Raw genomic sequence first — 287,160 nt, forward strand, 5'->3', positions numbered from 1 at the left:
CGCAAACACTCTGTGACACGAATTATTTTAAAAATGTACCCTAGTCTGTTCGAATTGTCGTTTTCATACGTAAATTTCATCGAAATCGCTAGAGCCGATTTTGAAAAATTACCAAAAAAAAAAATGCAAATTCAGAAATCTGAAAAAATATGATAGATTCTTTGCCGCTACTCCATACAAACTCCATACAAAATCACTAAGGGCCTAAGAAAAAATTAAGAAATTGAATTTTACTATAAAATGTTGCATAAGTTCAGTTTTTGAAATTATACCTACGAACTTTCACTATAACCTACTGAAAACCTGTACAAATGGAACGGATCACAAGTTTATTTGAGTTCTAGATATTTTCGATAAGGGGTAGTCAACATATAGTTCATAGTTTAAAATAAATTCGATTTACACATTTTCACTTTTTTTACATATTTTTTACGTTGGTGGAAAACAGACATACCTAAGTCCCGCTCGATGGCATCAAACAGGTTTCAATGTATTACAAAGTCTTCGTATCGTTTACTAAACTTGTGTTAGTAAGCGTAGGTATCGTAGGATAGGAACAGCGAAGTCATTAAGACGTCATTAACGACTCTCCACGTCGTCAACAGGCGTGCGCTGATTATAATCTACTCGACAAACGAATTTCTGGTCCATTATTCAAAGATAATAAAGACATGCTTGTTGCTGATTAGAGTAAACTCATTTGCGCGCCATATGTCTCGAACGAGATTTAATTAATATTTTCAATGAGGCCGGAACTGCGCTCAAGAGTATTTAAGTTAAAAAAAATAGGATATTTATTTGTGATTCGTTTTGCGCTCGCTCGCACTCATGTATTTTAAGTGACAGAAATATTTCAAATCAGAATCGTATGTACCTCCGGTGGGGTGAAGTCATGCGATATGGAGTTTTGTTAACGCATGATTGATATGGTGTGGCTTTCCTCGGCGACAGATGTACAAACTCAAAAAATAACATTGAGTTCTGTTATGAATTTTGTTTCCTACTATTTATATTGTTTAAGAGTACGCCAATCCATCTTTTCCAAAACCCTGCACCGCAAACTTTTCTGTAGGCATAGTAAACACCCCTATAATGGAAATGTCACCAGTGATGGGATGGTATGGACAAATCCTGTAACAGAATTATAGGTATTTACCATCAGTTTTTAATCGCTGGCAATATTTTACCATAAACAAGTCCCAAAGAGCTGCTTAAGTTTAATTTTTCATTGATGTTTGTTTTTTCATTGATGTTGGCGCGTAAAAGTAATGGCGCCATACATCTCATGCAAAAAAACAGAGTTTTAATTGGTTAATAATATTGAAACCAATTGCAGTAGCTTTCATTCAATACATAGAAAACATAAAGGACGAATTGGACATACAACTTTTAAAGCATAAAGCGGTAGAAATTTTACAGATGTCGGTGAAATATCAAAATACTCTAAATTTTCTCTTAAATGTCCCATGATTGGTGCCGTTAACATAGATGTGTTGAATATTAAAATACTACCTACCTCTTAACTACGAGTGCCTATGTGAGCTATACCCTCGCTATAGGGTTAAAAATGTAAAAACAAACTACATAAAACTAGTCTTGAGTGCCATAATAATATAAAATCATTTATTTCAGATAACAAGACCCATTATTACTAATTACATAATATAATTAATTGAAAGCATTGTCAAATCATAACATCACTAATAAGATCAAAATGATATAAAATTAAAAATGTCAGGTTTTAAAATAATAATAATTTAAAATATTAATTTAATATTGCCACGTAATAATAATAATGCCCAATTTAGAATTAAGAATGTCGTGATTTAAAATGCAATAATTTAATTTAATTAATCCATATAATACAATAAATTAAATTAACCTAAATCCATGTCTTATAAATAAAATAGCCCAACAACACCTCTATTGCTCATGTGCATTGCGTTCCATTTAGCAACTATTGGACAATCTTAAACTGTCAATAACAGTGTTCAGAAGGCTGTTGGGGCAAACCCTAACACGGCGCATCAGGGAGACCTCCCGACGCACTGCAAAATCAAGGCAACCCCAACAACACTCTGAAACCGTTATTATACTGGATGCGTAAGGCATTGTGAGCTCTCTGCGTACACTTGACCCACAGGCTGCACGTATAAAAAGACTGACAAAATGCCCTAGAAAGCGATATTTTGACACTTTTTGTGCAACGTCCAAACCTGCGAGCCAACATGTTGCTTCTCACCGCCAATGCCCAACGCTCTCGCTTCACGTCAAGGTCGTCAGAGAGGTCCTCGGTGGCCCAGTGCCCCAGATACTTAAACAGAGTGACATTATTTTTAACTCAGTTCCTCCATGTTTTAGTGGTGGTATGAACTTCGGTTTTTTTGAACCTGTCTTAAACACGAGTAGCTCGCTTTTCTTGGAGTTGTATCTAAGACCGTGGGTCTCCGCGTACCTCTCACAGATTCCTATCCATATCTCTAGGGCTCCGATCGATGGGCTCAGCAGAGCCATGTCATCAGCGTAGCTTATATATAAAACCTACTGCCGCTAATTTTCGCCATTTTGAACATTTTCGAAAAAACTAAAGTAATGTTGTATCTTACTACTGAACCTGCTCACAAAATTTCGTAAGAATCGGTTAAGAAATGCGACCTGCAGAGGAGCACATACGGACAAACGAAAGCATTTTTGCCCAAGCTGAACCGGAAACCTTCGCAAACGCTCGGTCAATTAGGTACCTACTAAACATTGAACTCCGTGCAAAGTATATGGTAGTGAAAAGATAATAACATCATACGACTTGCCAAAATAAACAATCTTTAGTGGGTGCAAATTTTGATTACAATCTATGCTTAGGGCCAAGCAAGGTCTTCACTGCTGCATTCGGCTGGCAGTAGACGATCAAGGCCTTGCACTGTTAATACATGGAGGCGATCAGTTGAGAAGGAGGCTTGCTCAACTGGACTCGGCTGGCAAGAGCTGGAAGTAGCTGCTCAAGATCGCGATAAATGGAGAATTCTTCTGCGACCCCCATGTTCCTAATAAGAGATGTCAGGTATGCATCATGATCATTAATTATTATTATATACGACAAAGTGGGACGTTTTGCCGGTTTCGGTCACATACCTAAGACACTTTAATAATTTGTAAACAAGCAGGCCAGGTAGGCGGCACCGTCGTGACTTTAACCAATAGTTGAATGAATGAATAAGAACATAATCAAATAAAAGGGCAATAACGCGTAAGACATTCGGAGGCAGCCGCTGCACAGGAAATCGACTGGAAGCTGGGCGTTAATTCCAAGGAAGCAATAACGACCCGAGCCTGACGTACGGTTTTTAATCATTGCAACCACTCCATGCTTAATTAAAATAATTTTCCTAATGTGTATTGGGTTCTTATTCCGTAAACGTTGTAACTGATAATTGCACTACTACCACGCTTTAAGTGGATAGTGGACAGCCACTTTTCCCCCATTTTCCTGGATATCTAATTTTTTGGACTATATATATTTTTTTTGTTTTTTAGGTTTCTGTAACTCAAAAGGATTTTCAAGTTGAATCACTAACACTACTATTAATCACGACACGTTGTCATTTTGCCTCTACGAAGCATTTCCTCTACATACCGGGAAACCGTAGCTCAGCGGTCAATGTGTTAACTCGCCCAAAATTTATTGAAAAGACCATCAATAGATACATTTTACAATTTATTCAATTAAAATTGAAAACTAGCTTTGAGTCGTCATTTGTTGCCGTCGGGAATGTACCGGTTTCGCCTTTTATTACGTTTGATGCTTTTAATGTGGTCCCTTTGTGTGGTAGGTATCGTTCTATACTTACAATAGAGGTCTCCCTTCGGGTCGTGGGTAATAATTGAATTTTTTTTTCAGCGAATGTTTTCCTCGGTAAATAATACTGCCCATTTATTTTGTCCGTGATAAGGAAATTAATAATGGAACGATTACATATTTTATGATTCAACTTTTATACTCCTAAATGCATTTATCAATATCAAATGGGGTGAACTTCAGACTTTTTGTTTGAGTGATAAGTGCGAGGACCCTTCCTGGAAGTTTGTGACATGTATACAATACAATTGCATGCGGAAATTTCTTAATAAGATGAGTTAAAAAGACACTTCCGTTTGTCAAGTACCTAAATTAAGGTTGCTTTTAATATATTATTAGCTGGTAGGTAATTACTACAAGTTTGATCATGTTTAAAGTTTACTTTCGTTAGTTCGTAGGGCACGTTTTCCATTTGTCCGCTGAAGTTACCTTTGTGCACCGCAAATTCATTGTTTGGTATGCATCTTGTATCCCGCTGCTGCACGCTGGCATCAGGGCGGTTTGGGTGCATGCCTAGAATCGCTAATAATTGTTGCGCGGTAAACTGGAACCACATCCATACTGATAAATTAAATTTTATCGAATCTTAAAGTTATTATTTATGACATGCTTTTATATAATCTGCCGCGGTGAACAGAACCGTATAAATATCAATCGTTTCCTTGTCCACCAAATATAGCAAGAGTCTTTAAACTAAGTCTCGGACGGAAAGACAGGTGGACATTGCAAAACTAAAAGGGTTCTTATTGACTCTTTCTTTGGTAGTGTCCTCATGAATTCTCACTAGTGTAATTCGGCTCCATTCTTACAACGAAGTAATATTTTGAGGAAGAGAGTAGGATACTTGCCTCGACAGTTGCCTCTAATCTTCCAGGCTTTCATCCATTTGTGTTTTTTTTTGGTTTTGATCGGTAAATAGTTGCGAAAGTGTTTGATGCGTCTAGTTTAGGGTATTCTCATCATACGGCCTCCAGTACCGTATTTCTACTGCGTCAATGTTGACTACTTATGAATTTCTAAAACCGGAACTTTTATAAATAGAATGTATAAGCCAGCTTCGATGGCGTAGCATCATATCAGCTGCTGTCTCATCGTGAATGTTTGGCAAACGTCCCCCATCTACATGTTCCTGCTTGTATATTCGTAATTTAATACGTAATTTTATTTATGCAAAACTGTTGGCGTTAGCAGTGTACATAGGTACATGACATAATATCTTCATTGTTATGGTAATGACGTATCGCAACGATTTAATTACTAGCGGATTGCCGTGCCAACGAACTATTTATTTATTAGTAGGTAGGGAGGTAGTTTGTTCGATGTCATTAAACGCGCACGCAACCACATCATATTATGAAGCACATTTATAAATAATATATTATATCTAGGTAGGTATTCCATCACCTATGTGTGTACGTATTCTTTATTGGAAACAGACTAGAAAAAGAATATTCGGTTCATCTGTATCATTCTAATAAACCATTTAAAAACGCTACAAATGCGTTACGAATTCAAGAACTCGGGGATTCGCAAAAAATAATTCAGCACTCTCCAAATAATCAAAACATCCTATGGATTCATCATATCCCATGTGTTTTGGGCCAACGTAACCTGACGGAAGATAGTACTTCTGGTTCTGGTAAGTTCTGGGGGAGCTTACTTTTCACAGTGTCGATATAAGGCAAACATAATAAAAAAAAATGTTGAATATTGGCACTTTCACCTAATAATTCAGCAGAATACGAACATTGGAAAACTTGCGGAATAATTAACAATTATTCAGCCCATCTCTCGTTCAGTTCAGTTCAAATATGCTTTATTCATGTAGGCCTTGCAACAAGCACTTATGAATAGTAAGACAGTACATATCTTAAGCTAAAAGAGACCTTAGAGCAATAGCGCTTCGTAAAATTTTCAGTTAGGTATTGTCACATAGCGCCATCTAGTGGTTTTGGCGTAACTTCGTTGTTTCTTTTTATTTCTCTTAGTGTTATTTTTTAGAAATATTAAACATGATTTAATTTAATTACAAATAGAAATAGTTGTATTTCACCATTTTTTTCTGGATCTTGTGTCGTTAGATAATTAAACCTACATGTTTTAAAAGGTAGCACAATATAGTTCTGGCTGAAAAGAGCACTCAATTTGAAATGGAGGGAAAAAAGAATGAGAAGAAAAGACGGCATGGGTTAATGTCAGAACATTGATTGTTACAAAATTAAAATATATATTTATAAAACTCAGCGTGGAAATCCATTGATGCGATATATGTTTTCGGAGATTCATATTTCGGTTTCTGCATGGGTAATTCTCGAAAAGTTGTTTTCACTGCAAACCGGCTTAATCCAAACTTGGTAGACTTTAAATTATTTATTATTTCCAGGTTTTAATAGGTCGAGGCAAATGTTGCTTTCCTTTGCCAAGTTGCTGAGGAAAGAGGCTGCCCTGCAAAGAGAGTGCCCTTGAGCGTGGCAAGCTGATGTAAGAGACGGGTCTTCTCAAGATCGGAACGCCTTCACGGCCATTGTTACGAGTTCCAAACCTAATGCTATTCTTGACTGCAGCAGACTTTTCTGTCGTCTGTCTCGTTCGTCAGGCGGAATGCAGAGGAGCTAATTGGGAGGAATAAACATCGTCTGTGGCAGCAGGTATGTGTTGGCCCTTAGAAAACCCTTAGGTCGTCCTTAGGTAGTTCATAGTTTACTTGTAGAAAAATTTTTGTCATTGTCATAGATTGGTAACCTTTTGCTTTTGTCACATTTATAATGAATAATTTTATATAATATCATGATCAAAGTTTACTGAGGTCTGATGGAAAGTGTTGCTTGCCAAATTTAAAGCTTAGGTGTAACTTTTCATATAATAATTACCAGCATAAAATTTAATTAAACCACTAGTTTGTTGGTGGTTTATCCTATAGTGTAAGAATACAGATATGAATGAACCAACAGCTCTACCGTTAGCAGTCTGAGCTAGAGGTTGATTTTTTAGGATATGTAGGAGTTTTGAAAGAAGAAATAAAACAACTAACAAGTGAACCCTTGTGTTTTCTTTACTTTAGTACATCCCTAGGTATTATGTAATCAGCCGGGTACATTTCATAGGTTTCAGGTTACAGTATGTTACATATGGCACTTAATTTCAAAGAAAATTCTTTTACCACGTGTTAAGAAAAGTCAAAAAAGTAAATAAAGAATAATTGAAATTTATTTTCTTGACTAGAAAATGTCATTTCATTCTTTTCAATTTACTAAATATCGCAAAGAATACTCAATAGAGTACAAAACGTCAAATAAACTTATTTAGAAATGGAAGTAATGCAGAAATAAATATAAGTATTAATATAAATTCTTTTTTTTTAAGTAGGTAACCCATGCGCATTACATTGAATGTTATATAAGTCAAGTTTTTTACTGTTTTTTTTTTTATTCGTGGCAAAATAAAAAGACGAAAACCAGCAAACGAGATAACATAACATAGAAGCCAGAAAAAGCTACGAGTAGTATATTCCGCTACTGTAAGATTTAAAGATTAGTTTCTTTTCCTAGCGTTTTCTTATTTAAAATGAATACCTACAACGACTGCACTGCAACGACAGGTAAGTATGCCGAAAAATAGAAAACAGAGATACGTTATTTAGTAAATGTCGGCCTTACAACCGGCTTCCAGAGAACAATGTCGATGAGATGCAATTCTTTATGAGGCTGTTGTTTCTTGTTTGAATTCTCATAATGCCTATTTAGACTGCTAAAGGTTTTCTAAGATTTTCTTTTCATAAAAAATTTTTCACATCGTAAATGTTACATTTTTACGGGTTTCTGATATGTGATAAGAGAAAATTAAAAATTAAGGTGGAACTAATTAAAACAATATTCGTGTAATAATGCAAGAAAAACTGTTATCGGTTACTATTGGCTGGGTTCGTTTGTACGATGACGTGCTTGACATTAATATTGGCTGGTAAGTGAGTTTATATAGGGGTAGGTAGTCCAAGTAGTCCGGATGATTTCCCTAACAAATATCAGAAGTATAGTCCTATCATGAAACTTGGCAAGCTACATAGCTTACATACGTAAGAAAAAAAAAACAAAACTGAAAAAGTTACAAACAAAAAAGCCAATTATCAAAACACTCCATTAAACTATTTACATACAATAATTGTCTTTGGAATATATTGTTTAGGGTTTTTTTTTCAAAATAATAGAGAAAGTTATTAAGCTATCGATTGATTCTTGGTTTCGTATATTAAGTATCTACGAATACCTACCTACTCATGGCCGAATTAGAAGCTTTTGTATTATACGGTGTCACAGTGAAATTAATGTTTTTTTATTTTCTTTAATAGTATTCACAATAGCGGATATAACAATCTGCCAGGTTTTTGCCCAGAATTTTGTCGAAAGCGCATTGCAACAGCAGCTTTTGAAAGACGATGATGATAACGATGGCGTCGGCTTTCGTTCTTTAAATGCTCAAGATCTTGGAGCGTTGCTTGAAGGTGCACTTAAGGCTGGTGGCAAATATGGAAAGCAAAAACATGTCGGCCGGAAAAAAACAAATCGAAAGAAGTATCAACCAACATTATTTGATCAATTGACCGGGCTGGATGGTAATGATGTTCTAGTCTATGATCCAGATAACTACAAGAGAGTACATACTGAACAAGAAAAACATCGGTTATTGGACATATTAGGATCATCCACTTATGATAATGGCTTCTCCGACGAAGAAAATGATAACTCGCTCGTATTCGTTATAGTCAAGGGCGATGACTTCCAAAATAGAAAAACTGACAAAAGTTCAAATAACATGTAAGTTACTAAGTTACTGATAATTTGATAAACTGTCGATATTCAAAAAAACATGTAAATAAACTCGCATTCCATTTGATTTCACTGGTTGGTTGATTGATTGATTAAGATTTTTAGTTCTCGAATGCTGCCTCCTTCCCAGTTAAAACAAATGGTGTCAAAACAGTTTTCTTCACAATTTGATTTCAGTACTAGTTTATTAATACAACTATATTTTTTTGACTTCTCTGAGGTTTGTTTTTTTTCAATTAGATTGATTTGATGGGAATATTTTGTTTGCAAGGGCTTCATCACTATGGAAGTTACTTTCATCTAGTCAAAAGGATCGTAATAATATCGGGCAAGAACATCGTTACAAAGGATTTCGAGTGAGGGATTCCTACAGGAGAGCGAGAGACTCTAGTGAAAGTAAGTTGATATACGTTTCATTTTAATTTTAATTTTTCGACTACAGTGAAATAATTTAGGTTCTTAAAGGTACCCAGTAGGCCTAGGGTATCGTCCTTTTGTTTGAAAGAGAGGTATGGGCATTGTGAATGTCATCTCGCTTTGTGTGATAGGGCACAGCACAGTGGATATCATTCCAGATCTAGAGCGGAGCCCAACTGGGGAAGTACCTCCACCTTACAGAAAACAGCAGCCAAATAACACGAGACCCTACTCATAGTGTTGTGTTCCTGCCGGTGAGTAAGGTTGCCAGAGCTCAACGAGGGGGGAGGGGGGGGAATGCTAGGGTCGGCAACGCGCATGTAACTCCTCCGGAGTTGCAGGCGTACATAGGCTACGGAGACTGCTTACCATCAGGCGGGCCGTATGCTTGTTTGCCACCGACGTATACAAAAAAAAAAAGAATATGATCGCTATTTATCAAGGTATTTACATAAAGTCCCAAGTTAAAATTACAAGAATTGAGTATATTTATTTATATAAGTATATTATTTACTACCTACTACGAGTACTAAGATAATCACTAGATAGATACGTTTTAATAGGACTACAGTTTAATACGGACGCCTGAGCTCCTGACTATATATTATTTCATTTAAATTCCGTTTAAAATTTTCATATATATATACAGGAAAAACCGGCCATGTGCGTGTCGGGTCATGCATAGTGAAGGGTTTCGTGCTAAAGACCTATCGAATGATGTGCCACAACGTTTATTTTACTTGAAATTTATTATGTTCACTTTTAGTTATATGTATTGAGAGCCCCCTAAAATATTTATTATAAATTTTAACTTCTAAACTGAGTAGCGACTCACAAAATACACCTACGATCCAAATTTTATTAAAATATATATTATAGTTTCCAAGTAAAATTGCTGTGACATATGGACACACAGACGGACATAACGAAACAATAAGGGTTCCGTTTTTGCCATTTTTTTTTATTGACTCGAACAACATTACGAACTTCATATGACGAATGACTTTAAAATTTTGGCTAACAGTAACTGCCCCCTGTTACTGTTAATCTACCTACTCAAGATGATTAATAGATCTAATAATGTATAGAGTCTTTGCGGAAAGAGCAGTCGTGGAATGTATGGAGCCCAATATTCATATTTTGATAAAATTACAAATTTTACATGTCAAAAGGGTAATACATATAATTAGTCATACATTCGACGCCTCTTCTCTTTCCGCTCAGACTCTAATTTCGTTGAATGCCTTTAGCTTATTCTTCACGTGAGATCGAGGAAAAACGCCCGTTATCACGACCGAGGGCATACGGTGGTGGCCGGACCCCCATCCCCTACATTAAACATCGTGGAGACATCTACGAAAAAGATAATTAAAGAGAAACTCAGACGTTGAATTAGTTTTATTATTCTAAATACACCAGTTATTTACCTGTTTCAGCAAAGTCGTCCTTTCTCAAAACTAGATATATTTAAAAAAAATCCTATTCGATAGGTATGTAAAATAATAGAGCATTCTGAAACCGTGATATCTAAATACAAACAATTTAATTCAACCTAAGTATCTAATAATAACCGAATGTATTAACATTAGGGTCATTCTCAAAAAAAATATGTCTGCGGTGTATTTGCCGCGACCCATACAAAATGTATGAAGAGAGTCGTGGTAATTACGCAGCGGCTTACGTGGGCGATGACTCGCGAATGCAACGCGGCGCGGCGCAGCGCGGCGCGGCGGCCCAACGGCATTCGGAGATCGCCCACGTAGGACACTTCCATAGGTGTCAAAGGATTGAATTCACGTTCGCGTTCGCGAGTTATTCGCTTACGTAAGACACTGCCTTAGACGCAACCACAGATATATTTTCAGAGAATGACTGACAATAATTAATGTTCTACATGTTGTAACATTCGAAAATCATTAAACGGTTCTAGGTTATTAGATGATTGCAAGGTCTCTGCCCTATTATAAATTCAAATGCTCCTATTTATACATATCTGGCAATAAATGCAAAAAAATCAATAAAATTTCAGTAAGTAAATTTTTTTCTAATATTGAGACGTTTCATAACGCTATCGTGAATTTTCCAATATTTTCCTTTTATCAGATACTTTTTCTAAAAAACATATTTCGAAGCCAAAAAGCCTCCGGGCTGCCTGTTACTCAATATTTAATTTGCGTCAAGCGGGTGGACTAATCTAATTTTCATGTTACAAGGCATACCTACCCGCGTTTATTTGGCCTTATATTTAAATTAAATTGACGGATAATATTTTTTTTTAATACAGTTGCTCATAAAGTGCTACTTTACGTAGCTGTTTAGCGTGCGGAAAGTTGGATTTCGCGAACTAGTGTTTTTTACTTTTCCACTTGTTCCAATTCATTACTACTTATTGATTAGTGTTAATGTTAGTTTCCTTTAAAAGTCGTAATCAACATAAAAACCTACTGTTAATGTAAAAATAATAAATATAAGCATATTTCATATTTCTTTATCATTATAATACGTTTATTTTTTAATATTGAATATTGAAAAACCGATCTTAATAAGTTGTCTGAATGGAACGGAATAGCTGCCGAACAACCTTTCAAAGCAGAGGCGTTTTTTCTTCCTGCAAGAAGTTTTAAGTTTCCAAAGGCAACATTCGATATTGTTTTCATACAATTTAAATATACGATACACAAATAATCGTAAATAACGATACTCAGGTAATAATAGTATAATATTTTATATTTACAATTGTTTCTGTTGTATAGAACATATATAAAAAAGTAAGTACTTGTTATTTTTCTTATTTTTTCGCAACTGTATTATAAAACGTCGTTCGATACACGTGCGGAAATGTCATTATTCTCTCGTCCCGATATCTCGGTACTCGTGAAGTAATATACATACTTTCCGCACTAGCATCGAAATATACTATTTTGTGGCTTACTTAAATTTGAGGTCAGTAGCGCCTTAAAAATAAGTATTCTACTGAAATACACCTACCTACTCGTATAGTTTTTATTTCGCTCTAAATTACTATTTATAAAATAGGATATGTTATGATTAATCAAACATAAGCGTTAAGAGGAAATAATAATAAGAGGAAAGAATAGCTTTGAGATCCTAACGAAATAACGGTACTTTTTCTATGAAATTCCATTTCCTTACCCTTGGCTTGGCTTAGTAAGATTCCATGGTATTGAAATACAATAAAGCAGGTAAAATGGGATATAAATTATGGTCCCTGAATAAAAAAATCAAATGTTTTAAAAAACTTTACGCCATGTTTGTACAAGCTTTTATTTAACTTGCCCTGTTACTGTTATGTTGTTTTGTTAGTGTCAAATCTTGGAAGTTAAAGACCCACTTCCCGATTTCCGATTGAGCTGAAAATTTGAACAATGTAATATTTTATATTTATTTATAGTACCATCGAGCTGATCTGATTCAACCTCATTGTGTTCGGGGTTTTTAGAATTATCTCGATGAGTATTAGTTGCCCGTGGTACGAAAAGTACAGTTAGTGACAAAATCTTGTCCCAAAAATTAAATTTTTGCCAAAAACTTATGATTCCTTGGTGGAAACTGGTACTTACATGTCTACTAATATTTTACATGTTATAATTTCATCTGTTGGTTGCACCGTGGCTTATAAATTGATAAACCAATATTGAGGTAGAGTCTGACTAAGGTAACGAGAGCGGCTCTTAAAATTACGATAAGGACAACTCCAGTTTAGGCGAAAAATTCTGCGTAAAAATCTCAAAAATCGAGGTTTCATACTCGACTGTTTTCGATCATTCTCGTCGTGTTTCTGTTTTTGTTTTCTGTTTTGTGTGTTTTGTTTTATTGTGTTCTGTTTTAAAATGTTTTCCTCCAAAACTTGAATTCGTCCTTTGTGTTGGACTGTTTTGGTTTTTGGTTAATTGATTTCCATTTTTGAATATGATGCTTGTCTTTGAGGCCCAGTCAATTGTGCCGTTTTAGGCAATTGTTGAAGAGCTCTAGCGCTTAAATAAATGATATTTTATCAAAAAAAGCAAAACAGTCCGACACAGATATTGATAATATAAATAATCTGCGTTCAAAAAACCATTGATCTACGGTCAAAAACCACGGAGGAAACAGTCGTGTACGTTTGTATAGAGAAATTACCAGTCCACTTGCCTCTAAATTTGAATTTTCTATGAAAATATGACACTCCCTCACTTTGTTTTCTTCAAATCGATGCAAAGTTAGCTTAGTCGGACTCTTCCTACTTTATTTTTGAGACATATAACTAAGAAAGATTGATAGGCAATAGCAGGCCAATTCGAACGTGCACTGACATTAATCCGATATTAGAATTATGTTGGAAACATATCAGTTCTTAGCTGTCATTCGCGCGGGCGTCTCGCTCGCGCTAATACTTGTGCGGACAAGTAAGTGAAATGAACGAGCGAATGTCAGCTAACTGGGATCCGATATTTGAATTTCAAGCGCTCGATTTCGTGTGGCTCCCTTCAATACTATCTTCACTACTAAGCATTTAAATTCTACTAATAATTGAAAACGAGCGGTCAATACCACTAGATACCCAATTCCTATCATTCGTATTTAAAAATAGTATGTTATATAATAGAGCTTTTCAGTCGAGTAGCGTGTTTAGGTAAAAAAGATTGCTGTGTTGCCTAAGGGAGGTACTAGATTGAAAGGCTTGATTATATCACTAATTGTATACAATACTTTTTCTACGAGTCATTAAATTATTACTATAAAATTGTTTTACTATAAAACATAAATAATTAATGAAAATTGGTAAGTATCTCACAAAAATGTAGTACAAAATACATAAACGCGCGACTCCACGCGACCCCGCGCCCGCGCGAGTTTTGTCCCTTCTAAGAGAGTTGGGAGCCCATACATGAAAAGTACGCAATTATAGTTTGCTATACGAAATCTTACTTCAAGCATTACAGTCGACGAGTAGAAAAACATGCAATTTGCCGTTTTGCACCGATTTTGGAGTGAGAAATCTAGCGATCGAAATTAAAATTTGCTCCTCTGATATGATTCCAATATATTTATCATTCTAATATCGGCTCGATGTCAGTGCACGTTGGAATTGACCTGTAGGTACAATAAAAACGTTATCATGTTTGAATCATAATTTAATGCATGTTTTCTTTTATAATTTTATGTTATGAGTATATCACAGTCATCATTTTAGTAAATGCATACAGTAGAATGTGTCTTACAGAAAATGAGATTCGGTACTATACAACTAACACACAGATGAAATGATACGTACAGACGGGTTAGTTTCACGATGAAATTAGACTTAGAACATAGCTAATTAATACAGGAAATCACGGACATTGGCAGTCTGGCCTGGGCTTTAAATGCATGAACAATCCTTCTCTAATGAGATAAGTTTTGATGCACAACATTTAGAATACACATAATTTCTAGATAGGGATGTTAATGTCATATTAAATAAACATAAAAGTAGAGTATCCAGTAGTGTATGTATGTATATACTTTATTGTACATAGAAATAAGAACACGAGAAACACAGTTACAGAGTAAATCAAATACAACAAAGGCGAACTTATCCCTGTATGGGATCTATTTAAGTTAACCTTCGAGGAAATGAGTAGAACAGAAGTAACGAACGACGTGCAAAAAAAAGGTGCGAAGTGCAATGGACGTCGTCTCTTTATTTCTCATATTGGACTCACAAAACAAATATAATAACAAACATAACAAATATAATCATTATTTAATATTAAGCGATCCTTACTATTACGTGAGATTTGAGCGCGGCGCGCCAACAAACTGGTTACTCTAGTTTGGCGCATTTATTGTATTATGTAACTGTGTAATTATTTTATATGAATAAATGAATAAAAAATATATTTTATAAAAGTTTTCTTTGAAAAATAGGAAGAACCAAATAGTTGAAAAGTATTTTTTTGCATTTAAAGCCTGAGGTCTGGGTTCCCTGCCCGTGTGGCCAACATGCCAATCGTTAACGCTCCGTAGCGTAGCGTAGTCATCTCTCTCTATCATTTTTCTATATTCGAGCGACAGTGACAGTTGCGTTTCATTCGCTACGGGGCGTTAACGATTGGCATTTTGGGCACACAGGCTGTCTGGTCGATCGATAATTTTAAACGATACTCAGTTCTATTGACTTAGTAAAACATACTCTGCCAAAAACTAAGAGTGTTCTTTTACGATGGCATTAATTTTAATAGTTTTTGCAAATCTACTTGAAAGGTGGCATAAAGGCGATTTTACGTCACACGATCCACGTCAGTTCACACTGATACTGCGGCAAGTTGAACGCACGAAATGTCCCTGCCTTTGGGGGCATGGCATGCTGCGTACGAATCGCATGTCACTCCGAAGTTTGAGCGAGATAATGCTATGCGCGTAGGCGTATTATAGCGGCGTCACTCCAACATGCGAATCGGACACTGTGTCATGCCCTTATGGGAGTGAAGCAATGGGGATATCGATCGCACTCGAATTTTTTTATAGATTCTTGCCGTTATATCAGTGTAAAGTCCTGATATCGGATAATATGAAACTGCTCTAACGGATAAGCGTAAATAGTGCACAAAATGCTACTCTGATATCTACAGTTTATAATATACCTGGGTGTTTAGCCAACATGCCAATCGTTAACGCTCCGTATCATAGCGCAGTCATCTCTCTCTATCAGTCTTCCGTATTAGTGCGACAGTGACAGGTACATATCGTTCGCTACGGAGACTTAACGATTGGCACGTTGGCTACGCACCCTGTGACCTCTATTTACTTTAGATACGTCTCAAGTATACATGCGCAAACGATATTAAAGCTAATATTATGCTCACAATATCTTTGATATCAGTGTATCTCTTAGGTATTTACTTATGGTTATACTTAGTAAAATGTAGAGAAGTCTAAATAACAACAATTTAATAAATAAACAAATATAATCAAATTGCATATAAGTATTGCGTATTGTTGCAATACACACGAGTATGTGTATCTAATATAGGTATAATCTTAAATTTTCTTCCTAACAGAATTATTATCAATAAAATTCTAATACTTAGGTACATAATTACAGAAATACTTTTTATAATTAACTAAGATGCATACTCTTAGGTGGCATTATTATTAACAATATATAATATAATTGTATTATAATATGGTAAAAATATATATAATTGACTAGAATGCTTTAAGGTGTCATCTACAATTGTGACTAGGCCATTTTTATTTCTTTAGAAAACCCCAGACAGTAGGCCCGGAGGTAACACTTGATAAGTAAGTTTGCCTAATGCACAAAAATCAAGAAGAGCTCATTTTTTATAAACTTTCTGTGAAAGAAAAAGTAATTAATGTAATGAGACTTGTGAATGAGATTGCGAGAAAGTTTTATATTAATCTAACTTGATATTTTAAAAGTAAAACTAGCTTATTGGAAGACAAGATAATGAAGCAGTAATAATTTATGGCGGACATTATCTTAAACCAGCGACACAACATGCGGGGCATAACACGACAAGGTAAACGACATTGACGCCATCTCCTGTGGTATACATATTTCATATCAATTCTACTACTGTTACTGTAGTGACTGGCTTCAAAAAGTGATGAAACCGATGGAATTAAGTCTTAATATGAGTACCGTACTGGGGCGATAGTTTTCTATCTTAATTATCTATGATGATGAGACATTTAGCAGGTAAAAGATAGGTTTTGTGCAAAAAGCATTGAATATTTTAAATCTATTCTACTTAAACGCAACAGTTGATCCCATTCCAGGCAATTCACGATATTAATTAATTAAATCCGTCTATCTGTTATATATTATTTACTTAACTTAGACTACACGATACAGAAACGTTCATATTTATAATTGATCTACCGTGCGCGATGATATCTATCTATGAATTGTGATTTACATAATTTATGAGAAGTTTAATCCACCTCATGTTCCTCTATGCTATCTCGTCTATTAATTAGACAATAATAATGGACCCCTTCATTGTCTAATCTGTACACATCACACGCACTCGTAACGTTTCCCTGGGCATACGGAACTCCGTACACACTCACATTGCTTCTGAACACTTTGAGTTATTGTGACTGGTAGGCACCTTGCACTTGTTGTATGGGTTTGAGCTACATTGAAGTCGGTTAGTCGAGCCGCCTCGGGGGCAAGACGCGTTACCCTCAGAGATAGTTCGGTCGCGACACGCAACAGAGCACCCCCATGCTTTTGTACAGTGAGCCTCTTCGTTTGTTCCGCCACAGTCCGTTCATTTCTTCTCCTTTCAACGCGACGTTGGTCTCTGCAACAATCCACGGAATAATTTACTTTCAACGAATGGGCGCCTTAACAATAGCGACAAATGAGCATGCATTCTACTTGTGAAGTGTGATTACTGAGCCGCTCCGTATCTAAATGCCAACTTAATAGGTATAAAGTAATGGGTGGAAGAGTACAGTAATACTAACGTAGGAAGGTATCCACGCAAACTTCTTACTTTAATACATTGGTGAACAACTTAGAAGCGCTTTCAATACGAGTTATAAATACAACACAACGAAGACTGTTGTTCCTATGAATATACATGAGACTGTGTTTAGGTTGAAGAGAATAGGCATTTCACCGCACTCCTTTGTGGAGTGTTCTTAATGTCAATGGAAATAGGCGGGCGACTGGTGAGGCGTTGCACGCAAAAAGTTTTTTATGTTAATGGGACATGGTTTTGCACTTTTGTTTTAGAACGTTGTCAATTAGCCGTCACGCTGAATATTTTCGCAATGATAAAAATATTGTGAAATGGCTGAATGAGAGAAAAATATGATTATTGATGGAGTCAATCGTATAATAAAATGTAAATAGCTAGAGTTTGTGTGAAAGTGATATTATCCTACTAGCATTGTACCAAGTTACTCTAGTTATGAATAAAATTGTAAGGAATCAATTCAGTCAATTAATAAATCGACCAAGAGCATTGTGGGACCATATAAGGTTTACCTAACTATACTCCACACCATTAGGTTAAAGCGTTTTTTTTTCTTCACAAAAATACATTTTGTATGGGAGGAACATTTTTGTTTTACCGTTCTATCGCCATGCACATGATTTATAAATAAATAATAAATATTCATAAATATTATAGGATATTATTACACAAATTGACTAAGTCCCACGGTAAGCTCAATAAGGCTTGTGTTGTAGGTACTTAGACAACGATATATATAATATATACATATTTATAAATACTTAAATACATAGAAATATCCATGCCAAATTGCAGCTTTTTAGCACTAACGATCACGGAGCAAAGCCGCGGACGGACAGACAGACAGAGTTAATTACGGAACTCTAAAAATACTAAGTGTACCAATACTAACCTAAGTGGTTGAGATTTTCATGCTGAGGCAAATACTCCTGGATGTCGGTGACTATCCTGGTGATCTCTTGGGTGTCTTTGGCGATGCTGCAGAGTTCCTCCTGGTTGAAGTCTGGCGTGATCTGCTTGCACAGTAGTATCTGACTGATCACGTTCCCAAAATTGGACGGGCCGGCGCGGTTTTCTGTATATGGAAAACAGTTAATCGCTATTTAATATACCACGTGTAACACGAGCTACTCGAAACCGAAAATAGGCGGTGTAGAATGGAGAGCGGTATTATTTTACTACTCAAATACATGTTGCGTTAAAAAAATACTTTTTAGGCTTCCGTAGGTGTCCGTATTATGTAACTGACACAAGCATTATTTTTACTTTACTTTTATTTATTTAGAAATGTAACATGTAACAGCATACTACAGTAAATTTATAAACCAAAATAGAAAAACTGGCCAAGAGCATGTCGGGTCACGCTCAGTGTAGGGTTCCGTAGTTACTCTTCCGTCACAATAAGCTAAACTGGAGCTTAAAGTATAGTAAATTGTTAACCAAGGGATGAAACGGTACCTTTCACGCGAGTTAAACAAATAGGCAAATTTGCATAATCAGTACCTAATTAAAGTAAGTCTTTTTACTATGAAGGGGAAACTTTTTGCGATAACTCAAAAACAGCTAGTTGACTACGGAACTCTAAAAACGAAAAGGGGGACAGCAATACATGTTAATAGTGGCATTATTATTATCCTCCAAGTTAAAAAATGTCATGTGTCTCACATTACAACAAGTGACAAAGTGTACTTACTTAAAATCTAACTCAAAGTGATAGAAACATTCAAAGTTAACAGTAACTTGTTTACAGAGTTACTCAATATTGTTGATTACATTGCTTAAATACTGAATGTTGTTGACATATTCATGTGTATACTCGTACTAATTACTAATCTGACTTGTCGTCCTACAATTCCTGCATCTGATGCGTTGGTCAAATAGACTGTACCACTACGAATTATGTTATGTATTAGGTAGTGACCAGTACAACAGCAGTTTCAATGAATAGAACGATTTGATGGTAATTAGATAATAAAGGTGGCCCTTTGGTTGTCAACAGTAGCTGCATTACTGTTGCGGCGTCGTTGTTGCCGCCGCTGTACTCGTATGGGGCATGGCACACTGCGTCCGATTCACATGTTGCTCCGAAATTTGAGGGAGACAACTGACCTGCGAATCTTTTTTTTTTGAGCGACGTTCGCCGCCGTATTACTGCCGTGATTATGACGTTCATTCCGTCACCTTTTTTCAAGGAAATTGACGGATACAGACGATAACAACGACACTAACCATTTATGCGTATAATGAGACTAGATCAATGAAGAAAATGGATTTAAAACAGATAGGATACGTATGCAACGTTTCCCGTTAATATAATCTAGGATTAATTAAAACATGGAACAATTATACGTAAAGTAGTATACGAAGTATTTCAATTAAATGTTGCTCGCTAAATATTTAATTATGTTTTCAACGAAATCGGCAATTCTAATTAGGTATTATTAATATTTTATCAAAATATATTTGATAAAAGAAATATTAGTAATTTTATACCACATAACCGATTACGAAAGAAAGGTAGGTAAATGAATAAAAAACGATTTTCGTTCCAAAAACTCGTTATTTAACTTTACAACAAATAAAAAAAAAACAAAAAAGCAGTTACTGATTAATTAGTTTAAATTGACGTCACAGAGATTCCCCCTTGTCACAACATGTCACATTTTCTTGACCCCCTCCTAAGCGAGTGATGTAATTAATGAATGGATGACCCCGAAGGACTTTATTGACGAATGTCATCAAACTGTCTAAAATCAGTTTCTTGTAAACTTTTTTAGCTCGCCTTAATCACGTACTGAGCAATTGCATTAAGGTGAAAACAACTAAATGGTTTCTTTTGTAAAGTAGCTGTTTCCTTCGACTTGAGACTGAACGCTGACTCCACTGAAGCGTAGTAAACGAGGAAAGCGAAATAACTCTCCAGCTAATGCCCTGAATCGGGGTATATTGAAAATTAATATTTCATCTTCCCGCAGCTGTACATTTGTGTAAGTGGTCAGGCTTGCGGTTAGGATTGAATTTTTTAAATTTTAATTTCGAATGGTGACCTGCGTGTGTGCTATCGCAACAAAATGTATGTTTTCGGTTAATTAGTTTTGGACGGAGCTGTTCATAAAATTACAAATATTTAGAAATTGAAAATGCCATAGTGTTACCAACTCGTATTTAAAAATATTAGGATTTTTCACGGGCTGTATTACTCGTATATTTGCAGCACGCATTTAGGCGTTTATTGATTATACATGATGAAAGTCGCTTAGCACGAGGAATTTTATTCATTGACCCTCCTGTTCTTACCTCTATCGCACGCGCATAATCATGTTGCTATCCCGCTCGCACAGTGTCATTGACCGGCGGCATTATAGACGGGACAGGAAGTTCTTATCTCTTCCTAGTAGACACAGGCCGGTCAATGAACGAAACTCCTCGTGCTAAAAGTCCTTTCTTTAGGTACATCTGTTATTTAGGTAACTTCAACGTGCTGGATATACTAGGGACGAGCTTACCGTTGTGACAATATACTTTGCATCAACACATTAAATATACATACCGTAGTAGGATGTCATGTCCATGGGCACGAGCTGCACGAGCCGGTGACACTTGGCGAGTTCCCGAAGCAGCAGCTGCGCCATGAAGTACAGCAACACCAGCTGGGGCTGCTCTGCGCATCCCTCGCTCGTAGACCTGCGTTATGATTATATCGTAAGATTCTTTGCCCGCCAGTTATTGCTAACAAAGTTATTGCTTAGTGCCAGTTGCACCAACCGTGAATCTTTACCTGAATTGTGAGTTGAAGGAGTTCATACTTCTCGTACTGTAAACTAGGTATTACATTCATACAATAACGCGGTAATCCCAACGTCGGAAAACATAAGTTAACTCTGGCATTCTGAATACCATAGAGGTTGTCAATAATTAGGCAGGTACCTAATTGTGTTACAATAGTCCATTTTGTGACCCACCTGAACTGTGTATAAACCCGGTTCTAGTACGACAATTTCTCACAAATACTCATACTCGTATATTGACCTTTAAGTAAAAAGATTCCGAAGTTAATATTGTTCGTTTTTTTATTATTAAGTACTTGAATGTTATTTTTCCAGCAAATAACTTGGCAAGCACACTTCAAATGTAATTCTAATCTTTGCAAATATAATTTGGCGTTTTATAACATAAGAACTTCTATTCTTCAATTTATACGAGTATGATACGAATTAAGACATAATATGTATTATTATCATTTTACTTGTTTATTTTCCATTATTTTAAATCAGCCGTTTGAAACGATTGGTCATATTTATGATCAATATAAAAGACTAACATTAAAAAAGGAAAACTAGAAATTGATTCGGGAACACTCGAGTCGTTGCAAAATTTCGCTCTGCTGATTAATTAGATTCAGAATAATCCCACGACAAATAGATCCGGGTCTATTTGCACCCTAGCTCCGCTCCGGGGCGCAGGATTATCTTTCACCGTTTGCCTTTAGGCTGCTGAATAGGCGTGTATACGATAGTAATAAGCGCCCAGGATGTGTTATCGGGACTAGCAGCAAATGCTTATAAGACCTGACGACCTACATTACGAGACAAGATTGTGCTGAATGATAGATTAAGAAGCTGGGCACCTAATCTCATTATAAAACCTACCTACGTTTTTAAGATTTTTTGTGTATCTGTATTGTAAATGCGACGCTTTAATATAAAATAAAATAAAACTTCGTTTCGTAATATTAATTCGAATCACTTCGCTATCTAGGAAAAAAAAAATCTTAATGAGTTCTTACAATAGATGAACAGCATATTAGCAGTTTTATTATCAGTGCTTCGCACTGTTACTCATTTTGCTTGCTTTAAACAATTTGATTTCAATCTATTTCCACTATGCCATTTGTCCATGTTCATGAAAGAATAGAACCGCAACTAGTAGGTACTTAATATAATAAATAAATTGGAAGGAATCAGGAGACCGATTTCTCGAGTTCAATCTTAAGAACACGTGTTCAATCTGTCTCGTTTTTGTGTCACTGATCGCTATAGGACTCTTCAACATTTTTACATCAAGTGCAAATGAAAATCGTGTTCGGTTTGCTACTCATCCGATCGTCGTCCTCTTCACCCACCGGTTTTAGAGAAAAGTACTATCATAATTAGTTCTCCTTCGCTTTTGACTTCCCGGATAACGACTGGTTTGTCTTTTGAAATGCAAATAATTGGGTAGAGTTTGCATAAATCGAGCGACTCAAATTTACCCAATTTGTCTGTTTTGGCATTGGCGAGGGAGAAACATGGAATCGTTTGAAGTGGTACTTTTAAAGCGATGTTTTTATACTCAATTCAAGGTATCGCTGTGTTGCGGCAAGGCTTTACGATCGGGGTTGAAACCATGAACAGGTACATGAATTCACATAAGGTTCGATCCAAGCAACCACGTAACGTTGACTAAATAAATTATGCACGTTTCGTTTTTTACTAGTTAGGGTACCATTTATCTAGTTCTGAAAGAACATTAATTTATCCACAGACAGATCTGTTGCCCGGAGGGCCAATTTAGTTCGGAACTAGCACCCGTTTGTTGAATCCGATACAATGGGCCCATTGTTCCGATCACCCTTAAAATTTATGGCTTATGTTACCTTGTGAAACATATAGAATTTGCTCATTGAATCTTAAACGAGGAAAGTTAAACATTGTTTCTCCGAGAGTTCAACGAATGAGATTTTTATTAGGATTGGGTAACCAGCTACTTACCTACATGTCTTTGTAAAATGTACATTTGTCGTTTAGGGCGACTGTTCGGCTCGCTCTTGGTCGGTTTTTAAATCCAGATATGGCCAATTATTAGTTGCCTATATATTAAATCTAAATCTGATTCTCGTCCAGACATAACACGATTTGAAAGTATAAATTGTTGCTAGGATTGTACATTGTACATTAAAATATATGTTTCTACCTAAAGTTTGTTACTGGTGATTTGAATCGTACAGGAAGGAGTCCCTCCTGACTATGTTCACTGAGTTAAGGAGGACTGCTTTCTGTACTGTTAAAAAAAGTACGGTGTAAGGTTTGACTACTGCAAGGTAGCTTACTTCTTGCAGTTGGGCAGCACGAGCTGACTGGTCTGCTTGGTGGCCTCGACGCAGGCGCGGCGCAGGCGGCGAACGCGCTCGCGCAGCTCCGGGCAGTCCGGCGGCTGCCCGAAGTGGATTAGCAGGTCCCGGAACAGCGCCAGCTGCACGTTGATCTCCGTTATTAGCTGTTGAACGTCAAAATTATTAAAGTCATTGTTTTGTTATGTCAATATCTTGGTTCTTGTGAATTAATTTATTATTAAGCGCAGATATGTCTAGATGTATGCAAATGATTAAAGGTTAGGTAATTAAAGCTAAAAATTCACCGCATCGAGCCAGATTCGAAGTAGCAACAGTAGCAACTACTCCGAACACTGCTACGAGCTACCGAGGCTTGTCAGACCCGTTTTTTAAATATTTTTGACTTACATGCTTTAGGTACTTTTACGTTAGATGTAAAAGTACGCCTATTTATCTGCCTCCGAACCCAAACGGCACCGGAATTTCCAACTATACGAGAATTCACCGGTAACAATGTATGGCAGTATGGTAGGTGGAGGAAATATGATTATCATGTATCTGCTGTTCTAAGTTGTTGAGGTCCTACTGGGTTAAAACTATTAAAAGTCACATGTTATGATGAATATTCCAACCATTTATTTAAGTATATAACATTTAACTTTAACAACCTACTTTCGACGTTTGTCATAATAAGTAAGTCAAATATTAGATAAGCAGAAATAGAGTAACAAAAATTAATGGAAATGAGTACTAAAATTATCTAATTTTTTACATATATAAGTAAGTAAGTAGTGTATTACGACTTCGTTCGCGTGGATTATTAAATTGGTTTTTCTAATTTTACATGAACTTTGCGCAGCTAAAAAAAACAGTGGAAAACAGGTGACATTTGTGTCAAAATGTCTTCTTCCTAAGTTTCAACTCTCTCAGAAGATGAATTCCCAAAAACTCTGAAATTACTTCTCTTGTTTTCTAACAGTATGACTTTCTCCAAAGTTTAAAGTCCTTCAAATGTTTTTTTGTTCTCCATGCAAACTTTCACCCCACCACATTAGCTGGGGATGAATTTTCAAAAGCGCTGAAATTACTTTTCTTGCTTTCTAATATTATGTCTTCCTATGAATTTCAAGTGCTTTACCTACTGGAATCATTCCCGTTATTAACTTTTATAATTTTAGGGGAAAATATATGTATAAAAAAACTGAACTTGATTATCTTGTGTTATAATATTCTGTCATCCTATCTTATGAAGTTTCAAGTCCGTCACTCTCGAAAAAATTCGTTCCCGGTACTAACTTTCGATCCCTCTTTCACCACCTTTTCAAAAATGCTTAAATCGCTTTTCTTGTATTTTATTAAAATATATTTTTATATTTTTTATATAGGACATTATTACACAAATACTAAGTCCCACAGTAAGCTTAATATGACTTGTGTTGAGGGTACTTAGACAGCGATATATACAATATATAAATATTTATAAATACCTAAATACATAGAAAACACACATGGTTCAGGGACAAATATCCGTGCTCATCACACGAATAAATGCCCTTACCAGGATTTGAACCCGCGAAACATCGGCTTCATAGCAGGGTCACTATTCACTTGGCCAGCGCTAGGCCAGCTTGATGCCACGTTATTATTTTAGAAACAAACCTAAAAGTTCTTTAAGTATCAAGTTCTGTGTGTTTTTTTTTAAATATCATGGCTCATATGTGGTGCGTATCTAAACTAATTTGCGCGAATAAGTATAAGTAATGTACAATTTTTTTTTTGTTTTTGTAACTTTGTTGTTGTTTGTTCTGCATTAATTAATATTAATTCAAAATAGTTACTACTATAATACTTAAATAGGTAATATTGGAAAAAATATAAGTATGATACAATAATATAGCTATAGGTATCTAAACATAAAACTAATTAAAAAGTAAACGTTATCACTAAACCTAAATATATGTAAACCTACTGTAACTCGCCCGGGCTACCCCCGACTCAAAGGTGCCCATCACGCTCACTGCGTTATATTATGTACCTAGTAGTTTATATTTATTATATTATTAATTGCCTAATAAATGCTGCTCTTTCATATTTTCGATGCCAAAAATAATAAGCATTTAAATAAAACCTTCAGTTAAGAAAGATAAAATAGTTATTCTAATTCGTTGTCATTGATCTCGGCTCACGTTCGAAAACTAATTACAGCGACGAATTCAATTAAGCAGTTTAATAATTAGGGGATTTGTCCAAAATCTCCAGGCACTAAGTTCTCAAAATCATTTGAACATAATTCTCGTTTTCTCCTGTACCATATGAATACATACATGTGAGATGAACTTTTGAAGATAAAACCTACTTTTCATCATAAACTAATAAAGGCATTTCTTCCAATTCAATTCGTTTCAGAAGATGCCTGCACCTCATTCCGATAAGGGGCCTTTTCGAACAAAGAAAACTAAGACGAAAAGGAGATTTAATATTAATTCTAATATATTTGTGCCGAAATCCCGGATAATAACCTTGCAGGTCTACGCTTTAGATCTTTAATGGCATCTACCGTCATGCTACACCATCCATTCGGTTCTTTTATTACGGAGGCGGAGGAGTTTCTCATTTCGGGGTGAACCATGGCAACCATCCGCGATAGGGTGTCGCTTAGTGATTGCTTTAGTGCGGTAAGCGTATGCGATTAACATCGATGAGCCTTCAATATTGCTTACTAATAGCATAGGCCCTCAGGGGTTTTATAGGCATACCAAGGATAGGCGAGTATTCAGCCTAGTTGGACAAATTTAAATGTGACCTCTAAATAGGCACAGCTTTAAGGGATCGAGATTACCCTTGTAATGGTTAATGAAGAAGAATAATCGCTAAGCAAATGATAATACAGTTTACATGGTTTCCAATCGAATCCCGAGATTTATACGCAAGTTAGATAATTTGATAGGTTCGCTACGTTATGTATAGTTCGTTCGACTCTTGTACTGCATTATCAAACACAGTATAGTTTTAATGTTACTTATGTACATATTTATGTATTACTCAAATTATCCCCACAGTAACATACAAAAATAAAAATTACAGTTATAGTAGGTAGCTATAGCGGCTATTTATCTTCTTTGAAAGCCTACAAGCTAACAAGTGATTGAGTGGTGCTCTCTTTTTAGAACAACGTTGCAGAAACGCGGGTCGTGACGTGAGTTTGCCATAGTCCCCGGACAAAAGAAGTAAAATAATACATTTGTAGGGACAATTTTATTTCCGACCGTTAAAGTTTGAGAGGCGGTGTTAAGAAAATATAAAGCCTTTTTAATGGGTTTGATAAGAAAAAATTATTACATTTTAAAAATATGTTAAAAATAACTGTAACTTTGTTAATTTATACAGACCAAAAAAGGTGCTTTGAGGGTTTTGTCAAAAAACAAAAATTGTAATACTTAATACTGTTAGTTTAGTATCATTTAGTACTCGTAATTTGTGTTGTGTAGTGTTTTTTAATTGTCACTAGAAATGTTTAGAATTTTACACTTATTCTTAAAGCTAAGGTAATGGAATGACAACTAGGTAATTCTCTCTGGCTGTCTGGCAAGTTTTGGTTACATTCTTATGAAATGACACATACCTAATTAGCGACATATTTGACTGAATGATCGGGCAGCAGGTATACATTTAATACAGATATGATGGTCGTACTCTTATACAAGGTGCTAACGAATTAGTCACGGATATTTTAAGAGATAATACATTACATTAAAACAATTAACTTTTAACTGTAATTATGGAACCTTTGTATATCATTTTTTTGTTTTCATTTACCGAACAAAAAAAGATATTATAATTATTTTGTAAAATAATCACCCTATTATGTACCTGTCAAGATGTTTAACATTGTCTGTCATGTCACGTCAAAAGTTGTTTTCCTTCAATGTCATTATGATTCGGCGGGAAAACTGTAGGTTATTAAATACTAGCGTCTGCTCACGGCTCTGCCCGCGTGGAAAAAAAAACTGTCCCATGCGAACAAGTAGTGTGAAAAAAGTAGTATGCTATTCCATACTAATAACCTATCTCTGTGCCTAATTTCATCCTGATGTAACAAACATCCATCTACCCATAAAAACTTTCCCATTGAATAATAATTAGGTTAGATATTTAACGAATGCTAACCTACCTAATTAACTAGTCTAAGTAATTTAAAAAGCAAGCACGGACATAAGAAAACTTTTATTAACATAAACTGTTTATAAAAATTGTTGAAAATGGTGACCATGGTTTTCAATGCACAATAGTGCTCGCTTTCGGATATTTTCATTAACACGCATTAAGATCTCTCTTTCCCTTTTCATAACCTCAAAGGCGTCGGTAATCCGTGTTTGTAATTCTTCTGATGTTCTGATTGTGTGCCCGTCGTTTCCATAAACCAAGTCTTTGGCTCGTCCCCATACGTGGAAATCAAGCGGTGTTAAATCTGGTGAGCGGGCTGGCCAGTTCACTGCACCTGCTTGAACCCCACCCCGGCCAATCCATCGTAATTGGAATCGCTCCGTTAAATACCTTCTTACGTTACGATCGTAATGGGCTGGGGCACCATCATGTTGAAAGTACATTCTCCTACGGAGATCGACTGGTACTTCGTCTAGCAATTCTGGTAGGGTTTCTTGTAGGAATTGAAGATACGTCCTACCATTGAGGCGGTTGAGAAAAACAGGGCCCAACAAATAATCGCCAAGTAATCCTGCCCACACGTTAACGCTGAAGCGAGTCTGAAAGTGGTCAGGACGTGCTAAATGGGGATTCTGTTCCGACCAAAAGTGTGCATTGTGAATATTAAATAATCCTACCCTCGCAAATGTACATTCGTCGGTCCACAGTATGTTACGTCTTGCGTTTCTAATAAGCCACTGACTGAAAAATACACGTGGTTCATAATCCTGTAGTTGCAGTTCTTGAACACGTGTGAAATGGTAAGGATGCCTTCCCTCACGTTTTAGAATTTTCCATACGTAGACGTCACTGACATTAAATACATTCGCTGCGTCCCGGGTACTGCTCATGGGATGGCGGTCAAAAAAATCCAAAATTGCTACTTCTAGACGAACTGGGTACCTAGGCCTACCGGCTTCACCTATTGGCATGAGGTTTCCGGCATGAAATCTTTGATGTGCCCGGTAGATAGTCTGAGGATTCACAATCGTATTGTATCTTTGTGCATAAAGTCTTGAAGCTCCCGCCGCACTGTAGTTTGAGTCGCGATAACATGTTACCATGTTTAAGTACTCGTTAAGTGTGTAGCGGTAAGGCATAATGGTAAATTAATTAAATTTCTTTGCAACCGACACAATCAGACAGCAAATTGCATGACACTGACATCCAAGTATTTTATTTATCAACTTTAAGAGGCCACTTGAATGATAGTTTAAAGAGGTTCTAGAATGTCTAAAGAGGTCTCATTTAATTATCTTATTAACAGGGTGTTTTAACGTAGCAAATTTGTTTCCTAGTTTTCTCCAAAAAAACATAACATAACCAATGCTGTTTCATACTTAAATGTACTCCGAGAACCGAGTACTATCAGCTGTAAAAATATCCGTGACTAATTTGTTAGCACCTTATATGTCTACGTGACAGCCTGATAAAAACAAGTTCCGTCCCGTTAAATAGCGTCGTGTTAAAATGTGGTACTTATTTTATCACGTGGATAACGCCATCCGATATTCGCCTACTAGAGTCCATAATATAAATTTAATATTTAGTGATATATATATATATACAAACGTGTAAAATTTTACAAACTTTGAATGATAAAAAAATATTGCATTACTATTTTGTTTTGTCAAAATAAACGCCTAATTGTGTTGTCAATGAAAATTGTGTTAAGGTATTGACGGAGGTGTAATTTAGGCATAAATCAATTCCGATAGTTAGTGCCGGTAGGCTTGCGGCGCGCTAGGGTAATTAGCAGCCATAGACTACCTCCCAAAAGGCCCGCACTAGGAACATATTTAGAAAAACTCGCGAACCACACATTATATTACATGCGCTAGTATTTGAACAATAAGGCCGAAAACCACACCATTCTGTTGCATCCCAGCCATATTATACTAACCCGCAATATATAGTCGTAGAACTGCATTTTTGTTGATATTTTTAATTTATATGCAAACAAGTGCCAAAATGAATACAAGTGAAGCAACCGAAATAAGCGGCGGTATTCTCATGCTCGAGTAAAACGTCTATGTGCGCGAACAACGCGCTCCATCTAGGGCAGTGATCAGAGTCTGTGGCCTTACGCCACTCATTATCAAACGTGCGGTGACCTTTACCAACTTTACCGAGGATATTTATGGGCATTACCCAACTTGTAGTAACTGGGTCATACACATAATAATTAATTAATTAGGCACAGTCTCGTTTTTATTTCTGCTCTTGACTGAAGATTAAATTATCCTTGGAGACGCTAAACTCCAGTGGGCTCCGTTTTGATTGAATGTTTTCATATTTTGGGAATAAAAGAGATATGTAAAGTTTCACACCTGAAAAACACCTTTCACGCCTGAAGAAGATAAAGGTTTTAGGAAACTTACTTAATGTTAAAATGGTTACCCACTTAATTTTAACAATCATTCAGTTGGGGGTTTGTAATAAGTAGGTACTTTATTGAGCCAGAAACAGATTTCCATGGCCAATCGCTTCCCGGGCCTCGTATAGTCGTTAACAGCTATGTATGATAAACCCTTGTGGACGTCAGCTGCCGCTCCGTTGGTAAATTGAGGAATGGCAGTCTCCGATACACGTAAAAATAATTGTCATCGCCTCCCGTTTGATACTTTGTCAGATGATAGTTTAGTTGCTATTGTTAAGATGCGGTTGTATCGCGGTGGAAAGAACGTCAGCTGGTCGTATTAACATGTAAAAAATACGCGCCTTACCATTTATGTCCGCAAAGTATGCGTGATCCGTTTATTTGAAACGCCTGATGGAATGCTGTTATAAAAAAGTAAAGAGCTTATTTTTTACATGTTCATGTGACCAGCTGACGGTCTTTCCACCGCTGACTATTTTTTTTTTAATTCGTGATGGCATCTAAACTATTATCTGACAAAGTATCAGCCGGGAGGCGATGCTATACGTCCCTGGTCCGCGGTCTATATCCTGTACGACGAATAAAACTGAAGCAAGCGAAACTAAAAAATGTCATGTTCATAATACTTATAAAATTATATTTTGTTATTAAAAGTTCTACTTAATAGCAAAAACCTATTCGACTTTTATGTTCTAAAGGGGAAAATTGCTCAATACGAGTAGATATAACGCACCAAATGATATTTTAAAACTCGGAAGAGGTCCATCTGTATAAAAGTGTGTCCGGCGTCCCGTCGGGTAATGAATGGATCGTTTTATTCTAAATTCCCTCACAAGTTGTTACACGCAACGATACGCTGCGGCTGCCTCATTAGTCGAATTTCCTTTATATCGAGGGATCGTCTTCTCGAATATGCACCTGACGTGTAAAAATGATATCGTACGCGAAATTGGTTGAGTGCGTGTGTTATTCTGTGGAATGCAACGAAAATCACTTCAAATAGATAAATATATTTGGTAAAAACTAGGTCATTAAGAGTCAAATCAAGAAACGAAATTATGACGGTTGTTAACGACGAATGAAAATTACGAATAAAATGGGCAGACAGATATTAATTCCCCATACGTTACATAAAAGGGGTGTATTTAGAAAATTTTATCCAATGGATAGGTAATCATAATAACACACGTATCCGTAACAAACGCCCAACCACTTATCACCAAGTCCGCCGATTTATCATAGAACCTCTCGATCCAGACGGACAGTGCGAAATACGTATTTTTTGTAACAGAGGCAACATTCCAATTACTTACCAAGTTTGGGCGTTAAAGCGCAGACGAGTCAGTATATGGAGGCTCTCCCATTATGCATGGTTGCTGCGGATCTCGGGATCACTTTTAAGTGGTCCACCAAAAAACTCCATTCGCCCGTATTTAACCAGCCGATAGGAATAAGCGGTCAGAAGATCAGTCAATTTCAATCGACAAGTCCACTGGTTTTTATGTTTGCGAAAATACCGATTGTACAGGGCTGATGTATGAGAATCATTTATACGCGTCGGCACAAGGAAATAGGGTCTGTTATATTGTTACGGTTGCCAATTTAATCTGATGAGATGATGTTTCAGTTGTCTTCGAACAAGAGCTAATGAACAAGCCGTGACTGCAACATAACTGCGATATACAACTGTATAAATAATTGAATAGAAAAGCTACTACATTGTAATCTTTCCTATATAGTTACTGACAATGTTAAATGCTACTATTCGTAAATCGCAAATTTGAAAGACGTGTAAACATATCCTGTCACCTGTATTAAAGTCACGAGGAAGTTTATGAGACACTACGCTGCATAGTTTTATCACAGATTACTAGGTAACAAATACTTTCTTTTACAAAATTTTCCTACTATTCAATCAGTTTATTCTCAGAGAACTAATTTCACACGTCAAAAAGAATTGTAATCATAATCATATATTTATTACGATCATGTACTTACCTAATATGTTTACTCATCATGCGAAAGCAATGAGAACGAGTCAGAAAAATCGCTTTACGGTGGCATTTCGAGACCCATTAGTTTTAAGTAAAATAATGTATACCTACAATGGGCCTGTAGTCACACCACATTTACTAAATACCTAAATTATTCCAAGTTAATATTATCATAGTAGGTAGGTGTATAAAATGGGTGCTTTTCGGTTTATAATATAATTTAATACTATTTTTTTTTCATATACTATAGTTTGATATACCGTTAACATAACATACTTATAAGTTATAACTAGTGATATGATATTAATAGTAATATATCTAGTCCCCCAGAAAAAAGGTTAGATTAGGTTAAAACTGCGACCCTCACAGAATATAATATCTAACAAAAACAAGGTCAGGTTAGGTTAAAACTGAGACCTCGTAGAAACTGATATCTATCAAGTAGTAAGTCTGGTTAGGCTAGAACTGCGAACCCGCAGAACGGAATATCTAACAAAAAGTAGGTTAGGTTAAAACTGCGACCCCGCAGCATCGGATATCTAACAAAAAGTTGGTTGGGCTAGGTTAGAACTACGACCCCCGTATAATTATTTAAAATACAACACGACAAAACATGTTATGCAATTTGAATATACTTATTACAATTCTATAAAAAATTACGTTATATAAAAATGTAATAAATAAATTATACAATGTGTACTTATACTGGATGAACTTTATATTAAAATAGGAATTTTTTCCATTACGATTTCCATACGCCAAACAAACAGTGTATAAAAAAATATGTTATGTAATTTTTATACCAAGTGGCATTATCGGAAGTGTATGATAGTTATTTTATGATTACAATAAACATTACACAGCTGTATAATATATGTAGGTATAGTTTGGCCAGGGTATGTCTCATTTCAAATATAGAACATAGACAGAGATAATGATATTGTCTTTGTCTTACGCTAGTACTAGCACCCAAAAGAAAGGGATGAGTAATTGAGTATAGTTTTTTGTTCTTATTCGGATTTGAAACTAACTTCTCCCATAGTAGTAAATAGTCTCACGGGGCGGTACTTGCGTCGGACTTTTTAGAGTGATGTATCGACAACGTTTTATATACATATTTTGTCTGTGGTCTTCGGTGGTTGTTCGTCGCGCGGATATAAAACCCACCAATTGCAGTACATCTAACAGATGACTGCAAAATGATATAAATTTCTATGTGCACTTACGCCTATGGAATAAGGTAGTTTCCATATTACGCAGGCCTGGGGGCCTACTGCGAAAACAGAAATTCGTAAATTGCAGGGATCTTTCTCTTTTACTCCAATGAAGGCGTAATTAGAGTGAACTTATTTCGCGGTGTTAGCCCTATTTGCAGCCACATTATATTTGGTAATACATTACAATTAGGATACGAGTAGGTCTCAGTTCCATATATTTTATAGTGTTTTTGACCTTCGTTTACGAGTATATTAACAACGACATTCATACTCTATCACATCTAAAAGTGATTGTTATATCAAAGGAAATGAAAATTTTACAGTGCCTGTTAAGGCAATTTAAAAACATAAGTAGAGAAGTAAACTCAACGAAAATTGCGTGAGATTCGTTTTCTAAAGTACCTACTCATTATAATATTTGCGTGTGTTTCGTTAACCTACTTTGTGAGGTACTCCAATCAAAGAAACTTATATAATCGTTCCAGTTACAATATAAAAAAGATTCTTGCATACTTGTTATTTAAATAAGGTACTTCAGTTTTACTGTGGTAGTGGTAGATACTTCGTTGCCACATTTTAAAGGCTAGGAAGATATATCATAAAATAACTCGCCAAGTGGCGAATCAGATCAAACAAATATTTTTTGCAGATACTCAAATGTCAAGTCGGCCTTATAATTTTCGTTGAACGTATTGGATGTACAAAGATATTTAATTGCAAACAGTTTTAACTTTTACGCCGCGTAACTACCAGATGTTTACATCAAACTGTATGACAAATAGCAGTCAGGCGTTGTTGCAAACTCGTATAAAGGTGACAGTCCATTTCCAACTGCAGCTGCACTACCGTTGCGACATTACTGGTGCGACATTACTGCAGCGGCCGACTGCTGCTGTTTGCGGCGTGCAGTCGCGGCAGCGTTCGTCAGTTGATTGCCAAAGTCAATGAATAATGTCACTGTCAGACGTATAAATAAAATTACTAATTTACTTATTTGTATTTTTTACGAGAAGAAGTAAGTGACGATAATGCTACATGGTACACGAAAACGAAAAACAGTTTGCCTTTCTACAAAAGTCACATTCAGTCGAAGGCAGCTACGCAATATTATTAAAAAAGCGGCCAAGTGCGAGTCGGACTCGCCCATGAAGGGTTCCGTACCATTTATGACGTATTAAAAAAACTACTTACTAGATCTGGTTCAAACCAATTTTCGTTGGAAGTTTGCATGGTAATGTATATCATATATTTTTTTTAGATTTTTCATTCCGTTATTTTAGAAGTTACAGGGGGGGGACACACTTTTTTTCACTTTGGAAGTGTCTCTCGCGCAAACTATTCAGTTTAGAAAAAAATGATATTAGAAACCTAAATATCATTTTTGAAGACCTATCCTTAGATACCCCACACGTATGAGTTTGATGAAAAAAAAATTTTTTTTTAATTTTTGTGACGGATTAAAAAAAAACTACTTACTAGATCTCGTTCGAACCAATTTTCGGTGGAAGTTTACATGGCAATGTATATCATATATTTTTTTTAGATTTTTCATTCTGTTATTTTAGAAGTTACGGGGGGGGGGGGGGACACACTTTTTACCACTTTGGAAGTGTCTCTCGCGCAAACTATTCAGTTTAGAAAAAAATGATATTAGAAACCTCAATATCATTTTTAAAGACCTATCCATAGATACCCCACACGTATGGGTTTGATGAAAAAAGATTTTTTGAGTTTCAGTTCTAAGTATGGGGAACCCCCAAAATTTATTGTTTTTTTTCTATTTTTGTGTAAACATCATAATGCGGTTCATAGAATACATCTACTTACCAAGTTTGAACAGTATAGCTTTTATAGTTTCGGAAAAAAGTGGCTGTGACAGAATCGGACAGACAGACAGACGGACATGACGAATCTATAAGGGTTCCGTTTTTTGCCATTTGGCTACGGAACCCTAAAAACCAGATATTGTTGGTGATCGTTTGTTTGCCGATTAAATGAATAACAATTTAACTTCAAATTGAAGAAATACAACCAAATTACTCGAATTAAATGAATGCAGAGGAGAAATATTTCTTCAATTAAGGTAAGTTAACATTTTGAAATTATCTTCCCCATCCTCTTGACTAAATGCGTGACCACCGCACACAGCAACCCGACGAGAGCGGGACTCATGTTGCTCGTGATGGATACGGTATGCGCACTTGATCCACTTGCATCACGTGATGCAGCCAAATCCAGCCGGTGGTGTCTGCACGTTTTTGGTGGCCTAGTACCGCCTGGATGTAGAAGTCTGCGATAAACGTCCCCTCAAAAAGCTAGGTAGGCTCTTTTATCCCGGGTTTACTTTATTTTTGCAAAGGGATTCGTGGATTTCGGAGATGAGACTCCAATGCAGTCGTTCAGTGTTAGCAAAATATTACAGATTTATCTTTCTGAGTTTTCATATTAAACCAATCTTTCATTAGTTACCTAAAAGTAAAGAATAAACGAATAAATTGATTTGTAAGAGCTATACGTAATTACGCAATTTACACTTAATATTGTCCAGTTTCCTATTTCAAACTAAAGCACAAATTTAAATCTTATAATCGCTCTTGTGTTGCAGGTGTCCATGGGCGACGGCACTCGTGGTCGTGGCAGATACAGTTTATGACTAGACCATATAAAACTTGATGGCCGAGACAAGAAATCCTTTATGAAGAAAGCTATTTACGTTAGCCAAGGGGCTGATAGAAAGAATATTTAATAAATTAATTGGAATAATAAATATTTTCCTCGTGATGGTGTGATAAAATAAATTCGTGTTGCGCTCTGTAGCAAAGTTTGTTTAACCCTCATGCCTTGAAGTCCCCGCAACTGTCAATACAATTTTATTTTAAAACCGCTGTCGCTTCTCTTGTGGTTCAATTTTGTAATTTTTCTTACGTTTGAGTATCCATATGCTACCATGCGGTGTTAAACAACAACTTTGCCTTTTGTATTTCTAGGTAATACAACTGAATTATTGCTTCTTTTATCTCAGAAATGGCTTTGAAATGACAAAGTGAGAAAGTGTCACGATATTATACACCGTGGGCTGGTAAAACCTGATAGTTTTAAAGTTGTATTCTTAATCGCATTTAGAGGCTAAAATATCATACAAATTTTCTGTAATCGGTCTTCTTTCAGAGATAATGGCAATTCTTGCGAAAATTTGTTTCTGCTATAACTTTGTGAAAAACGCCTTTTTCGCTGCGGCGCTGCCTCTATGTGACTTGGTTTAGTCATACCTTCTGACAAACATTACTCAACTAAAAAGAACACTCGCAATTTTGATCTATAGATGAATTAAGAAAACTTTACTTCTTCGTTGTAATGTTTTTTTTTTCGCCAAGATGTAGAAAGAAATAACGTGCTGTGTGCAGAAAATGGCTTTTAAATCGGCTAAAAAAAAACAGAACATTTTTTTTCCGAATTTTACTAAACATTTTTTGATCCTCAGGAATGCGTGGTTAAGATCTGTCGGATTTTACCAACCCACGGTGTATATAATATGATATTACGACACTTTCACATTTTATCACGCCAAATTCACTGTGCCACGGTACTGTCAGCGAGAATTCAGTAATTAATCCTGTTAAATATAAGCGTCACTGAAACTCCTAAGCACGCCTCCAACTCCAGAAGTGATACATGCGCGTTGCCGAACCTTTAAAAACCTGTACACTTCTTTTTTCAAGAACCCCTACTGTAGACCTTCAGAAAAACCTCGGCAGGGAGCTCATACTAAAGCCGGAGCGCCCGCGGGAGGAAATTCCTCTTAAGCCGCACAGTGCGCGACCATTGTTGCCACTAAAAAATGTAATCTACTGTGGTTTCGTAGTATCCTAACACAAATATAGAGGATACAGAGTAAGCTATTTCATTCGAAACATTTTCTCAGTCAAAATTTGGAAAAAGAGAGAAAGAGGAAAGAGAGAGGAAATTGCATACGACCACTCCGTTCAGTATTAGAATCATCATAGAAATATTATGTTGTCACATTTTTATGCTATGTGTACATGATTGTACGATAATGGTTAGCATACCTACATCGATCTTATTCTAACACATAAGTGCGTCCTGTAATTTAGTAGTAGTAGTAGTAAAACTTTTTATTGTACAAAAATGAACACAAAACAGGAAAAAAACACTCATCATTAATACAAAGGCGGACTAGTTTTTCAGTTTTTTCACTATTATTAGTTTGTAAATAATTTATATATACATACATACATAGCTACTATCTACTTCTTGCCTACCATGAAAATCTTAATTTGAAAATCATATATTTGGCTCTCTATCGTTCTTGCCCTTTCGAGCTTATAGCTGTTCTCGGAAAACTACGAAAAAAGGAAAGAACTGTTTATTTAATGAATTTATCAGGAAACATTAAACAAAAACGATAAGAGCAACGCCAAGATACAGAGGAACTACCGCGAAACACAGAAACTATCGGGGTTGTTTATCCACGGGTGTAATAAACTCCTTATAATGTAGTGGTTATATCCTCTTTGCTTAGAGCTATTAATATCTGTGACCAAAGACATTTCTGTAAAGATTTGACGTGCGGTTTGCAGTTGCGGTCGTATGTACACCAAACACTAAAAATCACCATGCTACGTGCAGTCGGTCTTGTCATCATTTTACTATGGAATTTGACAATAACACTGACGTATTCAGGCCGCTGCAGTAATGTCGGAGTAGTAGTGCAGCTGCGGTCGGAAATACGTTAAAATTACCATATTACGTGCAGTCGGTACCGTCATTGATTTTACTATGGAAATTGACAATAACACCGACACGATCAGGCCGCTGCAGTAATGTCGGAGCAGTAGTGCAGCTGCGGTCAGAAATGGACTGTCACCTTAAGATGAAATAATAATAAAAATTATATCTTGCTTTTATTTTTGCGTGAAATAGGAAATTTCTCAAAATCATTACTATATTTATTTTCGTACAAGGAAAACGTAATATAGCTAGTTGTTCGGTAGGTAAGATCGGAACGTGATTAGAGCGAGAAATATAATGTGGTGTATTTTATGGCAGTTTCCTCTGGCGACCAAACTAAAGAAAAACAGTTAGCGCATTATTTTCAATGGATTAGAATGTCCCTTTTCCTGTTTATCCTACCTGACCTTACTCCATTTTTTGTTCTAAAATTTATGGACGGTCGAGTTAATGCTGGGTCAACTACCCCGTTGATTGAGGTAGAGCAACATTTAATTTATTTTCGGCCTGCCAAGAGCCGGCCAATATAAAAAAAAAACTTTGCGAGGCTTTCGGCCTGTGAAATGATTTAGCGATTTGTTTTTGTGGCCAGAGATGAATGTCTGGCTTCTGAGACCTAGTTACAAGTTTGCCAATTAAATAACAAGTAAGTAAATATTATTCAAGTAATATACTAATGTTACTTCAATAATATTAGATTAAGTCCTATGAAATGCGAAGCCGACTCCGGTTAACGGAAATAAAAATAAACACGGTGTACATATAATTTATAAATATAAAAATCTAATACTTTCATCTGGCAACACAAAAACCTGAGGTGAAAAGTAGAATGACCCATTAGACCCATTAGATATATATTTAAATTATATATCAATATAAAGTACACTTTTATGCCGCACATTTTTTTAAATATATATTTTATCAGTAACTAAGTTGTCATTATGAGTAAAAGAGCTGGGATGGTAACATAGTTGTATATTTGCATACTGGCTATATAAAAAAAAAAAACAAGGGTCAAATATCGAGCCTATTCTGTGCTTATAATTTTAAGCGGTTAGTGTAAGTTAAATAGTATTTATGAATATTAAATTTCAAGATTCTTTGAAGTCGTGAAAACCTGCAGTAAAAAGTAGAATGGCCCAAATTCGCTGTTCTGAAATATAAAGTAACACGGGATATCTTTTACTTCTGATTTTTGCATTCAGCAGATCGTCACATAAAAGTGTTTAATTTTCGGGAAGAGTAGCTAAAACTATTGATCTATAAGATCTTGGTAGGTATCTACAACATGTTGATAATGTAATGAAGGCTAACGCATTTAATTTCGCCGCTAGGGGCGCTAGTGTAGAGTATTTTTGGAGGTAACATGCTTTTTTCACTTCTTATTCATAATTGTTCTCAATCTTTTTTCTATTTTTGATTATTCATGTTAAACATTAGATATAGTTCGATTAATGTTAAAGGTTTTAAACGTGCTTTCTAAAATATATGCAAACATTAAACAGATTTAAAAAACAGCAATTTTTGGAGCTAAAATGCTTTTGCTTATATTAGAATGTATTTAAAAAAAATAAGCATAGCAGAATTTTGAGAGCTGTTTTTCTGGACCACCATCTACAGTGGCGCCAACTGGTGAAACTTAAATAAAAACCCCAACTGCCTTGTATTAGAAAATCACGGCGACACTTCTTTCTCAACTGCCTGAGAGTCCTGAGACAAGTGGTACATCTACATACTTGTATTAGCAAGGTGCGAAATCGGTGGAGGGGGAAATGGCGCTCGCTGATTACTAACACACGTAATTTTATGGAATGTCGCTAGCGGCAGCCGTTTGAACTAATTTTACTCCATAAAATTTAACGTAGAAAAGCCCACAAAAGGAGGGCAGCACCATTCGTGCACTTAGGGGATAAAAGGAGCTTTTGCCTATCTTTTTCAAGTTATTCGAGTGAACTGTTACCAAAATAATTTTGGATTATATCTCCAGCCATAATTTTATCAAAAGGTCAACCATAACTTCGCAGTACTACGTGAACAAATGAGCCCAACTTTCTAGAAAATAAAATAAATTATGCTTAGTTTGTGATAATAAAATCACAATATTATGTAAATTAAGGGTTAAAACTATAAGTAGGTCGTGGTAATTAGTCTAATAACCTAACTTTAGCCTGCGTAGACTTAATGCGTTGTTTTAAACCCAGTGGTGGTTATGTGATACGACCCTTAAGTTCATGAGTCCGGCACCGAAATTGTCTCATAATTTTCTCGAACTGTGCAGTAAACACTGTGTAATGTGACACTATACTAGGTGAAATTATATTATGTAGAACTAACAACGTCTACTCGAAGTTCTAAAAACAATTACATGTTTTAAGAGGATTCATTAGTAATATAACCAAAGTAGTCTAATTTCACTTGACGATATAGGTAAGTATTTTAAATAAAAAATAACTTAAAATTGATAACTCGAGTACTTATCTCACAAATACCACTCTTACTGGGATTCGAACCCATCTGCAGTGTCATCAGCTTCGCAGACAGTGCCACTAATACGACTGCCCCAAAACCGCCTTTTCATACTAATGTACTCCCCATTTTCCTCTCTGGATATTAACATTATGCAACACCAACTATGCTACTTCAGTTCATTACTATATAAGAGTTAGGAGCTTTAAAAAAATATTTGAATTTTTTTTTTCGCTTCTGACTTTATTTATATAATCAATTATTACCTAATAACTTTAATAATAAAAATATGGAAAAAAGTCAAACAAAGGGGCCGTGTAAACATATTTTCTATAATTTTAATATCCAGCGAGGAAAATGGGAACTACGTTTTACGTTTGGAAGTTACGTTAGAAGCAGCCGTCTCGTTTCCTCTTAAATTTGAATGTCAAATTATTAGATTAAAGTTTTATTAGACAGTGGTACTTCTGTTTATTAGTACTACCTACTATTGTGGTTAGAGAAACTACATGTCCTGCACAATAAATGTCAACAACTAACTGTTATAAATTTGCAGTGGAGTCAGTGCGGATATTATTTGAACAATACAGGATTTAAACTTTCTACGAACGTAAATTATTAAGTATACGTTATTTTGAAAAATGTTCATTATTATGTATGTTTGCATTTTCATGTAAATATTTATTCCATTAAAGAGCTTATAAATAGCTCTAACGCACGATATGGATATAAATAATGGGAACGTTCATGACATTTTTATCGCGGTAAATAGGGGCCTTCATAGAGCTCCGCTGGGGTGCGATTAACACTGAAAAACTATACAAGATTTATTAATGATTCGGTCTAGTCCAAGTCGGAATCGCACACCGAGGATTCCAGTAATGAGAGGTTTAAATAATATCATTTAAATAAGGCAGAAAAAAAACAATCTTACCCATATGCCATCGGCAATCAATCAAAACTTCGGCAAGAAAATCTCCATAGCTCTTGTTTCATGTAAAATTGGGCTCAACTTTATATTGGTAAGTCAATTTCAATTCTCGCGTACCTTAGATAAATGTATTATCGCAGAAGTTAATACGTTGAAGCTCGCGGTGTCTGGAGGTTATAAAGGAGAGAGACCGTAAATCGTTGACTATTTGAAAATTTAAGGCTTCCAAGTCAAGCGCAATGCCAAGTGGCAATGTTAACATAATGGAGGTTCCTATTGACTACCGCCAGGGTTGACAGTTGAAATGTTCCCTAATGTGATTATTAATAGGTGGGCACTTAGGGAAATTAATTTGATCTTTGCATATTAAATCGATGTTCGTCTCTTGGGTAGAAACCTGTGGCATTAATCATTAAATGTACTGCCAGGTCCTTTAATATTAATGTATGTTTTAAACGTAATATGCTTAAATCGTTTACACATGTAAGGGTAATATTATTTTATCCACTGTCATTCAAATTTTCTGAAAGTAAAGCAGAGTGAAATGACATCTTGCTCGCATATGGAGCAACATATTAACTACATACTTTGTACGCATACAGTCCTGATACCCTGTATATATATGAGTGTACTACCTGTTGCCCGCGACTTCGTACGCGTGGATTTGTATGTTGGTGGTGATATACATGAGCAAAAGGTAGCAGTAGGGACGGTATAATCACTTGTTAATAATTATACAACGCATGAGATTTGTCTGACACAACCTACGAAGTTTCAAGCCCCTAAGTGAAAAAAAAATGTTCTCGATATAATCCCTCTCAATACATTCAGAATATTTTAAGTCCACTATTCCAATCGAATGCAAACTTTAAACCGTTTTTTCACCAATTTAGGGGAGTAATACAAACTTTAATTGAACACCATTTTAACTCCCTTGGGGATTTAATTTCTAGAAGCGCTGAAATCACTTTTCTTGTTTCATATTATTGTGTCTTTTTACGACATTTTAAAATCACTATTTACAAAAATTTTCGTTCCCGATGCAAACTTACAACCCTTTTTTCACTAACTTAGGGAATGAATTTTCAAAAAAGGTGATATGTATCAGTTTTCGTCTATTTGAATATAAAGGTAAGATTAGATAAGGCCCGTTTACCAAGTTTCAAGTTCCTAGCTTAAAAGAAAATTCGTGCCACATATAAACTTCTATTGCCTTTTTAACCCCCTTAGGGGTTGAATTATCAAGAACGGTAAAAAAAACTTTTTTAAATCTTAAATTATGATTTTCTATGAAGTTTTAAAACATTTGTAATGGATTCAAACCTTCAACCCCTATTTAACCCTTTTGGGAGAAGAAACTTTAAAAACGCTGAAACAATTTTTGTTTTATTCTAATAATATGCCCATATACAAAGTTACAAGTCCCGCACTCAAAAAAATGTTTGACCTCCATACAAACTTTCAACCCCTTTTTCACTACCTTGGGGGATGAATTTTCAAAAACGCTTAAAATATGTTTTCTTCTGTTTTAATGAATTACCAATTTACGAAGTTTCTAGTTAGTTAGCTTAACTTAAATTTTTAACCTCATACAAATTATCAAGCCCTTTTTAACCCATTTCGGGGATGAAACTCCATAAAAACCTTCATCCCCTTTTTAATCCCCCTTAGGGGTTGAATTTTCAAAAACGTTGAAATAACTTTTTACCCCTGTAGGGGATGATTTTTAAAAAACACTGAAATGACGTTACTTGTATTTTAATAATATGCCTACGTACAAAGTTTCAAATCCCGCACTCAAAAAATATTTGATCTCCATACAATCTTTCCACCAAATTAGGGGATGAATTTTCGAAAACACTCAAATTAGTTTTCTTACATCATGTTAAAATACCTTTTCACAAAGTATCAAGTTCCTAGCTTAAAATAAAACTTGAACCCCATTCAAACTTTCAGCCCCTTTTTAACCCCCTTAGGGGTTGAATTTCTCAAAATCGCTTCTTAATTCTTGTACACTTTATAAATGCAACCTTTTGTGTAAATTTCAACTTTCTAGCATTTGTAGTTTTGGCTCTGCGTTGATGAGTCAGTCAGGACACGTGCATTTATACATCGTGCTTCTATGTATAGTTTCTTCATATGTATTTAGTGAGAGTTTGCCAGGGCTCTCGAGCATGCACTGAGTTGACGGTGAGAAACCTGCATTTGTTGTCATATTTCTAAATATAGTTTATTCAGTACAGTGTATCCATAAGCCAGTTTTCCACCATTAACATATAAAAGAAGAAAAGTCAGCATCTAAAATGTAAAAATTGCAGCGGTTAAACAAGCATTCCCCACAGATTCAACATGCGTGAACCTCTATCACAGGGCCCCTGCCCCAGGAGAAATCTTGGCATTTCACGGTAAATAATTAATTATTTATTACTACTTTTTCCGCATTTACTCGCAGATATATACAAGTTTACGAGTACATACATACGAGAAGTGCTAGAAAATATGTATGTAGTTCGAGTTGTCTTGGCTAACCTTAGTTGTTAGCGGTTATCAAGTATTTGCCATTCAATGAACATTATAAATAAGTGATTTGCACGTCTATATGCGTAGGAAATCATAGACGACTTATTTACATAAACAGTTTATATATTTATAGGAAACCCATCAAACACATAAGTACAGACTGCTTACGCAAACCAAGCAGAGATGTAATTAAAATTCACTAGCTACTTTGCACGGGCAAATGCATGCCAAAAGGGAATTGCATAGCGAGATATATGCGCTCCGCGTCGCGCCGCTCGTCGAGACGGACGCCAGAGTTTAATTTATAATTGCCTTTTCTTTAAGCCCCGCCAACGCCGGATAAAGCCAAGTTAACATTGCACTATGAAAAACATCAGAAATAAGTACAATTTATACTTTCTCTTGGGATTAAGAACCTTAAGCCGAATTATTTATAAAATACGCCTTTTTAACTGAATCTTTTGGATATTTGTTACATTTTATATAACATGTAGGTAAGCCCAATTTTGTTATTTGACTTGTTACTGGGTTTGTTTGCTATATATTTTTGTTTGGGTTTGTTTGTTGTTGGGTATTGTTGCTGGGTTGGGTGGGCTGGGGTTGTTGTAGTATTGTTACTAGGTACCTATACTTATAATGTTGTCAGTCAGAATGAGTCATACGTTATCAACAAACACATCTTCTATGTATTGAGTTTGTACGCATATCAAATGAAATAATTGATACTTATCTGAACAAAAGGAAAATGTATAAATCCAGCACCTTGTTTCAGAAATTAAATTGTAGACGGTCACTTTTTAGACCTAACTCATTTTGTAGTAGTCTAAGTAAGTCGAATAATGTATGTATGTATGTATGTCACTTTATTACACATAAATAGGTTAACATAAAACAGACAAAACACAACCAAAAAAATCTTATGTACAAAGGCGAACTTATCCTTAAAAGGGATCTTTTCCAGCTAACCTTTGAAAATGCGGAAATTAATTAAATCTGCATTAACGACAATTCAGTCCCTCTCGGACTTAAGTAATATAGCATTGTTCGCTCTTCGCTCCCTATTTGTTAAATGCGCAGATATAATTTATATAGTCTGTTTCCACAATGCAATTCCTAGCTTAGATTGCGGAAAATGGGACCTATTCCTGATGAGTACTTCTTACCTTTTAATACAAAAATCTTAAATTGGATCCAAACATGTGCTCGGTCCTATTTCGAGCTGTTGTATTGAGGGTGAAAAACCAAAACAAACTACTCAACGGATATCAACCTAAGAAGAAACACGGTGTCAGCTGTCGGGGACCGACACCTCACGGTTTATATCCGATAGTACATACTTGTTTTTGATGATACCGGTCATACGATTTTTGTCCTCCAACAAAGTTTTCAATATGGGATAGCTGTCTCATATATACATATATTTGTTTTGTCTGTCTGTTAGTAAAGTCTTGCCTTGCTGATGTCGGTTCTAAGATAGGCAGATTAGGTAGCCGACTATCGTTAGGGATAATGTGAAAGAGTTCTTACTAAAAAATATGCTTATTCTTTGATTAGACCGCGATCGCCTACTTGAAGAAGGAGTTAATTGTGTTTCGCAAACCCCAAGGAACGCACCAGGCAACCATTTGTTTATCGCAATGGATATGGAGGGCGTGAAGGGATTCTTAACTACTTAATTAATTTTCATACCAAGCTGATGTATGTTTTAAGATCAGATTTAAAAAAAAGGACTGTCATCATTTATAGTTTAATTTAGAAGTGAAAACTATACCTGAAGTTCAAAACACAGCAAAACAATTTTTTTCTACAAAATCACCAAAAAATGCAAATGTTCTTGAGCTCTGGAATACCTACAATGCAACATGTATTTGTAAGTCAAATCATCATATCTTAGTTCTGGGAAGAAAGAAACCATTCATATCATTTAAGCCTACACTTCGATTTTATTTTTTGACTAAACATTTTCCTTTTTTAGAAGTGGATAAAAAAAATACTATCACATTTTACAAACTCACCGAGGTCTCTGTAGATACCGTCTCGTGGTAGATGGAAATTGTCCCAATGCCACGTGTTAGGCATATGACTATAAGTAGACTGTTCAGTTCTTAATCAACTCACCGAGGGCACGGAAGGCTCCGACTCGTGGTAGGTGGAGAACGTCCGGATCGTCCCCGCCATGCCGCCGTCGCTTGGCTACATGCCGCACGCCATGCATATCACCATACACTGTTTAGTTCTATAAACTTCACATTTAACACTCCCAGTTCCATGTTTTTTCAATTCTTCTATATTTAAAAAATGCATAAAGTATTACGAGGTTTTATATGAATCACATAGTAAATTATAGTTTAGGTAGGTAGCTATTGAAAAATTATGCGCGTAATTTTATGGACACATGATTTAACTTAAATATCTACTTTCGGCATCTAAATACAATATGTCCCCTATGCACTATCTTTGTCAAAATTGTTTTTGTTCGTGGTCCATTATATCAGTTGATATATTTTCTATTAACTAATACAATGTTTGATTTACAAATCAAGTTTAATCAGACGGAAGTCAACAGACGGAAAATACATATTTACCTACTACTTATTTTCATATTAATCTAATGATGAAATTGTATTATATTAAAGTGTCCTGAAGGTTTACGCAAAATTTTGAATAAAAGTTTCCCTGACGATATTGCGGCTAATTGGGTGACATCGTGGGTACGAGCCGTACTGCCGAGCTCAAATATAAAAGGTCGTATTTGTGTATTATAATACTGCTAACATTGCTCCCTTCTACACTGGATGTGGTTTAGGCATCTCAACCAACAAAACCACTCGAACTTATCATGCTCGGTGTCTGAAATCACCTAAAGGTACGGACCCTTATTGAGGTCACGTGTGAGTATGTCAAAATAAATTGGCACAAATGTAGAATTCTGCAAATAAATAAATAAAATCTTATAAGTTTTAACAATACCTAATGAATATCTTATTTTTACTCTAACTATGTACATAGGTACTTCCGTCTGACCTTTCATTCAATCAATCTAATTCGAATTTTATAAACCGGCAATTGATTCCTTATTTATGTATATGCGCATCTGACATCAATGCATATTTCATCAATTTGAAAGTTTGAATCAGTTCAGCCTCTGCGACATCTGAGGTTAATAATTGGTTAAGTTTAGGTTCTATGTCAAGTTTGGAATAAATTCAATTAAATCAAAGATGTAGACATAGCTTTCATCTAAATCGGTTCAGCGGTTATTGACTTTCCATACAAGTTTCCACCTGCCTTTTCACTTGTAAAGGATAATTATTGTGATAGAAATGATCTTTCCCGGGACTCAAACTAATATATGTATATTTTTTTACTAAATTAGTGGCTTAAGCGTGAAGAGGATTTAAAAAAAGTTTTTTTCTTACCTATTTTATATGTTTTACTTCGGAATGGTGTCAATATGATACCATAAATTGGCATCCTCGATTTATACGAAAACGATACCAAACGTGGCCTAGTAGCTTACATGATACATATATTTATCAAGACAAAGTTGAGAGATAAATTCCAAATAACTTTTTGTACGAGCTAGGATTGATATCCCCAACCAACCAACCAACAATTATGCAAGTCAAACACCCAAATCATCATCAAGTTAATAATGTTACTGACACATAAAATGTGTAATTTTTGACAGATCACCCCGTCTACATGTACTTAATAACACAATTCACGAGCAAATTTGATAAAAACAGCCCAAGGTCAAAATTTAGGATTTACGTACCGCGTCGCCTACGTGTAATAACACCTTTTACGAGCAATTGTGATGAAATAGTTCTTTACGAGTAACGACAAGAAGAAGACGTTTTTATTTAGATTCGTTAATGTGTATAACGCCCGAAAAAGCCATTGGAACATCAGTTTGAATTAGGAATTTATTTCACGAGAATACGGCAAACAGATGAATGAGCTTTCCTATGTCACGGTTGTTATGCGTGGTGGAGCACTAGGTGTAATAAGAGTGCGCGTTCTGTGTTAGTACGTAGGTGGCGTGAGTACGTGTGGCCAGCTCCTATTAGAATCGCGCGGAAATGGGGACAACTCAATTAAGTATCTGACTTCAATGGCGCGTAACCTCTGCAAATTGTGACTTAACTGATAATTATTATTTTAATTAGAAGTTGCTGGGCTAGCACGAAAAATACATTGTTGGTGTACTTTATCCGTTGGTGTTAAGCAAGTATAAAAATTATAAGAGTTCAACAATAAAGACTGTTGTGCTCGCCCAGTAGGGCGGATAGTAGTAACTATCTAGTACCTAAGTAAATACATTACGTACTTTATAAGGACGTCAGATGAAGTAATATTATATTCTTGTACAGCTTGAGAAGCAATGATCTCTTGTTGGTAAATTTTGTGAAAAGTGGCAATATCACTAGCGACCCGCCGAAGTTTACTTGGGCATACATTATGGCAGGACCCATTATAAGAGGATGCCGTGGTATGTCACGATAAAAAAAAAAAGTATGAATTCGTTCTCCAGTCAGTTATACTTTTATCATATCATCAATTGAGATTAGGTAGGTATTTTAATCTTTCAAACCCGGATCCATTGATATGTTTCTAGTTACCTTTGATTTCTCGTACGAATAAGTTTGTCGTAAACAATATATTATGAATATACAACATGTGCATTGATGCTCAATAAGTTCTCGAAATATGGTGCACTGATTTGATATATTCTTCTAGTTAAAAAATAATCCATTTCGGTTGAGCATTTTTTGCATGTCCATATCTATCGACCTAATTCTATGTACAAGACTAAACACACACACACACACAGAGAGATGCAGCTCCAAAATGAGTGTCCATAAGATCAGCCTAACTTGTATCATAGAACTCAAACGTCGGCCCGTTGAATCAGGTGAAACCATGAGTTAGCAGTATTTTGTGTGCTGGCAAAGTTGCACCGGCACGGCATAAAGTTGAGTTGCTGTGTCATTGTCGGCTATTGTTCCGGACTACCTTACTTTCAAGAAAATTTAATTCACACCGTTGATAAACTTTATTTTGTTGTATGTATGCAGAATCTCAAACTTGGAGGTTGTTTAGGGGCGCACTACATTTTTTATAATTACTTTTCATATATTACAGTTTGATATATCGTCATTTCAGAGTCACCTCGTCGACGACATGCATAATGTTATTCTCGGTATAATGGTCATAGAGTATATTTACGCTTTGTCTAATAGACACTGCCATAATTATTACATACTCTAATATATATTTGTTCCAACTAGTGACATAATATAATTATATGTAGGTCTCAATAGAACTAAAAGGCTACCAGAAAAGTGGGCTAGGTTAGGTTGAAACTCTGATCCCACACAAACGAATATCTAGAAAAGGTGGGTTAGGTTAGGTTAGAACTGCGACCCCGTATAAAAAGTAATGTTCTTGATTGTATGAAGTATTGCGTTATATTAAAATATAATATAACAAAAGCCATTATACAATATGCCTTTATACCAGTTAAAATTTATACAAAAACAGGAATTATATCAATTACCTACGGCTTAGTTTAAATCATAATATAACAAAATCAACGTATAATAATAAATACATTAAAACAAGTAATAATATATGAAATGGCATTGTGGCAAGCGTCGGATTTTTTTTTTCATAATTATATTAAACATTACACACCTGTTGTCCAGAATTAAACGTTTTTCATATTATCTTTTAGGAAACGGGATAACTACGCTACGCTATGGAGCGTAAAAGATTGGCTTCTTGTCTACGCACCCAGATATCAGATTTCATAGATTAGTACGATTAATATGCAACTATAATGCAACCATTTTCGAAAATACGAATTTGGAGTTTGTAGAAAGTACACTCGAAAGAGTACTCTTGTGCGATACTTGTAAAGGGAGTACAGTGCAAATCTTGCATGTACGAGACTTGCATAATATAGTATAATTTTGTTTGAAAATACTCTTTCAACAAAACCGGTTTAGTGGCTTGGTACAGAATAACTTTCTAGGCAATTAAGATTCAAAATCGCATGTCTAATATATATGGAATTAAAAAAAATGTCCAAGTATCAATATTGTTTTAGCGCCTTATACACGGTGTTGCAATATGCTGTTATTTTATTTGCCGCCATTTTCTAGTGTCTACTTTCATTAGCCCAAATGTATTAGAAAACAATTTCAAGAGTATTATATTAAAGTTATCGATCAGAATACAAATATATTTAATAATAGATAAGTCAGCTACCCACATATATAAAATGTTTCATGACAAATATCAGAATTGGATTCATATTGCCAGTTATTAACTGACAATGCTTAAATAATGATTTTACTTCAAATAGCACAATATTCAAGCCCAAATCTACTTAACGAAAAAACCCAAAGAAGTTGCGGGGTAGTTGTAAAAGATTACTTAGGCTTTTACGAACAACCCGGACACGCGTACATGAGTTATATTTTTATAACGTCGGCATGTGAGTAAGATTTATAGTTTCGTGGGAAAAGTTTCTGACATTCTAAGCCCCTTTTAGATACTCAAGCTTAGGTTGCAATGCTTTGCTGATCGACGGATCCTTGGCCGATCAGGAATGCGAATCCTCATTTAGAAATTATTTTCTTTAGACAATTTTTCCTCCTTTATAATAAAACCATGTCTCCTGGAATTTTCTTTTGAAATACACGGTATATTTATTGCTCGCAGAAATTACTCTTGGATGACAACATCCCAAAGGGTTTCAAGCGTCTCCGCTTGATTATAATTATTCAGGAAAAGAGAATGGAAGAACCGGTTGGCAAAAATCGTTACCCAATAAATTAATGATTAAGTAAGTTCAAAGCGTCGAAATATCGGAATTAAACTGGAAAGTTGCTTTATTCTGAAGTGAAAATAAGATTAAGTAAAAATGAATTTGCAGAGCTCTTTATTGGCTCAAGGATCACGCTAGACCGGGCCGGGCTGGGCCGGAGGTTCCGGCGCTTCGTTTATTATGGAAAGCACCACGTGATCACCGATCAGCCGTCATAGAAAATGACGTGTCGGACGCCCGTCTGCGAAATTATAATTCTAAATACACTTGACCGCGTAGGGTGGAGTCTCAGCCAATCCACACCCCACAAGAGCCCTCGTATCAGAAGGCGTTTGTGCTAACTTGCAGCTATGATCAATTGATCAGTCGTAAGCAACCCCGCACTCGAATGACATACATATATTTTACATGTGTATGTAAACGCCTGTCATTTCTAAATAAAAAATGTCGTTTAGCGCAGTTCTGCCTACACTGATGCAAAAATGTTCGTAGACTTATCCGTAATATTGGTGTTGTTTTGTAAACATAATCAGATAACCACCATAGTTTTTTCTACATTATATGTATTAAAAATAAATTGAAAGCAGCATAACAAACAAATATCCTTTTATTTTATAGTTATTAATACGACATTAAATATTGGCACAGATAAATAAATTCGTTAATTGAATAACCTCAATTTACTTTAAATAACGTCTGATTCAAATTCGCAAAACAAAGTTAACATGTTATTAATTAGCCGTATTTTTATCGAGGTTATTTGTTTCTACTTATAGTACCCGTAGCTGAAATAAAATTATTTGTCTACTGAAACCCTTAGCAAGCAGGTCGAATAAAAACGTCGATGTTGGTGGCTCCGTCTGTAATCCTGTAATTCCACGTGATTGAGTAACAAACAACCTAATTAATGACGCCGTTCAGATTTAAACTTGGTTACAAAACGGGCTCGATTCGAAATTTATGTAGTGTGCATGTTCAGAATGTTCTATAGAGGTAATAGGTAGCGTTTAACCACCGGTGCCACCGCGAAGTTATTTCATTGAAGCACAATAAAGAAAAGTAAAACCGTAAAATTTTAGAGATATCCTACGATGAACTTTGAATGTGCATGTCATGAAAATAATTGTTATAAATATTGTATACGGTTTTTCACGGAGTTCAAAATGGCTTAATTCAATATCCAAGAAGTGCCACGTAACAATACACTTAAGTTTTTATTCCCACTTCCCAGTGTCTGCTTAAGGTGAAATTTGGCATATTTCCGTTTTTTCGATGATAATGCAATGATATACTGCTATGCTAACATGGACCTGATCTGATGATCTGACGGAAGGTCGCCAAAAGATCTCTTCGATGGAAAAATATGAACACATTTAGGTTCACTAGAAAGACCTTGAGAAGTAGTTGATCGATATGCAAAGGAGAGAAAGGACAGTCAGCGATAAAAGTGTATATTAAAAATATTTCTAACGGTAACTTTTATTTGGGAAGAGCGGAAATTTTAGCACTAATGTATGTATTACTCGACGGTATTTTTCCTTCAAGCATAACTTCAAGTACCTCTGTCTTATACAAGATAAAAAACAAACACAAGACGTTACACTAGATAAGTATCTACATTGTACAAGATAAAAGAAAATATTAGAACCAGAACGCAGCTATAAAATATATATTATATTATCCGTCACTTCTGGGGTATTTACCTCTACTTCCTTCAAATATTACATGACAAGACTTACCCACTTAGCGGAAATAAGAAGTCATATGAGGTAATATTAGGTAACGAAACGTAATAATAAGTACAGACATACCAAAACATTGTTATAAAAAATGTATTGCTATTTATAAAATATTTGTGTTGCATCTTTTTCCTTCATACTAATATTGCAAAAGAAATTGCTATATCACAGCGAAGTGCGTTATAGGTAGAACTTTTGGGCGGCGGATGGCAATAAAATGAAAATAGAAACTCTTTAAAAATGGTAGGTTGAAAATACATATATATGAACACACACACACACACACACACACACACATTATTTTTACATTTTGAACATTCCACGAAATTATCTAGCTTGTATTCCGCAAAGCATCTTGAGATTGTAGATATAGGAGTTTGTACAGAACAGTTCGTAAAATGTTTCATATTATAGTTTGCAAACCAAAGAAATATAGTGATATTGTATCATACTGTATAGCCACGACTCTGTCAAGTTTATATTTGGGTTTTTTCTCAAAAGTTTATAATAATCTGATTTTGGATGTTTTGACTTTAAAAAAGTACATTGTACTTACTTACTTGAACAAAATTAGGTTAAAGTAATTTAATTAAGCGTAGCTTTTCATAATAAAACCACATGACCGTATACCTACTTAATAACTGCTAAAATAAAATAGGTGGGTGGTGTTAAGTCTTGCAAATATTTTCCCCGAGCGTTTTCGTTTAAAATGTGTTTGTGTTGGCGTCTTGAGACTTGAGGAATAAAGCAGTACTTTTACACTTGCATGTAAGTACATATATATTTCACTAGGTTCAGCCCGTGACATCGTCTATGTGGAATGATGAAGATGATGATTGATAAAAATTATCCCATGTCCTTCCCTGTGCCTTTAACTACCTCTATACTAAATGTCAACTTCGGTTCAGCGGTTTAAACTCGGAGAGGTAACAGACAGACAGACAGAGTTACTTTCACATTTACCTCTTACTTAATAAATAAATATTATAGGGACATTCTTACACAAATTGACTAAGTCCCACGGTAAGCTCAAGAAGGCTTGTGTTGTGGGTACTCAGACAACGATACATATAATACATAGAAAACATTCATGACTTAGGAACAAACATCTGTGTTCATCACACAAATAAGTGCCCTTACCGGGATTTGAACCCAAGGCCATTAGCTTCATAGGCAGGGTCACTACCCACTAGGCCAGACCCGTCATCAAAATTTAAAAACTCATTTATTTATTTATTTATATCACAACAAATTACACAAAGAACTTAAAACTAAGATACAACACTGAAACTTGTTAAAAGAAGTTTATGCGTGGTGCAAATGCATCACTCCGCTCAACTGTATGATTAATGTGTAGTAAATAAGTAAGTACAATTAACGTACCTATAGCAGGTAACACTCGCCATCACACATTCCCGTCCGTTATGTAAGATTTATTCAAAACAAATACTCACAATTCAAAATTATTAGGGATTATTAGTCCGGTCCCATAACGAGCGTACTTTGGTTTCCCAGATATTCAAATACTGAAAATGAAACCAACATTTAATAATTAAGGATCATTAAGGCCTGACTCTTGTATTACACTGCTTAATGAACCATGATTACCGCAAACTGATACGTTTACCCATTTTCGATACAATAGAACCGACCATAATATTATCTCTCTGTTTGAAACACTTTTCTCGTTTTAAAAACAACGTAGTGAACCATGTAGGATTTTGTTTAACCAAAAAGAAACTATATCTGCCCCGGCTCTATAAATGCAATCCGAATATTTTTGTATACCACATATACCATTAAAACAATATAATAGTGTATTTTTTTAGGCCCCCACTTAGTTATTGTACTGTGAAATAATATAATATTAATGATTTAATTTACGTACATAAGTATGTTGTTATTCATGTATTTCATTCTAATTAAAATGTAAATAAATATAATACAATTTTAGCGTAAGTTAATCCGTATTTCGAGAAAAGGGATTGTTGGTAAATTATACTGATCTGATATGGCTCCTCCTGGCTCTACATAAAACCAGCGCCGTTGATGACGCTAGTCGTGCGGTTGTGCCAGCTGCATGGCTGAGTGGAGACCATTTCGGTTTCACATCTCTGTTGCTACTGTTTTGTTTATCTTTGACCTGTATTTGCAATATGTGTTACTTGTTGATGTGTTTTCTGAAATTTTGCCCGAATTCATCCGTGATTTTATGAGACCTTTGTTCTTTAACCAGGGTTTGATTGCTTATTATGTCATATTTATTAAACATATGATTGATCTGACAACTTTGATTAGTTATCAACATTACGTAGTTTACTAAAGTTGAAATAAGTCACACGTTATGAAATGGTTATGAGTTTCAATAGGTACCAAGAAAAAATTGTTTTCAAAACCAATATGATATGTTTTTATAACTACAACAGTTAAGAAAATAACATTTAAGAACCGATCTATATTGTTATTAATTGCAGTCCTGAAGGGTCGAATTGAAAAATATTAAATAAAAAAAACTGAGCGACCTAACTTCTATCTTACACTAGCTCAATAAGCCGGTATAAATAATATCCAGAGTGGAAAGATACTTCCGGACCGACCCTTGTACTTGTTGTAGTTAATAGAGCCCGCATAAGCTAAATTTGCACTGAATTCTAAATTGAATCAGTGATGTAATATTACATTTTGCTATCATTATACTACATTTAGTTTTTTATTATTATTAGTATTTAAGTATTTACACAAGCCTTTTTACCGTGGGACTTAGTCAATTTGGGCAAGAATGTCCCTATATTATTTATTTTTTTATTTATTGAACAGAACAAAGTGAGGAATTATCATTATAAACGTCACTATCTCATACAAATTTGACAATAATTATGACACTATCACACTTTGTCATTAAAAATGCCAGGCTGAGTTAGCTTGATCTGGCTCTATAATTATTTCTGAAATGCCATATAATTACGTAAAACGTTAGTACGTACATACGTACTACGTACAATCAGCATCAAAAGTAATGAATCAAACTATGTGTTTTAAGTATCCACTAGTCTCTAATAGCTCACCAAAATGAAATTATGTTGTACAACAATTTGACTGTAGAAGAAATATGAAACGCAAACTGTTGAGATACTTACATAACTATTTGGATAAGTGTTCGAAGGTTGCAGATATGTTTAGCGAGTTGCCTCATCCTCTACTTTTGATGTTAGCTGTACTACAGGTAAAATAACATAATGACCCGACATAGGCGTAAAGTCCTTTATTCACAGGGACAAATGAAGTAATAAGTAATTGAAAATTCTTCTCAGAAATATTATAAGCTGTTTATCGGCTTGCCTGTAATTGAATTGTTTTGTCTGCAGATTTTTACTACCCAATAAAAATTCCGGTATTGCGAAAACATCATAAACCGTTTCAATATTACGATACATTTTAAGCGAATCATAGATTTAAAAAAAGAACAGATAACTTAAGATTTTTTTTTACATATATGGTTCGCTTGCCATACAAAAACAATTGCGTTTTATGAAGTCATTCCACACTATTACTACATACGTATTTACCTATATCTACTTTCGAATATTCGTTTGCGATGAATTGATAGAAAAACTTGGTTTCATACATAAATCACGCAAAAAACGTTATTTTGGTGTTACATTGATAAAACATATAACTTATTTTTGCGTGATTTCAGTATAAAACAAAGTTTTTCTATCAATTTAGCGCAAACTAATATTCGATTGATAGACTTTTATGTAGTAATAGTGTGTAAGGACTTCATAAAACACAATTGTTTTTTGTATGGAAAGCGAACCACCTTAAATACTGCACCAATCCGTGTTCCGTTATATTTTATTTATGTCGAAGAAGCTATCCATGTGCCGTGATAGTTGTCTAGTCTCATTAGAACTAAACATACGTGAGTAAGAACGTTCTTAGGAGGAATTCATTTATTATTAACTGCATTTTGGACGTAACACCGCACTTATAGTCCCAGAAAAACACTGAGTGTCGCTGGAGGATTACTGAGCTGAACGTGGGATATTTTCGCCTAATATCAATGTATATACATGTCTTCGTCCTCCTCGCGTTTGTCCCAGCATTCTACCACGGCTCATGGGGTCCACTTGGCAACAAATCCAAAGAATTGGCGTAGGCACTAGTTTTTACGAAAGCAACTGCTATCTGATCCTTGGAGGGTAAACTAGGCCTTATTGGGATTAGTCCGGTTTCCTCACAATGTTCGGTTTCTTCACCGAAAAGCGACTGGTAAATATCAAATGATATTTCGTACATAAGTTCCGAAAAACTCATTGGTACGAGCCGGGGTTGGTAAGTCGCATGCACTTACCAGTAGGCCACTAGTGCTTTTTCATCAATGTATATACATGTATAAAAGCTAGTCCTGATTGAAGTATTATCAATCGTCAGCTAAAACTACTGAATCATGTAGCGCGAACAACCACTAACAGGGGATATTGTAAGATTGTAAGATTTTATGTATTTCTGACATAAGTACCTATTGTATATATGAATGTAAATTATGACAATGTATGATCAGTACAAATAAAGAATATGAATATGATTCTATCTCTAAGGGGGTTAAAAAAATAAAACACGCGAACGAAGTTACGGGCAATAGCTAAATTATTCATACATAAATCCTAAAAAGTTTAAAAAAATCCTGTATGTTTGTTTACAAATATGGCTTTTGCTTAACAAGCGCAGCTATGAACTTGTACAGTAATGAGTTTCGTATACTTAGTTGCCTAATTTTGGCCCGTTTCGCTAAGCCTAGGGGCATGAACATGTAACATTATTTGGGCCGCTCGGCTTATTAATTACGTGGACTAAAAAGCTTATATCTTATGAACTATATTACCGTTATTGATATATGGCCTCTCAAATTTGTAAATGATCGCTTTTAGTTAGAATTGTTCTTGACCCTCTTAATTGGAGGATCTCTACAAAACAGCTGACGCATGGTTTGGGACCCTGATGATAGTTTTCCCTTTAGCTATATATTTAATATTTCTGGAGCTAAACAATAAAGTAAATTAAATAACATAACGTCATATATCTAAATAATTGAAGGCGGATATTATTCTTGGAGAAGGCTCTTTGTACTTACAGCTGAATTTTTCGCATAAATGAATTGTTTATATTTTTCCATCACCTACAATACTATCGTTTGTGTTATAGCCTTTAGGCTCAAACAAATGCTAGCAATATTTCACAGATTATTGAACAGTTTGAAACATGTGATATTTTCGCGCGCGTCTTGTTCGTAGCGCGTCTACGGGCCGCGCGGCGGTGCGTAGCGAGCGTAGCCGACTGCCGCAGCGGGCGGCCGGCTGCCCGCCAGCTGCCCGCGGACGAATCCGCCCCCCCCTAATGATTGACAAAATACTTCACCTGTTTCTACAATAACACAAACGCATAAACATCTTGTTATAGAATGTTCCTTTAATAGTATTTTCCTTATTTACACACACATACATAGAGTCGCATTGCGGTTTTACTGTTTATCCCTGAGATCAAGGCCGGGCTAGAGCTTTTTAGGCTATATAAAGTAAAAAGATAAAAGTAAAAAAATAGAAAAAAACATGAATGTTAGGTGTCATACTCGTATATATTTTTGTATGTGGTTAATATAATCTCCTTACAACAATACATATTCATTAGTGTTCTGATTTATTAGCAGTAGGTAACAAGAGGAACGTGGTGCAGATGTGTTGTATGTATTATTTTTTCCTTGTAAGTTGCAAAAGTGATATTAATGAGTTTAATACAAAATATATTTGTAGGATATCAGGAAAACCACGAAGAAAAAATGTTTAAGAAATGTGAATAATTATATTTAAGGAAATGATGTGTTCTTATTATAAAAAGTATGACATTTGAAGAGGTTTGAAAGAGATGTAATTATGTAAAAATATAAGTTAAAATGAAAATTCTTTTCGAACCGATTTCTTTTTATAGTTGGGTGAAATAAAGATTTTTGGTTAAATGCAGCAAAATTTGCTTGATTAACAAAACATTTGTAACACTTATAAATCCATGTTTTTGTTGCAAATCAATAGGTTTAATTAAGCATTATAAGTGGTGTCTTCAATTTAGAACAAGTTTACTTAGCTTATGTTTTATATTTACGTACTAATTTTTCATTTTAGATTATTCTCGTTCTCTTAAACGTGCCCATATTGACTATTATTGCTCTCAAGGCTCCATTTTGTGATGAAGGAAGTCTATAATTGAAATGCCGCTACCGTAAATTCAATTAGGGAACTATAGCAACAACAATTTCCGAACACCATATATATTCACTGAACAGCCAAGGGTATGTCGCTGGCACTAGTCTTACCTAATCATTCGTTTGTATTAGTAAAGCCAACTCTTTGTTTAAACGCCGGGGGCTGTAAATCAGTCAAACCCGTTCCGATTACAGATCCTGACATGGTTTTAACACATCGCTTCACATTTTACTGTATCTTACTATAAACAACTTTATCGCGTAAAGAATAAAGTTGAAAGTAATATTAGTCAGATGTGAATTTGAAAATGCAGGGTTTCTTCTTGGAGGGTAATAAAAATATACGGGCCCGGATCGTAGCCCCATCCATCTCACGGGCATCTCTGCGATGACAGCTGAATCACCTGCGCAGCGCTTAGCAACTCATGCAAGGCCGAGCCTGGCCGTTATAATTATATAAAACAGAAATAATTATAATTATTACACACGTCCGCGACTTTGTCCACGCTAATGACACTCCGATATATCGTCAGATGACAACCGAAACTCACTAATTACTACCCCAAGTTCATAGCCATAGTAAACCATATTAGTACCAAATAAGGTAATTTTTTCAATTCAATTCAATTCATTTATTTCAGGTCAAAATAGGCCCATGTTGTTTGTTAGTAATTAATTCCTTATACTAGATCAAAAATAAAACAATATCGTCTTCAATGTCAAATTGGTAATGAAATCAAAACGAAAATCAAATATTAAATATATTATATATATTTCATTGTGTGGGTTCTGTACTTATATCTGTGCTGAGCTTCGACCATAGTAAGTAAATATGTATAAGTTATCAAAAATTTAGCATAATTTACATTTATATAGACTGTTAGCTGAGATTATAATAAAATATTTTTGTAATTCCGTTATAGAAGCTAATGAGGTTTCCACTATAGGTTATATATTATTACATGTCTAGGAATACTCTTTAAGATGTGTGGCAGATAACTCGACCAAACCCTTCGCCCAAAATAGTTGCTACTACTTGGTGTATTGAAATGTTTTATTTTTATTTTTCAGTACTCTAAAGTTAGTCGGTCTATCAGACCTACACAGATTTCCGGGATTATGTCTTTATTGAACGTTACTGCCAGTTTAACTTTATCATATACATTCATTCATTATTCTACAATATTGGAATAAGTTTTTTTTTGCTTTGTCTGAGTTAGGACAAAAGGTATATTCATATTAAACGAAATTCAGGGAATGATACCTATTATCCGTCCTAAATTTGCCAACAAGTTAGGAAACTTTCTTTGTTAGTAATTAGGGTAGGCGATTCTGACGAAATTATTGTTGCGACGGAGGCAGATGGTTTTATTGCTGCTTTGTCTTCTATCCACCTACACAACAGTTTGTTGTTGTTCAAATCATAATATAAACAGATTGTAGTCAACCAAGGCAGAGGAGGTTTACTTTATCTTGAAGCCTATTCGAAGTTTCAAAGTTTCAAAATCTTAATTTGTTATTGATATGAAAATGACTTAACACAACACAGTGCATCTTTCTCGAGCTTATTAGAACGCGCTTTGTCTCTGACTAGACTGTATATATGTACACTTTATTTCACATAAACATATTAACACGAAACAGACAAAATAAAAATAAAAAGTTACATACAAAGGCGAACTTATCCCTAAAAGGGATCTCTTCCAACGAATCATTGAAAAAATGTGTAAGGATCAAACACTAACAGGAGAAAGACAAATCAATATGAACAATAGCAATATGAGAATTTTGGATACACATCAAAGTAGGACGATGGCATTACACAGCTTGTACTTTTGATACGGACACGTAATCAAAGGACAGTTAGTTTAGGCTGTAATTAACACACTTTCATGGGTGTTATAAAAAATGGACGACTTTTATGTTTTCATACAAAATAATTCAGCAAGAAATGTATCACTACTTTGTTTTAACTCAAAACGTCTCATTAATGACGCGACGTCACAACTGTCACAAGTGACCATGATGTACGAAATACATTGCCGCTAGAAAAAAAAACAAATATTAATTATGCTCTGGTAGTGAAGACTAAACTAAAAAAATGTATAGCACTAAAACCTACGTCTAGTTTAAGTTTGAGGTTATATCAAATATACACACTGTATACTAATAAAATAAAATAAAAACCGGCCAAGAGCATGCTGGGCCACGCTCAGTGTAGGGTTCCGTAGTTACTCTTCCGTCACAATAAGCTAAACTGGAGCTTAAAGTATAGTAAATTGTTAACCAAGGGATGAAACGGTACCTTTCACGCGAGTTAAACAAATAGGCAGCATAATCAGTACCTAATTAAGTCTTTTTACTATGAAGGGGAAACTTTTTGCGATAACTCAAAAACAGCTAAACTGATCATGTCCGCTATAGTTTTCATTTAAAGTCCTTCTTAAGCTCTACTTCCACGATTTTTTCCATATTTTTTGGACCTATGGTTCAAAAGTTAGACGGGGGGGACACATTTTTTTTTTCTTTCGGAGCGATTATCTCCGAATATATTCACTTTATCAAAAAATGTTTGTTGAAGACCCCTATTAGTTTTGAAAGCCCTTTCCAACGATACCCCACACTGTAGGGTTGAAGTAGAAAAAAAATTCACCCCCACTTTACGTGTAGGGGAGGTACCCTCAAAAAAATTAAATTTTTAGATTTTATTGTACGAATTTCAGCTTTCTAGCACTAAAGACCACGGAGCAAAGCCTCGGACAGACAGACAGACAGACAGACAGACAGACGGACATGGCGAAACTATAAGGATTCCTAGTTGACTACGGAACCCTAAAAAGCCGAAAACCAGTAGTATGTATATGCAAACTATAACATACTGGTATATAAATATAAAACCACGTAGATTTTTTACTTGGAATAGGCCTCCTTACCGACCTTTGAACTAAAGTTTAAGTTAGTTGAAGTTTTCATAACTATCGTTTTCATTTGCACTGACATGAGAAAAGCAAGTCAAGACCGATAATGCCAACTAGAAATAATGTTACCACCAAACCAGTTTACATTGTTTATGCACTGTAATTGGTTAAAATATTACATTAGTTTGTTTATTTGTCAACACTTGTGCCGCGGCGTTGTGGGACTTGTGGGGCAGGATTTGAGCGTTAATTAACGTCCATACTTACTATTTAGATGCTGATTTTGTTACGCCTATAACTTGCAAAGATCATCATACAAACCGATGATGTACTTAAATGTTACGCGTCAGCGATACACATTTCGTGGTCATGCTTATTTTGGTTCGTTTTAAGGCGGGATTCCACCAGTGTGCGACACTGTGCGGCACAAGCATTTTTGGACTGAATAATATGCTTGTGTCGCACACTGGCGTAATTCCGCCTTTTGAAGATGCATACGGTAAGCTGGGGGGGGGCCTTCCGCAAAATTGTAGTTTTTATTTTAAAATTTTAACCGTTTTAATGAAGGGAAGGGAAGAAAAGCTCAAAGTTGGCTTGATAGAAAAAATCACGATAACATGTCTAATTTTCATTTATATTCAATTGTATACCGTTAAAATAGCTAGTGATAGAGCCGAGGGATTTGACCAGCGAAATCTTAACCAGAAACTAAGTATATTTTCACAGTTATTGACATAAAACGGTAGAACCCACGCGGACGTCAGATCTTTCATCGCTAGTTACGCGTGGTGCGCCATAATTTTTACATCACACTTGGTCGAAAAAGATCTTATTTCATGCACACCTGTGCTGAAGAACAAAGGCCTATTTTGTTGGCCTTTTTTAGGGTTCCGTAGTCAACTAGGAACCCTTATAGTTTCGCCATGTCCGTCTGTCTGTCTGTCTGTCTGTCTGTCTGTCTGTCTGTCCGAGGCTTTGCTCCGTGGTCGTTAGTGCTAGAAAGCTGAAATTTGGCATGGATATATAAATCAATAAAGCCGACAAACTCGTATAATAAAATCTAAAAATTTAATTTTTTTTAGGGTACCTCCCCTACACGTAAAGTGGGGGTGAATTTTTTTTTTGCTTCAACCCTACAGTGTGGGATATCGTTGGAAAGGTCTTTCAAAACTAATAGGGGTCTTCAACAAACATTTCTTGATACGGAGATAATTGCGCCGAAATAAAAAAAAATGTGTCCCCCCCCTTTAACTTTTGAACCATAGGTCCAAAAAATATAAAAAAAAATCTTGGAAGTAGAGCTTAAGAAAGACATTAAACGAAAACTATAGCGGATATGATCAGTTTAGCTGTTTTTGAGTTATCGCAAAAAGTTTTCCCTTCATAGTAAAAAGACCCACAGTTCATCCCTTGGTTAACAATCTACCATACTTTAAGCTCGAGTTTAGCTTATTAAGACGGAAGAGTAACTACGGAACCCTACTCTGAGCATGGCCTGACATGCTCTTGGCCGGTTTTATTCTTTAATTATGTCACTTAATCATACAAACCAAGTAGCATAAATGAGTTTTACTTTCAAAATACTGACGTTTATAATTTAATATTTTTGTTTATAATTATTTAATTTGATTAATTAACCAGCCGTGTCACCGTATTTAAGAATTATTTTGCTTAAAATTTAGTTTTGTGTTCGCAAGTGATGAAAAACACTGTGTGTAACTCCGGGGGTAAGAATATTGCAAACTCGGGTCTTTAATTCCCTCCAGCCTGCGGCTGTTGGGAATTACCACCCTCGTGTCCTAAATTTCACTTACCCCCCTTGTTGCACAACATAGTACATTGGTCCTTTCTAATTTCCTGGCTTTACGATTCCTTAAGAATAACAATAGGAGTCTACATCTCGACCCCTCAGAAACGATTTACTAACACACATCCACATTGTACCTGGACGCGGGGATGTTTACATAAATCTTCACTAGTTTAATGGTCTGATTTGTGTGTAATAAAACAAAAAACATACATCATATTAATATTTATGCTGGCCAGCATAGCTACGGAACCCTAAAAGGCGGCTTTTAGGGTTCCGTAGTTAAAATGGCAAAAGCAATTCATATAGTTTCGTCATGTTCGTCTGCCCGTCGGTCTGTGTGTATGTGATAGACATACCTCGAAAACTATTTACTATAGGTATTTTAATGAAATTTGGTACATGATGTGTATTGTGAGCCACTACTTAGTTTAGAAGTAAAAAAAAATAGCCATAAATAATCATCCATGTATGAAGTGTCTAAAAGGGAAATAAAATCACATAAAAATTTACTCGTGGTACATCAATTGAAAAGCCTTGAAAACAACTTTAAGGTTTTTAAAAAGTTATTTAATTAAGGAAATTGGGCGCTTCTAATTTCCAAAAAAATTTAAGCTTTGAACATGATCGGTTGAGCCATTAAAGAGTTTTTACCAAAAAACTTCTATTTTATTAAAAGGACGTAAGTGCCGCGAAGGTACACCCTTTTACCTGTATGATTTTTTTCCGGGTGTCATTTAATTGATCTGCAAAATATTATTCATGAATAAAAATATATATTTGGTCAGCCAAAATGTATACTTGGTCAGCAACTTATGGTTAGCAAGTATTTCTAAACCAGTTCGCAATTTATTTCATACTGAGCTGCTCTACATTGATTTTGTTGGTAAATTAATCATTTGATCGGCAGTAACCAATCCACCATTAATCAAATTTTGATAAGCAATCAGTGGGTAAGCGGATTATTTAATTTTGGATTACAATTTACTTGATCCGCAAAAATTGGTTACCTGAAAAATCTGTTGATCAGCAAATGTGTAACGAACCTAACCTATCCATTGCTAACCAGCTGATTTTTTAAGCAAAAATAAATTGGCTATCATTTAATTACTTCCCTTTTATTTTCTCTTTCAAAAAACTTACTACCCATTCACAAAATGCGCGCAACTAGCTCTTTGTTGTAGGATTATTCAAGGGTAAAAATTTACGATATGGACCGTATGATGGGGGGTGAGTCTAAATGATTTATTGGCAATTTTCTTTTGCAGATCATTTTTATAAACGGCTGATAATTTAATTACTTGCCATTTTTTTCATATTAAATGAAGGTACGACACCCTCCATAATGCGTGGCCCGACACGCAATTGGCCGGTATGCTAGAATGGTGTAATTACGTGATAAATAATGTTCATAGTGAAGTGAGTTATGAATACTATCGATCACGATTCAGATGCGCCTTACAAATAAAGATACATTAAACACATTTTTGGGAGGTAATCTTACAGGAAGGCTAGCTATCTCGCTAGCACGTATAACCACGCGAGAAGTACTGAGAGTAGTTTCATGTACATGTATCAAGCAGAAATTATTTGTGATAATGATAATCTTGATATTAAATATATTAAAACGGGTCACTCACGTATTTTTAGTTGGAACGCCTCCCCTGCCGTGACCGGCGCCCGCGTCAAGTCATCGGGCGCGGAGGGCTGCGGCCCGCAGTTTGCGCCGGTCCGTCAACGCAAGCTCCTGATGACCTCCTAGGTACGGAGTGAAACGTGTCGAGCGTTTTCGACTTAAATACGTGAGTGACTCGTTTTAAGGCGCCCTTATAGTCGGATTTTAGGTTTTTGAGGGGGTGAAGCAGACGAAGTGGTAGAACAGGCAGGCGGGCGCCCCGCGCGCCGTACCCGCAGCACGCCTACGTCCTTCTTCTGACGCTATCCGTATTCGGATTTGTTAGTTCCGGGATCTTTTTCGGAAATTTATATTGATTATGATTTATACTTCATGAAATTAAAAATGAGATAATTATATACAATACTGGAGTATACCGCGGCAAACTGAGAACCTAGTAAAATGATACCATATAATTTTGTGATTAAAAAATAGTACTTACTACTATAATTCAGACAAAGGTTACAACTGTCTGCTTTAAATCATATTTATATACCTATTCATAACTTAGTTAACCTTAAAAATGTAATAGAACTCTATTTCGGGTAAGTAGTTAAAAAACCGGCCAAGTGCGAGTCGGACTCGCGCACCGAGGGTTCCGTACAAAAATTTACGGTTTTCGCAATTTTTCCTTTATCTGTGCTATAAGACGGTGCTTCGTACCAAATTTCAAGATTCTGAGTTCACGGGAAATGCCCTGTAGGTTTTGATTCCCTTGCGAGTGTCAAAAATTTGCGGAAATTTTCGGCATAAACGGCTCTATCTTTTCACTGCGTTAGCTTAGAAGTTTGATTTTTTCATAGCTCTAAGGGACAGTAGACCTTTATACTCAGCCGTGTTTTTTTTAAATTCACATGTATTTTACTTTCCTCGTATTAAAAATGAAAATTAGAGTGTTTAACTCGAGAGCAAGGCCCCATTTCATCCTTTGGTTAATCGTGGCTGAATGCCGGACGGGTGCGGGTGTAAAACTTGTCAAAAAAGACAATATGACATATGATGGACGGATGTCTGAAATGTCACCGTATTTAAGAATCATGTAAATTACTATTAAGTTTTTTCTTCGTATGTGTCATGAAAACATTGTGTGTATAATATAATTGTGTATTTATAGTGTGATTATCCATTTAATGTAACGTCTGCTAAACTAGCACAGGTCCGACGCTGACAGTGGTCACGGGCGTACTGGCGTACTGACGGTATTGCCGCGCAGGGTAACGTTTAGTAGACAAAATGTTGAATTCAGAATTATGAATGAAAAATTTAACGCATCGATAAAAGGACAAGCAAAATAGTAGAGTTACTTAAAAGCTATCGAATGAAGTAAGTTTCATATTGATTTTCGTCATAGTACTTCTAAAATATCGAAAGAAACACAATTTTAAGCATAATTTCAAAGCAATAATCCATCGAGAAAAAGATGAGCCATCGTGTTGATGACAAGCAGCAGCCTAGTTCAAGGACTGAAGTTATACATTCTAGAAAATAATCGATGAAATCTTTGTACAAGCCTGTAAATATCGATTTGAAAATAGCGTATTTTACTATACACCCCGCCTTAACATATTTAATATGTCTGTGTCTGACGGAAAGTTTGTGATAATCTTGATATTTTTACTGTTACGATTTTCATGTTTTTTTAGGGTCGGACATTCCATTATACACTAGTTGAGTTTGATTTAATATCAAACATGAATAAATTAAACATCGATATTGAAATGTAGTGGTAAACCATCTATGCCAATGTACATATATACCAAACCACTCTCCCCTCCGTACATAGACTGTACTTAGGTATTCAATACTAAGAAACCGGCCAAGTGTGAGTTCGCATCCCAAGGGTTCAGTACCTTATACCTAATTAGTACAGTAGTTTCGTTATTCGGAGCAAATAGCCTGTGACAGACGGAAAGGCAGACAGACGCATGCACGAGTGATCCTATAAGGGTTCAGTTTTTACTTTTTGAGGTATGAAACCCTAAAAAGGTCAAATATATAGATTATATGAGATTGAATATACATTAGAAGTTGATCAACATAGATGACTTAACATTTCGAGTAAAACAAAAAAAAAACTCTTATATATCCCCATTTTCATTTCACAGGGCAAGAAATATTGTGATAGGTATTAAAAAATATATGGAGCCTTATACGTCGAAATATTGATATTTAATCACCGGATGAGCACAAAGGAGGGTATTTGTTACTGGGTTACGTTACGTAACGTACATTTTTGAATTTTTATTTGGTTGCCATTTCGAGGATATTTAAAAAGTTAACATTGCGCTTGAGATGTTAGTTTGGTTCTGAAAGTATTATGTTCACGATATTGCACACGAGTCATTTTATTTATTTATTTTAAACTTTATTGCACATCAAAAAAGGTCAAACATAGGGCCGTTTTTATTAGGGTTCCGTAGCCAAATGGCAAAAAACGGAACCCTTATAGATTCGTCATGTCCGTCTGTCTGTCCGATTCTGTCACAGCCACTTTTTTCCGAAACTATAAAAGCTATACTGTTCAAACTTGGTAAGTAGATGTATCCTATGAACCACATTATGATGTTTACACAAAAACAGAAAAAAAACAATAAATTTTGGGGGTTCCCCATACTTAGAATTGAAACTCAAAAAATCTTTTTTCATCAAACCCATACGTGTGGGGTATCTATGGATAGGTCTTTAAAAATGATATTGAGGTTTCTAATATCATTTTTTTCTAAACTGAATAGTTTGCGCGAGAGACACTTCCAAAGTGGAAAAAAGTGTGTCCCCCCCCCGTAACTTCTAAAATAACAGAATGAAAAATCTAAAAAAAATATATGATATACATTGTCATGCAAACTTCCACCGAAAATTGGTTCGAACGAGATCTAGTAAGTAGTTTTTTTTAAATACGTCATAAAAATTCAAAAAAATTTTTTTTTCATCAAACTCATACGTGTGGGGTATCTAGGGATGGGTCTTCAAAAATGATATTTAGGTTTCTAATATAATTTTTTTCTAAACTGAATAGTTTGCGCGAGAGACACTTCCAAAGTGAAAAAATGTGTGTCCCCCCCCCCCGTAACTTCTAAAATAACAGAATGAAAAAATCTAAAAAAAATATATCATATACATTACCATGCAAACTTCCACCGAAAATTGGTTTGAACGAGATCTAGTAAGTAGTTTTTTTAATAAGTCATAAAATAAAAAATATTTTTTTTTTTCATCAAACCCATACGTGTGGGGTATCTACGGATAGGTCTTCAAAAATGATATTGAGGTTTCTAATATTATTTTTTTCTTAACTGAATGGTTTGCGCGAGAGACACTTCCAAAGTGGTAAAATGTGTGTCCTAAGTGGTAAAATGTTGAACGAGATCTAGTAAGTAGATTTTTTTAATACGTCATAAATGGTACGGAACCCTTCTTGCGCGAGTCCGACTCGCACTTGGCCGCTTTTTTACTTATGAAGTGTAATAAAGTATGAAATATTTATTATTTGATTGTATTAATTGTGTATTTAATTCATCGCGGTCAACTTATATGTATTTAAATGCAAATCTAATTCATAAGTATAAAAATAATTGTATGAAATTTATATATTGTATTGTGGATTATATTTTAAATTGTGGATTGTGAATGCAAAAAGATTGTCAATACAAATGAGAAAGAAAGAATCACTGAATTAGTTTGGCAACTAATGGTGCAGGACTTTGTAAGAAGAGGTGTAGTTGAAAAAAATAGATCTATATTTTTTCCAACTACACCTCGTTTAAATTTAAACGGCATTTGGTAGTTTCGCAGAATTAGCGAAATGCTCTACGGTTCGTTTTGCTAAACTAATTCGTAACTTTCCGAAGTATTGACATTTATTAGTTCTGTTCTGTCCTATTTGAAAACACGCTGACATTTGGATTGCATTTCTGAGTGACCTCATTCGGTTGGACAATTTCAGTAAAAGTAAGTTTTATTTGCTCATTCGGTATGTTAAGCCCCCGGGCAATGAATGTATAATACTTTAGGAAACTTAGGGAATTATATTTTATGGAAAAGCAAAACCCGCATCAAAATAAGCGTCAAGCTCCAGGAAGTTGAATTGTATTTAAATCTGGAGCGAGCTTTCGTGATGATTGTGAAACATGAGAGATTGAAAGCACTCCAATCTAAGAAAGCTCAGCAGGTATCGTTCTTCGCGAGATACTAACGGATAACCTATATTGAAGATTACAGGGGTATGGATTGTATGGGCACTGTGTGTCCCTTTTATTCTTAAATTGGTTATTAATAAATCTAGAAAACTATTTTTCATCAGTAGAACAATTACATAGAAATTTAATGCAGTTAAATAATCAACTATTTATCATGAATAATTATAATTTCCACTTTAGTTTCTTCATTTCATAATTTAGCTGTCTTTACTGATCTAGAATAAATCCATTAAAATTGCTTCAACGCAAATTCACAAAGTATAACTTTTTTTTTTTGCATAAGAATCATTTTTACAAGCTTTTATCACTGACTGTATTTTTCTTTCAACAGGCGACTAATACTCATCAAGTCAATTCTAACAAATCCAAACACAATTAGGTAACGCTGTTTAATAACAGAGTTCCTATGGCCACGTCCTGTATCCATCATGAGATCATCTTAGTATTGCATTGTCACCCAACGTATGTACGTATGTATGTAGGTATGTACCTATGCATATGAAGTTTTAGTTCAATCGAATTATGGGACATGTGTCTAATTTAGTTTGCAAGGTTTGACCAGAACAAGCATAATACAAACATTGCAAGTTAAATAAAAGGTTGTAAAAAATAAAAGAACATTTCAGCACACAGTAAGAAAATGTACCTATAAACTAGTATGCTAGAGAATACACTAGTACAGGTTCGCTATTTCTAGAAGGGATAGATTTTTCCGCATGCGTTAAATGTCACCGGCTCGAATGCGGTGTCCTCGTAACATTTTCATCGCGCCGATCGCAGATAACGCGATGCCCCACGGCACAGATAAAATACAAGTTACTCCGTAACGGATCCTGCAGGAAAAGGGCTAAGGCAGCACTTTACCTGTCTTACAGAGAGTTATAGATATATGTCTATATTAGATTACGTTAGTTTGCAATCTTCCTACCGTCAGTTCATAATTTACCTAGCAAGATTGAAAACTGAGTGTTTAAAGTTTTACGGTGACATATACTTCGTGATATACACGGTGTTTTTTAAACTCCGTTAACTTCGGGGCATAGCTAAGTACATTTAAAGAAACTGAATGGCATAGTTTTATTTTGTTTCGTATATTATATTTAAATCCACTAAACAATTGAAAACTATGACATGTCTATGAAATTTCGAATATCGATCGCCCGAGATAGTACTTGCGTTAACCTTCTTATATATGTATAACACTAAAGCTTATTAAATTATACACAAAATAGTTCTAGATATCTTTGCGGAAAAAATACATCTTCTTATAGAAAACCCTTGCTGAACCCAGATTTAGCGCTTAAACGCTTTCAGGGGATATTCTCTTAATACAAAAATTTGTAGGAATACTAATTCCAGTTTTAAGAATACATTTGTACATGATCTACCTCAATATCAACATTTTCCTCGACTGTGACGTAACCAGAAAGTAGGGTTATGGGTTTAAATACTGATGATTCAGTACACCCTGCAGCTTAGGACACTGGACGGAATTTTTATTTATTTTTAAATGACGTATCAGTAGATTCCTCTTGCCCTTCACAACATGTTTACATTAGTTTTATTAAAGAAAAATCAATACAGTCGCCTTGAGAGGACGCCGATTATGAAACCATATTTTATCTTTTATTAACCATATTTCAATAAAATAGATCCGTAATTGGTACACCAGTGCAAAGTTACTAAAATTAATGAAGAGATAATATTTAGGGCTAAATAATGTAATTGCAAGAACAGATTTTAGGTCTTAAATGAGGTTTAAATAATAGAGACGGTAATAAAATTTGACACCTATAATATCTAGGATCCCTGTTTGCGTGTTTTAAAAATTGAGCTTCGGGGACCACGGGGATCAGACGGCATAAGAAAAAGTATGCGTATTTTTTGTTTTTCTTTTTTTTTCAGTGTAGATGTGGATTTAATATGAATATTATGTATAGCTAAGTGAAAAGTTTATCCAGAAAGGTTACAACACTATATCCCTAAAACGAAGCCATCTCATATAAATATGCCTCAGAAGTCAAAAAGTTCTACTACTGTAATCCATTATAGATCATGTCATTCACGACGACGCGTGCCTTGACTCGTGTTGTCATGTTTTTAAAGGTTAGATTTGACAAATCTGCGCGTCATCGTGTATGACACGAACTGTCTCCTTATTAACGGGCCCATACAAATGATTGAAAGCTAAAGCTAGGATATTGTACATCTTTCTGGTGTAAAAAGTGTCCAACTGGAATTGGATCAAATATTACCACAACATAAATATTGATGTTACTCAATGGAAAAAAAGTACCAGGAGTGCCAGTAATACACAAAAATCTTATACGAGATGAGATTCCTTTGTGTGATTATTTTATGAGATGAGATAAGAATAGAGAGTGCTGCGTTTTGTTCATACACTAGCACTGTTCATTCACTGGTACTGGTACTTTCCTGGTCCTCAGCTGGAGCATTCATTATTGCAATATCTTAAATAATAAGTATCTGGATGGAGTTAACGAAGTTTAACTGCTTCAGTTTGCTTTAAAACTGTGCCAAAGCTTAACGGAGCAGAAAATAAACCTTTAGTGTTGTACCAATAGATTTACCGAGACGAAATTTCTAAAGAATTTTACTTAATAGTTCTCAAATAAAATGTTTTAATAGTTGCTATAAATATTAATCCCACCAAAAACATTTTCATGTTAAATGATGCCAAGACGAAACCATAAGGCTCGCACTGTCAATAAATTATCAGATCTCTTACTCTAACTTCACAAACTCTACACACCTTAGTCAAAATATTTGGCTTGGCCATTTCGCTACCGTCACGTGGGCGTAAGGTGAAAAATTTATTCACTATTATTTTTTTTATCATACAATACTTTTGGTAGTAACGAAACGGCCAAGCCACATATTTTCACTAAGGTGTAGAGTTTGTGAAGTTAGGGCTTGTAGAGTTAGCAGCTTGGTTCTACAAGAGATCTGATAACTTTCTTACAGTGCGAGCCTTTTGGTTTCGTTTTGGCATCATTTTATTTCACTTGTTTTTGTAAGTCGCTTATGACAATCTTCCATCCCCTAATTTAAAGGGTTGGGGGTGATTTAGTATTCAAAATCCTGAAATACGTATCTGTGGGCATCTTTTATACAATCTGCATTTTTTACTGTTTCCCCATACAAACTTCAACCCCTTTTCCCCCCTAAAGCCCTTTTCCTCTTCCTTTTCACCCTTACGGGGTATGTTTGGGGTTAAAGACTATTATATATCTTTCCCCATAACAAAAACTATCTATATACCAAACTTCAATTAAATCGGTTCAGCGGTTATTGACTCCCCTCCCCATACAAAACTTTGACCCCTTTAAAGACAAAAATTTCAGACATCAGATCTAACTAGAACGAATTTTATGATGACACCCAGGAGCCCAGCCAAGATGATAATGGTTGATACAAAACGCTAAGCGAAAGTCACATTATCTACAATAGTTCCTTTAAAAATGTTATTTTATTTTATTTAAGTTTTTGTAACTACTCATTTATAGTAGATGTAGACCAGGGAATTGAATGTAATTTTTTCTGATATATTTTAGCGCACGAAGTGAAAGAATCTGGCCATCCATGGTGGTCCTAAAATCCAATTTAGTACCAAAGTCTAAGTAACCACAAGCTATGTTAGTACTGATCGGTCTACTGTGCGAAGAGCCCATTGACTGTGATACCAACGTAACCAGCGTAGTACAGAAACAAAGTAAAGACAGCGGGCTACCTGTTGAGGCAGCGGCGCGCTGTTTCCGGCCCCTCGCGTCGCGTAAACACAGCGCGGATACACGGCGAACTATTCCAACCGGGCCCGCATTTTACAATCATCCTATTTTTTCTGATCAGTGAATACTCATTGACTCCAGCAGTGGCAGCATGGTTCCATTTTTATCGCTTATCACTATGCCCGTCACTTTTGCACTTACATACTTGTTAGAACGTGACATCAGGCATGGTGACAAATGAAAAAAATCCGACCATATTAGGTGCCCTACAGGTGCCTAAAGTGCCAAATTCGGACTAACAAAAAGATTCGGGAATTTATCAGCAAAGTAGAATTTATTCGCATTAATAAAATCTAAAAGTCAAGGCCACTATGTCTGGTCTCGACCATGACGTCAAAACAACTTGGACCTAAGAATAGATAATGCTGTTCTCAAACAAATTACTCATTTATCAAGAAGTTATAATAAATTAAATTTATATTTGTTAACGCCTTCTATGATGTAAATAAATAAAATATTTGTCGAACAAAACATTTCGTATTTAGTTACTTTATATAGGTAATTGTAACTTGTTTGTTAGATTAGATTTATGGATTATCATTTTTTTGGCGACAATCTTAAGACAAAAGTGGGGGACCCGTAATCGCGTTTTCATACAAACGTAGTCCTAATTTCCTCTCTTGAATTTAACATTATTGAAAATATGTTGACACAATTGGTTATATGTCAACCACAGCTATGCCTCTACGTTAGATTATTTTCGCATGTTTAATTATTATAAGAGTTAGAAGTATTTAAAAATTTGTATGAAATCTGTTTTTTTTTGCAATAATCAAAAAAATCAAAAAAGTAATAAAAGAAATGTAAAAATTATTCAATATATAATAAGGTAAATGGAGACTACGCTTATACGTTAAGTTTATAAATAATTTAACATCACATAAGCACGATAAAAGGGTTAACCCATTTTCATTTCAATCGAATTTATACTTGAAAGTTAAACATGTTACAGTTCGACTCGTCAGTAGTCGGTATGCAATAGGAATAAACGAGGCATTCACGTGTTTGCTTAACCTTTTAGTGACCCCCTTCAAGTCTCCTGGGCCTCCCTATAATTCAACACAGCAAGGAATTTGTTTGACCAACGTGATGCCCTTGGTAGTTATACAAATAAGTGTGTAACAAGTTGCGCAAAGAATTTAAGTTTTATAAAGGATAGTAACGGCCCGATTCGAAGAATGATTAACACACGTTTAAGATCTTGGAAAGATCTTTAAAAGATCGATAACTAAACGACATGTCAAAATTGACGTCTATTTCAATTCCGCTGTGATCCCAATAAGATCTATCTACGATATTACTAAGGTCAAAGTGACATTGGTTGCCCGAATCGAGCTGCTTCTGTCAATTATACGACATAAAACGGTATCTAAATGAGAATTTATCTAAACCAGAACTTATCGTTATCATATTGAATTCTTCGAATCGGGCCGTAAGTAAGTTTCCTACATTAGCGTTTCTTTTTGTCAAGCAAGCATGCAAATCAATGGCATTTGCTATGGTGGGTAGTTTGCGATACATCGGTTCCTGAATAATAGTTAATTAGATGAATAATAAAAATCAGCGTGAAGACCATAGAGTCTATGGTCTTGGATTTTTTATTATTTTTAAACCGATTTCGTTCATTCAGCCAGGAACGAAAGGGATATCGTTTCCGTTGGCGGTTACGGGTTCAAGAACTATTGAAATACCAGATTATTCCAATTCGTTCGCCTTTCGTTTTTATGGAACGAAATTAACCGGTTAAATTGAAAATATCGAAGCAAGATAGAATGAATAACCTATTGCTGTCTCTTTTATGTATGGCAACGAGTTTAACCGAGAGTCTCCGAAAGCCGAGAGTAACTAGTATTCTTGCCGGTTAGGAGAGAGAACGTTATTTCTTAGTTTGCGTCCCATCAAAGAACCGGTTTAAAAAAAACGAATAATATAACGGTTTTGGAACAATATTAACAGGTATTTCAATACTGGTTCCAAGCCCTGCCATAGACTAGATAGTCAGATGATATTTGCCGAACGGCAAGTATGTAGGGGATTAGATTAGCATAGGACCGATCAGACTGGCGTAATAAAGAAAGGCCTGGCCTATACTCAACAGAAGATGGAGACATGCTGAATAGGTAATAGATATAATTATAAGGTCCGCCCGAAATACAAACAGTGTGTTTCCACCCTTTGATGGCCTGTTAAACAAACGTGGAACGCCCACCGATCGCAATCCCATCAGCAATACACAATTTGTTAATTCAACGCCTCACAATAAAACGTAAATCCATCATCTTGTTTATCTTTATATCGATCTCTGAATATTTCATCGATTTATTTTAAATTAACCTTGCTGGTGTGCTGTTTGCGCATAGACCTACTCGTATATATTACATCGTGAAGACCGGCCTTACGAGCACTACGAATGGGGTCGATAGTCGATACATGGGTGTCAAAATCGCATTTCGTTACGCCGCTGCGCTCAGTCGTGTAGCGAATTGCGCAGTGAAATGATGTCACGCAGCATAACACAAAAATGCTTAATTGCGTTGTAAAAAGCTGTTAAAAACCATTATAAAAAGTATAAGAAGAAAAATGGGATCTCATATCATCGGTAAATTATTTCCAATTAAGTACGTTTATTTATTGCTTAAAACAAATTTTGAATGATAATTTTATTTCATTCTCACGCGTAACCGATGTTCGCTCGCACGTCATGACGCTAATGCATTAACCTTGTAAGGACGTCATTTCTCTTTGGAAGTTATTATGCATTATGCGTTATTTACATTATATATGGATAAATATATGTACTTAATATGATTACTTACCGTATATAATTACCGAAATTAAAGTATTACCCGTCTTATAGAGTCATTTCCCGTTTCTTTTACATAATGATTAATAACATTCAAAATAACAAGAGCATGGGTTTGTTATTGTTTTATTCGTTGACTTAGGTTCGAGTATATATTTATTTTTATCATGTATAAAACATATAATTAAACGTAGGTAAAGGTATAAAAGTCCATAAATCCTTATTATGCATTTTAACCAGTGGGTCATCACTAGCCACGGACACGGGCTCATGCTGTTTCATATTTTTCTACATTATGTCACATTAATACTCGTACGTTTTAATACAATAAATACAATATTATCGCTCCGTCTGTGACGCGCTTAATCGTAACCCGCCTAGCGTTAGCCTTGTATGTACGCCCGTACAAAGTTATCGCTTCGAGCCCTTGGTAGGCGGGATATGGGCGGTGCTCACGTGGTTCTACTTCAAGGCCGCAATGGCAATTCGTATGCAAGGGCTTATTCCTAGTTTATATCTATGTGATTGCGTATTAAATGCAGGTATTGATTGAGCTTGCTACGAGAATATTTATCGTAGTATGCATCACCTAGGTACGTCCTGTAACATGAAACTCAAACTAACAGGCCAATTCCAACAATATAACGTAATACTGATCTAACATGGATGGGCCTGACATCATTCCAATATGAGATGGCTCCAATCTCCTTCAAAGGACCTGCTGAATTGCGCATTATGTCAGATCAGATCAGTATCAGATCGATGATATCAGTATCATATTGGAATGAGATTCAATAACAAAAACTCGAATTGGCCTGTAATTCCATGTATTTTCTTAGACAGCATAAATCTCCTAGTCTATTATACATTATTAGTCTAGATGGTTTATATTTATTACAAAAGCACCAGCTCCACTAATGAGATGCCATTTTGTAGGTACTTGTAGTTATTAAAATAACATATTTCAATTTTATTGTTTGCTTAAACTACAAGTTACCTTGTTTACAGAAACAAGTGTGTTTTTATATGACCCTAAACTGTTTACTAGTGAGAAAACTCATTAGGAATATTTACAATGGAAGAATAAACACGGAATTCAATGCTCTTAAATACTCGTATATTCGAGAAGATTGTTTCAATTACTACTTTAAAAATATAAGTACATAATTATTCTGAGCCGAGAGTTCAGACGAACCAGTTCTGATTGTCTGTGTGCCAGTGACGCCCAATTTAGCAAGACACGTACGATTTTCGACATACATATTGTATTATGTCAAATACCTAATCAAATGCAAATTTTTACTCTGTCTGAAGGTAAACACCATGGTGTCTACCTTTAGCTCTACAACCTCGTACTTTATGTTTAGACAATGTGCGCTCTTCGATTATGTTTCTTTGGTTCGTCCAAAACATGACTACATAGTTCGTGCTCGTGTAATGCACAGATCACAGGATATGGAGCGCGACAAAAAGTATCGATGACTCGTTGAAAACGGACAGTGTATTGCAATACAACATATTGCCAAGGCGAAAGTTTGGGTGATGGTGAAACAGTTTAAAAATATTTAGAAATATGTAATTTCATTTGAGCACAATCGAGATAAGCTTAAATTAACTAATCTAATGTAACTGCAGATTCTGTTTTATTAACACTAGCTGGCCGTAGCTCACAATGCTTAGTTATTTGTTTTATGTTGGCGTACAGTTCATAATCTAAGTTATTCAAGCAAGATATGGCACAACAGTAGGTACCAAAGTGTTATGTATGTTATGTATGTGTGTGTAAAACACTTCATTTTAGGATAGATACTACAAGAACCTATCGTCACTATACGTACCTATACGACAACGAGAAAATGCAACATAAGGAAAGTCCCAACATGGCGGCCTAAATATTTGATTAAAATCACAGGGGCACCACTAATCATAATACTTTGATCACCTAGCATACATGTATTATGATCTCTTGTTGGATATGTTCGTGAGGGTAGGTTTTTTGTCTTGATATGATTTTTGCTGGTTAGTAAATATAGTGAGATAACGACACGAACGAATAGTAATTTGATAATCTTTAAATTACTTCTATGAGTTATCATTTCATTGCGTTATTTGTCATTTGTTTTATTTATGATGCAAGTTTTTTTATATATATATTTAGATAAGTGTTACTTTTTATTATACCGAGGCATATTATCACTTAAATTAGCAGCATCCATAAATAAACACGCAATTAAATGGTAATTCGCGTTACTCTCGCGCAACTACTTAACTCCATGTCATAAAAGTAAAGTTTGCGAATATAATTGAAAGCGGCGAAAATCAGGATTTCAGGAAATCAGGAATATATGTGTAATGGATTTGTGGATTTCCTCTACTGTTAGAACCGGAAGTATTCCAAGAAGTTATTTTTACACCTGAGGATATGGAAATACAATACAATATTCCATTGGAAACTTTTCCAAGCGCCAAATTTACATTTACTGTGCCTGCATGGTAAGGAACTGGAGATACCTTTCTTTACGTAAGTACCTATTTTACGAAAACGAATAGATACAGGCTGTTTTTTAATTACCGGCAATATTTTGTGGTGTATTTTTTTAATCATTATCTGACCAGCCAAAATGTCGCGTTAAGGTGACATTTGGATGTCAACTTCAGCTGTTGTGAAATTACTGCTACGGCGTAGATGATGTATTTGTTAATTTCGTTGACAAAATGAGTTACATTCGACGCTTTATTACTGCCACGACTATGACGTTCGATCCATCACTCATGTTATCAAGGAAATTGGCAGATACAGCGACAACATCACCGCTGCAGCAGTAATGTCGCAACAGTAATGCAGCTGGAGTTGACATCCGAATGTCACCTTGAGTTACGCTTGAGCTGTCGCTGCGCCGCACCGGGTATTTACCTAATTATTGATTGAAATGCTAGATTGACTTATTGAGCTGTTTCCGCATTAAATTTGTATTATTCATGCTTAATTAGCTACTGAGTTAAAGGGCTTATTACACTTACCCTACCTACGGACGGCGAACGATCGGACGCGACGTCAGCCCCGATATCGGGTCAAAGGATCTTTTTTGGTTTCACGAAATATTAGCACAAAGTTTACAATATTTCTAGATGTCAAAAAATAGTTAAGCAGCAAAAATATCATACATCAAACATTTTTGGAAATTCGAGACAAAGTTCAGTATTTTTTACATGTCAGATATTGTTAACGATGTTTTTTATTTCGTAAAACGGATGACGATCTTTCGCGGGCGCGACGTCGGTACCGACGTCGGCCACAATCGTAAGGCCAGACGGCAGGATAAGTGTAATGAGTCCTTCACCTACGTACCTACCTGATTTTACCGAACTATAGTCCCATGCAGTTATTTAGAATATAAGGTATGGTGGGGTAAGAGTGAGACGAACATAGTTTATTTTGCTCGGGGCAAGACAAGCAGTATATAAGAAGATTCCATTCAAGTGTTTGTCTTGCCCCAGTGGTAGTCTTACCCCACCTTACCTTACAGAATTATGATTACCTTACGAATTTTCGTGTTTTTATTAAAACGATGATACGTCATACTAAATTATCGTGTGCTGGAGGCTTAAATAAAGACCGTCCAAACATAATTATAACATTTATACAGAGCCTGTGAGCTCTTGCACTACATTTTCGCGAAATGAAGGAGCACATACAGTGTTGCGCGAACTAACATTGGAATACAAATACAAATGAGCGAGCGAAGCAGCGAGGCGGCGATGTGGAACGTGGGTTTAGAGGCAAGTAAAAAAATGACTGGCAATGTTAAACTAAAGGGGCCCACTGTTTACCAATTCGCCCGACGATGTCGGCCTGATGATTGCCGATATCGTCCGGCGAACTGGTAATCAGAGGGCCTACCGCGAACCACGTCCGACGTGTTGCCTCCCTGTCAAACTTACGTACGAATTTACAAGTGCGAGGTTCGCGGTAGGCCTTCAGTGGGCCCCATAAGTTGCGATATATAATTGTTTTAAATGACTCTACTACGCGCGAGGCCAGAGTCCTCGGGCCCATATATTATTAGTAACGCGCCGTGATACATAAGAATTGGCTGAAAGTAAGCCATTGGGAATTGAGTTCTATCCTCGTGCCGATACCGCCCACCATACAAAATTATATTTAGGGAAGTTTGAATCTAGTTCTATGTTCAATTGGGTAGAATTTCATTTGTTCGAAATGCAACTTTGTAATTACTACCAGTCTTATCATCTTAAAATACGCCGCACACGTACGCCAGTGATATTTACTTAAGTCAAAGAGAATTGATTGTAATAGAGAGGTAAAGTCTAAGAAAATAAACGTGCTCCTTAGTTTGACATCCAAAACAGATGGTGCTATAGTGCGCGATATGTTTTACGGTCACTTAATTGTCAAACGTCTACTTTTTAAAATCAGAGCTGTATAGCGCCATCTAGTTTACCTGTCAAATTCGAAGCGGAAAATTGTCTTAAATTTTACGCATCTTAATGCAAATTGCAATGAATCTTTGCTTAAGCACAGTGCTGCCTGTAATAGGTAATCTTAAAGTTCAAATGCAATTGTTTACTTATTTAGTAAGGTTATAGCCGTTATCGCTGGGGACGAGTCTTAATGATTTACCTGTCTCTGGCGGCGCCAAGCAGGTCGAGTAAATCAAACAACAAGGGCCAATCATTGTGCATGCACCGCCGCGCACACTGCTGATCCGAAACAGCCGCTGATTGAAACCCACTTTCCTGTACCTACGTGCCAACGATTTGTTCGCCAATCTCATTTACCTCCGCTTGTATTGATTGGAAAAATATAAATTTAAATTTAATTAGTAGTTATTGGATATAGTTATTCTGAAAGAATTTTTCTTTACAATCACATTAGCGGACAAAAAACAAATCATATGCAACTTTTCATGGCGAAACACTCGCGAGAATAAAATTACTAGATCAAAAAATAATCTCAGATAATTCATACTATACTTACTCGTTTTAACAAGATCCCAGGCGGTTTTATGAGGACGGTGATGGTCGAATCTAAATACAATTAGAAAATATGACCGTTAAACGCCTATATCGATATACTAGTCTCTATCAGCAACAGGTAGGTTGAGTTCATCAAAGAACAAGGATCAATTATTGTGCATGCACCGCCGCACACACTGCTGATCTTAAACAGCCGCTGATTGAAGCCCACTTTCCTGTACCTATGTGCCAACGATTGGTTTGTCAATCTCGCTTGTTTGTCTCAAAATGAATTAAACTTGACTGTAGTTTCAATCTTAAGAAGCATATGAGCGGACAATTAATAAAATCTGCAAGTCGATTCGATTTTATGTCGATAAAGTCCCATTATTGTTGTAAATATGAGATAAAGATTTCTAAAAATGCAGGTTAGAGAAAAATCCCATATATACCTATACTTTTTTGTTGTGGGGTTTTAGAATTTCAAAGTAAAATAATAATATGATTCCGTAAGAAATAAAAAGCGCTATACTTAAGGCCGCTCTGACTCGGGGAAGAAAATATTACAATTTATTCGTTTTAGCGTTCGTTCCATTAAAAGTGTATTGTCTGCCGGTATACGTCACAATTCGTAAATGTTTCTAGATAGAATTACATCATTGTATTTTATTTTCACGATTAAGGATAAGTACATACCTACATTTACTGGATGTACGTATAGATTTGTACAATATATATTCTTCTCTAGAGACTAAAGTATAGGGTAAGTACATCAAGAGCACTTTGCGGGGGCAACAGTTCCTAATAAAACGACCAGGTTTTGAAAAAGAAAACACCTTTATTGAATACTAGGTTCAGCCCGCGACCTCATCTGCGTAGAATTAGTATTTCCATATATATCTTCCATGGTAAATTCCACTTGCTTTTTCCCAGGACTCAATCTATCTACATACCTCATCTAGCTCAACAAGGGCGCAGAATGTTAGGGTCGGCAACGCGCATGTTACTCCTCTGGAGTTCCAGGCGTACATAGGATACGGCCACTGCTTACCATCAGGCGGGCCGTATGCTTGTTAGCCACCGACGTAGTATAAAAAAAATAGTGGTACTCTAGGAGTGCTGACAGAAGTGAAAACTCGAACAATTACGTGTGTATTTTTTTAACCGTCAGGAAATATTTTAAGCTTTATTTTATTAGGTGTCGGTTACGATAACAGTGTCTGGTTTTTTCCATCCAACAATGGTTTTTTTCCCATCAAAAAATGCCCAACGCGCCTAAAGAAGTTTCACTTCAAATCACGTCTTACAATCTAACAATATTATTCCCATCATCGCTAAAACCATCATTGATGATCATTTTGATGATAATATTGATAATGTATTTTTTTCTTCATCAGTTTGTACGCTGGAACTTAAATGAGATTTTATGTAAAAAAAAGCGGTATATTTGATTTTTTTTATTGAGTACTAATGACCATATACCCTGGTACGCGAGAAAATTCTTAAAATATAGGCATTCTATTTTTTTCCATTTTAATACGCAGTATCTCATAATAAAACCGTTTACAAAATCATATACTCTAGAAGATCCCCGCCTTAACTCTCTTCTGTGCAGTCATTCGTCGGGTTCCATTTAATTTGATTTTATTAAATGGGGCTCATTCTTCTACGAGATATTAGGTAAAAGCATGATCAAAGAAATATCCTTAAGTAAAAGGAATTCAGTGAGTAAAGAACATGGCCAGTTTCCACGGTGCTTTCAATATTGCGAAACCTTACAGATCCAAATGTAAGCTACTGGTTCTGAACTTTAAGATAATTAAGTAGAAAAGGGGTTAGGTATGTAAGATAATCTGATGTAATGAGTAAGAAAGTAAATAATATCGGCCTTAATAAATATGTTAGTGATGATTATGTTTTACCTATTCGCTTTGTGCACGACTGTCACGCAACCTAGCGTCAGCAAGTCTAGGGGAAAACGTCAATGCACTACATCTTATAAAACTGCTCCAAAACTAAAAACTATTGAACAGATTTTCATACGACTTTCATCTAACAATAGAGTGAATTCTTGAGGAAGGTTTAGGTATTATTATTATGAGCCCATACTGTCCCACTGCTGGGCAAAGGCCTCCCTCTTATTCTTCCACGTGTCCCTATCCTCGGAAGTCTCCCACCAGTCTCTGTCGAAGGCATCAAGTTCGTCCCGCCATCTCCGACGAGGTCTACCGTGACGCCTTACAACCTGTGGGACCCACCTGTACCTGTAGGTTTAGGTATATAACTTGTTAAGGTTTTGTGTAAATTGGTTGAAATATAACGATATTGTCGAAAAAAATCGGCTTGACTCCTTGGCGCTGCGTAGAGATGTGGCCTCGCTCTGCATTTTCTATCGCATGTACAACGGGGAGTGCTCCGAGGAATTGTTCGGATTAATCCCTGCCGCTTCTTTTCGCCATCGCCCTACGCGACAACATTTCCATCCTCACCACGTAGATGGTTGGCAGTCCTCAACTGTGCGTTTTTCCAGGAACTTTCTGCCTCGCACAGCTAAACTGTGGAATGAACTGTCGCCTGCGGTATTTCCGGACCGATACGACCTTCAAACCTTCAAGAAAAGAGCGTACTCCCATCTCAACCCCTCTGGTGTTGCAGGTGTCCATGGGCGGCGGTAATCGCTTACCATCAGGTGATCCGTCTGCTCGTTTGCCTCCTCTACCATAAAAAAAAAAAAAAAAAAAAAAAAAAAAAAAACACGCTGGCTAGGAGCTTTAATCGAAAACACTGCCTAATCCGTTAACTCTCTTTCATGGGTCTACAAAAAAGTCCGCAATGATAAATGTCTATCTTTTAAGGATAACTTACTATACCCATTCTTAACTTCTAGAAAAAGATCACATAGTATGAGGCATTTGCAAAGCTATTTACACGAATACAGTATTAATAATTATCAAATTAAATACGTTAGTTGTATTAGGCATTTCATAAAGATTACAATGGTCCCTTACACCATACAAATTAAGTGAATATTTCAGGAGTAATCGTAAAATACTGTTTCATTTCGAGCCATATAACGTGTACGAAAGTTAAAGAGGCTATCCGCAATTAGTTCTAATTTTTACCACCTTATGCGCTGGGATCGCTTTACCTACCCCCACCATGCACTTCGCACGGTCCCAATATCGACTATCGATAATATGTAACTAGGTTTTAAAGAGTATAATATTTTTGAGGACACGAGTACCTAAAACAAATTTTTGGTACAAGCTGTTATCCCTGACTGTTCTATTCTTTCCACATGCAACTAATACTTATCGACACAAGTTTAAAAACCCTAAATACAATTAGGTGGAGTTTTTTTCTAACAGAGTTCTTATGGCCACCCTGGATGGTACCATACTATTGCATTGTCACCAAAATACATATGTATGCAAATTTAGAGTTTTTATTCGACCCGTAAAAATAAGTTACATAGATCCCAGAGCCGCCAGACCTTACTTATTTTCTCATGAATAAAATGTATGGGATAATACAGTGTTTTTAGTAGAAACTGGTACATTTTCTGTACTAAAATTACCCACTGTGTCCCTTTTCCCCATGTTTAAGTTAGAATTGTAAAAGTGTACAACACGTTTTCGCAGAGTTTCTTGTTTCGACACCATTCTAACAAAAACAAATGTTTGAAAAAATAAAATATTTGAAATTTAAGAATCTCAAAAGAACTAGCAAAAACTTTATTAACAGCCTTTTTTATATAAGCACTCTCCGTAGCCTATGTACGCCTGCAACTCCAGAGGAGTTACATGCGCGTTGCCGACCCTAAGTAGTTTAAGTAGATAGTTTTGTTTATAAGTCTACAGAAAATAATTCTCATTTTTTGTTATCACCCGTTACATTGTAAATTAATAAAAATAACTTGTAATAAGAAGCACTGCAGTTTTAAAGCAGATTTTAAAAGGTACTTAATCTCTCCTATAAGTCTCCCGCTCCTCCGTTACCTAAATACAAGTAGCACAATGGTATTAAAATAAATGACATGATTCATCCCTGCATGCGTAAGGAGTATAGGATCCAAATAAGTCCTTGTAAAGTTAAATGTTTGTGTGGTTGAAACTTTCGCAGACAAAATCAAACTTTCAGTATACTCGCTACGAGACTGACTCGTAATAAGAGCACCATTTCAACCCTGATTCTTGTTTGGATTGCTGAAGTTTACTTTCGTTTGAAATAATTAGTCGAGGCACCTTATATATACACGAGCGAGAAAATTTTAGCTGACCTATGTATATTAGAATATTTCTATAAGTATGTCGGATGACGAAAACTATAGGACGATGACGATCACTGACAAAAGTCATAATGTCAATGTACTGGTCGTTTTATATGTGTAATTTTTACTTTGAAACGAAATAAAATATATCGACCAAGCGTTTTAACTTGAGCAAAAATGCTTTTCGGCATAAGAAGTCACATCGATACGATACCGATCTGTCAGTGTCAAAAGTGACATCTCTTCAATCAAAAATGTCCCATTTGACACTGACAGATCGTTATCGTACGGCTGTGACTTCTTATAAGCATTGTTCGAATTAGGCCGTTTGTATGTCCAGCCTGTCCAGGTGTTCTCCTCTGCAGGTTGCATTTCTCAACCGAGTATCGTGAAATTTTGTGAGCAGGTTCATTAGTCAAACATAGTTTTTAAATTACATAATTAATTACATTTATAAAAGGTAAGGGATGACAACAGCAAATAAGAAAATAAAATAAAATAAAACTCGTTTATTTCAGACTTCATATGGATTTCATTTGGCTTGTGGATGTCTATTGCTATGTTCGAAAACTTTTTTTACGTAAACTATTGGGACTGAATCGGAATTGGATTTTCTGTGAAAGTATATCTCCTGAAAGTTTTCAAACCGGACTAATAAACTCCAACCAAATGAGGTCCGGACTCGTTTTAATCCCACTATGTCATGTCCACCATAAGTCTCTTAATGTGACGTCGGGTATCCATAGGATTACATTCACCCTGCGTCCGCCGGGTTAGTTATTTGTCGCGAGAAATTATTAAAAATACCTTTGTACAGGATTTTGGAAAATGCTATAGACGAAAAATGATGCAAAATGCTATAGACGACTTGACATAAGTGTGTTTCCTATGCTTGAATTAATTAATTGTCAAAGTATATTAGAATTAGAATTTTAGTAAAAATATAAGGTTAACTAAATCTGGATAAAAACAAACGAAAGTGTTAACAATCAAAGTTGGTATTAATAATACACATCGTTTCTTCTTAATGAACGTGTAGCAAAATTAAAAAAATATATGTAGGAAGTAACGGAGTCCCCCAAGGCATGAACTAAACGCATGTTCTGCGATATTCGTGTCAAACGCGGCATGTGCACTAAAAATTTGCGTGACTAGGTCACCCTGAGGCGAAAACGTTTAAACAAGCGAGATAGGCAAAAATACTTTTCTGGGTTAAATAATGTACCTACCTTTTTAAGGAGGGCTGGACGGCACCGCTTGGCATCATAACAAGTCTGACTACCATATGTCAACGTCGGTTGCTTTCTTACTTGGGCCACGTTACTTATGTGTAGAGGTGATGAAAGTTTAAAAAAGTGATCGTCCTTGGAAAAGTGGAAGGCGAGAGACCTCAGGGCCCGAGGGGGCACTAACTAGATGGTCTAACCAAGTAAAAAAGACCACCTCGGGCAAACTCCATCAAGCCATGGGAAATCGAGACCGATGGAGACAAATCACAGAAGCTAACAAAATCAATGGTCAAGTGGTCACGATCCGCAGTACCGATCGACGTGGTATAAAAAAAAATCCTCAGTAGTCAGGGACCGACAAAGAAGATTCAAATAAGTATGTAGCAAAACGTCTCAGAATAAAAATAAATTATAGTACCTACCTAGTGTGATTATTTAGTGTACCTATGTAAACAAAATATATTTATTTAAGTAGCTGTTTTTTTCAGTTTCAGCCTAATATTATCAGTTTCTCTATAGTCTAGGGTTAAAGATAAACTGATTTATTACATCTAGGTACTGACGTGAGCGGGGATCGGTACGTTACGGGCTACGGCAAACTATATACAGGTATACCTACAACAGTTACTGTACCTATTAAATATATTAAAACGGGTCGCTCACGTCACACAGACTGGAAACTGCTCCCGTGGAAGCTACTCATTATGGAGCGAAACGTGTTAATATATTTTATATGTCTGTGTCTCACGGTAGTTACTTTACTTATAGGTACGTAATAGATATCCATTCTACATTGCATTCTAAACGATAAGTAATCGATAACTGGGACTGCTCTAATCTATAACGTAATATAATTAATGAGTTTGGGCTCGCAAATTTACTTGTAAACTGTAATTGATGATATACGAAGCTTGCATAGTTTTCAGATCCAAACCTATTTGACTAACAAATGAGGGATGAGGTACCCGAGTTAATTTGTTGGTTTTAGGAGTTCAGAAATATGTAGATTCGTTCCGATAAAGGGTTAAGTATTAGGTTTGGTATTACTATTAGAGAACCGGGCACTTACTTGGAAGTGCTCGCTACGCACATCAGCACATGTGATACTTCTGAAGCGGTTTTCCGCTGCAAGGCGGTTGGTGCTCTTATTCAATGAACCCTAAGTAGTTATATACTGGGTAGATTAAGTCCATCAGATTATGTTTATATTATGATACAATATAGGTTAATCGAAAACAAAATTGAATTTATTCGTATAAATAAAAACTTACATAAATATAATTATTATCGGACAATCTTACACAAATCGACCTAGCCCCACAAAAAAATGGAAATTGAATTGAATTTGAAATTGAAATATTTATTTCGAACTTGACGTCCATAGGGTTAGGTAACAATGACTGGAAATGCAATCTTGCAGCATAATCATTGATTTCGGTATTTGCAAGATTCAAGGTCCAATCTCGCAAGATCTCGGTATTTTGTGAGATCTCGCAAATCTAAAATTTATTATTAAAATTCTATTGAAACTGAATAACGAATTGCTCCAGGGACGAAATAATACTATATATAAATAATATGGTTGATAAGTGGCACTAGACTTTTAATTCCGCCAGGATGAACGCATTAATGCTGCGCGCCGTTCATGAAATCCCTAACATCTTGCGCCAACACCACATCTCAGATGCATCAATTCTACCCCGAGTACTCGCTTTTATATTTAACATAATTCTATCGACCGGAGTTTACCCTAAGTGCTAGAAACAATCTCGAGTCACACCTATCCCAAAAACAGGGCCCAAGACCCAAGTTGAAAATTATAGGCCGGTAGCGATATTATGCTCTCTTGCTAAAGTATTTGAGATGACGCTGCATGCACTTATATTACCTCAATGCTTACCGCACATCACGAGCGCGCAGCACGCATTCCTTCCTAGGTGGTCAGTTGCAACCAATCTGGTTAATTTACTCAGTTTAATGTCTTACGAAATCGACAAAAAAAAACCAACTGTACGTCATATATTTGGACTTTCAAAAGGCATTCGACAGAGTGGATAATGATGTATTGCTAACCAAATTGGGTTCTATGGGTTTTGTACCTAGATTGCTTATCCGCTTCGTAGCTAAAGAAAGTTACCTTTTCTCAAGTTACCTCGGTGATAGAACGCAATTTGTGAAGTACGGACCATTTCTATCAGATGCATACGTGACGCTCTCGGGTATAAGTCAAGGGTCGAATTTGGGCCCGTTGCTTTTTAATATTCTAATAAATGATCTGCCAACAGCAGCGCGTCATAGTAAAGTTCTCATGTTTGCAGATGATGTTAAAATTGTAAAGGTCATAAATAATGGAGCAGACTGTAAGGAGTTACAAGACGACATCAATGCGATATATAGATGGAGTGTGCTTAATGCGTTGATATTTAATTTCAAAAAATGTGAAGTAATGTCATTCACTCGTTCTTCTCAGCCAATTATATGCCAATATACTTTAAGCGACAGCGCCATTACACGCGTAAGCTCGGTGAGAGACCTGGGGGTATTGTTTGACCAACAATTAACGTTCCGCGAACATGCGATAAATGTCGCTAAGAGGGCGACTCAAAAACTTGGATTCGTACTGCGTAATTCTCAGCCATTTTCGCCCATGGCTCTGCGCGCCAGTGGCGTAGCATGGGGGGGGCGGAGGGTGCGGTCCGCACCGGGCGGCACTATGCCGGGGGCGGCGCTGCGGAGGTGTCAGTAAAAAAAAAAAAAAACATTTAATTTAATTTTTTTTTTTTTAATATAAAAAAAAAGTTAATTTCTTCCAGTGTTTTTTTTTCGTCATTTTTTTTGTTACCAAATCCGGGTACCTATGCAGGTTCTATGCATGGGTGATGCAAGCACAAGGTTTCTCAATAACTATTATTTAGGAAACTTATTTCGTTTCAATGTTATTTTAAATAAATGTCTCAATATTGAAAGTGTGATCAAAAACTTTGCTGAAAGGAAGACTAGAAAAGTTAAATTTTAATCTTTCAGTTCAGTTGAGGTCGTTTAGGAGTTGAGCTTAGAATGATACTCGTGCGTAAAATAGCGTTCGTGAAGTAGGCGATTTCTCCATTATTCAGATTATTCTATTAAGTTTTCTCTGTAATGTTTCTAAGTGATATTCTACCTTCTATTCTATGTCAAAAAATGTTAATTTCACTTTTCAATTCAATAAATTATTCATTAAAACTAATAAAAGTACTCTTTTTACACCATGCCCAAATTTTTTATAATGGATGACAAAAATAAGAGGGCGGCAAATTTGGGATCCGCACCGGGTGCGAGTGACCTATGCTACGCCACTGCTGCGCGCTCTATATTCGGCTCTCGTTCAGAGTGTATTAGAGACGGGTGCAACAGTTTGGACACCTCACGAAAATTCTTATATACTTTTGCTCGAAAGGGTTCAGTAAAGGTACTTACGTCACTTATACAAAAAACAATTTACATATTACCCTTACCCGACGCGTTTTCTGCTAGGCATGCTAGGGTACGAATCACTAGAAACCAGACGATACCTAGCAGTAGTGAAGCTCGCCCTAGGCGTCATTCATAATAGGGTGGATTGTGTAGACCAGTGAGGTGGTAAGACTGTATGCATCTGATGCGCACGGGCGCCTGCGCGCAGCGGGCTGCTGCGCCAGGCGCCCCTGCACACCGCACTCACACTGCTCAACTCTGTGCTTAATGTGGCACCGCACATTGATGTGTTCGCATCCAAGTGGTCACAACTCATACAAAAATGTAAACGAATATTTGAATCGCAGTATTAATTAAGTAGTCTAAAAAAAGAATGTTGTGATTTTCCATATTAGGTTAAGTAATAATGGTTAATATTAAGATTGTAATGTTTTGGCGAACGCTGTAATTACAATGCTGTTTTTGAATAATAAACAATAATCTAATACATATATAAATCGGTTCATCGGTTACAGTGTCAAGATGTACGTTATTTTTGTTGTTGTAATATAATTATAATTAAGATGGATACGTGTAACGTGGCAAACCTGCATGGTGCAGCCACCGCACGCACGTCTTTTATTTTCTCTGGCAAATTTTCTTCCTGGAATTTGTTGCAAATAGCACAACTTGGATTTTATTTATTTAATGTGACTTGATGCTTATGTTTTGTGTTAAAAGTTGATATGGTAAAATTTGTATAATTGTTTAAACCTAATCCAAGTCTTATTTGTACGTCACTGGCTCTTCTACCTAAACGATGCTTGGATCAGGTTCCGAACGGAAAATAAAACACGCACGATTGTTGCAGCCCTTCTTCTCTTAGTCTTGAGAAACACGACTGCTGCTGCTTATTTACCTGATTTTGTTGCTGCTGATGTTCTTTCTCTGTGGGTGCCTTGGTGACAAGTACAACATCCCACAGACCACATTCGAGGCCACATTCGTCCGGTTCCGAGTTACCTCAAGATCTACGGACGTTGAGGCCAGTGACTATCTTTTACTTACATACGGCTCACGTACTGACGGATCTTAGTTTTATTTATTGTATATGTTTTTATTATTGCATTGTTTTTACCTTAAGAACCTTAGTTTCCATTTACTGGTCTAGTTAGCCGTAGTAACATACGTACATATCCATCTCTAAAGCAGTCTATTACTCATACACACATTCAGCAGCGGAGCCCAAATTGTAGACATCCCCATTGAAACGAAAGCTTAATCTATAACTGTTGGTGTTGGCTCGACGCCAGTCACAAACAATTACAAACCGTGTATTCTCATTGGCTGCACTAGCCTGAGCGAGACCAGTTCTTAAGCGAACCAATGAAGATTACAAGGTTTGTCTAAGAACTAATAGATTTCTCAAAATAAGATACCTATTTTAAGGTCTCATACAAAAAAAACACTTTATTTTTTACAAAAAAATACAAACATTATTTTGAAAAATATTAAATATTGTTTGTAACTTCGAATATCCTCTTTTTTGCGTTTGAGCCCATAGTGCAGTATAATAGATCTTTTGGAATAAGTACATTTAGACTTACAAGTTTCGCTAGCAATTTGAATGACATCCTTGGTCTATGCTGTAGGCCATAAATGGAGACTACAGTCAGAGATAATTCTTTCATTCAAACAACATCTCTCTCTCTCATCCTAGCCGATTTCAACCACAGCGACTGCAATATATCCCTTAGGTGCGGGAGCTAAGCTGATCCGCCCGCTTGTGCGCCCTCATGTGACTGCAGTAGCCAATCTTCGTCTGCAGTACTCGTCCATACCGAGGGCATGACAAGACTCCATCTACGTAGTTATAGCATAAGGCTGTAGGTGGTCGGATCTTCAGAGCATCTCGCCTATGCAAGGTCTACTTTTCTTCGCTCCTCAAAACCTTCAATTGCAACAGGAGAAGTAACTGCAGATGCTACATTGCGACATTTTTCAATTCCACATTACTTTACTTCGGCATGTCATATGTGACCACTTTTATATACCTAGTAAAATATTTACAGATGTTTCTAGAACAGTGTCAGTAAAACATTTTGTTCAAAATGATTGAAAGTAAATTAAAAGATTGATTACATTATTTTTAACAGAAACAAATAATTGCCAGCTTAGAAATGCCCAATGTGCCAATACTTTACCGGAGAAAGACGTGGGCAGAGACTAGTTACCAGCCCATATTTAAGTCATGACGATACGTACTGTAGGTATCGTTTAAATTAAATATGGCGTAAATACTTTTCGCATAAACTGTTGGACTTACTTTATTAAGAAACTAAGTACAACTTACTAGTTAGAAAGTAGGTTCACTTTGAAATAGGCCTTAACAATTATTTTGTAAGAACGGGTAAAAGCACGATTTCAGTATACATTTACGCAGCTGTGCGATAAAACAACCTTTTATTAACTACCTACATAATTAAAGCACTTTAACGATCGAAAAGGCTTTGTTTCATGGTATTCATAAACCAGTTTTTACACAAAGGGCGCCGCGGAAACTGTTAGCTCGCGTGCTACAAATAAATGGCACATTTAGGCCAAGACAAATTATTTTAGGTTAAATAAATACTAGTAATGACGTTATGTATTCTAAAATAGGCGTTAAATAGTGAATTAAGGTGTATTCGGGTAATTCCGAAAGGAAAAAATCCACAATAAAAGTGACCGATGATTCCGAAAAGGGATTCTTATTATAACGGAATATGAGTGTTTTTTTACATGATTTTCGTAATAATTAATTCGGAAATTACCTGAATACATCTTATATAGTACTTCGTATAGAATGACCTTATGGGCACCACAAAGCGGGCCAGTTCGTCGGTGTGAAAATCGCATTTTTCACACCAATGCGATCCAGTCGTGAATTGAACTGCGCAGTGAAAAGTTGTCATAAAGCACAGTATAAAAATGTCTAGTTGCGCTGTAAAAAGTTTTATAAAACCAAATCATTATAAAAAAAAAACAAAAGGCAGAAACACTCACTGTTTTATTTTACGCATCGAACTGAATAATGGAAAGTGGAATGCATTATTAACAATCGTAGGTAATCGTCGAAAACTAAGTTAATAAGTAGGTAAGTAAAGGTGTTGATTGTCTACTGTACCCCTAGTGTAAATAAATTCGATTTCCAAACGTGACGTACGCGTTTGCGTTTAGTCTCATTTTGTATTGGATTTCGAAAGAGCGCGCCAAGCGGGACGTTTTGGAAACTCAAAATCCTATACAAAATGAGACTTAACGCAAACGCGTTCGTCACGTTATGATGTCGATCAAAGTTACACTAGGGGTACTGATCGTGCATATAAAGCTTTTCACTAGTTTGTTTTTATGGTTACAAAAGTTAATCTAGCGTGAGTAAACTATATTTATTTTATAACCTTTGACCGAAGTAACTATATGAGTCAAATTTAATGTTGAGTGTAGCGTGTCGTTTCAGTACTTTCACTTATGAACCCAAACTTATGAAATGTTTGATATCCAAAGCAAGGGTTTTGTGCCGAGCGCAAACGAGGAAACCAGTACAAGGGTGCTCTCCGTTTATAAATAGTTGATAGGGTCCCATACACGTGAATACTCTAGAACTCTACTCGCCTGCACTTGCCAAGCAATTGTAATATCATTTCAATATACGAAAGGCCAGGGCTCGCGTGTATAGCATAGCTTTCGTTTTAATTTACTATGGCCGGAACATCATGGCAGCCACATGCAACAGTTTAAGCAGGTTAACCGTAAACAACTGATAAAGAATCATGAGATAAAAATACACAGACAAAAAATAAGAAGTATTCTTTCTGCATTTCTAGCACGTTTCATCTTCATACATCCGCTTGATATATGGAGATATACCTACGCTTGATAATGGAGTCGGGAGAGTCGCAGCAAGACTGGCTAGACATGTAGGCGCAGAATATTATGACGACGCAATCTAACACAGTTTGACACATACACCGTCATACAATGGTTGGAATCAATATTTGTCAGATTAAGGCCCCGTAAGAGTTTAATTACAAACCCAACATCAAACGCGTCAAGCAAGAGGCTTGCATCTAAGCTCGGCTCAACTTCAACGCATGAGAAACATGGGTTTCTTGGAAAGCTCTGAGCTTTCCAAAAATACAGAAATTGATTAGTCAAAGGCTCAGAGGAAAACTTTCTGAAAAGGGGAATACATACTCTACGATTAAGTTCACTGAAGAGAACCTATTAAAAGCTACTTCCCGAGAGATAGGTAAGGTGGCATACCAATGTGATGTTTTTGTATGCTGTATTGCTGTTTAACTAATTAGAGACCGAGGCGAAAAAATCGTTTTATAAAATTCTTTTTTTTATTTCAATTTCAATGCCAAAAAACGATTACTTATTTGATCTGTGTACCTATAAGAAAAATAATAAAGTAAAGGCTAATCCTGATCGCGATTTGCACCTCTCCGTCGTCTTCGCTCCGTTTTGCGGCTCATCTATTATTTCAGAGATAAATAGTTGTTGTAGCTCTCTGCCTTTTTATACTGAATATTTTGCAAATTAGCGACTTCATAGATATGGCTTCGTTCTACTTTAGCCTCGTATCACGAATACCTTTTGTTAACGCGAGGAATGCCGAAGGACCAGAGGAAAAGCGCAGTCCAAGAAATACAGAGGGACTATGGCTATGAGAAAACTAAAAATGAGAATAAAATTAAAAAGATGTTAATTATGAGGCCGACCGTACCTGGGTATAGATTCCGATTTGTTAACGGCGGCCGCCGTATTTAATTTTTGGTTCGTTCTTCTCTCTCCTTACTCCTTCACACTCACGTTTATCACTCTCGTTTATTATAATTATTTCATCGTATTATTTTATTCATATTATCAGGAAAAAAAGTATATTGATTTTTCACTTCATTGACGTTGTCCATCAATTGACATGTCTTTTTTTTTTTTTTTTTTGCGTTTAAGTAGGTCGGCAAAAAGGCGGGTGATATGAGAATAAAAATGAGGTTGAATAGAGTAGATAGTATGAAAGAAAAGCGAGCGAGATGGATGAATATGAATGATAATGAATGAAAAAGGGCGCGAACATTTCCCCCCGACCTTAAAGGGTTCCTTTAAAGGAAAGAAAAACTAAATATAATAAATAATAACCCTTATCATCAAATTAAACGAACATTCACAATAATATAGCGAAATAATGAACTAAAGAAAAAGTATTATTCTAACGAAGTATACTCCTATTAATTATTGGTTAGGCAGAGGGCATAATCGCACGACAGGACGGACGAAACTTCCTTTATTTGTCCTGACAGTGACAACGCGGGTTGAGCCGTCCTTCGAAGGATGTACTGCCTCTACGACGCCTAAAGGCCATGAAAATGGCGGCGCATTATCTACTTTTATGACAACCACTGTGCCAGTTACGATAGGAACTGATGGCGTGGTCCATTTAGCTCGAGACTGCAACTGATGCAGATATTCTGCACGCCAACGTTGCCAGAAGGACTGCACTATCTTATCCAGAAGTGCATGTCGGTCACGCAAATTACCTGACTCGACCAATGGAGCAGGTAAGGACAACAGCGGAGCAGTGTTGAGGAAATGAGCCGGGGTGAGAGCTGAAGGCTCAGCGGGATCACTACTCAGAGCTGTCAGTGGTCGCGAATTTACAAGGGCCTCTATCTGCGCAAGCGTAGTCAGAAGCTCCTCATATGACAGTATTTGCGTACCGATTACCTTGAAAAGGTGATTTTTTACTATTTTCACCATGCTTTCCCATGCGCCTCCGAAGTGTGGAGAAGCGGGAGGAATGAATTTCCAATCAATGCGGTTCTCCGCGAGCTCCATCTCCAAATGTGGACGATGACCGTCTAAAAACTTGTAGAGGTCACGCATGTAAGAGTTAGCACCAGTAAAATTAGTCCCATTGTCCGAATATATGCATTGTACGGGGCCACGCCGCGCCAAGAAGCGCTTTAAAGCAGCCAAAAAATTGGCGGTACTCAATTCCGTCGCTATCTCGATATGAAGGCAGCGCGTCGTGAGGCAAGTGAAAATGCATAACCAAGCCTTGCGACTCTTGACTCCTCTGCCTCGAGTAGGAGTGTACTGCAAGGGACCTGCATAATCACACCCCGTATGTGTAAACGGTTTATTCACTTGATTCACGCGACAGCTCGGTAGGTCTGCCATGAGCGGGAGAGACGATTGTGGATTCGCTCTGAAACACGTGTTGCATTTGGCAACGCGGTCGCGAATGACACGACGAGCCGACAGTATCCAATACTGAAGCCTAAGTATAGTCATTAATGACTCAGGACCAGCGTGCAAATGCTTTCTGTGGAAATAGTCGACGATCATATTGACTACATGATCACGTCGTGGAAGCACAATTGGGTGTTTCTGCGAATATTTCATGTCAGCATTTGACAGCCTGCCTCCAACACGAATCAGCCCGTCTTTATCTAAGAATGGTTCAAGCTTTTGCAAGGCAAGTGAGCAATACCTTTTGCTCTTTATTTTATCAATGTCGTCGCTAAAGTGTTCACTTTGCAACGATGAAATAATTTTACCCTCAGCGAACTCTAGGTCATTTCGGGAAAGTGCTGAGAAGCGCGGTTTCGGTTTAAGAATGCGGTACACGTATACTACGATGCGCAATAATCGAGACCACGACGATATTCGCTGAGCGAGTGAATAAAGTGGTGACTCTGACACATCCGTAGTTGCAGCGTGTGCAAGAGGCTTAAGCTCCGGCACTTCACCGATGGACTCTCGATCGAGCTCCCTTAAAAGCCATTCCGATGGATGCTTGGAAGCCCAAGCCGGTCCCGTGAACCACAAAGGATGGTCCACAAGCTTAGAAGGCGTCAGGCCACGGGACAAGCAATCCGCGGGATTTTCTAAGCCCGCCACATGATGGAAGCAGTTGGCCGGAATAGCTTCGATAATCTTAACTACCCGGTTGGCAACAAACGTTTGCCAGCGGTGGGGGGATGACTGAATCCAGCAGAGAGCAACTTTCGAGTCTGTAAACGCGTAGACCTCGTTAATGTTATAACGAGGTTCGAAGTTATCTTGCACCTTCCGCATGAGCTTTGCCAGGAGGACCGCAGCACACAGTTCCAATCTCGCGACGGAGACTGTTTTAAGGGGACAGACCTTCGACTTGGAACACACCAGCCGAACTGCCACTTTGTCTCCCTTTAGAACCTGAAGGTATACGACGCCTCCATATGCACGCTCGGATGCATCACCGAAGCCTAAAAGGTTTATAGTACAACCCTGTGCTACTCCAAGATGGCGCGGTATTTGGATTCCATTGAGCTTTGGCAACTCCGAACAGAATCGTTCCCATAAATCCACAATATGGGGTGGGGGAGTCTCATCCCAGTCGCATTTGATCAACCAAAGCTCCTGGATGAGGAGTTTTGCGTATAAGACAACTGGAGCTACTAAGCCCACGTTATCCCATAGACGTGCCACTGCGGACAAGATCGTCCTTTTAGTGCACGTTGAGTCTGGCTCTGTCACCTTGAAATGAAAGTAATCACCAGATTTATTCCAACATAAGCCAAGGACCTTTTGGGAGACCCCTGGGTCGATTTCAATGTCTACGGAAGCCCGATGCGAAGCAGGTATTTCGCGTAGCACGGCGTCTGAATTGCAGGTCCATTTCACAAGATCAAATTGACCGCATTTGAATAAATCAATCAGCTCCTTAGCCGCGGCGATAGCAACAGACTCATCCTGCTGCTGCGAGTCATCTGACATAATGCTAAAGCATACGTCATCCATGTATGTACAAGAGGACGCGATCGCCGCTGCCGTTGGGTACTTATGCCCGTCGTCTGCAATTAGCTGACGGACGACGCGGAGCGCGTGATAGGGACTCGACTTCATACCAAAACACACGCGATTAAATTCGTATGTGGTAATGGGATCTGCCGGGCGGAATCTATATAAGATTCGTTGAAACTTGCGTTCCGCTTCGCGAACACCAATTTGTAAAAACATTTGGCGACAATCGGCCGAAAGCGCTATTTTGAATAAGCGAAAGTTCAGAAGGATTGAAAACAAATCCCCTTGAAGATTGGGCCCTGAGTGCAAAACGTCATTCAGCGACAGACCTGTGCTTGTCTTGCTACTCGAATCCAGGACCATGCGCACTTTGGTCGTTGATTTGTCGTCGCGTATGACAGCATGGTGAGGAATTATGTATGCGACAGCTGGAGAGGCCTTCATGGAGATAGTTACCTCCGATATGTAACCCTTACTGACGTATTCACGAATGATATCGTCATAGGCGGCACGTAACACACTCGATGACTCTAGCTTTCTTTCAAGGCAAAGAAAGCGCCTCTTAGCAGCAGAATGCGACTCTCCGAGCTTGAACACGTCATCTCGGAAAGGCAATGCGACAGTATATCTACCACTAGCGTCGCGCGTAGTGGTGGCGCGAAAATAATCCTCGCATTCAAGGTCATCTTGACTTTGAGCGGGCGGAGCGGATATTTCCTCAAGTTCCCAAAACCTTTTGAGAAGGTTGTCTGTGGAGTCTTGAACAGAAGTACAACATGCCGAAGTATATTTACGCGGTGACTGTAAAGCAGGGACCGAACCCATTAAAATATACCCCAATACTGTCTGAATAGCCGGTGGCAGATAGTCCACATCGCTTTTAACAATGTGCGGCAGTAACAAATGTGGAAATATAGTTGCACCCACCAGTACATCAATTGCGACGGGCGTATCCAACGTGTCGTCAGCCAAAGGGAGGCCATGAACATGTGTGAGGGTTGACATGTCCACCGGCACTGATGGCAGATCGTCGGTGATGCGATCGACCACAAAACTCGAAACATCAAAGTTGACGTTTTCGTCGAATCGCGAAAATATTTTAATATCTGCGTTACCCTTAACAATTTTTTTAGTTTTTCCAATGCCAAATACAGCGCTTGGCTTTTTATCAAAATTCAAACCTAAGCGCTTACAACACTCCTCAGTAATGAAGTTACTTTGTGACGCGGTGTCAAGTAAACATTTGACGACTTGCGTGCCACCCTTATTATCGCGGACGATAACCTTTACGGTGGACAGCAAAACCGTATCACACGAAGATGTTGAGTTTTGTTTTGACATCTTATTGTTAGAGGCCGCTAGTGCTTGAGTCACGATAGACGTGTTACAAGATGTGCTTTCCGGCGGCGGTGAAGACGACTTAGCTACGGCGCTCGCAGATGCACTTGACACATCAGACGTCGTAGCTCTTTCATCCTTGTCTTTGTCAAAATGCAACAGAGTATGATGCTTTTGATGACAAACTCGACATTTCACCTCGGAATTGCACTCGCGGGTGCGGTGTTTGATACTTAGGCAGTTAACACATGCCTTAAGCTCTTTAGCGCGTTTGAAGCGTTCAGAAGGCGTTAAACTGTTGAGGGACGGACATTTAAATAAATGTTCATGAACAATATTGTCACAAATACATTTAGTAGTGCTCGCGCAAGCAACATAACTTTGTAGTTTTGGTGCGGCACTACGCGGTTGAGACGACTTAACGCCTTTTTCGCGCGATGGATTTGCTGCGGCGGAGACGACGACGGTGCTTGGTTGCACATTTTGATAAATCCTAAACTGACTCTTCATAAAATCTGTCAAATTGCGGAAGGTAGGCAATTTCGTATCTCGGTGTAACATTTCAAATGCTCGAAGAGTGTCCTGGTCTAGCTTCTTTAATGCCATATGAAGGAGCATGAAATCGCATAAATCATCGAGCTTAAGCGACTTAAGCGCATTCGCAGCTGTGACAAACTTATCGATGAATGTTTGAAAATTAGACGAGGAAGCGGGACCATTAATCTTTAAATTGAGCATTTGATCCATGTAGGTCGAGGCAAGAGTGCGCTTGTCTTGAAATCTGTCAATTAGACTATCGATGATAAGCTGATAGTTTTCAGCGCTCGGAGTTATACCCGCGATGACGGCTTGAGCTTTTGGTGACAATTTCCCAATAAGATAGAAGAGCTTCTCTTCATCAGTAAGCGACAGATTTTCGTGCACTCTGGATTTAAAACTAGCGTAGAAAAGCGGTCAGTTCCGTATATCTCCATCGAACGCTACCAGTTCCATCGTTGGCAAAGAAGGTCTGGCTCTCTCCACTATAGAAGGCAGCGAAGAGGCCGGCGGTGCGGCTGGTTGCAGCCGCTTAACCACTCTCCTGATGCGGCAGTACAAATCTTCGAAGGCTATAATCGGCTGATAATTAGGGACAGCAGCCGCCCTAGCTCTTAGCAACGTGCGATTATACTCATTAACCACCTCTTTGAACTCTGAGCGGAGTTCGTCGATAGTGTCAGCAGCATCAAGGAAACTCTCGCGACTGGCTAAATCGGTATCGACAACTAGCGATTTTTTATAAATACCCTGGACGAGTTCAAAGAAGATATTGCGTTTTGCTTCAAGCATCGACAGCTCGTCTTCATAATACGCGCTGTCGACGCTTTCGATATTTCTTGTATCTTTCGCCATAATGCAGGAGACGGGTTAAGTAGTTTAATTTTATTTATGCGGTAAAACAATTTATGTTCCTATGAATAAGGATTAACTCTTATAAACGTATACCTAAATTGCGGGTGCGATTAAGAAATTATATTTAGGTAATTAATTTATAAGGGCGGCGCGGCGAATAGTAATACTCATATAAATAAATACCTAAACTGCGGGAGCGATTAATATAGAATAATTTAGGTAATATTTATAAGGGCGGTGCGGTGCGGGAGGAGAACGATTAGCAATGAATGTATGAGGAGAGAAGGAAAAGAAAAGAGAATCCGGCTCGAAGGACCAGAAATGTTAACGCGAGGAATGCCGAAGGACCAGAGGAAAAGCGCAGTCCAAGAAATACAGAGGGACTATGGCTATGAGAAAACTAAAAATGAGAATAAAATTAAAAAGATGTTAATTATGAGGCCGACCGTACCTGGGTATAGATTCCGATTTGTTAACGGCGGCCGCCGTATTTAATTTTTGGTTCGTTCTTCTCTCTCCTTACTCCTTCACACTCACGTTTATCACTCTCGTTTATTATAATTATTTCATCGTATTATTTTATTCATATTATCAGGAAAAAAAGTATATTGATTTTTCACTTCATTGACGTTGTCCATCAATTGACATGTCTTTTTTTTTTTTTTTGCGTTTAAGTAGGTCGGCAAAAAGGCGGGTGATATGAGAATAAAAATGAGGTTGAATAGAGTAGATAGTATGAAAGAAAAGCGAGCGAGATGGATGAATATGAATGATAATGAATGAAAAAGGGCGCGAACACCTTTGTTACATTTTGGAGTCTCGTATAAAAAAGAAAAACATTAAAACTGTATATTTACAAAACATTTCATTCACAAATCCTATATTTTAACAACGATATATATATATATATATATATATTTATTTATGACCGAATTAGAACGAATCCATATTTTAAGGGCATCTCGTACAAAAGGACTGTTTACCATATGTGGTCCGCGGGGATTAATTCTAAAGCCTGAAGCTGTATGAGGAGGTACAGTAAATAAAATCATGTATATCACAACAATATCGTATCGTTCAGTATAAACAACATTATTGCCAACTGACTATTGTTTTATATAAGTATTTAAGTACAGACATGTCTTGTGCAGAGATTAATATTTTAATAGCGTTTTGTGAACAACTTTCATATTACACAAGGACTACAACAGTAGAAGCTGCTTTGTTTGTATTAACAATGTATGGTTACACAAATAAAATGATAAAAGATAAATAATTTTTTTCATCAGCATCATATCAGCCGAAAGAATTGCTGTATAGAGGTGTCCCCCAGGGATCTCCACAGCGACCGGTCTTGCGCCGCTCTCATCCATCGGCTCCCTGCTACCTTAACCAGGTCGTCAGACCACCTTGTTGTGTGTGTTTTTCTTGTTGCTTTTTCCAGTTTGCGGTCGCCACTCAAGAACGAAAGTCGCAGAAAGCCCCATCAGCCATCGGTCCTACGAGCAATGTGTCCCGCCCACTGCCATTTTAGTCTGGCCACTCTCTTACCTATGTCAACAACCTTGCTAAATTTTTCATAGGTGCCCATGTCTTATATAATAATTACACGTAACTTACGAGTAAATACACTAAGCTTTGTATTTCAATGACACACAATATATAAGATTTTAACAGATAAGTAGAAGTACGTTAATACAGAAATACACAGAAAAATAACAGGGTTCAAGGGTAAGTTACGTCAAACTTTTTGCTATCATCATTTATTAATTATTAGAACGATTAAGCGAGTAATAAGCCGAAGGTATTATTAAATGCAAACGGAAAATAGTGAAAGTTGCGTGCGCAATAGCAATAAAAGTAATATTAAACACTATTTTATAATGCCGTTCGAACCTTTATGGATATAACATAGATAACTTACTAATGTGGAACCCACATACCACGAATCAAATATCATATCATATAATATAATCAGCTATACACCTGTAGTCAGTAGATTAGTATGCGCATGTTAAGATTGTCGGTGGGCGTCACTCTAATAAATAAAGTAAGGAACGAATATATCAGAGGCAGCTTAAAAGTCGCTCCGATTAACGAGAAAGTTATTGAAAAATGCCTTAGATGATGGTACGGACATATACAAAGTCAAAGTCAATATATTCTTTATTCAAATAGGCCTACCAACAAGCACTTTTAAATTGTCCAATTTTACAAATATCATCGTAATCTAAATATCAGAGCAATTTATTGATGCAGTTATTATTGTTCTTAAGAACATTGAATTATTATAAATATGTCAAAATTAATAATAAGAATTTCATAAAAGGATCATCAAACACCAAAATTGTATAAAAATACTAGACTAAAAACTTTCTAGAATAAAATCTAAATGTCAAAAAATACGGATTATCTAATTTATACATTGAATTATCTTATCAATTTCATCATTGTAAAAAATACAAAGACGACAGACGACCCGAAGACTATATCGTCAAAACGGCCCTAAACTTGCCGACGAGGAAGCGTGGAAACGGAAGGCCTCCCGCCACTTTGTTGACGACGGTCCAAAAAGACCTTAAAGTACAAAATATCGACAAGAACCTAACCAGGAATCCTGCCACCTGGAGGCTTAGGACAAGGAAGGCCGATCCCAAATAGGGATAAAGGTCCAGGATGGTGATGAGCTAGCTATACAGCTGTAGTCGATATACAACAAATTGTGTCAAAATATTTTAAATTTTAATACATATAGAGGACAATGAGAACTACCTTTGTATGAAAAGGCGATTTCTCGCGTGTCCTCCAATTTCGTCTGAAGGATAAAAATTAAAACTTGCGTTTTGCCATGGATCCCTCCAAGTAGGTATGCGATCGGCCGGTTTGTACTTATAAATAGTCATAATGAATGAATGAATTTATTTATTTCCAAGAGACATGGTTATACAGATGTTGAATAATTTACAATAAGTAGAGGTGTGCTTATATCTAGCCAACAATACTGGTATGCAAACAATAACTATACACAATAAATTAAAATTTACTTCATGCAATTTATACAACAAAAAATCAATTACTAAACAAATATTTACATTTAAAAAATACCAATTGATAATCTAAATATTAAATGTCAAAATATTCTTGAATCGAATAAAAATAATTCTGCACTAGCCATTGTTGTAGTTTCTTTTAAAACATCCTTAAGGGTAATCCTTTAATATTACTAAGCAGTTTATTAAATATTTTTATACACATTAAAAAACAATTTCGATTACATAATGTGGTATTACATTTTATTGTTCTTACAAGCCTATTTGGATAGTATTAAATTTACAAGTGTTTTCCAATTTTGCAAATGATTGCTCATTGTTAACTGTTGCCGTCAACTTTTCATTCTAACTTTTTTATGATTTAGCTTATCGTATATCGTAGTTAAACACGAGACTATTCAAGCAAAATAATGAGCCTTTACAATAAAAAATGGTGTTTAATGGCTATTATTTTCAAATCAGTGACACGTCAATGATACGTATTTTAATAGGTAATTGGTTGTTGATACTTTACTTGGTCATGTTTATTTTATTAGGTAAGTATACAGATTTTTTGACGTAATTACCGTCTTATAAATTGATGAACAACGGTAGCATCTCCTTGTGAGTATTTTATTCGTTGGGTAGCATGCTGGACAGATCTCCATGGTAATGTTACGGCCACGTTGTGGACACATCTCCATAGTAACTCCTTCTTTGTATTATACAAAATAATGATAATTCAGTGATAATAATTCAATTCAATTCATAAATATCAGTATGCAATTTTTCATCAATGTTTTCTTATGATGTTATCACACAAAATTATCTTCCGTAAACCGACTTTACAGAGATCCATTTTTTTCGTTTGAAAAATCTAGACAAGATTGTTTTACTCTAGCGATCAAATTTACTTCAACTTTTTCCAACATGCCTAGGTCTGTTTCCAATATGACACTGACAGATCAGAATCATATTGGAAACATAACTAATAACTAAAACTCGAATTGGCCTGTATTAAGGGTTGTAAGAGTTGGTAACGGATACAATTTAAATATCAAACAATCGTAGGTACGTCTGACTTCTGAATCGTGTTTTTCAGTATCATATATAACATATAAACAATAGTGGGTTAATCAAGAAGGTACCTACTTACGCAAATATTATCAAACGACGATTAGAACGGGTTTGAGGACATACATCGTTTTAAAATAAATACATGAAATAACATTGTTAATTGTAGAGTATGTAGCTAAATATAATTACTCATTTCAGTAGATGAAGTGAGATTTCAAAACTAAGAAGAACATTAATACTTCAAATTAAATCAACCAAGTACCTAAGTAAAATAAAAATTCTATTATTAAATTTAGAAACATGACCTAATATCAATCACTATATCATAACGTAACGTATTTTATCCATATATCTTAATTATTATGCAATTTACCGAAACATCAAGAATTTATTATTTTTCAGTAACTCGACAACAACGCCATCTGACGTTCAGCCTTCAAAGCTTATACACACGTTTCATCTCCATTTGAAAGGGGTTTGCCGAACTCGACACGCTTCCACCACCTGAGTATATTCCAGGAAAGCGCCACTAGATGGCTCTTGCTGTCGTGTTTTCAACTTTTAATACTATAATGTGAACCGTCTTCAAAAATGCGCCTAATGAAACAGTAAACTTGGTAAGATTGGTAAGTTGTATTGTATTGGTAATTTTTTTACTTGATATATACATTAATGATTCATATAAAATAGAAAGTAAAAAAATATTTTTTTTTGCACAATTTATACATTATACAAAATGCGAAATCGCCGAAGGAAGTGTGTAGAAATATAGGACAAACCTTTAAAATACTTTCAAAGAATCTAGGCTGTCAAAAAAAAAATGCTTTATGCCGTGGCTCTTAGTCTAATCAAAAAGACAATTATTTCAATAATTTTGTGCCTGATTATGGTATAAATAAGTTAAAAGTAAAAATGAAAATGAATATTTGGAAACTCTTATGCCGCCTGTTTTATGGACAACTATAATATACATACAATATAATAATAATTCAGCCTATATACGTCCCACTGCTGGGCACAGGCCTCCTCTCATGCGCGAGAGGGCTCGGGCTATAGTCCCCACGCTAGCCCAATGCGGATTGGGGACTTCACATACACCTTTGAATTTCTTCGCAGATGTATGCAGGTTTCCTCACGATGTTTTCCTTCACCGAAAAGCTAGTGGTAAATATCAAATGATATTTCGTACATAAGTTCCGAAAAACTCATTGGTACGAGCCAGGATTTGAACCCACGACCTCCGGATTGAAAGTCGGACGTCATATCCACTCGGCCACCACCGCTTTACATACAAGATAAATAAACTTAAAAAATCATCTCACGACGTTGAAACATATTAAAAAGCATCATCAGAGTGTGACTGATGGAGACTTGAGCTCACTTTATATTTTACAAAACATATGACTTCCAATCTATCAACTGAATTACAAGCTATACGGAGTCAAGTAGACATTAGATCTATGCATACATAATTAATACGTCAACGCTACGCTCCAAACAAAAACAAACACATAGATGGATTTGATGGATTTTTTAAACAAAAATAGGAATTTAAAACGCTTCACAGAGACAAAGCGAAACAACGAAACGACAAATTCTGTACAGATTGTACCAATTAGCTTTGACACACGCTGACGCGTTTTTTCGTTTGCTTAAGTGACATGCAGCTTCGTAACGTACCGATTAACGGTCGATTCGAACTTTGGAAATACAGCTGTTCGTTCTCGACATTTTCTTGTTTCAACACTTAACCAATCGTAATGAAATGCTGGGAACGAAATCAGAAATTATCTATTTATAATAATTACATATCTATCTCTGTTCTGCTTTGTGTATTTATTGATGCCGATTTTGTATGCTACATGTTTGTTTACGGCGCATTTTTTGGCCGTTTTAGTGGTGTTTGAAGAGAACCAGTTCTTATAAACAAAAGATAATAAAAAAAAGCGGCCAACTGCAAGTCGGACTTAGAGGGTACCGTACCATTTATGACGTATTAAAAAAATTATGAGTTTGCATGGCATTTTCTTTTAGTTTTATCATTCTCTTATTTTAGAAGTTACGGGGGGAGGGAGGGGGGAACACACAAATTTGAAGTGTCTCTCTAGTATATAGTGTTAGTATGTGCTTTTAATGTCTGCATACTTGCTATATTGGCCCGACGGCCATTTGTCCGGTACAAGGTGCTAAAGGTTGGTAAAAATAATTTCAACTTTTCATGTATGTTTTAGAAAATATTGTTAAAAATTGATAATTGACATTGCCAGACCATTTCCGCCGGCGATAACTTTTACGCCTTAAAACTGTTAAATTTTTAAAAGTTTCACACAGACACATACAAACCTTATGTGGGTCTGGGGATGGTTGTGCCCCTCCAATTGGTCTGTTTACTTACAAAATGTAATAGTAATAGTTCCCTGAGTATCATATATAAAAATCAAGAGTCAGAATATAAGTAAAGTTACAATATCTTATCAATAATAGAAATAGACTAAACGTTTCAGTAATAAACATATAGTCGTACATAATGTATGAATTGATACAAAATTTATTAATGAACAATACCGGTTTTAATAAGGAAATTAATGCCATTTGACAACTCGTGCCGATATGGCGAAAGAAATGTAAAGAAAAATAAACACTAACACGATTTTGTAGCAGGGATCCCTGCTCTCTGTAAGGGCGATAGCGTACTTATAGGTACTTTTTACGAACCACGATAAGCTTCTAAGTTGTTTAAGTTTACAAGTTGTCATGCTCTAGTATTGTATTGATACTACGTATACATATATTATTTATTTTAAACTTTATTGCACAAATACAATTAAAAAGTACAATAGGCGGACTACATACATGTGGTACGTATACATATATATGGAACGGAAACAAGGAGAATCTGATTGATTGCGTGAGGCAGACAGCTGGTATCATACCACTTAACCAAGAGTCGGTAAGAAGTGTAAAATAATCAACACCAATGGACTATTTAATACAATCAAATAGTTAGGAAACACAGATATTTTTTAGGTACGTAATTCTATTGAATTTTTAACACGTTTCGAAATTCTACTCCCCTAAACGCCCTGGGACTCAGCAGCTAGAATAATAACCAAGAAATATGCCAGAATAAGTTTATAATAATTTCAGTCGTTATAATGATAATGATAGAAATTATTGCTGAAAGTTCTTAATCTACTTATGACGCGTAGAGTTTATTAATGGCCTTGTTTTCTTCATAAGTGAGCTTATAAGTACAATGTATCATATCGCTCTAATTTTCCTATCTTCTGCACAAACATCCTGAACATTCGGTGTATGTGCGCAAGTGTGCGCGTAACATTCTTGTTTCTTGCACGAGTATTATCTGTTACTTACATGTTAAATTAAAAAATAACGCCAGATTGACTCAGTTGAAGAAGGTTTGCTTTATACTTATAATATCAATCGTTAGATTAGTCAAAATCCACCAACCAAGCACCAATTCAATCCTATAAGCCCATGATTGACCGGTGGAGAATGCGTTCTGGCATTAAATCCGCCATTTGTACTCTAATATATTGTGCAACTTGTCATGTTTAAATTAATAAATAATAGAACCATTTGGACAGTAAATTCATCTATTTAACTCCGATAATACTAAGCCTGGTCAAATCTCTGCCTGGCCAGATATTTATTTTATTTAGGTATGTAAAAGATCTCAAACTAACTCATTTAAAATCTTATTTAGACAAGTAGTTGTTTTCATCCCGCCTTAAAGTTTGATCGCGTGAGCTGTGTTGTAAAGTTTAAACGTGCTCGTAAGGAATGGATATGATGGAATGAAATGACTAGCGCTCACTTCAGCTGACATATTTATGGGATATACTTTGCAACGAGGCGTGTATTTACCTTTATATACCTATTTACTGTTTAAATAAAATACAAGTTCTTTCGTAACATAGACTGCACTGGCTAAAAAAAATATTGCAGCAATATGTCTGTTTTTTACACTCCTAATTTAGCGGGCTTGTTGTGCATGATTATTAGCATCGGCGTATAGTACAAATTCCGTTTATGGTTAGTTGTAACCTCATCACGAGACCTCTTGCTTTCGGCATGACCAATCTTATGTTGAGGTTAAGCAGCTTGAATGTGCTACACTTAATAGTAAGTATAGTTACTATCGATATTTAGACTATTTACTTTATTCACACTACACCGACTATCAAATAACTTTTTATATATGGCATGGGTCTAAATTGATAATTGTGCTCTGAGGCACTAAAGTCTACATTCCGATGGCGACTTACAGGAAATAAACAACTAGGGAACAAAATCAAATTATTAAGTAAGTATTTGGATTTGAGTTTTCACAGGGAAAACTCTAATATTGTCCATCGAAAAAATAATTTCCTAATATTCTTTTTATATTGCGGGATTCGAAAGCAAAAGGATGGCTCGAAAAAAACGAATTTCATTAAAAGCATTTTGTATTCAGGGCGCATATTATAAAAAAAAGCTAATTTTACAGTTTAATAATGTGACCGATAAATTCCACCGGGCACGTGTCCGCTGTGCCGGGACCGTTCAGTCTCGATTTTAGGATTCCTTAATAAAATGTAACAATTTCTATCACAATTAAGCGAGGGGAAAGAATTGAGGGAAAGATCAAAGAAACGATTATTTTTTTATAAGTTTGCGAGGTACAATGGTACGCTTTTATATTTTTTAGAAAATTAGGCCCAGACGCCGAAGTATTTTATCTGTGACATTACTAAATTTGATCTTTTGCCGCCTACGCCTTGGTGGCTTATTGGTCTGCGTTTGGTAGGTGTACGTTAGTAATCTTTTCGTCAAAATCTCAGTACAAATCAAAAATCAAAAAAGATCTTTATGTATCATAAAAAAGCAATGAAACAAATATTATTTAAGTAATTAATTACATTTTAAATTTCGTTTGATGAGTGGTGGGTATGTATATTACAATGGTTCAATAAAAAACAAATATGAAACAAAAAGGTTAAGATATTTAACAGTATCGATATATAGAAAACTGTTTCCTTAAAAGAACTGTGAATTTCTCAAAATAGTTTGACCCTCTCTGCTTCTGGACACATACGTCGATTTGGTACACTGTCATGCAGATTCAGGTAAAAAAATAGGTAGACGTATGTTCATTTAAACTGCATGACTGAATTCGATTTATTCGGGTAACCACTTTTAAACTAACTAACTTTGAAAGTAATCGCAGAAAGTTTATAGAAGTTGACAAACCGACTTATATGCCAAATTCATGATTCGTATAATTTCATTTCGGCAAATTATCATTTAGGTTAATATGCATAGTAATCATTTGAAAAAAAAATACAACATGCGAAACATTGGAACCCATGCCATTTGATGGTTCGTCCAAATTATAGGAAAAATTGTGTGGTAAGTAATAATTTGGATGAAATTTTTGACGACACATTAGTAAACCGTCTTGACATTTTTATTATATTGTCAAGTTTATTCATGTCGACTTGTCAAGTCCAAAATTTAAATTCACCGACGGCGGGACTTCTTTAGACAGCTCCGTTTTGCGCTTGCCTCAGCATTTTTTCCGGAACGATCATTCTCAGAGCAAGAGCGCAGCAAGGAGATCGTATATCAGTCAATGTCCGAACACCACTGTAATTGCTACCTAATTTATAGCTTTTTGTACTTTTCCTCGAACATCAGGGTCGTAGGTTAGGTTACGGTAGGTATTTATTACTCGGTGGAGATTTTGTAGGATAAAAACCAAAGATGTGAAGATAAATGTGATGACTCAGATTACTTTAGCAGGACCTTATCTTTTCATGGTACAGGTCATAATTAGTATCTTATGAGAAAGTCTAACTTTAAATAAAAACCATGTATAAACTACCTACTTACGCATTTATTAGTGCGACAGTGAAAGTTGCATTTCATTCGCTATGGAGCGTTAACGATTGGCATGGTGGCTACGCGGGCTGGAAGTGTGCTTCCTATGCAGTGACCGACTCTAAAATTCTAAAACCTTAAAGCTATTCACTGTACTTTTTTCCGCAGCTATATATTTATTTCTGATAAAGTTTATCATTTTATTCATATTTTAAGGAATACTTAACTCTTACTTACTCCAAAAGAACACTTTTTATACGAGACATGGAAGTAAGTTATTTATTTGGAAGTTTCAATTCAATCTTTTTATGTAAAAAAACCTGTAAATATATCTTCTCCGCTGCACAACAAGTCAGGGATAAAAAATAAGAGTATAAATACCCGAACTACGGTGGAAAGTCACAGCTTCTAAAAATAACACGTTACGTGCAGTGTGCGACAAATTTGGAAAAACAATTACGGTGATAACAAAGCTATTTAATACCTACACAATCCTTGGAATGATTACAAGATATTACAAGGTATGTATGTACCTATTTAAAAACTGCAGAAGTGAATTGCACATCATGACGTGTCATATAGAGCATTAATTTTGTTCAAGCAGAAAACTTCTGCAAACGATTAATTTATTTCTAAGCATATATAGTACGAGATACATCATAAGGAATATCTACCGTCATCTGTTATAGTGATAAGAAAGATATGATAGTTAAAATTTAACATTGAATGACACATTGCGAATTGGTTGCCTAGTAAAATTGCGTTCAGACATTTTTTATACATTTTTGTTTTGTTATTTAAACGTATATTATATCAAATGGAAGCTATTATTTTTGTCTGTACCCAATTTTACTTATTTACAATGTGTCAATGTAAATATTATCTATCATTTATTTCTTATCATAACAGATGAGGGTAAATATTCCGTATATAAGATACGTTCTAAGACCATAAGAGCATGTTTATCTTTACAGTAAGTACTTAAATATCTGTTTGTTTAGTCATCTAGGTCGGACATGTGGCATGCAAACGCATTAAAAAATAACCTCCCTCATATGTACGAGGACATGCATAAATAAACACAAAATGTATGTTGTAAATATATTACAATAAAAACAAACCAGTAGTATATGAACCACAAGATCTGTATTCTTTATTTTTAAATTCTCAAGGGATTTGGCGGGAAGAGTAAAGTTTGCTTTTGCTGCAGTGGAACACTTTACTAAGTCTAAGTTCTGCATCGGTGTCAAGGGACATGTGATGGATTCTAGACTAGACGATATAGTGAAAATATCTATTAAGTAGTTTCTTATATTTATTTATTTCCCGCGCGTCAAGTTATTGAAACCAAAGGCTCAAGATATTTTGTTATGCAGAGCCATAGGTTCCCATATCGCTCGAAATCACGAATTTATGAGCCAGAAAGGAAGTGAACAATTATGATGGAAATGGAGGCGGGGAACAACCATAAACACGTTACGACTGGAATATTTGAGAGTCAATAAATATTTTCGATAGTATGAACATGTGAGAAAAAATTGAGTAAAATCTAAGCATAAAACATTGAGACATGGTCATGTGTTTATTTATATATATATATAGGTATAGGTACCGTCGTTATCAGATATATCGGAGCGGCCGAGGTGCTCAAAAATATCTGAACACGTACTCGAACGCCTTGGCAATAGAGGTGTGTTCGGATATCTGTGAGCACCTTCCGCTGTGAGCACTCCGATATATCTGATGACTGTACTCAAAGGTGAACAAAACTTTCGAAGGATGAATATAACGCACATAATAACATAATTATAAAAATACCGATCATTCTTAACAGTCAAAAATAAATTAGAATAAATAATTAATTAACCTACGCGTGTTGTTCTTCATAAAATACTTTTTATTCATATTCCAAAATTTCATACAATAGCTTGATTAGATATAGCTTTATAAGGATTTAATCTTTCTTTATCAGAAAACAAATCAAAATTTGTTACCTACAAGCTTCAGCTTAAATTAAATGGCCCTCCAAAGACTGACAAGTACGAAACAGTCCACATCTAACTGTAACTAGAAGCACTTCAGAAGGTTTCCATCTTAATGACTGCAAAACATCTAACGATCGCCGTTAAAGGGCTTCATAACTGCCGTTAGACAACGTTTACGCCAAGCCACTACCACCCTTCAGTAGGCACCTTCTGTTTGAACAATTTACGCGTTGTTTTGACATGGTTTTAATCTTATTTTGAAACGACTTTGAGTCAGCGTGCGCCGCTGCTACCGCTGATAAGTCCTCACGAAATACTATTAGAAGTCGTATCACAAGGCATCCCGCTCGCACGTATTAGTGTGCATGTGATGCCAAATGACACGACTCAAATCGTATGATCAGAATAAGTTCAAAACTTTATCAAATTGTTACATCAGAATCGCCTTCAAGACGTAATAGGGTGCCATTCATTAGCTATCGGATCGCAGTTGCGTTGAATTGCGGCTTGTCGGATTAAATGAGATAATACTTGATGACACCAACGCGCCCCCAGAATATGGAACACTTTTAAGTCTGTAAGTTTAGTTAATGAGTAAATAAGTGTTTGTCTAACTATTAAAGACGTAAATGCGAGCAGCAACATGAACATTCCAGAAACAATTACAATTATTTTTGGACCTTCGTGTAAATAATCAAAAAGCATTTTTGGTTGAAAAAAGATAAGCATATTACTAAAATGTATCCTTTTTTTTGCTAGCAATGTTAAGATTGAAAAAGAAGGTATTCAAGATTTCTACTGTTAATAAACAATTCAATGTGGTCAAGCTAGATTAAAATCTTGCTATCATTATAAGAATTTCACTTGAAGTGAGATAATTTTGAAATTACCAAACTAGAGGCACTTTTTACTGTAGCAAGTAAGCAAGATACCTTGGTAAGTATTGACGTAGCGTTATATCTGTTAACACTGTATGAAGTACTTCTGATTCAGCTCAATTTTTAAAAGTACCCCGCTTTAGAAGTTGCATTTTTCAAACTTAATTTTTTTACCATTAAAATGCAGCATGGTAAAATGTAGCATGGTTAAAACTTATAGTTTACTTCCGGAAAAAGTGCCTTGGAACCACAAGCTTACTTCTGCGAAGTTCTTTCGAAGGCTAAAAAAGAAACTAAGTATAGCAAGGTAAATTATATTCTAACATTTATTATGCGGTGGGATATAGCATTAACATTATTATTAAACTGTCATCTTTTATTGCGTAGAATTCTGATAGCTGTCATAATTTGACGTTTCAGGGATTGTAAACATTTTTTTACTGTACATATCATTGTCAATTATTTTTATATTGAGTTAATATTTCTTGCATGGACTTTTTTTATTATTTAACTGAAAATTTTCAAAATAGGCAGTTGCCGTGAACGAAATTACTCAACTAACTATACAATACACATATAACAATAAAATAACAAAAATACGAGTAACCCGGACAAAGGAGAGCAAACACATTCGCACGTTCAAACTCGCTAACATGAGTCATGGCGTAAACAATTTTGCAATTTGGTTGAAATAATCCGATAATTAATGAAACAGACAGTAATGTCAAACCTGCTTACTGTATTACCACTTATTGTATTTTTTTTCCTCTGAAGACTAGTACTTAAATAGAATTTAAGTATGGCTCATGATTTCATTTTCTTTATGCTGTTAGTATGTATGTTAACATTATGTACTTAATAATGAACCTCCAGGTCTATGATTCTTAAGTATGTTAAGTACTCTACATTGTACTTCAAATCCATTTGTACATGTGACTGTATATGTTCTAAAAAAAAAAAATACAAGGTAGATGTAAGGAGAACACTCCCACGGTTCGGCCACGACATCTTGCGTCGGCAGCAGCGGCCATAGGATAGAGTGGAATGGAAAACAGCAACCCGAGGTTTCGTGCCTGTTGTTTAAAATGAGACGAGATAATACAAATGATTAAAAATATAATTTTAGACCAAAAGTTTATGATATATGAACGTCATTACAATAATACCAGCAAGAATTATTTATCACCCCAGAAAAATTCCTGATATTTTGTCATGACCAAATCACATTCAATAAACATTATAAGTGACATAAAAGTGCACTTAAAAATAAAAACATACCTAATTATACTCCTATCTTTGTTTGACGAATAAAGTATAAGTAATGATGCTTGTAAGTAAAAATAATTATGTCAAAGTCAAAATGTACTCCCAATATTTTATTTTGGCTTGTAATTCTTTGCACCACGAATTTAAGATTTTTTTTGCTTGGTACCACTAGAAAATGTCAGAATTCCACGCAATAAAAAACTAAGGTTTAAGAGGAAAGAATAGCTTTGCGATCCTAACGAAATAACGGTACTTTTTCTATGAAATTCCATTTCGGGAGGTTTTCCATTAACTAAATCTTAAAAAATCACTTTGATTTTGATGTCTATCGCTTCAGCATAATATATTCTAGGTTTAAATGTTACGGTTAAAAAAAATCGTATTGAAAATGTTGAAAAAGGGAAAACCTATAAACCTAGTTTTTCACACTTTGTGTCAATAACATACTAAAAAGTCATAGAGAATGGAAAATATTTAGAAGTGGAAAAACGATTTCTCTTTTTGTATGGACGATCACGTGGTATACTTCCCTCTTAACCCACGAGTTTAAGCGCATTAAAACCATATTTGTATATCCATATATTATCCGCTTGCAATCCATAAAGTGCAAACTGTAATCTGTGTTTCCTGCATGCAAAATTTACTTGAAAACGTAGTAACAGTAATGCTAATGCATTAGTTAGTATTCTATGACTAGGTATTATGAAACTAAAGGCTTAATTAACTTACTAAATGTACTGAATAAAAATTAAGTAGGAACCTTCGGATCCAAAAAGGAAGTGAACGAAAGCTCAAATTAGTCAAGAGAATTGCTCCGAACGAGAGACGTTGAAGAATCGGATTTCATTTAAGAAAAAGAAATCTGATCGGATTCTTGAAGACAAAAGGTTTCTAACGTAAAGGCTTAAAAGGGCTATACGTTACTGCTGAACTGTATGTTACAGTCTATTGCCAGTAATTGACTTCGTGGTTTGTACATTGCCAAATGCTGTCATGTATACTGCTGGTATAAAACTATTTCAATGGAGCAAAGATACGGCCTTTACTATTTGATTGAATGATTATAACTCTCCTCAATACGTAAAGTGAGCTGCATAATTGCATGAAGTAATTATGAATTAATTCATTGCTAAATTTGCTGTACACTTTTACGGTTGATGGTACCTAGCCAGTTAAAATGAGTGCGAGTAACAATTGGTTTATTAACTACACTATACTAATATACTCGCAAACATATTCATTAGCTAGATTATGTCACGGTTCTGACTATAAGTTGCTGTTTAGTACTATCCCCGTACCTTGATTCCGTCGAACAATAATTCTGGTTGTCATACACAACTCCTGCCACGCCTTCACGAACGAGCCCTGCATGACTCAACTGCATTTTTAATTACGTCTATCAAATTAGTCGGGTTAGTCGTTTACTTCCAAGTTTTACTGCACATGTTTTCACGGACATAAACCTCAAGTTGAACTCAAGAGAAAACTAGTCACTGTAAATTAGTTTTAACAGAAACTTTTTACTTGTGTCAGTTATATTTTTGCTCGTTAGTTTTTACTACACGTACTTGTGTAAACCGTAATGTCTCCCATTTTGCGATCGAAAAGTAATTAGTAATTCTTCATAATTATACTTAAAGCGTAATAGTACATTGTGATACAAGTGTGCTAAGTTGGTCAATACGAGTACACACGAGGCCATATTGTGCGCGCGAGCTGCAAGCGAGCGCGCAATAAGAAAGCCGATGTGTGTAATGACCATAGCACACACGTTTCATACGATGTTCTTCAACACACTTGCGAGGAAAAAAGAAACTTTCATATGAATCAAATTTTAATTGTTAAATTGGTTAGTAAGTCTTGCATCTGTCATACTGCCTGCCGCCCGTCGCCTCGCCGCCGGCGGCCGGCCGGCTCCCCGCCGCTTCCTGCCAGGCCCGGTGGCGGGCGGGGCGCCGGCTCCCGCCAGTCCGCGTTGTATCTACTCGACCAATTTAAGAAGGTTCCGTTTCCATACATACTATTAGCAATCAGTTACCTTCTTAACTCAGTCGGATAATATAATAAAAAGCACGAGTGTTATAATATACTGAAAAAGCACGCGTGTTTAATATTTAGGATTATGAGCTTTGGCTCATAATCCTAAATTCCACCGATTTTTGAATCGGTGGAATAAAAACGCCGTTTTGAGCAAGTGTCTTGAAAACATTGACATATGTATGTAAGGATGGGCCTTACGAACAATAAGAATGGGTCCAGTACAGTGCAGCGGTGTCACGCACACGAATTCGAGCCAATCGTGCAGTCTAACGCCGCAACGTGATTGGTTGATGAGTTCGCACCACGTGCGCGATTGGTCGCAACTAGTTCCGTTAAACTGTATGATTGGCTCGAATTTGAGAGTGACACCATCCTTAGATATATGTAAATGGTTGAAAATGTATTAAGGATGACTCGTTAAACATATTAATTTACATAAAATGAATACTGAAATTCTTCCACTATAATAGTGCTCTAATTAACTTGTTTATATTTCTATTACTAGTTAATGAAAATTCAATGTCCTTACTGAAACTGCTAATACTGGTCATTTAATTGGAAATAATACAATAATCTCTATCATACACCTCACACAGTTTACAATACATGTACCTACAAAAACAATATCAGAGACAATTATTAGGTAGAGGTAACAACAGGCGGCAAAAAAAATGTAAATACAAATACCGTTGGTTAGAATGTTCAACCTCAAAGTTAACGGTTTGCGATATCGAAAAGTCCACAAAATTTACCATTTTGTCAAAGCAAAGCCGCGCTAGTACCTAGTGACGCACGAACAATTTACTACCCGAATACGGTGGGATTTGTAGGTCCGAGTACATTCACTTTAATAAAGACTGAAAAGGTTTTAGCGGACTTCACTGGCCCCGGGTGCTAGATAGGTAGATACAGGAAGGCCAACGCTGGATTTCTACGAACAAACTCTTCTTTGTTAGAGATTCTTTCAAGTTGACTGATACTTATAGCTCAAAAAATCGACGAAAATATATCTAGCTGAAGAAATATTTACATAGGTGTATTGTATGTTGGATATCAAAGATATTTAACTTCAAAGAAAATATATTAAATATATATTCAACGTCAACATCAACTATAGTACAAATAAATTCTGAGTTGTCAATTTTAAGCAATGTGCATGATAAGTATGTAAGTATGTATGTATACAACATTTTTAAACCTAATCAAAATCTATTTTATTTAATTAAGTGAAGAAACCCATGAACCTATTCATCATAATCTATTGGTTCAGTCCTCGATAAAACTGGAATAGCTGCTTAGAGTTAGAGTGCTATCTAATCTTGGAAAAATTCCAAACCTAAACTATTAGGTAGGTGCTTCAGTAACTTTAGGCACGGAATGTTATTTAACATAAAAAGAAATCTGACGACATAACGAGTAAATCACTCAAAATGTATCGATATTTGTTTTTCTCATAGGTTACTCAAGTTAAATTGCGTAAGTTTGTCCCCAAATCTGTATAAGAAGGACAGTGTGGGGACGGGCGGCGGCGGCGCGGTAACCGCACAAGTTTTGAATGCTTTCATTCAAACTTGCCGTTGTGTTCCGAACGGCTATGAATGGCGGATGGCACAGTTCGTTTCAGCAACTTCGTCGATTTAACTCTACTGACCGTGTCTGGTCTGAAGCTGACATTCTAGTTTGAAAGAATTTAGCCGCCCTCAATTCGCCTTAAGCTTAAGTAATTTCTTTGGAAAAAGTTTCTTTGAACAACCATAAAGTCTTCACATTCTGATGTTTAAAGTATCTTCTCTTCTAATATCGTCAAGATGGCGCCGAATGTCGATAAAACTGCTGCGATGCGTAACCAACATGCCAATCGTTAACGCACCGTAGCGAACGAAACGCAACTGTCACTTTTGCATTAATATGGATGGTAACTACGCTACGCTACAGAGCATTATCGATTGGCACTTTGGCTAAGCATCCCTGTAGGGCTAATATGGTTGGATCTTTATCATTTGTCACCATGACTGCCACGTTCTAACAAGTTCGTAAGCGTGAAAGTGACGGGCATAGTAACAAGTGATAAAAATGGAACAATGCTGCCACCGCTGGTATATGTCTGTCTTTACGCAATAAGCAAAATTTTTAACCGTGGCAACCCTCTACCCCTGTACTTCTAGGTATACTTACAGATTTGCTTACAAAGTGTCTTGTAGTTATTAGTGAGCGAGATGGTTTCATAACAACCCACATTTTTAATTGGTTGTTCAATGTGAGGATAAGGCAAAAGGGTTCTAGTCAAAGAGCTTAGTGCGGGTGAAAGGGTTTTCTTGTTCTACTTAGGTAAATAGCTACCAATCTTGTACGGGGGTGAAAATGAAGGATGGTCTTATTCGTCTTTCCTTCGTTAAAACTATAATAATGTGTTGGCAATGTTGATTTTTAGATACGTTAAACTTAAGTATATTTATTATTTAAACCTATTTGGAATTATCCTGTTCGAATTTTACAGAAATTTAATTGAATCCATTCGATTTTATGTAAAAAATATCGCAAGTCATAAAACTTTTTTACTCGGTGAATGAATTTTCACAATCATAAATGCAAATATCAAACTTGTATCATCCAATATTACATTACATTTTCCATTCGCGTGTAAAATTTTTCGAGTCCATTGAAAGTTCGTGAACGCCGAATGGGTATGAAAATATATTTCGCTGTAGGTGCGTATGGACCATAAAGAAGCAGAGTGATAGCAACGTCAAATATATTATGTACACAGTTTACGATTTATTACAAGAGCATGAGATACAAACGTGTACTCTAACATTATGTCGATATAAGTACGTTTTCTACCGAATAGGAGGAGTCGGAGCGCATTTCTCATTTGTATGGCCGCAAGCTGGTCGACTACTCGCGTCTGCCATACATAATGTATAAATGAAATAATATTTTTATTACAATTGTTACACGTATCTTAGGCACATTGAAAATGCGCTCCGGCGCGGTCCGACTCCAGCCGCTCGGTGGGCATCGTACATTAACAGCGTGTATCTACAGCAAAACGAAACATATAAAAGTGAATAGAAATAGACAATATAGACATGGTCGGAGAACCGAAAATAATAACCTATAACCTAATTAATGAATCGTACAGGATATAGAATTCTGTTATTTTGCGGCGGAGAATAATGTTTGATTATTGTACCAATTGCGTCACTCGGTCTTTTATGTGTTAATGCATATATTATTCATGGGCAGTGTAATTTACTAAGCACATTAATCACATTATACACCAACACCATAGAAACAATATATTTATTTCCTGCAAACACGATAATTTCTGTCGCTCGAAATGTCATTGTCTGAGTACCCTATGACACAAAGGAATCATATTTAAACGAGTTGTAGACAAACACTTAACATGAACACGCATGAGGGGTTCATGCGCTCCCTGCAGAGGTTTCCTTGAGTGACTATGAATGAGTTCTTCAAAAAAGGAGTGTACAGGTTTTAGTGTCGGTAACACGCATGAAACGCTCCTTGGTTGCATTTTGTTGTGGTTGGGTTCATAGGTTATGTGATCGTTTAGCATCATGCGCATTTTGCTCCGAAATCCTAAATTTAAAATAAGTAATTTTTTTAATTATGTTGTTGTGGTAGGTATCTTGATATCTTGTATGCCGAATTGAAGTAAACATCCTAATATCGTGTTATATAACGTAAATGAGGTGGTTGTGCATATTTTACACTACGTATTTAAAAAAAAACTAAACACATTTTTCAATCCTTATGTGGTTTTTTGAGGTTTTTGGCAAATGCCGGGAAGGGAAACGCGAGGAAGAAGAAGAAGATGTGGTTTTTTGAGGACATAAAATATACTCCTTAGTTATTACATAAACTACCGTATCTTGGTACACTATGTAAATGCGAAACCTTTTAGACAAGGTGACACTTTACCCACATTTTGCATTATTACCGCACGAATCCTAACGCCAAGAAACCCGTGTCGGAGTTAAATAGTTAAAAGCTAAGGCCAGAACATGTCAATAGTTAAAAGCGAAGGCCAAAAAATGTCAATTTTCCGATAAGCTATATGTAAGAAAAGGGTGTGCGAATTAGGTTTCTTTGTGTTTTTGTTCGTAACCTAGTAATGAGTTCGCATAAACTTACGTTTTACAATAATCTAACTAATTAGCACTACAAGTTCTTAATTTTATAATTATATACCTACTACTGTTTTGTCGTGTGATAACTATAAATCTTTTTTACTTTCCTCTTGGTAAGCTGCTATCAATTTCATCTAAATCTAGAACTCATTTAAAAATAGGTATATATGAATAAAATATTCCTCATGTAATAGCGCGTTGAATCATTTATTATTTTATGATATATTAATGATACACTTATTACCCATTAGGTAGGGGTAGGTAGGTAAGTATTAGGTAGGTTACGGTATTTGGTAGGGGTACTTATTGATTTATTTTGGTGTCGATATTTCATTAGTTAGTTAAAGTGCGCTGTGCTATAGATATAACAAAAAAGCGGCCAAGTGCGAGTCGGACTCGCCCATGAAGGGTTCCGTACCATTTATGACGTATTAAAAAAACTACTTACTAGATCTGGTTCAAACCAATTTTCGTTGGAAGTTTGCATGGTAATGTATATCATATATTTTTTTTTTGATTTTTCATTCCGTTATTTTAGAAGTTACAGGGGGGGGGGACACACTTTTTTTCACTTTGGAAGTGTCTCTCGCGCAAACTATTCAGTTTAGAAAAAAATGATATTAGAAACCTAAATATCATTTTTGAAGACCTATCCTTAGATACCCCACACTTATGGGTTTGATGAAAAAAAAAATTTTTTTTAATTTTTATGACGTATTAAAAAAAAACTACTTACTAGATCTCGTTCGAACCAATTTTCGGTGGAAGTTTGCATGGCAATGTATATCATATATTTTTTTTAGATTTTTCATTCTGTTATTTTAGAAGTTACGGGGGGGGGGACACACTTTTTACCACTTTGGAAGTGTCTCTCGCGCAAACTATTCACTTTAGAAAAAAATGATATTAGAAACCTCAATATCATTTTTAAAGACCTATCCATAGATACCCCACACGTATGCGTTTGATGAAAAAAGATTTTTTGAGTTTCAGTTCTAAGTATGGGGAACCCCCAAAATTTATTGTTTTTTTTTCTATTTTTGTGTAAACATCATAATGCGGTTCATAGAATACATCTACTTACCAAGTTTGAACAGTATAGCTTTTATAGTTTCGGAAAAAAGTGGCTGTGACAGAATCGGACAGACAGACGGACATGACGAATCTATAAGGGTTCCGTTTTTTGCCATTTGGCTACGGAACCCTAAAAAGAGAATGTAAATGATAATGGAACATGCCCTTTGCATACTAACAAATTTACAGCAGTACTCGTAATTAGAATACGAATACGACATATACTCTCGTTTTACTCGTTTCCAATGGTTTAAACTATATAAGAGCGAAATAAGGGGAAATTGAACCAGTCGAGTCGTTGATAACTACAGCACAGTATATAGATGTCACTAGCAGTACAATGTACTGTCTGCGGCGTATCGATAAGCGTTGGAACTAGCTCAGCCCTGATACCTAGTCACTCAACATGCCCGTAACAGCGCCATTTCGAGCGAGAATCGATTACTAACTACACGTAGCCAAATGTAAGCCTCTTTTGCAATTCTCCTGTAATATTACCTAATCCTAGAATATTTTTATCAATAAAATATTTTTAAGAATTTTATCTAGATTAAGTAAATTAGCTTTAAATTTTATACTCTATTAAATAAGTAGGTACTGAAATATGTAATAAAGAACGATTAGAAGGAACAGCCCTACTTTTACACGTTCTTTATTACAAAAATATTACCTAAGTCCACTAAAGTACGTACCTAACATTTAGACCAGAAGATCTGGCGGCAAATGAGAAATTTTATTTGTGTCTTCAAATTTAAAAAGTAGGTACGAGTATCAAGATAATATAATCCCACATAGTATAGACAGATTGTATCATGAAAAGGGTTTAGGTCCCTCAGTGAACATAATTTGGCAAAAAGGACATAACCGTGTTAATCGTGTGATTACTGCAATAGACAAATACTTTATATCTTGTCGAATTTATTATTAAATTTATGTTTCTAATATAGCAGTATATGAGGGAAAAGAAATAAAAAAAACCAGTCGTTACTATTCTAAAATATCTCCGCTCCGCTATTCTGTATTTGTTTCAATTCTAAGGCCCCTCGGTAGTGCAGAAGGGCTTCATAAGGTTCGCGCCACGCCTTTATATCTCGAGAAACATGTTTGGCCTCACACCAACTGCTCGGTACTGTCTTTCGACGATCTATCGCCATAATTAAGTACACGGGAAGGCCGTAGCCACTGCCCAGCGGTATTATTATGAAAGCAATAATTGCAACGACTCGCTTCCTTTCTATAAATGTGACCTATTCATCTCCACTTCTATGTTGCGATTACTCTACGCTCATTAATGATTATCCATACATACTTCATATGTCATGGCTTTATAAACTACTAAAAAGCTTTGTAAGCTACTAAAGAATATTGATTTTCCCAATGCCTTGACCGGATGTTGTGATGGTTTCTGTCAAAATTTGGAACATAGAGAGGTAATAAATAAATTATATTCAGAAATTATTAGTGCTCTTAGCACAGCTTCTGTGTCATCAAAGGACAAACAATGTAACAGGCATAGGGGTAGGCAAGTAATGGGATGGAATAAGCATGTTGCCGCTGCTCATAGGGAGTCCAGGAGTAAATTTCAGATATGGCAGCTTTTGAATGAACCACGTGCGGGTCCTGTGTATGAAGAAATGCGTAGTAGCCGACGTAGGTTTAAGGCCCAGTTAAAATGGTGTAAATCAAATCAGGAACAAATAAAGCTTGACAAAATTGCTTCTTTTCATTATAATAAGGACTTTCGTACATTTTGGAAACATACAAATAAGCTGAACAATAGACCTGGACTGCCTGTGAGTATTGACAACATCACTGAGCCGAAGGACATTGCTAACATGTTTAGGGAGCATTTTTCTGTAAAATCACCGCTGACCATGAGTGCGGGGGTGCTTGGTGCTGGGGCTGACATGGCGGGGACTTGTGTTACCAGATTCTCTGCTACAAAGGTGGCTCGGGTAATTAAGGATATGAAGAGAGGAAAGTCCCCGGGCCATGACGGCTTGAGCATTGAGCATCTCCAGCATGCAGGGCCTCATTTGCCAAGGTTACTTGCAATGCTTTTTTCATTTTGTTTAACTCACCCTTTGTCCCTAGTGAAATGATAAGAACGGTTGTTGTACCTATTATTAAGAATAAAACTGGAGACTGGAGACTGTGTCATCTTTGAATAATTATAGGCCAATTTCACTAGCTACTGTTCTGTCTAAAGTGTTTGACAGTTTGCTTAATGCTGAGCTGGATAACTACCTGCAATTGCACAGTGCTCAGTTTGGGTTTAGGCCTGGCCTGTCCACAGAGAGTGCAATAATTTGCATGAAGGAAACTGTTAGATACTATACTAGTAGAAAAACCCCTGTATTTGCTTGCTATCTTGACTTATCCAAAGCCTTTGATTTAGTAAATTATGAGATTCTATGGAAGAAGCTTTATGATGCAAATGTACCTAAAGATATAATACATGTTTTTAGATATTGGTACTCTAGTCAAATTAATGTTGTTAGGTGGGGTGATACAATGTCTGATGAATACAGCCTTGACTGTGGGGTAAGACAGGGTGGGTTAAGTTCCCCTAAATTGTTTAACATATATATAAATGCACTTATCGAGAGGCTCAGCAGCATGCATGTTGGCTGTCGCATACAAGACACTAGTTTCAATAACATTAGTTATGCAGACGATATGGTGCTGTTGAGCCCCTCGGTAGGAGGGCTTAGGAAATTGCTAAATGTATGTGAGCAATATGCTATTAGTCATGGCCTTAAATATAACTGTACTAAAAGTGAATATATGATTTTTAAGCATAGTAATAAATGTAAGGATGATTTTCCCCCAGTATTGCTCAATGGCGTCCCTTTAAAACAGGTATCTGTATTTAAGTACCTAGGACATGTAGTGTGTGATAATATGAAGGATGACGAGGATATAAAAAGGGAGCGTAGGGCGCTGGCGACTAGAGCAAATATGCTGGCACATAGATTTAGGCGTTGCACCGCGCCAGTAAAAATAACATTGTTTCGAGCTTTTTGCACTACCTTCTATACATGTGCACTATGGACCAGCTATACGCAAAGGTCGCTAAGCGACCTACGTATCCAATACAACAATGCCTTCAGGGCACTGTTGCGGTTGCCTCGCTGGTGCAGCGCGTCCGGGATGTTCGCGGATGCGCGCGTGGACGGGTTCCAGGCCATCATGCGCGCGCGCTGCGCGGCCGCGCTGCGGCGCCTGCGGGGCAGCCGCAACAGTCTCCTGGCAATTATAGCTGACAGGCTTGACAGTCAGCTTCTTGTGCACTGGACCAGGTTACACTCAGTGGTAGCTAGTGTAGCTACATACACACAACTCGCATGAGTGTATGTAGTTATTACTGGTGTATGTGCCTGGCTCCAGTTTTAAACCCTGAAATATTGTAAGTTTAAGCCCTTAAATATCGTAAGTTTAATTTATTTCAATAATAATTTAATATAATTTTTTAGAGTAAGTCGTACTAACACTGTATGGACCAAGGTCTGAAATAAATGATTTTTATTTTTATTTTATTTTATTTTTATTTTTTATTTATAAATGTCCTGAACATAATATGAGGAGCATCAGGAATTCACGAAGACCTCGTCACTCTCCTCGTCATTCCGCAACCAAAAATAATAATTAAATAGGATATTATTACACAAATCGACTCCCACAAGTCCCACAGTAAGCTCAATAAGGTTTGAGTGAAATACTTATTTTTATGTAGTGTAAATGTGTATTCGTAAGTTTTAAGTTTTACGGTGGGCAGAGCCTCTAAACCTTCGGAGAGACGTTGGCTCTCTTTGCATGTTCTATCCACTGTACAATGGGGAATGCTCCGAAGAACTTTTTGAATTGGCGCCATCGTCACGTTTTTATCATCGCATCTCCCGCCAAAGGAGCAAAGCTCATCCTCACTTCTTAGATACATAGCACACCAAGAATAAGCGGGCATCTCGCTCGTTTCTTCCTAGAACGTGCAGAATGTGGAATGAGTTGCCTCCTGAGGTATTTCCTTTGCGTTACGACATGGGATTCTTTAAGAAGCGGGTATTTAGGGTTCTCAAGGGCCGGCAACGCTTAAGTGGCTCCTGTGATGTTGCTCATGTCCATGGGCGACGATGTTCGCTTCCCATCAGGCGGCTCGGCAATCGGCATCAGCTAATTACCGTCTACTACATTTTGCAATAAATAAAAATCTTAGCTTCTCAACTCAGAAATACCATTTCGTCTCAAAACCTCTTCATGATTACTCAAAATCCATTTTCTCGGTGGGCTGTCAACAAACAAATAATATGAAATGGATGCTAAAAGTGGATCAATGCAAACATTTGTATATTAAGAAACTATATTTTAGGCAGCTATTTATATAAAAAGATATCACAGCGAAACTTTCATTAATCCAACGTATAGGAAATTAAATTTAGTTTGCTAAATATTATACATGCTGATGTTCCTCAAGTGAGTGTAAAACTTACAAATATATTCTGTATTTTTTTACATCAATAGGTAAGAAAATCTTAATATGTATATTTACAGATATGATAGCAAATAACAGCGTTCTTGGGAAAAAACATAAATGAAACAGTTTAAATGAGAACCTTATTCCTATTTTGTCTGTCGTTTAAAAACGTGCGTGGCGCGAGGTTTCAGGGCTTATTCAACCGTCTGCATATTATAAGCGTTTATTTATATTCCCATGTACTGGCGGTGTTGGTTCTGTGTAATCATACTTACAAGTTGAAATCAACTCCCTTGTTGGTTTCTGATTGGAATCAAATTTAATATACAACGTAACATGGCCAAGTTTTGGTACCAAGATCATCTGATGTTCGGCAACAGACCGGTAGACAGACATGGCGAAACTTAAGGAGTTGAGACTTGAAATTTTGACTTTGGCAAGAAGCATATTCCTATTTTTATATATCTAGTACAAAAACATAACACACATACATTTAAAACTTTCGCGTTTTGAACACATATTAAATTATACTTAAAACCGCGCGAATTTATTTTGTTACTTTTATTTCTACACAGGTTTCACTGCCTGCGTAGCCAACGTGCCTTTAGTTCACGCTCCGTGGCGAACGATACGCAACTGTCACAGTCGCACTAATATGGAAGAGTGATAGAGAGAGATGACTACGCTACGCTACGGAGCTTTAACGATTGTAACGTTGGCTACGCGGCCTGGTCGTGGTCGCGGCTAAGTGATGTCGCAGCAATTGGTCAAACTAAACGGAGCGTGCAAGAGAGGGTGAAAAGCACATAGCGGCAGTTAATTATCGCCAAGTACACAAATCTGCGATCGCCGAACATCTTCTTACATTCGGCGTAAATCATTGGATTGAGCCTCATAAACCAAAAGTTGTAGCCACTGAACGCCATTATTAATATTATTATCCGCCAGTTGTGCGAGAAGCGGTTGAAATCAATAAACGTCTCAGAACTTTTTAATAGGGAAGATAGATTTAACTTATCGCCAACCTGGGGACCGGAGGACAGAAGTTAAAGCCAAGGAATCTATCTTCACATATCTGCGTGGATATTGTGAGTGTTGCGTGTCGGACCATTGCCAATAATTAACAAATGTGTGGTGGGTGGTTTGAAATTGTGATGTCTACCCTAAACTTTTTCATAGACTTTTTATCGGGTAGTTACACAAATCTCTATTTTGACATTTTACTGGGACATCAGTTAGCTGTGACCACGACCAGTGAAACCAGTAGGGCTAAGATGGTCGGCTCTTTATCATTTGTCACCATGGCTCTCACGTTCTAACAAGTATGTAAGTGCAAAAGTGACGGGCATAGTGTCAAGTGATAAAAATGGGACCATGCTGCCACCGCTGTATCGAAACGTCGGTAAATAAAGTAAGCTAAATCAATTCGCGATAGTCCCGTCCCGATCATGAATATGATTTAATATTTAGAAATTAATTAATTTCAATTGTACCGATAATTTGATTACTTTCTTATGATTATACCTTTGTAACACCAATTAGACATAAATTGATTGCTTAATAGTGATCAGATTAAACGGTACTTGAGCATATAACTAAACACCTCACCAAGAAAAAAAGTATAAGGCGTGCGGTAATTACAAATCTAGTGCAGTTGCACGCAGCGTAATATTTTCGTCAGTATCATAACTAATAATTTCCTTATATCACTAATGCCAATTCTCTGATTATTTCTGTGAAGTATAAAATGTTCTGAAAATTATACAAACATTTGAAACCCAACGTTACATGCCATTCTTAAATCATTCTGTATCAGGATCGAAGGTACTTACGCGTAATAAAGGAACAACGTATGCATAGGTACGTAGTTAGTGACAGCAAATATCCAGCAACGATGTTACGCGGATCCTGACAAATGGCTCTGTTTTACGCTAACAGTTAGTAATTAAACTACGTATGGAACAAGTAATTCTATTGCTTGTAGCTCAGCATAATCTTCGCGGGGTATATATACATAAATGTATGGTTTCTACTTTTCTTTTGGTAATTAAGAATTTCCTTTGGAGTACAAAATACTTGTAATGTGTTTGCGTTGATAAATTGATCTTACAATATTTTCAGTTTAAAAGCCTTTTAGATAAATGCCTTTTGGATTTTCTTGAACCTATTAAAATTTTGTTATTATAGAATATTTCCACATAATATTACACTACATTTTGGATTTCACGGGCCTATAAATCCCGGTCTTTTGATAGGCTAGCCTGGGGATATAGATCCACCACGTAGATTTCCTATGGAAAGCTTTAATGTCATGTAGAACGCCTGTTGGAACCCTTTCACAGGTGCAACAATAGACACCCATGAACCAGTCTCAGCAGGCATTAGCCTATCGTAGAAAAAGTGAGAGTATACCGGTTTATGGATTGACGTTTGGGTGGACCATGAGACTGGGTTATTACGAAGATGTCCGGATGCCTGCCATAACAATGAATCCGGATTTCAATCCGGAGTTCGCGGGTTCAAATCCTGGCTCGTACTAATGAGTTTTTTGGAACTTATGTACGAAATATCATTTGATATTTACCACTAGCTTTTCGGTGAAGGAAAACATCGTGAGGAAACCTGCATACATCTGAGAAGAAATTCAAAGGTGTATGTGAAGTCCCCAATCCGCATTGGGCTAGCGTGGGGACTATAGCCCAAGCCCTCTCGCGCATGAGAGGAGGCCTGTGCCCAGCAGTGGGACATAATATATAGAGGCTGAATTACTATTATCTTATACCTTTAAACGAGCAATTCTTGTATATATATATATATATATATATATTTCGGGGATCTCGGAAACGGCTGTAACGATTTCGATGAAATTTGCTATATGGGGGTTTTCGGGGGCGAAAAATCGATCTAGCTAGATCTTATCTTTGGGAAAACGCGCATTTTTGAGTTTCAATATGTTTTCCGAGCAAAGCTCGGTCTCCCAGATATTATTATTATTAGTCTTGATGCCTTTGACAAAGAGTGACACATGGAAGAATAAGAGGGAGGCCTTTGCCCATAATATTAATAATTATTAGTCTTAACCAGTATTGATTTTGTCTAAAAATTATTTTGTACAAATAATCTCAGGAAATGATCTGACTATTTTGCATTGGGGCTAGTATTGGCACCAAGTCATTGATCTCCGCAAAAAAACGCCCGATGTCATTCATTTAAATAAAAGATATACCTTATACAGATGGTAATACCTCTAGTAGGTAACTGTACTAATACTAAGCCATATTAATAACTAGCTTAAATATAAAATTTAAAAATGTTAGAGGTGTGATTAGGAAAATATATAAATACATTCATTCAACTTCATCACTTATTTACGAACGTGAGTCAGAGAGTCTTTAATTATGCATAAATTACAATACAAGTGACTTGAGGACTTTCAGAAGTGTATGTATCTATAATGAAGCTATCTAAGCTTCGCTCCCTTATCCAGGAAGTGAGTCTGTTTAGAGATAAAGTTTTTGCATAATTTAATTAGATAAATTAGAAAAGCGGCACTTATGACTTTTAGCACTCGTGGATAATTTTTGGTTTATATTAGAAACTTCATAAGTGGAATGATTGTAAATTTTTATAGTATATTGTATACTAAGTATATATTAGGTAGTAAAGTCAGCCTGAATTGACCACGCTCGCAGATCCGGACTGTTAACCTAACTTTACCTAATCTCGAGAGACTATATAAATGGTAGTTGTTCACATTTGTGTAAATTGTAGTAAGATATCTGTCCACAGCTTTTGTAAATCGATGTAGGATTGTAAGCATTCCACGGGCTGAACCCGGGACCATCGGCTTCATAGGCAGGGTCACTACCCACTAGGCCAGATCGGTCGTCTTATATGTTTGGTGTTGAGGTTGTGTAACAGGTCCATATTGGGTTGCATACAAGTTTAATTCATATCTTTGATACGCATAATAACTTGTCTCATTATCATCATTGCGCTGACATATGAAAAGTCATATTAGATTGTGTCATACATTTTTAGCCATAATATTTGATAACATACATAGCAGTTGTCATATATTTTTTGTGCATACCTAACAAATCTAACCTAAGATTTTATGCGAATTAAATAGATGACTATAAAAATTATGACATAACTCATTTATTACAAAAACTCACAAGGAAAGGTACCCAACTGTCCGGTTCCCATTTGATTTATATTTATATATGTTATAGAGTTGTCTAAAATAACGGCCCCTTTTTTTTTTAGCTGCCCAAACTCAACCTATTGGGAGAAATTGTCCTCCAAAGTACTAAAAAGTTACTAAATCTTCTAACTCCTATAGAAAGTGATGCTTGAGCAACTTGCTAGTTAATGGCTTGTTTGAGTATATGTTTGAGAGCAGGAAAAAATAATGTACACGTGTTTTGTTATATCTGCTTAAACTCAAGTTTTCCTAAAAAAACACCCGTCTTTATGTGTAACTTTAGCGATAAGATATTATAAAACTTCGAATGACGTTTTTTTTTTAGGAAAAAATGAGTTTTAGCCGATATAACAAAACACGTGCTCATTATTTTTTGCTGCTTTCAAACATATACTCAAATCAGCCATTAACTAGCAAGTTGCTTGAGCATCACTTTCTATAGGAGTTAGAAGATTTAGTAACTTTTTAGAACTTTGGAGGATAATTTCTCCCAATAGGTTGAGTTTGGGCAGCTAAAAAAAAATACGTGTCCGTTATTTTAGACTACTCTATAACATATATAAATATAAATCAAATGGGAACCGGACAGTTGGGTACCTTTCCTTGTCAGTTATGCTCAGGAATAATTCAGAATAAAGATTTTTATGACTTACAATTTTATGCATAAAGTGTTATGACAATTAAAAATATGATATAAGTTGTTATGCGACCAGAGAGAATCCCCTATTTTACTGGATATATTGTTATAAAATCCACCATTTATAGTGCGATTTTATTGATTACGTTTTCCAACGAGATTACATTTCATGACATGACAAAATCCTACTTTCAAGTTAATACATATGAAATATGTACTTTGCTACTTAAATATATGTTGCATTAAATTAACCCTTAATGGGAGAGCTTTTTATTTGTTTTGGAGCATTTAGGCCGACCAAGACTCATAATTTAAAAAAAGGGTTTGCATATGTTTGTACTGTATAATTTATAATCTTTTTTTGTTGAAATTACGGATTATCCTGTAGTAATGGATGTTTTTATGATTTTTTGCATGTCAGTATTGTGTGCTATTACTTCCTTAAAATATTACGTACGGGTGGGTCATATGTACCTACAAATCAATTTGTATGCAGAATTTGTTATGCAGTTTTAAGTTTTGATGTAGGTATGTTTTCCTCTCCAATAAACTTTCTTTCAACAAGTACTTCACTATGCAAATTTACTGCAGGTAAGTTTAGTGGCCAAGTCCGTAAGTATTCTGGCTCCGTAACTAACGGTGAGAACAGGAGTTTACTTTATGCTTCATTTTTGTATGTATTCAGTCAACTTTAAAGTTTAGAACCACTTGGCTGCGTAGCCAACGTGCCAATCGATTATGCTCCGTAGTGAACGAAACGCAACTGTCACTGTCGCACTAATATGAATGAGTGATAGAGACACAAAGCGTTTTGCTGTCGTAGCGCAAGTGATTATCACCTAGGCTATGCACCCTAGTGGTATTAATACATCGATGCTGAAATGAGGTTTCGATGTAAGAAAATAAAACATACTTCTATCATAATAGAACCTTCCTACCTTTCTTCCTTTATTTACATTGTAAATTTGTTTTTTTTTCTTTGTGAATATTCTTTCAGATAAATAATTCTAAACCATAAAATCTAGAGGTACAGTTTCAAAGATGTTAAATGGCTGTTTTTATCTATTTGACGACCGGTCTGGCCTGCCTACGAAGCCGATGATCCCGGGTTAGAATCCCGGTAAGGGCATTTATATGTGTGATGAACACAGATATTTGTGCCTGAGTCATGGGAGTTTTATGTACATCGCCGCCTAGTACCCATAGTACACAGGGGCGGATTAAGAAGGCGCGGGGCCCTTAGCACAATAGCTCGCGGGGCCCCGTGGTTTGAAAAAAAAAAGATTAAGTCCTAGTCGGACTCGCACCCCGAGGATTCAGTACCATCACAATGTTTTTACGATGTCTTAATTTTTTTCGACTCGTTCTCGATTAGTTTTTAGCATGTTATGCAGTGTATGTTTTAGGGTTTCGTAGTCACCTAGAAACTCTTATATAGTCTGACCAGTAATATATGATCACGCGCCATATTGCATTAAAAAAAACCATACTAAACTGAACTGTCACCCTATACAAGAGAATAACAGCGCCCTTTTGACAATGATCATATATTTCTGGTCGGGCTTTAAGTAGTTTCGCCATGTCCGTCTGTCCGAGGGTTTGCTCCGTTATCTTTAGTGCTAGATAGTTGTAATTTGGCATGGATACATAAATCATGCATTGCGACAGAACGGGCAAAATAAAAACTATACATAAAAATTAGGGTACCTCCCATACAAAATGTTTTTAATTTGAATTTTTTTTGCTTTGATGATAGTGTCATAGTGTGGCATATGGTTGGATGAGGTCTTTCAAAACGAATAACGGTCTCCAAAAATCTTTTTTTATAAAGTTATTATTTTCGGAAATAATCGCTCCGAAAGAATAAAATATGTGACCCATGGGCCCAAAAAATATGAAAAAAATCGTGAAACAAAAGCTTAATAAATACTTTAAATGAAAACTGTAGCGAAAATGATCGGTTTAGTCGCTTTTGGGTTATTACAAAAAATCTTCTCTTCTTACTAAAAAGACGTACAAAGCGCTGCAAAGGTTACTCCCTTATGCTTATAATGTTATGTAAATGATACTTACAAATAGCCCCCGTTTGGCTCCTTTCTTCCTCCTTACCTTCGGCTTTCATCATCAGATCAGGTCGATTTTGCCAAATTTTGACAAATGGTCAAAAAAATAGTTTGTAAGGAAAGCAGAGCCTAGAATGAAACCAATGCCATAGTGTGAAGGAGGCCGTAGGCCGAGCTCCGTATAAGGGCGGAGACCCGAAGCGTTCTATCGCGGCGCGCCACCATGCAAAGGCTGAATAAAATTGTAGGAGAACAGAGTTTGGAATTGAACCAATGTGAACTCGGCGCGCCTGCTGCTCGGCCTTAGTTCTTGCTCGAAAGTGCGACTTGCTGGGAAGCTTTGGGTATAGACCATATGTATCACGGCTTTGCAGCAACTCGGCATATATTATTTTGGGCGCCCGGCCAGCCGTAGAGGAGCGCGTCATTTGGCCTCCTACGGGCTCAAAGCTGATCATCATTAGGCATTAATTGTAAGGTGCAATTTGTTATTTGAAATAGTAATATAAATAAATCATCCTTCCTTGCTTGTATGTTTTTAAACACAGTATCTTCTTTTGTTCGTTTCCGAGCTATGCTGTTTCCTGCAGCTGCCATGCACCAAAGTTTTGGGACACTCTGCATCTTCGGTTTTATGCTAAACTCTGTTCTTGGTCTTTGCGTAAGCCAAAAAATTCTTTAAATTTGGTATCGTCATAAAGAAAAATAGACAGGATAGTAACAAATAATAATAATTGTTACTGACTTACGAAAAAAAATACATTGTAAATAAAATGTGGTGGTACAGGATCTGCGGAGTGCGAGTTCTACTTTTTGAACTTAGCCGATTCCGCATGCCGAAATCGCATGGTCAGGGTCGGAGCGCGGGGCCCCCCCTAGGCGCGGGGCCCTTAGCATATGCTTTTTCTGCTGTTCGGTTAATCCGCCACTGATAGTACAAGCTTTGCTTAGTTTGGGGCTATGAGTGATCTGTGTAAGATCGTCCACTAATAGTTATTTGTTTATTTTATTTTATAGTTATTAATTTAATCTCAAAAGTTCTAGTTTTCATTACACGTCTAAGGTGCAATAGCCCTCAATATCTTAAGTTTAAGATTAAAGAAATAAAGCAAAACGCAATCAGACAATAAACACAGTAATCGGCAAAAATATTATAATAATAGAGACTCGTAGCTACTCTAGTACTACTTTTACAATTAGCTTCCTGCCGCTGCCGGCAATAGGTAATTCCCTAAATACTGCTGCAGCACGATCGAGCTCGAGTGTGTTTACACACTGCCCTTACCAGTCACTTCGAGTTTGGTCAATGGTAGACGTCTTTTTCTTCCAGCCGCTCAGCGAGTACTGAGCAGCGGAGCAAAAAGTAAGCACACACTGTCGCGCACGCTGCCAATCCTTCGACTTACGCACAAAAAACGTTCTCTTGGGAAGCGCGAGTGGCAATGGCAGTGGCATGAGATGTATTGTGTTTACACTCTGTCCTTCCCACTACCCTGACTACTTCCCGGCTCACTTCGACTGAATGTAAATGCGGTATAATTGTTGGTGTGTTCCATGTACGTGTAAGTTTATATTTTCTACGTCCACAACTGTCGCAGGGGATTTCTTGACTTCACTTATTCAAGTGCTTATTACGATGTTCGATTTGTTCCTTCTTTCGAGTGGCATGAATTACTCCATCGTTAAAGAACTTTGTGGTTGTCGATACATTAAAAGCGATTGTGAGTTGTCGGTAGTTTTCCGGCTTTCCCGGCCAAAGTATTTGTTTCGACGTAGGATAAATTAAGCAGGGTAAGCTGTATAATACATCTGTCTCATTCTACAATTGAGATGGATGTAAGCAGCCCTCTCGGCTTGAACCTACATGGAAAAATGCACAGATTAATGCGTCGGCCACGACGGAATGCACGCTCGCCCACCGCCATACTTTTGAGGTGCCGAGCGCGCACTCTCTTGATAGACTATCTCTAGAACTGTGTCCTATGCTTAGTTAGTAGACCGTAGTTTGACTTCTGATCCGCATAGTGGTATTCCTGGGCTTCAAGAAACTTGATGTTGCCAGGCTGAAAAGTGGTGCCGTTACCCCCACTAGCCCTTTGAATTTCCCCCTTACGATTCTCATACATTGGCCATCGAAATAATCTCATATTCACAAATTGGACTTAAGTGAGTCTTGCTTTTAGCGTAATTGAACAAAGATTTCACGATTAATTTTTAAACATTGTTTTAATTTACAATAAACACGAAATTTTGACAAAATTTTGTTAATTAACCAACTTTGTTGAAAAAATACATTTAAGATTTATTCCAACGGCAATAAAATCTGTAAAGTGTTCAATATATACAATATATTATTTAAAAAAATTAATTGACAATTAAATACCTTTATTAAAATATTCGATGCGACGTAGTTTTTGACGCCGCGCGCCCACATCCAAAATGACGCGCGGAGATATATTCACCGTTGAATAAAAAGTATATACAGGAGATACAGTTCTGCTAGTGTAGACTTTTTTGTTGGAAATTCCTCCTCTTTAATAATATTAAATTTCGATTGCTTACATATTAATGCTTTTTGAGATATTGGGTAAAAAAGATATATCTCTTTTTGAAGTGAAAACTTCTTTAGCGGCGCTGTGCACTTTTTGTGATGGGGAAAAAATGTTAAACTCGCATCAGGGGTCACGTAGCCGACAGATTGAAAATTCATAAGATGGACACGTGACATCATGGTGACGTGCAAATTGAACGTCATCGAAGCCTGGCTACTTTTGAAAAATCGTATCTCATTCAAGTGGGACATTTTATTTTCTTCATAATCAAAGTGCTGTCATAACGGGTAAAGACGTTTAATCTTTGTTAATTGTGTTGTATTGTATCTTTGTGTTGTTGGGTGTCCATGATTGTAGATACTCAAATTTTTCCTTACCAAACAGTTAAATAACAGAAAAGAAGCGTGATTGTTTTACTTAATATGAGGGTAAACGATTCATTAACATTTACTGATTGTGTATGCTGTAGTCCTGCTCACGTCTCATGGATTACTCTGTATATGTTATATATTAACACTAAAATTCGCATTTCAAAATATCTTCCACACTCAAATTTATTAACGTAGGTATAATAGAGAATTCACTCTTTTTATAAAAATGCTACTCAATTACTCCAAAATATCAAACATGCACAACGTTAATATTCAAGTTTTCACTTCTGCCGGCCCTCCCGGAGTGCAACCCGATTTTTTCTTCTCCTTTTTTTTGTTAATAACTTTTGTAGGTTTTTGTGTGTTAATAAATGCTTCGAATATAATTTTTTATACATCATTACAAATTCAATGAGGTATCACACATATTTTAAAGAGTAGTAAGTATCTCTACTTTTCACCACTATGAACTTGTCGACTAGACAAATTGGGGACGCAATAACCTTTACGTATGATAAGCAATAGCACTGTTAATAAAAGTTTTCCTCCGCGTCCGATTTTTTGGGCAGTGACACATATGCTTTTAAATACCTTATATAAAATATTTATACTTAAACCAAAAACAAAGAAGTAATAGTAAAGAAGTAACAGATACGGGCCGGATTAGCATATAGCTGGCAACATTAGGCAGGGAAGTTTCGATGTCAAACATTATGTCGTTTTAATTTATACTCGAGCTATCCTAATCCGGCGAGACCCTCTTCGCTGTCACAGCCACGTGTCTACTGTCCAGGTATTAGAGAGAAAATTGTAAAGAACCAATCTGCGCTCCATTTTCCCTTACTTATGATCACCGGGTGCGACCGGGCTTTGCTGTAAAAATAATGCCCTCTGTAATTGGAAATTAGCTATTATTTCGTTACATTGCTCTGTTTAATACAGGCCGCATCTACAATATTTAGTAGTTTGAGAAATGGGCATTTATCGACATATATGTGACATTTGTGGAGTTCTAATGAATGAAATACATTTTGATTTATCGGATTGGAACTTCCGGGCAATTATGTAAAATACATACGCTTTTTGTATTTTTTTTCTACCTGTGGAAACTTGTAATTGGCTTACTGTTTCTATATCGCAACCTATTTTGTTACTCTAAGTTTTCCTAAGAAATAAAATAAAATAAATATACGTAATATTGAGCGTAAATCAAACGGGAATTAAAAATGCATAATAAAAAAGACATTATATGGTTACTTATTTTCCTTTATTTATTTATTTATTTAATCTTTATTGCACAATACATGAAGGTACAAATGGCGGACTATTATGACAGGTTAAGATATATATTTTTATATATTTAAAAAAAACCAATGTCGTCACTGACTGACTCACTCACACACTCATTCCCTGAAGTTAGCATATCGCATAGGTAGTTCCTGAAGTCCTAGAAAGCTAAAATGTAGTATAATGTGTAGTAAGTCCGCCTGTTGTTACCTACACTGTTAGACTCCAATGAATTCTCTGTAACTTTTATTATGTAGTGTGCAATAAAGTATTTTATTATTATTATTATGTAAGCTAGTATTAGGACACAAACAACAAAAAAATCTAAAATTATGAACTCTTATCCCCCAACTCTTTAAACTGGGGGATGAAAGTTTGTATGAAACTTCCGCAAATGTTGACTCTTCCTCGTTATAAATAATAAAAAAACGTACCTATTTAAGGATTTTTAGTAAATAACCCCCACCTTTTAAATTAAGAAATGGAAGATTGTCATAAGCAACTTACAAAAAGAAGTGAAATCCCGCCAAAAATATTTTCATGTAAAATGTTTCCAAGACGGAATCATGAGGCTCGCATTGTCAAAAAGTTATCAGATCTCATGTAGAGACACTCAATATCGTTAGTGTTGTGTGTCGATAGAGTAACATCCCTAGTGCGCAAAATGTTCAAGTCCATAAATAAGACCAAGGGCGGGTAGTTCGAAAAACTCGCGCAGCTAGAAGATGTTGATGTCAACTTTAGCCAGTCTTCTCCGAGACCACGGGGACAACGCCGTCCTCAAAACGTCGGAGGTAAAAAAATAAATACGCGATTATGTCCCGTTTGTATTACTTAATAATATTTTTTTACTATTATTTTAATTCTTCTTCTTCTTATTATTAATGACCTACAACCATGATCTTCAACACCAATACTTTCTTTAAAAAAAACGGCCAAGTGCGAGTCGGACTCGCCCATGATGAGTTCCGTACCATTTATGACATATTAAATAAACTACTTACTAGATCTCGTTCAAACAAATTTTCGGTGGAAGTTTGCATGGTAATGTATATCATATATTTTTTTAGATTTTTCATTCTGTTATTTTGGAATTCACGGGGGGGGGGGGGGGGACACATTTTTCCACTTTGGAAGTGTCTCTCGCGCAAACTATTCAGTTTAGAAAAAAATGATATTAGAAACCTCAATATCATTTTTGAAGACCTATCCATAGATACCCCACACGTATGGGTTTGATGAAAAAAGATTTTTTGAGTTTCAGTTCTAAGTATGGGGAACCCCCCAAATTTATTGTTTTTTTTTTCTATTTTTGTGTAAAAAATCTTAATGCGGTTCATAGAATACATCTACTTACCAAGTTTGAACAGTATAGCTCTTATAGTTTCGGAAAAAAGTGGCTGTGACATAAACGGACAGACAGATATTCCGTTTTTTGACATTTGGCTACGGAACCCTAAAAACGCGCTTATTTTACGGAATAGTATACGCATGTGTTTCAAAAAAAGGTAAAATTATATAAACAAGAAACGACATAGATAATCTGTTATCTAGGGCCACCAATAAAACTAAGTAGAAAGAACCGAAACCTCATTTCTCATTCACAAAGTTCCACTATTAACACTGGAAAATGAATACCCATACAGCAGCGAAAAAGTTCACAGAAATAGGCCTCAAAGCTGCCAACTGAAACGCAGAACGCAATTTAGAATGCTACGAAAAGTTCCAACGTTCAAAACTTACTTTTACGCGTAAATAGCCTGTTAACTTGTGTGACAAATGAAATGATCATCTAAAAGCAAGAACTTGTTTTCTTTCGCCAAAGTTCAAGAATAAGGCAGAATTAATTTTGTTTACGGGTTACGGCGCACTTCGGAAAATATTATCACATAGCGTGATTTTGATTTACGGTTAAGCACATGAATAAGTCATTGTTTAAGTTGCTGTATGAATGATAATAGGCAAGCGTGGAGTGAAAAGTCTGGGCTGTATAACAGCCGGTAAACAAATTGTTACATGCCGTAACCTTGGTGAGCAATATATATGTAAAAGCAGTTTTTGACATCGGTGTGCCGCTATGTCGGAATGTCTGTTGTGTCGAGTACACTTTTCGAATCAGCAGTTAAACACTGATGTATATAAAAAAATTGGTAAACTATAAAAAAACCAACCAAGTACGTATCGGATCACGCATCATTAATATGAGAATAAATCCGTACAAGCTAAAGGATATAACTAATATCTTGACTAAGAACAGAAAATGGTCATTTCTCTCACGTCTTCTGGATCGCGAAAATAACATCGCTCAAGCACAGCAAAAATACTGACACTGAATTGAAGAAACAATCGCAAAGCAATACGCAAGTACCTACTAGCTCAACACGCCAACACTCTGAAAACAAATAAAAGTTCTTCCCTTTACAAGCGACGCACGTCCTCGTTCTGTTTTTTCTCGGGCAAATAAATCTTAATGAAATATACTGTTTAAAGATTCTTCCACTTGTAAACATCTTTTATGCAGACCACATCGAATATATATTGCAGGCACAGGTAATATCTATTTGTCTATACATACATATGTACTATGTACGTTGTTATATGTTTCTAGAATATCTTCTAAGAAGGATTTTTGTGCCTATGGCTATAAGTCCTAAAGCAAATACTTAAGGTAAAAACTTAAAGCTTAACATAAACGGTATTATTCCTTTTCCCTTTGATGTCTTTGATACATTACATTTTCTTATTTATTGTATCTGGTTTTTCATACAGATTTATTTCATTAACCGATATTAGTTCCCGTAACATTTTTAGTTTGATCATATCATCTAGTACAGATTTATAGGTAAACAGTTTTCGCTGATTATGAAAGGTCTTGATTGAAGTTTGTAATTTTTATAAACAAATCTTCGAACCATACGTAATACCGAAAAAGTGATGTCAGTGTACGTTTGAATTGGCCTGTAACATATGTTTTGTAAATGTAAGGCTTCATAGTTTATACGAATAGACTATAAGTACAAGTACCTTTACCTTTAGGGCGCAACCCTTATAATCGGGCTAATATATCTGAAAAGAAGCAGTTATATCATACAAAACTTTCAGTCTAATCAGCTGAAAGTTATGTTCCTTTGTTAAAATCAGTCAATATGCTGTATATATATACACTTTATCCTAAAAATAACACATGTATGGGCCTAAATACTTTTTAATGCCTTCAAACTTCTCCCTTTTCAAATTAAAATCAATTAATAACGCAAAAAAATCAGGTAACTTATGAGAAAATTACACTTATTTTAAAAAGTAGTACTATTTGTAATATTACTACAATGTAATACAGCCCACTTAATAAAATTATTATTTTTCCTTATAACAACTCTTTATACAGTAGTAGGTAACACTGTTATTGTTACCCCTGCGTTACCATTTGAATATAAAAAAGTAATGAACCGCCGGCCGTTCCGGCCCGATTCGAAGAATGAAATACGATAACGATATATTCTGGTTTAGATAAGTTCTCATTTAGATATCGTTTGTATGCCGTATAATTGACAGAATCAGCTCGATTCGGGCAACCAATGTCACTTTGACGTTAGAAATATCGTAGATAGATCTTATTGGGATCACAGCGGAATCGAAATAAACGCCAATTTTGACATGTCGTTCAGCTATCGAACTTTTAAAGATCTTTCCAAGATCTTAAACGTGTCTTAATTATTCTTCAAATAGGGCCGGAAATATTATCTTTTATTAACTTATTTGTCTCTCGAAACAAAATTTGTATACAGTATCTATTAGGCGTTAAAAAAGTATTATGGCCCGTTTACGCACGGTTATCGTAAAGTAGGGTGACTGCTATAGTTAGTGGTCAGTTGGCCACTCCTAACAAATCGGAAAGAAAAAAAGCCAATACAAGTCTTATTGATAAGAGTGGCCAAGTACTATGTAGTGGTCAATAACAATTTCAGTCACCATATGTACCGGCATGTGGTAGAACAAGAATAATAGCGACACCTAGAACACTCGTCTCACTAAATACACACGCATCGCAATCTAGATCGGTAAACGCCTCTAGCTAATTGACTCGTGTTCACTAATAGACCAATTTGGCGAACGTTATGTACCCGCCATTTATAATGCAAATTCCGCTCAGCTGTTACCGGCGTGTGGTCGCAGGGAAAACTGCCATTGATCGAATAAATAATATAACGCCTTCGGTTAGGTCGAGCCTGTTTGCGTTCTTGAATAATGTGGAAGCTGTTCGCCATAACGGCCCTGAAGTACACATTGTCGATCGTAATATCGTAAATTGACATTTAGGTAATGGTTATAGTATACTTCAATTTTGAGTGGTATAATTTTAATGGTATAAATTACTAATGTAATTGTAAGGTTTAGAGAACTAAAATACCATGGAACGTGAAAAAATATATGCTACATAATCTATTAAACGATTAATAAAAATCAATAAAAAAAATGTGAACAATCAATTCAAATTTAAATTCTAACTTCATAATAATACGATCTAGCACTTGCAACTAGGTTCTATTAAAAATATTAATCATCTTCCTCGCGTTATCCCGGCTTTTTGCCACGGCTCATGGGAGCCTGGGGTCCACTTGGCAACTAATCCCAAGGAGTGGATTGGGCACTAGTTTTAACGAAAGCGACTGCCATCTGACCTTCCAAGCCAGAGAGTAAACTAATCCTTATTGGGATTAGTCCGATTTCCTCACGATGTTTTCCTTCACCGAAAAGCGACTGGCAAATATCAAATGATATTTCGTACATAAGTTCCGAAAAACTCACTGGTACGAGTCGGGGTTTGAACCCAAGATCTCCGGACCGTAAGTCGCATGCTCATACCGCTAGGCCAACACCGCTTTCATAAAATTGATATTTTTTAAATTAAACGAATAATACCCATGATTCTTTAAAACAACAATAGGTAGATACCGGAACGCCTTTAACATGATATTTCAGTGTTACTAAAATAAACAAAATTTTACGATGATCAGCAACGAAGGTCACGAACGTGTATAATAAAAGTAGTAATATACATCCATATTTCATACGTTATGCTACGCAGATGTCTTATTTAGGTGAGAGTGAATGATAAAAGATTCAAAGAACACTTCTCAATAAACAGCAATACACTTAACTGGTAATTGGTGGATGTTATGTCAATGCAACAAGGCTTACGAGTTGTTAGGCTTAACAGTGTGTACGGCGGTGTGTAATGGCGGAAAAACTAGGCTCCGGAATTACACCTGGCTCCAAAATAAAAGGATCGGACCTTCCGAGGCAACACTGATGCAAACTCAACAGGCTTCGTACCGGCCACGGACGTTGCGCTCAATATAAACACCGCTGTGGATGGGTGGACTCTCCTGCTTGCGCTTGCGGTGCTGAAACCCAGACTATCCAGCATATAATTGAAGACTGCCCCATATTGCGCTATATTGCCGGTCCTCCAGAAGACCTGATATCCCATGGCTGACTGGTCTTAGTGTTGACATTTAAAAATTTTTGGTTATTATATGCTTCTGTATTATGTTATGCCATACGATTAAATAAAAAACAGTGTGTACGATGGTACAAATCCCTAAATAAACTGATTCGGTAGAAGAAGGGGATCTCATGACCACGACTACAAGGAGTACATAACTAAAAATAAAATATTTCATAGGTACCTTGGCAGGGTCTTGATGGTTGCCGGTGGCGTAGACGGACGCGCGGCGGCCGAGCAGTGTGCGGCTCACGATGGAGCTGCTCCGGCGCCCCGACATACGGTCTTGAGGCACGGGCAACATTTTGCCGCTAGGTATCTTCTTTCACAGGCAAGTCACGATTTCATTGTATTTTAATTACAGAGTTTTTCACCATTCACTAAAAACACTTTTAGGTGAACAAGCTTGTTATTTATTAGATCGCTAAGACACTCCAAAATGTGATCTTCGAAAACAGGAATAATGTTTTTGTTTCTAAATTTTGTTACTATGAAATCACATAATTTTGTCGTATATTTATTAAATAATAATTCTAAGAATCACTTTTCTATACTTACGTCTATCAGTTTTATTTGATAATCTTATTAAGAATGTCTATAGGCACATGTATGTATTAACTTTACTTTAGCAACAGCTGTTTCATTATGCTTGCTTTTAGCACGATTTTTGTTTTGTAAGTGTCGTGGATATCTGCAACAAGAAATGGTTACTATTAATTATTATTCCTTTATCCATTCTTCTTCTTCTTAAGTTAGGTTCTTTTATAATATTGATATAAAAATAAAATATAAAAACGTACAAAATAACACAAAGTACATATAAACCTATTATAAAAAATATAATCATGTAATTATTTATATAATTATATATAAAAAATGGACAGCTTTGAAATTATTTACGATCTGCGTAAAGATTTTGTTAATTTATTTAACTTTTTCGACGCCAATGACGAATATATTCGAACCGCAGGTCCAACGCCAATGACGGATTAATACGTAACATTCCAACATAGGCCTACGTGCATATGCATAAAGTTCAATTTCAGTTTTAAATATTTTGACACTTTAGTGACATGGCCTCCGAGTGACAGCTGTTGTGTTTGACACGGCGTCGTAAAGGTTAATATTTATTTATGTATATTTTTGATATCAGAGAGAAAACTGTTTAAAAAATTCATAGAAAATAACCGACATAAAATTTAAACTCGTTCAACCACTGTTCGCATACATAAAAGAAAAGAAAACTTCGCTACTTATTCTCCAGTAGCAGTATTTTTATTCACGAAGTGTCGCTAGCTGTGTACACTTCACCTTTGTACTAGGTAACCTTTTACACTACATATTTTATGAGAGGAAAAAAAGTTGGTGCATTTTATTAGCACGTTCCCCGGTCCTGAGACAAATTGACCTCGCGGTCGCTCGGGCGCTCCTGACGGGCAGAATGGTTCGTATATTACCTCCTGTCGGCACCTACAACTTTTGTATTAAGTGTACGTGCAAAAAATAAATTAGGTAGGCAAGCGTATCTCAATTTGAGTAACTTGTAATGGGTAGTCCAGGGAATCTGTGCTTGGTATCAAATGTACATAAACGAAAAGAGTGTGAACTGGATCGACACGTTCATTGTAAATAGGTATGTAAGTAATAATAATAAATAATAACTCCACGGCCAATACGGCCACGGCGACTGCTATCAACTCCGTTGTTGTCGCTGGTATGCTCGCAAGTGGCTGACGTAGCCGATCTTGTTTGTAAAAGTTTGTGAACATGGCGGGCAAGTGAGCACACCATTCATATAATTAATTATGTATATTGTATCGCCGCAGGTGACCTGGCTTTTATTTCATCACGCTTGGCATCCAGCTCCAAGCGCCGCTGGGATTCAAATTCTGTTATCTTAGCATTTATCGCTATATAAAGTATAAAATTTCATGTACCGCTTAAGCAAATATTTGTATCTGAGGAATTGGCCGCCCTGTTTCCGCTTGCCCTCTTCAAGTTTTGAATAAAAGATCTGCTTAGCCATACGCTGATTGTTCATCCGCGAAACGTGACTGCACCACCGAAGCTGATGTCGCATGAGATATATACTTCGATACCACTACCACCCACATTCGCTCTACACAGCACTTGGTGTTCCGAGCACGATCAGTCCATCAGATCCTCAGTATCTGGCGTAGGCACCTTAGCTGGAATCGATCCAGCATGCGAATATAGGTATGTAAATAAAGTACTTAACGCATAGTTGAGAGTTTGCTTAATAGGTATTTTTGGGCGAAGATATTTATACGAAATTTGACATTTCTCATGAGTTATAGTGAGCATTACCACATTACCGTACCGCATTGCGGTCTGCTGAATTATTGCGAGAAATATCAAAGTCCTTGATGAATTGAGTGGCGGCAATGGTAAGGTTCGATTAGGATTGACACTGTTACTCAATTTACCAAATAAAAAATAGTAATACTTTGACAAAGAAATTGATAATTTTAGCGATAATGCAGCCGGCTGCAATGTGTGACCGCGCTGGCTGGAATTTAACATTCGCACGGTGTCAACACTTTCAGGGTTGTTGTTCCTGCCAAAAATCGGCGATACTAATTAACCAGTAAAGATGCGCTTTCCCATGAAGCAGAGTCCTCAGGCGGACCTCAAGGTCAAGTTGGTTCGCCCGAAAATAGCACCAGCAGCGTTCGCTTCTCGTATAATATACTTTAATATTATGAATATTATTAATCGCCTAAACACTTATAATTCGGCACACAAGCGAGGTGTCAGATTAGGCAAGAGAAGAACCATTCGAGCGCCACGGTGTCACAGTGTTATACTACGAGTATCTATACTATCTATACTATAGCTGCCTCGAGTGCCTCAGTCAGTATCAAGGTATTGGTGTTGCCAAAATCACTTTAACCAAAGTCTAGCGTTGATCCACCAATTGTACGTTGATAACGTAGGTAGTCCGTTTTGAGCAAATTATAGCCAAAAAAATATGTACCGCGCCTTTTTCTGTAACTACTCCCACATGATTACAGTAATGTACGTTAAGTATATAATTGAACTTAAAAATAGGAAATTAATTAAAATTATGCGCATTTATTCACTAGATATAAGGTCGTACCTCTAGTAAGTGTATAGTTTTATGCCCAGAAGCAGTTAATTTACATAACGTACCTATTTAATTCAATCTCTGCATATCCGTGCCTACTTACTTACCTTGCAAATCCAATCATGATGCGGGATTGTAGGACCAACTATTGATATTGACTTTATGTAAATCATTAATTGAAGACGTGGAAACCACTTCACATACACACGACGTTCGAGTCCTATCGGAGACGCCACACGCTAGTTTCATGAAAACTTATGCATAAATTTCGCTGTTGCTGCATTAAATAGAACGTTGCCGTTAAAGAGCAAGTACCTTTCTGTCAGAACATTAGAACAAATGATATGCTATTACATAGCCAGATTTCGACATCGATTAAATAAGGACCGGAATTCATATTATAAAAATCAGCTTTTTGATATCATAAATTTACTAAATCTATCACACTTACGCAATCTACAAAATTGAGCACCCCTAATCTTATAAATTTAATAATTCTTATAATTTAAAATTTAGAGAGCAGCGGCGGTTTTACACTCTCACAGAGAAATAGATATAGAATGAATTTATTAAAACAGTCTTTTGTACCATGTCTATGAGTGTTTTCTGAAAAAGTAAGTAAATATTCTTTATTGCACCACAAAGAAAACAAATTTAAAAACAGATTTACAATGTAAAGAAAGGTAGCAACAGGTGGTCTTATCGCTGTAAGCGATCTCTTCCAGACAACCTTAGGGTAGCAGGATATAAAGAACAGCCAAAAGTGTACCATTTATTTACTTTTATTTCGAAAAACCATCAACTTTTGGGTTATTTGTACTAAAAATCACGACGACTATCGATTTAGAAAGGAAAAACATTTAAAAAAAAAAATAGTTTTGTGAAGCCTTTTTGCATAGGTACATATGTATTGTATGGACCGTCAAAAAACGGACACCTGAAAATTGTATAAAAAACTGGTGACATTATTTTTCTGTTAATCATTGTGTCATTATGTAATTTAACTTGAGATGACTACGTATAACCTACACGTAAACTGGTAAATTAAAGTACATAAAGTGGGCATAATTATCACATGGTTGCAAATTCACGAGCTTTCTTTAAGGTATTAGGCCCAGTGGTGCGGTGCGAGTCAGAATCGCTCATCGACTGTATAAGTACGTAGTCTTATTGTTCTAGTTCTTCATTACTGATTTTTTTATTTAGTTGTAAAAATTGTTTTATGACTACACCAAGTTATTGTAAATAAAACATGCCGGGAGAAACAGGAGGTCAAAATCAGGCAGATGGAATAACGATGGAATAGGGTTAAATTACAATGGCACGCCATCGGTCTTGTGTCTCTTAGAATGAATATCTAAATATTTACGAACTTAACTTACCTACATCTGTACAAACAGTGCCAAAGAAAGGTCATCTGTTATACTCATCTGTTTACTGCTTCTTTTGACCTTGACAAGTATTCATGGCCGTTAACTCAATTCGCAGTAAGTAATCTTTCTCTCCACTAATATACATTTTATTACCTCGCGCTTGTACGAAATTTCGAATTTACTGTCATAAGCATAAGCAACCACGTTTCGTTGAAGTGTCATAAATAAAGTAAAGCGTGCACTTAGCCCACAGAGCGAAGGATTGTCGCGGGTGAAGTAATATTTTTTCTCTAGGTTTTGCGAGCTCCGCAAATGGGCCTGAAAGCTTCCGCACAGCTCATTTGGTGCGGATTTCGCGCTGGCAGGGTTAAGTAGCGCTGCCTGCGATGCACGGGGCGCTCTTTTGCCAAATTTGCAATGTGTTGGTCGGTATTACGTCGAGATAATGTTTTAGTGTCCATGCTCAGAAAATAAGAACGCACATAAATGGACTATAAGTAAATAGAAATGGTATAAAGCGGTATGTTCGTTGTGCTAATCATGGGATGACCTGAAGATAAAGTAGGTAATTGTCCTTAACAGAGGACGTATCATGGATGCTATTTTCCACGTAACAAAGCATGTCTGTCCGTCTGTGGTATCGTAGCACTCAGTGGCGGATTAACCGAACAGCAGAAAAAGCATATGCTAAGGGCCCCGCGCCGAAGGGGGGCCCCGCGCTCCGACCCTGACCATGTGATTTCGGCATGCGGAACCGGCCAAGTTCAAGTAGAACTCGCACACCGCGGATCCTTTACTACCACATTTTATTTACAATGTATTTTTTTCGTAAGTCAGTAACAATATTGATCAATTATTATTATTTGTAATTATCCTGTCTATTTTTCTTTATGACGATACCAAATTTAAAAAAAATTTAGGCTTCCGCAAAGACCAAGAGCAGAGTTTAGCATAAAACCGAAGGTGCCGAGTGTCTCAAAACTTTTATGCATGGCTTAGCTGCAGGAAACAGCAGAGCTCGGAAACGAACAAAAGAATATACTGTGTTTAAAAACATATTAGTGAAAAGCAAGGAAGGATGATTTATTCATTAATTATTATTTCAAATAACAAATTGCACCTATACAGCTAATGCCTAATGATGATCAGCTTTGAACCCATAGGAGGCCAAAGGACGCGCTCCTCTACGGCTGGCCGGGCGCCCAAAATATGCAGAGTTGCTGCAAAGCCGTGATACATATGATCTAATTGTCAAAATGTTATAAAAAGAAAACAGCGGGGCCCCTGCGCAGGGCTTTGCATTCGCATAGGCCGGATGTAAAGCCCTACATAGGGCCCGATACCCAAAGCATCCCAGCAAGTCGCACTTTCGAGCAAGAACTAAGGCCGAGCAGCAGGCGAGCCGAGATCACATTAGTTCAATTCCAAACTCTGTTCTCCTACAATTCAGCCTTTGCATGGTGGCGCGCCGCGATAGAACGCTCCGGGCCTCCGCCCTTATACGGAGCTCGGCCTACGGCCTCGTTCACACTCTGGCATTGGTTTCTATCTAGGCTCCGCTTTCCTGCAGCTTGGCCTTCAGCTTCGCACGGGAATGCTACGAAATCGGGTGGTCCGGATATATAGCTCGTGGGGCTCAGCCTTCGGCCTTGTTTTTTGGCTCACTTAGCCATTAGTTCCCACTTCTGAGGTCAGACTCACTTTTCACCTATTTTTATAAGCTTTTATTAAACTTAATAATATTGATGTTGTTAAACAGTATCCCTACATGCTTTTATTTAACTTTCAATACTCGTAAGTTCTTTTCAAAATCTGCAAACCATCTGCAAACTATTATTTTGACCATTTGTCAAAATTTGGCAAAATGATGAAGACCGAAGGATACCTATATAAAAGAAAGGAACTGTGATAAAATAACACAACTTCATTAAGATTAGGCTCTTTTAAAATGGCTGATTAAAATAATGAAAAATAAATAAATCGGAATTCCTTCAAATTAATAAATAAGGAAAATACTCCGGATTTTAAATGACGTCATATACCTATAGTTCGTGTCATCCACGAAGACGCGCCCCGCTCTTCTTCCTAATCGCTTATAGTTCAAATCTGCAACTTTTTGGGAATGTAGTATTTTCGCTATAGGTTTCATTGAAAGTATTTATTAAGCTTTTGTTTCACGATTTTTTCAAGTTTTTTGGGCCCATGGTTCAAAAGAGGGCTAATATTTCAGTAAATAATAATTTTGTTAAGAAACAGGTTTTTGAAGACCTAGCTTTATTCGTTTTGAAAGACCTTATCCAACCATACGCTACTACAGGGTCAAAGCAAAAAAAAAACAAAGAAAACACATTTTGTAATACACTGCATAACATGTTAAAACTAATCGAGAACGAGTGGAAAAAAATTAAGACATTGTAAAAATGTTGTGATGGTAATGAATCCTCGGGCGGGGTGCGAATCCGACTCGCACTTAATCTTTTTTTTTTAAACCAGGGGGGCCCCGCGAGCTATTGTGCTAAGGGCCCCGCGCCTTCTTAATCCGCCCCTGGTAGCACTCCAACGGATGGACCGAATTCCTTCCGGTTTTTACGTGAAAGCGAGTTTCCTTGCGGTGGTTCTCAGCTAGAGTCAGACCAAGCTTAATTGGCAGCGATTTTGATAACAGGCTGCATGGGCTCCGGGATTCGTGGGAACGGCATTAACAACCGCCATAAAATAGGTGATGTATTGCATACGGCTGAACTTGCGTCAGAGGTTGAGAGTGCACGTACGTTGTTTATCTCATTAGGTGCGTCTGCATTCCTTTGATCGGCACCTAAGATAATCCTTAATGTGTTGCCATCGGTGCGTTATTGGAAGTCGGGGGTAAAGTCCCTAGTATACTTAAGTATAGGAATTTACCTCTGTAATACGATTTTTTCAGCTCTTTAATTCGAAGCTTCTTTAAGACGAACAAAAGCCTATACGAACCCCACGAAGTCTTTCCCCTCTATAAGACGAAAGCTCGTTATTACGAATATTTTGACGTTTTCCTTGAGTTTCGTGCTATCGATGTGCCACTTAGTAAGTTATCTAGAGTCAGACCAAGCTAAGTTGGCAACGATTTTGACAGCCCAGCCTGTGCAAGTATTAAGTAAACGTCACAATATCATCGAAGTTTGACGTTTAAAATAACACTCGCACTGCCAATTTATCTTGGTCTGACTCTATGGTTGATAGAAATCGATCCAGCAGTTTAGCGAGTATCAGCTCTTTTGACATAAAATGGATTATTTGTCTACAGTGCGTTTCAAAATTTTAATTTACAGTACATATGGGGCTACTTTATAGCACTAGTGCGAGAAGTAGCATATTACGTTACTGTGTCGAACATTTAAAGGGCCATATGTACTGTAAAACGTTGTACGATACATGTGCGAATAGGTAATTCGCAACTCGTGTCGATTTAAAACACTCCCTTCGGTCGTGTTTTAATTTATCGCCACTCGTTTCGAATTTCCTATTTTTCGCACTTGTATCGTAATGTACTATTAATAGTTATTTAACAACGCTTGTTGAATCATGTGACAGACACTGCCATTGTCATGCTATGTGCCTGCAGCCATGCAGGCACTGTAAACTCGGGTAAGCTACCATGTGGAGAATACATCACACAAGAATAATCCAAATTTACGAGTTGTATAACATATTCTACAGTAAATAATGGCCATATATACATATACATATATATAATAGTATGTGAATAGTAGTACATACTACTATTCGCAACTAGTGTGGATTTAAAACACTCCCTTCGGTCGTGTTTTCATTTATCGCCATTCATTTCTCAATATCCTATTTTTCGCACTTGTATCGTAATGTCCTATTCCTAAATACTTTTGGTGTGCAATTTAAAATAATATTAGTAAAGTTTAACCACAAAACGAAATATTTTTTGAATAATTCGGAAAGGGTTTGTAAGCATTGAAATTGTCCAATGCGCCCAAATTAAAAGTACCTTGTACCTTTTACCGTTAATACCTTTTTTTGTACGTAAAGTCTAGAAAGCCGCTTAGCACTAATATATCTCGTAATCGATAGTCAAATACTTAAAAACCTGAACAGTTTATTATGCGACCGCCGACTCTCACCCCTTACACTCATCGCCTTACAAATTACCATGAACTTCATCATAAAAATAATTAACAACCTATAAACCACTGTGCAAAAAAACTGCCCACATCATCCATCCAACACCAATTACTTCCAGCGCTAAACATCAAACACTGCAAGCGTCACAAGCAGCGCCCTAGTTAAACCCCCGTACTGCCGGACAGTCCAGCCTGACCCCGGTCTGCCCGGCCGGACTATCCGGCAGTTTGCCTGGAAGGCGTAAAAATAAACACGTGCAAATAAATGACTCCCTTTACAGTCTGACCTCTTCGTTGACTTCGGAATAAAGGGATATGGCTCTTCATGCGAGATTGCGTGCGATGTTTGTGTTTATTCTTTACATACCATAGGTAAATAAGTAAATGTTGGTTAGTAGTAATACTGAATCTTTTTGGATTTTAGTTAAAGGATGACTCTTAAGATCTATAAACCAGATTTAACATCATTTAGTCGCATGAGATGTTAAGATCAGCAGTTATGCTTCGCGACGAAACACTAGAAAAACAATAAAGTGGGAAGTTCGGGTCCGTTATAGAATCTACATAAGCGGATTCCACTCCATGCTTTCTCACTCATTAACGTATATTATGATGCATATATTAAGTAATATGGCTGTATGATGGAGCGATTGAAAAGGACATTAAATATGTGAATCTTACATACAGCTTTAATAACAATTCCTCAAAATAACACTGGGTACACTGACAATTAACATCATACATTCAAACGTGTTTCCAAGTTATAGCAATAAATTCCCTAAACCATACCGAATAGATATGTAATATAGGTTTATTTAAATGTATATCATATATTATTAAAGCGTGGTTAATTGCAGGGACAATTGATAGAATTAAAAGCCACAATTCGATTACGGTTATTAAAAGCTTTTATCAGCGAGCATGCAGCGGTAAAATGGACTGCTCGTTTGAAATAACGTTTTGCTGTCGCAACTCACGGAATTGGTGTTTTGAATTAAGTATGCATATTTTGAGGTATTATGTTACTAGTTTATTGTTTATAATGTACGGATTTATGTTGGGTATAAAAGCTGATTGCAGATTATTTTGGTATTATATATTTACTGGCACTTATACCACGCCTACATGTATCTGCAAATCTTCTGCAAAATTTGTTGTACCTATTAATCATTAGTAATTTGATAGTTTCATTAAAATGTGGTAATAGGGTCACACAAATGCTTGTTTGTTGTGCTTATTTGCTGTCTACTACAAATGTTTTTAAAAGGCAAACAATACCTCAAAAGGCCCTCTACTCACTAACAACTTGAAAATAAAAAGCGGCCAAGTGCGAGTCGGACTCGCCCATGAAGGGTTCCGTACCATTTATGACGTATTAAAAAAAAACTAGATCTCGTTCAAACCAATTTTCGGTGGAAGTTTGCATGGCAATGTATATCATATATTTTTTTTAGATTTTTCATTCTGTTATTTTAGAAGTTAAGGGGGGGCACATTTTACCACTTTGGAAGTGTCTCTCGCGCAAACTATTCAGTTTAGAAAAAAATAATATTAGAAACCTTAATATCATTTTTAAAGACCTATCCATAGATACCCCACACGTATGGGTTTGATGAAAAAAGATTTTTTGAGTTTCAGTTCTAAGTATGGGGAACCCCCGAAATTTATTGTTTTTTTTTTCTGTTTTTGTGTAAAAATCTTAATGCGGTTCATAGAATACATCTGCTTACCAAGTTTGAACAGTATAGCTCTTATAGTTTCGGAAAAAAGTGGCTGTGACATAATCGGACAGACAGACGGACATGACGAATCTATAAGGGTTCCGTTTTTTGCCATTTGGCTACGGAACCCTAAAAATAGGTAACCCTAACTCTTTGTTTTTGGAATACATAGAATGTTACATAGTACACGCATGTGTTTGTATCTCTAGTTAATTTCACGTTGTAAATAGCGAAGTAAACACGCGTAATCTAGAAGAGGTGTGAGCCGCCAAGTATAAGGCGCTGCCGCCGAGCAGCCCACTATTATTCCCCGAGCCTTCTCCTTAGCATATTTAACCCATTATGAGGTTAATGGGCAATGACGGTATGGAGCTCGCGGGCCGGTGTGCCCCTTAATTTTCCGCCAGTTCTTAGTTAAAGAGACGAGGCGCCGGCACCGGCGTTGCGCTCACACGCCTTTCATCGTAAAATTGATGGCTTGCGCAAATAAATGTTAGTAGGTAATGTTATTACAGTTACTGCGCTAATTAAACGAAATACATAGACGTAATAGTCCCCACTTATTATATGAATCCTAAAAATATTATCTTCCTACCTTGGGACCACAAAGCACTTTATCTACGTAGTAATATAAAATAATAACAATATTGGAGAAGCTACGTATGGGTAGTAGAAGTGGACTGTATAATTTAAAGATGTTGAATAAAAAAAACACGTTACTTACAATTGTGTAGATCGCTGTGTGCACAAATATCAGTAATGTAACAGATATTAAATACAGAACTAACGTTATTATTATTAATGTTGCTAACAAATATAGGTATATATAATTATAGTAGTAGTAAGAATTCAATATATAAGTAGTTAAGCTACATTTTATAATAATAAAAAATGCGTCATGGTCTTTATTAATAATATTACAAACTATGATTGAGGATTCTACTGACTACAACAATCATATTATTATCATATTATATGTACTCGTCCGTTATGCTTATTAGCAATCCCAGCGGTATGTTATCACAATTAAGTTTAATATTATATGTATCTACGTATACATATGAATCGATATCATCATTTCGTCCTTCAACAGAGATGTAGATAGAATAGATTTTGCTTTTGCGTTTTCACTAAAGCAAAGTCCAAAAAGAAGCATAAGTAGATATCCACTCGAAGTCCACTTTCTTTACGTGCGGTCAGTCTTCTGTGCCGAGCGCGGCTTAAAAACTTAGTCGGGTAAAAGCGGGTTGCTGAAATGTTCGCAAAGTGTTCTTTATACGTGCTTCACGAGTGCTATCAGTTCCTATTTACACAAGCTATCAATGTGCTACTTTAATACCGTAAAACCGTTCAATTTTTCCCAAATCGTTTGTATTTTGACCTCACAATCTTGAACCCATAAATGATGAGAATGGTCTATTCCTTTAAAGGGATATAATTCATTCATTTCATAAAAAGTTAATTTAGATGGGTTGATACTTAATCTCATAAAAGGTCGAGATAACATTGGTATTATTGGTATATATGGCTACGTTATAGCCTTTTCAATTGTCATAGTTGTTTATAAGCATATTCAGATATTTTCCATATTTTCCTTAAGCTGCCTACATTTACGTTCACTGAAAGAATAATTAGGAGCCAAATTATTTTTTCGTAATGGCGTACGTGACAATTGTATCGTTAATCAAGACTCGAGAATTCGTCTTAAAAAGGATTTGTTATTCCGAGCCCTCCCGCTGGCGTCGCGGCGCTCAACGACCAAGTTTCCCATCCTTACATTAGCGGATTACCACCGAACCTAAACTTTGGCTTCGATTAAAACCACGAGGCGGCGTGACGTGAGTTATGAGCGATGTAATTGTATCGATAGAATTTGAAGGTGCTTTTCCAACAATTTGCTACAATTTTTTTCTGTTATCTGTATCTTTTTGTATTCTATTTTGACATGAAAAGAGCAAACACTTCTTAAGATTAGAGATCTTTTCTCGTACCTTTTTTCTTATCATCGTCAAAGGCTTGCCTTAGCCGTACTTATCACGCGATGTGTTCGTACTTGGGCGCCGTAACGCCGAGGGTCATATTGAATGCACGAATAGCTAATAGGATGGGATTAGGGTCGCCGAAGATTTGGCTTAGGCTTAGCCGTCTATCGACCCATCTTCACTCCACCCGTTGTTTATTGTGAATGCTACCAAATGTTTAATCCAAAGACAGCTCTTGTATTTACTCGTTTGTTTGTGACAGTTTACCTTAGTATAATACTCCCACTCGATGGTTATCACATCTGTATATTGAGCATTCGTCGTTTACTAGCAAATATGACAAATTCGAGAGGAACGAACGTTTTAAATGGAATGAATATACGTGAATGCCATCATGCCACCGGTGCAGATTCCGTAATAGTACCTACATTACGATACAAGTGCGAAAAATAGGAAATTGGAAACGAGTGGCGATAAATTAAAACACGACCGAAGGGAGTGTTTTAAATCGACACGAGTTGCGAATTGCCTATTCGCACATGTATCGTACAACGTTTACAGTACATATGGCCCTTTAAATGTTCGACACAGTAACGTAATATGCTAATTTTCGCACTAGTGCTATAAAGTAGCACCATATGTACTGTAATTTAAGTTATCGCACTAGTGCGGTAAAGTAGTACCATGTGTACTGTAAAAAAAATTTCTTTGGTCATCCAGTTTAATGGTTGATAAATGGTTCTATATTGAAAGTATTTGTAATTAATTAAAAGGTATCATTCAAACTGCAGTATACACATAAACCAGTATACTTACGTATGTATGTATACTGTATAAGAATAACCTAGGAATTACCTTATTTCCACATCAGAACCAGTAGGGCTAAGATGGTCGGCTCTTTATCATTTGTCACCATGCCTGTCACGTTCTAACAAGTATGTAAGCGCGAAAATGACGGGCATAGTGACAAGTGATAAAAATGGAACCATGCTGCCACCGCAGTAGGGCTAAGATGGACGGCTCTTTATCATTTGTCACCATGCCTGTCACGTTCTAACAAGTACGTAAGCGCGAAAGTGACAGGCGTAGTGAAAAGTGATAAAAATAGAACCATGCTGCTACCGCATAAAAGTATTATATATAGTAGTCTATCTGTCAGGTTAATTTATGGCTGGCAAGAAACAATTGTTACCTCATACATAAGCGCCTGTATTCACTGAAATTTCTATAAAACAAGCGGTAATTTTATCCGAAAATGAAAAGAATATGACGGCACGAAACTCCTGAAAGACCGTAGATACGTTACTGTCATTCTGCCTATACTATGTTAGAGCGTATGCAGGAATGCTCTCGCGCGTGTCGGGTGACCGCAGTGCAGCAAAAGGCACGTACCTACCAAGTTCGTTTCGATTTTAGCGAAACAAATATTGCTATTGAAAAGGTGCAAATTAAACTGATGGCTGCATAAACTTAGCTATCAAATGGAATTATGTACAGTGTACACACAGAAACACTGTTATTGTTAATTCTGTTAACTGATCGTTCTTACCTTACTGTAGTCCTTATTGTAGATGTACTTTACGTCAATAGAAAGTTGTGTGTTGATACCGTTTTACCTTGTTCGTATCGCATTACCACCAGTTGGCATTTGACATAAACGTCAGTGTCTGCGTGAATTCGATCGCAGTCCATCTCGCTCGCACTGATGTATTATAGAGAGAGGGAATGCGACCGAGTTCATGCAGACTAGCGTTAATATCACGTGTGGTACGGCTAGTTATCTTATTCACACGTAGCGTTGTATGCGGTTATTTCATCTACCTGTTTGCAGGGAAAGATGGAGAAAGTTCCATTTACGTTTTAAAATGACTCAACTATTTGAATTTATATACCATTTTGGGACCAAGTGGTACGTGGCGGAACGCAGCTTATGTACAGTCAACCAATTTGAATCCTTGGCCACTATAGACGACAATGACAATATTTTCCATTTTCCTACAATTTCGCAGTAGGGATATGTGGGGATCACTTAATTTAGAATAGACTACAATTATTTTTATTCGTAAACACAAACAAGAAAAAATACATAATATAACAAAAACAAAGAAAGTATAAAGTACCACGAAATGGCTTCATCTCAATATGTTGCTGGTGGCTTCCAGCGCTGATCTTCCGATGAGACCATCAAGTGAGAAAAATCACGATAGGTAACAGACAGATGAAGAAGAAAGAAATAACATAATATAGAGTGAACAAATGGATAAATAGGAAAAAGATAACGACTAAATTAAATAAGGATTATTTATATAAATCAAGAATCGTACACATAACACTACTACTAGGTATACTTATGAAATTACTATTGTCATAACGTGCAATAGGTAGTTTCAATTTGTAATATCTACCCCCAACTTTTTAAAAACTGTCAATGTGTAGATAGTAAATCAAATTCTATCCGTATCTCTGTTTAGATATTTGTTAGGATAGGTCATCAGTCATCCGCGACTATAACCAGTGAAAGCTGTGTACAAACGTCGTAATCAAGGGTAAACAAATTCCCTACGGACCAGCTTTTTAAATGTAACTGAGTTTTTGGGGGCGTTTTTAGGAGGTACGTATAAGTATGTACCTATACAAGTATACACTTAACCAGATATATGTGACTAAATCAGTAAGCCCATGAACTAAGGAACTCTGAAGAATCACAATTTATGATGAAGTTGAATTGTACCTAGCGCGTACACCAAAGAGTGAAGTAATTAATTGATGGGTTGTATTCTCGCGCGATACAAATTCCATTACGTAATGGGGAATCACGCCTCTTTACGCAAACGTGGAAAAAGGATACTAATTGAGTTTATAACTTAATTACTAGCTTTTAAACGAAACCCGTGGTACTGGTATATTATTAAGTAGGATATCGGGTAGCGTAATTAAGCTGTATCCACCATACGACTTAGGTATATGAATTTGAAAAAAACTTTTGCGTAGGTATTTGTGTACTTTCACTTGGTTAAATCATTTTGAAAAATATTTGTACATATATTTCTCAGTTTTCAGTTGCTTACATATTATTGTGATACTTGCTCAGATTAATATGACAGGTGATATGTGTACCTACATATTTTTGATTGGTTAATCTGTTCAGATGCATAGGTACCTATGCTCATTTATTTTTGCTCCTTTTATGCTCATTTATTTTTGAAGCCTTGGATTTGCTCATATATTTATGAACTCTACTGTTCCTACAAGTACAGCATATCAAATCTGTAAACTAGGGAATAAACTCATAATAAAATCAAACGAAGCATAAAACTAGTCAGTTCACTGAATCCGGTCACCTACTGTCAGTAGGTTAAAGGTTATCTAGAAAATACTTATTCCAGTCCTATTGTAGCAGGAGCTAAGAACGAGAAATTATACAATTGTTCAGTCGGCAAAGACTGTTTAAAGTACTATGTTTTACAATAAATATATAATAATACTTGTAAGAATGATCCCTAGTTTATATTTATAATTTACTTACGATACACGATACCTAAAGATTCATTTGATATTATTTTATGTTAGTTGTGTGTTGTGATGTGACTATATACCTACGACTATTTTAGTTGTATGTGCTTTTAATATTAGATCTTTTCAATTGATTGGATATACCTACGTAGGTCCTTCTTAGATTGGTTTGGTTATTGTCGAACGTCGAACTTCTGATGAAGGTACGTTAATTGTGGATTTTTTTAAATTATTTTGGCAGTTGCACCGATTTTGACAGTTATCATCTTGTACAGTGATGAATAACATACTCAGAACTCCTTAAATGTTATCAGCACAAATGTAGCGTGAATAATGTTTCATATTACCAATTTTTATAGATACATAACCTTGGAGCAATTGGAAATTGGAGTGAGCATTCCATATTTTTCTAAAATTCAGTCGAGGTTACGAGGTACGCCTATATTTAAACAAACTAAGTAGGTACGCACGAATGCAAAACTTTATATTATTGAAGTAGTTCCTTTTCTTACATATGAGCAAAGAGAATTTCAAATAGAGGTGTACTGTCAAAGAAAACTTTGTAGCGACGTTAATTTACTGCCATCTTTCGACACATAATTAAGACTTTTAGAACGCCATTTAACTGTGATCCTTATTCTTTCACTGATATGTGTTCAATTTGTTACATATCAAAAAGTGGTGCCATCTTATCGGGCACTACCTAAAGATTATAGCGCCATCGCTCGAAACTATACAGCTATACCTTTGTCCTTTGATTTATTGATGGCGCCACTCTTCAAAATTTAACAAATTTAACACATATCTGTGAAAGACTAAGGATCAAAGTCAAATGGGGTTCTAAAAGTTTTAATTATGTGTCGAAAGATGGCAGTAAATTTACGTCCTTACAAAGTTTTCTTTGACAATACACCTCTATTTCAAATTCTCTTTGATATGAGGAACAGAGATTATATTAAATTTTGTAATATATTAAAGTGGACAATGCCAATTATGTAATAAATATGTTTAAAGTCGGTTATAAAGGCAGATAAATGATCTTAAACTGTCCTACCACAGATTTATTTTTGCAATTGTTGGGACCTGGTCAATGGACATATTATACTTCGTGAAGTTAGCATCGCGTAATTATCTCAAATAACTATAGTGTTACATGCATTTTTTCTATTCTGTCTCTTTTAGTTACTCGTAAAGTTATATCTTTTGTGTTATTATAAATTCTTTATCTTTCTGGAAATGTCTCATAACTGCAACTATTATAACCTACGTTTCTTAAAATTCTTGTAGAGATGTGTTGTGTTTCAAGTTAGCAACTACATAAGTAACCCACTCGACGGAGGCACGCGTGAGAATAAAAGAGTTGACAAAGAAGCCATTTAATATTTAATACTGCCTTTGAGACATTACTGTTCGTATTGTAGGTACATTTTACCTCACATATGTCGAAACAATTACCTACATCTACTTAACTAGCAAGTAACTTGAAATCGCATAATTGTCCTTACTGCATATATATTTTTCTACAAAATTATATTGTAAAAAAAATACTGGTCACCGATCAAGTCTGCATAGGTACCTACCTAGTGCACTCCTAACTCTAAAAATAAGACGAATTTAGTAAAAAACGAGCGACTTTATCTCAATTACAATATATACAAACTTTCGTAAAACATTACGCTCTGTCCTCAATAATCGGGTAAAAGTCAAGTCTTGCTGCAAATATGTACATAACTGTTCATAAAACGAGGAAATGGTGCACTGAGGCAGGTGATAAGAGAAATACATTTCTGGTGAAAAATAATATCTTTCATTCCTTTTTATTCGTTTTTAGGGTTCCGTAGCCAAATGGCATAAAACGGAACCCTTATAGTTTCGCCATGTCCGTCTGTCTGTCTGTCTGTCTGTCTGTCTGTCTGTCTGTCTGTCTGTCTGTCTGTCTGTCCGAGGCTTTGCTCCGTGGTCGTTAGTGCTAGAAAGCTGAAATTTGGCATGGATATATAAATCAATAAAGCCGACAAAGTCGTACAATAAAATCTAAAAATTTAATTTTTTTTAGGGTACCTCCCCTACACGTAAAGTGGGGATGAATTTTTTTTTTCGCTTCAACCCTAGAGTGTGGGGTATCGTTGGAAAGGTCTTTCAAAACTAATAGGGGTTTTCAAGAAACATTTTTTGATAAAGTGAATATATTCGGAGATAATCGCTCCGAAAGAAAAAAAAAATGTGTCCCCCCCCCTTTAACTTTTGAACCATAGGTCCAAAAAATATGAAAAAAATCGTGGAAGTAGAGCTTAAGAAAGACATTAAATGAAAACTATAGCGGACATGATCAGTTTAGCTGTTTTTGAGTTATCGCAAAATGTTTTCCCTTCATAATAAAAAGACTTACTTTAATTAGGTACTGATTATGCAAATTTGCCTATTTGTTTAACTCGGGTGAAAGGTACCATTTACTACACTTTAAGCTCCAGTTTAGCTTATTGTGACGGAAGAGTAACTACGGAACCCTACACTGAGCGTGGCCCGACATGCTCTTGGCCGGTTATTCATCCTATATTCGCCATTGTGGTGCCGAGTAAAGAATAGCGTGTGCTCCACTCGTTTTGCTGAGTGGCTTGCCCTTCTAGTCGATGGATGTGGCTAGGTTTGGAGATGAGTCTAGAATGAATAAATTACGTAACTAGGGTCGGTAAAGAAATGATATCATTGTTTATTATTTTATGTGGTTTTATACCAAGCGTACAAAACTAAGACTAAAAATTTTTTTTAATGCAAGGGTCAGCTGTTGCTCTTTCAATCTTCTTCTTCCTTGCGTTGTCTCAGCATTTTGCCACGGCTCATGGGAGCCTGGGGTCCGCTTGACAACTAATCCCAAGATTTGGCGTAGGCACTAGTTTTTACGAAAGCGACTGCCATCTGACCTTCCAACCCAGTGGGTAAACTAGGCCTTGTTGGGATTAGTCAGGTTTCCTCACGATGTTTTCCTTCACCGAAAAGTGACTGGTAAATATTAAATGATATTTCGTACATAATAATAATAATAATAATTTAGCCTATATACGTCCCACTGCTGGGCACAGGCCTCCTCTCATGCGCGAGAGGGCTCGGGCTATAGTCCCCACGCTAGCCCAATGCGGATTGGGGACTTCACATACACCTTTGAATTTCTTCGCAGATGCATGCAGGTTTCCTCACGACATACGTACATACGTTCCGAAAACCTTATTGGTACGAGCCGGGGTTTGAAGAAACTTTGAACCCGCGACCTCCGGATTGCGAGTCGCACGCTCTTACCGCTAGGCAATCAGGGCTTCTCCTTCTCTCTTTCTTTAATATCAGTTATAAATATAGACACTCGCGCACAAAAACTAATCGATTGAAATCTCACTCTCATCTCACGAAAAAAAAAGTCAAATTCCGGTAGGTATTAGGTATTTTGCTTATTTTTCTGGCATAGCGACTTTATAAATTGTGTTTGAAATCGGTTTTAGTACTTTGGATTGAATAAATTAAAGTTACTACTTTGGCGTAAATTAAAGTTTTGATATGGGAATGTACGAAATAAAGAAATGAAGATATCAAAACTGTACGTATTCAATAAAACTTGTTTTTGATAAATTTTGTATTCGTTATGAATGTGGATAACGTTAGTATAACAACAATTATATCCATTCCAGCGGACAGAAACAAGTTTCATAATATGAACACAGATATAAAAGGGCTTGTAAAGAAGAAAATGAATAATGATATTAAAAATCTCGAAGAGATGAGTCATGAAACATATGAGAACGTGCACATGAACGTACCTATTCGTATTTTTCGGTATTATTTTGGCCAGGATCCAGTATGGCAGAGATAAATTTGTCTTTAAAGCTTATAAAATCCAATTTCCGATGCGACGGGACCGGCTTAATCTCACGTGAAAAACCAAGCCGAGGGCGTATTCATAAACTTTAAATATAACACTAATTTTCAAATCAGTCTAAATTCATACTAACATGGTATTCATATTACGGTTTAACTCACGTATCTTAGGTGAATTGGTATGGTATCAGTGCCTCTAGTGTAAATTTTGTCGATAGCGAAACGTGACATACGCGTTTGCGTTAAGTCTCATTTTGTATGGGTTTTTGAACAGCGCGCCAAGCGACGTTTTGGAAAGTCAAAAATCTCATACAAAATGACACTTAACGCAAACGCGTACGTAACGTTTCGCTGTCGAAAATATTTACACTAGGGGTACAGACATTATAAGCACTTTGCATGTCACCCAGTTTACTAGAGTAAACCAAGGAATCGTTCCTTGTTCGGGCTAAACATTTTTAGTTCAAAGCTCTGTTGGAGTTGCCAACACCGCGCTGTTATTGGATTAACTTACAAAAATATTGCGATTTTTTTACCAATCTGTTTTATTTTTATGTAAATCTGTCTTTTTATGTAAAACGTCACTGAATTTCATAAGATTGATTATAAAACAGCGTATTTTTCTAAATACATCGATAAGAAATTCGAAAAGTGATATTAGTTTTATAATTAAAGGAACATTAATTCTGTATCCAATTTCAAGAGCTGACTGGAGTTAATACTTTGAAAATAGTAAAATAAAAGCAGGTAAATACGGATAGTAATAAAGTGAACAACCCAGGACTCGAAAATCGCCTTGAGGTTAATAAACATTTCCTGTTGAAAACTTTATAACGAACAAAACTCCATAAATTGTAGATCAAATTCTCCACTAGACTTAAATCGACCTGGATATGGACCGTGATTACCTTTTGTCTTGTTTTCGAGCTCCCGGTAAATTACATGCATCTTGTTCGCGGTTACATGCATCTTGTTCGCGGGTAACTGGAGATACCTGTCGATTTATGTCTAGTGAAACTAACCGTGAATCATTCAAAACTGTCAAATTCTCCATTACATTGCGTCAAACAAACCAGTATCATATTTTACGTCTCTAAATATTCCCCTCTCTGTTTGTTGAATAAGTGATTCTATATTTATGTGACTAGCCGCGGTTTTGCATCATTCAAATTCCTATTTTGAATGTAGTAATTTGAAATTCAAATTGAAATTAACGTCGTCTTCCTCCTTGGAATGCAACGCTGACTTTACCGAGTAAATTTGTGTATTTGGCAAACTTGCTTATAGGTGCGTAATGACATTTTTGTAAGATTTTTCAGTCGTTTATAGGTCGTAAATTTATGTTTTGGTTTTATTTCATCTTAAATATCTTCAACTTATAAATTCTTAGATTTTGTCCGCGACTTCATCACGTTTACATAGAGTTTTACGACCGATATGTACTTTTTAAGGTTTCGAGCATTTGTGTGTAGTATTGCACATTCTCGTTGATTTTTAATTTTTTGGTTTTTTTAATCGTTACATGATGAAGATTGATAAAAACTATCCCATTCCCTACCCCGGGCCTCAATCTAATTATATCCAGACCAAATTTCATCCAAAACAATTTAGCGAATTAAGCGTGAAAAAGTAACAGAGAGATAGACAGACAGACGGACAGAACTACTTTCACATTTATAATATTATTAGGGATTGGGTAGTAATTAGAATGGAAAGACTCAACATCAGTTCTGTTCCGAAAAACCAGCATCAAGTTTTATTACTTTATTGGGCTCATTACCTATTGGGACCCCAAAAGTGCTTGGTAATATTTTGATGTTTGTTGTTATAAATCACCGCAAAGACTCAAAACGCCATTTCGGATCCCGTTTCGTACACTAAAAAGTTGGGTTGAAGACAATTTTTTTAGAATGTGACAGTTATGTACCCTACCTCGTAACGTGGCGTCGACCATATAAGTATTTTTGACACTAATTCGGGAAATTGTCTCCTACTAGACTGTTTCTCAGTAGATTTGGGGTACTAGTACCATATTCATCAACATACTACAGTAATATACATACTAAATAACTAAAAGTTGGTGACAGTTTTCGGATGTAGGTACACTATCTCATATTACATTTATAGCTCTTAATAGAATTTATTTTAATTTTGGTTGGTTTGACTGACCGAATACAAATGAGGCCGATTTTAATTAATCAATTTGTCATGGATTTGATCTTAATGATCTTGTGTTAACACGATTCACAATGCATTTCACGCTCACCAATAAGCGCGAGCGAAATGTCTAATGACAAGACTTCCAATACATTCCGCTCAGCTTGAGCGATCGTCAAGGTCTTAACAAAATAAGATCAAACCCGTAACGATTTGTTAAATTAGAATCGGACTAATGGTGTAAGTTGTATGTAGGTCACCAGCAGAGCCACATGATCAGCCGACGGTAATGCCGGCAGGGCAGCGTTGATTAAGTCTTGGTACTTAATCTGTGCAAAGGGTTAGCAAATTTTCTGGTCGAGTAATTAAAGGGAATAAAGCTTGTATTTAACCGGTAATCTGGACTCCAAGAATATTGACAAACTACTAAAACTAGTTATTTGCCTTGAGCATTCTAAATTACGTACCCCTTATTCATAAACGTGTGCTAAAGTTGAAGTTTCATCATACTCGTACCAATACGTCGGAAAGTGACAAACGATTGTTAGCGGTTTGTCAACTTTGGCACACGTTTATGAATAAGGGGGTTATTGTTTAAAGCTTGACTTACAACGTTATTAAAATACTAAATCAATATTCGATCATCCATATATATAGTAAGTATACTATTACTACGAGCCTATTGTGTCCCACTATTGGGCAAAAACCTTCCCCCTCTTCTACTCGTCCCGGTTTTGAGTTACAACTGGCCAGTCTTTAAAAATCGAGTACTGCCATCGCCGACCAGGTCTGCCGGATCCCCGCTTTGACTCGCGGGGCACCCACTCCGTGCCCACTCTTGGCCCATAATTCATTCGGCATGCGGTAGACATGACAAGCCCAGTCCCACTTTAACGGCCGCTTTTTGAGCTACATTTATTATTTGCTTTTAGAACGCAGCCTGGTGTTCCAGCTGTGATCCCTTAATTTCACACCTAATATATGCTGCGCTCCATAGCTCTCTGGCAAACCCCGAGTTTGGACTTGTGAGTTTCCATCAAAGACCAAGTTTGAGCACCGTAAGTGAGGACTGGAACGTCCTGTTTCGAGGTCCAATCGCTCTTCCAGACGTTCTCGGTCCGTCTGTCAACCTCTTTCTTTGTCGCGTAAGATACTATTTGGCCCAAACAAACCTTTATTCATGGACATATGAAATGTGCCCTCCGTTTACCTCAATCTTACGTTTTGTGTCTGTAGTCGTGACTTTGGTCTTTGGCATATTCATCTTCAGTCAGACCTCGAGGCTTGCATTGCTAAGGTCTTAAAGCATATGAGGAAAATAGGACTATATCATCGGCGAAGCGAAGGTTGGTAAACCTTTTCTCGCCAACAACCAGCCTCTTGTCTTTCCAACGTCTCCTTCCCAAGTAGGTAAGTATATAGTAAGTATATTATTGGCACAGCTAAAAATCACCCGCGATGACAATTAATCATATCGACACCTTCACCTAGAAAACACTGCTCTTAGCATACGAGTATTAATATATTTCATCTCAGCATTCGTAACGGTTGTAATTAATGGTTATTTGATTCCCTGATGCCAAAGCAGTGGCGTGTGAGGCGTAAAACGACGAGTTGCGTTGCTATCTTGATATATTCCAGCTACGTTATTCCTAAACCATTTACCTCGGCATCAAGTTCATTCTTGGGTAACTAGACCTCCAGATCTATGTTAACGAGCGTATTAGGAGTTAATACTTAGGGTGGCTAGCCTTAAGCGAAATTCTCGGCGAGAGACAGAATAAAATTCATGTATCTGCTGACATAAAGCCACCCTGTTACTATGATCGTACCTCTTATCTTCCTAATAATGTGTCGTTGGCATAAGTAAGCTCAACATGCGTGTTATGGCTGCCTTTTCAACGTGGTAATGACAAGATAGTGTAAGTCTATTACTATCAAGCGGTGTCAGAACGTAATGAATGCTTTACCTCGCCCTTGTCGAGCGACAAGCGCATTTAAGATAGCAGCAACTATTGGATTCAACATACAACAATCCCACTTACTTATTAGATATCATGGCTTGCATTGAATATTGGTGTCATAGGGATAAAAAACAACGTTTATTATTATGGGCGTAATGCTTGCGAATCTTTCACTTTTGGCGCAAATTTGATAGGATTCTAATATAAAAATAAATCTTGTATCAAACAGACAGACAAACACCGTTTTCCGTTTTTCAGTAACCAAAGAAAGCCAAGAGACTTACGCCCCGATTCAAAGAATGATTAAGAGACGTTTAAGATCTTGGAAAGATTTTTAAAAGGTTAATAACTAAACGACATGTCAAAATTGACGTTTCTTTCGAATCCGCTGTGATCCCAATAAGATCTCCCTACGATATTTCTAACGTCAAAGTGACATTGGTTGCCCGAATCGAGCTGCTTCTGTCAATTATACGACATACAAACGATATCTAAATGAGAAATTACCTAAACCAGAACCTATCGTTATCGTATCTCATTCTTCGAATCGGGTCGTTAGCCACCCTGGCCGCGTAGCCAACGTTACAATCGTTAACGCTCCGTAGCGTATCGTAGTCATCTCTCTCTATCACTCTTCTTTATTAGTGCGACTGTGACAGTTACGTTTCGTTCGCCACGGAGCGTGAACGATAGGCACGTTGGCTACGTGGGCTGTCCATCTGTCTGCCACCGGGCCGTGTCTTAGTTATCAAGCAGTTGAACATCACAATCTTTTAATAATGATTAAAAACTAAAGGTCCTGTATAGAAATGTGATTACAAGATTATTATAAGATTAGATGTGAATGTAAGTTACATGCTAAGTGAATTGTTTTTAAAGTGGCAATAAATTTTGTTATATGTAAAAAAATATATGTATAAACATGTCATGTTCATACATATTATAATATATATTGAGTGTGTGGTCTGATGCGAATTTAGCCGCTCTTAATATTATTTGTACACAACACTATGGTGTCACAATAATTACTTATCATAAAAGTACCATTATAGGACCGTTCGTATTAAAGGCGAGTCGTGATACATATGAATATTTATCATTAGGATCATCCTTTTCTAACCAGTTCTTTGATAAGGTTTATTCGGGTAATTTCTAAAATTTCAAAATGTCAGCTAATAGCGAAACTCATCCATAATTCCATCATATTAGTGTCCATTTTTGGAATTACCCGACATTCTGAACTTTTTAGTTATTCCAAGCCACTGAACTCTCTGGCATCACTAGTATCAGAATGACTTGCGCCATGTTTACATATATGTTAATTATATACGTTTCTACATTTCAATCTGTCAAATCTGTATTGAGTAGGCACGTATGGGTAGAAACTGTGTATTGAGATGATAGCTGCCACAGTGCCCAAACTATGTAAAAATACTAAAGATAAACAAATTAAAACGAATGATCTTGATGAGACCTGTTTCTGGCAAGGCGTTAAAAGATTCACAAATATTTTTCACTCCGAATTTTTATGATCATAAGTATAAAGCGAGATCACTGAACCTTTTTCGTCCCATTACATTAGAATGAAGTGAAACGAGATTGCGGAGCCTTCTTCACAAAGCAAGACCAACAAAGATCTAAGCGAGAAATTATCCTTAAACGGTTCCTTTCACTAACCGGAAATTAAGAGTTTTTTTACAATTACCTTACGATGTTCGATGCCGTATTTGGAAACGAAAATTCAATGCCAGTTCAATATGAACATCATGAATTCATGACATCACATCATGATGAATAACGGCCTGATCCGAACTTTAAGATATGTCAAACAATTGCTAAAAATACGATATGGATTAGATAAGATGTCAATGTCAAAAGTGATGTTTCTTCAAACAAAGTGTTTAGGTAATTTTTAACGCATGTTAAAGTTCGAATCGGTCCGCAAGTCATACATTTCTTACGTCATTTCAACACGTCGAATGCACAAGTCATTTGTGAGAATAGGCCTATTCTAACACATAATAAATAATAATACTTGCTATATTCCTTACGCGTTCGCAATAATCAAAAGCTGATTTATCATGGACGGACCAAATAAATAGACAGGCAATTCAAAGGATGACCGACAATTTTCACGTAAAAATATATATAATAGAAAAAATGATACATATCGTTAAGCCTTGTATAAAGTAGGTAACGGCCAGATTCTAACTTTAAGATACGTCATAAATTTGCTAAAGATACGATATGGATCGGATAAGTCAGTGTCAAAAATGACGTTTCTTCGAATAAAAACGTCAAACGTATCGTTAGTAAATTTTTTGACGTATCTTAAACAGTTACAGTTATTTTTAAGTTAATTCGTGAGAGTTCATATGTCACTCATTATACATATATACAAACAGACACCAAAGTAAAAGTGCGAGGAATTTGTACTGGGATCAACAGCCTATCATATAATTTGTAAGTCATAAAATGTAAATTAACCAAAAGTATATTATATATCGCTATTACACTTATCTTTGGTAGGTAAAAGTAGGTATATAATAGACAAGAAGAATATAATTGACAACGTATTAATAGACAATATCTGTACCTAATTATTCGAACAGACATTTCCTGAATAACGTTCAAACTAAAACGACTATACAACAATTAGTATCACAATACATCTAGGATTAATTTGAATAACGATCCAGTCGAATAGCGATTGGACAATACAGACAAATCCTAACTTGCCATGTTGTATCAGCGGAGATTGAAATTGTCGTCTATATTCCGTAGTAATCCCCGCTTGCCATAGTAATGCCGGATGAGCTGCCCACGGGAAGCAATACATGACAATGCTACTTTGTTATGCATTTAGTTTACCTAAGGATTACTATTTAATTGCTAATTACCAAGATTACCATGAAACCGTTTATGCCCTGAAAATAACCGATTAATCCGATGGCTCTTGAGACACAGGGAAACCTATTTTAAGAGCCAGGTACCAATGTTATGAGTATATTACCTCAAAGTTGCAATAAGGATTATTATTATTATTTATTTATTTGTAATCCGAAATTTGGTTAATATTTACTTATGTCACAGAATAAGTAATGGTATTATCATACTTACGGTAAACAGAGTCTGATTAAGCTAAAAAGGTTTTTAATGCAAGCATTCAGCAAGCTACCAGGCAGTTCATCTTTTTAACAAATTACTGATAGAGTATAAACAGATCTCTGACTGTAAGTTGTTCAAGCGCAAGTTACTTTAACTTGTAACTTCATGTAGAAAAATGTTATTACACCAAAATGAATTTGTAAATGACATATTTAAATTTTATTGAATATTGTAATAGTAATGCATGAAATATTATTCGACGCAATATATATTGTTGAATAAAAAAAAAGGGGGAACATTACCCTCCAGGGCAAAGTTGGACAGGCTAACGGTAAACGTTCTAAGCAGTAAACAAATACGTACGTAAATACTTTAATATTAAAAAAAATTGTAAGTACTTAGTTTAAAAAAATATGATTTCCACTGAATAAGACAAATAATTTAATAAATCTTCTGAGAATAAAAAAAATAAAACTAGTGATGCTATTTTATAATGCAATAATACTCGTATTTTCGTCGGTTACTGCGATAGCTAATCATAAAATAAAACTATCGAAACGTATACGTATCGCGTTAGGTATTGAACGCGCTTAGTCACCCGTTAAACACTAACCTGGAAAACAACAATCAGCTGTTCCTTAGAAAACATTGACATGTTATTCACCAAAATGTATGAGACGGCAGATTTTTTTTCGTGTTTTCGGGGTTGGCCCATAGTAAAAGTTGTCTTGGGGGCCGATTTTTGAATTTCGAGTGAATTTAGCATTTAGATTTTGCTATCAGAATTGAAAACGAGTAGTCAATACCACTAGATTCCCAATTTCTAATGCTCGTATTTAAAAAATACCAATTAGCCATTTTCCACAGATATGAGTAAGACCTACATATCCACCCCTCGGCGTAGGGACAAACATTTCATTCACAATTTCACCCTGTATATCAATATACTCGTAACGCAGCAAACACCATGATTACGCCGCGCGCGTGCTCACTTACTTTTCAGTACTGCTACCAAAAGTCATAAGAAATATTAAGATTAATCCAGTAAGTTTGTCGCCTTTTGTAATTTGCATCAAATCCCGTAGTTCTGTTTTTTTTTTGCAGGTTTGTTTATGGTGTCGGCTCAATGAATAATCCAAGTTTGTGACCTCAAGCGCTGAACGCAACTTTGTCTTAAAACGAGATAAAGCTTTTCAAAGTTTATAATAATAAGTAGAAATAATAAGTAATAATCTTATACCTTTAAACGAGCAATTCTTGTATATATTATATTTCCGGGATCTCGGAAACGGCTCTTACGATTTTGCTGAAATTTGGTATATGGGGGTTTTTGGGGGTAAACAATCGATCTAGATTAGTCTTATGTTTGGGAAAACGCGTGTTTTCGAGTTTTCATGCGTTTTTATTTCGACGCAGAATATGGTCGCTAATTTCGTGTTGCCGGCCACTGTCCGTCTGGTCCAGCCGGTTAAGACGCAGACTGTTAAACGAGTGTTACGGGTTCGAATCTCACCCGGTGACTAACTTTTTTTTTTATATGTTCTAGTTTATATATAATTTTTTAATTTTTATTGTTTTAGACAAGTTTAATTTAGTATAAAAAATTAGTTAAGATTATCACCTATACACCACCATATTACAATAAATAGTTTAACCGAGCAAAGGTCGCCCAGGTACTAAGTAGTAATAGTAAGTAGTAGTTTATATAGTTTATAAGTTTAGTGTATTAGATACTTTCTGAGCTAATTGTACACTTGTAACGAGCCACGAAAATAGAATCCAAATCCGTCTGAAATGTTGTAGGAGATGACAAAATGTGTGCTAGTAAAGTGCCGAAACAGCGTAAAAAGTAGTGCCAAAAAAGTACTCGTTTTGATGGAGTGTAAAAGTAGTATAATTATTTATACGCTTTACGACTGTTATGCATTAATTTCACGTAATATTCTCCCCTCGTGAATCGTAAACAGGACATTAGAAGCACGAGGAATTTTATTAGCTTTCGCATTACAATTCAGCCAATCAAATTCTTTGGAAATCAATTTTTTGTCAGATTTCTCAATTCAGTGGAGTTTTAGACAGGCCATATTAAAATATATTCTGAACGATTTACCATTATTATACAGCAGCATTTCCAATAAAAGTGTTATTTGACTGGATTCTGTTTAGAGATTGACAAGCAAAAAAGCCTTACAAATCTAACGAAGCTACACGAAGAGGAGTGGCCAAAAAGTGGTTTCTGCTATTATTGATACAAAGACCGAACAATGAAAAAATAATCAACGAAGAAAGCTTTTAACGTTAGTTTTTTGGCAAAGGTCAATTTACTTTGTAATTTTTGGTGAATATATATTTCAATAATAACAATTGAAATTATTGACCGAAGCGTAGCGTAGGTCTACGTTTTGACTCGGGCAATCTGCTTTCGTATGTCCGGATGTTCTCCTCTACTGGTCGCAATTCTCAACCGATTCGCGTGAAATTTTGTGACCATATTCTATGATTAAATAGAATTTTTTGTCGATCCAGTTTTTGGAAATTCTTCAAAATGGCGGAGTCATGGTACGTCACGCCTAAACAAATAGCCGTATCCATACCATAAGAGTATCTTCCTTGTGAGACATGCTTACAGAGTGATTTCCGAAAAAATCAGATATTTTAGACCACTGGTTTAGGGGGTATTTAGATATTTAGGTTTTACTCGAGAATAAGTAGTCTAATTTCACCATGTTACATATGGCCATTCGTGGCTCATTTGGTATACGCTCGCTTTGCAATCACGAGGTTTCGGGTTCCATCCCCGAGTAATGAATTTTTTTTTTGTTTTTTTTTTTTGCACTTTAATATCCTATTTTTGATTGACAAGCTTTGTAACAGGAAGATGGAGGTCCCTGGATCTATCCCCTGAGTTGTAACTTTTTGTATATATATTTTTTGCATTTAAATGCCTTATGTTTGTTGATCAAGCGAGCGCGAAGCGCGAGCTAAGCGTCTACTTTTCAGTTTTTTTGTCTGAACTTTTTTTCAGCACGTAAATTTCAAGGAGACGGACAGTTGCGCAGGCGAAAATAGGTACAATGGTGGTGCATGTTCAGAATTTTTCGGAGCAGACTTTTCTATACAGACGTCCTTGTAGATCGGAATAATGATGTTATTTTAGGAACAGAAGTTTTAACGTAAATATATGTTATATTGCTTTAATTACTAAAATGAATATCATGGCTAAAAGAGGGAAACAGTTTTCTAAAATTTTTCCTAATCCCTGGCAGCAATATTTCGGGGTGGCTATCGCGGCAGAAAGTTACGGTACGGCTCGTGGCACTATTTTAGACAATTTTGGTGTAGATAGATTACTAACAGCCGGCGATGCCTGCTATAGATCTCGTCTACAAAAATGCAGGGCACGAATTCACAGGAACATAGTATTTCAACGATTTATTATAAATCTCCTGTTGCTATTTTAGGAAAGGTATTCGATGTAGAAAAAATTGATTAAGCTGATTATATTACCAAAACCTATAGAGGTAGAACACCACAGAGTGACGCTCAAATGGCCCGCCTTTTCCCGACAAAGATGGAGGTAGTTATACTTTTACCATTCAGGGGATGACCGAGTGACCGTGGGCGTTTGTAAACGGGAAGAGGATCCCATTCTGTAGCTGTTAGTTAGCAGCAGGTACATTACCAGTCAGGAGCCGCATATTTGTATAAACCCACATTAGTTGAACAGCTACCTACTTTGCTGTGCGGTATTTAGAGCACCAATATAGGTCCTGACTGGCTTAAAATGGTCAGAGTTTTTGTAAAGTGTCCTAAAGAGCTTACATTTTCTAGGAGTCAGTTTCCACTTCCGTTAGTATGGACGGTCATCATCCATCAGTCGCAGGGGTTAATTAAAGGTAACGTTCGTATTCCCGACCGCAGCTGCACTACTGCTGCAGTATTGTAATGACAATACTGCTGACTGCATTACTGACGCCAATGTCAAAATTGCGGGCAGCAGCACCAATTTTGACATTTGCGAGAGTAATTCAGTCGGCAATATTGTCGCGCTGCAATACTGTTGCGGCCGACTGCATAACTACATGACTGCAGGAAACGTCAATTTATCACAGATGCGGTCGGGAATCCGGGAACGTTCCCTTTATGTTGCTTATTAGAGTAGTGGTTGACCTTGGGTAACTTGCTATAGGTTGCTTATACGTTGCGGTTTCTCGGGTTCAATATTATGTCTTATTAACATTATCCTAGAGCCTTATAATTTGGATCGCCTCGCTAAAACTTAGACTATGAAACTCTTTCTATTGCGACTCGAGGACTTTGAGGAGGAAAAAATACTGAAAAGTCTGGCAAACCAAACAAACCACGTATGACGCATCTCGGTTGCAGCTTACAGGCCAATTTCGAACGCACACTGGCATCAGACTGCACAAATGATATATGAACCATTTCATTTAGTTATCAATATCATGCGTCTCACTTACGACCGAAATGCACAATAACTGAATGGCATCTTTTAGATGCTAATGACATCAGTGTACATTAGAATTGGCCTGTTAGGCAAACATTGATTTGTATAAGTAGTCCATCTGTTCTACTCTACAGGTCGCACTTCTAAACCAATGTTCGCGATTTGTCCTCTTCGATGTGTTTGTGAAGCAAATTAGATTTTTAAGACATATTTTTGTCAAGCTAGAGTTCTGACGATGGGGTCCATGAGGCATCGAGGGAACTCCTTAAATGTTAAAGGCATAAATATAGTGATCTTAGTGTTTTCATCATCAAATCAAGCATTTACATTTGTAAGTGACATTTGATGAAGCGGAATTGCTGATGATGAACAGAATGTAAATCTTCAACGCCGCATAGTTCACGTTTGGCAATTTTGTTCTCTTCGCAAGTTTGTGAAGCAGTTAGGTTTTCAAGGTACATTTTTGTCAAGATTTAGTTTTGATTATGGATTCCATGAGGAATTGATGGTACTTTTCAACTCTTTTAATCAACGTTATAGCCATTTTTAATATTATTTCATGCATGGTGTAAAATAATTTATTTTAAATATAGTCGAATACCCTATTGCGGGTATTTTACCAGTCTTTTTAATTTCATTGTATGAAATCCAAAATCAACAATAATCTTTCTTTCACCGGTCTCCCTCATTGAAGTCGGTTTTTTTTCTTAAAAATTATTGTCAATTTAGTTTTTATAAATTCTTCTAAACAGCGGTGCTATATATTTATTGAGTTTTAAGCTATGCTCGCGAGGTCTACAGCTCACAGAGCTACTAGTCTAATAAAATGTTTTTTTTTTTTTTAATACTACGTCGGTGGCAAACAAGCATACGGCCCGCCTGATGGTAAGCAGTCTCCGTAGTCTATGTAGGCCTGCAACTCCAGAGGAGTTACATGCGCTTTGCCGACCCTAACCCCATTAAAGTCTTAAGTAATAACAGGAATAAATTAATAAAGCCAATTTCAATTTTCATTTCACATAGTTAGCCAATCATAAAACTGTTTTGAAACTAAACTCGTTGCTAAATACTTGACCAGTTTTAAGCTCTTTATCCGATTTCAAGCGAAGCGCTCCTCGCTGGAAATAACAAAGCTGCAAAACTAAGGCTACAATTTTATGGAAAATTAAACAGTATTTATTTCTTTATGGTCATTTATTCAATTGACTGTTAATTTTATTATTTCTAGTTGAGAATATTTAGGCCCTTATCTTAAGTAGTGACACACATACACTTTCCCGTCCGTGTTTTGGTCCGATTAATGTGCAATTTTCATTACCCATTTAGATCTTTTAATATAATATGCACACGATGAATATACATATATTTACGTTTCTTACTTCAACTTCCAATTTTTAAATAAACGTTATGAATCGAATACTTATGTAAGTACTATTTTCATAATAACATGTCAAAAACTCGCGCAGCTAATATTTTAACAACAGATGGAAACCGGCTTGTATGAAAGCCGGCTTCCATCTGTTTGAATTATTTGATATATTTGATAACCTTATCGTGAAATGTACAAACACCAGTCAAAATTGTACAACAGTAAGATGCCATGTAAAAACAGAAGAAATGACAGCAAAAAACTCAACAATTACCTTTAATTGCTGAGTCGTTAAACATTGACATCGAAGTATATTAAAATGGAGGGCTTTCGAATTGTGACATCATGTATTACAATGTTATCTCCGCATGATTTAAATGTTGCGGAGACGATGACAGTAAAATGTTCCCGTAAGAATTCCGGCAGGTATTTTAACGACGCTCGGCGATAGATTACTAAATAACAGATATACCATACCTAAATAACAACGGAATTTTTCATAGCTATATAGGTTGTATAGCTGTTATTCTTTAATTTAAATTTCCATTGCTGTACAGCATCCTAGTCTAGTCGGTAGTGACCCTGCCTACGAATTCGTTCATTTCATCAGGTTCAGGTTCGAATTCCGTTCATTGTTTGTGTGACCATCACGAATATTTGTCCCTAAATTATGGTGGTTATAAAAAAACACACAAAAACAACCAAAATACTTAAAAATACATTATAAAAACCTTAACCTAGGGTATCTCGCCATCAGCGGGGCAAAGCTCAAGCTGCCGGTGGTCAGGGCCGCAGAGGGAGGAACCGTCGGACTATCCGCGCCGTGCCCAAAACTACTGCCTTCTGCGTCTTGATCCAACCACCTCGTGAGAGTCTCTCAAGATGTTGGTCGTCGAGACTCTCCGCTATTTGACCGTTCGCTGAAACGACTATCGAGACAATGGTAGTTAAATCAACATCCCACATGGCAATTTTATCTCATGAGTCAAGTCCAGGTACGTACTGGGCTTGTCCTTCTCGGCTTTCACGAGATTCTCATCCTGGGGGATGGTGATGTCGACAATGTCAGGCTTATTGACTACAATAGTCCTGTCAGTGATGATAGATCGATCCCCATAGAGCATGGCATGACCATTTTCGAGCACTGGCGTAGGTGAGTACTTGTAGTACGGTACTTCGATATTTATTTTATGGTAACACTTCAATTTAACCGTCGCAAGCAAAAAAATGCATAATGCTTGTTACCCAAAATGTTTATCACATGACGACCATAATTGTCAGTTATTTGAGATGTGTTCTCTTCTCAAGAGTAGCGTACCTTCTTCTATTCCTTTCCTTAATCTATGATTCGACTCAGTTATTAGTACACTGCCAAGTGGAGGCAGAGTCTTGTTGTTAACGACGTACGCGACAATATCGTGCGACCGTTATTTTTAGGGGCCTTAAAATAGTTTACGAATGTCTAAATCTGTAACAAATACTGTAAACGAGAAAAATGCAGTAAGCATAATGTTTACTGCTTGAACACTTGAGATACTACAGTCGTTTGACCGCCAAATGGGAATTTAATGCATTTACCGATATTTTGTGGTATTAAGTGATAAAAAAGTTCAGATATAATGATATTTGTTACTTATTCTTAGCAAGCATGTAATGTTTTTATGATATCAGTTTGTGCTTATAATACATTATAGTATGCTATATATAATTATAACTGTTCGGATGAGTTTATATTATCACAGACAGAATTATAACAGATCTGAATTTTTAGCAAACAGACCTTGTTAATATGTTTTGGAAAGTTTTAATAGCATCGTTCGCTTAAGTTGGGTGTGGACCGAGCACGACCGATCGTTGTGGTGATCTTTGGCATACGCTTTAACTAGGCTTGAGCGTCTTTCGGCTGGCATGATTTGCAATGAAAACATTTGATAGATTTATCTGTGGTGGTACAGGAAAAATTCCAGCTTTGATTCTAATAGTTTCAAATAGCCTCAAGTAATCAAACTAGACTCACACATCTACATATTAGCGGCAAATCTGAAAACATAAATGTATCTTTTTTTTATTAAAACAACTCAGATTCACATTTTTGGCATTCACAATAACAACTTGCACGTGACTTGTCGTCTGTATTTGATCGAAGGAAAACGTGGCCCCTTGAAATGGCACAAGCATTGAAACAAAAAAGCAATCAAATCACGATTCACGAGTGGCTTCCAGTATTCTGCACACAGGAAATTGTAGAATTTTTTTATCTTTCTCACTTAATAATTGGGTGTTCATTATAATTAACTAATAATTTCGAGTAACTCATTACGATTCGGTAAAAAAAGTCGTCCACAGCTTTTTTAATAAAACAAGATAAAAAATGACATGTCAAGTTCCCCTTTTATCTTACTTAGGAACTGTTTGCCTTTTTATATGACCGCAATGTATTTCATATTTTTTGCGAGTGCGAAGCAAAACACGCGGAATTCACATGTGGGGTGTTATTTTACCAGGACGTCACGGCCATGTACAGCCAGCATCAATAGTATCGGATTAAACAACGCGCCAAAAGTGTCTGCCACCCCGGAATTTTCCAAATAAGGATTTATCGATACTGCATTCAAAATAAGTATCTGTTAAGTACAATCTAGCTGTTCTAAATCCATATGTAGTTCTCTAATAGCTTAACAGAAAGAGATTTCCATAAACATATCTCTTTTTGTAAAGCTATTTTTTTATTACATACAAGGAAAACCGACAGGTTTAAACATTTCTATAAGATACAGTAGAAATACAGAGCATATTGCAGGTTCTCACTTATACAAAATTAAATATAACAAAGATCGCATATAATTACAGTTCAGTTACACACACACAAATACCTACCTATATCACAAGCCAAGGTGTACAGCAAGCTACAAAACTGCATAGACACATTAGAAATGGAATTCATTCATAAAGTGGCCATGCAATTCCACCACCGACTGTCCAACTTTTAACGAAAATCCAAAATACAATAAAATCCAAATTCCAAATCCTGTTAGAGAATGATAGATACTTTTGATGCATAGTCTGATCCGCTACTTTTGATGCTTGATGTGTCAGTTTGGGTCTAGTCTCCAGTCTGCGTGTAGGTGTAACTGATTTCGGGGACATTGTATACCTACTGGTACTAGTATCGCGAACTCCACTCGCCCGCGGTCGCGCAATCAATGACAACTCAGCAGCGGTTCTCTATCTTATAGGAACGAGTACGAGGCTTAAGGGGTCCACCGATTACCAGTGCTGGACGGTATCGGTCCGTCAGTTGTTCGGAACTGTCAACTTTTTGTTCTAACTGACAGGCCGTTACCGTCCGGCAGACTGTTAATCAGTGGGCCCCTTTAAGAGTTGAATAAACTAGAAGAATCATGCTCTCCATTTACGCATAGTTACTACTGTAGTCAAGATAATGTTACTGTGGTTCGCGTGGAAACTTTTATAGAGCTCGCGTAGGAAAGTAAGTAGGTACTAGGAGTATACGGCCTGGCCGAGGGTTTCGGACTCGTCTTTACCGCCCCTCGCGTAACAATGACACTTTTCACTCTGAAGACGACCCTCAGTGCTTACTATGTCACACGATTTCTTTTTGCTTTTTTCTGGCTTGAGTTAGAAATGAAACCACAATTTTATTGTATCATTCCTCGTAGTTGTAAGTTTTTAAAATATTTTTAAGTTATTAAATCCTCCAAGCTTTTAAAACGCCTTTCAGATGAATAGGTAACAATTTCATGAAACTTGCTTATATAATAAGTCAATATAATAAATATTTATTTATGCATGGCAATATTACTTTAATTATTAAACAATTGTTGCAAAATACTATAACAAGCATGTACAGTCGAGTTCATAGATGTGTATAATTTTTTTTACCTTAATCCTTTGCGATAAGGTGAAAAGTGTATACATATTTCTGAACTCGACTGTAAGTACTATAGCTATGTAATATAAATATAGCAGGGTGGATTTCCGGTATGAAAATAAAACCCTGTACGTGCTCAACATTTTTTTTGGTATGTAGTATAGTTTTCCCTAATGCCCATTAATTTCTTTTATTAATATATCCGTCCGGTAAATCATGTCACAAATATATCTTTTACTAAGGTGCGTTGGGGTAAGTTGAAGACAGGGATAAGAATTAAGTCCTCCGTATTTCCGAACCACGTGTAATATTTTGAGTGCTGACAACATTATTCCAACTGCCATTTAGTTGTGCCCCATCGCTCAGTGGTCAATTACTTGAAGTGCCAAGTCGTGAACTACTCGACGATTTTCAAGCTTACCCCATCTTCTACCAAAAAAAGATATAAGTATTTATAACCTATCACTAACATATTACTTTTAAATTTTATTTTGGTAATTGAGTCTATATAAGGCTACATTTAGTACCTTAGGATGTACTCGTACATCAGTTTTTCGTCTTTACCCAGCATTGTGGTTTTAAATTCAATAAGGAACTGCATACCCCTGTTGGGTAAAAGTAAAATATATATTTAGTTGACCCTTTATTTCTCTTTTTAATCTTAAGGAATATTCATATTATAATCAATGTTGAGTTTTTAATGTTCGACAGCCTATCTATTGCCAATACTCAAAAACGTACAGCATTCATATAATATATGATTTTAGAAACTATATCTGCCTCGCTAACTTCCCCCAGTCTCTTTTTGAAAAAAACATTTTTAGAACGTTTTTTTTACTCAATGTCTTTTTGAAGATGCCGATGCCGCCTTCCAGGTGAAAAAAAAACTGCAGGCGAGCATTCGGGGGTGGCTGTCATTAAGGGTAGTCGATATTTGTGATCTTGTTGATTGAAGAAAAAATATATAAAATCAGAAATCTAACCTCGACGTTTATATTCGGCACCATGGTTAGACGCATTTCCCTTTACAGTACCGTATTACCGGACTATTTTCGATTGAATAAGAAATTCTATTATTTGGTTTTACACCTTAAAACATTTTTTCAACAAAAACCTTTGTATTTTGTTTTCCGGTATTTCCAATGCAACACTGTTCAACTCACCAAAAAATAATTTCATCTTACCTCAACGTACCTTATCAAAATGTTGCTGTTTGTTTCCATATCTATGACAAGACCAATTATTAGCAAGCAATGTATGGTATAAAACACGTCACTGATATACGAGAATCTACATTTGATATCGCCCATTCAGATAAAATAATACTCTGTCCTTCAAACCTCTCAGCACTCACTATAGTATCTAGTATGGATTACACTGATTAATTTATGCTATATTTAAGTTATGTAACATTGTGGGTCATTTATAACAATTTTACATTTAATGTCGACATTTAGTTGTAATTTTATACAATTGAATTGATAAAATTAGAATAAATTTTTTATATCAAATCACATTTTAATGGAAATACTATATAAAACAGTCGTTTTTTCAAATGTATACTACATATAAATATATAAAGTGTATACAATAAACGATTTCCATAAATAATCGCGTTAGAAATACACAAACAAACAATTATAACACATCTAAACTAGCCGCGCAGAAGATGATGTTGCAAAAATAAACAAAGTTTATATTATACATCAGCACCAACAGCCTCGCGCCCAAGTTTAAATTACTACCATGCGTACCTAATTAAGTTTAACTTTTAAAACTAAGTCATACTCACATTCAACACCGGATCGTTAAAAGTTCATTCAACACGCGAAAACTTTATAATTATGCATAAGTTTATTTACAATTAGGTCTTTGTTTTCATTCACTTGCGAGTCATTCATTCGTGAATGAAGTTGCACGGAAGACGGGGGAGCGCGCGGAGCCGCGGCCGGCTGCTACGGACCGCGATCGCTGACTGTCTACGTGCTACGGGCTACGCGCTACGAAACCAACGGCAAGGCTACGTCTGAGATGGTGGGAAGCGGAAGACATTGCGGAAATGGATACCAAATCTTATAGCTATTCAAGATAAAAATATATTATTTTATATACACAGATATCATAAACCGTCTATGATGCCTTCAAAATCCGTAAATAATGGCCAAAATTACGATAAACTGTTTTGTTATAACCTTACAACAAATTTCTTATCTGTGATAATGTTGTAATTGCTTCATAACTACATCAAAATCAATTTGGTTATGACATTTAAATTTGGAACATCTCTGAATAAAAGCAATTCGATTTGACCTCTATTCGAATATCAGTCGAGATGCCTTTTTGTTCGAAATGAAATGTCAATTGCATACAATTTTGACATATCTCGAATGTTAGTTGGTATCGAATGATACGGAAACAGGCTCCCGACTCATGTTTGTCTCTGAATTAAAAAAAAACTACGAATGCGTGAAAAAGGTTTTCATTTACCGCTATGTGACGTACAGTTTATCATTTAATTAGTTTTAAGTATAAAATGAATATATTTTGTTGTTTTTAAAGTAAATATAGCAAAAGTTTCATGTAAAACGAGCGAAAAATATTTCAGTGACGCCATCACAAATCCACGAATCCCGCCAAGAGAGCAATGATGCCCCAATGTTGGCTGTAATTTGTGTTAGTGAATATATCGTAGAAAGTTTATAATATGTGTGTAGATAAAATAGTGTATGTAACTGTACATAATTCTACTTCGTTCGTTTCTTAAACCCACACTTGTGTAATTTAATGCCTTTTATTATGTAGCAGTCACAGAAACTACTATTATACTCGTAGATATTCGTAAAATTGAAAAGTCAAAAATGCTGCTAATAGTTGGGTAGTGTTTATCAAGCAACTCCCGACTTACGTGTATTCTTTATCATACTTCAAAGTTCTCTCCTCCTAGTCCTAGTTGGTTTATATTGACCGACAAACACGTGGCGACAATCAATTGTTGAACATGTTGACCGAGGCGTGGCTACTATTTACAACACATTCCATGAGCTTACCGCGAGCAAAAATAAACAATTTTGTAGCAAACTAGAAGTTCAATTCATGATTCTTTTGTTGCAGTAGTTTTGATTATTCTTATGCTAGACACACGACAGTCATTCAGTCCAGTCATTAATTTATAAAAATCACCACGCGATTAAAAAGTAGATTAAACACAAACACTCAACGTTGAATGCAAAATTATAAATTAATAACTGTGTAAAAACAGAACAACGTGACGTGACAACTTGACATGCCATCGAATGACTGAATGACGTTTCGAATAAAAACCAATATTTGAATGACGTTTCGAATAAAAACCAAGCGGCCAGTTTTTATTAATATATAATGCGATGCGATTAAAGCGATTGTGTGGAAAGAGAAGAATCGTAGAATGTATGCGAAGTATTTTCACTCGGATGATCGACCAAAGACTGCAGTCTGCGAGCATGTCATGAATAAATTCAATCATCCAATAAAGTTTGATAAGCCTCTGGTTCTTGCCAAGGAGAAGTGATACAGTCCCAGAATATTGCGCGAGGTCATTGAGATTAAGAAAAATCCAATCTTTAATAGGGAGGATGGCTTCTCTGCCACCAGCATGGAATCCAGTACGAATAATCCATATAATAAAGGAACAAGCAAGATATGGACTGTGAGACCATAGTGTAGGATGATGTTGGACATTCTTAGTAACACTATTGTGTTACTTAAAACTAGTTGTAATGTATAACTAGCCTTCTGAACCTATTTTGAATGTATAACTAGCATTATTAGTGTTTAGTATGAGTTTAAAGTTTAATACATTTGCTACTAAACATAAGTACTATCTCGGATGATTTGGTGTATTTAAATATTATGTCCGTGTTACAATTAATTTTTAATAAAAAAATACTTGGCTATTCAGTTTACTTAAATGTACATAGCTATGTTACCCCGAAGTTAACGGATTTTGAAATAAAGTATATTTTACAAGTGGGTAGTGGGTTCGAAAGCTTCGGGATGTATTTTAAATTCATTATACGTATTACCCGATTACATGTGTCTCTTTCCATAGTTTTATTTCATTAATCTTAGGCTAAGTTTTAGCCCATAATTCTTCGCAAAAGCGCTTTCAAATCCAACTATCATCTCAGCCCGTTCCCGTGCTGAAAAATGTGCGCGCTAAAACTCCGTCAAACCTAATACGCTTCCGTATAGTGTATTAATAAGATTATGTTATAGTAGCTAGATATTGAGAGTTCTGGGCCCATTTATACGCTTGTTCCGCTCGCTTCGCTCGCTCCACGTCGCTAAAATGGGCCCAGTTCCTCTCAATATCTAAGCTACAAATGTGGATAGAATTCAAATGCATATATGACGATTCCTAATACCTAGCCATGATCGCCTGCAGTCTTTGTGTGGTTTGTGGTCAGATATGGCTCGTACTACTCATAATGTTAGAATCATAGAACCTTAAAGTAAAGAACTAATTATTTTAATATATACTCCAAGGCTTATGAGAATATACTATTTGCATATTGCCTTTCAAGTTTGTTGCACGTGCCTATTGGTAACATGAAGTTTGTAAAACAACCTCAGAGATTGCAGTTAGATATCGTTTGTTATTCGTCCAGTAAACGTCATTTTCGGCATGGAACACTTTTACCTGACACTATTCGCTGTATAATATGCGGTCCATCGAACTGTGGAAAAACTAATTTAATTGTTGGTTTGCTGCTGCATGAACAAGGTCTACGCTTTCAAAATGTTTATGTATATTCTAAAACCTTATTCCAACCTATGTATCAATTTCTAGAACAAGTTTTAAAGCTGGTTCCATCAGTTTCATTTCAAAAATATAGTGAAAATGATGAAATCTTGAGTCCCCATGCAGCGAACAATAATTCAATCATGATATTTGACGATGTTGCGTGTGAAAATCAGAATAATATACGAGATTACTTTGCAATGGGAAGGCATAAAAATATAGATAGCTTCTATCTGAATCAAACGTATAGTAAAATACCTAAACAATTAATAAGAGATAATGCCAACTTAATTATTCTTTTTAAACAAGATGATATTAATTTGAAACATGTTTATGACGAACATGTAGGAAGTGATATGTCGTGGTCGCAGTTTCGTGAAATGTGTGGACAAGTATGGAACATGCCGTTTGATTACGTAGTTATAAATAAAGATTGTAATAGAAATTCTGGATGTTATAGAAAAGGTTTCGATACATTTATCATGCTAGATTAAGTGGATACATAAAGCATAGTATTTATATTAAAATCTTATTATTTAAAATGGAACCACATAGTTCGGACATGAAACATAAAATTAACGAAGAGAAATTATTTAAACAAAAAGTTGTCCAATCTGCTGAAGCAGTAAGAAAAAAAGTTAAGCTCATTCGTGATATTAAATCAAACGATAATATAATGCTGGAAGCAATGTTGAAACCAATCACAGACCCTCTTAGTGAAATGGTAAAACAGAATAATAATAGTAATAATGCTAGCAATTTGAACATTAGTGACACGGATTTTGGTAATGATAGGTTTAAATGGAACAAGTCGGTAAAAACATTAAATTATAGTCCTTCTGAAGATGGAATGAAAGAAAGTTTGGATAATAAAACATTACTGAGAAAATCAACTGAATCTAACTTAAATTATAGTGAAAATGAATTGAATGACAGTGATTCTACATCTCATGAAAGTGACAACCAAAGCGATTCTGACTCAACAAATAATGCTTCATTTAGAACGTCAGACTCGTACTTTTCTCCTCGCGAAGATCCTGCTTGGAAAAAACAATATTTTAACATTAACATTCCATTTGGTGTGCGTAATGAGCGTGGTAAGCTAATGCTAGGATCTTATCCAATTTCTGTGAATGATGACAAGCTCTTGATAGGTGGAGAAAGCTATTTTTTAACACAAGGCTTAAACGATTTATTGTTTAAGAAAGTACCTGACTTAAAATTAGTAACTGAAGATGATAAACGATCATATAAAACATTATTATTGAAAACGAATGCACATAGACGTGACTTCGATCCGAATAAGCCAATAAAAAGCAACAAGGGTATGAAATATTTATACGTTATAAAACCTCTTTTCAAATTATCCAAGCAACGTACAGTAAGTGAAGAATTATATGTATCCGGCGAAGGTTTGCCATCAATGAAAAAAGTTAAAAGAGACATCTCATATGTGTATTGGGATGACCCAAACGAATTAGTAGAACGATTAAAACTGCTTATTGCATCGCGTGACGCTGGCAATACAGGGCTAGATAACGAAATCATATCTATCATTGAAGAATTACGTGAAGCCGGCTTAACAAATATTATATAAATGAATACTCTTTTTTTCCCTGTCAGTTGAAGGTTGACATTCAAGTAAAAAAATGAATATAGACAAATTCGGCCACCATATTCATAAACGTTTGCGTACCGGTGAAATGCAAGAGCTCAAGTACAAGGCTTTGCTCCGAACAGAAGCAGGACATTTTGATTTAAAATCTTTAAGGTTAAAAGGTGTTGTTAAACCATTGTCTTCTGATGATGCAGTTAACAAGCAGTACGTCGACGAATACATTGAAAATATGTACGAAAAGAAATATATAGACTCTTTGTTTAACACAATAAATAATCAAATTCATCAACTCGTAACTCAGTTAAAACTGAACTTTTACACGAAGAAGGAGATAGATGATATTTTAAAGAAAATAAATAATGATAAAACAACAAATAGTGAACGAGATCCATCGATCAGCGCGAAGAAATTTTAAGCGACGATCGGTTGTACTAAAAGGAATAGATGATTTATGGCAAGCTGATTTGATCGATTTACAAAAGCTTCATACTTTAAACAGAGGATATAAATATATTTTAACTGTTATTGATACATTTTCAAAGTATGCATGGTGTACACCTATTAAGTCTAAAACTAAAATGGAAGTCAAAAATGCTTTTGAACTAATAATAAAAACATCTAAACGAAGACCTAAAAATTTACAAACTGACCTAGGAAAAGAATTCTACAATAATGTATTTGATTGCTATTTAAAATCATTAAAAGTAAATCATTACTCAACGTATTCAATTAAGAAGGCTTCAATTGTTGAAAGGTTTATAAAAACACTTAAATTCAAACTATACAAATATTTTAGTTTAGTTGGTAACTATAAATGGGTTGGTAAACCGTTAGATGATGTAGTAAAATCGTATAATCAAACTGTACATAGCACAACAAAATTTAGACCTGTTGATATAAATATTGATAATGAAATCCAAGTATCAAAAAATATAGAAAAATCCCAACCCAATTTACCTTATAAATTGAATAAATTCAATATAGGGGATTGTGTACGCATAAGCAAGTATAAAAGTGTCTTTAACAAAGGCTACACACCCAATTGGTCAACAGAACTTTTTACTATTAAACATGTAAATCGCACTCAACCTGTTACGTATCACATTCAAGATCAGCGTAGAAACACTATACTCGGTACATTTTATGAAGAAGAACTTCTGAAAACCAACCATCCAAACGTTTACCTTGTAGAAAAGGTTATTAAAAAAAAGGGTAGAAAGTTGTATGTTAAATGGTTAGGTCTTAATGATAGCGAAAACAGTTGGATTGATAAAAGTGCTGTTGTTTAATAATATTTATATGCTTTATTTTTAACGAATGTGTTATTATCTTACGGGATATGAAAGGGAAAGGACTCCTAAACAGCGCTATTAATAATTTACCCTTTGAATTACACTTACCTGGTTACAACTATTGTGGTCCGGGAACAAAATTGCGCAAAAGGTTACAAAGAGGTGATAAAGGAATTAACGCGTTAGATAATGCGTGTATGAAACACGACATAGCATATGATAGTTATTCTGATTTAGCTGATAGACATCGTGCAGATTTAGAACTATACGAAATGGCGAAACAAAGAAAAAAGTCGAAAGATGCAGGAAGGGGAGAAAAAATTGCTTCGTGGTTAGTAAGCAAAGTGATGAAATCTAAAATAAAGGCAGGTGCTGGTGTAAAACCATTTAAACGTTTTGTGACCAAGATACGCTCTGAATTAAAAAAGAAACCAAAAACAAAAGGTTGTAATATAATTGATCGAGCACTTATTGCTGCAAAAAAAGTTTTTAATACCAATGCCAAGGTACGGGTACCTCGTCTCATACCAATTCCAAAAACTGGTGGGTTCTTACCGTTGATACCTATTTTTGCTGGTCTGTCTGCGCTGGGATCATTAGCAGGAGGTGCTGCCGGAATTGCCAAAGCTGTAGGTGATTACAAAGCCGCAAGAAAGAATTTAGCGGAATCAGAACGACATAACAAGATGATGGAATCTATTGCATTAGGAAAAGGGTTACACATTAAGCCATATAAAAATGGTAAAGGATTATGTTTAAAAATTTCAAAAAACTAAATGAGAGGTTACCCAGGCGCGCTCTTTCAAATATTGACATTTTAAAATACTCAGCTGATATTCCATATTTTCGAGGAGTTTATATGAGAGACAGTTTACCAAAGAGTCCTAAAAAAGTAGAATGTGGAATTGTTAATTTGGACAGTTCTAAAAACAAGGGTACACACTGGGTAGCCTACGTAAAAGATAACAATTATTGTGAATATTTTAATAGTTACGGTGATCTTCCACCTCCGCTAGAATTAAAGAAGTATTTAAAAAATTATGATGTTTACTATAATTATGACACGTACCAAAAGTTTAATACTGTCAATTGTGGTCATTTATGTCTAAAGTACTTAAAACAATATTGGAATAATCGTTTAAATATCGTCACTCAATAAACAGTTTATCATTCTCACAATGTCTTTCACTTTGTCTATAACTGGGACATCTTCTACTCTGTTAACAAACTATTCACCAGCTCTTCAACTGGATGGTGAATATGAGTGTGGAGTATTGTATATGTCAACTTTTAATTCGATACCCAACATAGACAACAGAAATAATAATTTCTATTACGGTAAAAACAAAGTAATCAAAATACCAGAAGGATCTTATGAACTTCAAGATATTGACGATTACCTTAAAGAACATATTCAAGGATGCTCTTTTGCACTAACATGCAATAATAATACCCTAAAGACATCTATTTTATGCTCTGAAAATATTAATTTCGACAAAGAAAACTCTATCGGTAATTTACTTGGCTTCGGTTCAGAATCCATTCAAGCTAATATATTAACTGAATCCCCCTATCCTGTCTCCATTCTGTCAACAACTATAGTCCGGATTGAATGTGATATAGTGAGCGGTTCATTCGTTAACGGAAAACCTAGTCATATTATTCACGAGTTTGTACCAAACGTGCCACCTGGTTATCGGATTATAGAAACACCAAAAAACGTTATTTATTTTCCTGTGACCCAAAACAGCTTAAATACAATAACGATAAGAATTTTAGACGTTAACAATAATCTAGTTAATTTACGGGGTGAAGAAATTCAGATATATTTACATCTAAGAAAAAAATGATTGACTTTAATAAAACTTCAGTCTCCCTTAAAAACATTACCAGTACTCATCCTGCAATCACGAAAAGAAGACCTAAAGTGAAACTTACAAAACAAAACAAGCAATTCCTTCAAAGCCTACGTCTATTAAAATGAGTATATTAAACTTAACAGAACCTTTGGTCTTTGATAACTCTATCGAGAGCTTTGAATACCATTCATATAAACCGTACGTAACAAGTTTTAATTTCAACGATGAAGTACGTATACCTATAAACCAACAAGATCTTTACGTACTACCGTCAGCAAGTTCTTTATACATAGAAGGTACTATAACTGCATTCAATAGAGAAACAAAAGCTGAGGTAAAAAGTGTTCTTTTTACAAACAACCCCATACTTCATCTATTTCAAGATATTCGATATGAATTAAATGGAATTGAAATTGACAAAATTAAAAACGCAGGAGTCACAACAACTATAAAATCTCTTGTATCTATGAATGAACTGGAAGCATCCATGTCTAAGTTATGGGGATTTGATGTCAACGGTACAAAAAACACACAAGGTACATTTTCTGTGTCTGTACCTTTAAACAAGATTCTCGGGTTTGCTGAGGATTACAACAAAATCATAATTAATTGCAAGCATGAACTTATTCTTTTAAGATCGAATACTAATTTGAATAGCGTGAAACTAAATGCAAATGAATATATAGACAATATTACTATATCTAAAATAGTATGGCGCATGCCACATGTTAAGGTGTCTGATCGAGAAAGATTAAACTTGCTAAAATGTTTGGAAAGAGATCGTGCCATTCAGATAGCATTTAGGACTTGGGATTTGTATGAATATCCGCTCTTGCCTGAAACATCAAAACATTCTTGGTCTATCAAAACTTCATCTCAAATTGAAAAGCCGCGTTATGTTATAATTGGATTAAAAACGGATCGAAAAAATGTAGCTAATAAAGACATGTCACACTTTGATCACTGTAATTTGAGAGATGTTAAGGTTTTCTTGAATTCAGTCTACTTTCCGTACGAAAGTTTGGATGTCAGTTTTTCCGCTGAAAAGTTTGCTATATTATACGAACAGTACGCGAAATTTCAGCAGTCTTATTATAACCGTCTACAGGCGCCATTGCTAAGCCCTCAAGATTTTAAAGATATAGCTCCTTTATTTGTAATAAACTGTTCTCGCCAAAACGAAACCTTGAAAACCGGTTCGGTAGATGTGAGAGTTGAATTGAACTGTGAATCAGATATACCAAAGAATACTGCAGCCTACTGTCTGATTTTAAATGACAGTGTATTTGAATATAAGCCTTTAAGTAATATTACGAAAAAAATATCGTAATGCAGCATATATTTGTAGACCTCCAAGGGTTTAAAACAAAGGAAAACGAATTTATTGTCAAAGAATTTGCATACAGCACGCAAGAATACACTCAAGTTTTCTTAATTAAGCCCCCTTTTCGATTTTCTAAATTGACGGAAAGTGAAAAGAGGCAGACGAGATGGATAGAAAAACACTTAGGTATTTTGTGGCACGAGGGTTATGTTGATTATAGAGAATTTAGAAGACTAATTGATAATCATTTAAAAGATAAAACTATTTTTGTGAAGGGAATGGAAAAAATTAAATGGATAAATGAATTACATCCAAACTGTACTGTTATAGATTTAGGTGAAAAAGACGTACCTAATTTACAAGAGCTGTATAAAAAATATTGTTCTAATGACTGTATTTTTAATTGTGTGTATCATAAAAAGTCATGTGCATTAAAAAATGTTTTATGTATTAAAAAATGGTATTCAGAAAACCATTTATGATTCTATTGTTATTCATAATTTTATTTATATGAAATAAATGTTATTTTATAAATTTAAGTGAATTTTATTTTTCATCCTTGAAATAAATGGGATTAAATAATCGCTTACTATAAATTTGAGGAAATTAATGAAACACGAAATAACTTAAATAAAGTTTATTAGACCGACATAATACAAAATATAAAGTAGTACCATTTAACTTTAGATGAACAGTTCTATAAACTCGCACTGTAACCACATACTTTCTTCGAAATTTTATTTATTACCCCTTCAGTGCAGTCAATAATCTCATCATAGCTATCATTGGCCACGTACTGCGCGCTCAGGAGCACCTTCTCGTCTTGCTCGTTGGTATCTGGAATGCCATCTCGAATATCTATAATTTGGATTCTTACAAGCTTGTTGCCTTTTCCTGCTTCATTATTTATCACGAAACATGGTGGATGTCCAATGTATCGTTTAATGACTTTATTATTGACTTTTGTTGTCCGTTTCTTTACTTTTGGATTTTGAATAGAATTCTTGACTTTTTTATATATGTCGCTGTCATCGAATTCTTCTGGAAGCACAAACTCTTGTGCGTATTGTGAAAAAGGGATGTGGACGTCTTCGGTATCTCCCATTTTTTGAAAATCTATAACAAAACGGAGAATTTAATTTATTTATAGGTTTATTTTTGAAGTTTAGTTTTAATTACTACTTTCTATTTTTTAAGTAGATTTATTTTAAAATGGTATAATTAGTATATGTTTGAATAAATAAATCCATATACTTACATAAATTTATATAATATAAAAAATGTACACTTTGCAATAAAAAAGAGAAAAAATAGTTTGATAAATACAGTTAAAAATAATATGAATATTCATAAATTATATACACAAATAATTTGATGTTTATTAGATTTTTAAAATCAACTTACCAGGTCAGCTCGTGAGAAAGCGTGGTGATGCTATTCAAATGTTAGCAATTAAACATTACTATGCGCTTATAAAGGTTAGCTACTGTTTGTTCAGCAAAATATAAATGCGCAATAGTGTTATATGATATCCTAAGCATTACACGTGGATACTTGTATACCTAAAGCAAGTCACAACTTGTTTCTGTTTCATCACATCACGTGGTTTCATATAGAAACGTCTATAAATAAACTGGCTTTAAAAATGGTTAAGGTGAATTATAATGAAAACAACAAAAATAATAAGATAATACATTTATTTATAATAAGACATCATTAAATTTATCAGTAAAATATTAACAATATTACATATAATGGAGTCAAAAATACAGTGAGTTTAAATCTTAATATTTATGTATGCTTATGTCAATAAATTAACAATTAAACATTAAGTATCGAGATATGTCCCCAAGCTTTTGTGGATTTTTGGTTGTCAGAAATCATACGCTTGTCGTCATTAGCTGAAAGAGCAATTTTATTTACACTTTCGGTAAATATGTTGTGCTTAATGGACTTAAATAAAATGTTTCTTCTTTTTATTACATCTCCTTCAAATAATGATTTCTCGTAATTTGAAAACTTAAATTTGCTTACAACATGTTCTCTCACACCCTTAGCTTTTTTAATAACTTTATCAATGGTTTTAATACAATAAACTTTTGAACGCAGCCCTACAAACTCTTTAATCATTTTTCCTTTCATTTCATCCTTAAAAAGTCCAGGTACTTTTTTATTTTGAACTGGCAGGAAAAATTTATTATCAATGTCGTAACAACTGGTGTCAAAATGAGACAAAAAATGTGTTTTTAAATCTTTAAAATAGTCTTTAGTCTGTATATAGTACACAAAACTATCTGTATCCGTGTAGCACATTTGTATACGATTATCATAAAAACTTTTAAATACTGAGTAATGAAAATCAAACATATGGCTTTTAGATAATTCTAATACTGCGAAACCGATGTAAATCGGTTTATCTAAAATAATATGATCAGGTTTCAATTGCACTGCAACTAAATTTTCAGTAAAGATGGATGCACTGTGAAAATTTGGACTTGCAATCAATTTATCGGCTGTAATTTTCTTTTTTGTTTTGTTAGTTTTGTCGGTCCACTGATTAACTAACCGCACGTCAACTCTTTTCTCAGTGTTTTCTAAAGTTTTACCAAATATACTATTATTCATCAATTTAAAAAAGTCTTGTTCAAAAACAGATGTTGCCTCTTGTCGTAACTTTGTATTCATATCAATATATTGTTTTAAATAAGGTGACTGTTTAAATGTTATTACTCTATGTATCTTTTTTAATTTTAGACCATGTTTAAGACACGTTTTTAAATGTATATAATGAATCACATACGAGTATTTGTCATATAAATTAGGCACAAGCTTATATTGCGTTCCACCTGGCGGTATACATTTTTCAGGACAAAATGGTAAATCATTATGTTTATCATGTAAATCTTTAGGGTAAATAATATCCACTTCAAGAATAAAACCATAATCAGAGTCATCAGGGATTTGGGTGATGTTTAAAGTACTTATTTCATGATTTTCTAAAAATCGAAAGTCAGATAATGGCATATACTGGCACATGCTGTAACCATACAAATTATTACAGTCGATATAAATAAGGTATGAGTCCTTCTGAGTAGGATCATATCGAGGTAAATATGTATTATTAGCCTTTGCATACCGTAGAGATGTCATACAGACCCCACCTCGTATTCCGGACTGGATCATCCTTAGCATGTTAAAGTCATCTAAAAGCTCTAATTCTATACCAGTTTTCAGAAGCATCGCATCAAATGATAAACTAGGTGTAGTTAAATAAAAAGCGGGATCCAAATCATAGTGTTGTTTGCAAGTAGCTCGAAACTTCTCAAAAATATCGGTCAATAGAAGCACATCTGTTTGCAAATAAAGGTCCGTATATTCGCCTAAGTTACGAATTTTAAATTTGTTCCATACTGATTGCGCGTGCTCATAATCTTTGTTAGAGAGATTTTCATTAGTAAGTGAATTATAAAAGGATTCAATACATGGAAGATATGTTTCTTCAAAACATTCCCATTTATTCATGTATTCATAGGGGTACACTCCTTTTCTTGTAAGTAATTTAAACTCCTCGTCGTTACAAAAAAACTTGCGTAAATAAATAAAGTCAGATGTTTGCATAGTTTTTGTTAGTTTCTCTAAACTTGTATCTAAAAATTTGAAAGAATCTACGAAACGAAGCTGAAAGTACTCGTTATCGATCGGAATAAATTTGGTAAAAGAAATATAGTTTTCCTTGGTTTTTGGTATAATTTTTATGTCTCCAGGCGCCTCACCCAGTTTTTTAATAAATAAATGACAATCATAACCAGATAAATTATGAAAAAATATGGGTATAAAACATGGGCGTTTATATTGTAAGTTACATAAATGATGTGCTGCGCCGCGGTAGTTTCCCGTAATGTGACAGTGATCACGAACCCTATCAGAAAATAATAAATGGTTACAAATATGACATCGCACCGCATTCTGAAAGTTTAGCTCGTCATTTTTGTTGAATATTATGGGAGTATTTTTGGTAACAACCCTATGAATATGAGCAACATCTTTATAGATTGCTTCAATAAATCTGTCAACGCAATCAGTACCGCGATAAGAAACATAGCGATTTTGACTTGGATCTGCATTACAAACAATATAGTATGCAAAGGCAGCTGGAATATGATGTTGCAACCTAATAGTGTTAGGAGTAATAGGACTATCAAGAGTATCAGAATCATCAGTATCATTACTACTAGAAGTATCAGTATGACTACTAATTTCAGTTGGTTCTAACAATGATTCAAAATCTGCATATATCACAAATGGAACATTCTGCTTCCGATCAAAATTTTTGAATTTAATTACGGTTCCCTTGTCTGGCAAAACAGTCGCTACTCCAGTACACAAGTGATTTGCTAGTTCGTCCTGTTTAGGAAAAAATAACAGACAGGTTTCGCAAAAGTATATTCTACTATTATGTTTCGTTATTTGTTTACGCACAAGACGACTCAAATCTTTGATCAGAACATAATGCGGTGGATGGCTACCATCATCCATTAAAAGCAAGTTTATATTTTGTTTACTTTCCTGATGTTTAGGTATTTCAGACTTGTACAGCGGACCAATTATAGTCTTTTCTTTTTTTAAACCAAAAATTGTTATTGAAAGCATCGGGTTGTTCCTTTCAAATATTCTAATATCATCGAACGTAACTGGAAAAGAAATTTGAGAAATATTTAAAACGTCTCGAAAATTCGGATAAGATGATACTCTTTCAGGATGATTGGTGCAAGGATACAAAGCTGCTGTTACACACCATAAAAAACAACATTGATCTTTATTTTTTATGTTTATACATGCTTTCTTGCTTTTAATGAACTTTGGTAGGTCAACGTAGCTTGAACCTCGTAATGGTTGATACTTGTTTATATTAATCTCTAAATGAGAATTACTAACAAAGGCCCACCCACTATCGCGGCCTTGAAACTCTTCTGATTTTTTCTTTAGACAGGTAACGATCTCGCAAAAAAGTCTCTCAAAATCATAACTAAGATATAAAACTTTGTTTTTAGTTCCAAATGACTTAATGGATTGACTATTATCTTTAAACATCATGAAAACTCCAAATAGTTCAAAGTTAACTTTAATGCACGTATGTTTCATCAGAGAACCATCTAAAAGCCATTTTATTTTGTTTCGAATAGAGTTCATAAATGTATCGAGACACCCTAGACTTTGATCGTTTTTAGCTAATATACGATAAGTAACAATGCGGTTTCGAAACGCTGAATCTACTACTTCAACGTCATCATTAAGTACTTTGCTAGATTGTACATTATTTTTATGCGCATTGCTTCGAAGATGTCCGACCCAATTTATTTTTTCTACAGACGTACTACACGAAACACAATAAGGCATTTTGAAATAATAACAAGACTAATCAGAAATATATAACTAAACGTAATAGACTATTTTCATAAAGTAATTTGTCAAACACGAATCAATAAATTATTTGTAAACCATCGATATACCTACGTTTACTATTAGTATACGATGTATTAATTAAAACGTCTGACTCCACATAAAAATACAATTGATAATGAACACTATGCAAAGTATGGATAAGCCTATAAATATATATTAATAAAATAACGAAATATAATTGCTTTATTTGTAATTACTTTTTATTAAATATTTAGCAGAAAGTATCCTTTATCTATATAAAATTTGAATAGAATAGAATGATATATGTATATATGATTAAAATATTTATTTGTAAAAACTTTACTGCACATAAAATATACCCATTGCACAAATATATGCAAAACCTTTAATATGTATCCATTCTGGTAAAATATTCAGATAACAGCACGATATGTTATAATGCAAAAATCTAAATCAAGATTTATTAATAAGCTTATCCACCTTTTTCTAACACAACTTTATTTAATAAACAACGTAAATTATGCATATGTGTTGCTAAAATGTAACTAACAACGTTTGAGTAAGAAATAATTCTGTTATTATCATACGTCGCGGTCCAGCCGTCCAGGACCAAATGCGAACACGTCAGGTGGTACGGTTAACAAATGAATTTTCGAGTTGTCAGAATAAAGAATTTGTACATACGGCGTTAGAGACGTGTGGCCTCCAAGTTATGATATATTTTGTTTTAAAATTAAATACACATTTTAAAGGTAAATTCAGTTGTATTTTCAATAATGATCAATGTAAATTTAATATTTTTAATTAAATAATTTTTAATGTATATTATTGAAGTGTACTATTTTAAAATAAGTGGGGTTAACTTTCTTTGACGTAGTGTGTACATATACTCTTTAGTTGAAATGATCTTTGTCAACCTTACCAAATGACATGCGCGCAAATGCCTGCTGGTGTGCGGCGTATGGTTATTTTACAAAATTTGAATATATAATATAACTAATTTTTTTTATAATTATTGTAGTAAACAGGATCACAATCTTTGAAAATATTAAAGGCTTGCCCTAAAAACTTTTGCATCTGATCCCATTCAGTGGAATCCTCCTTACACTGTAACTTTACTGCTGCTAACGCTTTTTTATAACGCTCCTCGGGCTGAGTCTTTTGGAAATCGTCAATGTTATACACTTTTAAATCAATTAAAAAATTACCGTCCGTAATTGCAGTACGCCGTGTAGAACCCGATGATAACCGACTGGTAAAGGACGAAGTGGTCTTGACGGTTTTCAGATTTTGCTCGTCGGTGATCTTCTCTTCATCTCGTATAATCTTGAAGATGTCGGCTTCAGCCACCTTTTTGGAAGAACTAGAAAAAGAAATAAACTTTTTTTAAACATCTACCAAATTTTATGATATATCTAGTTGCATAAACACATAAACAAATATCTTTTAAAAAACAACAAGTAAATTAAGTACCTAGAGCCAGGATTCTTGTTTTTACTGGTTGATGCACGAACTTTGCTGGTTGATTTTTTCTTTTGCGCTGGTGATGGCGTGCGTGGTCGCTGATATGCTGTTTCAAATTCAGATCTATAAAATAAGAAAACAATCATAAGTAAGAAATAAAAATTTATGCCACACAAATATATGTCAATCCCGGTAAAAAATTCCGATACCTCTAGCTTACATAGTACCTAGACAACGTCACTACGTATTATGAAATTTATAAAGAATATTTTATTTTAATTTAAAACAAATTAAATACCTTGATGCTGAGGATGATTTTCTTTTCTTGATATTCTTTGTAGATTTCTTCGGCTCAGGTGACGGGGTGCGCTCGTAAGTTGAATATTCGGAGTCAGACCTTCAAAAATATTAACAAAAAATTAGGATAATAATACTTTTTACACGTTTAAATAAAATAAATAAATAAATAGGTCACTTACTAACATTTTAAATGAAGGCTGCGGGGTTGATTCACTTAAAAAATCGACGAATAGCTTGGAGCACTGAGCACTTAAATATTTAAAAAACAAATGCATAGAAACGTTATGTTTTATAGTAAAAAAATGATGAGTTGTTATTTAACCGAAATAAGAATATATGGCTAAACAACCAAATTCGAACATTCAACTTTAAACCTTAATGTCATCATTGTAGAAAAAATATAAATCGCTTTAATACCAGTACCTAAATCGTATTCAAAATATGTTTACTTCCTGTTATGCACAAAGCGCCGACAAAATAGATATCGAATATCAAATAATACCCTAGATTGTGAAAACCTTGCAACACGTGGAAATATGGCTGGTACCACGAGCCTATTTATTTAAAGAAACTATTATTTTTTATTTCAGTAAATATCACTATCGTTCTCATAAGTTTGCTTTTATTTTGAGCATTTTTGTGCATATCTGTATAAAAACGAATAAGGAACAAGCCTCCCATTAATATTTATCTAAAGCCTAAAACAAAATTAAACCTTATGTTTAAATTTAACGCAGGATTTAAATTGTGAAAGAAGAAAAAAACTTCTTGTTTTATTAGTCAATAAAAAGGTATGTAAGAAAAACACAACCCTCCTACTTAGAAATATATATATTAAATATTGTAAGGACATTATTACACAAATTGACTAAGTTGGTTAATTAATATTCAGAACCTTATATCATGGTACAAGGCTCTAAAGAAACAACCCGTCATCATTTTTAGAATCAAGCGCGGTCGTAATGAATGAAATGTGATCTTATGATCAACACATGACAGACGTACATGATAATAGACTCCGCAGACGATATTTTTATGATTGAATGAATATTAATTGAACTCCTACGATCTGTATTTTCGTAAATATGTATCGGTATGATCATTCGATTGCTATATTTATGAAGTTGTACTATTCAATTACTTTGGCAGAAAAAATGATTTATTTTATAAGGGTAACATTAAATATAAATAAGGACTAAACTACATAAATAATTAAAGGAAACTAACCTTATACCTATTATTTACAAAAAGAATACCTCGTCCAGTATTGACAGTAAATATATTTTATCACAAAAGGTAATACGAAATACTTTTCGTTTATTTTATAATAATCATAACCGAATAAAAATGCTGATATTGCTGATTTATATTTACGAAAAATTCATTCAATTACAAAAAGATAACTTGTTGAGTCTATTGACATATGTCTTTGACCTGATATTATATATCAACATACGCTGGAATACTCTCCTATTTCCTGCTTGTCACTTGTTCGCTTATACGAAATGCTCGAAGTATGACAAGAACAGAGCATAGGTTCGATTATTCACGCTTCAAAACCAGTTTGAGTGTACGTATTACGTACAGTTAACGTATTTGTACCATGTCACAATGAATAGATGAAGAGATCTCTAGTTGCATTTATAACGGTTGTCACTGTGACATGGTACTAAATGGGTTAGATATTAAATTCCTTGACTTGCATTCACATAAAAGCATCTATGAAACTTTAGATTCTAATAAAGTAGATCTTTATTTTCGATCAATAAGACTGATTTTATTGTAACCCAACAGAACGTTTTGACTGTTTTACTTTTATGTTATCAAGTTTACACGTGGGTTGAAATTGCATAGTTTCGTATAATGCATTTCAAACTTTAGTACGATCGAACTATGGTCGAATTTGGTTAGTAGCATACACAAATTACAAAAGAAGGCGTCACATCTGCGTCACACATATCATCCAATCACATAGCCTGGTCTACATCGCACTATTGAAGTTTTTGTAATCGGTTGCATAAATACAATTTACATTGATAGAAATGTCGGAGTGTCTGTGGCTATACCGACCGATAGTTTCAGTACTCTTACCTCTTCGATGTTGCGAGGCATGGCCAACCTTGTGACGTTGAATTGGTAACGCGGTGGCGTGTGCAAACATACTTGGTTCTAATTTACTTCGGACAGGGTATGTATGCATGACACACTACAACGTGGTGACGGTTAAACACATACGCGGTGGCGTGTTACTGTACTTTGCGTACAGTAATGACACGGGTGATCCATGTTGCTAGACGGTCGTAGTGACGTTGGAGATCCCACCCTCAAAATCAAAGTCAAAATTCAAAGTTAAAAATCAAAGTTAAAAATCAAATTCTAATCCCAATCTATCCATACTCTGTGACACACAGTCTCTGGCCAATTCTGTGTTGTCTGAGTGTGACAAACACCGTAATAAACCTAGCCCGACAAATCTCTACCAGTTGCAAATCTGGGCTATGATGGTGCGTTACGAGATCTGGTTTCTCAAGCAGAACTAGATCTGGTGGGTACAATGCTAGCTTGTACCCGTTGTGTTAAGCCTTTTGCAGTTTTTTATCATAACAGTAAAAGTAACATTCGTTGGCAACATACAGAAACCGTCTCATGTGAAAGCTTTGACTCGGATTCGACTGAAGTATTTGAATTTTTAGATCTTTATGAAAGAAAGTACAATAAGGACTTTAACCCAAATGCAACTCGGATTCTATCCCACTTCTGCAGACTGCGAATCGTGATCCTAACCCACTAGTGTCATTTGGATTCTACCCCACTGTTGTTTGTAGCTTAGATATTGAGAGGAACTGGGCCCATTTTAGCGACGTGGAGCGAGCGAAGCGAGCGGAACAAGCGTATAAATGGGCCCAGAACTCTCAATATCTAGCTACTTGTTATAATAGTATGGGCGGGAGCGTAAGCGGGTTCCAATTTTTGGAGATGAAAATACTGATTAAATCTTTCTTTTCTTTAATGATTTAGCAAACCGGGACTTAATCGCGTATACGAGTAATTAAGGTTTTAACGTTCAAGTGGACAATAACAAGTTCGAATACAGCTAGAAGATGTTGATTTCAACTTTAACCAGTCTTCTCCGAGACCACGGGGTCAAGGTCGTCCTCGAAACGTCGTAAGTAAATTTAAAAACTTAATTATACGGGATTACGTAAGTCCCGTCTTGCTAAATAATAATGATGAAACTATAAATGTTATAATAATTTGAAAGTGGAATTTAGCAGAGGCTAGAGTAACTATAGAAAACAAGTCTCCATACAACGACGAGTAGATATATGCTATATATCATATCTGCAATTGAACTTGGAGCGCATAAAAACTATTATGATTGTTTGATTGGACTTACATGACATTATCAAATACATAAATCAAAATGAGCACTGTAAAGACGTTATAAGCACGGAAATCTAAATAAATGGCGCTTTGGTAGTGCCAATATTATCTGATAAGATTAATGTACGCGCTGCGAGTCAAGTGGGACAGATTGAAGAGTTCTATTAGTAAATAAGTAAGTGACGACCTGTCTGGCCCAGCGGGCCGATGGTCCCGGGTTCGAATCCCGGCAATGACATTTATTTGTGTGATGAGCACGAATATTTGTTCCTGAGTCATGGGTGTTTTCTATGTATATAATGTATGTACTTATTTATCTATTTATATATGTTTATCGTCAGCTTTGCTATTAGGGCTAGGTCGATCTGTGTAAGATTGCCAAAAAAAAAAGTTTAATAGTGTGACGGAGCAACGGAGATCGTCTAGTAGTGAGCGGTAATTACGTTATGTTATCATGGCAGCGTAGCTGAGTTACGAGTAAAGAATCGATATAGCCATTGTTAGCTTGAAGGTTAATTAGAGTTAATAACGTTTATATGGACCTTAATTGACCATCTTCCTTGAAATTGTATGTACCTACCTACTCCATTAAGTCAATAACGCTGCCGTGAAAGTAAAACGACATTAGCGCTCACTTGAGGAACTGCTCATCATCATCGTCCTCGCGGTGTCCCGGCATTTTGCCACGGCTCATGGGAGCCTGGGGCCCGCTTGGCAACAAATCCCAAGAATTGGCGTAGATAGGTACTACTTTTTACGAAAGTGACTGCCGTCTGACTTCCAACCCAGAGGGTAACTTAGGCCTTATTGGGATTACTCCGGTTTCCTCATGATGTTTCCCTTCACCGAAAAGTGACCTTTCGTACATAAATTCTGAAATACTCATATTGGTATGAGCCGGAGTTTGAACACTTTGAACTCGGATTGCAAGTCACACGCTCTTACCGCGAAGCAACTAGCGCTTAGATCATAAAATTTTAATGTCAGTTGAAATACACATATTATGCCATAAAATCCATATTTGTTGTAAAGTAACTATTATCTAATAGGCCGAAAAAAACACCTACTAATACAATTTGCCACATTAGAAGAAAGTAAATCATCTATCCTTCTACAGTTATACTCGTTCGGAAAACAAAATCATCATTCTAGCGAAAGATCCACCTGTTGACAAACTACTTACTTTGTCGATAAAATAAAAAATCATAATTCACAACTTTTCCAATTTCCAAGTTGCATCGTCGACGAGTAGGCTGTTATACAATTTTTCTTAAACATTACCCGATGGATAATTTCTTTGGTGTCTTTTGTTACTTGTATCAAATATTTTGTATTTGTACTCCTTAGTTTTTTTTTTCATTATGGATTTATATTTATTTTTTACTATAACAATATACATAATGGATATATACAGATGATTACTACAACTAGCTTATATCTAAAATACTACTACTTAGTTATACCTACATTAATTTCACTTATAGATCACGTATATACTTATAGGTATATATTTTAACTTTTTTGGGTAAGTGTTCATTTATTTACTGACAAAAAAAAAGTTAAAAAAATAAGCTAGTCTATAGGTATGTAAGACACAACTCAGGCTTCGTCAGGTGACCACAAATGCAAATATAAATATAAATATAATATTCGTCCCAAACATACCAACGATGATATCCGAAACAGGCTTCGGCTTTATTTAATAATAATTTATGTTATATAAAATTTCAAGTTATAAAACACCTTGTACCACATTGTACCTAAGTATATAAATTTACTTTCAAATAAAAAAAAACTTACAACACGTTCAACAAATCGTTTTAGGAAAGGGACTATACGTACAAGTTTATATACTTATACCCTGTTGAGTAAATGAAATACATCTCGTATACGTTATGTCTTCTATCCATCATCCCGCGCTCCATCCCGTCATATATCCCGGGGCATGCCCGAGATATCTTGCCCTGTCGCGCGATGTCCCTACATTGCCTCGAGCAATGGCTTTATTAAAGGACTTGAGACACTTGGGTAGGTAATAACGTTTATAAATCTTGACACGGATTCCTTTCAATTGATATTGAGATTCCTTCGTGATTTACACTTGCTCACCAAATCGTGTCACATGTCCAAACTAGATTTATCCAGCTACTCATTACTTATATCTACTTAAGTAGTTTTGTATTTTGCCTTACTTTACCAATAAAATTTTTGAGTTCAAAAGTGAATAGGGTTATGTAAGTGAAGCCGGAAAATAAGGAACACGGAGATCACGTGGATCATGCCTGGATGTTTGCAAAGGATTGTGAATGCGGTCAAATTTAACAGATTGATTGATGAACACTTTGAATTTCACTTTTGTACTTACCTGCTCTTTAATGGTAAATGATGAGATGATCGGAAAAAAATGTATAAAGTACTTGATCATGTATAGCCCAGTGCCTAAAAAATTCCACGTTTTAAATATTAGATCACTTTTACAAAACGGTATAAAATTATAAAAAAATACCATCTCGCTTCGAACTTTAAGATACGTCAAACATTTGCTAAAGATACGATATCCTCGATTAGATAAGTCAGTCGCAAAAGTGACGTTCTTTCAAACAAACGTCACATTTGACACTGACATATCCAATTTTTTACATTTTTTAAAGTGCGAATAAGACCGTACGACTATGATTTAATAAGTCATTAATTTTATATTTTTTTGTTGTTTTCCTCTTAAAATTCGTAGTTTTATTTTTGTACATATCTAAAAGTAAATAATCTTTATCAAAGTGGCAATCTCTGATTAAGTAAGCGGCATTCAATCTTTATTAAACCTAATTTGGTTTTCACTCAGAGTGGACACAGCGGGCATTTACATATTGGCGCGAACGAGCTGCACTGAGAGGACTGATGTGCCAGCAGTAAGTTTCCAAAACTAAGCGAAATTTCCACATTGAAAACGTGTCACATTTTTGTATAGTGGGGATCGATATTTCCCATTGCCAAAATTTTAAGTTTCCTTCATTTCCTTTGGAAATTTCCGAGAATGATTCCAACTTTTTTGAAACTTTCCGCGACCTGTGCATTTGTAACCGAGAGTAATGTCAAATTAACATTAAAATAAGATTAATTAACTACAAAGGAATTATTAATGTAAGTAATCATAAATATATTTATTTGCAATTGGAATAACACATCCTCTTTCTTCACATATCAAACCTAAGAACTACAATAACAATTACACTCTAATGAAATAGCATGTTTAATAATTTTACTACATTGTTAAATAAAAACGTTAAAATTAATTATATATAAAATAATATTTAATCTATAAACTATAAAACTAAATCTAAAATAATCCCCCCCTGGATCGTACCTGGCTGGATCGTAGTACAAATGCTTATGTACTTTTAGGTTTAGTTTCGTAGGACCCCCTGAGCGGGCTTCCGGCACTCAATGTGTTAAGGAATGATATACCCTAAAAGCAAATATATATGTACACTGGGAGAAACTTAAGGAATGCAAGGCACTCATTTTAATCCCAATAGTCCGAAGCTGAAATGATGCCTTTCCCCGAGTTAAACACTATTTTTCATTTCGAATACTCGTACTAGGAAAGTAAAATACATGTATTAAAAAAGCATAACTAAGTATACATTTTTGGAGTATTTTTTGATGGTACTTTCAATTAACAATTTAGGTAAAAATATTGTTATTTATTGAATGAGTTTTTACCGGATTTAGTTTTAACTGGATTTATCAAATCCGGTTAAAACTAAATTTTAATTGCTTATCGTAAAATAAGTGAATAAAAAACGTGATTGGAAAGTAAATTGCTCTAGTGCAGTAAACGTATCACATTTACTTACTTACTTCACTGACTCAGTGACCCAAACAGGATCTTGGACTCTGACACAAGAGAGCGCCACTCTGCCCTATCCTGTGCCACTTCGCGCCAGTTGTGTATTTCGAGGGCGAACAGGTCTTTTAGGACTTCGTCACTCCAGCAGTATCTGGGACGCCCAGAGGGACGTTTTCCACCCGGGTGCCCCACACACGCTCTGCTCACAGCACGATCCTCTCCCAACCTCTCTAGGTGACCGAGCAATATCACACGCAATTCATAAAATAACAACGACCCACTTTGTGAGCATGAGAAATGAAAATTACCAATTTCCAGACACAAATAATACTAGGAACGAGCGCACATCGAACTAAAAACAATTCCATTTCCTACGTGGTAAAATGGATTGGGAATAATATTAGAGAGTACTTTTTTGTGTGCTTGTTGTTCATTAATTAAAAACTACTACAGTGGAAAGTTAGGTAACAAAGACCTATCTAAGACATTGCATGTCTTAACTAAAGTAAAATATGAGTAGTATCAAACGCGACCGTAAACAATTTTTTTTTTCTGCAAGTAGGCCTCAAGGGCTCTTTTACAAGTCAATACAATATTTATAGAACATCATATAGTAACATTAAAAATACATAGCTACATTTATCAATACAACAACCAATACATGGGTAAACATTACATTATAATAATATAAATATAAATAAATACAACCTGCAACAGAGACCAAATAAAAAGTCAAGGTTTCAAATGTTGTTTCACCAGCCAGCCTTTATATATCCGTGAATGAATAATGGCCAGGCCTTCTGTCATTGCTAAATTGTTAAGGCAAGTGTGGACTTCACACCAACACGCACAATTGAACTTCTTTTCAAATGTATGCAGGATACCTCACGATAATTAAAGGAATGGTGGCCGCTTTCAGACGAAAGGAGTGCCGTGCGTCCGTTGACTCGTTGGGTGGACGACATTCGGAAGATTGCGGGTCACTTCTGGATGAGATTGGCTCAGGACCGGGATAAGTGCGTACTGGCAGAGAGGCCTATGCTCAGCAGTGGGCGATAAAAGGCTGATATGATGATGATGAATTAGCTACACCGTAAAAGAACTAGTAAATATCGATTAATATTTCGTTAGTATGTACGTATGTCCCAAGAAACTCGTTTATAATTACTCAATCCTTACCACTTTGATATCAACGTTTCGTCGTGTTAGGTACGAATGATTAACATTTGTGGCCTGCGTGGTCACGCGACGCTTAGCGATGTCATGCCTCATGATTGTGATGGTTGTGACATGTAGGCAGATGACTTTTATACCTATCCCCCTGATGCACTGTAAAGTCTGTGCGGAAAGAGAAGAGTCGTGAAATGTATGGGATCTAATACTTTCTACGACTCTTCTCTTTCCGCACAAACTCTCGGCCTGATTTAAGACGCGTCAAAAAAAATCTTCAAACTAAAACGTCACTTTTGACACTGACATGTCTGATCCATATCTTCTTATTTTAAGGGCTCCTTTACACGATGGCCCAGCGTAGGCTAGTCTAAGGGACGCAGCTATGTGGTGGAATGAGATAGCAATATTACTTGCTCCCTCTAACGCATAAATGCGTCCCTTGGACTGGCCTACGCTGGGCCATCGTGTGGAGGAGCCAAAAAATATGGCTTCCATCAAATCCATGCTGATTTTGCCAATGTCAAGTTACGTTGTAAGTGTAAAGATGCCGCACTTTGATGGGTATATATTTAACTGAATGAAAACGATTTTCAATAGTTCACTGTTATATTTCCAATCTAGTATTATTTTCAATCGACCGTTAGGATTCCAAACCAAAACTCGACTGGACTCGCTTAAAGTCGGATGCCCTTTTTTATGGTTCCGTACCCAAAGGGTGAAACGGGACTCTATTGCTGAGACTTCGCTGTCCGTCCGTCTGTCCGTCCGTCCGTCTGTCACCAGGCTGTATCTCATAAACCGTGATAGCTCTAGACAGTTGAAATTTTCACAGATGATGTATTTCTGTTGCCGCTATAACAACAAATACTAAAAACAGAATAAAATAAATATTTTAGGGGGGGCTCCCATACAACAAACATAATTTATTGCCGTTTTTATAAATAATGGTACGGAACCCGTCGTGCGCGAGTCTGACTCGCACTTGCCCGGTTTTTTACCATCCACCCTCTATATCGAATTATCAACAGTCAACTTCTTAGGGCCGTCTACCTACAACTAAAATGTTAGCGGGTGGTTACCTTCATTGAAAATCTTCTTCTTCCTCGCGTTGTCCCGGCATTTTGCCACGGCTCATGGGAGCCTGGGGTCCGCTTGACAACTAATCCCAAGATTTGGCGTAGGCACTAGTTTTTACGAAAGCGACTGCCATCTGACCTTCCAACCCAGAGGGTAAACTAGGCCTTGTTAGGGTTAGTCCGGTTTCCTCACGATGTTTTCCTTCACCGAAAAGCGACTGGTAAATATCAAATGATATTTCGTACATAAGTTCCGAAAAACTCATTGGTACGAGCCGGGGTTTGAACCCGCGACCTCCGGATTGCAAGTCGCACGCTCTTACCGCTAGGCTACCAATGTTACATAAGTTTAAGTGAGCTCGTAGAGCATGACGTTGTTCGGTAGTTGCTTTTAGTAAAAAGATAGCTGGACTTTACTAAAAGCCACGATGGATTGCCGGGTGTTGGTTAAAACATGGTTAAACGCGTTTCAAGATTAGTATTTCATTAGCTGCACACTTCCACGATAGTTCACTGCATAATAAGCTATCAATATTACACTTTAAACAACATTAATGAGCAAAACAAAAAAAATATTCTCAAAACGTCTTCGCCATCTTGAATCTCAACGACAACCCCCATCTATATCGTATCTTTAGCAAATTTTTGACATATCTCAAAGTTCGAATCGGGCCTTCTATCAATGATTTACTTACTTACGTGTTTGAACAACATAAGCCGTACAATTTCTAACAAAGAGGAAGGTTTGGCTCGAGTGACTTACATTATAAGGGTAATCGTCACGTTAGTATAGTTTCAGTATGACTTGCGAAAATTACAATTTGACGACCCGAATTTACAATTTGCATTTGCAGTCTCCGCTACTCTCACAGCCGTTTAAATACTGCCACAATAGGTGTAAGACGCGCAGTATTCATAATATATCACACAAGAACGGGTTAAGCCACCCATTCGGATGCGGAATGATGTGAAATTCACGTCTCATGCATGAACAGAGGCCGTATGTGTGCTGCGTCATTCTTGTATGTGCGTTAGATGTATCAAAATTATAACGAAAAAACATTGGTACTCAACCAAAAATAGGTCATATACTTAAAAAGAAACTTGGACTAACAGGGGCCTATTGCATTAAAAAAAAATAAGCTAATATTAGCGCCACTTGCACCATCCCACTAACCCGGTAAACCCAGTGTCAAATTGTACTGGTAACCATGGTTACTCCAGGTTTAACCGGTTAACCTCGGGTTAGTGGGATGGTGCAAATGGCCTTTAGTGATTTGTATTTTATTTTATTATGCAATAGACCCCTGGTGACTGAACTGACACTAGAATGCTTTCGTTGGACTTTGACAAAAAACAAGTTAGTTTTTCGGGGTTGATTTTATAAGGTTAGATTCCGAATAATAAACAAAGAAGGCGATTATTGCTTGAAATGACGGAGTGGCTTCATGCGTCATGTTTTCTGAACCGTACTAAAATACAATACAGTGTTATCTCAAAAACTCACGCGTGTCAAGAATCAAGATGAGGGTTACCTAGTCATTCTTTTGAAATGTGAGTTCTCAAACTTTTTATGTCGGTATTTCTTATTAAAGTTCTTACAGCAGTATAAACTATCCGGAGAACATAACGTCTGAATAGCACTTTACTCTTGGCTTCTTTTGTTAATAGAGGAGACCAAGGCGAGTTGAAACAAAGGTCAAATCAGGGCCCATATTTTGGCATCTGTAGGCGCTAGATATAAGTCCACCTTCGAAGAATATTGTCACCTAGCATTACAGGCAGGCAACTCTGTGTCAACTTTCCTTTGTTTTAAAATGTTTTGAAGAACAAGAACATTGGAAAGATATTATTAATTAATGCAAAAAATATACTCTGAAAAAATTAAGCGTAGTGGCGTGCAACACATAACTACATATGTATATTTATAGCCGTAGACTTGCCATTTCAACCTCATTACATTAATAATTCACGTACGTGATTTATTTAATTACTTACTGACTTTGCCTGCGGTTTCGTCCACATGAGATTCGATATATCATTTCGACTTTTTCCCCCACGGCTATAATTAAGAATAAATTATATTCAACTCTATCATACTGTGTTTACATCTATAAACTTCTAGCGTAACAAATTAAAAAAAGAAAGGTAAGAGAATTGAGAATCCAAAAAAATATTTTTTAAAAGCGCCTTAAAAACAATACTTATTGCAAACACTTAAATGACAATGGCACACGTGTCGCTTAAGTGTTTAGAGTAAATAAAATAGCTATTTAAAGATATTATGTGTATGTAGACTCTTATCTTTATATAAACTTTAGATACAGTTTGCAGGGATCTGTTTTAGATATAAGTTCTGTACTGTGTGATAATAAAGAAACAATAAATATATTAAAGTGTAAAATGACACACCATTATTGCATTAGGGCATGTTATGCTATTTACGTGATTAATATTCTTGTCGTATATTCTCAATCAATATGCAAATAAAAGTGCCACCCTTGTAAGTTCCATGTTTACGCAACAATATCTATGCGATAAGACGATGGCGAGGCTTAGGAATGATTACAGTTCAAGGCTTCAATAAACAAAGTTATTGAAGCAATATCTATAATCATTTTGTTTAGCTTGATAAATACGAGTATGACTGTGGTGACATTTTCTTTATTTCAATATCTATAGTAAGAGACCAATGGCGATCGTGGGTGTTAACGTCCGTAGTAGGTTGTGACCCTGCCGATGAAGCTGGAGGTCCTGGGTTGGAGCCCGGGGATTTATTAGTGTAATGAGTGTATCCAAACTCCAGAGCTATAGATGTTTATGTACCTAGGTATTTGATCTATCTAATATACCAATACACCGCCACGTCATAACGGCCATTGGAAAACCATTAAATTAAATCAACTAAAAATAACTGAGTCTAACTATTCCACAAATATATATATACAGCTGGCTCGAGCTGTGCCAGCTGCATTGCTGAGTGGAGATCATTTCAGCTTCACATCTCTGTTTCTACTGTTTTGTTTATCTTTGCCCTGTATTTGCTCTATGTTTATTTGTATTGATGTGCTGGCTGAATAAATGATTTCGATTCTATTCTAAATACATACACAAAGCAAGATTTAATACAATAATCGCACATGAACCGGTGTGCACTGTCTGAATTTACGCGTAGATAAGAGTAGATTCATCGTATGAAAATCTGTCAGATTAGGTAGAAATACCTAATTGTTAGGTACTTAGGTAGGTACCTGAATTCAGAACCATAAGACATTCATAATATATATATTAACCCTTGGGACGCCTAGTGCCTGATCCGTACCAGTCCTGTCAATTGCCAGAGTGTCTTCAATTTTTGTACCCGTCTACTGCCTAGTCCCGGATCTGTACAAAGTGTCTCAACTGCCTTGTGCCTTATCAGTCACCAAATTTATTCTAGCATATTCTTACTTAATTTTAAGATCTAAACACTTACAAATAGAGTTTTATATTACTTGCATTTCAATGCAATATAAGTCGCGGCAGTCAACGGGTGCACGTACGCGAGCCTATCCGGCGTTTGAGGGGGATGGGACGAATCCGGCACTAGGCATTTGACGGGTACAAGTATGTTTGTCGGTTCGGCGTTCAGCGGTGATCCTTACGGCTTAGTACGTATTTCCTTTGGAATATAAAACAAAATAAAACGTAATATAAAACTAAAAATCTATTTCTAAAGTTGTTTCCTGTGGTAATGCCCAAGGTACTGGCAGCATTTCCTCGCTGCTTTGATAACCCGAGACAGGAGTGCTGGTAAAAAGTTTGAAAAGTCAGAATGTAATTTAGATTAATTGTCCGCGATATAATCTGTTTGAATTGTTTTATTTCCTGTATAACAATATTGTGTAAGCTTCGATTAAGGCGCTCTTATAGTCAGATTTTAGGTTTTTGAGGGGGTGAAGCAGACGAAGTGGCAGAGCAAGCAGGCGGGCGCCCCGCGCGCCGCGCCCGCAGAATGCCTACGTACTTATTCTGACGCCATCCGTATTCTGGTTTGTTAGTTCTGGGATCTTTTTCGGAAATTTATATTGATTATGATTTTTACTCAATGAAATTAAAAATTACATAATTATATACAATACTGAAGTATACCGCGGCAAACTGATAACCTAGTAAAATGATACCAAATAATTTTCAGATGAAAAAATATTACTTACTAATTCAGACAAAAGTTACAATCGTTTGTTTTAAATCATATATAGATACCTATTCAAAACTTAGTTGACCTTAAAAATGCAATAGAAGTCAATTTCGGGCAAGTATTGAAAAAAGGAAGAATACTAGCAAAGCTAAGTAATTTGTGGGAGTGACCGTGGAACGGTAGATTTTTTTTACAGGTAATTGAGATAACACAAAACAAAAGCATAAGGTATGCATAAGCATATATTATGTAGCTCCAAAAAGTAGATAAAACTTGCTATCTTCAAAAAAAGAACCATGACTCTAACTGTAACGACTATGTATTTCTTTATTATTTTTTGAATTGACGACGATTATAAACTTTCAATGCAAAAGTCGAGAAAATTGCTATTATTATATATTATTTAAAGTTTTAAAAAACACACTTCTACTTCGAAGTTATATAGTAATGGGTATAATTGACTGACTTTAATTAATGTCTAATACAGAAGCAGTCTATTGTCTGTCTACTCTGTCTCTAATCAAATATTATAAGTATATTTGACCCACTGAGGTTTCAGATGAAGTTGAAAATCTGCAAACATATGTAAGTAGGGTGACAATGAAATATTATGGTACCATCGAACTGATCTGATGATTGAGAGAGGAGGTGGCCATAGAAACTCTGTGTAAAAACATCGCAACCTAATTGCGTTTGAGGTTGTTAGAATTGTCTCGATGAGTATTATTTTCCTGTGGAACGAAGTACAATTAAGACCTGTTCCGTAATGTTTTTTACAAGAACACATTAATATACAAAACTTTCCGATGAACAAAATTATTTTATCTATAACTATGTTATTTATCCCTTCAAATGGCGGCCCACCACTCACGGGTCGATGCGAAAGCCAGTAAGCTGTCGGCCACCTGTCACTGTTGCTAGGTTTGATTAGTTAGGTGCGTGTGGCGAAATGCATAAACATTACAATAATTTAATTGTTCTATTCGAACACCGTATTTAATGCTTATTCTAACGATATATGCTTCAATATATACTGTTATACATAGATAAGCTTAAATAGTTGAATTTGTAATATTGTCTAAATCTGCGCTGAACACCCAACGGGGCCCCGCCACTTTTCTACTTTTCACGTTATTCGCTGCCGCCACTTGAAGGGATATTTTATAGGCCTTGACTAGTGATTCATTTCAAAATAAACCATTTTAATACATACATATTACACATATGCACCCTAATACAAAAATGAAGAAAATATCTTTTGTGAAATTTTCAATCGATTTTCCACTAATCAAAAAACAAAGACATAACAAGGTCCAAGGTTCCAAAGAAGATGGTAAAATCATTGCTGAGACCTGAAATTGGCGGCAGAATGATATCGAAATTTATACTAGAAAAAAGAAGTAAAATGTCACCATTATTCATACAATTAGAAATAGCATGCTATAAACTTTTATAAGTACTTACTTATTCATATAATTTTACCAAACTTTTACAAAGGGTTTTATGTTCAGCACTAACAAAAATGGAATTTAGTTACATTCTTGAATTTACAGAATAATTAACCAGTGAAATAAAAATATTGGCGAAAGGTACAAATATATCCGAACTGCGAAAATTTTGTATGGGACTTGAAGGGTAAATATCGCTCCTGCTCACCTTACAAAATCAAATAATTGATAAATGTTGTAAATAAAGTCTTATATGTATACCATGATACATTAAAATATGAAAGTTAATAAACCAGAAATCCAAATTTAGCAGTAGTTCTTGTATAAAGACTTAACGGAACAGGCTATATAACACAAAACTATTACGCATCCACAAAAACGCATGTAACTCGGAAACTAAAAGTCGTGAAATGGTATCTTTCACTAAGCACTCCCACATATTTGAATCCAGTATATCTCCTGCATCCTGTATGTGTTAAAATTGAAGCTGTTCCAATATAATGACTGATATAAATTAAACAAACGAATTAATTTATTTGTTTACGTTTAAAAATAGGTATTCAATTTGCTTATTACTGCATAGCCATTTAAAATATTTTATCATTTCTCATGCTCCGAAAGTGGGTCTTTGATGTTTTCAAAAGAGTGCAGAAAAGTTACTGCTCTAGAGAGAGTCTAGAGCACTGTACGTTCTTAGTACGTTTGTTTCTTTTTTTACGATAAGCATTTCAAATTTTGATTTTAAATGGATTTGATGTATCATTTCCATTCTGATAATTAGCTGCCCATTCCATAAATAATTATGTTTTACCTAAATTTATAATTAATAGTACTTAAGTACCCCTTACGAAATACTACTGAAGTTTATATTTAGCCGTGTTTTTTTTACTTTTACTTTCCTCGTATTAAAAATGAAAAGTAGAGTGTTTAAATCGGTTGCAAGGCAACATTTCACCCTTTGGTTAATCGTGGCTGAATGCCGGATGATGCGTGTGTAAAACTTGTCAAAAAACATAATATGACGGACGGATGTCTGAAATGTCACCGTATTTAGGAATCAAGTAGCTTAAACTTTAGTTTTTCTTCGTAAGTGTGATAAAAACATTGTGTGTATAACATATTTGTGTATTTATAGTGAGATTATCCATTTTATGTAACGTCCGCTAAACTAGCACAGGTCCGACGCTGACAGTGGTCACGGGCGTACTGGCGTACTGACGGTATTGCCGCGCAGGGTAACGTTTAGTTAGTAGACAAAACGTTGAATTCATAATTATGAATGAAAAATTTAACGCACCGATAAAATGACAAGCAAAATCATAGAGTTACTTAAAAGCTATCGAATGAAGTAAATTTCATATTGATATTCGTCATAGTACTTCTAAAATATCGGAAAAGACACAATTCTAAGCATATTTTCAAAGCGATAATCTATCGAGAAAAAGATGAGCCCTCGTGTTTCTGACAAGCATACGGCTAGTTCAAGGACTGAAGTTATACATACTAGAAAATAATCGATGAAATCTTTGTACAAGCTTGTAAATATCGATTTAAAAATAGCGCATTTTACTATACACCGCGCCTTAAAACTTACGTCAAACCTTCCATCTGAATTCAAAGAAATAAAAATCGAGACACATAAAAACCAAATTCGAATGCCATAGGAACGCAACAACAGCGTGCTTTGTGACTGATAACGTACGAATCAATTAAAAAGTTTGATTGCCTCTGCATGTTGTGGACAAAAGTCCCTACAGGGTATACTCCTAATACGCCGCGCCGCGCCGTGCAACGTCCGCGTGGGCATAGAATGCAAGCGTCATACTTCTAACCACTACGACAACTCTAAGCTCATGCGAAAGGTTCATCCTCACTTTCTCGACACGTGGCAAACAAAGAACAAACGGGCATCTCGCTCGTTTTTGCCCCGATCATGCAAGTTGTGGAATGAGCTACCTTCTAAGATATTTCCTTTGCGCTATGACATGGGGTTCTTCAAGAAGCAGGTATTTACGGTTCTCAAAGGTTGGCAACGCATAAGTGGCTCTTCCGATGTTGCTTATGTCCATGGGCGGCGATGGCTGCTTCCCATCAGGCGGCTCGCCTGCTCGTTTGCTGCCTATTACATAAAAAAGGTGTTAAAAGTTTAAAACCTAAACACGGTTCTCGACTAAAAAGCTCTCTATTATCTCACGATTGTATAAAGTACTATAATGGTTGCTTTTCATACAAACGAATATTTATAACGAAAACAAACCGTAACTTAGTCATCACTTAAAGTTTAATTCCCCACTGATAACTTGAATGGCCTTTTAAGCTTCGCCAGCATTAATTTAAGAAATGCCTTTCCTAAATGCGTCCTAATGACATCGGATAACCGTTTCTTATCTATGTTTACACGTGTTACGCGACAGTTCAAAATGGCCGTGGACGTGAGCTCTCATCAGTACTGATTAGGTTCAAAATGCCTTATCTTTGAAGCCAAGCAACTGAGGCGTTGGGTTAGTCGACAGAATGGACTTACTTCCATAGACTCTGCATTGTACTGTGATCATTATTGCCCGCAATTGTGTTCGCATGAAATTATCGTATTCCCGTACTAACTTCAAACCCCCATCATTTTCATCCTCACATGAATATAGTTTTTGGATAAAAAAAAAGGTGTATGCAGCCTAAAATCCGCGAGAAGTCCTTGGTTCAAATAATTGATACTACTACCTGTCATAAGATATACTGATCTTTTTAAATTAGGTACCCGTGCAGCGGCGTGCACATACAGTACATATGGAAGGAAGCAACTCAAACAAGAGATAACTCTGAAATATTATGTTGGAATGTGAATTTTATATACTCTATCTCTATACAATAGGAAAGTGATCTGTGTTCGACAGCGAACGTGACTGCCCGCAGAGGGCAATTTGAACCTAGCAGACACCGCACGTACTGACGTTTAACGATACTTTTAAAAACATCAAGGAACACGGCGGTCTAGATAAAGTAAGTAAGTAAGTAAATATTCTTTATTGCACCAACAATTATACATTTTACACACATGTAAAACTACAAATGAATTTTAAAGGAAAATAGAACCAGGTAACAACAGGCGGTCTTATCGCTAAAAAGCGATCTCTTCCAGACAACCTTTAGGTAGCAGGAAATTTCGAACTCATACAAAAGTCAACAGGTAGTGCAAGGAGCTAAATATGGAGACTATTAAATACAAACACACATACTACTTATATAAGTATTAAAACAATACCTAATATACTAATAAATATACAATATAATATAATACAATATATATATATATATATATATATTTATACTTACACATATACAATATATAAATGGCAACTTAAATGGTCTTATAACGTAGATATTTGAAGAATAACTTTTTATATATTCTTGGTTGAATACCATCTTCATATTTAATATTGGATTCATGTGTAGATAAGGATTGCTAAGTTATGGCTTAAAATTCAAATGTAATGATTATGGGACTCGGACCATAGACTCGATGCAATTTTAAATAATTAATGCCTATAATATGTATATCTAACAATAGTAGTAGTAATATACATACTCGCACAGATACAAGCATACTTATACTATTTAGTAGATTTTTTTTTTATAACGTAGCTGTAAAAAAGCCTTTATATGAAATACTACAGAAAGTAATCCCATATAATGTGCCTTAAGTAATAAGTCCGCACACTCGTTCTGAAATATCGAACTTGTAATTCCAGCGGCGTATCCCAATTTCATTACACATTTACTTTCCCATATCGTACGCTTCGTAACGGCGTCGCAATAAGGTGTAAATCGGCAGGATTGGCACCTAACCCTTTGGAAACAATTTAGCCAGGACCATTTGCTATTAAACCTTTTACAAGGAGTCCGGCGCAAAGAAACGTGCTTAGAAGACTGTGCACACCTACAAGGCCCAGTGGCAGCACGTGTAAAAAATATAGCCGTAGTGACCATACTAAAAGCGCATACATCGCATTGTTCATTTAATCTCAATTATTCATATTATGAACACGTATTTAATTCTAAATGAGGACAACTTTTAATGTACTACCTATTTTGTAGGTTTTTGACACTTCCCGACTCCGGGCGTCATAAGCCTATATTATCCTAAACTAGATCTCGTTCAAACCAATTTTCGGTGGAAGTTTGCATGGTAATGTATATCATATATTTTTTTTAGATTTTTCATTCTGTTATTTTAGAAGTTACAGGGGGGGAGGCACACATTTTTCCACTTTGGAGGTGTCTCTCGCGCAAACTATTCAGTTTAGGAAAAAATGATATTAGAAACCTAAATATCATTTTTGAAGACCTATCCCCCACACGTATGGGTTTAATGATTTTTTTTTTAATTTTATGACGTATTAAAAAAAACTACTTACTAGATCTCGTTTAAACCAATTTTCGGTGGAAGTTTGCTTAGTAATGTATATCATATTTTTTTTTTAGATTTTTCATTGTGTTAATTTAGAAGTTACAGGGGGGGGGGGGCACTGTTTACCACTTTGAAAGTGTCTCTCGCGCAAACTATTCAGTTTAGGAAAAAATGATATTAGAAACCTAAATATCATTTTTGAAAACCTATCCATAGATACCCCACACGTAGGGGTCTGATGAAAAAAAATTTTTTTTTAATTTTATGACGTATTAAAAAAAAAACCACTTACTACATCTCGTTCAAACCAATTTTCAGTGGAAGTTTGCATGGTAATGTACATCATATTTTTTTTTAGGTTTATCATTCTTCTATTTTAGAAGTTACAGGGGGGGGGACACACATTTTACCACTTTGGAAGTGTCTCTCGCGCAAACTATTCAGTTTAGAAAAAAATGATATTAGAAATCTCAATATCAGTTTTGAAGACCTATCCATATAATAGATATCCACACGTGTGGGTTTGATGAAAAAAGATTTTTTGGGTTTCAGTTCTAAGTATGGGCAACCCCCAAAATTTATTGTTTTTTTTTTTCTATTTTTTGTACAAATCTTAATGCGGTTCATAGAATACATCTACTTACCAAGTTTGAACAGTATAGCTCTTATAGTTTCTGAAAAAAGTGGCTGTGACATAATCGGACAGACAGACGGACATGACGAATCTATAAGGGTTCAGTTTTTTGCCATTTGGCTACGGAACCCTAAAAATGGCAGCAGCACAATTATTTATGAAAACACCAACACACAACGGAAGACAAATTTCCTTAAAATGTTAAACAAAAATGTATGAAATAAAGTATTCAGAGAAAGTTACTGGCACAAGCTGCAACCCAAATCCACTACGACCTAAAAATTACCTTTATTTGTGTGTTTATCACAGATTCCTGAGGTATATTATATTTAAGTATTTATATCATTCATTGCCACAGGTGGAAGTTTCAGAAGGCGTGTTACTTTTATCACTTCATATTACTAGTATATATTTTAGTTTTTTTAATTATTATATATATATATATATATATATATATATATATATATATATATAAATTTAAGTACTTTAGTTTTAATTTGTTTAGATAGTTTTAATGTAATCGTATTTAAACTGTCGTGAGGTATACTAACATTAAACTAATTCGTAGAATTAGTTTAGTTTAATTTTAAACTAATTATGCTAATTTTGATTTATTTATTTATTAAAACTTTACCCGGGACCACCGAATTTCAGGTTAGTACCTACTACACAAGCCTAGCTGAGCTTGCTGTGGAACTATGTCGATTAGTGTAAGTTTAGCCGATAATGTTTATATTTATTTGTATTTATATAAATATGTTCTTTTGCGTGAAATATGTCCTTACCTTCAATTTTCACCAGTTCCAGCGTCTCATATTGTACGTGTCGTAAGTTATCAACTCGGTAGAAAATATCATTTAATAACTACCTTAGGCAATTTGCTTAAAAAATTGTAGGGGTGATAAATGATTTAAAGAATTTGATACTAATTGTACACATTAATGTTTAATGTAAATAAATGGTTAATAGGGATTTAATTATACAATACATTTTTAACCGACTTCAAGATTTCAAAAGAAGGAGGTTCTCAATTCGGTTGTATGTCATTTCTTTTTCTTTTCTTTTTTTAAATATTTGTTACTTCATAACTCCGTAATTTCTGAACCGATTTTGCAAATTATTTCTTTAATTCAGTAGCAAAGCCCAAAAACCGGGCTTGACTTAGTTGCCTTACCGAAATTACGTAGTGATAAGATCAATATAGATTATTTTTAAACCACGCGCCAAATGTACTCGTATTATTGAATTCAAGCCACCGTGGCGCGAGCGTGTTGCAAATTTTTGCCGTGGCGCCTCGTCCGCGCGAAGGAAATCAGTCGTAGGATCTATCCTGATCTATCCTGCTCGCACTCATCGGCTTGCAACTGGGCTTGCTTTTTCGTCCCGGTCTAGGCGCTCTAGCCTACAAACTACCATATAATGAATGTAATTAATTGTTGGTTTGTATAGCAATATTATACGGCGAATTAAGCCGGGCTTTTAGTGTGAAGTTAGCTGCATACCTAATTGTGCACGAGCGGGCGTTTACTAAACAACTTCAAGTGTATTATTATTTGACTAGTCGAAATACTATTATTCTGTGTCGAAAGTTTAATTTAATTTGTTTTAAGCGAATCAGTGAGTGTGGACTTGTTTGTTTGTTATTTAAGTGTCTAATTCGTTAACAATATATGAAGTTGTTCCTTGTGTGATGAGATGCGTCAACGTATTACTCAACGAAGGCAAGGTAAAGTTGTTAAACTTCGTAGAAAAACGGGATATCATTTCCGCGCCCAAACCAACACCTGACTTGTGTATTTCTCAGACAAGTCAGTCGCATAGGAGAAAATTATGTAGGGCAACGGTCGGTTACAAAAAAAACCACATTGGATTGTTAGTTGATCCCATACAAATAAGATGTATCTATTGCTGTTGTTGCCCATTTTTACAAAAGTCATTAACGTTTGGAATGCTTCCGACTATGACGAACTTATATGTATAATGTATCAGGCGCGGTAAGGATAAGTTTATAATTGCTGATATGTTTGTAAAATTCTATTTAGTAGTATAGTAGATACCTCAGTCCGCTATGATTAGTTCGCCTCGACTGGCTGACAAATGCATTTGAGTGCGAAAAGTGAAGATTGGACAGGTTATTACGAAAACATATCTTTCGGCTTGCCCTACTCCAAAACTCTAGGCACGCCACTGCTTTAATTCAATTTGTATATATACAGATTGGTCCCGTTTTTGTCAAAACTTAGTTTCAATGATGGGATCCATGAGGAATCGAGGGAACTCTTCAAATATAAAAAGCATACATATAGTGACTTTGATATTTTCTTCAATAAATCAAGCATTTAAGTATATCTAAAAGTGATATCGGGTGAAGTGGAATGGAACTCCTCAACGACGCATAGTTCCCGCTTGGTGATTTGTCGTCTTTTTTATGTTTGATAGGCAAATTAGGTTTTAAGACACTTTTTGTCAAGCTCGAGATCTGATGGTAGAATCTATGACGAATCGAGGAAACTCCTCAAATGTTAAAGGCATACATATAGTGATTTTTGTATTTTCTTCCACAAATCAAGCAATAACACTTTTAAAAAGTGACATTTGATGAAGTGGAACTGCTGATGATGATGATCTCAATGGAATTCTTCAACGACGCATAGTTCACGTTTGGCGATGTATCCTCTTCGCTGTGTTTGTAAAGCAAATTAGATTTTCAAGACAAATTTTTGTCAAGTTCTGACGATGGTGTCCATGAGGAATCGAAGGAACTCCTCAAATGTTATAGTCATATATGTATATATAAATAGTGATCTTATTATTTTCATCAACAAATCAAGCATTTACATTTGATGAGTGATATTTGATGAAGTGGAACTGCTGATGATGAACAGAACGGAATTCTTCAACGACGCATACTTCACGTTTGGCAATTTGTTCCCTTCGCATTTTTGTGAAGCAGTTAGATTTTCAAGGTACATTTTTATCAAACTTGAGTTCTGATGATGGATTTCATGAGGAATTGAGTGTACTTCTCAACTCTTTTAAGCATACTTATGGCCATTTTATCATTATTATTATTTTATATTTCTATCCTATTTATTATATAGAACTTGTGTTTAGAAATAACTGCTATCTATGTTTTTCTAATAATTATCTGGTGCTTTATTTCATGCATGGTGTGAAATAATGTATATTAAATACAGTCGAATACCCTATTGCGGGTTTCTTACCAGTCAACCATAGGGCAAATCGGAAATGTGTCAAGGTGGGTGCAGTGACAAAAAAAAAACATTTTACCTCCTTTTCTACATAATTAGGCGAGGGACGCTGTTTTCTTAATTTTATTGTATGAAATCCAAAATCAACAATAATCTTTCTTTCACCGGTCTCCCTCATTGAAGTCGGTTTTTTTTTCTTAAACTTATATTTTTCTTACCATACGATCGTGTGGGTGTACTCAGTTCTTTACTCCACACGTCTCGGACCTCATATAGCTACGCATATGTTTTTTTATAACCACTTCTCTCTTGACCCTTTCGCAGAAGGCTCAATAGTGTTTACTGCTCGTTGATTTAAAAGAGAAATGCTCGGGTGCTAGTTAGCGGCGTAGCTATAAAGCGTACGACTGCACAAGTGAACACGGTGGAAATTATACGAGTATATAAGGGATTTGCTTATAAAGGAATTTGGAACGAAATGTGTCAGGTCAAATTGGGTAAGTAAAACGTTATTTGGACCTGACAATTTTGGGGGATAAAGCTGTTCGCGTCCGTGGGCTTTAGCTCTAGATACCCACACGTGTCCCCTGGGTAGCGCCAAATGAACAGCCCTTTCTGGTGGTAGGTTTTCACCGCGGCTTGTCACCACCCTCCTGTACTAAACCTCGCCGCTAAATGGCTATGCCGTGTTCCGGTGTGAAGTCAGGAGTAGCCATCAGGAGGAGGATGGGTCCGAATAGGACCGCTCTGCTTGCGTACCGGTTTCAGTGCCTTTGGTTGGCTGCACCTGGTGCCTGGTCGCGGAGGGTAGCGGGATCCGAAGCACGGTTTTCCGTTGGCCGACCGCAGGTAGTTGGGGGCCCAAGTAGAGGTTTCGCCAATCTTGAAAGGCTGCCCCGCCAACTCGCGAAAAATCCCGAAGATGCGCTGTAGTGCCGGTTGGCGACCGGAGAGAGGACCCGACAGACGTCTTTGGGGGGGTTCGGGCGTCCCCGCAGTCTCCAGACCAGGTACATTTTCTGTTTTGTGTAGTCGACTCTAGTGCACTGCTTGGTGAGTAGCATTGCACCTGTTCAACTGCCATCTTCCCCAGCCTATTCACATTCAAAATACCAAACATGAAAAAAGTCAGAAAAAGAGCAAGTAAATACAGCGGATTGCACCTCCTCTCACTAAAAGTGCACCTCTCAAACATTCGAGGTCTGCACTCCAATCTCGCTGCGGTCCATCACCATCTTGAGACTGATAAGCCCCACCTGCTCTGCCTAACCGAGACCCAAATCAGGTGCCCTACCGATGCGGCGTATCTACATTACCCAGGGTATACCCTGGAGCACACTTTTGTACCCCGCGCTGGGGTATGTATATACGCCCGCGACAACATCTGCTGTCGTCGCCTTCGCAACCTTGAGACGTCCAACTTCTCTACCTTGTGGCTGCTGGTGGATATGGGCGTGCAGCAAATTGTATACGCTTTAATTTATCGATCGCACAGTGGTGACTTGGAGACAACCAAGCTTTTTCAACACCTCACTGAGGCGGCGGAAGTTGCACAGCAACGATACCCGCGTGCACAGTTGGTTTTTCTGGGGGACTTCAATGCCCACCATGAGGAGTGGTTATGCCCATACCAGTTTACTGACCATGCTGGGAGAGAGGCCCGCAAGTTTGCACTATCGCTCGATCTCACCCAACTAGTCGACCAGCCAACTCGTATTCCGGACGTTGCTGGCCATACACCCAATTGCTTGGACCTTCTGCTGACAACAGATCCAGACGGGTATAATGTATCTGTGTCATCCCCCTTGGGAACCTCTGACCACTGTCTGGTGAAATCTGTGTCGTTCCTTTCCCCGCAGGATCGTAATTCAAGGGGCTCACGCCGAGTGTGGCGATACAAGTCAGCAGACTGGGATGAGATGCGGCACTTCTTTGCATCATATCCTTGGCAGCAAACCTGTTTCATCAGTGATGATCCGTCGATCTGTGCAAATGCTGTCACCGATGTGTTGCGTCTGGGCATGGAATACTATATTCCTTACTCAGACGTAGCAACCGGTGGCACAGCTCGTCCATGGTTCAACGCCGAGTGTGACCGGGCAGAAGCCCTAAAGCACGCGGCCTATTTATCGTGGGCTGATGCTCGTAGTCGTAAAGATCCGGATGTACATGCAAAGAAACAGTCGTTCAACAGAGCAGCTAAGTCTTGCAAGAAGGTTATACGGAAAGCTCGATTTCTTCACGTACGTCGTGTTGGCGCCAAGCTAGCCTCTTACCCGTCAGGGAGTAAGGCTTTTTGGTCGCTGGCAAAGTCGGTGGAGTCGAATTTCTGTCGCCCCTCTTTACCTCCATTGCTGAGGCCGGATGGATCACTGGCACATACAGCTAAAGAAAAGGCAAACTTGTTTGCCTCTCTATTTGCTGAAAATTCGCGTCTGGATGCTGGCGCCGCTAAGCCTCCCTCCATACCTTCCTTAGGTGCTTCAATGGCCGAAGTAAAAATACATCAAAAGGAGGTATTGAAAGCACTACGCTGTCTGGACGTGAACAAAGCTAGTGGGCCGGACGGAGTTCCAGCGATTGTGTTGAAGACTTGTGCGCCTGAGTTGTCTCCAGTACTAACACGCCTGTATCGTCTTTCCCTGAGATCGGGCCAAGTCCCCGAGTCTTGGAAGCTTGCAAACGTACAGCCTGTACCTAAGAATGGTAGTCGTGCTGACCCGTCTAATTATCGGCCTATCGCGATCACCTCCATACTCTGCAAGATTATGGAGCGTGTACTGAACACCAAGCTCCTGGCATATCTCGAAGGTAACGATCTCCTCAGTGATCGACAATACGGCTTTCGCCGGAACCGGTCAACTGGGGACCTTCTGATTTATGCCACCCACCTATGGGGCGAGGCCATCGAGAGACAGGGTGAGGCTATCGCCGTGTCCCTTGATATTTCCAAGGCCTTTGACAGAGTCTGGCACGACAGCCTAATAGGTAAGCTCTCCACGTATAGGATCTCGTCTGGCCTGCGCTCCTGGATCACTGACTTCCTGAGGGACCGATCTATTCGAGTTGTCCTAGACGGATGCTCGTCTGATCTTTTGGCTATTAATGCCGGGGTACCTCAGGGCTCAGTCCTCTCCGCAACCCTTTTTCTGCTGCACATCAACGATCTGCTCAAGCCCGGCATCTTTGGGTACGCAGATGACAGCACAGTTACGGAGAGATACCTCTCTGACGCGAGGGCCAGTGAAGGTGACACCAAGATCCTCAGGGAGACCATGGTGGAACGTTTGAATCTGTCCTTGAACGCCGTGGCCGAATGGGGCGAGGCCAACTTGGTCGGATTCAACGCCACCAAAACACAGGCGTGTCTTTTCACCGCAAAACGGAGCCAGTTCACCTTGGCTCCCACTTTCCGAAATGTGTCCCTTCCCGTGACTAACACTTTAGAGCTTCTTGGTCTAAGTTTAAAATCGAACTTAAACTTCGGGTTGACTATTGAGTCCAGGGCTAAAACTGCTGCCAAAAAACTTGGTGTCCTATTTAAGGTGAGGCGGTATTTCACGCCGAAACAGCTTCTCTCCCTATACCAAGCACAGGTCCGCTCGAGCATGGAATACTGCTGCCACCTATGGGACGGTTCCGCCAAATATCAGCTGGCGGCCCTGGACTCGATAGAGCGCCGGGCTCATAGACTTTTTGGCGATGACCCATCTATCAAGTCAAAATTACAGAGCCTTGAGCATCGCCGTCGAGTCGCTAGCCTATCGGTGTTCTATCGGATACATTTCGGGGAGTGTGCACAGGAACTGCACGATCTGATCCCACCTTCCCCTTTCCATCATCGGACGTCCAGGCGTGGGGAGCGAATGCACCCGTTCGTGGTACACATTCCATTTGTTCGCACTAAACGGTTTGCCTCCTCTTTTTTGTTACGGACGGCTAAAGAATGGAATGCGCTCCCGCCCTCTGTATTCCCTGATAAATATGACCTCGGTCTCTTTAAAGCAAGAGTGAATAGGCTACTACTGAATCGGTGAGCTCCATCTTAGGCCCTGTCTTCACTTTCCATTAGGTGTGACTAGAGCCAATCGCCGATCAGTTTTTAATAAAAAAAAAAAAAAAAAAACAACTTGACGTACCACTTGGCATGAAAACTTAGCGTGGTCCGACGCGGCAATTCTACAAAAGTTGGGAAGTTTCTGACAATATATCGATGTAATAGATGCGTTTCAAATGCTTACCTACTGTCGCCAAACCCAAATAAAACACGTTCTTCTGGTATACATGAAAAAAACTTAATATTTTTGTATATCGTAATGAAGCATAGGTACAAGAAAGTTAAAATCATAATAATAAAAAAACTATATTTCTGAAACGCAAAGTTTACCTTGTTACAATCACCCAAAAAAAGTTCATACCAATAAAACAGAAAATTGCTAGCGCCAAGCCACAAATGCGCCTGTATCAATTCGTAATTTCACTTGACGGCTGCGCATGGTATAATCCATATTGTCTGGCCAGTCCAATATCATCGCGACCTTTATTCTCACTCGCAGTTTTCCGTCCGAATGGTCTGACGGGTAGGCCCAGCCATATTTTCAATCGCCTACCGCAATCAAGTCAATGAAATTTTTAAACAAATCAGTATAGCAATGGGCTCAAGGTCATTGATATAAGAGTATACGTAATCACTTAGTACTTACACTGGTTAGCCTTAGCCTTTGATTTGTCTGTGCCTAGTTAACAACGGGAATAGCCGGCCTGCTGCTCCGTTCGGAGCGGAATGGAGCAATATCGGGATGGATATGACAATTTCATACGAGTTTGATGCACTATACGTTCCTTAGATTATTCGTCTGTTATTGTTTGTACGGAATTGGATTTGTACACGCTGGAGAGCGCAATCCAATGACTTTTTATTGCGGTTTGAATCCATCTGAAACAGAATAAGTACTATTAGAACAGTTTTATGTATTTCTAGAACTGCTCGATAGGGTGGACGAAATTAAGCTTTGGGCCATCATAGCCACGTGTCAGTGAAATTCGAGTAGAAGTAGTAGTCTTGAGACCCAGACCTAATTGTTTTATATTTGAATTTGGAACTCTTAGTTATTTAATAAAAACTCAAAATAGATTGTGGAATATGTACAAAAAATTGTACTCAGGAGATTAAGCGAGTGGCCAAGGATACACTTCGGTGAGGTGAGTGTCGACGTACCGCCGTCGACAATAATGCAATGTAGTGTAATTGACGCACATTCCATTCAGCCAGAACCGTAGTTTACAAATATACTTAAAATTTACACGACCTCAACATGCCTAAAGTTTCACTCTGTTGTGTAACTTTTCTCTAATATTTACCCAAAAAATAAACAATCTAAACAATGAAGAAGAATACCTACTGGTAGTAATAAATACTCCTAATTCTGTCGCGTTGATATTTCTCCATGGCAATGTAATTTTCTGTCACCGCGTTGTTTTCTAGCTTGACGTGTTCGATATATTGTATTAGTGACGGGTGGCGGCACTCGTTCTCACCTACTGCCGCGCTCTGATTATTTCAATCGCCTCTTGTATTTCCTCCGTCGTTTAAATAGACTCATTGTAAGTAATGTTACAGTTGAATACTTTAGACACGGTAGATCGGCACGGTATACATATAAGCAATGTACCTAATGAACGCTTTTGACTCGGTGTGTCGAATAGCCAAAATATAAATTGATGACCATGCAAATTTAGAAAGTTTGGCTAGAGTTTGATTAAAAGAAATTCCTCAGAAGTAATCCAGATGTTTGGAATCATGTACAAGTTTGAAGTAAGTAAGTAAATAGTTTCTATAAACTATACTCGTACATGCCAGAATACAGGATCAGCAATCATCACAACCGAAACTTAATTATTCATAATCAGGTTACTTCTTCTTCGAACATTCTATCGAGGCGAGCGGAGCGATGTGATGTTTGCAGTCGCCTTTAATGTTTCAACTCAATTATCGAGAGTCGTTTTCTTTTTCCAGAAGACCCTACCTTCATTCAAAAGGAATAAAAGGGGCTAATGAAATAATAAATGTCTGCAGTCGACCGAGAAGGCACCTCAATTATTTCAAAGCGGTATTGAAAACATACAACTCAGAATCTCAACCAATATTTGACTTTATTCCAATGGTAATATGGCTTATATTTCTTTGGCTATTCCCTGATCTAGCCTTTAACATATGAACAATATACAGTTCATGTTATTGCTATCATACGCTGCAGGCAAGTGAAATGAAAAATAAACCTCTCAGCTCTGTTCTTGCGTAAGGGCCCGCTCGTGTTTTTGCCACTGATTTTTAAACATTTTAATAGATCGCGTGTATGTGTGCGTAAATCTAAAAATATTTATATGTAAATTATATTTCTAACTATATTATTAATTTCTTAAATAAATATTACCCAAATAATGGATTTCCAATTAATAATAATAACGGATCATTCAATGTATCCACGATTTAACTATAAGTACCTACAATTTTACCAATATAGAACGCTGCAATATAGACCGTTAACGTGGAAGATCATTTATTTAGGCTGTTAGGCAAGATGAACTATTGCTGTGTTGTTATACGTATTAAGAAAATAAATTAATAACCATAACAGTATAGGTACGACGAATGCTTACAAATGAATCGTATTCGAGAGAACAATAGAGAAAATAAGTTTTTTATGAACTACGAGTATACTCTACGGGCATATTCTGTGAAAAATATCACCGGGCTCTAATTTTACAATCAAATCATGGTGCAAAAAACATCATCGAAGTATTTCCCAAGGGATGACAATTTTCATAAATTTTTATTAGGATAACGCGGGCCCGCGTCCATCCAATTTGATCCCTAGTGCTCCCTAGCCATCCGATTCACACCGGTTATAATTCCTGAAACACGGTGGACACTGCGCACACAGTCCGTGCATTTGGGCATTTTTTTAAGCTGATGAATCGTGAGTATGTGCTGTGCCGTGTACCGAGGCGGGGATGTGAAAAAGCGGGGTTCCCCTACAATTTCTCGGAGGTCGTGTGCAATATGCAGACAGATTGTCCAGTCGGCCATTCAAATACAGCTATATGCTGTTTGTGTGTTTATGAATAAAACAAATTCTATTCTATTCTATAGTTTTAAACCAATGGTGTCAGATTTGTATTTTTTTTTTTGGATTTATGAAACGTATTTTTTTGAATATTTATAGTAAGTAGTAAGTACCTTCCAGTAGCATGGCGTTCCTAGAGCTCGATTCCCGCCGGCTTGTTTATTTTTCAGGCAGTTGAGAACTTTTTGTACAGTACAAGAAGGATAACCAAATTAAATGTCTAGAAATATTTTTCATGCGCCGCCACTGCAGTCTCGTCTTTTATTTTTAAGAATTCGTTTGCTATGTTGTTATCATGTGGGATAGATAGGTCTAGAGATGGTATTATTTAAAGTAACTCTTTTTAATTAGAAAGTTGGCTCCTAAACATACATTTTGTTACTATAAATAGGAATAAATAATATAAGAAAAACAAATTATAATATAATTTGTTAATAATACGTTGGAATATCTATTTATATATTATATAATGATTAAACGCTTTTATTTTTACCAGACTCAGCGACGATTTGGTAAGGATTCGCAAATCTGGAAAGTTATGATTGCTTACAAATTACCGCATCAAACCAGTTACGTTTGAATTTTGGTTATCAGTTGGGTCGGAAGGCGCATTTAAGTTTCCTTAATATAATATTGGTTTGAATTTTTTCCAGCAGGCTTGAGTTTCCCGCAGCTGGGCAAAGGTCTCTCCCCTTGATATCCATGAATCCCGATTTCTTGCTTCCTTCGGCCAGTTAAAGAATTTGTCAAAGTCGCCCCGCCACCTCCGCTTGGGCTTACCCCGCCACTCACTTCATCCGGAATCCACTTGGTGGCTATGTGGTTTGATATTAAATAGTGTTATTTCATATTACTAGTAGTGGCTATATTTGACGTTCATAATCGCATTGTAATATGCCTACTTGGAAAATAGTAGTACATTGTACAACGAGGGGGTAAGTGAAATTTTGGATACGGGGGTTATTAAAACCCCGAGTTTGCAATATTCTTACCCCCGGAGTTACACACAATGTTTTTCATGACACTTGCGAAGAAAATACTAAATTTTAAGCGAAATAATCTTAAATACGGTGACGTATCAATCATTCGTCTGCCATTTTGTAATTTCTTGATAGGTTAGGCATCGAAGGCATAGACCTATTCGGCATTTAGCCACGATTGAAAATGATGTAAAATTATTTTAAACGCCTGTTAAATGAATCAAATTACATAATTTTAAACAAACAAAAATATTAAACTCATTTATCTCGGTGTGTATGAATAAGTGACATACCTAATAAAAAACCCGGGTATGTCCTTTGGACCCGGGTATGTCCTTAAACTACGTCCAAAAGAGAGGTATGGGCAATGTGAATGTCATCTCGCCTTGTGTGGTAGGGCACAGCACAGCAGATGTCATTCCAGATCTAGAGCAGAGCCCAACTGGGGAAGTACCTCCACCTTACAGAAAATCGCAGCCAAATAACACTTGACCCTACTCATAGTGTTGTGTTCCTGCCGGTGAGTAAGGTTGCCAGAGCTCAACGAGGGGGGTGGGGTTAGGGTCGGCAACGCGCATGTAACTCCTCTGGAGTTGCAGGTGTACCTAGGCTACGGAGACTGCTTACCATCAGGCAGGCCGTATGCTTGTTTGCCACCGACGTAGTATAAAAAAAAAAAAAAAAAAAACCTAGAATTCCCAAGGGAGTTATAGCTTTTTTATCACAATCCATAACTCCCGCGAGAACAAAATAGCCTTTGTCCTTCAGTACACCTGCATGAAATACGATCATTTTTGGGCAAGTGTGTGAAAACATATTTATCTTTACCCTCGCCCATAATTTAGGGGTAACCTTTATCATTTTTTTATCGTAGTACGACTCCGTGAGCACTTAAATTAAGCTCATCACACAACCACGTGTATCCGGAATATTGCGGCTCAACAGCTAAGTTCCGTTACACCGAGTTTCGTTCTAAACTGAATAAGTAATAATTTATGTGTGATATTCATTCGTCCTAAACATCATTATTGTGTGACTTTTAAACTGTTACTCTGTCCTGATTCCTATAGATTTTAATGTAAAACAGCCAATTATTGACTTAGATATTGGGCATGTTAATTATTTAATAATTATTTATGTTTTTATTGGAAGCATGCTTACCGAAAATATGTCTCCTGATTTAAAAGGATCGAAGTTATAGTGGCAAAAATGTAAGGAGACCTACATCTCTGAGATTGAAAAGGGCTAAGAAGAAGAAAAGAGGATAAGTTATAGTGGGCTGAGAATAGATTTGCAGGAAGCGGGTTGAGTTATTTATGATAGTCGAATAGCTAGAGTAGGGCTCAATGGCTCAACGAGGGTGCGGAGTGTTAGGGTCAGCAACGCGCATGTAATACCTCTGGATTTTCAGGCGTCCATAGGAAACGGAGACTGCTTACCATCAGGCGGGCGACGTAAGGTCTGTTTTTTTATTCCGTAGACTAAAATGACGTTTCATATGTAAAATATGACATTTCTTAGTACCACATGAAATGTCATTTTAGTCTACGGAATAAAAAAAACAGAATATAGTATTAAAATAATCGGACAGACAGACGGACATGACGAATCTATAAGGGTTCCGTTTTTTGCCATTTGGCTATGGAACCCTAAAAATAGTAAAGCTCAGGTACGCAGTACCCTTTGTCGAACAATTAGTATAGGATTTTTCAAACTTGATTTGTACGCTGACAGGTGTCATTTCAATACAAACTGTCGAGACAGTAGCTAGGATGGGTAGGGCCCATCGAGTTTGAAAAATACTAAGATAATAAATAGTCGATGCTTAATTATAACTTTACTGTATTATAACTTTTTCTTTTATGTAAACGCATTTCAAAGTAAAACCTCTGATAAAGGAACTCATTATTTTATTTTAGTACGTCATGATTTTTCATCTGTTTTCGTTACAATTTGCGGGTTGATAGGCCACTTTGCTCTTTACGTTCGTAAGAACTATTTTTCTTCATACCACAGTGCGGAACACTTCGCTAAAAGCGACTCGCTCGTTAATCACAAGTACTCAGCGGTAACTTTCCAACGTTTTTCTTTCAACACTTCAGATATCTTCTTTTTTCACATGCGAAGTATAAACCTATAATACAATTTTACAGCCCTGTTGCCGTGTTACAATAAATATCCTGGGGGTTCAATTTAATTATAGAGCAAACACACTGCTTAAAACAAATAGTCATCCATTTAAAGCAGAGCAGCGGCGCGGTTACATGAAAAAGCCTATTACACGAAAATAAAATATCCCAGGCTTAGGAGGCAGTAGAGCATTGGCTAAGCAGATTGTCGGAGTAACAAATGGACCAATCCCATGACCGGTCCTTAAAAACTTTAGGGATATTCGTACAAAACCCGTGCAATTCACCCTTCAAACGCGTCGTAATGATCACAAATTTGAAGTTATGTCACGTAAAATGGATCTGGAGTTCTCCTACATAATTTATGTTAAGTACCTACCTAATTAATCATGGGTCGGGACCCTAGTAGAAATAGCTACACACGTATGTAAATTGGCATACGTGACATGCAACCTGCATATACGTTACGTAGGTATGGGATCGTTTATAGCTATATAATCTTAAGCATATTATACTTACTAAGTCTATTATCGAAAAAGTATCAATAAAATGAGTACTTCTTATGACTTCCACGAGGCCAACCAACGCGTCAATTATAACTACAATGTTCGCAATAACCTCAAAACATTGTTTCAATTTTATGTCAGTTCAAGGCCTCACGGAGCGAGCGATTTAAACCGCTGGAGTGACAAAGTCTGTTGGAGGATTAAGCCCACTCCTCGCTTTAATTACCTCTACGAACATTTTATTGAGTCGCACGACGCGAGAAACAGTAGTTTGTTCAAGAGAACTCCACTGGAGATTTGTGGAAACTTTGCGGCCTACTCTGCAGAGGCTTTATTTCAATACATTGAATTGCAAAGCAGCCGCTGTGGGGACCTGTTCAGTCGAACATTATATTATGTATATTTTGGAAGATTCGTATGACATGTAAATACGTGAAAAGTAACAATACTAAGATGTATAAATAAAGTAAGTAGGTAATAGTAAATTGTTAACCAAGGGATGAAAGGCACTCATTTCTGTCGAGATAATTTGGTGCTCAATGCAGTAAAAGCGCTAATAGTCCGAGACTAAAATGGTGCCTTTCACCCGAGTTAAATACTGTATTTTTAATTTAGAATACGAGGAAAGTAAAATACATGTGTATTTAAAAAAAACATGACTAAATATAAACTTTTAAGGATTTGCCACACTGGATGCGTTCTGCGGGCTGCGGTCAGGTCATATTGAACACAGCCCGCATTATGTATGAAAAATATTGCCGGTCAGGGCAGTCGGTCCAGGCAGGGAAACCGGTCAGCGAACCGGGCGATGCGGGCAGGGCAAACAGTGTGACCTATATATTCATGTCACAAAATATAGCAGGTCATTAAAAAAACAATCGTGTGTGTATGCAGAATAGAGCAGTTGTCATAATCATAACTGTTTCGCCTCTGGCTACGCTTATTCTTTAGCTTAGTGACAGACGACAAACGCCGAAAATGGCGGACAAAATTTGCTCTCGTCAGCTTATCTTATTATATAAAAGGTGCCCGTGAGCATTGCGAGAGATTTAAACGGTGCATTACTGATGGCCACAGAAGCAAAAAATGTTATATGACTTTTTTTTTAATTCGAAAAATTTTTTTTTCATTAAACGTAAATTTTATTGATAAACACATAACCTAAAATTAACTAAAAAGTTTTGTTTTTATTTGGGGGTAGACTCTCGAATACATTTAATTTTTCGATGTCAATCAATAGGTATGTCCAGACTAGACCTCAAAGTGGCAATACCGCAGTCAAAAATGTGTTTTGAGCCGACTTATGGCGAAAGAATGATTTCGAAAAACATTTTATTATCTCTGAAACTAGGCCTAATCCAGAAAATTTTATATGACATTTTAGTTTCTAAATATTACCAGGAATGCTTAGTTAAAATGTCTCACAATGCTCACGGGCACCTTGTATAGGTATATCAATTTTATGAGCCCATGGCATTTTTAAATTTAGTGAAATTAATGAAGTAGGCATTATACAAAGGTAGAATGAGCCCTACTCATTATAACAAACAAGACTTATTTCATCGGGTACATTATTATTGCATTTATTAGTACTCATACTCACCATCTTTCATATTGAACTCCGTCGCAATTTATTAACTAACACAAACGGGACATAATCGAGTATTAAGTTTTAAAATTTACCTCCGACGTTTCGAGGACGGCGTTGTCCCCGTTAATAATGTGTAAAAATCGTGAAAGTTTAAATCAGTGTCCGTCGCAATTTCTCGCCACATCTTCATTTTCTTTTCATTATCTTTATAATAGGAATCTTCCAAGTCGTACAAGTATGGATGATGTCGTACTTGAATCATGTTATTTAGTTATAGTGCGTTTCGCCCGCGCCAATACATGTACGAACAAGCACGAGTGAAATGCACGATAAGCGAATGACATCAGTTAAATGTCAGGTTGACATCAATGTACATTCGAATAGGCCTGTGAGGTACACCTCACTGGTTAACTAATAGCCTATTCACTCTTGCTAACTGTTAGGCTGCTAACGGTGGCTATTATATATTAAATTAGTCGTCATCCGAATTTTTACTGTGCTTGTAGTTAGTCAGTGCCTGTTTTGAGTACGTCGGTAGTCAGTGTAGACCAATATTTAAATGACGTAGTGAGTGCTGTGTGCAACCCACCTGACAATAATGCCGAAAACGAGGGTAGTTTCTCGCCTCCCATGCCGCCGCCGTAGCCCACGCTGACCAATCGGTCGCGGAGAGCTGTAGCCCACGGTCCACGTAGGTCCGCCAATGCGTGCTGCCGGTGATTGAAGTTTCTTTTTATGGAGCAAAACATGTCGAGCAATCTACGACTACGCGAGTGATCCGTTTTAAGAGATTTAATACGTCTGTGCCTGACGATAGTTTTGTTATTAACCTAGGATCTGAAGACCTAGATTGTATCGATCAGGGAAAAGTAAAATACGTAATCGGTAGGTACCATACTACTATAAATCACGACAACGTAGCAATAAAATCCCACCAACTAAAAGGGTAGGGATAATCATTAAGGGTGCGGATGCTGGATACTACCTTTCGATTAATTACATGAGAAAGCATGTTTATCAAGATTGTATGTACCTACACATTCTTTGCGGCATACTTATGCCATATCGGTAGAGTCAAACCAAGTATTAAGAAAGCCTGTGCAAGTAAGAAAACGTCATAATTTCATACATGTTTGACGTTTAAAATATTACTTACACTATCTGGGCTATCAAAATCACTGCCAATTTATCTTGGTCTGACTCTACATATGCTCGTAGGTATGACGTTAATGGTAAAATTTAAAAATGAGATTTAGAATGTAACGCTGTTTTCAAGGTTATTGCCAAGTTGTATTTTATATTAATAGCCGTTTATCTTTACTAAACAGAATAATTCAAAACTAGTTGGAAATAGGGGAGAGGAGGCTCAAGCGGGTACCCCGCTTAAAGTGGATTGACACTGTTTATTTGCGAAAATAAGTGCGAATGTCAAAGTATGCTTATGTAATACCTAATATGTGAACACGTTTGAATTTTAGTAAGTTCCGATCAGGCACCAGAATTATGCTATATTTGTAACAAAATAAAGAAATTGGTGACTCTGTTAAGACTACCCTTTCATTAGACAATCCGAAAACTATTATATCGCTCATAATGTTGATAGCTATACAAATTTGATTTTCTTTACGTTTTTGTTTTATTACATTTAACTAAAAACGTGCTCTGGGGCAAAACGGACAGGACAAAGCGGCTACCTACCTGTTTTGCTTCAAAGCAGAACAATTTTAACAATATATACAATTCAATACCTTTTTTTATCTATTATCTTATCAAATAATCAATAAGTATATATATTAACATAAAAATGAATAAATATTCTTGATGTCAATCAATGTGTCACATTAATGGGGATTTTCACCCTTAATTTGCTAAAAACTGATAAAAATAAATAGGTCTAACATTATGGTTTGAATGTAAACATTAAGCCCTGTACCGAGAAAACATGTTTACACGGAAAACACGACTACGTTGTATGAGTTAAGTACAGAGAGCGATTTAATAGGTCACAAAAATATTCGATGTATATTTTAAACCTATATATTTAGGTTAAAAATTTTAAAATAAAATAAGCGTTTATTGCGATTCTACCGTAATAACAATATTAGGTTTTTCTTTTCCGATAATTGGATCTTGGTGCAGCAGCTTGTGTGACATAAAACATAATTATTCCAATAAATTACACTACAATGTAGAACTTCATATTAATAAATAAGTTTAACTTCTAGCAAAGCAAATGCAGCCAGTAAAGTACAGTATATTTTTCTTGTTTTCTCATTAAGGGAATTCCTTTATCAATTAAATCCTTCAGTTTATCAGTCCCACGCAGGTGTCACGGCTCCATTTCTTCGGACGCAAATTACCGGACCGTGTCCCGTCTGACCGCACGTCCGATCTCATTCTAAGCGGAACCTTGACCCTACTGATTTTAATCGAGAATTTAAATTCCCTGCTAGTAGAAACAAGCGAATTACGCATCTGGGGCTGCGAAATATCGTTTCTGAGGCCGTATTTTACGCAAAAAAGTAGCAGAAGATTATTTGGCTACAATATTTAAATATTGTTGTTAGTATACAATTAGTGGCAATTTGGCCTTATCGTAGCGGTTGTCGAATTTGATTGCAACGCGTTACTATTATACATAATTCTGACATTAACATAAATACAACAACAGTGTATTTTTTTGGCTTTTTATAATGGGTAGGTAACTACTGGGGTACTCAATATATGCCTCATAAATGTGAATTGGGCTTAAAAATCATGACGTTGACATTGTATACCTTATACTACTCACGCCAACAAACTGCTTCACAGTTTGGGAACATTAAATTAAGGTACTTACAATATTGTATTTTTTTGTTAAATTTAAACAAGTATAAGTAGGTAAGCGTTTTGAAAAAAATAATTTTATTTAATACATTTACCTACATAAATAGTTAAAGAAACAGTTTTTAACCAGGAACATGACAATCCCTTCCTTAATATTTATTTCAGTTTACCTAAGGTCCGGGTTAAGGTTAGGTAAATCTCATCTTGCTAAAATGATACAAAAAACGTCGCTCTGCGTCCTTTGTGCACATGACACAGAGCAAGAATAGATTAAATATTTAGAAGCATTCTTTGAGACGCACTCACACCTAGTGTTAGTTGAATAAAAAAAAAATATTTTTCCTGCAAACGGGTGTCGTCTTAGTGAATTTAATTATAAAGCTCACAAAGAAACAAAGTTTTTATTTATGGAGCGGAGCATTTTGCACTAAACTTGGCCTGTAACACCAAAAAATACTGTTACATCTTTCAGTTCCTGCTCACCTTTCATGACTAACACCTTTTCTGTCCAGGCAAGTCGTGCCTGGAATTTGCTCCCTCTCAACACAAGCCCCGAGTAAATCAGCTTTCAAGAGATTGCTACATAATAAATAAAATAAAAATAAAATAAAATAAAATAAAATTTGTTTATTTCAGACCATCAGATCCATATTTTGTTAGTAAATCAAAACAACTAATAATTCGCCTGAAACAAGAGTTTGAGTAGTGTCCATCGTCATATATTAATATATATGTGAGAAGGATGTAGTAGTTCATTAGATTGAAATCGACGGGTACTCGTTAACAAGATGCATGTAACTGCGCAGAAATATCGGTAGCTCAAAAACAATATAAAAGGTAATCACGGTTTATATCCCGGTCGATTTAAGTCTACTGAAACTAACCGTGAATCTTAAAAATGTTATGTATTGTATATAGATTTAAAATTAAACCCTCTTACTTTTCTTCTTGCTCCATTTTTACATTTCTGTTTAGCCCTATGGTTGACTGGTAGAGAATGCCTTTAGGCATTAAGTCCGCCATTTGTAATTTTTTTGTACTTTATGCAATAAAGCTTAAATAAATAAATAAATCTCAAGACTTATCTTCCGTGTTGTTATGTTCAACACATCTTGGGTAAACTGCGTCGTTACTGCAGCTAATCGTCCAACTAATTAGTGAACTCCTTAATTATAATGTACGAGAGACTATCGCATGACGTGGCATCAGGCATGTATAAATGCCTAATATAAGTGTAGGTCAGCAAAGCTATTAGCTTAGCATACAAAGATTCATGCAGGGGTGCTAATCTAATTGTTTTGCTGACTGTATTATATGCCTAATAAAACAACCATATTCAAATTATGAGACGCTAAGCCCAATTTATGAACTATGTCAAATCAAACGACAAAAAAGTAATGTATACAAGCGTGATTTCTTTAAGATAAAAGTGGACGTCCGCACAAAATCGCCTGTTCATACAAACGTAGTCCTCATTACCCTCTCTGGATATTAACATTATTGAAAATATTTTGACACAATTAGATGTATATCAACCACAGCTATGCTGAAGGGTTGATTATTTTCGAATATTTAAATATTACAAGAATTAACAGCCTTATAAATTGTATCGAAATTGTTCTTCTCTCCCATTTCTTATAAAAAATAAAAATAAAAACGAAAAAAAATCTAACGAAGCGGCATAAGCGTGGTAAAGATACATTGAAATATATAAAATAATGTGAATATTCAGAGAGGAAAATGGGGAGTACGTTTATGTGGAGAAGCGGCCGTCCTCTTTCTTCTGCCCTCATTCGACGCCAATTATGATAAATCTCTGGGCTCTACTGCGGAAACTGGCTGGTGGTGGACTGACTGACACTAGACCAGCTACTGTGCACCCGGACAACATCGCGGAACGCCTCAAAAACATCACAAAGAGTGCGCATGTAGACAAAGCCTTTGCTAAAAATATCAGACGCGAAAACAAGGCCCTGCTCGGCTCTCAAAATCGATGTACGGCTTTTGATTCACCTTTCCGCGCGGACGAGGTCTGCCAGTCTCTGAGGTATGTTAAATGCGGGAAAGCCGCTGGGCTGGATAACATGTACCCGGAATTCCTTACTCATCTGGGTAAGAGAGCGGTGCGATGGCTGACAGACTTCTTCAACAACATCTTTCAAACTGGTATATTACCCGCCGTTTTTATGAAGTCTAAGGTAATAGCCATACTAAAGCCCGGAAAAACTCCAGATGATCCGGCTAATTTCAGGCCCATATCACTGTTAAGTGTTACTTTTAAGCTACTGGAGCGCTTGCTATACAACAGAATTAAGGATGAAGTGGATAAACATATCCCTGCTGAGCAGGCAGGCTTTCGTGCCGGTAGAAGCTGCTGCGACCAGGTTTTAGCGCTTAGTAGCCATATCGAAGCCGGATTTCAGCGAGGATGGAAAACTTTGGCAGCTTTCGTGGATCTAAGTGCAGCGTATGACACTGTCTGGGTTAGCGGACTGATCCACAAGGTAGGCAGGATTATTCCGTCTCCGAAAATCCTTCGTCTCCTGGGGAACATGATGGGGCCACGAAAGATTACCGTGCTCTTAGGCGACACAGCCAGTAAATACAAGCTGCTGAAGAACGGACTTCCGCAGGGTTCAGTTCTGGCTCCCCTCCTGTTTAACATATACACCAGCGACATGCCTCCCACTCAGAGTCATAAATTTCTGTACGCCGATGACATTGCGCTCACAATTCAGACCAAAAGTTTTGAAGCCGGCGAAGCTGTCCTCGCGAGAGACTTGGATGCTTTACATCGGTACTACACCAAATGGAGACTCCACCCGAATCCTTCAAAAACAGAGGTTACCGCTTTCCACCTAACAAACAGCCTGGCAAACAGAGAGGTGGATGTTACTTTCTGCGATCAAAAAATCCGCCATAACCCTAATCCGAAATACCTAGGAATCACGTTGGATAGGTCACTTACATATAGAGCACACATTGAAAACCTAAGCCAAAAGGTAAAGACACGGGTGAACCTCATAAATAAGCTGGCCGGGACTTCGTGGGGTGCTCGAACTGATGTTCTGCGGTCATCTTCTATGGCCCTTGTATATTCTCCGGCGGAATACTGTGCGCCAGTGTGGTATAAAAGCGCTCATACCAGCAAAGTAGATGTTCAGCTGAACCGAGTCATGCGAACGATATCTGGCAGCTTGCTACCTACCCCGACCAGATGGCTCCCCGTGCTGTCGCACATTGCTCCTCCGGACATCAGAAGAACTCAGGCTGCTGCACGAGAATGGGATAAATCATCCACTCAGGCACTACCGATAAGAGAGACGCTGGACCACCTTCCTCGAGCGCGCCTTCCATCCCGCAAACCTATTTGGTCTGACTACCAGCTACAGGGCCAAGAGCCATTTAATGTTTCTGCGGAGTGGAGAAAGCAGTGGCAAGAACAAGATGGTGACTCCAACATAGACCCCACTAAACTGCCGACTGGCTTTAAAGAACAACGGAAGATTTGGGTCACTATAAACCGTATCCGAACGGGAGTGGGGCGCTGCAATCACAACCTCCACAGATGGGGAATTTCGCCGACACCAGCCTGTGACTGTGGGGAGCCTATCCAAACAATCGCTCACATCGTAGAGAAATGTCCTAAGAGGCGGTTTGCCGGAGGCATGCAAGACCTGATTGCCCTCACAGCAGATGCAAGGGATTGGCTGCTCAATTTAGATTTAAAACTATAATTATATGTATATTTCTTTTTTTTGTAAATCTTCATTCAGGAAAAGCCATACGATATAATAATAATAATGATAAATCTATGCTGTCTATTTTACAGGCTAATATAACCAAGCGTAGCAGAGAATGAGCTAATGAAATTAAAGGAATTAATTGGAATTGCTGTATACATCCACTGATGTATTAAAATACTCGTATCCTCGTGAACATGGTGAAGAAATCGGACTAGTCCCAATAAGGTACAAACTGTACTTAAAAAACCAGCGCCTTTATAACATTTTAGGATTAAGTTACCGAAGGATGCAGGGTATTGGCTTACATGAGATGGATTAACGATCTGGTCATAGATTCGAGTCATAGAGAAATCGGGGATTCGTTGGATTAACAGCAGAACACAGGCGGTCGATGTGGGTAATCCAAGACCTTTCGGCTGATAAAGGGCTTAATCACTTAATTTACAACAATCAACAAGGCGTAAACATAGGTGAGAAAAATGAGGCCCAAAACAGCATCGAAAGTATCTCATATTATTTTGTAAAGAAATAGTCATGGAGTTGTTTGGGACTATTGTTTCACAAGCTTGGAGTTAAAGTAAGAGTTTAATAACTTGAACAGATGTTCATATTGAAAGGTTCACCTAGTTCTCAATTTTATCCTATAAGTCCCATTGAAACACGCGAGTCATAGTACTTTTAGAGAACTAACAGTAGATATGGTACCTATTTTCTATAGTCTCCAAGAATTCATTAAAAAAGTTAAGATCTGTATCATAAAAATTAAGGGTAAATTGCAAGTTCGGGATTTATACAAGGGAGTCTCGGCGGGATTTTATACAAATGCATTGTGGAACGATTTGACTTGCAAAATTTGGCTGTATTCCAATAGGTTTCTCAAGCGCGGACGAGTTTAGTTTTTACGTGGACCAGTATAACGTGAGTTCAAGATGCGTAACAGTTATGCGTAAGCAGAGAGCGCCGTTGCAGGGGTAATTCTTGGCCCTTGCCTTGCCGTGCTCTGTAGGAGGTGGGAACGTCACCGGTCCCGCGTCGGTGCTGCAGCGTTATACGACAAGAGATATTCCGAAATTCAGGCTTTGTCTTGACAGAGCCGAAATATTAGAATTTTATGGAGTTGACTTTGGAAAGCTTCCAGAGTTATTGGATCGCAAAGAAAATTGGTAGACGAACAGTCGAATTTGAGAGGTGATAAAGAAGTAGGTAAATATTTGACATGGGTCGTCCTAATAAAGTAAAACTTACAATTTATCAACAAAATGTCATCCACTAATTAGATATATAGCTCCTTTTCAGTTTTAAAATCATCGAAACCTGTAAAATGAAATTGTCCATCGCTCGGTGTGGTGGTAGACATAATTTTGCCGAATTATGCTTAGGACGCTCTTACTCAGTGCCAGTGGCGTAGCATAGGTCACTCGCACCCGGTGCGGATCCCAAATTTGCCGCCCTCTTATTTTTGTCATCCATTATAAAAAATTTGGGCATGGTGTAAAAAGAGTACTTTTATTAGTTTTATTGAATAATTCATTGAATTGAAAAGTGAAATTAACATTTTTTGACATAGAATAGAAGGTAGAATATCACTTAGAAACATTACAGAGAAAACTTAATAGAATAATCTGAATAATGGAGAAATCGCCTACTTCACGAACGCTATTTTACGCACGAGTATCATTCTAAGCTCAACTCCTCAACGACCTCAACTGAACTGAAAGATTAAAATTTAACTTTTCTAGTCTTCCTTTCAGCAAAGTTTTTGATCACACTTTCAATATGATTGCATCAGTGAGGTCTTGTTCGATCGACAATATAGCTAGATTAGTTAATCTCAGCGTACTCATTGTAGATCGCAAGTAATTTTTGATCAATTTCAGTTTCGAAAAGCTCCTCTCACAACTAGCATTACTTATAGCAGTTGTCAAAAATATTCTGAGCATGATGAAAATGTTAGGCACGGAGGTTTCGAGCTTAGATTCGACAATGAACTTCAATAATTCGAGTGGACCTACATTAGCTTTGCCTAATTTATCGAGATCTCCAGTAGCAATGGCGAAACTTCGAAGTCGCCCTCGCTCGAGTTCAAACTCCTCTGTCATTGCCGTATTACGGTGAAGTACAAAGAATGCGTAAGGACACATTTATTTAAAATAACATTGAAACGAAATAAGTTTCCTAAATAATAGTTATTGAGAAACCTTGTGCTTGCATCACCCATGCATAGAACCTGCATAGGTACCCGGATTTGGTAACAAAAAAAATGACGAAAAAAACACTGGAAGAAATTAACTTTTTTTTTATATTAAAAAAAAAATTAAATTAAAAAATTTTTTAACTGACACCTCCGCAGCGCCGCCCCCGGCAAAGTGCCGCCCGGTGCGGACCGCACCCTCCGCCCCCCCCATGCTACGCCACTGCTCAGTGCAGTTTTCCATTTAGGCCTGCATAAGTTTCATATTAATTAGACACTTAATTAGTTTAACACAAAACCGCACAATAAATTGAAATAGACGTTATGGCTAGGATCGAACAAGCGTCTGAACGACTCTTTTTCTTTGAGACCTCATAAGTTTAGACACTCTCAAATTTAGGCAGAGACGTCTTACCACTCGCCACTTTTAAGAACCGTCCAAGCGCCTAAGTTATATTAAAATAAACTCGATATATAAGAAGATCAGTAACTGTATCAAAATCGCATTGCAGATATGTACGTAAAACCAAACGAACGTAATCATATTCGTGCATCGGGTCGAAATAGCAAATACAGAAGTTGACGTCTGCTTCAGCCCTGGGGAGAACTGGGAATCAAACTATGAAGACACACAGCTAGTGCTGTGGCCGAGAACTGGGAAATTGGGCCGTCTACTATGCCGCAAGAATAATATTATAGTTTGAAACTAAGTTGTGGACAGCAGTTGACTGACACAGTATTTGATAAAATGATTCTTTGCGCTGGGATATAGGATATTGAGGGGGTAAACTTTGAAACCTATGACCTAATCATGCAATATTTACTCATTTTATCTAGTAAATTGACAATGCTACGCTTTTTTATGTCGAAAAGGTAAGCAAAGAGAATGGAAGATGGATGGTGACCACGTGCGCCTATTGGAGAGGGGCAGGGCATGACAGATAAAATGCCGCGGCGTAAAACTGTCTGAGGGTGTTCTAGCGTCGGTGAGTAAAAATCTCGGGGAGAAGAAATACGACATGATTGCCTCATTATATGATTGGATACAAAGCTCTAACGACTGCTTGGGCCGTTTACAAACAAGTAAAAACTTTAGACAGAATCTGGATGTGGTGGAACTCCAAAAAAGCTGTAGTAGTGAAATCGGATGGAAAAGTGACAATGATGGCTTCATCAAGACAACGCTAAGGTTCACACATGTGAAAACTATGGCACAGGAATTCCTAGTAAGGGTAGGTGTACAGTGTACACCAAGGATCGGCCCTGAGTCCACTTTTCTTTCATTTTGTCATGGACTCATGATCATGAAACACCTTACCGCAAGTATGCAGAAGGAGCCACCTTGAGACTTTACGCTGATGATATTGCTCTCACAAGAGATATCCCTGAAGATCTACAGAAATCGCTAGAGAGTTGAAGATCCGCCTTGGAAACTACGCGTCTAAAAAATGAGGAATATATAAGATCCGCTCTATTGAATAAAAAGTATCCGAAACGCGTCTCAGGTGTTATGGACATGTAATGAGAAGGCCTGAAAAGCTGTGACCCGACAATTCCTTAACATATGTACCGGTCCTAAGAAACATGGCAGACCCCTCCCTCCCTCCATTCCTCCCTCCCCCAACTTGGATATCCGTCATCAGCAGTGACCTGAAGAAAGCCCAAGTAAATGACTCACAGTGACACTTTTAAATCAGCAACACAGTTCCCGCGATGCATACATATAGCACATTCGTGCATTCGCGTCTGCATCACAGACATTGAAACAGCTACATATCGGTCCGCTATAGCGGACCTTGATTCCCCAGGTGACGCATATCTCGGGTTATGGTCAATTTCATCTTTTGCTCACTAACTATAGAATAGGAGATATTCCGTATATTTATTTATTTAAACTTTATTGCACAGTAAAAATAAGTACAAATGGCGGTCTTAATGCCTTAAGGTATTCTGTACCAGCAAGCATAGGGCGAAACAGAAATTCTCGAATGTGGGTGCAGTGATAACAATATTTAGAGAACCTATTGAAAATTCGAAAGACGTCTGAAGACCAGATTAATTGACCGAAGCGTAGCGGAGGTCTACGTTTTGACTCGGGCAATCTGCTTTCGTATGTCCGGATGTTCTCTTCTACTGGTTGCAATTCTCAACCGATTCGCGTGAAATTTTGTGACCATATTCTATCGGCCAGTTTTTGGAAAGTTTTCAAAATGGCGGAGTCATGGTACGTCGCGCCTAAAAAAGTAGCCGTATCATAAGAGTTTTTTCCTTGTGAGACATGTTTACAGAGTGATTTGCGTAAAATTCAGATATTTTAGAACGCTGGTTTAGGGGGTATTTAAAGATAAAGATGAAGATAGTTTGTTATTCAAGTAGGTATATTACAATGCGCTTATGAACGTTAAATAAAGCTACACCGGCTCTAGCCCTACACCTCTGACCCGAGAAGATTTAAATCCCCCCTCAATTGGAGGAGGGTATCCCAATATGGACCAGCAAGAAACTCGGCGGGACACATCTTTTCAAAACATTACATCTTATAATTAACATGCATTAAATAAGAAAAAAATACAATTTAGATTACTATAGAAATCATGCAATTACATACAGTTGCTATTTTTAGGGTTCCGTAGCCAAATAGCAAAAAACGGAACCCTTATAGATTCCTCATGTCCGTCTGTCCGTCCGATTATGTCACAGCCACTTTTTCCGAAACTATAAGAACTATAGTGTTCAAACTTGGTAAGTAGATGTATTCTATGAACCGAATTAAGATTTTCACACAAAAATAGAAAAATAACAATAAATTTTAGGGGTTCCTCATACTTAGAACTGAAACTCAAAAAAAAAAATTTCATCAAACCCATACGTGTGGGGTATCTATGGATACGTGTGGGGTATCTATGGATGGAGGTCTTTAAACAGCTTACAGGCCAATTTCGAACATGCACGGAGTACGAGTGACATGCACGATAACTGAATGACATCGTTTAGATGTTAATGAAATTACATCAATGTACATTCTGTAAATCAGTGTACATTCGAATTGTCCTGTTAGGCAAACATTGTTTCGTATGTCCATCTGTTCTACTGTACAGGTCGCAATTCTAAACCGATTTTTGTGATTATTTTTTTTGGGTAGTTTCGATGGTTTAAAAAATATAAAGTTATGAAAAGTCCTTTTCCAGACGGGTTTTTATAATTCCAATATACGTAAAAAGTATCCATAGCAAAATTTAGAGCAATAGACATCATTTAGTGGTCGCTCGCTATAAATGAATCAATTCTTCCATACAAAATTGTATGAAAATAAATTGACCCATCAATAATAATTATTCAATAATAAGGTTGCCAGAGCTCAACGATGGGGGTGGGGTTAGGGTCGGCAACGCGCATGTAACTCCTCTGGAGTTGCAGGTGTACATAGGCTACGGAGACTGCTTAACATCAGGCAGGCCGTATGCTTGTTTGCCACCAAAGTAGTATATAAAAAAAAATTCTGGTTTGGAAATATCTTTAAAGGCTCTTCATACGTTTTATCTATTAGTTATAAGAATGTTAAAAATATGGTGGTCGTTTTTTTTTCTTTTAGGTTACTTTTATTTGTTTTATGAGGATATATATTGCAAATCTCAAAATCATAGCGACCACTAAATAGTTATTAGCAAATGAGTTCAAATTTGGCACATACATTATATTCCATATTATAAGCCTTGTGAAGATAAAATCTATACCACTTTTTTCTATCTACCAAGTTGGACTACATACTTTTATTCAGTGTTAAGTTATGCTAGCGAGGTCTACAGTTCACAGAGCTACTATTAACGAAACGCTATCTGTCTCTCTATCGCACTAATATGCGTAAACGATTGGCATCTTGACTAGGCACCCTGGGTGCTTAAGCAACACAATTCAAGCTATACAATTCATGCTGTAACTTTCCGTTGATGTTCTTGATTTGTACCTGCAATCATTTTCTATCTATTTTATTTTCCATTGGTGTGAGAGTAATAAAAAAAATAATAATAGAAGAATAAGAAATATTTATAAAGTAACTAGCGAAGATCAAATACACCACACACCACACTTGCACTGATCTCACATAGACTTAGACAAGGGTGTAGGTAAACCACTGAGACTCAAACGGGAACAGGGGCATAAACTGTAACCAATAACTGAAAATAAACCGTTTTTGTTTCTGATTCATCTATAAGCAACATAAGCAAGACAAGTAGTCCTGCCTTGCTTCTTATCCTACATCACCTACATGTATGAGTAATGTATTGAAACGTATTTATTATGATATAAGAAGCTTTGTAAAGATAAACATATTTTTTCTAGGAAATTCCCGGGAATGGGTTTCATGGCAACAGCACGTCACTAAACACGGCTCAACTTTAGCTTTATTTACTCAGACGTATGATTTCGACATCTAAAAATATCCACAATACTGTTTACGTGTGTTTTATGTTACCGCCACTTGAGACAAATAACTAACAAAATATTGATGTTGCGTATACAAGTAGTGTGAACGTTCAATGAAATACAAGGCCACTTCAGTGCAGTTGACATGACGCTTCAAAGGTGGTTAGATAAGTTTATTATTATTACTCATACGTTATGGGATGTGACATTTAACAAGTTATCGCTGCCTATCTCATAGGAATTGAGATGGAGGAGAGGATGCAATTTTTGCCTAGGCACAAACTGCATCAAAAGTAGCGGATCAAATAACGCCTCAAAAGTATACTACCATTCTGTAACAGCTTTACAAAAAGTGATGATTCTACATGTAGAAGAATTAACATTGTAAAATATATACTTTTATCCTCACACATATCATAAACCCTCTATGATGCCTTCAAAATCCGTAAATAATGGCCAACATTACGATAAACTGTTTTGTTACAATCAATTTCTTATCTGTGAAAATGTTGTTATTGCTTTATAACTACATCAAAATCGATGCGTGACATGCGTGAAAAAAGTTTTCACTTAGGTAGCGCCCTTTGACGTACTTACAGTTTATCTTTTAATTAGTTTAAAGTATAAAATGAATTTGATTTGTTGTTTTTAACGTAACGATAGCAAACGTTTAGTCTAAAATGAGCGATAAAAATATTTCGGAGACGCCACCACATATCCGCGAGTTCCGCCAAGAGAGCAACGATGACCCAACGTGTAATTTGGGTTAGTGAATATATCATAGAAAGTTTATAATATGTGTGTAGATAAAATAGTGTATGTAACTGTGTACATAATTAGGCATTAAAACACTCGTGTGGGCCTTTTAAGAAACTCACTTCGTTCTTTTCTTAAGCCCACACTCGTGTATTTTAATGCCTTTTATCATGTAGCAGTCACATAAACTACTATTGAAGGTGAATTTTAGACATTTATCTATGGAAAAGTTATCCGGAATATCAGATACTTTTGGCGCGTTGTTTCATCCGCTACTATTGATGCTGGCTGTACCTACATATGTATATATAATTTTAATTATAAAATAGGTAATTGTAAGTTACTCGTCCTCTTCGTCAATAGCACCTTTACACCTGTTAAGATTTGATGGATACGTTAAAAGATTCATATGGACGAGCTAGTAAGGTATTTTTACCTAAAATACCAAAAACGGAACTCTTATATAGCGTTGTCGTGTCCTTCTGTTTGTATGTTACAGCCATTTTACTCATTTTACTATGAGAGATATTTTAATCCAATAGTAAGTATATTTGTGTATAGCGCCATCTATCAGTAAATTGTCTAACTAATTTGCGCGATGTAATGTACGTATATATAGATAGAAAGATAGAATACTCTTTATTGGCATACCTCAGTAAAAAGTTACAAAAAAATAAACAATTGATTTAATGTAGAGGCTATGGAAGGTAGAGGCAAGGAACAAAATCTCCATATACCAAAAAGTGTCCGACAAAAAAACCATAAATAGGTGGCGCTACAATACCTAGAATACTTGAGAAAAAAATCTAATCATAGACAGCGCACTTCACTCCATCAATAACGCCTAGGTTCTTAGCTACTCTAGCGCTACTCAGGAGAGATTTGGAACTATTATTTATAGCTGACAGCTGGACACTTGCAACATACTCGCAACAATTCTGCCTAAGGAGTTTCTGTTCCTTGCCTCTACCTTCCATAGTAGAGGCAGACAACAGGCGGTCTTGTCGTAGGCACATATGTTGGTTTTTCGAGGATAATTCTCTATCATGTGAACCGATTTTAAAAATCTTTCATTTGAAAAAAGGTGTTTTAATGTAATTTCATAGAAATTTCAAGTGTAAAGAACATACGTAAAGTTGGTTAAATTGCAAACTGAATTCGGAATTGTTTTTTGTTAATTAAAAAAAATATATTAAGATAGAGATCTGGTTATATTTTTCCTGTATTTATAGTAATGGTAATGTTACGAGTATGTAAAAATATTTTTTCACATTTTCATTGATAATTTTTTTTTTTTTACTATGAAAAATTTGACCTTTTTAAAATGATACTTTACTAGTCCTTGAAATTTTACCAGCTCTTCAGATTGGGAATTTTCCATAGTTATTAAAATAATAATAATAATCCGGGATTCTCTGCCTCTGGCTTGCCTTAGCCGGCCGGCCAGAGTAGTCGTTAGAGCTATAAGCTTCAGGGGTGGAAGTGAAACAGTGGCTGCTAGCAACCGCTGGGTAGAGAGCACACCTCTCAACACACCTGAGCCGCTCACACCGGTGTTGCCCTTGAGCCATCTTGTGGGGGGCGAGTCACCGTCTGCCAGAAATAAAATAGAATACCGTTTCATTAGACAGGCATCCAGTGTTTTATCCCATAGCCCAGTATTTAGTTCATCACTTTCAATATAGCCCAGTTCATTTTAGATTCCATCAACTCTCAAATAGTCTTTACACCCTGGCGGGTGCTATCTCTGCGTGCGTCCCATGACACGGGCGAGGGCAACATCCGCTCGGTGTACCCCTTACATTTCATTAAAGTGTCAAAAGGGACTCTACGTGTTGGCTTCAGCTCAGCAGCAAAAACATACAAATAATACTTTCAATGTGTCTGGGTTAGCGCTGTTCATAACTATTCAAAATTTCAAATCGATAACTTAAGGGGTTCTCGAGGTATTTAGCGATGTGACAGATAGACAAACGGACGGACTGAGTTGCACTATTAGGGTTCCTTTTGTACCCTTTTTGGTACGGAACCCTAAAAAGTTAAAACTTACAAAAATATATTTTTGGTGGAGAGAGCTCGGGGACATATAACTAAATTTAGAAATAAAGCGTAATAAATACATTCCTAGATTTTTTTATATGATCGGTTCAGCCATTAATTAGTATTTTCCAAAAAAAATATGCGTATGTGTTGCAAATATACACCCTTTTAATTGTATGTTTTTTTTGTATTGTATGAAGGTACAGAACCCTCCATTAAGCGCGGTCCGACACTGGACCGGTTTTTTATATAGCTTGGCCAAAATAAAAAATAGTGGCATGTACCTATTAGTACTATAATACATACTTACTAGTGCCTGTATTTCTCAGAGAGTGGGTGCAAGCAAACAGCGATTAAATGGCCTACTCATATCATTAATCCGATTTATAGGCCAGATATTACCTATCTTAGTTACAAATCAGTGGCTGCAATAAAAGAAACCCTCTAAATGGTTAAACAAATTGACCTAATAGTGGCTGGAGCCTCCTGGGTATTTCCATTGGATACGCGCGCGCGGACGAGTGGAGTATCTAACGAACCAATAAAACAAGACCTCAAGCTCCGTAGAATTCATTCCAATGATCTTAGGGTGGTTCGCCTAACCTTTCGACTGGCACCTGCTCTGTAAGCAATTACAATAACACCCATGGTGAGTAATACACGAACGCCCACAAGGCGATTTATTCCTGTTTCTTTTTTTTTACGTACTTAAATTAAAAACAACTTTCGCAGCGCGCTATTATAAAAACATCGGGAGATGGACGTTTATTCGTCAATAATGTATGCCTGCGTTTGCTGACTTCAATAAAAATCAGTACTCAATTTACCTATCTGAAATATCGTCTGAAACAGTTCAGCTTTGGCTCGAAATCGGCTAATGGCGTTACTCTACATCAGTGACACAAATTTTCAAAGTTAGAAAAATACAAGTTAATAAGTAGTGTCATTATGGCTGTGGTCTAAGCTAAGTTATAGTGGTTCTCCAATGCAGCTGGAAGCAACCTATCGTATAATTTGAAATCTGTATACCTGTTCTTTGGAGGAAAATGCCCAGTATAACTAACTAACCTGTTCTTAGGGACGCCCTATACGTCGACGGCCATGTTGGCCATCCGGTCACCCCAAGTGCCGCTGAAGACAGGTTGACCTACTCGCCCTGAATACAGAAAACTGGAAAAAAAACGCACAAAACCGAGCGAGCACGCTGGCGCCAACGCGTATTGAAGCCCAGGGCTATAAAGCAATAGCGAAAACCAAAGTTCGTAAATTTCGAACATCTATCTCTGTCACTCTAATTACGCCTTAATTGGAGTAAAAGAGAAAAAAGCCCAAAATTTGAGAACTGCGGTATTCGTGGTAGGCCCTCTGGAATCAGAACCCACTTCGGACCTACCCAAGTACTTGTTCCTAAATTAACCGATTAATTATACCTGTCCGAAGTGACGACGGCTCCTGGAGGATCCGGAAAATTCCGAGATCGAAGAGTTGGTGGCTGAGCCCAATAACATCGGCGTAACTAAATCCCACAGACTTCGCTGGCTCGGTCACCTACTCAGAATGGGGGAGGATCGCGTAGCCAAGGAAGCGTACTTGAGGCGACCAACGGGCCGTCGACCGATCGGGCGCCCCAGGTACCGCTGGTGTGATGTCGTGGAGGCGGACCTGCGTCGGCTGAATGCCAATTCATGGCAGGAAACTGCGCTGGATCGGGACAGGTGGCGTTCTCTCGTTTCGGAGGCCAAGATTCTTTTTGGATCGCTGAGCCAAAGCAGTTAGTTAGTTAGTTAATTATACCGCGAAATTATACGAGAGCTAACTAATTACTGTAAGTAATATGTACTAATTACTTTCCACTCCAAGGTAGTCGAAATTCATCGACTGTCAAATTAGCTTTCATTAAAGGTACGATTTTCAAGCATTTCCGTCGAACTCAATTATAATAAGTGTAATATTCAGAGACGAAATCAAGATAAGGGAAAGTTTTGTAAGGTATCTCTGAGTCGCGGACTCGGACTGAGCTATCACGAAGTAGCCTGTGTCCGCTGTGGGCCGTGTGGTAGGTACAGTCGGCATCAAATAGATGGTGAAGGTCTAAGTAGACATTTTTTTAACTTAACACCTATGTAAGTAAAAGTACTATTAAGTTCCTAGGAATACTTATATGTATATATTGCAATAATTTAAGAACTAAGTAAATTTAAAAAGAACCGGATACAGGAAGTGACAGAAACTATTAAAAGTGAATAATTGCACGTTAACGACCATTTAAATGGGAAAAGTATTGGTTGAAATGTTTTCGTTCCTCATTAGTACGGAATCTTGATAAAAGATGTAATTCGCTACGCTTGCCGTTTAAAAGCGAGTTTAACATTATAGTAAACCGACGTAATCTGATTATTTATAACGGTTACGATTACGATTCTCAATGTTGAATTATACTAGTTCTTTTAAGAACTAGACTCGCTGGTTTTCGTGCAATCTAGAAGAATATCTGAAGGAGTCCAATAACAGCGAGTTCCTATCAAACGCTCATTAAAATGTAATCAATCGGCGCAAGCCCAAGCTTCGATGAAGGCTCGTCGATAATTTACAATAACAATGCAACTCATCGCAGTTATTACACTTGTACCTACAGTAAATAGCTGAAATACATATTGAGCTTGTTTTCGGTTATTTCGTTTGTGAAACTCAAGGTGAAATTTCACATATAAGTAGTGAATGAACGCCGTTAATGCAACTCATACAGCATGGTAAAATAATGTGCACGGGCTAATAGCCCGAATAAGAGGAAGCCAAGTATGCGTGTGCAACACGCACGCTGCGCGTGAACAACATACGAGGTTCGCGCAAGCGTTATGTTTTATCTCTTTAAATTAAAGAACGTAAAACCACCCAAATATATTTGTGTGAAAATCCGGCCCTGTTTTTTACCTGCTCTTCGAGAAACATAACATTGCTTCCTTGGCGCTAGCTAGCCGTGCGCTCGCATTACCAGTGCAAGCGAGGTCTTCGAATACGTATCTTTGTTTCGAATCGCAGTGCCACAAGTTAAGCTGGTTTGAGAGCGTTTAGTCGCCTACCTTAGACGCACCAATAGAGATTAGACAGCTATTCTGTTAGAATTCTGTATTAGTTCATAATGAATCTTATTCCGTGCTCAATAGAGTAGTAATTCAATAAACGCTACCTATGCGGCCTCACCATTTTTTCATAGTGGCACGCGCCTTTGCGGTTTTTAAACAATAGATAAGACGATAATCCGTAGAAGCTCACGGAGAAAAATAGAAACTATACATACAATAGACTAGAGGAATCTTTAAATAAACTGTATCTTAATCTTTCTGGTTTAACCCATTGGTTGACTGGTAGAGAATGCCTTAAGGCATTAAGTCCGCCATTTGTACCTTCATGTATTGTGCAATAAAGATTAAATAAAAAGTAAAATTACATAATATGGCAATTTATATCACTTAATATCATGCTTTGTTTTTGTTAATAAATGTACTTTACATTGAATTTAGATCTAAGATAAGTACCTCACCAAATATTGTACGCCTTTGTAAGGCAGGATATGGAGAACATGACTCATTTACCTAAGACCTTTGTAGAACCCATAACCATACAATAAAATATTTTTGATTTTTGATTTTTGATTTTTTGAAATAAACTGTATAATAGTCATGGAGTCCGTCTAATCTAGCTCTGACAGAACTTTGAACTCAAACTCTTGACTTTGACAGAACAAGGTGGAAGTACAATAATTATAATCGTCACATTTTCGTAGAAATTTGACGTCTATGATGACATCCCACACTTTGCCTTAAAGTTCATTCAGAGTTAATATGACCCAACTCAGTAGAGTTGGGCGCACTATGTTATCCATTTAATTATGTAGTAATTAAATGAATCAAAACAAATTCGACTTTTCTAAACAAAAGGCAAACGATTACTCACCTCTTTCCATCAGTTAGACATAATACTCATAATTAAAACCAGTGGGTTAATAAATAAAACTAGTGACTTGGATTTAGTCAAAAATTATGATGTAGGCTAAAAGTAAGTTAATATAAAAAGCTTTCGATTTATAAAGCGATGTGATGGAACCAGGCAGCGATGCAGTCGACAGCAATGTCACGCCACAGTACTGCAGCAGTAATGCTGGTGTACTCTGAATCAGAACGATACCATAAATGAACAGAGTATTTTGAGCCGCGGTCGTTAAGTATATGCAAGGATAATCAAGAGGGTTTATTGGAAAACGGTTAAAAAAAGCAATCTCAGCGTTCGTGGTCGTTAAGCGACATTTTTATTGCAAGAAACTTCATCCACTTTAAAGCTGAGTATTCTTAGAACGATTGAAATTAGCCTATTGATTCGTGTAACATACACAAATAACTTACATGAAATTATGTCGACTTACTCTTTCAATACTGATTTGGAAGGCATTGATTTGTAGACCGATATTTTTTTTTAAATATCAAACAGTCATGGATTGTATACGATGTGTAAAGTCGTGCCGCCGAATTGACAGCTGAAAAAGATATACCACACCAACCAGAGTTACCACACAATGAACGGAGCCGATAAGCTGTCAAATGAGAAACACGAATTTGTGTTAGAAATTTTTTTGTTAACATGATTTTATGAAAAGTTTATATACTTAAACCTTTTATCTTTATCAATTACTAATTAAAATCTATGTAATAGTTAATAATTAACATTTCAATGAAAACAAACATCGTATAACTTTTAAGACATACGTCAAATGCTAACAATCTTTCATTATTTCACTTTACATAACAACTGAAAGCTGATGCGCGTATATCACTGCTTGTGTTTTTTTATGGATACCACGTACAATCAAGGAATCTTGGGTAATGCCCATGCTTTGGTGGTTCCGTTCAATTGTTTCATACACTCGTACAGAAAATAGAAAATAAACACGTTAAATTAAAACCTATAGCACTTTACTAAGGAAAAAGCTTCCGGTAATTACTTTTATCCCCTTACACCAGTAGTAACGTCGCGGGGAGTTAATGAAGGCGCCTTACGAAACGACTCAATCGTAATCTACGGTTGACTTAGATCGAGGTCTTGGAGTAATTGCTTTAATTAATTGCTTCATTCACCTTTGCTTCTAATTGTAACACACATAATATACAGATACGCGTGCTAGACTCGGGCTAGTGAAACTAGACACTAGAATATGGCGGCAAATCTAAGAAAACGCAATTGCAACACCGTGTATAATGCGATAAAACAACGACGATAATGATATTTGAACATTTTCCTTTGTTCTGTTCGATACATATTAGACATGTGAGTTAGACTCTTATTTTCCTGTAATGTTTTCATGGCAATAAGACGATTCTGATGAAAGAATGTTTTAGAATAAAATTGTATGCACGATTCGTATACAATATATGTATCTACTCGTATACGCTGTTCTCCCTTTACGAATGTCGTGTGATGTAATCGTAAGTAGTACGTACACTCTCTACAAACTCCACTTAAGTCTCTGAAAAAGAAAACACCATGCAAAATCACTCGTATTTTTGGAAATCGTTATTTTTATGTTGCATCTTCATATTAAGAAGGCATCAAAATCACTACGGTGTGCTAATCTATGAAATCTGATATCTTACCTGGTATTTGGTATTGAAATTCACTTCCCGCTCATCTTATTTTTATTGAAATGAATTAATCATAATAAAATAAATCTGACACGAATTCCTTTTGATAGGTAGATTAAATGCTTTTAAAATATATTATTTACATGAAAACTAAAATAACGCAAACAAACAAATAAGTGGCGCTTGACACAAGTGATATTTATATTAGAGTTGCCACTTAAAGAGTTTTTAATAATTTTCAGTGTCATCTTTCAGAAGCACAATGTTTAAATCTTGTTATGTTATGATACGATACGACCTCCACGACCGCTCATGTATCCTTAAGAGAGACTGAAATATGTAAGTATGTTTATGCTTGTGTTCATAAAAGTACCTAATTGTATCATCAAAATAATACCAGATTTTGCACCGCCTACAATTTATCTGCTTTGCCTAAAGGTTCACTGCTAGAGAATGCCATAAGGCATTACGTTTGCCCTTTGTGCAATGTGTTTTCAAGTTTTCATTAAAGTAGGAAAATCAATAAATAAATTAGTGAGCGTGAAATGGGCTAGGAGTCGTACATGTCATCAGGCATCTCGTACGCAGTAGGTTCAATCAAAAGCTTTCTAAAAGATAGCTACTGCTAAATAGTAGTTAAGTAAATATGGTTATTATAACACCATAACAACATCTTCCCATTAAATTCTCATTTGTATGCCCAAAAGCAAATAGCTTAAATATTTCGAACGCCGAAGAAATGAAATTTCCTCTTTCAATGGCATTGAATACCGGGCCGAAAATGCGATATCTAAACACAAATTTACATACTCGGTTCATTGAGTAAGTCGTCCAATGCATACAAAGAGACCTTATTGAATGTGTGAACACCTTTTGCCGAATACGTTTATTTTAGGAGCACATAAATAATAGAGACAGTTGGGAAAACTCCATTCAAAGTAGCGTGCCCCGTTATTGAAGAATGACTTACTTGTAGAGTTTTCAGGCATAGCAATAAAGGCTCAACGTGAAGACATTATTTATTTTAAATAAATTTAATACCTTCCTAGAGTTCACTAGGAGGCATGGGGCATTTATTTATTTAATCGAAAAGCAAGTCCTTCAACTTCAACACCGACCCTCTAAATTTAAATCGTAGCTGTATTTACTGTAATAACATATACTGTGAGTTGTACGCGCAATAATAATAAGTTGCATAAAAGTCGCATATCAGCAGATTCAGACAACATTAGGTACCCACATGAGTCAAGCGAAAAAATCTTATATGCACACGTATACGTCAATAAACATGAATCTAAATAGACAGGTACCCAACAAACGTATATCACTGAGGGCCCGAATTTTTTTACAAAAAGTGCATGAGGGAAAGTGGATCGTATACTTTTAAGGATACCTTAAAGAGATTTTGTACCCATTTTCAGAAAATAAGAAGAAAAGTAACTATAAAAGATAATGTTTCATATCTACTACAGTTTTGTAGATTATAGAAACATTCAGGATGACCTATGGATGTGTAGTCGCTCTCAATTTCACGTGTATCGGCATACTTATTACTGCACACAATCTCATTACATACATTAGGTCCCCTGCTATACAGCCTTCGTACAATTTAACTACACCACAAGCCTTTTCCCACAACACAAGCTTATTGATTATTGAGCTTCCTGTGGGATTTAGTCAATTTGTGTAATAATGTATCTATAACTACACACCGTAAGACTAGAATAAACCAAAAGTTGTACAATAGTGTTGTGGAATAATTCCGGGAGGTCATTAAAGCTGCAGCAGTAATGATCCTCGGCTGCTGTCTCACTAATTGTTGCACTCTTATTAAGGTCGAGGGTCCCCAAGTTCAAAATGCACTTTATGCTTGTTTTCATAATGAGCCTAGTCGAATACAATTCAAATATTCTTTATTCCTCTCTAAAACGTGGCCAAGTGTCATGGACCACCAAAATAGAGGATTCCATAGAGGGTCCGTGCCTGTATACAATAAGAAAGAAGTAAATGCACGAAAAGCTGAAATTAGAGAAAAGCCAAACAGCGAAACATTATTTTTATAAAAAACATACAAACCGATTTAGCCTTTCTTCATATGTTACGTTAATTAAGTTTTATTTTCTTGAATACCTATATCTATCAAATAATCAAAAACCGATATAAAACTTTATACACTTCAATTTGTTATCTCCTTCAAACTCGTAATTTTTAGGGTTCCGTGCCGAAAAGGTACAGAAGGAACCCTATTTTATATGTGCCGGGGATCGTGGGCGTATCATAGTATAGAGACAGCTCATCAGAACCTTTACAAATAAACATAAATTACTATGTTAGTACCTGAAATGTGCGTATATCTTGTCCACAGGCTGCAGGCGTACAGCGAAGTAAAGTACGCTCGAAACGCTACAAATGCTACAAACCTTAGTAAGACCCAATAAATCCAATATAACTCTATGGTTCCACTCCACCAATACTTACAAGTATTGGTGGTGTGGAACCATAGATTTATATTACATCTAAACATGGCAAAACTTACAAAATGTCAACCACAGTACATGGTACGATATGTCAACATTTGTCCACTTGCATCTTCGCCACCGCCATTGACATCAAAAACAATGTTATTGAAAGCTTTTAACGCAGACGGGTACGGCGTCGCGCCGCTCAAATGTGCCGAGCGAAAAAACTCAATAAAAACCAACGTCTCCTTAGCTTTATCGCCTGAAAAGTGCTCACTTGCTTGAGTTGACCTCTCGAATCTAATAAAAATCATAACTCAGGAATAAAAATCGCATAATTAAGGTTGAAATTAATTCCTATGTTTTGTGTTCTGTGTCGTATCAGTGTTCAAGTCACCCAAGATATTTATTATGGAAAATGATAATAATTACCTTTCTACTCGTAGCAAATAATTTTGCAGCTTTGATTTCGACAAACAACTATTGTTTTTCGTCTGTCTATCTGAAACTCTAAATTTCCGAAAACTTATTTACCTGTTAGTCATCTATTGAACATGAGGCTGTTGGCCACTGTCCAATCTTTGAAGTGTCCGCCATCTGCCGCATCAGTCGTCGCCCTCTTGCCGGTACCGAAGACAAGTATGTTATATGACGGTGCCGCTTCCATGATAGGATTTACAAGTAAGCTGTAGGTAAGCTGTAAGTTTATTCAAAACTTTTCTAAATATGTGAATATGAACACACATGATCTAAGTTTATTTCGCGAACTAGTGCTTTTTACTTTTACAATCTTTATAAATTTATTTCTGAACGTAATCTAAATGTCCATGCCTCATGCCAAAGGGTTTCGATAAGTAAAATATAGTATGAATTTTATGAAATGTTGTCATTTTCGGATTGAACCCTAATCTGTTAAACAAATGGTATTGTTTCCTTCATGCAGTGAGTACTTCTGCTACTACTAAAACGCCGTCATTAATAAATGGGAACAAGCCATTTAAAAACCAATTTTACCGTATTAATTATATGATTCAAATTAATGAAACAACCCATTCGGAGATCAAGTTTTGCTATCTCCAAATATGTAATTTTGGCCACCCACGTGTCTGATTGTTCTTCCAATAATCTGTTACAAAATTTTTAACCTTAATTCTATGCTTGATGCTTTTTTAACACACTGTTACATTAGCACGTACCTAAAGATGGGAGCTGACCGTTCTGCATAAAATAAAAAAAGTTACTTAACAGATTAAGACCCGAGGCGAAATCATCATTTCAAAAAATTCATACTGTAAATACTTATTTAAAAAAGGAAGTTGATGTGCAGGTGCCATTATGTACGCCCAGTCACAAAATTGCATTGCCACTTTATGAATTAACTAATTCATAATGTGTTCATACAATTTTGCAGCTTGCTGTACATAATAACATACCTTACGCACTTCTTCAAAATGGACTTCCTTCTCCTTTCAAAACGCTGCAAATAAGATGTGTACCGAGCATGCGCGACATGTGTTACGCATTCCTTTATGCTGCGTGGGAGGCCAAATTGAGCAGCAAATACAAAGTAGGCGGCCATTACGTTTATATAGGCATCTTATATTTGTGTCTTATGCGCTACCGCGTAACTAGAGGGCCCACTTACTATTTTATTAGGGTTTAAAGGTCTCATGGTGATTATAGTTTTGTGTGGAAAGGTATAGGGAACCCAGTTGTTTACACCTCTCGTGTGAGATAAGCACATATCACTTGGAAACCTTTAATATACACAATTATACACTAGTGTGCCACATTTCGGGAATATTTTTTTTATACAATAAAATTACACACTTAAAAACTTTACTCGATATGATAATGATTTGCATCTCGATTGTAAACATTAGTGCAAGTGCAATGCTTTTCGGCATCTCATATCAATTTTTTTTAAATCTGAATGCTGTTTCAAGGCGAGTGTCCTACTTATTATTCAACGCGCGTTGACACGCGTAAAGGGTAAAAGTGACTACAAAGAATGAAAACGTTGTTACATTTCTACAACGATTTATTTTACCGACCACGGGAAGAGTTATGATTTTGGCAGTCTGTATGTGTATGATTTTATGTTAACATATTATACATACAATATATACAGTCACCTACAATAAAATGTTACTCTTCGATGGCCGCAAAAATATGTGACACGCTCTTATCGCTCTACAAAAAGATTCGTTGTGCAACATATTATTGCAGGTGACTGTACAGTCATAAATATATAAATTTACTGCGTCGACTATAGGTGAATGAAGTGTGAATCGATTCGTTTTATGGTGCTAATGCCATATGCTATAATGGCTACAATTTTACACTTTTCAAGAACGTTTTTTACGAAAAACCCTCACGTCGGGCTTTTTAAACGTTCTTGTTAAATAAATTATTATTTCATCGCACTTGCTCGAAAAATATCTTATTTCAAGCAGGCGTACTGAAGAACAAAGTCCTATTTTGTTCCCGGGGGAGTTATGGATTGTAAATTATTTAATTTGATTAATTTAATAGCCGTTTAAAACATGTATACATAGTTTTCAATTGTGGCTGAATGCCAAATAGATCTGTGCCTTCGATGCCTAACCTGTCAAGAAATTACATAATTGCGGACGAATGTTTGATATTTCACCGTATTTAAGAATCATTTTGCTTAAAATTTAGTTTTTGCTTCGCAAGTGTAATGAAAAACATTGTGTGTAACTCCGGGGATAAGAATATTGCAAACCCGGGTCTTTAATTCCCTCCAGCCTGCGGCTGTCGAGAATTACCACCCTCGTATCCAAAATTTTACTTACCCCCCTCGTTGCACAATGTACTATTAAGAGGGAAGTATTCCACGTGATCTAAATATTTTCCATTCTCCATGATTTTTAGGGTTCCGTAGCCAAATGGCAAAAAACGGAACCCTTATAGATTCGTCATATCCGTCTGTCTGTCCGATTATGTCACAGCCACTTTTTTCCGAAACTATAAGAGCTGTTCAAACTTAGTAAGTGGATGTATTCTATGAACCGCATTAAGATGTTCACACAAAAATAAAAAATAATAACAATAAATTTTGGGGGTTCCCCATACTTAGAGCTGAAACTCAAAAAATCTTTTTTCATCAAACCCATACGTGTGGGGTATCTATGGATAGGTCTTTAAAAATGATATTGAGGTTTCTTATATCATTTTTTTCTAAACTGAATAGTTTGCGCGAGAGACACTTCCAATGTGGTAAAAAGTGTGTCCAAAGTGGTAAAATGTTGAACAAGATCTAGCAAGTAGATTTTTTTTAATACGTCTTAAATGGTACGGAACCCTTCATGCGCGAGTCCGACTCGCACTTGGCCGCTTTTTTATGTTATTGACACAATAAAAAACTAGGTTTATAGATTTTCTTTTTATTATAAATGTTTGCAAAAAAAAATCATATATATTTTAAAGCGAATCCTATAAACCTAGAATATATTATGCTGAAGCGATCGACTTCAAAATCAAAGTAATTTGTTAAGATTTAGTTAAAGGAAAACGTTTTCTCCCGAAAGGGAAAATCATATGAAAAATACCTTTATTTCGCTAGGATCGCAAAGTTATTCTTCCCTCTTAATCGGTACTCTGTATTCTGGAATGTGAATGAGACGTACTTATGATAAATTAGATGGAAAACGTTATTAGTTGCATGCACCTATGAGAAAAGTGCTCTCTCTCTCTCCGCGCGTTTTTTTTAAATCTGGCAATTCACTGATATTTACATTCGTAATTTTCAAGTGCTTATTTAATTTCTATCAGCCAATGGCTAGCGATAAACGTACAGACGTGTCTGTCAGATCTGACTGACAGAAGGGCTTGGCGGACAAATTATTGTATGTATGGCGGGAATCAAACCCAGATGGGTCTATGGACAGATCCATATTTACAACATACCTTAACAGATTTGTTCGCCAGACACATAATATCTGCAAGATAGATCGGACAGACAAGGCTATATGTATATCTCTAGTTGTTGTCGACACAAAAATAAATAAATTGGTCCCTTTTAGTTCTAACAGTTGAATGTCTGAAATCAACACACCGAATTATAGAAATTTAAAATTTTAAACCATTATGTTACTGCAGACCCTTTAACTCATATCAAACAAACATATATTATACTTAAGAGTATAACAGTAATAAAACGAAGAAACTTAAATTGGACAAATAATTTTAGTCTAGACTCTAGCGAGACTAACTAGAACGGTATCCGGAATAAGCTCTCTGAAAAGGATTCTTAGATTTTACGGCTTCAGCTTTTAGGGTCGCGTCTACAATAGACGAAAACCACTCGCAGATGAAATATGCATGAAGCGAAATTGACCGAAACCTCTTAGGCACTAGATGATGGACTGACGGGACGCTTTAGAATTTAGGGACACTTGAGTGACCGTGAAGTCAGTATAAATTGAACACCCTGAATTTGAAGCTTTGCACCATCACTAGGCAGCTATTTTTAACCGACTTCGATTTTATAGAAGGAGGAAGTTCTGTATTCGGTTATAGCTTTTTTTATGTTATCGATCACTCCGACACCCGTGGTCCGATTTGAGTAATTATTTTTTTGTTCGAAAGGAATTACCTCCAACATTATCCCATATTAATTTGGTTCTGATCTGATGATGAGATCCATGAGGAATTGAGGGAACTCCTCATTTTTTAAAGGCACTTGTACTTACAAATAATATTTAATTTTATCCTTTTTGAAGTCGGTTTACTTTTTTTGTAAAAAGTTTTTATTATTTTACTATGATGGTAAACATAGGTATGCCTGCCTGGTGTGGTGATAGTTATAAGCAAAAACTGTAGCCTCAGAGCAGTTAGCCAGGTAAGACGGCTTTTTCTAGTATGGTACTCTCTATAAATTTGAAATAATAATCTAAAATAACAAGTAAGATGAAAAAAATGTTTTTCCGCAACATGGTACGGCAATTTGTGTAAAAAAGTAATTTTCGCCCGTTACGCGTCACAACAGTATAAATTCTCGCACATTGCGGTTTACGGAAAATAAAAAATTGCTGCTAAGAACTTTATTAAAGGAAACTGTTATGAGCGAGGAAGTCAAACAATGTAATTTGTTAGAGACGTCCGCTGCAAAAAAATGTTTTACCATTCAAAGAAAATCGCACCAAGTTAATAGAATATTAAATTTCGAGTTCGCAGCAGCTCCCATCAAACGTGGCGGGCTGCTTTCAAAACAAAGACTTGACGGGTAAACAAAAACGGGTTTTATAAAATCAGAATACTTATTTACCGACCTACAAAGACTCGTGTAACTGGATCTTAATAATGGCGAAAGAAGAGTTTTTGCATTAAATTTCTCTTAAGATTATTCAATCCTTCTTTAAACATTAGACTCATTTAAGGTACTTACAATTCGTAGGTACTAGGTTCTAAGTACCGTAAAATGGGGTGAGTAGGGATTGCGGGGGGAGTAGGGATGCGGATCCAGAATTTCTTTTTTCAGTTCCTACTTTAATTTTCCGGCTCAAGTTGCTCTTAAACTAATTTGATTATATTTTAGACATATTTTTTCTTCTTTTGGCAACACTAAGTTGCCAAATCATCATTTTACACCACAAATTCACTATCAAAGTTGATGCTCGAAAGCGGCGGATTTTTGTTTGAATTTAACTTCGTTTTTATATGAAATTTACCAAATTAAGGTTCATCAACCTTTCGGATATCGTTTATATACTTATGAGGCTTATTGAAAACAAAAAAAACATAAGTTATATCTTCCTTATTTGTAATGGTTTTAACATAGAAAACGATTAAACGTTTTTTATGGGGTGGGCATGTATTGAGGGGTGAGTTGGGGCGCCAACGGGGACAGTTGGGTCATTAATGGGGAGAGTTGGTGTTACGAACGGGGTGTATGTACCGGGATTATAGAGGGGGGAGTTGGTGTTTGTAGTTCAGGGTTGTCAATTTACATGAGTAGTCAAAAGTGTCGTACATTATGATAAAATGGTAAATATTATTTTATAAAATATTGAAGTATCGGAGGAATTGAATACACTGTAAATTAAGGAAACATGTAATATTAAAATGTGCCTTTTATTTATTTCATAAGTAAAATAGGTTATTACCGATAAAGTTGCTCATTGTTAATATTTGAACTTGGCTGTAATTCATTTCACATTTATGTTTTAGATGAAATTCACCTTACTAATTCCATATAGACCAAAATATATTTTTATATCTAAAAAACTAAAATAAAGGTCACAATTCACAGAAAACATTAAATCGTTTTATGTAGGAGCATAATTAAAACATAATTTTGCTACATAAATAAAATATTCTCTAGAGACAAGTCAAGCTAAAAGTCATAATCCAAAAGTGTCAACCCTAGCAATTTTCCCATCTCACCCCATTGCTATCCCTTCTAACCCCAACTACGGGGTGAGCTGGGATTGCCTACTATTACGTGTTTATTGTTAAAACTATGAAATGAAATAACAAATTATCATTGACAAACTAAAATTCACACATGAGTAATTCCACGAGACTGTAACGTCAGTTACCAATTCTTTCGTGTGTCCTTACATTAATTAAGGGGTGTAGGGTTACGCCAAACATACACACACTTAAATTTGCTTAATTAATGTAAGAATACAAGAAAGAATTGGTAACTAACGTTACAGTCTCGTGGAATTACACACATCCGGAACAGTTTTTTTGTGTATAAATCAATATAAAGGCCGGCAACGCAGTAACAACCCCTATGGTATTGCAGGTGTCCATGGGCGGCGGCATCAGGTGATCCGTCTGCTCGTTTGCCTCCTCTATCATAAAAAAAATGTACCACATACAAAAATAAACTTTTATCCAGGTTTGTACTTCGATTTCGTCCCTACTCAACCCATTTTACATTTTCAACTAAGTTTCAAACGATAGTAGTCGTATTTCGGCAGTGTTGAAGTTCTGATAATGGAATTTGGGAAAAAATCATCGGAACTCTATTTTATATATTGTTTCGTTTAGTAAAATAGCGCTAATTTCTGATGAAATTTTGTATTGTGAAGTTTCATACGAAGTCCGAATCGAGCTGCTTCAGTCAATTATACCTACGACATACAAACGATATATAAATGAGAACTTATCGTTATCGTATCTCATTTTTCTAATCGGGCCGTAACTCTCAAAAGCCTAGTAGTAGGTAGTCGTTTTAAATCAACATCCGTATTACTTTATCGAGAGATTATAAAATATAGTAACTAATGCTCGATTAATACAGAAAAACATACTTCAAGGAACGCTAATCCCCATCAAGATTACAAAGAAAATTCTTCGCGCGCTTAGATTTACTTTTACTTAATTGAGTCGAGGGAGCGTTGTCTCTGGTTTACGTATAATTCTCCGGTTTCAGCTAGAGCCAGCAATAAAGCCCTGAGTATTCTTAAGCGAATAAGTTATTTTTTTAGTCTAACAGTAACAGTTTGACCGTGAAGTAAGACAATGGAATAAAAAAAATGCTATGTTTTTAAGAATTCAATAAGTGTAATCTAGCTCTCATTTAGCAGATAAACAATAAAGCCTATTCAAATTACATTAATTTATTATATATAATGGCGTTATTTCTAAACGTGTCTAACAAGCCCTTGATAATCGTTTGTCCTTATCTGTCATTTTGACATTTGTTTTTGTTAAAAAGGGACAAAATTTAACAAATGTGTGTTGGGTTGCGTAGGCGTAACTAATATGCGTATATTATAACTTATAACCACGGTGATAAAAAAACCAACTAAAGCTAACTAAATTAGTGTTATTTCTTATTTTATTTATGTACACTATATAATATGTGCAACGGAAAAAGGACCCGAAAAACCGATGGTATAAGTTTAAACTATTAGTAAAAAAACCGGTCAAGTGCGAATTCGTTTACCTCGCGCACCGAGGGTTCCGTACAAACTTTCAATTTTCTCATGAAAGACTTTTGAGAAGTATACTATAGTATAATTGTGTACAGCGCCATCTATGGGCTAATTGGCTAATTTGTGCGATCTGTATGTATATTATGTTGGTTTTTCAGGGATAATTCTTTATCATGTGAACCGATTTCAATAATCGTTATTTTATTTGAAAGATGATGCCTTTAGTATAATCTCATAGGAATTTCAACTATAATAAACACCCGCAAACGGGATTAAATTTCAAATTTTATTATTATGTAATAATGTCATAATTTTTCATTCGGTGATAAGAGGGGGGGGGGGGGGGGGGAATGGTATTTTTTTTCACATTCTCCTTCATTAGTCAATTTATTTCACTATGAAAATAAAAATAAAAAATAGTTTTGTAATGTTCAATTTGAGCTCTTTGAAATGATACCCCAGTTGACCTAGTAACTAGACTTTGAAATTTAGCTCCTCTTTATATTGGGAATTTCCCATAATACAAATAAAATAAAAATAAATACACTTCCAATATGTTTGGGTTAGCGTTATTTATTACTATTCCAAATTTCAAATCGAGATATTTAGCAATGTGACAGACGGACGGACGGACAGAGTCGCACCAATAAGGGTTCCTTTTGTACCTTTTTGGTACGGAACCCTAAAAATAAATGTACCTACACACTAATACTGTACCAGGCATTCACCTACAAATTGGAATATATGGGCTGCATCTTTCCACGTCCCATCCATCATTCAACTCGTTGTCACATCAGCATCACATTCCACCGGCGAATAAAAATAGCTTAATGCAAATATTCTCCGCAAGTTTGTGAAAGCACGATAACTTGTATCCTGAGAAATGGGCCCAGACTAGAGTGTTGGCCGTGAGAAAATTACGCCATTTGTTACTCCTAGACAGGCGACGCTCCATAGTATAAAAATCGGTTTTTACGCTGCCCCGAGATTAAATACTATTGCTTCACCGTTCCACTGAAGAAAACGTAGTATACTGTCTTACTACTAAATGATGTTGCAAGCAAGCATGTGTTCATCACGATCATAAATTTTCGGAAACGTATATTTAGGTATTGTAGGGTGTATTTCAGTAAATAATTACATTATTCTCGTACAGGAAGCCTGCAGGCTGCCTTCCTCCTTACTAGGAAGAAATGACAGCATAACAAATTACGTACAAGTCTCGCCACATTGATCATTTTCCTAGCGCCTCCGCTGCCCCTCAGGACGTTATTATTCCCAGCATCATTACCCCAGATCTCCGACGTCCGCACTAAACATATTACAAGCTATATCCTCATAAAAATCATTACACTTTAATTTTCATCTATTGGGGACACGCGCCATTGTTGTCATCCTTTGTGGAGCAAACCGACGCAAAGTTACTTCGTATTTATTTTGTGGACGAAAATTCTCCAAGGAAAGCTGACTAATATTTGCCAAACACTTCTTTCGCAAGCGCTGGCTCAACTTTCGATCCTTTCTTGAATTTGCGATGTAGATACCTATAATCTAAGTACAGTCAGTACGCTACGCTACGCCCTACACGGTCGATAAACTCAAAATACACAGACGTGCAGATCACTTTGCCCGATTAGCTGCCCACCTACTTATAATTTGGCCGCATCAGACAGAGCGGAAAAAAGCTAATTTTTCGCTGTTAAAGTATCATAAAGTGAGGTAAATAAAAATTTTGGGAGTGCTGCACAGTTAAGTAGAAAATTATGGTAAATACAATATAAGATCCTTCTCAAGCTTCATATACCTACAGTGCCTACACTTACAATATTATATGTTGTCAGCTTTTTAGGCTTCGTAGTCACTTAGAAACCATTACAGTTTCGCCTTGTCCGTCTGTCCGTCCGACCGCGGCATTGCTGCGCGATCGTTAGTGCTAAAAACGTGCAATTTGGCACGGATACATAAATCATGCATTGGCATGACAGTACGGTAAATAAAATAAAAAGTAGAAAAAAAACCTGCAATAAACTTATTGAAAAATTCAAGCTGATCAGCCCAATGCTAATGGAACCAATTTTGCCCGATGACTGTAACTTAATGAAGCTATCCTACGCAGAGCGACTCTGAACGCTGATTTAAAATGTACTCCTCAAACTAAAAAACTTTTAAATTAACTTTGATTCTTAGTTAGGGTGGTAAAAAAAAAACATGTTTTTTATTTTCCAACAGGGCAACCCCTTATTTTGTAACAGCTGTTTTGCTGATAAAATACACCAAGTCTTGTAACTTTATCTCAACTACAAGGAGGTGCTTAATGTAACATATCGAGGGCTTCATGCTAAAGGGGCGTATAAGCAAGAACCCTACTTTTCAGGAGACACAAAAAACTGAATAACTTTTGTTACAATGTACCGATTGTTCTAAAATTTTGCATAGAGTATTTAAATTACTATCTTTTTCATGTGTCATGCCTAGTTTCGTTCTACGTATTCTAAAAAGCAGTAATTATGTAGTTACGCCTCTTTACCACGACAGTAATTTCCGACATTTAGGTTGAAATTTATTGAAAAATACTTGAGATTTATGGTCGTATAATTCATTTTTTTTTCTATTCGATAATTTAATCATGAAAGGTGGAAATACTGTTAATAATTCGAAATAATTTAATTTTACAGTCATTTAGTCATCATTGTGTAGTTTCTTCTATTTTTTCTGATTTTTATACGCCCGTCTGGGACGACGAATCTATCGTGTAAGTATTCTTTATTTGTGGTCGTATAATAGGGCGCCATATTATATTTTGAGTAAATGTTCATAACTTCATCTAGATTTTACCATTTAAATGATTCCTGATGATTTTGATAGTGTCACAACTGTCCACGAGATTAAGCAATGTCGACTCGAGTTGGATACCGGTTGGGTAAGTAACTGTTTTGAATTGCCACTTTGAGCATTTCAGTGTTTCAATAGCCTCCGTTGTCTAGTAGTTAGAGCGGTTGTCTTTCGATTCGGAGGTTCCGGGTTCGAATCCCGGTGGGGACACTGTCAAGCAAAAGTCGCTTTGTGACTTTGTGAGACTATTCCCGGTTTGGCTAGGACATTGTAGGCTGAATCACCTGATTATCCGAAAAGTAAGATGATTCTGTGCTTCGGAAGGCACGGTGTAAAGTCGTTGGTCCCGGCTGCTATCTATCCGGTGGTGCTCGTCATGAGAGCCATGTCAGAGGCCTTTGGCGGCTCAATAACTCTAACACCAGGGTTTTTAAGGTACATCAATCTTGCAAACCACACGATAAGAAGAAGTGTTTCAAAAGACAATCACGCCGCTTATTCTGATTTTCGCCTCTAATAGCAGTCGTTTAGCCCTTCGGTGGGAGTTAGAGTTAAGACGTGTGGACTTACTTAAGAAAACAGACTTAACTGAATTCCAATAAGATCATTTTTACTATTTGTGATAGTAGGTAAATGGTAGTCACTCAAAAGTCGAGTAGTACAAAACGATTATATAGAAAAGAATTGAAATCGGTAGTGAAGGATGCATGGAAATTGCTAAGACAACACAATGACAGCTTTACTAAAAGCAGTCAAGAAACAATCAAACGATTATATTCACATTGGCAGAATCATCAACACCTTGATGGAGCCATAACACGAAAAATTGATTGATTGAGAGTGCATTAACTAAAACAAAAGGTTAAAACGTATCAAAACTTGTATTCGGATAATAAACATTACTCCTTCTTTAATGGTACCACTAGTAACAAAATTATAACTAACTTAAACAATAAAATATTAATCAACACTTCTAAACAAATAAATACGACATCATTTATCGTCATTTCATAAAAAGAAACAATATTAAATCTTCTGTACTAATAAACCTAAAAGTAGTTTAGCTAACAACTTAACCCACTTACGTCTCCATCAAATTATAACAGAGGAATGTTCCACTTAAGAATTACAACCACCTCGACGGAGGACGAGTGGCTACAGACATATGAGGTAATCAGCCCGCAGCGCACGGAGTGGCCTTAAATAGCTTTGACTCCTTCAAATCTCCAGGAAGGGATGGGATCTTCCCTGCGCTTCTTAAATGGGGCGGGAAGCATCTCACTCTGAAGCTGACCATCGTTCTGCGCGCCTGTCTGGCTCACAGGTACGTGCCGAAGCAATGGAGGGAGGTCAAGGATATCTTCATACCGAAACCAGGTAAAAGCGACTACTCGGACCCCAAATCCTTCAGGCCCATCATGTGACAGATATCTTAGAGAGAGGGTGCTAATTCAAGTACCCTTGCATCCAAACCAACATGCCTACAGCCCTGGCAAATCTACAGAATCGGCACTTTATGCAGTAGTAAGTAAAATTGAGGTGGCGATCAAAAACAGATCCATGTGCTTAGGAACCTTCATAGGTATAGAAGGGGCTTTCGACAGGACCAGGTTCAGCACACTCGGGACGGGCGAAACACAGCAGGCATTAGTGGCAAAAGGATGCCCCCAAGGAGGAGTCCTATCGCCACTACTATGGAACCTTGTGGTGAATGACCTGATCACCACACTAAACAATAATCACTATTACACAATCGTCTATGCTGACGACATAGTGATACTGACGAGCGGCTATCATGCAGGTACGGTATGCGATGTTACCCGCCCTGCACTAGCCATCGTGGAGCGCTGGTGTTTTAACAACGAACTCTCAGTCAATCCCAACAAATCTGAGCTGGTTATGTTCACCAACAAACACAACTTGGGAAACTTCCGCCTTCCCAAACTGTTCGACACTGAACTCCATCTGCGGAGGTAAAGTATTTAGGGGTAATACTTGACAGCAAATTGAATTGGAGCAATCACTTAAACGGCAAAATTGACAAAGCCACAGTCGTATTCTGGCAATGTCGTAGAATGGTGGGTAGAACCTGGGAGCAACCCCCAAAGATAACTCTATGGCTTTACCAGGCAGTCATACGACCAATAATAAGCTACGGTGCGGTAGTTTGGTGGCCACGCACCAAACTATCCATAGTTGAAGCTAAACTACAACATCTCCAGAGTTTGGCCTATATGGCGACCACGGGCTACATTAGGACAATACCAACCGCGGCCCTGGAAGCCTTACTGGGCCTGCCGCCGCTGCACCTTTTTATACAACAGGGAGCGCTAGCTACGGCGGTACGTCTCAAAAAATCTAATCTCTGGACCTAGGGTACCACACACCGAGATCCTCTACGAGGCGATAGGTAAGGAACCGCTAATAGAAGCGGTGACTGACAGGATACCCAGACAATTCGTCTTCGACAAGAAATACAAGATACAGTTACACGAAGAACCTCGTGAAGGGCTTAACCCAAGAGAGCTGAGAATCTTCACGGATGGATCAAATACAAGGTCAGGCACTGGCGCTGGAATATTCGCACAGGACCTAAACATACATATCTCAACACCACTAGGTGCCCACAACACAGTCTTCCAGGCAGAATGTATGGGCATCATAATGGCAGCACACGCAATCGCCTCAAGGAAAGTATTGGACTACCCCATCCGCATACTCTCTGATAGTCAGTCAGTACTACAAGCTCTGCAAAGTTATACTTTGACCTCAGGGCTAATCTACGAATGCCACAAAGCTCTGTCAGAGGTAAGCACCACCACCAGCGTAACTCTGCAGTGGATCAAGGGACACAGCAACTCGCGAGGGAACGATGCGGCCGACATATTGGCGAGAGGAGGCTCGGAACTGAGGGTGCCAGGACTGGAGCCAATTATACCTCTGCCTTATGCCTGGCTCCGGAACATGCTGCGACACAACACCAAGGTTAAACACCAACAGTACTGGTCTAACCTAGGCACATGCAGGCAGGCGAAGGAAGCCCTCCCGACAATCGGTCCCAGTTTGTCGAGGAGGCTGAGACAGCTGAAGAGGCCACAGCTCCGGTTTTTCACTGGGGCCATAACCGGCCACGCCCCACTAAACAAACACCTACTAACCCTACGTGTTACAGATAGCCCCCTCTGCAGAGCGTACATGGAGGCAGAGGAGACAGTCGCCCACGTCATTCTTGAATGCCCAGGGCAGAGCCATCAGCATCAGAGCGCTCCACTTCATTGTTATTATTCGCACGAGATGCACACTATACTGTAACGCACTAGACATTGACTGAGACACAGGCGGCCCTAGTGTGCTTACCCGCTTGACAGAAAGGGATAGCAATATGCGGCAATCAAGGACGCTGTCTTCGCGCCCCTTTGGCCCGGCATTATTTGAAGACCAACGTAATTTTTGTAAGGTCGTATGTTCATACGCCTCTTTGCCGCGACGCACTTTGAGGATAGTTGGTAAAAGTTTATGGACGTATGTATGTACGCCTATATAGCGTGACACTATTTCGTAGTTCGCACTGTCACGTGAGAGAAGTATGTACGTACGCCTTTATACTCCGATGCATATTGGAGACTGAATGAAAATATCGCTTATACGCCTTCAGTACGCCTTTTTGGAACGACATTAGAATGATGACTGTCAGTTATACGCCAAATGATTTTTTAATTATTTAATTAACTAATTGTTATGATAAATTTATGAAAAAAATTGTGCTTACGTATTGTTACAAGACGAATACGATGCCGTTAAAAACGAAAAATGGCATTTTTGCGTATACGCCCTTTTGGCCTGAAGCCCTCGATATGTACAGCGTAAAAACCGGCTTCTTACGCTTTGACATAACATCGTTAGGAAAATGTTGCTCGTTATATCATAATTTCCTGTAAAATTAGTAATAACTTGGATTATTTGACACTATTTAACTACAATGTAACACACAACACGATACTATCTTAACTGCAATACGTTTTTAATAGTTTTCTTCCCGATTTATTTATATTTTCTAAGTTAAAAATTAAGGTGTTACGTTGGCGGCCAATGTTGAACTCTAAAATGGTCACGTTTTATCATTTGTACTCTGCCTCTTTCGCACTTATGGAATGCTCAGATACGTGTTTGCTTCCCATTCGTACACTTCAGCTATTTTGAAAGCCCAGTAAGTTCGTGTTCTTCTCTCCCTCAAACATAATATTGACGATTTTTAGAAGCAATTTAATTTTTTTTAGCTTCTGTACACAATTTGTTACAAATTTTTAAGCGCATTTTACACTTATGTTCGTAATTTTCTTCTATCGAGCGATAGTCAGAAACTCGGGATTCAAATCGGTACAGTCTTTATATTTATGGCAGCCGTATTGTGATCCAAAAAACTCTAAGTACTTTTGAAAAACTCCATTTTCTGAACCTAATGCGTAAATCCTAGTGTGACTAAAATAGTGAAAAGTGAGTTTTACTAGTCATAGAGTCATGTTCTTTGACCCGTTTCGAGGATTGTAATCATGACCAACATAGACACCCAGGCTTAAGCAATAACGTGCTTTGACTCTCATAGGTTTTCTACCTACTACTACTTATAAAAAATAGTACAGTTTTAGCAATAAAATAAAACCCAAAGGTGGGGTACCTTATTACCTATATGCACTATAAGTATCTCTTCACGAAGTGGTACATTTCTTTGGTACTTAATGCCCCTCTCGATGAGTAATTCGACGAACTTACAGGCTGCAACATTGCACCTGCTTCGAATTCGAGTCGATTAAGTGCTCAACGATGTAGCACTAGTAACTGTCTCGTGGTTTGGAGAATTTGCCTGGCAGTTTAATTGAGCAACTCACTTACCACCATTACTTTTAGTTTGGGATATATACTTATTTCTATAAGTGTTATTTGTAATTTTATGAACGTGAAAGCTCGTAAGAATAATTGTACCTACGTGCAGTGCAAGCTGCTAAACGGGTTTATATAAAATTTGTCACACACATATATTTTCTTACTATTTTTGGATACATGTGAAGGTACCTTTAATTCCAGATTTCCCCTGAGGTTTATTTAGTTAATTTGTTTTATGTGTTTTAAATTAAATAATTATTTATTTGGTTAACCCATTCAGCGCTAATCACGACCCGTTGTCGTTTTGCCTCTACGAAACATTTTCGCTACACAGTGAGAATCCCATGTTATTGGCTATGACGTAGCGCTACGACCGTAGCTTAGCGGTGAAGTTTGTTAATTTAACTAGAAATTTATTGTATAAAAAAAACTAAAACTAAACACTTTATTATATAACAACTATGAGTATACCTACACCATAACTCAGATGCAATGCCAATAAACTCTTTTACCGAGTTGTCATAAAAACATCATGGTTTCGCTTAAATAATAAAAACAAGTACGTTTTTATCGCGACGATATAGCGTGGCTAACTGTTGGATACGTCACAAGACGCTTGTGTCAAATTACGCTTTTTATTTCCTCAGATTTTATTATGGTAATAACGTGAGAAGGGCTATGAATAAATGCTTTTTCGCTTCGCTATACGTAGGGCAAGCGTTCTGCCCTTTTATGTTGGGATGGATCAATTTGCACCATAGAACTCAGATAAGTTAACGCAAAGTGTTGATATGAGTTAACTCAACATAAGTTATTCTGAACTTCTAGAATCCTTACTAACAAATTTAATAGATAATGTGTAAATCAATTGACTAACCATGTACCTACATTTGAGGCAGCGGAGGCTCGTGGAATTTGGTGACGGCCCGTTGCAGAATCTTCTTCTACAGATGCCGACCGGTTAGAAGATTAATTAAGAGACATTCTTTGTTTAAATTCGTCCTTTTAGTTCTCATCAATGTTATATGTTTTTTCAGTGTGTTTAGGCAAATTAAACGTATTTTTTAACAGTTTTTTTTTTTTTAACGAAGAAAGGTATTTAAAGTTGTTTAAGTAAGTGTATATATAGGTGACACTCGCGCCCTTTGCGTTTCGTGGAGGTGCCCAGTTATTATACCCAATTTGTTAGGCAGAATTTCATTTCCATGCGCAATCACAATGGGTTATATTGTGCACATAAAATGAAATTAGGTTAAAACAAACACCTGAGGCAAGACGCCGAGAAAAACGACAAGCGGTGGCGAGGAAATAGTCAGGTTCCGTCGATGGGGAAACAGGAAATATACAACGAACACAAGGTAATGAGAATGAGTATACCTGCATATTTTCTATGCTCGTAAATACTTTTACAGTACATATGGTGCTATTTTACCGCACTAGTGCAAAAATTAGCATATTACGTTACTGTTTCGAACATTTAAATGGTCATATGTACTGTAAAACGTTGTACGATACATGTGCGAATAGGTAATTCGCAACTCGTGTCGATTTAAAACACTCCCTTCGGTCGTGTTTTAATTTATCGCCACTCGTTTCGAATTTCCTATTTTTCGCACTTGTATCGTAATGTACTATTTTCTACTCGTCGACTGTAATGGTTGAATTAAGATTTCGTATAGCAAACTATAATGGTGTACTTTACATGTATGGGCTCCCACTCAACTATACGATTCATTTCGATACGCTGTAATAGTACATTATGATACAAGTGTGCTAACGTGGTCATTACACACGAGGCGATATTGTGCGTGCGAGCTGTAAGCGAACCCGCAATAAGAAAGCCGATGTGGGTAATGACCAATGCACACGCGTTTCATACGACGTTTTTCAACACACTTGTGAGGAAAAAACTTATAACTTGTTTTCAAAATTCAAAATTCAAAATTCAAAATTTTATTCTGCAAGTAGGCCTCAAGGGCTCTTATACAAGTCAATACAACATTTACAGTAACATCATATAGTGACATGAAAAATACATAACAACATTTTATAAATACAACAGCCAATACCTGGGTAAACATTACATTATAATAATCTTAAAATAAATAATTACTACAATACAATAGAGATGTATAGTCTCTATGGTTAAAAACACATTAAATCTGGAGATGTAAAAGGTCCCCAATGTCAGAGTACTAATATTAATAAAATTTGGAGGTGTAAAGTCTCTCCAAGTGTCAAAATAAAATTTATACTAAATAAATAAAACCGCGTCTGGACTGTTAAACTAGCAGTCTCATAAACTAATGCTACATTCTGTACATAACTAGTATGTACCAAGTCAAGTATATTATACAATATGACAGAGACGTATAGTCTCCACGGTTAATACATTAAGTTTGGAGATGTATAAGGTCCCCACGGTCTGAGAAAAATAATAATACACAATAATAAGATTTGGAGGTGTAAAGGTTCTCCAAATGTCAAAGAATAAAAAAAATAAAAAATTGTATGAAATACATATTTCACGTCAAGAGACTGTTAAGCTAACAATCTTAAAACTAGTTCTACAGAATACATAACTACTATGTATTTAATATGTCAATGTCATCATCAAAATAACTAAAACATAACAAACATTAATACATAAGGTTGAACAGCTAGAAACAACAGCGCCATATGCCTCTCCGGGACACTGCACGCAAAACTATTACAGCTTTTGAGACTGGATACTTGGCCATGATTCCGTGTCTCCCAAGTAGTCATCTATTTTATAGTATCCCTTTTTGAGAAGTGCATTTTTGACGTATTGCTTGAATGAAGTATAGGGCAGGTTCCATGCCTCTAAGGGTACTTTGTTATAAAATGTTACACAGTTTCCCATGAACGATTTTTTAACTTTCTGTAGACGAAACTTGGAGACTACTAACTTATGTTTATTTCGCATATTATAACTATGGATATTAGACAGTTTCTTAAAGGACTTTATATTCTTATGCGTATACATTATCACATCTAGTATGTACCTATTGTGAAGCTACTGTGAGAATATCTATTTCCTTGAATCGTTCTCTCAGTGAGTCACGAGAAGCCATGTTATAAATGGATCTGATTGCCCTCTTCTGAAGAACGAAGATGGTTTCTATGTCAGCTGCTTTGCCCCACACCAGTATGCCATAAGACATAATACTGTGAAAGTAACTGAAGTAAACTAGGCGAGCTGTCTCCACGTCAGTAAACTGCCTGATTCTTCTTACTGCATACGCGGCAGAGCTCAACCTTTTCGCCAGGGCAGATATGTGAGGGGCCCATTGCAGTTTACTATCTAAAGTAAGGCCCAGAAAAACCGAATTCTCGACAAGGTCCAGCGTTTCGCCATTTAATGTGATGATAGTTTCAGATTTTCTTACATTCGGCAGCGAAAATTTGACACATTTCGTCTTTTTCGCATTAAGAAGTAAGTTATTTGCTGTGAACCATTCTAGTACCTTTTCCAAAGTTTCATTGACTTGGCTATAATCGCTCAGTTTCCTGTCAACTTTGAAAATTAGTGAGGTGTCATCAGCAAATAAGACTATCTCACATTTATGTTTTACAAGGTTCGGCAGATCATTTACATATATAGTTTTTTTTTGTCAAAACAGTAAAAGTACAATTTTCAAAATGGTGGCTTACAGTTTTAACATCGAATAATTGCACCAAAGCGTGCTGGGCTTGTAGGCACTTATTCGCCAGTTCAATGAAATAAGCTACCAACACGTTTTCCAAGAAAGACTGGGCGTTTTTGCTGATTTTCCATAAAAGTTTCAAATGCCGCCAATTATTTTTCACCCGATTTTGATGGTAAAAGGCTATCGTTGTCGGCTCTTGCCTATATTACTATTACTGGCAGCGTCAATTTTATGTGTTCTTTATTTTCAATGCCTAAAAATGACATTTTCGTCAATATATAAACTAAAAACATGCAAAACTATTCCAATTTTATAACAAATATGGAAAATGCCTCGCGCGTAATTTTTTTTTACGCACGATTCCAAGGCAAAGGCGCGAACGAAATCGACAAACAGCCAATAAAAATATGTAAAAAGCCAATATTTTCGTATTTCTCTTCGATGGAGATGAAATCGATAAAATGTTATGTTTATTCATTAATGTAGGTAATTTACGAGATAATTTAATCTATAAATTATGTTTGGTGTGATAAAACCTCTTTGAACTAACATTTGAAACCAAATAGTTGGTTAAAAAAATGTATTACTCGACCAAATTAAGAAGGCTCCGTTTCCATGCATTTTGTTAGCAATCAGTTACCTTCTTAACTCAGTCGGATATTATAATGAAAAAGCACGCGTGTTTAATATCTACGATTATGAGCCAAAAATCGGTGGAATAAAAACGTTGTTTTGAGCAAGTGTGTTGAAAAAAAAATCAAAAACGTACCGCCCCGCTCTCATAGAAATGACTATTCACGGGCTCGGGGCGAAAGTCACGCATTTATGCCTTTTGTTTGTCCTACATTTTTGTCTACTGAGATACTTACAATTTTCATGAATTATTCAGGTTTTATAGTAAAAAAGTATTCTTTTAGATGACTCATAGAAAAAGTATTGTATACAACTTAGAAGTATTGGTACTCGACTGAAAAGCTGTCTTTTATATCACGATTGACGATTGTATAAAATACTATTAGGCTAAGGCAAGCCTTCAGTAGTGCACTAAAAGTTATGTTATAACAGTGATGTGACATTTGACTTTTAAATATGTTCTTAAGGCGCTTTGAGAAACTGAACTAGATATTTTTATGTACATTTTATTTATTTATATTTAGCACTTGATTAAAATTGCAAGCCTTTTAAACACTTATTTTTATAAACATAAACTCTTTCTTGTGTTGAAAGTTGCACCGAACCTTAAAATGAACAGACGTTACTTACTTATTTACGAAATCATTTTAATTTCTTAAATACTTATATAGTTAGGTACTTGGCTTACCAACCAGAAAGATAACGCTAGTTACTGGCTACTGCTTTGTAGCTAGGCAGTGAATGAATTCTCATTTAGATACAAATCGAGCCACAACTGCGTCACAGGATTGGTGGATTGTTCAAATACGTAAAATGTTAAATCCAATCTCAATACCGAAGTAGTATCTAATCTACACGGCCAGATCAAATTGAAACGAGATCGGATTCCTCTCGCTTCCAGAGTTCTGGACAACGTTGAACTGAAGCGATCCACAGTGACTGTGATTTCGAGATTCGTAAACACTATGCATGACTTACTCTTATAAATATCAGATACTCTTTATTAAAAACACAATTAAAATCATATCAAGACAGATGTCAGATCTACGACGCAGGCTTCGTCAATGTATAGAAGCTAAAAAAAAACATCCACAACACGCTTCGTCATCGTAATATGCACCTATCCTACAAAATATATATCCACAACACGTTTCGTCAACGGCCTACCTAGTATCCATATAACAAAAAGCAATAAACAAATAGAAAACTACCCCCCACTCTGATTTTCACCCGGACCAAAAGTGCCAAAAATACTGGCGGCATTGCCTCGCTGAATGGCCAGTGATATCTGCTGGACCAGGAAAGAACCAGAGCGAGGGTCGCAGCCCCTTTCTTTCAGCCGACGCCCTATGCTCTTGATAAAGGCTTTGGCCTCGGCACACCAAGGCCCCGCCGTCTCAACAGCAACCGGGACAAAATCATACACTTGCTCGAGGTTGGCGTATTTGCTAATCATTTGTATTTGTTTGTATTTGTATCAGATAATCTGAATCGTGCGCTCGCCAGCGGTCAATGTACGATAGTAATAATAATAGCAGAGGGCTTAGGTACCGCGAAATACGAAAATCGTAATTTCATTCTCTGCCTCTCTATGGCTCGAATATGCAAGAGAGAGTGGCAGATAACCATTTTCGATCTTTCTGTGTTAGCGGTAGACCCCTTAGGTTTCTTTTGGGTTTCCAGCTATATACATTCCAGAGCGGATATCATTGTTTTTCTTTGGTAGAATTAAAACCAATAGGATTAACCAAAAGCCAACAGAGAGAGAACAAATAAATTCCCGCTGATCCTGTTTCCAAAATTGTTTCTTCTTATCTTTAAATTAAATAGGGAACATTCTCAGCCAAAATGCATTGGCAGGGTGCAGTAACAGGATATATCGTTTGTTGCTTTAGTTTAGAGGTACCTAAGGAAGATAAACTAGGTCATTAGATACTTAGGTGAAATGTTACTTTTATTAGTTGCGATTTTGTTCGGGCTTGAGAGTCTTAACAAACTAAAGGACTCTGAAATTGTCAAATGTACTAGAACGAACTAGGAGCAGTGGGGCGAAACTGATCCTTTCAGGGATTCTCGGCTCCGTTCGGCCCAGCATTGCTACGCGAGCACTTATAAGGGTTGGCATAACATGACGTCGCTTTGCGTGCACAACCACAAACAAGATAATGACTTGATTGTGACAACCCTAAATAGCCGAAAGGGATTAGTGCCATACATTAGAAAAGGACAACATGATTTGTCCCTGAATCGCTGTCAAACTTCGGTTTTGTAGGAAGTTTCTTTTCTATGCGGTAGTAGTGTTACTATTCTGTGCTACGAGTAGAATACCAATAGAAGTCTGACTAAAGCTCAAATATGACCCCCAAGTGTACTCGTATTGTGCCGCGAGCGACTATTATCGAGATAATTATGTTCAATATTTATTTTAATTTTTAATATAATGTAGATAATTTTAATCATTAAGTAATTATGTTCGACACAATAATTATTGTTGAGAATTAATAATAAAAAAAAAAAAAAAAAGATATTGTACCTAAAACCGCGCAAAATGTTTGACTTTTTGAATCACAAATTTTTCTATAGCGGGAAATTGTGCATTGGGTGGCAATCAAAGCTGCGGACGGGGTATACCTACTTGTGCAGAAGAGATTAATGTCAGTGATAAGTGTCAGATAAATATCAGACATATTGACCGTTATTTAAACTAAAAATGAACTAAGGCTTTCATCTTATAGACTTATAGTATATTCCGTCGCTGTTTATAAGCCCGCAATGACAATAACAACTCGTCTAAACCATAAATCCCTTTCTACGAATTTCTCTTCATTCAACTTCATAGCTTTTTCCCCGCGATCATTTGTCATTTCCGTTAAACTTTCAGCCCAGGGGAATCAAAAGTACCTCGGACTGGCCACTCGCCAAAGCAACTTGCTTAATACACAACTAAACTAGTGAAACTCCACTTTCCGGTGCAACATTGCCAACTCGTATGTTTTGGGGATCTATACCCCTAGTGTATATTTATTCGATAGCGAGACGCGACGTACGCGTTTGCGTTAAGTCTCATTTTTATGGGATTTAGGAACAGCGCGCCAAGCGGGACGTTATGGAAACTCAAAATCCAATCCAAATCAAAATATGAAACATGAACATATAGATTAACACTTCACGCCAAAGAAAGTACTGCCATCTACCGTTCTGCCACCTTGTGGGCTACATTGGAAGCATAAACTTCACATTTACATCTCAGAGTCCATATTGGCTCATATACAATTTATTATTCGAATATTCTTAATGATACCGCTTTGTAGTCATAATCATCGTTTCTCCGAAAATTGTTTCTCATATATTTTTTTAATGGTTTTTTATACTACTACCTACATTATTCATAACGATACATATTCCGTTTTTTTTTACTCATAATGTTATTACTGAGAATGTATCGGTGCCCATAATGTTATTACTGAGAATGTATCGGTGCTCATAATGTCTAACCTAACACTCCTCCTCGCTTCGCTCGTCGTCGTACCTAATAGTGACTCTGGCACTGTATTTCTTTTTTGACAGCGAGTCAGGTGTGTTGTGAACGCAAGATACCTAACTTCCTCCTCGCTTCGCTCGTCGTCGTACCTAACGGTGACTCTGACACTGTATTTCGTTTTTGTCAGCGAGTCAGGTGTGTTGTGAACGCAAGATACCTAACACTCCTCCTCGCTTCGCTCGTCGTCGTACCTAATGGTGACTCTGGCACTGTATGTCATTTTTAATAGCAAGTCGGGTGTAAATAAATATGTGTTATATTATAAATCCTAAATGTTATTGCTTGAAATCGATATTTCGAGTAATAATATGTGCATAAATTTTAGTATTAGAGATATTTATGTAGAATGACATTATGGATATAATAAATTCGAAGTTCCAATGAGTATTGTTTAAAATTAAAAAGTATAATGATCATTAGGATGTAAAATTGTATGAGATACATTTTCGGAGTTTCAATAATCGAGTTTGCAATTTTATATGAACTTTGGCGCACCCTACATCTCGCACCAAGAATTTGACGTCTCTTGTGCTGCCCCCTACAGTAGTGTACGGGGCCGTAAACCGTAAACCCCCAACTAGCACAATTTTTTCTTGATACTTTATACGTCTAACTTTACTATTATTAACAATGCTTTAGCTCTCACCTAAATTCTTTTGAAAGAGTATCGAGCAGAATGCATGAAACAAAATTGTCAATAGCGGTCAATGTAACACAATGAAGAGGAACCCAAATAGGAGCCCATTTCAGCTTTAACAATTTGTTATGGTTTAAACGGGGTCTTTGTGTGCCGATCTATTGATGTGCCGTTCCCAGTAAATTTTCCAAGGCGAGTACTTAATCCATTTTTTTCTATTCTTATATAAATGTTTTTTTATTTTTTCATTAAAACATACGTAGTTCTACCTACACTATGACACCAAATGAAATAAAATAAATTAACATAGGTTTACTAATTTAAAACAATCCAAAATTATTGGGAAATTTCAGATTCAGATTTTAAGACAAAATAATACTGGAATGTAAAAACCTGTTATTTAACAAAATCAATACTAATAATCACAATTTGACTACGAATACAATACAAAATCGTTATTTTCAATTAAGTTAAGAAATGAATGTTCAATCTGTATAAATATGGCATAATAACATAAATCAAATAGTTACAAATAATGATCACATAAACAGGTAACAATTGTTACCTATGTTATTTTATCAATTTATTTTTTTAAGCATCTAATTATAATGAAATACTTAATAAAAAGAGAGAGAAAGATAGGATAATGATTTCTCTTGTAATCACATAAAAAGTAAGAACATTCCATAACTCATAGATATTGTATTTACCGGTTTTTAGTAGCGTTACTGGGAAAAAAGGGGAATTTACTGGTAAACTTTCCCCATTTGGAAAAGAAACTTACTGGTAAACTACTCAAATTTAACGGGAACTTACTCAACCGGTGTGAGCAAACGTCAACGTCCTATCAAAACCAGTTTAACACCATAACAATTTATTATATTGCCTACTTTACTTTAGGGTCCCCGATTTAAAAACTAATTTGTCTCGATTGATAAAATCTCCATCGTAACGTAAATCTTCGTAACATTTTCAATCGGAGCGTATGTTTAAATATCACGTTTCTAAGGGATTCCCTATTTTTTAGTTAGGTACTTTATACCGCAGTGTTGTTTTGAGATGTGCGCCTCGCAATTAAATTATCTTTTTTTAAATTAATCTCATCAATAATATTATAGTTGTCATTTTACGTTTCATTTCATTATAGGTCATGCCATTTCATTATAGGTCCCGCGATTAAAATAGTTACCTTCATAATATATTTCAGACCTTATCAGGGTTTCACGGTTCGATTCAGAATATAATCCCTGATATGAATTAAATCAAAAATTCAGACAAGGGTTGAATGATTTACGCAGGTCATGGCATGATTTACATGTCAGCGATTTGGTTAGATTGAGAAAAATATTACAGGCCTAGGCCTGAAGAGTTATAATATAGCGTAGAACCATGTCAACTCAATTATGTAGGTAGGTACCTACGGATGTCATTAACGAGGGAATGTCTTAGTGCTTGTTATTCTGCTTAAGGCCCCCGCCAAGACGAGCAAAGCGAAGCGCAAGGGCACTATATACCTACCTTTTCTCGAAGCGCTTCGTAGTTTGTAGTTGTGGGATTGGATTGGATTATACCAAATAAACAAAATTTTCGGAATATAATGTCAATAGTGGGCTTATTAAGCATAAAAAATTTCAATTGCATAGCTCTCATACTTTAGATTTCATTCATATCTAAAAAAAACCCGATTTCGTCACAGGCGACTCACTCACTGATGATCCTCCTAGGAAGGTCTTAGGAAAGTGAAATTTTGTATGTAGGATAGTATTAGTACACAACCAATAAAACAATTCAAAAGCTTGAAATTTTTTGCCCATAAAGGGGGTGAAAAAAGGGGTGAAATTTTGTATGGGAAATCAATAACCGCTGAACCGATTTAGTTGAAATTTGGTATGTTGATAGTATTGTTATGGGGAAGGATATAGAATAGTTTAAAACCCCCAAATCACCCTGTAACGTGAGGGTAAAAATGGGAGGAAAAGGGCGTTAGGGGGAAAGGGGGTTGATGTTTGTATGGGGAATCAGTAAAAAAAGCAGATTGTATAAAATATGCCCACAGATACGTATTTCAGAATTTTTAATACTAAATTGTCAAAAGTGACTTACAAAAAGAAGTGAAATGCCAACAAAAACATTTCATGTAAAAGGTTGCCAAGACGAAAAAGCATAAGGTTCGCAACGGCTCGCACTGTAAAAAAAGTTATCAGATCTCTTGTAGAACCAAGCTTCTAACTCTACAAGCCCTATTGACTTTTGAAACTTTATAAAAATGTTTTTCGTTGGGATCTAATACACACAAAGGTATTTTTAAACATCTAAATTTGCCGTTTTTACAACCTGATTAATTTTGCATATATTTTGGTTGCCATTTTTTTAAAACCACTAACATTTATTGAACTACATCTAATGTTTACTATGATTAATCAAAGATGGAAAAAGATTTACCACAATTATGAATAAGAAGTAAAAATTCGCGATAAAAAAGCTCGCAACCCCCAAATATTCTATGCATATGACATTTTGTAAGACCTCCCACGTAGTGATTATATGCTCCGTCTACATTAGCGCCCCTAGCGGCGAAATTAAACGTGGTAGCCCTCATTATTATGTCACTCTATATATGTCACACCTTACGAATAAATGTCAATTTCACCTCTTCGACATTTTTCGTCCATGCATGCCGAGCGTATAATTGTGGTGGTTGGTACCGTCTTGGTACTGTCCTACTAACCTGTCAATAACAGACATTTCAATGGTTTTTTTTAATCATTATTGACCGAGCTTTAGCGAAGGTCTCCGCTTCAGCTTGAGTAAGAACGCTTTTGTATATCCGGATGCTCTTCTGTACAGATCGCATTTTTAAACCGAATTTCATGAAATTTTGTGAACAGGTTCGGTAGTTAGATATAATTTTCATTTCTCGTGCTCTGAAAGATGGTCATCGCTGTTCTAAAAAGTGTGCAGAAAGTGATACCTTTTGGGCACTAAAGTACGATTACTATAAGTAATTGAAATTTGGTTTTAAATTGAATTGTTATACCATCTCATTAATAACGACACTTTTACCTAAATGGTTAATTGAAAGTACCCTGCTATAAAAAGTTGTACTTAGTCATGCTAAGAAAAACACAAGTATTTCGTATTCGAAATGAAAAGTACAGTGTTTAACTCTGGTGAAAGGCATCATTTCTCAAGGGACACAGCAACTCGCGAGGTAAACGCGAGGAGACAGCCGCCCACATCATTCTTGAATGCCCAGGGGTGGCAAAGTACCGGGCACAATACCTCGGATTGCCGGGGTCTCTCCCAGAAGTCGTCGGCAACATCAAGGGTAGAGGCTAGGCTTCTTGGTAGAGTTGGGTTGGCAAGAGTAGTGCCGACAACCCACCACGCAAAATAGGCGCGATAATATGACGTCGAGTTGCGGAAACCAACCCCGCGAATACCTATAACCAATAATAGGAATCATTTCAGCCTCGGACTATTGGTGCTCTCACTGCATCCCCAACTGCGGGCGCCAAACTACCTCGGCAGAAATTAGTGCCTTACAATTTACTATTTTATGTCCTTGTCGCAGACACAGTTGACGTTTCGTAAATACTAATGTTGCTCGAGTATTACAGCCATTTCACATACATTGTTAATTTAATTGGTTTTAAATAGCACGAACGAACTTAAAAACCACTCTATAGGTATAGTCTTCTGCCAAAGCGTGCTCACAGAATATAAATTAGGATCTATAAAGTGTTTTCACGTCATTCGGTTCTTGTCTGTTTGTCTAATTTAATTTCATGTCTTTTAATTATTTATATAAGAATTCAAGTCTTAGGAGATCCTTTACGTCTCTAAGGATATTTTAAGGATGTATTTTTTTTTATTATATTTTATCTCTGACACTTAGAGTCTTTTACATCTCTAAAGAATTTTAGTATATATTTATTGTATTTTTTATCATAGTTATTTTGTGTAATTCGACATTTAGAGTATTTTAGAGACTATATACATCTCTAATAAAGTATCTAATATTTCATTGATTCAATATGTGCAATTATATTTTGTTATTTTTATTGATTGCAAAAAATTGACATGTAAAAGTGCCCCCTGTGGCCTATTTGCTTAATAAATGTTTGTTTTCATGTAAGTTCCAAAAAACGCGAAAATACGCTAAGTCCCTACTCGTATGGCGTACTTTGAGAAGAGAAAAATACCTCATCATATGTCAGTTCATGTGATAATTACCTACTACAATCATAAGTATCAATCTTGTATTTATATACCTACCTACTAAATCTACCATGCCTTAAATCATTACGAAATGAACTACTAATCCCACAGAAAACTAATCTTTCTTCCTAATATACCTACCAACCTATAGGTATATTACCTAAGGAAATTATACTTCAATACGCTAAGGGTTGATTTACATATATCTTAGCATTTAACAATTGTATAAGTCGGTATGTTCATCGTCTATTTTTCTTTCAATACAACTGCGATACCTCCATGTAACTGTAACTTACTCATAACTCGTACCCAACCAATTGTAGATCAAATTCGAAGAAAATATTCTTTATTCTCTACTTTTCTAGGGCACACGTCTCGAGTCTAGTGTTATTCCAGTAGCATCTGAAATACTCGTCTGACGCAACCAGAAACTCGCTTCAAACCATAAAATCTTTCAAGAGCATGTCGGGCCATGCTGTGTTGGGTTCCTTAGTAACCATTCTGTCAGAATAGGCTAAATGGGGTATATAGGTAAGTATCAAGTAGATAACAAGCACTCCCTTATGCTTGTTATCTAGCTCCGCAGTGGTTTGCGCTTCTTTTTACTAAGAAGAGAAGCCTTTTTGCAATAGCTACTATAGTACCTAACTCAAAAACGGCTGGAGCGATCAAGTTAGTTCATTTAAAGTATTTTTAAGCTTTTGTATTACGAATATTTGGTTACACATTTTTTTCTTTCAGAACGATTATTTGCGAAAATATTCATTTTATCAAAAAATGGTTCGTGTAGACCCGTATTCGTTTTAAAAGATCTATCCAACGATACCCCACACAAATAAAATTGCCCGGTGCCGTAATATTTTATTAGTCACCAATAATTATAACCTCAGTAGACAGTTCGGTCTACGGATAGTGTAGTTCAGTACTTTCAGTAGGTAATAATGAAGAAGGGGTTCGCCACAACTCGCCTGCGCTAGGAACGAACCCTGTCGTCGAAGGCTTACCGAAGAAGCTGGCTAAAACATTTCAAATTCCTGTGTTGTTCTGTTGTCTTACTACAATGCGAAAAACGCAAGTGCTCGGAATAACATCCGGGCAGATGTTGCCAGTTGGTTTTCGAATATTAGTTAAGAATACGAATTTTTCTAATACCTTATAGGTAAGTACCTTTATAAAAGAATCACGGCTTAGACAAGGACGTACTTGGGTAAGTCA

General features: G+C 36.3%; 4 protein-coding genes across 8 annotated transcripts; 2 read left to right on the top strand and 2 right to left on the bottom strand.

Moving 5' to 3' along the window:
• Positions 1-7,725: 7,725 nt before the first annotated feature.
• On the top strand, positions 7,726-10,485 carry LOC133518922 (uncharacterized). The gene is made up of 4 exons (XM_061852709.1): positions 7,726-7,813; positions 8,199-8,664; positions 8,948-9,072; positions 10,344-10,485. The coding sequence occupies exons 1-4, from the start codon at positions 7,786-7,788 to the stop codon at positions 10,463-10,465; spliced, it is 741 nt and encodes a 246-aa protein (XP_061708693.1). The 5' UTR covers positions 7,726-7,785; the 3' UTR covers positions 10,466-10,485.
• Positions 10,486-14,213: 3,728 nt separating this feature from the next.
• LOC133518927 (uncharacterized) lies at positions 14,214-183,089 on the bottom strand. Of its 5 annotated transcripts, none has more exons than XM_061852714.1 (6): positions 181,577-183,089; positions 143,319-143,825; positions 23,680-23,846; positions 21,142-21,275; positions 18,484-18,666; positions 14,214-17,411 (listed from the first exon to the last, which is right to left on the bottom strand). In XM_061852714.1, the coding sequence occupies exons 2-6, from the start codon at positions 143,436-143,438 to the stop codon at positions 17,293-17,295; spliced, it is 723 nt and encodes a 240-aa protein (XP_061708698.1). In that variant the 5' UTR covers positions 143,439-143,825; positions 181,577-183,089; the 3' UTR covers positions 14,214-17,292. The 5 variants fall into 5 exon arrangements, with proteins under 5 accessions (XP_061708698.1, XP_061708699.1, XP_061708700.1 ...); XM_061852715.1 differs by lacking the exon at positions 181,577-183,089 and adding an exon at positions 143,960-145,802; XM_061852716.1 differs by lacking the exons at positions 143,319-143,825; positions 181,577-183,089 and adding exons at positions 46,261-46,427; positions 57,854-59,666.
• Positions 183,090-184,985: 1,896 nt separating this feature from the next.
• On the top strand, positions 184,986-186,260 carry LOC133518923 (uncharacterized). Its single transcript, XM_061852710.1, has one exon. It carries the CDS (start codon positions 185,106-185,108, stop codon positions 186,159-186,161), a length of 1,056 nt encoding a protein of 351 aa, XP_061708694.1. The 5' UTR covers positions 184,986-185,105; the 3' UTR covers positions 186,162-186,260.
• Positions 186,261-191,354: 5,094 nt separating this feature from the next.
• Positions 191,355-200,761, bottom strand: LOC133518565 (uncharacterized). Its single transcript, XM_061852226.1, has 5 exons — positions 198,029-200,761; positions 197,844-197,942; positions 197,555-197,668; positions 197,290-197,444; positions 191,355-191,773 (listed from the first exon to the last, which is right to left on the bottom strand). The coding sequence occupies exons 1-5, from the start codon at positions 198,118-198,120 to the stop codon at positions 191,355-191,357; spliced, it is 879 nt and encodes a 292-aa protein (XP_061708210.1). The 5' UTR covers positions 198,121-200,761.
• Between the last annotated feature and the right edge of the window lie 86,399 nt (positions 200,762-287,160).

Source organism: Cydia pomonella, chromosome 6, assembly GCF_033807575.1.
Source record: "Cydia pomonella isolate Wapato2018A chromosome 6, ilCydPomo1, whole genome shotgun sequence".
Lineage (NCBI taxonomy): Eukaryota > Metazoa > Arthropoda > Insecta > Lepidoptera > Tortricidae > Cydia > Cydia pomonella.

What these genes read in the sequence shown, in the direction of transcription:
- LOC133518923 (XM_061852710.1), top strand. Translation starts at nt 185,106, where the DNA reads ATGGAACCACATAGTTCGGACATGAAACATAAAATTAACGAAGAGAAA.
- LOC133518922 (XM_061852709.1), top strand. Translation starts at nt 7,786, where the DNA reads ATGACGTGCTTGACATTAATATTGGCTG. An exon ending in CTTGACATTAATATTGGCTG is followed by an intron (nt 7,814 to 8,198) that starts GTAAGTGAGTTT and finishes TTTCTTTAATAG; the next exon opens with TATTCACAATAGCGGATATA. An exon ending in GACAAAAGTTCAAATAACAT is followed by an intron (nt 8,665 to 8,947) that starts GTAAGTTACTAA and finishes TTTGTTTGCAAG; the next exon opens with GGCTTCATCACTATGGAAGT.
- LOC133518565 (XM_061852226.1), bottom strand. Translation starts at nt 198,120, where the DNA reads ATGCATTTGTTTTTTAAATATTTAAGTGCTCAGTGCTCCAAGCTATTC. An exon ending in CCGCAGCCTTCATTTAAAAT is followed by an intron (nt 197,943 to 198,028) that starts GTTAGTAAGTGA and finishes ATATTTTTGAAG; the next exon opens with GTCTGACTCCGAATATTCAA. An exon ending in AACAAGAATCCTGGCTCTAG is followed by an intron (nt 197,445 to 197,554) that starts GTACTTAATTTA and finishes TTCTTTTTCTAG; the next exon opens with TTCTTCCAAAAAGGTGGCTG.
- LOC133518927 (XM_061852714.1), bottom strand. Translation starts at nt 143,438, where the DNA reads ATGTTGCCCGTGCCTCAAGACCGTATGTCGGGGCGCCGGAGCAGCTCC. An exon ending in GTGCTGCCCAACTGCAAGAA is followed by an intron (nt 21,276 to 23,679) that starts GTAAGCTACCTT and finishes ATCATAACGCAG; the next exon opens with GTCTACGAGCGAGGGATGCG. An exon ending in TGAAAATCTCAACCACTTAG is followed by an intron (nt 17,412 to 18,483) that starts GTTAGTATTGGT and finishes GGATTGTTGCAG; the next exon opens with AGACCAACGTCGCGTTGAAA.